A 288,358-nucleotide genomic window follows, 5' to 3' on the forward strand; every position below is an offset into this window, starting at 1 on the left:
AGTTCAACATATCCATCCTTCTCTTGCATGACCTGCCAGAGTAGCTGAGACTTTATATATCTATATTATCTATATCTATCTGTCTGTCTATCTATCCGTTTATGTTATAATTATGTTATAATTTATGTGCCTACAAGCTTGTTGTCACTCAAGTGACATCTACTTTCTAAGTTTTGTCTGAAGTGGTCTCTACCTGCATTGGAACTTATGAAGTAGGCTGATGGGAGATGCCTATATATATATATGTTTCTCATACTGGTTAATGAATAAAGCACTGTTGGCCAACAGGAAAGGAAAATAGGAGGGACTAGGAGACAAGGAGGAAAGAGGAAGTAGTAAGGAGAGTCAAGATGGAGAGTCTGGAGAGAGCTGGATGCCAGCCGGCTCTCCGAGGGTAAGAGGAGACCATGTGGAAATACATAGATTAGCAGAAACGGGTTAATAATTAAGACAGAGCTAGCCGATGAGAAACTAGTACCTGGGCAACAGCATTATATCTAATACAGAGTCTCAGTGTGTTAATTGGGGCTGGCGTGGCGGGGGGTGGAGGGACAAGACCAGCAAGGGGGGGGGGAGAAAACCATACTCCTTACATATGGCGCTCACGTGGCTAGTAAGAACTTCCACTTAAAATTTAACAAAAGCTTAAAAAAAAGGTTTTAGAAACAAAAGAACAAAGACAAGCAAGGTTTCTTCGTAGCATCATTTTTCTTGGTTGGACTCTGCATTACGAGAGACAAGCAGATATTTGCGTGGTGACTCAGCATAAGGGACAAAAAAAAAAAAAAAAAAAAAAAAAAAAAACCCCGCAAGGCTTTTAAGAAACTCTGCTAACAATTCATTGGTGTGCATGAGAGATGGCAATGGCAGTGACCACATCTCCAAGCCGGCAGCATGCTTGCTGGATGGCAGCAAGCAGACCAAGGTGGTGACCACAGCTCTCAGTGCTGGCGGTAAAATAGCCACCGCCATCTTTAATAAACCGCGGCAGAAACAATAACTTTCATTTTAGCAATGTTGTTGTTTACCAGATAAAAGACTCGTGGCCAGAAAAAGATAAACATTTACAGTAAAGACAAATTCATATTAAGAAAAACCTCTAAAGGTTTACAGTATGTTTTAAAATATACATAGACAGGGGGAGGGAGGGAGAATAAGATGGTTTTAAAAAGACAAAGAGGAACTGGGTGTGGTGGCACACGCCTATAATCCCAGCACTTGAGAGACAGAGACAAGCAGATCTTGTGATTTCAGAGCTAAACTGGTATGCAGAGTAAATTCCAGGACAGATAAGAGTTAGACAGACAAACCCTGTCTCAAAAAATAGAAAAGGAACAGAATAATAAAAAAGCCACAAATCTGGACACTGTACGGTATTATATTGTCTTTGTATTGTTTGATTTCTGAGGAAACAACAACTGATAAAGAAAATGCTGCTGGATTAATTCAATTTATATAATTTAAAAATGCTTTGATTCCAAAATTTAAGTCTAAGGACAGGTTGCTTGGGAAAAGGATTTCTATTTTTGTTTCCACAGAAAATGAAAAGCTGTGGATTCCTTCCAGACTAAGGTGGTTTGAGCAAGCCAGAAACAGAGTTGCAGGTGATCCAACATCCAAATCAGTTGGGACATAGCAGCCTTGCAGATTTCTGTGTCTTCTTAGGATCCCCATGACAGCGCCCCCTACCAGCAGGAAGCAGTTTGGAAAGAACGATGCCCAAATTCCCAAATAATGTTTATAAATGTTTGTTTTCATTTTAATGGGGTTGGTTATAAATGGTTAATGATCACAACCAATATCTTTTTAAAGGTAAAAAGGGGATTATGATATAGATATGAGTACTTTGTTTTGGAATGGATTTTCATTTATTGATACAATTTAAGGTCAATTTTGTGATATGTATATTTCTCTTCTTGTTTAGGTATTGTGTTTATATAGCTCAGTTAGAAATGTAATGTATAATTTAGTACAGATTATAGATAGTTACCTATAATAGTTAAACCTTAAAGTTAGGTGAGTTAGTATTTCTAGATATGTAGAGATGTATTTGAGATGAATAGGCATTCTTCAAACCTTTCAAAGACCTACAGAATATGGCATTTAAAATGGTTTAGGGTTTTTCTTGACAGTGAGGCACAATTGCTCCTGGCAACACCACCTGCGTCAAAAAGGAAGATGGACATTGAAGAAACTCATTATGGAGTTTACTTTCAATATGGCAAGACTAGCCATTTGGACAAGATACTGCTCTTGTCTGAACTGTTTGACTTTATGCTATATAAACTGGACATGTAGGACCTACAGAAAAGTGATTGCTGATTCAAGATGGACAGTGCTACAGAGTTTCTGCTTCATGGAAGAGTCTGCCAGACAGTCTGCAGGACACAGAGAAAAGTGATTGACAAACTGCCAATACAAGATGACAGTTTAAAGTTTCCTGCTTTGCTGAAGAGTCTGCCAGACACACTGTGGCCTATGGGCTGAAGATGGAAGATTACAGAAGAACTTCAGGTGACTAACAAGGCAAGATGTCTCTGTCATTTCTAGAGTTTATATATTATCCTTCTGTGGTTTTTGAAGGAGTTGAAGACATATAGTAATGATTATAGTTTTCCTTAGTTAGGATTAAAGATAAGTTACATAGACTTTAAACACACAAAGACAGAATAGATGATGGAATATTTTCTTAAATCTTGCTAAATGTTTATGGACTAAATATTGTTACTGTGATTCTTATTTGATAACTGTTGTGTGATATATTTTACTATGCTAAGGTTAAATCCCTTCTTTTTATTTAGACAGAAAAGAGGAGATGATGGGAGATGGCATTATATATATATATATGTTTCTCATACTGGTTAATGAATAAAGCACTGTTGGCCAACAGGAAAGGAAGATAGTAGGGACTAGGAGATAAGGAGGAGAGAGGAAGTAGTAAGGAGTCAAGATGGAGAGTCTGGAGAGAGCTGGATGCCAGCCGGCTCTCCGAGGGTAAGAGGAGACCACGTGGAAATACATAGATTAGCAGAAACGGGTTAATAATTAAGACAGAGCTAGCCGATGAGAAACTAGTACCTGGGCAACAGCATTATATCAAATACAGAGTCTCAGTGTGTTAATTGGGGCTGGCGTGGCGGCGGGGGGAACCATACTCCTTACAGTAGGGTAGACCAGATGGCCAGGGCCTCAGGAAGCCACTTGTCTTTACCTTGCCTACGCTGGGCCTGTGTGCCGACATGCCTAGCTTTTGGAAAGTAGAATGGATTTGGTCCTTGTGCTTGTAAAGCAAACATTTTACCTACTGGGATGCCTTCCCAGCCACAGAAACTCATTTATAAGCAGTCATGATGAACATGTCTATGGGTTAAAGTTTCATTCCCATTGGGTCCTGAGACTGTTTCGTCCCAAATAAACACACAGAAGCGTATATTAGTTATAAACTGTCTAGCTGATGGCTCGGGCTTCTTATTGGCTAGCTCTCTCTTAATTATTAACCCATTCTAGTAGTCTATGTATCTCCATGTGGTCTTGACTTACCGGAGAATGTCAGGACATCCTATCTCCTGGTAGTTACATGGAGTCTCTCCTCTAGACTCACTCTCTAGTCCTCTTCCCAGAATTCTCTTAATTAGTCTGTTGGTCCCGCCTATCCATTTTGTCTGGCTATATCCTGACTGTCCATTGGCTGAAACAGCTTTCTTTATTCATCAACCAATAAGAGAAACATATATTCCCAGGACATCCCCACCCCCACCACAGGTCTGTGATGTTTAAGGCCATCCCTAGTTATAAACGGGGTTAGAAGGCTATCATGGAATTCTCCCTCCCAAGCAGTCTCTCTACGCAGCCCATCAGATCTAGAACCCCCTAGGTTTCCCGTTGATCTTGAACTTCAGATCTCCCTGAGCGCTGCTGTCTGGCATATTACTTTATTTACTTATTTTTGTTTCTGGACGACACAGGGCCTCTCATGTAGGCTAGGCTGGCCAGGCACTCTCCAGCCCATCAAAGATGACCTTAAATTGTTGATCCTGTCTCCGCCTCCAAAGTGACTGAATTAAAGGCTTGGACTATCACCTATGGCTTGAGCTCTCAATAACTGCCTACTTATTTATACGAAGACTGTAACATTTAAATAAGTGCATATGGGAATTGGCCATAGAGAAGTCCAGCTGCTTACTTTCCATTGTCAACCCTACACGATCTAGAGTCACCAGGGATGCGGGAACTGGGAACTTGAGCTAAAGAAGTGCCCTGATCACCTTGGCTCTAGGCCACTGTGAGAGATGTCTTATTTGAGGTCTGCAGGGGGAAGGTCCTGCCCACCACGGGCCTGAGTCAGTGTGGAGCAGTTGCCCCTGGTGATTGGCCAGGCGCTGAAGCGGGCTGGAGCAAACGGGAATGAAAGAAGCCAGGGCTTGTGAGCCAGAATCCAAAAGCTAGGAACCAGCTCCTGGCCCGTGTGGTTTGTCTGTCTGTGCAGCCTCATGCTCCCTGACCGTCCCGGAAGCTGTCCAAGTTCACGACTTGAGTCCAGATTAGATTTCATTATTACTAGCTTTAAGATCTTGGAGGAGCTTGACCTTCTGAGTCTGAGTTTGAATGACCGTCTGCACAAATCGCAAGTGGAGGAGGGGCACAGAGGGGCGCGCTAAGGTGTCCCCCTCGCCGCTGCCGCTGTCTCTGTGCTAGCCTCTCGGGGCTCGGAGAAAGGCAGTGTATTACCTGACCTCCCTTACCCAATCTAAGAGAGCAGCCAAGTGCTCAGAGCGCCACCATGCCAAGCAACACAGCAAAGGCCAAGAAGCCCATCCCTTCGAACCCTTGCTCTCTAGTCCCCTGTGTCCCGGCTGTCTTCGCCACGCTCAGGTCTGCAGAGGGTCTCTCTTAAACCTCGCCGTTGTTCCGTTGTTCCGGGTGAGCCTTCTTGGCCCGCAGGTCGGAGAACCTCCCACAGCGCCCTGTTTGGTCCTGATGAAGGCAACGTGCCAGGGTGAGGGCAGCCGAAGCCCGGGCAGCTTCCATCAGATCTCCAGAAGCCCTCAGCCCCGAGGGCGTCTCTGAGCGCAGGGGCGGGCCCCGCCGGCCCCGCCTCCTCCCCTCCCGCCACCATCAGGGTGGCGCTTGGGCGCTGATCTTAAACTTCGTGCAAAGTTTGCCGCGGGTCCCAAGCACGTGGAGCTTCCACGCCTGGCCTGGGCCTCGGTCTCGCGCTCGCCCAGCCTCCACCGGTCCCTCCCGTGCGCGCGCTCTCCGCGGTTGCCTCCACCCGCCTTCCCCCTGCGCTCGCACGCAGCAGGGCGACGCGCAGCAGCTCCCAGGCTCCAGGAGGCGGCGGCGACGCGCAGCGGGCGCCCCGAGGAGCCCCGGGAGGCGGGGTCAGGGCGGGCCGGCGCTCGGTTCCCGGAAGCCGCCGCCTGCGAGGCTCCCGCCGAGCGGCCCGGCGCGCCGGCACGAGCTCCAGCATCCTCCGCCGGGAGCGCCTCCCGGAGCCGCGCACAGCGCCGCAGCCGCCCGGCCGCGCGAGTTCTCCTCCCCGGGCGAGATGCTACCGGTGCACACCGAGGTGAAACCCAACCCGCTGCAGGACGCCAACCTCTGCTCGCGCCTGTTCTTCTGGTGAGTGTCCCGCCTGGGCCCGCCACGCCGCCCGGGAGATGCTCGGCGCCGGCTTGGCCACGGGTCGGATGCTCCGCGCAGGTCCCAGGCGGTCGGTCGGAGGATGCGTCCCTGCTCGGCCGCACACTCCGGGCACCCCGTCGCGCGTGCGCCGCGCCACCTGCGGTCCCCTCCGGCTCCCCACGCCCGCTCCGCTCCGCTCCACTCCGCAGGGGCGCGCGGGGCCGGGTGGCCTGCACAGGTGGCGCGGCGCACGCGCAACGCTGGGACCAGTGGGAGGTGCAGAGTCGGGATCGGTGGGAGGCGAAGAGTCGCTGTCGTGCCCTGGAAGGCGGGCCCCCTGCGTGGCTCCCACCTTCCCTGGTCCAGCTCCTGAGTCCAGACTGCACCTTTTCCCTTTCGCTTGCAAAGCGGCTGTGAACAGCTGGTCCTATCTAATCGCAGCGGGAGCTAGAGTGCTGGAAAGGCGCCAGGCTATAGTATCCACGCGCCTTCTGGAGCACCTCCCCAGACATCTTTCAGCTCCTCCGATTGCCACTGAGGGTGCCTGTGTGTGTCTTTGCAAAGAAGTTTGATAGCCTCTCTTTCTGGCCCTCAGCGTGTATGTGTCCTGGTTCCTGAGAGTGGCTGATCTCGTGTGGGTAAAATGTGAATCTGTTGTCATGCGTTCTTTACTTACGAATGGGGACGAGATCTGCAAGATGTGTTTTCCCTCTTGACTGACACTCAGTGGAGTGTGTGTTTCCTTGCTACCTGGACTCTTCCTTTCTGCCACTGATGACTGCAGTGCTCTTGGATGGGTTTCTTAACGCTGTGTGTGTGTGTGTGTGTGTGTGTGTGTGTGTGTGTGTGTGTGTGTCGGGGGTGGTGGTGGGGTGGTGGTGGGTGTCTCGCCAAGACCTCTAGTCTATTTAGAGAAGGGATCCGCTGTTACGATGCCTAAAACCTAGGATGGGATCCCTGATCTGGCCCAGCCTTGCCCCTCTAATGTAGCAAAAGGCTTAGGTAAGTGACTTCCCTAGTAGTTTTCCATCTAGTAGGCTGGGCTGGCTAGTACTCACGCTTGGCTTACTGGTATAGTTTTTATTTCTTAGCCTCTGCTATTTCATGCTTCTCACATCCTAATGTTACCCTTTTAAAGTGGGAAAGCCTAGGCAACGTCAAGGGACCACTTGCTGTTGTTTTGATTTCGTATATGGTGTGTGCAGGATCTGATCTTGGACAGTTGGTAGAGAGGAACAGGCAGGGAGAAGGAATATGGGTGGAGTTAGTATCAAAAAAACAATTCAAAGCAGGTGGACTGCCTTGGTCTTCTGAGCTTCGGCAGGACACAGCACTCTTTTGTTTTGTTTTTTCAAGACAGGGTTTCTCTGTGTGGCTCCCTCAGCTGCCCCGGAGCTCGCTATAAAGGCAAGGTTGGCCTCATCTATAGAGCCAGAGATGCGCCTGCCTCTGCCTCCCAAGTGCTGGCGTTAAAGGCCTGACCACCCTCTCCCAGCTAGGGCATGGAACCCTTGATGACCTTTCTGTGGTCGGTGGCACACGCCTGTCGGAGGCTAAGCCGGAGGAGTTGACGCCTTGTTGGGCACTGCGGCAGTGTGGTCCTGACGCCCTTGAATTCACAGCTTCCTGCCTCAGTCTCCCCAGTGCTGGGGATGTAGGTGTGAGCCACCATGGCTGTCAGTCAATACCCATTCTTGAAGAATGTAAGTAATGGCCGGGTGTGGTATCACACGCCTGTAAGCCTTTAATCAGCTCTCAGTAGGCAGAGGCAGGCAGAGTTCCAGGACAGTCAGGGCCATGGAAAGCCCTGCATCAGAGAAAGGAAGGAAAAGAGACTTGGTGTGCACTCCTTTCCATTTCCCAGCCGGGGAGACGTGGCCTGCTACCTCTGGTGTACACCCATGAAGACACTCAAACTGAGATGTCTTGATGAAACTGTGTAGGATGGCACAGCTTGGGAGTGCCCAGCAGGACCCAGACCCGGACAGTCTGGCCCCAAGGAGCTGCTGTACCATGCTGCTTTTCCCAGGGGGTTGTTCCTCCATGTATGGGGGAGGAGTTTCGGTTGCTCCTGCTCTTACAGGTTCAGTTTCTCCAGGGATGTTCTTACAATTCCCATCGTTGGAGATGATGCCCGTGGAGTGTCTGTCTTATTATACGGTGGCACCTGCTCCAAAAGCTGGGCAGTCAGAAGGGCAGCATCAGCTTATTAGAAAGATTCAGGGTCTCCAGTATCCCAACAGACTGGTTCAGAAAAATCAGAATCCACGGGGTCACGTGTTATGTTCATGTTTCTCCCCGAGGGGTCCAGGTGATGCTGATGAAGGCTGCGGATGACCCTCTGCACTAAGGCGCCTCCTGCTGGCATTACCATTCCAGTAGTCAGTAGTGTACTTTGCAGAGGGCTGTGATTTGGAGAGGCCACCTGTGGACAGTGATGACATCTTTGTGTCTCCTGACCGAGTGCCTCATTTCTCTGTGCCTGGGTTCAGTGGTTCCTTTTCGAGGCTGCCTTGCTGCAGGCAGGAAAGCCAGAAAGTGGCCTCCTATAGTTGCCTACTTTGTAGTAGAGCAAACCTGTTTTTCCCCCCCTCGCCTCCTGTGGAAGATTTGCTTCCCCCCCCCCCCACACTCTGCCTGCTTCTTAAACTCTGAGTTGGTAGCTGCCAGCCAGAAGATAATGTGAATTTGTAACCCAGCTTGGTTTTGTGCCGTGCATTATTATGGCCATTGAAAATTGTGGATTCCAAGAGACGATTGTTTTCTGCTTCAGGGACTGAAGACTGTGGAGACGCTGGGATGGATGAGGTAATTTCTATTAGCCCGGCACACCTGCTGACGCTTCCTGTGTCTTGCCCACACTGGTGTTTCGGCACACGTTTGCAGAAGCACATGTAAACCTGATACACCGCATGTGCCCATGGCTGCACAGTTTGGGTGCCGGCTTCCCCTTTCTGAGGCTGCTGGTGCTGGAGGTTGCAGTCAGACATCATGCAGGTTAAACATGCACTCACCACTGACCACAGCTGTAACCCCGGCAGTCAGTCCCGCCCAGGGCTCACCCAGATTCCCTGCCCATGCTTCTTAACGCCTAACAACAAAGGCAGCCAGAATCTCTTTATGCAGTTGATAGAAAATCGGCACCATTTTTTCCCACTCCAAAAGCAGCACGTTTCCCCATCGTCGTTTATGGAGTAGTGTGTCGGACCTGCCGTGGGAAATAAACGGTACAGCTTATGAACGTCTGTGTCCCGCTGGGTCTGAGACTGCCCAAGCTCCCGACTCTTCTGTCCAGCGCCCACGCTGCCCCCTGGTGTTGTCCCCAACATCCAGCAGGGCCTGTGGGTGTAACCTGCCTTAGCCCAGGCTCCTACCTGGGTTGTGGCAGGCACTTTCCCCCGGGTGCCAGTGTTGGGGACAGCTGCACCCCCCCCCCAGCAAGGGACAGCGGCAATCCTGGGTGTTTACGTATTAATTTTATTTTGTAAGACAGGGTGTCACTTTTTTGAGTGCTGGGATTGTAAGTGTGAGCCATACCCAGCTTACTAGTGTTTGATTTTACACCGTGGCATTTGGTACCATTGTTTGAATATTTTTTAAATACACAACACACAGACACTAACACATACACACATACATGAACACACACACACACACACATACCTCTGCCACAGCACGTGTGCAGGTCAGAAGACCTCTCTACCACATGGGTCTTGGGGATGAACCTCACGCATGTCTCCAGACCTGGTGGCAAGTGCCTGTACCTGCTGAGCCATCTCTGGCTTTGCTGGCTGTAGGCAGAGTGCCAGGCTTGTAGCGGGAACAAAGGAAAACTCCTGCCCTGCAGAGCAGGAAGGAAAGTTCCAGGCTTATTTAAAGATTAACCCTTTAAGAACCCTCCGTATTACGTAATTCCTGAGGAGTACTGCAAACAGAAATCAGGGGGCCTTGTGTGGATGGCAGACGTCAAAAGTCACATTCTCCTGCCTCAACACTGACCTGCAACGTGAGGTCCTCAGGGACGCTGGCCCGAGTGGGTCTGGGTGGGCCTTGGAATCTGTGTATCCTCAGACCACACATTGAGAGGATGGGTCAGAGGGGTCCATTGAGCTAATTTAACACCAGTGATCACTAACGCATGTATAATGTGTTCCCTTTACACGTTACCCTCGAGAAATTAAATTCCCAATCTCTGAGGTGGACAGTCTCACAGTTCTCTAGGGGAGACGTTGAGGTCCGGAGGGGTGGAGCAAATTCTCAGGGTCCTCGTAGCTTAGAGGTGGCCGTGTCAACGCTGAGATGCTCTCTGGATCATCAGAACAAGTGTGCTCATCAAGGGCAGACGTGCTCAACATCTGTGTGCCCTCGGGGCTGTGACAGGCGGTAAACATGTAAGCGGGCTGACTGAAGGAGCCTGGGTGCTGACCTCATCAAGCAGGACTTTTTGGTCGTCAGTGAGTGAGCGTGCTTTTTCACACGTGTATGCACCTACGGTATGTTTTCTGTGATGGATAGTTTTATGTCAACTTGACACGCACCGAAGTCATCTGAGAGGAGAGGAGCCTCGATTAAGAGAATGCCTCCACATGATCAAGCTGTAGACAAGCCCGTGGGACATTTTCTTAATTAGTGACTGGTGGGGGAGGGTCCAGCCCACTGTGGGTGGGGCCGTCCCTGGGCTGGTGGTCCTGGGTTCTATAAGAGAGCAGGCTGAGCAAGCCATGGGGAGCAAGCCAGTCAGCAGCTCCCTCCATGGCCTCCGCATCAGCTCCTGCCTCCAGGCCCCTGTCCTGCTTGAGTTCTGTCCTGACTTCCGTTGACAGTGTACTTTGATGATCTGTGATGTGGAAGTGTAAGCCAGCGGCCCCCTCCCCAAGTTGTTTTGGTCATGGTGTTTTATTTCAGCAGTGGTGACCCTGACTAGGACCCCTATCCATTTGTTAGGTTGAATTGTCATTTGGTTGTTAGGGTCATCATCTACCAAGTAGTTAAGACAAGCTCCTCCCTTGTAAACCTTACACCCTGGCGTGTGACTCTGCGGTCTGGCTCTGGTGTGCCCATGCGATCATCCACACAGTTGTTCATTCACACACTCACCGAATGCCCACTGGATGCCAGTGTTTGTTTGGGAGCCCCAGGGAAGCTCAGTGTTTTCTCAAGCCTGGCTGTGTCTTTCTCCCTTTTTCTTGCACTGGAAGGAAAATCACCCTAAAACAGACTGGGGCCATCCTACTCAAAAATCTCCAAAGAGAAACTAGAGCTCTCAGGCAGTTCTGTGACTCCGGATGGGCTTGACACCCACAGTTACGCTGTCCCAGGCACCTTCTGAGAAGGGGTGTACGGTGCCTCTTCAGGCTCACACTGTGTTACATACGGCTCATGATCAGTGAGCCGAGAGGTCTGATGCCAGACGTAGTGCAGGACCCAACAGGAAGAGGTTCCAGGATATCTCTGAGGGTTTGGCCTAAGCAAAAGGCGGGATGGAGATGATTTTAAGTGAGCTGGGGAACCCTGCAGAGGAAGGGTCAGGGCATCGTTAGCTATATGAGGAACAGTCATCCTCACATAACCTGATGCTCTCTCTCTCCTCTCTCTCTCTCTCTCTCTCTCTCTCTCTCTCTCTCTCTCTCTCTCTCTCTCTCTCTGTGTGTGTGTGTGTGTGTGTGTATGTGTGTTTTGGATCTCAGAGTTGAGCAGCTCCTTGCTGCCACTCAGAATTTTTAGTTTGAGCACTAGAAGGAAAGAGTTCTTGAGGACATCCTCCAAGGTGTGGCTGTTTGTCAACACTGCATGGGAGATTGTGTTTTCCACACATGTCAGGAGAGATCACGTCACCTGTCCTGGGGGAGTCCAGAGGCATTGGGGCTCCTGGGTGGTCATTCCCAGGGGGAATGTGGTTAGTGTGTTGGCAGGATTACTTTGTACAACTGGAGGCCTGCTGTTGCTGCTGGATGTCATGAATATATTCTCAGATTGCCTCCTTCAGTTGCCCATTTGTGGAAATGATTTCTTCTTATTTAGGTTTTTGAGAGACAGCGTTTCATGCGGCTCAGGCTGGCCTCAAACTTGCCATGTAGGCAAGGCTGTCCTTGAGTTTCTAATCCTCCCGCCTCTACCCCCCCCCCCAGTTCTGGGATTACCAACATCTACCCCATGCCCAATGGATGGAAGTTATTTCTCCAACGCTTGCCAGCATGTTTTCATTAAGTTTCCTTTCCCCTTTGATGGCGGTGGGATTAAATGCAGGGTTTCACACATGCTAAACGCACACTCTATCACAGACCTACAGCTCCAGCCCTGGTTAAGATCTTTGTAGTTGACGGTGCAAAAACAGTTTCTCAGACTTCGCTGTGGCTGAACAACCTGGGTAGCCAAAACTAACACTATCAAAAGAAAACAAAATAAAAAATCCAGTGCTGGAGCCAGGCATTGATGGCACATGCCTTTAATCCCAGCACTGGGGAGGCAGAGACAGGAGGATCTCTGTGAGTTCAAGGCCAGCCTGGTCTACAGAGTGAGTTTCAGGACAGCCTCTAAAGCAATACAGAGAGAGCCAGTCTGGAAAAACCAACCAACAAACTAATCAACAAACACAAATCCCGTGCTGGTCCATTCCCTGGCCAGTTTGAATCCCAATTTTAGGACGAATCAACAAGGCGTAAATAACTTTCAAAAGGCTCCCTCGGTTTCTGATGGACATTAAAACCAAGTAGCAGTGATCGCAGCTTCTCTGAACCTCCCTGTTTTGGGGTGGACCCCGTTCTCAGGTCTCTGTCCAAGGACTTGCTGACCTCCAGCTTGAGGACTTAGTGAGCACGTGAGTAGCATGGAGGTGCTCAGCGGGTGGCGGTGGAGGTAGGGTCCCCGCGCCAGGGTCCTTGGGGATAGTGGGTCATTCGATCCTTGTAGGAACAGCTTGTCCAGATGGCTCTGTCCTCACAGGGAGGGGGCATGGGAAGCATACTCTTACTCGGGTGGGTTTGGCGAAGCTGTGGGCTGAGCCAGGGACTGCTGCCTCCTGATGCATTTGATTCTCTGCCCGCCATCGTCCCCTCAGCCTGTGCAGCTAGAGACTCAGGGTGGGAAGAACTCAGTGTGTTGTGAGCCCCAGGAGTCCCAGTCCAATGCAAAATTGCATAAATTCCACTCTTGTGTAAAGTGAGCCTAAAACCGCTCATCTAATACATTGCTTTTGATCTGTAGGCCTTTCTTTGTTAATGCGTCTCGTCGTCAACCAGGACGAGACTGGGACTCAGGTGGCAGTTTTTTTTTTTTTTGTCTATTTTTGTCGCCTCTTGGAGGCCGCTTCACCAGCCGCACTGTGCGCACACATTCTCACAAGACAGCGCGCAGTACATTCCTCCTGCGCTATGCTTGATTTTATTTTCGGAGATTTGTTTTTGATTTTGTGTGTATGCACGTGTTTTTGAGAGTGGCTGAGTGCACGTGAGTGCTGTGTAGGCGGACTTCTCTGTCCTACCAGCCTCCCCAAATAACCACACAGAGACTCAGTATTAATTATAAATATTCCGCCGGCAGCTTAAGCTTGCTTTTGTAGCTATCTCTTATAAATTAAACCAACCCATCTCTAATCAATGGGCCGCCCCAAGGGTCATTTACCTCCTGTGTGTGTGTATGTTGCATCCTGCTTGCTCGGCTTCTCAAGACATCTCCTTTGACTCCGCCCTTTTTCTTCCCAGTCTGGAGCTCCCACTCAATCTCTTCCTGCCCAGCTATAGGCCAGTGAGCTCTTTATTAACCAAGGAGAGTAATACATGCTTACAGTGAGCTATAGGCCAGTGAGCTCGTTATTAACCAACGAGGGTAATGCACACTTACAGTGTACAGAGATTGTTCTACAGCAGTGCCCATGCCTGGGGCAGTCTGAGGTGTGGATTCCTGCAGAGCTCCACAGCTGCTGGGTGCTTGGACCCTGTACTCTAGCAGCACAGGGCCCCCACTGCCGAGCCCTGTTTGTCATGTTCTTTTAAAATGTATATGTCAGGATGTATTAAGTGAAATTCATTTATTGATTCATTTCTGAGACTGGGTCTCTAAGTGTAGCCCTGGACATCCTGGAACTGTGTGGGTCACGCTGACCTTGAATTCAGGGAGCTGTCTGCCTTCGCCTCTGGAGTGCTGTGATTGACTCTGCACCACCAGGGCCTAGCTCCTTCTCTTGTTTTAAATAACAGAAGGGAGCTGATTGGCCTCTTAAGCTGGTAGGCTGGGCCTCTCAAGGGGTCCCCAGATGGATGTGGTGTTTACAGGAGATCTGATGCTCCTTCAACAGTAGAGGTTGTTCAACTGTGAAATAGGCTTTGTCATCCTCATGTTATCCATGTAGAGTTTATGCGGGTGCCCTTGGGAAATAAGTGTCCATTACAGCAAAGATTAATCACAGGTTAATGTTTATGACGTTGGAAACGGTAAGGCCTTTGTCCAGGGTCACAGCTAAACTGTGGCAGAGCAACACCCAAGCTCTCCAGGCATCCGGACGCTTAGATCTGGTCTGCTACTTGTCAGCATGAGATGTGTGGAAGACACTTGACACTTGCTGGTGTGGTGGGAGAAATCAGGAGGACAGGAGGAGCAGGGAAGAGTACAAAGCTTGCTCTTGGAGACAGCTGAGGAAGGGTGGCCAGGAACACCGGCGGGTTCTCCTTAGGCCCCTCCTAAAAGAGGGTGCCGCCTCTTAGGGCGCCGTGGAGACCTGGCTGTGGTTATGGCTCTCTTGTCCTTAGGGAGAGGTGGTCAGAGTTGATGCCCCACGGCCCTCAGTGCTGCGGTCCTGTGTAACTAGGACTGAGGGCTGGAAGGTGTAGGCTCAGGAGCTCCTAGGAGCTCTCTGAAGAGCTTGAGACAGCAGTACCACACACAGCTCTAACAGCCCCTGTGGGCGAGCTCCGGGCATGGGCCCCGGGGAGACGGGGCCTTCCAGGTGAGTGTGGCAGACTTGGAACTCGAGAAGCCACAGAAGGCTGTTTGCAGAGGTTTCACAGAAGCAGGTGCGGCACACGCTTGTGACCCAGCACTGGAAGGCGGAAGGGATTCAAGCTATCCTGGGCTGCCAAGATTTTTGTCTCAAAACAAAACAATACCCAAACAAAAACAAACACTCAAACCAGACCAAAAAAAAAAAACTTTCCCAGTCCCCCTTGCCACCCCCTGGGTCTCTATCAGAGCGAGCTGGTTCTTTCCTGAAGGTTGACCTCTGAACTCTGCCCCCTCCACAAAAATGAGCACATGTTTAAAACCCCAGCTGTCCTTTATCTTCCTTGACTGGCCTTTCTTCCTCAGTCTTTACCCTTTCCCCTCTCCCTTAGCTAAGAATGCTCAGGGCGACACTGAGTGCGTCTCTGCTTACTGGTCCAACTGAGTCATGACCTATTACAACTGCCTCACAAATATTTATTAGATAAGCAGTGGTAGAGACACACACACACACCACACACACACACACCACACACTCACACACACCACACACACTCACACACACACCACACACACTCACACACACACCACACACACTCACACACACACCACACACACTCACACACACCACACACACACCACACACATCATATCACACACACAGACGACACGCACCACATACACACACCACACACACACACACACACACACACACACACACACACACATACACCATACAATTGTAAAAATCTTACATAATGAACCGGATGTCTGTATTGCCTTTCCCTGTCCTGCACAGACCTGTTGACATGTATGACCAGGCCTTGATGTGTACACATGCTAACAGGTGAAGCTTTCAAAGGACAAGATTCTCTTTTATGGCTACAAGACACAGATATTCTCTATTCATTAAACCCCAGCAAAACCACCGGTCCTGGTGAAGAGTTGGTTATGCTTCGGGGACCATGGTACACCACACCCACTTCTGAGCACACTGAGAACATCCCCGGGGAGAATAAACCTGAGGACCCCTGCCCACCCCGAGTCTTCCCGTCTCTCAGTTTCAGATCTTGGATCCATAGTCTGTCGGGTCCCCTTACCCCCAAATCCGGCCCTGCCTCTCCTGTTCCTGTTACTCTGAGGACTGGGGTCTCCCGATTGATTGATTTTACGTGATGAAAGCTTAGCCCCTAGCATTTGTGAATGGTACGTCGAGCTAAGGTCTCTACGTAGGGGGTTAGAGCGGACAAGCTGATTGGGATAAACTTTAACTCAGTAACACCAGTGTCCAGACTCACTCCTGGCACGCGGATGCCAGGAGGCAGTGAGTGGGTCCCATCAGGACACAGGAAGAAATGACCTCCCACGGCAGGGCCGGGCGGGGGCCTCAGAAGGAGTCCTCTCCTACGCCCTCTGCATCTTGCTCTTCCAGTGTCTACACCTGGGAGGGAGTAACTTTTCTTTGTTTGTAGCCACGCAGACAGTTGTTCAGGGTAACCTGGGCAGATGGATGGGACCCACATGCCTGCCAGAAGCCACAGCTAAACACAGTGCTCCTTTAGTCAGATCTGTCTGTCTGTCCTGCCCTCTGTTAGACTGAGCTTGCCTGGGTTCCTCACCCACAGCCTCTTACCCAGCTGCCTCCCCCTTTCCCTTAGGAGGTAATGAGAGCTTGTCATTAACTCCAGGATGTCTTCAGACGAGGAGCCAGTTCCCAGGAACCCCCCAGAATGTGTGTTCTGGATTAACGCGATGCCGGAAAGCATGTCCTGACCCTGGGTTCTAAGTAAATTACAGCTCTCCAAGCCCTGGCCCTGTTACTGTTGGTGTCCGCAGCCCAGGTGGGGTGTGTCTCAGGAATAAGGCTCTCTGGTGTAAGCATTTGTGTCCTTCCAGGCTGGGAAGCTGCACAGGCTCCTCCTCCGAACTTTCTCTTTCACATGCAGATGTCCCGAGCTCTACGACTTTGGGAAAAACTTCAGACAGTTCTCCGGGGTATCTATCTGTATTTGCTGTGGTGGTAGAGATGGCTGCCTTGTTCTCTTTGGCAGACTCCGAGCCCTCTCTCTCCTCCTTTGAGTGTGATACAGTAGGGTACTTGATTTTCCTTAAAGTGTTTGTAAGGGGAAGGTGAGCCCCTCGGATCAAGCCAAAACAGCCTTTCTCTTTTTCTCTCTTGGTGGATTTTGAAGGGAAATTCCACGAAGCTTCCTCATCCTCTGGGCTCCTTCTGAGGCCTTTTCCTTTCGAGGAGGCACATTTTCTAAGAGTCCCTTCCAGGAAGGATAAGGTGCAGCCGGAAGGGACCCCACAGAGCGGCTAGCTATGGGACATTGGAGAGGGAATTAATGGCCTTTGATTTCTGGGAACTGACTTTTTCTTTTTTTTTAGGGCGAAACAAAGTGAGTTAGTGGCAAATACCACCAAACATTATGAGGCCATGGGTAAGGCTGCCAGGAGGGTTTTTTTTTTGATGGTCCCATTGAACTCCGACCGGCAAACTCTAGATGACCCTGAAACCATTTTGATGAGGCTGCAAAATCATCCAGGAGCGTTGTATCCATTAAATGTGGGCTTTTCTAATTCGGTTTGATTTGATCTGATTTGGATTGCTGCATTGAGGTAGAGGCTTAGGCTTAAGCTTGCTCCTAACTAATTCTTATAATTTCAATCAATCCATTTATTTTTTTAAAATTTTAATTGTTTTTGTTTGTTTGGCTTTTGTTTTTACAAGCCAGGGTTTCACTGCAGCTTTGAAGGCTGCCCTGGAACACACTGTGTGCCTGTCTGTGCGTCTCCAGTGCTGGGATTAAAAGCGTGTACCACCACTGTCTGGCAGATTAACCCATTTATATCAGTCTACATTCTATCACATGGTGTTTCCTCTCTTTCATTCAGACATCCTGCCCTTTGATTTCCCATCGTCTTCAATTCTCTTCCCAGAAATCCTGCCTAAAACTCCTATCTAGCTATTGGCCATTCAGCTCTTTATTAAATCAATCACAGCAATGTATCTTCCCAGTGTGCAGTCACTCAGACCCCTCAGGAATGGCCTCTGTGCGTGGCCTGGACGGGCTCCTGACCTCGCAGGCGCCAGGATCAGCCTTATTCTGTCTCCAGCAGAGGGCCCCAGGGGTGCAGAGGGGTTAAGTTGTCAAAAGCTCCAGCATGAATAAAAGGAAGGGGCAGGCTGTCTGTTCCAGCTAGCAGAGGCTGACAGGGTCCCGAGTGGGCACTGTGTGCAGTGTGTACCATCAGGGGAGGGCTTCCTGGGGTATGCTGTACTTTACTCCGTGCGGATGTGCTTTCCTGCCCCAAGTCCCCCCAAGTGCAGCTCCCACATTCAAACCACACCGCAGCAGGTTTCACAGTCTGCTCTTCGAGTCAGGCCAAGCTCAGCTTCTCAAGCCTTGTGGGCTCCTTCTGCTTTGACGGCAGGGAAAAGAACTTTCTCTACCCGAGTCTCCTATCAGTCAGTGTTCCCATGTGGTGGCCATGCAACTGCGTGTGTGTGTGTGGGGGGGGGTACTAGGGATTAAACCTATGGCTTTGGCATGCTATGAGTACCCTATCACTGAATCACACACCAACTCTCTTACTCCCCCTTTATTTTAGAGTTAAGTAGTCCGGTGAGAGCTTCTCGCCCCCCCCCCCCGCCATGCTCCTTCCCCACACAGGAGGAAGGTGGGCCTACCCTGACTTTCCATGAAATAAGAGTAATGCAGGAATTTCTAGTAATCTTCGATTAGAGCTCACCTCTTCCTCCTTCCTTCTGTCCCTCCCTCTGTCCCTCCCTCTCTCTCTCCCTCTGTCCCTCCCTCTGTCCCTCTCTCCGACCCTCCCTCGTCACCTGTTCTTCCCAGCTGGCCATGAGCTGAGATGTAGCCAAGCCTGGCTTTGAACTGATCTTTCTGACACACACACACACACACACACACACACACACACACACACACACACGCACGAAGCATATTTGGTCTTATTGTAACGCAGGCGGTGACTGTCATTTTCCCTTTGGCTGGGGCTTGACCGCACAGGATTGCTGCTCCTAGGGGAAAATGGCACTGCTGCTACAGGCCATCAAATTCCTAGAATATGGCACTGAGCCTTTGTGTAAAGAAAGGTTTTACTGGGTGGGGGTGGATCAAAACATTTGCATGAAAGTCTTACCAGGCGGGGGAGATAAAATGATTCCTTGTCCTAAACACAGCCTTCCAGCACGTGATAGACTCTGATTAGCTATGTCTTCCACTTAGCGTGTGGGAGGCTGGGGGCTCAGGCTGGGCTCACCCTGTAGCTGTAGTTGAATAGCTTCCATCTTGATCAAGCTCTCATTTGAACCAGTGTCTTCTTTTGTTGTTTTTAAACGTGTGTGGGTATTTTGTCTGCATGTATGTCTGTGTACCACATGTGCATTGCCTGTAGAGGCCAGGAGAAGGCATCACGTCCCCTGCAACTGGAGTAGTAGCCCTGTGAGGGCTGCCAGGCGGGTGCTGGGACTTGAACTCGAGCCTTCTAGACGAGCAGCCATCTCTTCACAGCTGAGTCACCTCTCTACCTATCCTGAAGTAGTGTCTTTACCTCTCAGCTGAATGTTGGTCCTGCAGTATGGATGGAAGAGGAGGGAAGTTGTGGTAGATGGTTCCTCCCGGAGTCCTCCCTCTGTGTCTCTGCTCCTCACTCTCTTCCTTGGTTAACGATAGGTTAACGATCTCTACCTAAAACCGGCAGCATGTGGATTGGTAAAGGACTTCATGTGAGTGCCGTGGACCTCGGGGCTGGTCCCATATGCTGTCTAAGCTAGCTGACTCCCTATTGCGGTTTAATAAGGATCAGGAGAAACAGACAGGACGAATAGATGTTATTCAGGGAGAAATAACTCACAACCTACACAGAGGATCACCAGCAGGTTCCTGGTCCCGAGGATGCCTCTGGATGCTCTCCTGTCCCTGTGCTACAAGCAAGAGAGCTCTCAGAGCCCCTCCTCAGACTTAGTTCCCCAGGTAACATCCGCCCCTGTCCCCACCCCCAATGGGTGTGGTCAGTGCCACAAGTGTGGACAAAGTGAGTATCTCACTACAACTCCCTGTTGGTTTACTGCGTGGCTCTTAACTGTGTTTCAGAACCTGTCTTGTGTATCTTGCTTATCTTCAGTATCCCGGAGGAATGTGAGTTGCATAGACACCATATCCGTGGTCTAGAACCTTTGGAAAGAGCCCTTTACACAGTGAATGCCGAGCCGTCCATGTGGATGACTTGTTATGAGTCCAGCTTCCTGTGGCCCTGTGTTCAGAGTTACTTGTTTGTTAATAAAGATGTTATCTTGTGCTGTGGCTGTGGGACCTCCCTCAGGGGTCAGGAAGGAGAGCCCATCCGACTCTGGCCAACTTGAAGGGACACTGAGGAGGTGGTACTGTGGGTAACAGAGCTGGGAGTCGGGGAGGGGCCCTCTTCCTCCGTCCTTGTCCAGGGGATTTGCATCTGTGGGGTTTTCCTCTTCCTCCTTGTTTCTTGCCAGTGAGACCCGGGTGCCCTTGGACCAGAAAGCCTGGCTAGAGTTCCCCCAGGATTGGATGTTGGGGACAAGGCAAGCTGGCTGGGGGATGGCGGGTCTCTTTCGCCATGACACTCCTGCGTTCCACAGACCCTGTCTGTATCATTTTGAGGTGCTTTAGTGTTCCATGTCTGTGAGCAGTAGTGGCTCCGTGGAATGGTTTTCGGTGAAACCGGAGGCGGTGTTGCTGTTGTTATTTATTATCACTTTAATGAAAGCCATTTCAGAAAATTCCCTGAAATGCGTTGTCGAGTTTTCTTTTTCTTCTTTATTTCCCAGCGGACAGGCCCTTTGATAGACTGCCGAGGGAGACTTCTCAAAGGGTGTTTCTGTGCTCGGAATCTGCAGCTCTCCGGGCTGAGGGTTTGCATGTTGGTGACTGCCCCTAGGCTTCTGAGTGTGAGCGGACTCAGCTGGAATTTTCTTTTCCTCCCTTCAGCCTCAAGTGGGGCCCACCCAGCCCCGCCTGCAGTTCATAATTCCTCCCCGCTGTGACACTGGATAATAGGGAGAATGTTAGTAGGCTGTAAATGGGTAGTAAATGGGTGTTACTGTTTTGGACTGTCGTCTCACAGTTTCTCCATATTGTTCATGAAGTAGGGTGTCCCGAGTAGAGTTGTTTCTGGCCGCCCACAGACTCCAGGTCTGGAGTCATCGCCACCGGTTTGTGCGTGCCTAGGCTAGGCTACAGGTGGCGAGTGTGACCATAGGAAAATGCAACCAATTCTCAGGGAAAGTCCCTGAGCTAACGTGGGGACTGCGGTGGTGGGTCAATGCCTTTGATCTTGTTGTAGAGCTGGAGAAGTTTGGTGACTTCTGCCTGTGGAGCTCAAGCCATCTCAGCCGTAACCCCGTGAGTGATGGTCTTCACCTAAGAGTGCAGAGTGGTAACATAAATGAAAACTTAGGCTTAGCTGCATTAATATCAATTTTCCTTATGTGTAAGAACCACATTCAGAACCAAGTGTGTGTGTGTGTGTGTGTGTGTGTGTGTTTTCTAGGCTTTATACCATTTGCCAAGAAATAATTCTGAATTATATGGTGGCATAGGCTAAGGGCCAAAGTCTCTTAGTTTGTGGGCCCTTAAACATTCGAAGGGAAGTCTGAGGAACTCAGAGGGAATGCATGTCTTGCACATGGAAGGCTCTGGGCTTGCCTTCTTTCTCAGTGCTGTATGCAAAACATGTTGTTCTGTGCCCTTTTCTGCAACTGACACTGAAGTCTTAGTTACCTTTCTATTGCTGCGCTAAGACCATGACCAAAGCAGCTTACAGAAGAGCTGTTTGGGGCCCATGGTTTCAGAGTTTGGACTTCATGACCATCGTGGTAGGCAGGCCAGCAGGCACGCAGGCATGGCACCATGGCTGTGGCTGGGAGCTGATGTCTTGATCTTACGCTCAGGTCTGTTGACCTCTTGTTAGCTGCAAGGTCAGCTCCTTCTCTAACACCGTGTCTGCCCGCACGCTGCCACGCTCCCCGCCATGATGATAACGGACTGAACCTCTGACACTGTAAGCCAGCCCCAATGAAATGTTTTCCCTTGTAAGAGTTGCTGTGGTCAGGGTGTCTCTTCACAGCAATAAAAACCCTCCCCGAGACAGCTAGGCACGTACTTCCTTTATGCCAGAAGCTTTGGAAAAATAAAAACGGTCAAAACTGAATAGTCTCCTCATGGAGCTTGAACCCCACACGCAGTAGAGAGGACTGGGTTAGATTTCCCGTTGACTTGAAACTTGCAGTCATTTAAACACAGAGGGTGCTCGAAAGTACTCCACACCTCAGCGCTGGGAAAGTTGACCCGAAGATGCCTGAGCAGACTAAATGATATTACCTGGGGATGCTGTGAATGTATTTTACCGTGCAGAAACTGGCTATGCATTGCACCCAAAGCAGTTGACTGTGCGGCGAATGGCCCGGACCGTTTTCCCCCAAGAACTTATCTCGAGTACTTGAGACATGCTTGCAAGTAGATTTGCTAGTTTAGATTTTTAATGGATGCAGCCAGCCGGCTTCTCTTGAGGTTGGTAGGTAGAGGTATTCAAGCAGCCTTCCTGGGTTGGAGGAACTTCCTGGATTGAGGTCAGCCTGATTTTCAGGCTGTCCGTGAACTGGAGGACAGGAAAGTCCTCCTCCCAGTTCTGTGTGATGTCCTGACACACGGTGTACCCTGCTTCTGTTAGGACCAATGCCTGTTCCGTAAATAGGGGCATAAAGTTGAGTAATCATGAAGGTTCCTGTTCCAAACAGAGCTTCTCAAGGTACCCGTGAGAGCTGTTGTAAGTTCTTATTTGCTTGCTGGTAAATTTGGACAAACAGGGTAACATTGATAAACACCGACCGACTACTCATACACTGAGGGCCAAAGTGATTCAAGTATTTGTTGAGGATTTGTAGACTAATAATCCCTTACGCAGAGCTGTGGCCTGGAAGAGTAAACAACCTCTGTGTAGCCGTCTTCTGCTGTAAAACTGCCTGGCTAGCATGTGGGTGGGGTGTGTCTGTTAGAGATGAGCCAAATGTCCGTGTAGCCCTACCTTCTTGTCCTCTGCTTCCTGGGCCAGTGTGTGCAGGCTGTGGCTGTGGTGGCCTTTGGTGACTCAGGAGTGGGGTGGGGGGGTAGGTACTGTTTTAGATAGAGCTTAGCCTGTTCCTATCAGATTGCACATTGGTGTAAACTGTCTGCAGCTGTCTCCACGTTCATTCCCCAGACCCAGGCTAAACGCATCGTGGATCAAGAGGGAAAGAGAGGCTCTGGCCCTTTCTGGTTGAGCCTCTCCGTCGTCTTTCTCTGTTACGACGAGACAGGCACAGAGAGACTTAGAGGCTCTCCCTCGAGTCTCACTGCTTAAAGTGTGGTTCACAGGCCGACAGACTGGCGGTCCCCTGGGGTCTGTGAGCCACGTGAGCCCTCAGCTCTCAACACTGCACTGACCCAGAAATCATCAGTGTCCAGGGCACCCCAGCGAGATGCACGTTTGTCTACCTGGTTAAAGCTGGTTGCCATTGCTACCTCATTCTGAGGACAGAGAGGGAAGAGCAGAGGTGTGCTCATGGCTTATATTTCTACCCTTCCCTTTCTTCCTTGAGACCTCACCGGTCCACAGGGTTCTCAGAGGAGGTCGGATTTCGGGGCAGGAGATACAGGGATGGATGGAAGAAGCCACTCAAAGGCTGCTTAGCTGAGCGCTGTTGAGGCAGAGTTTGTCCTTACACGTTCCCTCTGCTTATTTATTTATTATTTTTGTCTACCTTAGAGCACAATTATTAACTAGAAGATGGAGAGGAATGGCCACTGTGGGTGAGGGACATAGAGTCACTGGATTTGTTACCACAGATGACGCCAGTAGTAGTCTTCGGGTTACTGCCTTTACCATACTTGTTGTGAAGAGCACATGTAAGGTGTACGGGTTTTTCTGCCTGCCGCCGCCCGGTCTTGTCCGGCAGCTGCGCCGCCAGCCCCAAATAATACACAGAGACTTTGTATTTGATATAATCCTGTTGGCCAGTTACTAGTTTCTTATTGGCTAGCTCTGCCTTAGTTATTAACCCATTTCTGCTGATCTATGTATTTCTCTTACCAGGGAGCCGGCGGCATACTGCTTTCTTCAGACTCTCCATCTTGACTCCTCCTTCCTACTTCCTATTTCCTCCTTGTCTCCTAGTCCCTCCTATCTTCCTTTCCTATTGGCCAACAGTGCTTTATTATTAACCAGTATGAGAAACATACAGAATGACATCTCCCATCAAGCACACAAACGTGGCATCCCCCCAACCTGACATAGGAGACCCCAGTTCCAGAGTCCATTAGAACTTTACAGGGTTGTGTCCCTCAAGCCTCTCTTCCCCTCAGAACTCCTTGGTAAGATTGGGGACTCCAAGCTTTTGATTCCCCTTTGATTCGCTGACCTCCGGTGACCCCCTTCGGGTGAAAGAAGAATGTCTCACAGGACTCAGGGAAGTACTACACACACACAGAACTGTGATTTTTCCACAGCACGCAGACACCAGTTGGAATCAGTCAACAGGAGAATCGCAGAGGGCAGAGAATCTGGGACAATCCCAGATACAAAGCTTCCTGGTCCTGTCCCACGGCGTTGGGACATGCCATTTTCTGGACATGATAATTACCGGCAGGTTGGCATGTAATGAATGATGCCCAGAGCGTTGCCAACCGAGAAAGCTCATAAAAATAAAAGCTTCATTGACTTGGAGCTTCGTTCTGCAGGTGTGACCGATGTATCTTTGGGTCATGAGATCCGCCTCAGTCTTCAGGCCCCCTCAGCCACAGAGGTTGGGCTGACAGCATGATTGGCCTTTCCGGGACAGCCTCCATCTGTGGTCACCGTTGTATAAACTTTCCAGGGACCCAGTGTGAGTCACCTTGTTAGTATAAACCACGGGGGCCTCTGACCTGGGAAATTCCCAAGCCTTAGAGAAACTGCCAGTCTGCGTTGCAGAACCCTTTCCCTCTCCCCCTCCCCTCCCCTCCCCCTCCCCTCCCCTCCCCCTCCCCTCCCTCTCCCTTCCCCTCCCCTCCCCCTCCCCCCTCCCCCTGCTGTTTCTAGAGCCCCTTTGATTTGACCTCCAAATCCCTCTCCTCCTACCCTCCCTCCCTCCCTCCCTCCCTCCCTCCCTCCCTCTCTCCCTTCTTCCTCCCTCCCTCCCTGCTCTTTGAGCTTGGAAGCAAGGGTCATTGTTATGTGGAAGCCTTGTTGGATTCTAAGGCAGGCAATGGTGACCCAGCTGGGGACACACACACCAGACAGACACGAGCTGAAGTGAGAAGTTTTATTAGAAAGGGAAGGGTTGGGGAGGAGAGAGGAGAGAGACTCAGAGACAGAGAGGACAGAAGAGGCCACAGGAAAGGTCCTGTCTGCCCCAGGGGAAGAGCAGGCGAGTGGGCGGGGTCTGTCCTCTACAGGGTCCTTTGCACCTGCTGCAGACTGCACAGCCATGGAAGCCTGGGCTGACCAGGGCACCGCGCCTGAGTGCGTCTGCCGGGTCACACCTTATGTGGGGATCAGATTAGGTCATTTGGAAGAAATTGTTTGACTCAAACAGGCCGTGCTGGCCAGCATCTCAGGGCTGGGATCTTGGTGACATGCCACGTCAGTCAGCTGGTCTCAGATGAGCTAGAGGGACTAGGGTGCCACCCGCTTCTTAGAAGGTCCTGTCTGGTAGTTTGTACGCACCTCAGCCTCCTTCCTGTCCAGTGCCAGCCATGTGACTCCTTCTTCTTAGCTTGTGAAGTGCTTTTTGAAAAGAAGATGAGGACATTTGTCTGTCTGTCCCTTCGCAGTGCGGGTTCTTGGAGTTGGCTGTTTGGGGTGATGAAAAGATACGGGAGGCCGGCCGAGAAGCGCTGAGCAGGAAGGAGAGGGACGCTAGGACCTCAGCTGAACCAGGAAGGCCCTGCAGCCCCTGGGTAGGACCCCTTCCCTGGCCACCCTGGAGTGAGCATCTACTGTGATATACTGCAGCTTCATCACAGGCCAGAATCAACCCAGCCAACCAACCCTGTACTAGAAACCTCTGAATGGCACGTGAGGATCCATGGGAAGGGGGTGTAGAGAGGGTGCAGGCCTGCGGACATCGGGGAGGGAAATGAAGCTTGTTTATTTCAACACTCACCGGGCCAGAGGCCTCCTTGGAAACGGGACATTTTTGGGCTTTATTTGTTTGCTTTGAGACAGAGTGGTCCGGCTGGTCTTGAACTAGCTATGTCCAAGATGGCCTTCAATTTTGGTTCCTTTTGCCACTACCTCCCCTGTGCAACGATTGCAGGCATGTCCCAGCCCACCCTCAGCTGCTGGGTTTTGAGAAGATTTGGGAAAGATGGGAACTTGATAGGTAGGTGTGTCATGTGCGTGTTTAATGTGGCTTGGGCGTGGGTCCAGTCCTCGGACGCCGAGGGGTGACCCCCCCCCCCCCCCGGGATAGCACAGCTGTGCTTGCTGTCTCCTCCACACACTGGATGGTTCCACTGAGCGAGAGCCTAACTACAGTGCCTGGAGAGAGAGGAGCTGGAGGGTATTACACTATTACACGTGCTGTGCTCTCCAAGCCAGGCCACTCAGCCCCTCCCTGACCAACTAGGAAACAGAGGTCTGCATATGAGTTCCTCCTCTCACCTTTCTGAGGAGAAGCTCCTGCGCATTCCAGGTCCAGAACCACCTCCCTGGGAAGCCTCTGCTGCTCTGTCTCTGTCACGATTGTTCTGTATCACGGGCTGATGGTGGTTTTTGAGGCTGAAATGAATCAAAACTAAGGACTTGCAGAGTGTTCGTTCATTCAGGTGCTGGGCAAGCCTGCGCCTCTGTGTGCAGGACTTCTGGCACTTATGCGCTATGGTTTTTAAAAATGGCGAGCTATGGTAACCCTGAGTGGGTTAAGGGGAGGGAAGGGCTGTTCTGCAGGGCAGAGGGCCAGGTTTGTGGATGACTTGGATGTGTGATTTTAGAGACAGTTGGATGGCTCTGGGGGGGGGGTCCTCCAAAACCTGGGCCCCTGGGGAGACACATCACATCTGCTTACCAACAGGGAGGAACAGGGAAGCAGCTACTAGAAGGGCTGGGGTTCAAAGAAGAGACAGCGACGTTTGGACGTTTTAAAATGTGAGGTCCTTTGCTGGATTCCCAGCTATCAGTCTGGGGGCCCATTGTTGAGGTCAGCTGTCTGTGGGTTTCTGTAGCCTGGTCTTGTCCTCTCTCTCTGCTTCTGGATTCCAGACCTTCTGAACAAGGGTCTCAGTTAGGAGGCCTGGACAGTCTAAGGGATCTCAGACAGTGGAGCCAGGATGGATCCCTGGTGCAGGAAAGGACTTTGGGAGCACATTCCCCATGGAGGGACACTCCCTTAACCTAGAGGCAGGAGGGAGGACCTGGTCCCTACTCCAAATTTCTTGACAGATTTTGTTGACCCCTCTGGAAGACATCACCCTCCCTGTGGAGGGGGGGGGATGGGTTGGAATGGGAAGGTGGTTGGAGGACATGGGAGGGAGAGGGAACTGGGATTGACATGTAAAAAAAAAGAATTGAGATCCTTGTCCAGTGTGCAGGTTGGGGACCGTGGAACAAGCAGTTTGGTTGGGTCAGTCAGGGATCCTTTTTAATTTTTATTTGTTTATTTTTTGATACCGTCATGTCCATTACAGGAAGTTACTTGTCAAATAACTTAGAGGGAAACAGTATTCTGAGAAGTCCTGTTCACGGCGCCCAGCGCGTGCCTGCAGAGCTGTAACATGGTTTAATTCTGTCGACAGAACCGTGTTTCAACCCATGTGACCCGTGTGTGTGTGTGTGTGTGTGTGTGTGTGTGAGTGTTGCCCACTCTGGAAGCGGGGTTAGCTCTTCCGTCATTAGGTTAATGCAAACACTGGAACCTGAACTTTCAATAGTCATTTTGGAGAAGAGCTGAGAGGGAGTGGCTGGGTGGGCACGCCAACCCTGCCCTGGGCACGCCAACCCTGCCTGTGGGGTGTCCGGAGCAGAGACACGGGAACCCAGGAATCTAATGAGACGAGGGCTGCATTGTCGCACTAGGACTTAAGGATGCGAGGTCAGGTGTCAGGGTTTAGGTCTGTGTAAGTGTCTGTGACTGTACCATGTGACTGCAGATTCCCAGCGGCCAAGAGAGCAGGTCCTACAGATCACAGTTTTGGAGGTTGCATTCCTTCGGGTCTGTGATGGCTCAGTGCATGCTGTTGGCAGGGGAGGGCAGCGTAGACCACTGACTGATTCGTGTCTGGGAGCGGGAGTGTTTGGCTTCTGATAACTCCCGTGAGGACGCTCTGTCAGCAGCCCTATTTCCTGTCCTCACATTGGGGCTAACCCAGGACTAATTCTTAGGGCTCTAAGGTCCCAGTGCCAGCTGCAGGTGGTTTTCAGAGGGACGTGATTCATGGCTGCTCTGAATTCACTTTTTTTCTGTTTTCTTGTTTCCAGGTGGGTAAGGTTCAGGCTGCGGGTGTGAGGTGTCTGTCCATTGTTCATTGTATCAGCAATTTCTCAAGTTATAATCATTGTGTGTGTGTGTGTGTCTGTGTGTGAATGTGTATGTATGTGTGAATGTGTGTGTGTCTCTGTGTTTGAATGTGTCTGAGTGTGTGTGTGTGTGTATGGGTGTGTACATGGCATGTGTGTAGAGAACCCTTTGTGAAATTACTTCTCGCTTTCCACCTTTCTGTGGTTCTGAGGTTTAGACTCAGTTGTTAGCTTCAGGTACTCTGCACTCTGCTCTTTGGCTCAGAAGCCTCTTTTTATTTTATTTTTGATCCGGGTTCCCTGTAGCCCAAGTTGACCTCATATTTATTACGTAGCCGATGTTATCTTTGAGTTCCAGACCTCTTGCGGCCCCCTCCCAGGTGCCATCGCCACCACACATGCCTCTCTCACTTTCTAGATTGAAACTAGTTTCAGGAGACTCGGGCACAGGCCTTTTACGTGGGCCGTGGTGCAAGTCTGACATCCTGGGTGGCTCTGGGCTAAGGGAAATTGTCGCCAGGCATTTTTGTCACTCTGCTAACCTCGTGTGTGCTTACGTAAATTAAGACGGCTAGTGATGTCATTTATAACATCTTGGGGATTACCGTAGTTACAATCGGTTATTGTGCATCAGGGTGTCACCATGTGGCCGCATATGATTCATTATGTAGACTGTCGAAGATAGTTTCTTGTCCCAGTGCGCTTGCCTGACAGCAGACTAAACCGCGTGTCTCAGCCCGGGTTTTTGGGACTTGGGTAGTGAGACAGTCTGGGAGAATCAGTTTGTGGCATCTTCTAAAGGAAGCTGAGCTCCTTGAGGTTTATTGCTTAATTTAACACCGCATCCCTCTATACTGTTCCCACACGGTACAAATGCCGATCTCGGCTCAGTCGCATTGGACTGTCGGTTTACTTCCTTCTTTGTTCTCTCCCAGGGGTTGGTTCTTGGGTTTGAACTCAGGGCCTGCACATGCTCAGCAGTAGTTTGGCCACTCCCCTATGCCAGCTTTCTTCTCCAATCTGTGTTTACCTGCTGATTCGAAACAAAACCCACCACAAACCATAACAAGGCTTTTTTAGCCTGAGCAAATGCTAATGAATTCCCCTTAGACGTACTGACGGGAAAATACCAGATGTTCTACTGGAAGACGGAGCATTTCAGACATGTCTAGGAAGCCCACCTACATGGAGCCAGGGCAGGGGAGGTGACCGGTGTTCACTGGGGAGGGTGAAAGAGACTCTCCTCCTCCTCAGTGCTCACATGGGCAGGCAGGGACACTGGAACTCTGCAGAACCCCACGTTTACCCTGGGGAGCTGTCGTAGCTCCCAGTCAGAGGTCTCCCTTGGAGTGTCCCCAGCTGGACTCCTCGTCCTCCTACAGAAACCCCCGAGCAGCAGCCTCCCAGACTACACAGACCCCCCCCCCACCAAAACAGGCCCACTGAAGAGGCCGTTTGACCCTAGAGCCAAGATGGAAGGAAGGGCTTTCCTTTATTCAATAATTTCATTTATCAAAGCTTTCTAGAAGGACTCATATGGGATTGCCCAGCAGGGACAGATACATACATTCCTCTTCCGCCCCGAAGCTTTCCCACAGCGTTGGCAGAGACTGTCCCTGTGGGCGGGGCCGGGGAGGGCTAACAACCCAGATGTGGAAGTGACTTGTGCTGATGCATGGTTAGACCACGACAGCCACCCACACCATAGTGGATCCTCTCTGCATCTCCTGTTGGGGGGGCGCGGGGTGGTGGGGGAGGGGGTCCGGGGACTGAGGCACCTGTGGGTTAGCAGCCACGCAGCCACGTGTAGACTCCACTGAGGCTGGAGGGTTTCCCACACTCAGTGCTTCTGGCTGTCACCAGCCAGCTCTAGTGCCGGGGACCTGAGTTTGGAATAACTATAGAAAAAAAGAACCAAGCAGGTTTCCATAGCTGGTTAGCGGCAAATCTCACTGATTGGTGTATGTTTTAGGGAAGGTACTGAGGTATAATGACAGGCCACAGAGGAACTGAGCTTGTAGAGGTAGGAGGGGGTTGACAGAGGCCAGGGGAAGGGGCTGAGTCCCCAATACTGGCGCTGGGACACGGCTCTTCTCTCCTAGCTTCTAGGCTGAGGTTCCTTGGAGGAACCAAGCAACCAGTTTGGTATAGCTTGGTGCTCCGTTTCTGAGATTGCGTCCTTGAAGACTTGTAGAGTCAACAACATTCGAGGAGCCTCCCCCCAACCCCCCTCCCATCCCGCGCCTCCCTGCTTTTGTCTATACTATTCTAGAGCAACGTGATCCCTGCTTCAGGAAGTTATTATTGTCTGGCCTTGGAAATGTCCTTATCCTGCAACATCAAAAAGAGTCATGTGCACCCTTGACTTACTTCTGCATGTCATTTTTTTTTTAAAAAAATGATTCTTACTTTGATTTTACTAGTAAAAGGAAGAAAAGCATTTAAATGAGTTTTTTTTTTGGGGGGGGGACAGTCTTGCTGAGTTACTATTTTTCCTTTAAAATTAATTTGTAGAAAGATAATTAGAAGGTCAATAGCCCGTGTTTCAGTTTTCTGTCTGTTGCTGTGATAAAATGCTCTGGCTGGCGGGTGGGGGCAGCTTAGAGGAGGAGGGGAGGGTTTATTTGGCTCACACTTCAGGTCCATCGCGGAGGGAAATCAGGCCGGGCACTCAAGCAGGAGCGTGAAGGTGGAACCCTGGCGACATGCTGCTTGGTGCTTTGCTCATGGGCTCATTTTTAGCCAGCTCTCTTCTGCAGCCCTGACCACCCGTTCAAGGAAGGGTACTTCTTTCAGTAGGCTGGGCCCTCAGACATTGGTCGTCAGCCAAGACAGTCCCCTCGCAGACGCAGTCGCCCGCACTGCAGCCCCATTTGGGCCATCCTTCAACTGAGGCTCACTTCTCAGGCCACTGTAGGACGTGCCAGGTTGGCAGTTAAAGCTACCTGGGACCCCAGTTTCTCGGCCTGTTTTAGTGTGTTAGTTCTTAGCTTCTCTTGGTAATTTTCTTTTCCTTTTGGGGGAAGATGGTGTACCGAGGGTTGAATAAGGCAAGCATTTTACAACTGAACACCCCCCCCCCCAGTTTCTACTGGTAATTTTGTAACTGTGTTGTGTCATCGGTACAGGAGCTCTCCCTTTTATGTCTCAGTAAGGATTCCGGATTCTCCTGTTGTAATGCGCTACCAATCTTACTGATTTGGATTTCCAAGCACTCCCAGACCCTGTCTAGCTTTTCTGTCCTTGGCCCTATTTTCGTGTCCCTTGAGTACTGATGGTCTGTCTAGTACCTTTCCTGCCCCTTGTGATTAGATATTTTTAAGGATCCATTGTCTTTGTAAGGGAGAACGCCATTAAGGAATAAAGGTGCGGCTATTTGGATGTTGAATTGCACTCATCGGCTGGGCTGTGGGCCTCCAGGGCCTCCCAGTGTGTGTGCATGTGAGTGTGTATGTGTGTGTGCAGCATGTGTGTGCGTGTGTGTGCGTGTATGCTATGCATACTCGTGTGTATGTATGCATACTCGTGTGTGTATGTATGCATACTCGTGTGTGTGCACATGCGTGCGTGTGTGTGTGCACATGCGTGCGTGTGTGTGTGCACATGCGTGTGTGTGTGTGCAGCAAGTGTGTGCATGTGTGTGCGTGTATGCTATGCATACTTGTGTGTATGTATGCATACTCGTGTGTGTATGTATGCATACTCGTGTGTGTGTACATGCGTGTGTGTGTGTGTGTGTATGTGTGTGTGTGGTCTAAGGCGAGCGTCTACTTAAACACAAGTGTACAGTTCTCATCCCTTTAACTCTTTAACAGGTGGCTCAACCCGCTGTTTAGAACTGGCCACACACGGAGGTTGGAGGAAGATGACATGTTCTCGGTGCTTCCAGAAGACCGCTCAAAACACTTGGGAGAGGAGCTGCAAGGGTAAGCCTCACGAAGCCGCAAGGGGAGGGGAGGGGAGGCGAAGCCGGCGTGTGCGGCTTACGGCTCGCAGTAGAGTTTGGCCCTCCTATGTCCCGTGCTTCATCTCCCAACATTGTGTACTTCCCCTTAGGTTGTTCTGGCTGGGTGACTGAGTTGCCTGGGGAAAGGAAGCCTATGTTGGTAGATGTGAGAGGAGCCAGCTCCTCAGGCCCTCCGTGCCTGAGATCTGCCCCTGAGTGTGCCTTACACCAGAGCGAGTGCCTTCTGTGGCTACCAAGGTTGCTGCTGTAATCCAGCAAAGCTGGGCAGTAACTTGTTCCCTGAGGCATTCCCCCTTGAGGCTCATTTTCCTGGTGCAACGAATTCCGCCTCACTCACCTTTCTGGGTCCCTGGGGACAATCAGCCAGTGCTTGTGCAGCATCCCCAGGATAACCCCGTCACAAACACTCGTCTGGACTTTTGTCACCCTCTCCTTTACACAACGGCTGGCGGTGGTGTTGACTCAGCTTCTGTCTTACTCTAGGTACTGGGATAAAGAAATTCTGAGAGCCAAGAAGGACTCGCGGAAGCCTTCCTTAACCAAGGCCATCATAAGGTGCTACTGGAAGTCGTACCTGGTTCTGGGGATTTTTACGTTAATAGAGGTAAATGCTTGTCGTGCCCAGGTACCTGTTTCTGAGAGGGTGGGCGAGGAGGAGACCTGCTAACTGGTAGTCATTGTTAGTTAGTTCCACAGTGGAACCAGAAGGGAGAAGGGATCAGATGGGCTCCGAAAGTGTGCTGAGCTCAGGGAGGAGGAGAGACGAAGTGCCTTAGGGATGGGAGATGCTCAGGTGGCTGAGGCTGAAGGAGGTCACTGTTTCTTCTGAGTATCAAAATCCAGTGTTACGACTCAGCAGCTCAAGGCACTTACTGCTCCTGTAGAGATGTGGGGTTCAGTTCCCAGCGCCCACACCGCGGCTCACAGACATTCCCAAGTCCAGTTCAAGGGGGTCCAACACCATCTTCTCACTTCTTGGCTTTCAGCATATGCACAGTGCACGCACATTACACTCAGGTACACACACACGTGTATATACACACACAGACACACAGGCACATGCACAGGTGCACACACACAGAGGCGCACACACACAGGTGCACACACACAGAGACACATAGGCACACACACACACAGGCACACACATACACACACACAGGCACACACACACACAGACACATAGGCACACACACCCACAGGCACACACACAGGCACACACATACACACACAGGCACACACACACAGAGACACACAGGCACACACACCCACAGGCACACACAGGCACACACACAGGGCACACACATTAAAAAAAAAACAACAACGTTAAGAATGCAGTGCCATAGGAAGCTGGTGGTATTCTGTAGCACACAGGAATGCTGGTGTTTGGTCAGTGCTGTACACACAGATTCATGTTTGTTCACACTTGAGGAGACATGTCCTGTGGTTGGGAAGAGGTGCATTTGGATCAGAGCCCAGAATAACCAGTGCCTAACAAGTAATTGTTAAGTTCACCATGCCAAGTCCGATAAATGCTTTCCTGGGAAGGTATTGTCAACTTTCCCCACCCAGGTAAATAAGACTTGGTGCCATGTGCCTGGGCTAGCCCCGGCGCCCCAGAGGCCAGGACTGGTTGGAGCCTAGGAGTTACTCACCCTCTTCCCAGTGACTGTGCACTGAGGACTGGGCCGCTCTGGGCTGTGGGACAGATTACTGCTCTAAAGTTGACTTTTGGTAGCCTGGGATTGCAGAGTACTGATAAACCGTAGATGGAAAGCTGTGAGACTCTTCAGGATTGTCCTGTAAAATAGTCTTCTGCCTAGGGGACAGGGCCCGTGATTGTCAGTGGCTTGCTGGAGGGGACCCTGAAAATTTGGCTGTGTGGCTTGTCCCCTTGGTGAGGAAAAAAAGTCATTTGTGTTTTTATTTATGCATATCTGTGTGTATGCCACATCTGTTGGGATGTGTGAGGGGGCCAGAGGAAGAGGTCTGAATCCTCAGAGCTGGGGTTACAAGGCGTTGTGAGCCTCCTGACCTGGGTGCTGGCATTTCAGTAATAAAAGAAGGTTCTTGAAAAAGGCTGCTTACCAGGAACTGTGTATGAGTCCTATACACAAGATGTTAATTTTATTACTTTTAGGAATTTGGTGAGGTGGGAGGTATTCTTGTTATCAGCAATCCCCAGGTTCCGAGTTGTCAGTATCGTGTGCCCAGGCCACCCTGAAACGTGAGTGACAGAGCTGAGTTTCTGTTTCAGGCGCCTTCTGAGATGAACCCAAACCTTGCTTGACTTTAGCCCTGGGATGATTGATGGGGCCAGGATGGTCCTTGGGGCACTGATGGCACATGCATTTGTCAATTAGGATGTTTTCCTAGGTACAGTATCTCCTGGGGCCGGAAAGTTCCACGGAGTGCTGGAAAGTGGCTGTCACTGATGGGCAGCGTGTCTCACGCAGCGTGTCCGGGAGGACCTCGAGTCCTGTACCTGAGACTGGGCTGCCTCACACACCCGCATTCAGCATCTTCCCTTGAAGCAGCGCCTTCCCCGTTAGAGCTTTTACTTTGCACTGTGCTTCGAGCACTGTCTTCCTGGTTTACCGTCCACCCCTGGAGGAGGCTGCTTAACTCCCTCAACGGACACACTGAAAAAGTCCATTCCTATACTAGGGACAAATACTGATCCACTGCCAGAGGCCCCACAGACTGCCCAGGCCTCCTCACTGACACCCACATTCAGGGGCCCTGGTTCCGTCCTATGCTATGTGAGCTCCCCTTGTTCAGATCGGCTGTCTCTGTGGGTTTCTCCATCCTGGTCTTGACCCCCTTGCTCATCACTCCTCCCTGTCTGCAATTGGATTCCAGGCATTGGGCTCAGCTAGAACAAATACTTTTGTTCTCATGGACTGGCCCATTGTACTGAAGATTTGGAGGAGTCAGAAATAATTTCTGAAGGGAAAGCTAATAAGGGTCCAGGCACATTTCAAGATGTCCCAATGGGTGTGGCGCCACATGCCTACTTCTCAAATAGGTGGGAGGTTGAGCAAGATGAGGGAGGGCTGGGGTCGTCTGGGCTAGGGAAACCTTGTCTTCAAACACAGGAAGAAATTGCCTTCAGATGACGTTTATGATTTTTGTGTGTGTCCCTTCACTCTTGGCAAAAGCAGCTTCAGGCAGGAAGTGCTTGCTGGGCTCACAGTTTGAGGCGCACATAGGCCATCACCGTGGGGAGCGTGTTGGCTGTCACAGGAGGCAGTGGTCGTATTGAGCCCCTAACCAGGAAGCAGAGTTGAGGAATGTTAGTGCTCTGGCCTCCTCCCTACTCAGCCCAGGTCACGTAGTTCATGGAATGTTGCCACCCACATCCAGGGTGGGTCTTCCCACCTAAGAAATCCCTCACAGCCATGCTCAGGAGTGTAACTCCTGGGCAATTCTGTATGCAGTAGGATTGGCAGGCGCTGTGAACCAGCACGGGCTCCATCCCGAGCCAGACGCGACGAGCCATAGTTTAGTAGTTGAGTCCTTATTTTAATTTCTTCTCTGTGTTGTTCTTTGGTCTTTGAGTCTGATACAGGCAGAAGGATGAACCCCGTGTGGCATTTTGTACAACACAGATGTCTTTCTTTGGTTGACACCTGAGCTGTGTGTGTGACACGGCTCACCCCAGCAGGGCCTTCCCCGAGGGTTAATGGGGGCCCCACCAGGGGAGAGGACCGTGATGCCAGTGGCCGGAGAGGCCTTGCCTTGAGATGTCTAAGTAGCACCTCACCTCGTCTTGTGAGAACTGAGGATTGACCGTAATGCTTGGAGAAACAAGCGTGATAGCAACTAAAGGCACACTCATACAGACCAGTGAAGGCCAGCTCACAGCGTGCAGCGAGTCCCAGCATTCTGTCCCCTGTGTGCAGCTCCGGGGAAGTTTCCACACATCCCAAGCCCTCGCAGTAAAGAGCATGGTGGGGTGGTCTGCGCGGGCCTCCTCCTCAGGTCATCCCAGGCCTGGGCTTTGAGCGATGAGAGTTCTTGTCTGTGGGAGTCTCAGTGGACTCTCCTGCTTGTAGTACCCGTCACAGGCAAGGCCCGGCAGGGTGGGCTGAGTCTTGTCCTCTTGTGAGTCTTGTCCTCTTGGCCTTTGGCAAGAAGCGCCGCTGTAGGCTTACTTTTATTTTATTTGTGTGAGTGTTTTGCTTGCGCGCGTGTGTGCGTCCGTTTATGTGTAGCACGTGCATGTAGCGCCCGCAGAGGTCAGAAGACGGCACTGGATCCTCTGGAGGAACGATAGGAGGAGGAAAATGTGTATGTCTCCACTCTGTGGTACTCCTTGCTCAGCTTGTTCTTCCATAGAGTTGTAAGAACGTTCTAGAAACACAAAAATAGACCAGAACCAGGAGCCTCTGTTTGCCTTTGAGCCACACTTCAGTAATTTATCAACTCACGTTGGGACTTGAGTCACCCATGACCCTGCCCAGTCATTTATCTAAGGGTGTTTCCATTGCACCTTTAACGGTTGGGCTCTCCCCTGCAGAATCATAGTACAGTTGTCCCACAGACACATTAACTAAAGCTTTAACATCGGCAACGCGTCTTGCCAGGGCTCATTTCCCTCCTTTGTTTTCTTAACCTACATTTTATCAATTTGAATACTATATTGCCTAGCCATCCCCTCAGCTCAACTTAAATAGTCAGGATTATCAATACAGGCAATCCCAACCCACCCACCCACCCACTCACCCATCCATCCATCCACCCATCCATCCACCTACCCATGTACACATGCACACACCCATCTGTCCGTCCATGCGTACATGCCTGCATTCATCCATCCCTGCATTCATCCCTGCATCCATCCCTGCATCCATCCCTGCATCCATCCCTGCATCCATCCCTGCATCCATCCCTGCATCCATCCCTGCATTCATCCATCCATGCATCTATCCATCCATCCCTGCATCCACCCATCCATCCCTGCATCCATCCATCCCTGCATCCACCCATCCATCCCTGCATCCATCCATCCCTGCATCCACCCATCCATCCCTGTAACCATCTCTGCATCCCTGCATTCATCCATCCATCCCTGCATCCATCACGTCACTTCTTGTAATTATGTGTAACCTGAGTACCATACCAACAGGCATCAGGAGAGGGCACAGGCATTATTGGTGGCTGTGAACCTCCCAGCTAGCGTGTGGGGACTTGAACTTGTGCAAGAGCAGCGTGTGCCATTTACTGGCAGCCTAGTTCTGTACTGCTGTGTTCCCTGTACTGTGGACTGGTAGTCCCATGAGATGATGGGCAACGGCCTCCACTCTACAGTTACCTTTACTGCTTGGTTAGCAACGGTTGCCACAGTCTGGGTTGGCCGATGGCATGTCCCTCCTGAATCACTGAACATGTTGTTCTGGCAGCAGGAGTTACAGATAAGAAGTGTACCTCCCCACTCACAGGGGGACTTCATCCTCCATGCTGTGCCTTCACTGCAGGGGGCCTAACATGTGCTTGCTGTCTGTCCTGTGTGCTGTTAGCAGGTGTTCATGGTTTAGGGGAGATGGCTCCAAAATGGTGACGTGGCTGTTATTTTCCCTCTTCATTTATTATCTGCAATCTTCCCAGGGTGGCTAAGTCTGGTCTGGATAGCCCTATGGTTACCCTGAGGTGCAGCATGTATAGAAAAATCAAGAGAACTTCTTACCTTCTTTTCTTGTAAATTAGTTTTCAGACTGTGAGTGGTCCTTTGACATTCCCCCTGGGGCTCAGGAGCTCTTTGTTGGCTCAGATAAGAGCTCGTCTTCACAGAAAGCTGCTCTTGTCTTCTCTGCTGCTTTCTCCTGCACCTTTAAGGAATGATTGTATTTCGCTTAAGTCCTTTTAAATATTTATTTATTAGTGTCTGTGTGAGTGTGTGTGTGTCTGAGTGTGTGTGTGTCTGTGAGTATGTGTGAGTGTGTTGTGTATGTCTGTGTGAGTGCATGTGTCTGTGTGAGTGTGTGTGAGGTGTGTGTGTGAAGTGTGTGTGTGAGTGTATGAGTGTGTGTATGTCTCTGTGTGTGCACGCATGTATGCAAGTGTATGTGTGTGTGAGCGAGTGTGTGTGTGAGGGAGTGTGTGAGATTGTGTGTGTGCGCATGTGTGTGTGTGTGATTGTGTGTGTGAGTGTGAGTGAGTGTGTGTGTGAGGTGTATGTGAGTGTGTGTCTGTGTGTGTGAGATTGTCTGTGTGTGTGAGTGTGTGTGTGTGTGTTTACAGAGTGTGAGATTTGGTGTCACGCCTCATTTGGGGACCTGAGGTGTCTCCTGTAAATGTGCTGACTGGGGGACCAGCTAGTTAGGAAGGCGGTTTAGCTTCTTGTTTCCTTCCCCGCCCTCTCTTCTTTCCCTTCTGTGTGTGGGGTAGGATCCCCACTTCCCATGGATAGAAAATGTCCTCAGAAGCAAACTTGTCAGCTGTCTGCATGTCTCTGTTACGTGAGAGGAACTGCTCTTCAAAGCCAAGTGTCTGAAGGATTTCCAGTTCTGCCTTTTCATCCTCGGGGAGGTGGTGGCAGGGCCTACGTGTTTACTTTTGGTGACTTTGATCTGCAGTGAGTGTTTGGTGTTTTGGTTTTTCCATGGGGGAGGGGTCTGTGGAGATCTGCAGGGAGAAAGTGGGGGTGACTCCTGTCCTGTGCTGAGGGCTCAGAGTCCTTCCGCGCTGGACAGAAGTGACTTTCCCCAGAGCCTTCCCATCGGTATAGGGCTCCGACCTTTGTCTTAGAGAATAGACGGTCACTAATCTTGACTTATAATCAAATCCTAGTGCTGCAGACCAGCAGGAAATCACCTGTACCATTTGTGCTACGATTAATTTTCCATTCCAGGCTGGCTCAGTGAAGGCAGCAGTGACCCTGGGCACACAGTGGGTAGTGGGTAGAGACATGTCACACCCGTCTCCCCGGGGGCCCTGCAAGCCCTGCACCTTCACAAGCCCTGCAGAAGGTGGGCTACACTGGCATGCGGAGCGTGCGCTGAGGAAGGTTGGAACGGCCTCTTTTTTGTCCCGTGTTCTCACAAATGTCTCAGCTGGTAAGGCCGAAACAGCAGGAGGATGTGGCGGGCCTGAGTGTGCCCCTTGTGAATGGACCACACCTCCACTTCCTGTTAGGCTGGGCGGGACATTGAGAGGTCGCAGGACACAGGGTGGCATGTTTGTATTTAAGCGAATGACCACCCCTTTCCCCCACCCCCTCCTTTGGCCACATTTTTATTTCTTTTTTTTTTTTTTCTTATTCATTTTCAGCCAGGATGTTTTTTGGCAGCCTGCCTTTTTTTTCCTAACAGCTGATTCTAGTGTGTACGGAACATCCGCCGGGACCGGTCACGCGTACTAATGCCTTACTGCCTTTGAGCTTGTGACTTTGAGTTCAGGTTAGAGTACTGATTTGCTGTGTGAGGGCAGAAGCAGCTTTGTCTCCCTTAGGTCGGGGTGAGGGACGTACAGAAAGGAAGCTTGTGCGGAGGGAAATTGGCGTGACCTGTATTTCTTCTAATGGATGTTTTGTTTATTTGTTTCTTTCTCTCCCTTTCAGGAAAGCACCAGAGTGGTCCAGCCCCTATTTCTGGGGAAGATCATTGAGTATTTTGAGAAGTACGACCCCAGCAACTCTGTGGCCTTGCACATGGCTTACGGCTACGCCGCTGTGCTGTCCGTGTGCACGCTCGTCCTGGCCATACTGCACCACTTATACTTTTACCGCGTGCAGTGCACCGGGATGAAGCTGAGAGTAGCCATGTGCCACATGATCTACCGGAAGGTAAGTGACACCGACCTGTCAAAGCATGCAGAAAGCGTCCTGGGAGCGTGTCCCCTAAACGAGTTGGGTGTCGTCGTCGTGGTGTATGCCTGTGTTCTCGATGCCAAGGAAAAGGAAGCTCACAGGTTCAAGGCCCTCTAGGACTCTCTGACTAGACCTGGCCATAAAAACAAACCGTTTAAACCACACTAGGGAAGCTTGCTGTCTGGCTTCGGCTATAAAAATTATTATTATTAATTATTATTTATTCTGCAAACTTTCCAAACTTTCCCAATAGAACACGGAAGTTTCCTCTTGGTCAGGTGGTGGCTGCTTGTAACACCAGGCAAGCTATTGCATTTCTAGAGAATTTGGGTAAGCCGTAAATGCAGCATTGATTTTTTTTTTTTTTTTTTTCCCACTGTTTCCAAGGCTAAATCTCTTAACCGTGTTTATGGAAAGTTTTCTGGTGTTGTTCACTGAAGTCTTCACTGCAACAGGCCACAGGGTTTTCAGGATGAAACCTGGGAGAAAAGATTCTTCTAGAAAGGGAGGGGTGTTTTTACACCAACTGTTTAATTACGTTTGATCTAATTCTGTGAACGTAAAAGGAAATATAAGCCAAACCCATACTAAATACAGGGCGTATTATAGTTGTGTGTCTTGTTTTAAACATAGGAAAAGTAATTTTGGAGAAAACGTTAGCGTCCGTGTGTCTTGTTCTGATTTTTAAATGTGTTTCGCCTTGCTCCCACCGAGGTTTAATGATAAGACCTGGTGTGATGTGCTCAGTGCCTTTTGTGCTGGGCACATTAATCCTGGGTTACCCTGACTGTAGCAGTGATGAATGATGTCACTAGGGAGCAGGGGCAGCCACCAGGAGGCAGGAGGCAGTGTCTGCAGGACTCTCTGGGCACCACTGGCTAGTCTGCTACCTACATTCTGAGCAGCCACCAGGGGTCCGGGGCATAATCTGGTCCACCACACTACACTCTCTTGCTTTCCTGTTTTTACTTTCATTCATTTAATTATTTCATTTTATGTGTTTTCCCTGCATGCGCACACGCACACAGCACGCACACACACATTCTTTCTGTCTCTCTCTCACACACACACACATAAACACACACACACACATATGCACATATACACACACATCCACATACAAGGCACACATACACACACATGCACACACTACTCACCCCCCCCCCCCCACACACACACATGTCATGGTACCTAATGCCTGAAGACCCACATCCTCTGCAAGGGCAATGAATGTTCTAAATTGCTGAGTTATTTCTCCTGGCCATTTTCCTTCCTTTCTTTCTTTATTGTTGTTCAGTTGCCATTTGGAGATAACATCAAATGATAGAAACTACCCCATTAGCTACATTTATTTTGGTTTATCTACAACTTCCATGGATTTTCTTCAGCAAATACAAAGTATCCACTACATGTCTTCCTTGATAAGTTTTATTAATCTTGGTGTTACGTGGTTTGTGGAGGCCCCCGAAACTTAGCATCTCTTTTAGGATCTAGCCTAAAACACATCTAGTCTGTGGTGTGTAATGTCTGTGGGGTCTGATCAGGGGTCTTTATCATCACCATCTTCGCCGTCATCATCATCATCATCATCATGATGTCTGCGGCATGCTCTTCTATCATGCAGGAGAATATCGAAATTTCTCTACAAATTGTCTCTATTTTAATCTTCCTAGATGCCCCTTAGCTCCCTAAGAGCTTAGGAATTTTCATTACCACTGTACTGTGGACAACATAATCACTCGAGTCAGGTGTGAGGTCCAGGTAACGAGAGCTCCTGTGCAGGTGGACCCTTCTATTTTTCTCCCTATTTCGTCTGTCAGCACTTTGGAACTGGCCTTTGGGAAATCTGATCTGGCTTGGTAGCTTTGCTTACCTGACTGTAAGTAAACACCTCCCGAAGGTATTAATTTGTTGGTACAGTGATCCCGGAAGTATCTCTGTGAGGTCCAGGGTTGCTGGGGTCAAACCAAAGACTTAGCCTGAAACTCTAGGAACGTGGGAAACACGAATTTCCTCTTGTTGGCCTTGGGCAGGAAACATGCTGAGGGAAAGCGATAGGATGCCCCATCTCAGGAGACAGCTTCTGCGGGGCTGAAGACGGCCAGCGTGCCTAGGCCTCACCGCCCAGTCCATGTCCTAGGAGAAATCAGATTGGGTGGCGGGAATGGAGTGACCCTTTTGTTCATGGTACTGAATGACCTCATGGGATGGGTCTTATATAAACATGGCTTGTTGATCTGGAGAGATGGCTTGGTTGGTGGAGAAAGTGTTGGTTATGGGAGCATGAGGCTCAGAATTTAGACACCCAGACCCCATATAAAGGCCAGGTGTTATGGTGGCCTGGCCTAACTGCAATCTTAGCACTTCAGATGGGGAGACAGGAGACCTCTGAGCAAGTTTCCTGCTTAGACTGGTCAAATTGGAAACTTTGGGTTTCCATGCCTTCCTTAGTAAAGAAAGTGGAGAAGAATTCATGACGAACCCTGGTCTCCACGGTGTCCAAGTATATGTGGATGGATATGTACCACACACATACACATGTAATGAGGTGACTTGCCATTCTTTTACCGTGGCCGCTTTGATAAAGCTGCACTAGCACTGGAATGCTGTGCTCACAACCTTTGGAAGATGAGTTGCTGCTGCCTCTATCGAGAGACCAGTGCCCTTCCTTCACTAGTTGATCTGGATGCAGGTGTGACTCGTCCAGCTTCAGGTCTCATGAGATTTGTTCTTTGGCTTCAGTGTGAGAGAGAGAGCCACCTTGGATGAAGATGGCTGCTCTAGTCAAGGTGAGAATGAGTCGAAGACATCTGGGACCCTCTATCCCTGGGGCCTTCTTTGTCTCTCTCTCTCTGATCTTGGCTCAGGCTCATTATAGGATTTAAGGGCTGAAAGTCTGTGTGTGGACACACTGGATGATGGTCTCAACACTGAGGACGGTCTTGCCATTCTGATTTTCATTATAAAATGCACAAGGCACAGCGTTTCTCCCCTCGGGTCTACGGTGCAATCTGCAGGGCTTTCCCGGCTTTGTGTCTTGTTTGAAGAACCAGGGCCCGTTCCCGTTGGAAATGATTACTGAGGCTTTGGATTTGAGATGGCTGGCTTGCTTTGAGTGCCCAGCCAAGCTAAGGTGGTTGGTGGCTGCCTGTGTTGATGTTAGTGTCTCCTCTTTGAGTTGTTTTCCTCAGGCAAACTGCTCTGGGCTTCAGCAACCTCATCTGTAAAGCAAAAATGGTATAAGCTCCTTCCTTGTGTGTCTGTGGTAAGGACCTGGGTCCATCTGTGTAGGGCAGTTAGTGTGGAGTCGACATGCAGTGAGCATTTCTACATTCCTGGTGCCTTTGTTATTGGCACTCAGTCATGGGAGGTTTGAAGACACATATGTAGGTAGGTGTGCGCAGGGGTGAAAAGTGGCTTGCAAACGGGTAGACTTACGGCTTACAGAATACTCCGGGCGGTTGGTGGGAGTGGGTGTCTGGTCCAGGAGAATGTGTGTTCAAACACTGTTAAGATCGAAAGACAGAGAGGAAATGTAAGGACACCATTACTCTCCTGGTGACCTTCTTTCTTCCTTGAGCTAGGCGACATCTACAGTTTGCAGAACCTCCAAAAATGAAAGTATCACTTCCTGGAGGCCAGTCCCTCGACATGTAAGTGGGTAGCCACGGTTAACGTTCTTCGCTGAGGAGGCGCTGCCCTGTGCATTGTGCACAGAACACTGAATAGGAGTCCTTTATCTCAGGGACCAGCCCTGCACACTGCCTGTTTTTCTAACCGTCCTGCTTTGTGGCCGTTTGTATGGCCGAGCAGGAGGTGTGGCCGGTGAAGTGTGGGTTTGATAGCCTGGCTGTTTACGGCTGGGGAGCTGGCAGCTCTGTGTGTACAGTGCAGGGCGTGGCAGCGTGTCCTGTTGGGAAATAGTCCTACCTTTCTTGTTGAGAAGACAGAGGCCGGCAGCATGTGTTAGGAAAGGGTCCACAGGTTTCATCTTGAGTCACATGTGTGCTTAATAAAACAGCCCCCCCCCCCGGGGCCGTCTCTGGAAAGGAAAGGTCTTAGAAATCTGTATGCTGAACTTGTGTCCTGGGGAATGTTTGGGGCATGTTGTCGTGGAGGATGAGGGCTGGCACAATAGTTGAGGGTCATGGCGGGGGGTGGGGACGACGACAGATGTGGCCTCTTTGAGAGGGACAGTGTGACATGAACCCTGCATTGTTTGATCTGTGTACTTACTGAGTGAGGTTGAGAATATCTTGATGGTAAAATTGATCTGAAATAAATGCACATCCTCTTTCAGTTTTTAAAGACATCTTTCTAGATTTAAGGTTTATAGTGGGTGGTTATTTCCTTTTGTGCGTTCAAAGGTAACTCAGAACATTTAAACTACAGAAGTTAAAGGTCATGGCACAATACACAAATCACAGAGTGGGTCATTTCAAGTACACTTCATCTGTACCAGTAACACTCACCTTACTCTGTAGCCAAGGTTGCTATGGTCTCCGGAATCCCTTTGCTCTTGCAAAACCAAATCTTTGTAGCCATTAAATACCTACTGTTGCCCCTAGCAACCACCGTCCTATCATTTCCCTCTCTTCCTGGTCCCTAGCAACCACCATCCTATCATTTCCATTCCCTCCCGGTCCCTAGCAACCACCATCCTATCAGTTCCCTCCCTTCTTGGTCCCTAGCAACCACCATCCTATCATTTCCATTCCCTCCCGGTCCCTAGCAACCACCATCCTATCATTTCCCTCCCTTACCAGTCCCTAGCAACCACCATCCTATCATTTCCCTCCCTTACCGGTCCCTAGCAACCACCGTCCTATCATTTTCTCTCCCTTACCGGTCCCTAGCAACCACCATCCTATCATTTCCCTCCCTTCCTGGTCCCTAGCAACCACCGTCCTATCATTTCTCTCCCTTACCGGTCCCTAGCAACCACCATCCTATCATTTCCCTCCCCTCCTGGTCCCCAGCAACTGCCATCCTAATTTCTAGCTCCACGAACTGGACCACTGTAAACGCCTCATCCCCGTAGACCCCTGCGGTGTTTGGCCTTTGGCAGTTGGTTTACCTCACAAGGCTGAGACTCTGGTCCTCGGTTCCAGCGAAGGAAGTGACAGCGCAGACGGATCATCACTGTGATAATGTCACATCAGCTCTTTCAGAGCAAAGGAAGGAAAGACTCTTGTCTGTCTGTCCCAGCTCTGAAGAAAGCACCACCTGGGGTGTTTTCACAGCCTGCTCTCCTCTTCACCCCCTCAGGGACCCATCAGTAACCGACAGTCATTCTCTCTGTCCCGTCTCCGGGCTGGCACAGGTGGTGGCCCGCAGCTTACCTTCCCACTCCAGCGAGTAGGGGGATGTAGGGTTTGGGAGCCGGAACTTGATAGTGGCCACGTTCCCCGCATCTTTGGGTCCCAGAGATTGAACTCAGGTTGCCGGGCTTGGAAACATTTCCCCCAAACCATCTCTCAGGCCCAGTATTTTCCTTTTGACCGGTTTTCAGTAGAATATGAAAATAATACCTGTCAGCACATCTGGGATGCCATATTTCTCTTCCATTTGCTCTTTTGGCCTGAAAGAAATCCCACAATGAAACAAACTGAGAGATAATTTTATAGTAAAGGATGACTGTGCATATACTTGTTATAAAGGAGTTGGCTCTGGGCTCACATGTAAATTTTGTTATTAAACATGCCCTTTTCCAGAAGATAAGTTACAAACGCATTCTTTTTTGTAGTTTTGCATTTTAGAGACATATCAGGAAAATATAAAAGAAAATTTGAGAAATTTGTCTTTTTGTCCCTGCCCCGAGAGGCGAGCTGTATTTGTTCTCACTGACATTATTTTGGGGGCTTTTCACACTCTTCTCTCCCAACTCAGCCTCATTCCTTACGGTGGTCCCTCCTCTTCTTCGGACAAAGGGATTGGTGGCCGGAGGAGCAGTGTGAGAATACTCTTGCAAGGAAGTGGTCACGCTCTGAGCAGAGGGCCATCGATTGGATTTCACAACCTTTGTTTTTCCACGACACCATTCCTAGAACTGCTTAGGCCTTGCGGGTTTCCCATAGCTCTGTGTTGGTGACTCTTACTCACCAAAACACCTGTCCTCAGTTCTTAATTAGCTTTTCTAAAACGCTCCCCAGTACCAAGGACCCCTGAGGACCCCTGAGATGCAGTGTTTGCGTCTGTCATCTTTAACAACCATCTCATGGTTGTTGACCCTTGTTGGCACCCTTAGACTCAAGCTGCAGAAGCCCTGCGCCTCCCAAGGCTTTAGAGAGGCCAACCTCAGGGACTTTGAGCAAACCTGAGGGGATTTGGAAGCGTGACTGTTGGATTTTTATTTTTGTGTGTGCCTGATGCTCCGCATGACCTGGGAACACAGAGCTCAGGGCCCTCCTCATATGGGCCACATGGTTCCAAATGGGTCCACATGGCAACAGCATGCTTGCACGCTCACGTATGCACACGGGCAGACAGACCTGGCTGTAGTCTGCTCTGTGCATATCTGATAACATTCGAGAGATAGAAGGGGAGTGAAGGGAGAGCTGTTTTATATTTCCCATTTACTGATGAAAATAACCCAGGTAAGAAGAATAGTCTACCCAGTGAATGGGAGATATGGTTTGCTTTTAAATTTAAAAAAACTTATTTTTATGTGTGTGTGTAGCTGTGTGCCTACCTGTGTGTATGGCGCCTCATGCAGGCAAATGCTCTCAGAGGCCAAGAGAGGACATTGCATCCCCTAGGACTGGCGTTAGGGTGGTTATGAGCCACCCCGGGAACTGAACCCTGGTACTCAGCAAGAGCAGCTCTGTGAAGATGTATTGCTGTGACTGGTGTAATAAAAAGCTGAATGGTCAGGGTTGGAGAGGCAGCCCCGGCCTCAAGAGCACTGGCTGCTCTTCCAGAGGACCCATGCTCAATTCCCAGCACCCACATGGTGGCTCGCGGCCATCTGTAACTCCGGTTCCAGGGAATTTGACACTCTTACATAGACATGTGGGCCAAAAACCCAAATAAATAAGTAACAAAGAAACAATCAATGCACAAAAAATAAAAATAAACAAATCTTAAAAAATGGCCAGTAGCTAGGCAGGAGGTGTCCTTGGGACTTCTGGCAGAGAAAGCACTGGGAAGAAGAAAGATGGATTCGCCAGCCAGCCACAGAGGAGATAGGATGGGCAGTGAGGAGATGGGGTAACCAGCCTCGTGAAAGAACATATATTAAAAAATGTGAGTTAAGTTATAAGAACCAGTTGGGAGCAGGCGTAAGCTAAGGCCGGGCTTTTATAATCAACACGTCTCCGAGTTACTTCAGCCGGCAGGTTCTGCCTCGTGGGCTCTGGCTTGGCGGTAAGAGCCCGTGCCCACGGAGTCATCTCCTGGGCCCACTTACTGCTTCTTATCAGGCGTCCAGGGGCGTCTAAGCGTAGTCTTAGCACTTCTATTCTTGACTCGCCCAGAGACTGTCGGTTGCGCAGAGGAACGTTTCCTCACAAATTTGGGGACCGTAATCTTTCTTTCCTCTTCCTTTTCCCTCTCTCCCACATCCTCCCTTCCTCCCCAGTGCTGCGAGCAGATCCAAGCCCTGAACATGACAGGAAAGGGCTCTGTCATTGAGCCGCGGCCTCAGCACCTCCCATGACAATCCCTCTTTAAATAACTTACTCCTCAGGAGTCTGACTAGAGTGGGTGGTAGTGTCCCACAGCACGCCCATGGTTTGTTCCTAATCTGTCACTCTCGTCGCCCAGTTCCCGGTTTGTTCATCAGATTGTAAGTTACAGAAATAAGAACATAGTCTCGTAACACCGGACACTTGGGAGGCCAAAGCAGCGGTCACCGGTTCAAGGCCAGGCGGGGGCAACTCAGTGAGATCTCATCTCAAAAAGTTACATGAAGGCTTGGTAATGCAACTCAACAGCAGAGAGCTTGCCTGGCATGTGCGAGGTTCTGGGTTGAAGCCCCAGGAGCCCCTCCTCAACACTAGTTAGTTACTATGGAAACGGGCCGGTTGAAATGATGTGCTGTCACTGTTAATTAGTAATTCTTTTTAGATTTCAGATGTTTCGCATTTTCAGGCCTAGAGTTCTGCTCGTTTCTTTTGATGCTGTTCATTCCTCTCCTGCCATCATCTATTTATTGTTTTGCGTTTCTTTGCGGATTCCAGGAGCTGGATACATGTCCCTTTCTGTTGGCCCGGCCTTCTGTGATTACGGGTCAGATTTGTTTTTTTTCCTTGCCTGTGTAGTAATTGCTCCGCCATGTTGAGGTGGGAGGGGCATGGTGTAAGAAGTCTGGGCTGCACCGTGTGATCTCTGTCTCTGAGGTTGGTTCTACCAGCAAGGTTTTTTTTGTCCATGTCAGTGCACCTCGGCTGTAGGGCAGCTGTCTCCATTCTGAACTCAGTCCAAGGGCCTCACCGACTCTAGACAGATCTTATCACCAACACATGGCCTTCCTGGCTCAGGAAGGACCCTTTGCTCCTTCTGGGCAGTGCCCTGGCGTCTCCCAGTCATGCTGACCCCGCTCAGGCTCTCGGGCCTCCCTGGATGGTGAAGGCTGGCAAATTGCCTTTGCTAAATCCCCGCAGAAAATCCGGGGCCTGTCGTCTGTGGCCGTGACCCACAAATTCCAGGCATTTCTCCCACTCAGAGTGGACTGCTTTTTTCTTTTTCCTGGGGTGGGGCGAATGTACTTCTACGTGGGCAGAAATGGCTCTGGGCTCTCTGCCCAGAGTGAGTCCTGAACCACCCCTGTGTTTCCTTCCCCCAGGCTCACAGTCCTACAGTGCCTGCGGTCAGAGCCCGGGGCAGCTGCTTCCTGCGCTGTCCAACCTGGCGGCTGGCGGCACAGTGGAGGGCAAGGCCAGCAGACCGGCACCAATTAATTACTCTTTCACGACGGAGGCCAGCAGCCCGTCAGCCGTGTTTGCAAGCTGACTTCCTCACGGATGATAGTAAACGAAGCGTGTCCCTGTTCTCCCTTTTCTGATCCATCTGTAGCATGACAGTTCTCAAAACAAAACGAAACACTGACTTTTTTTTGGACTGATTGGGCAGTTATGGCTAACTTCGGGTGACTTCTGATATAGCCCGCAGGTCTGAAACCTCCATAGCTTGGACTTTCCTTCCCCGAGTTACAAGTAGGGCTGGTGAAAAGTAGCCCTGCATGATAGCCGGTGTTTGTCTTTAACACAGGTTGTCGCTGGTGTCCCTGACTGTTCATGCTCCCCGGTGGGAGTGCTCCCCGGTGAGGGTGCTCCCTGGTGACGGTGGTCGTTTGTGAATGGTTGTCGAGTCAAGTTGCATACAGTTGCTCTCATTTTTGTTTTCTGTTTATTTTTTGACCATGTTCATTCATTCATTCACTGAGGCTGTGTGTGTGTGTGTGTGTGTGTGTGTGTGTGTGTGTGTTTTCCTTTCAGAAACGGGAACAAAGGGGCTTGAAGACTGTTTTGGCGTAGGTGGAAGAGAGTATTAAGCAGAAAATGATGTTTCTTTTTATTAAATTTTCTTTCCTTGCCTTGAAAGTGCATTTCCCCCTACATATCCTAAATACGGTTTCTTCCGTCTACGGCTCCCATTCCCTTCCATCCCCCCCTCCCATTTGTACCCGCCCTCTTTCTGTCTCTCACTAGAAAACCAACAGGCTCATAGGGGAAAATAACAAAATGATGTGAAGCAAAGGGATAGGACAGTACTGACAGAAAGAGCCCAAGAAAGGGCTCCAGAGGGAGCCACAGACACAGGGACCCGTTGGCGCCCATACTCAGGGGTCCATACGAACACCAGCGATGTCACTTTATATAAGCAGAGGATCTGCAGGGGTGAAAAGGAGGGTACGTGCATAAATAAACAAATAACGATACGACCGCAGCGTGACGCTGTGAGACAAGGACCCAGCGAAGTTGGGGTCACGTCAGGTTCGTTTCCGGCATGCAGCCTACTCCTGAGAGAAGTGAAGTGTGCCTCCCCAGTGAGACTCCTCGGAAAAAGGGACGTTTGCGCGTGGCTGTCAACTAACTGGAGATGGCTTCTGGCTTAGAGATGGGAGCATGTGCGCCCTTATCCTTTCCGCTCCAGGACGCCCGATGCAGACCCGTGCAGGCCCGGGGCTCACACATACTTCAAGAATATTTTTTTGTTAGTTTTCTGAGAATGTCACACATGCAGGCAACATATCTCTGTCATAGTCACCGCTGTCTTCCCACCAACGCCTGCCAGATCCATTTCCATCCTCTCCCAACTTCTCGCCCTCTTTCCCGTTTGTTTATGGCGCTCTAGGATTTGCTTTCTCCTCTGTCTTGCCTTCATGGCATACCTTATTCTGCAGCCCAGGCTGGCCCTGAACTTTTTCTTTGACCCTCCTTCTCTGCCTTCCAGCTGTTGGGATTACAGGCAGGGGTCGCGGTGCTGGGTTACGGGAGACTGGTAACTGGTGTTGGCGTGGGGCTCCGTGTGTTTTGGTGATCGGCCTGCATCAGGCTCTCCTTTGTGTTGACATAACCACAGGCTCATCACCTGCCCATTGACTCCCAGTGCAGTCCTCACCTGGGAATGTGGTGCCCTCTAACTTAACAAAAGCAAACGGCAGCCACCCTCACTGCTCCAGGTTCTTTTCCAGTCTGTAGCTACTTCCTGTCTCCCCCCACCCACCCACCGCCAAGGCTAGTCTTGGGTCTCCTCTGCTTAGCGCCCCCAACTTCTCTGTACTTCCTGCTGGCTGTTCATTGAGCCATGGCGCCCTCCCTTCCTCCCACGATGCTGTTCCTTAGCCTCCATGGTCTTTCCTGCTCGCGTGCCTGAGGAGGAGGAGGCGGCCCCCACCCCACCCCACCCTGCTGTCTGCTGCCATCTGCATCGCTGTTTGCCCGTCATGCTGAACCACATGCTCCTCCGCACAAGTTGAGTGAGCGTTGTCTCTGGAGACAAAAAGCCGTGTCTCCCAGTCTCAGGATATTCAGGGGCCTCTGGGTCCTCTTCCCGGAGTCAAGGGTGACGTTTCTCTTTCTGCCGTGACTCTCTGAGACGTCCATTTCCGTATAAAGAAGGAGGAAGCCATGGCCATGTGTACCTCAGTGATGACTCACAGAGAATTCGTTGTGGACTCAATAGTTACAATCCAAATCATGCTGTTTCCCCCTCTTTTCTCCATCTCCCTATTGATTTTGGTGCAGAATTACTTTGGTACAAACTGACTTACATTGGGCACTGAAAAAAAAATGAGCCGAGGACCGACGGGAACAGAGGCAGAGAGCCACAGCCAAACATTCAGCCGATCTCGGGGAGTTCTCCTGAGGAGAGGGAGGTAGGGTTGTGGGAGCCAGAGGGGCCAAGGACATCACAAGAAAACCCACAGAAGCAGCTAATGTGGGCTCACGGAGTCAGAACCAGCAACCATGGAGCCGCGAGGGAGCGACCTAGGCTCTCTGCGTATATGCCACAGTTGGGGGACTCCTAACACTGGGTACAGGGACTGTCTCTGACTCCTGCTGGCTCCTGGTACCCTATTTCTCGTACTGGGTCGCCTTGCCCAGCCTTAATACATGGTCGAACTTGATATGCCAGGACGTGAAATAAATGTTATTTAGGTAAAAAATTTAAATATTAAAAAAGGCTGAGCTGGGACTCTCTCCTGCTTCCTTCACCTCCCTGTGGCTGGCTGTCCTTTGAAGACACAGCTGTCAGTGCGCGGCATCAGGACTGTCACCATCCATCACCTTGGCCTTGATGTCACACGAGATGCCATGAAAAGTACATTTCTCTATTTTCTGTGCTGCACAGAGTGTCGTTAGAGGATTCATCTCTCCACTTTGCGTTTATTCATTCCAGGCCCTTCGTTTAAGTAACACTGCCATGGGGAAGACAACCACGGGCCAGATCGTCAACCTGCTGTCCAACGACGTCAACAAATTTGATCAAGTAGGTTCCCTCCCTGATGGGATTCACCTGAGGGCTTTGGTGTAGAGGAGGATCCTTCCCGTTGGGGATGTAACGGGCACTTCCAAGCCACATCTCCTCACTTCTGTGCGCGGCAGAGATGTAGTAAGATGTGTCGATGTCGCGGAGTCCAGGTTTTGATTTTGCGATGTGCCAGCCTGGTTAGTGCCTTGATTGCCCTGAGTGGCTGCCCTCTCCTTTACCTTTGGCACATAGCGGTGGAGCAGACAGAAAATCGTCTTTCTCCTTCTCCAGAGAACCAAGTCTTGGCGGGCAGGCGTTCCCAGTGCAGCCCCATGGACTACCTGGTACATAGGAACACTTCGATAAGTCTTGCCACATGGGTGGTGCTAACTGCAAACTGCAACTCTCTCGCCCCTCACTTTACACGTTGATCACAATGTCTAGAACTTTCTGGCATGATCCATGCTGCACTGCGCATTCATTCGCCAGACACGTAAACGTCACCCAGAGTGGGGGATAAGCAAAGCACTTCTGTCTTAAGAACTCGGTCCTTCCTCTTCAGAGAGGGTCAGCACGTAAACAGTGGCTGCAGAATGTGGTAGGCACCCCAACACGCAATTTTCTGAGGTGCTGGGGAGATGACATTCAGTTGTGTGACAGAGACCATTGTGGCGAGCGTTGCTCTTACACGCGAGAGGGGAGATTGCGGCCATCCCTGGGATGGTGCGGTCCACGCCATCCTGTATCAGGCGCGCGGTCGACTGTGTTGTGCCCGCGTAACTGCTTCTGCGTGGATCCTCGTCTTCCGTTTCTTTAGAGAATGATGTTTCTGTCTTGTTTCATGTACAGTCCTAAGAGTGTGTTGGCTCTGTATCCGCAGGTGACAATCTTCTTGCACTTCCTGTGGGCAGGCCCGCTGCAGGCCATTGCCGTGACCATCCTTCTCTGGGTGGAAATAGGCATCTCCTGCCTAGCTGGCATGGCTGTTCTGGTTATTCTTCTGCCTCTGCAAAGCTGTATTGGGAAGCTGTTCTCGTCACTGCGGTAAGAGGAATGCCCGGCCGGAAGAAAATACATATGCCCTTGGTAATGCACCTGCTACCCAGATGCAAAATCAACACTCCTTAGCTCTTCTGCTGCCTGTGGGCTCTTCAGGCTTAGCCAAGGGGTACTCCAGCTGTAAGCCAAAGGCTGGTCTTGGAAGGGGAAAGGTGAAGGCTAGGTGGCTGACTGATCCCAACGGGCTTTGCAGTTGGAGCAAGTCTCCATCACGGTCTCCGGATTTGGGACAGGGCGGGGCGTAGGGTGCCGTGTTGTTTGACGGTGACGGCAGGCTCTTTTCTCCTGAGTCTGTGTAGTGTCCCCTTTGCTAAGAGGAAGCCTTCTGGTCCCTGGGGAGCCAGCTCTATGCTCCGGCCCTCTGAAGCTCTTAGCTCACTCTTTTCCCGATGGGATGAATGAGCTTCTGCATCCTCTGCCCCGAGGCCTTTGCTCCTGGCTCCTTCAACCTCTGTCAGCTGGGTCCGTGTCAGGCATGATGCTTCGTTGCCCTCCCCTCCCACCTGGGTGCCTTTGCGTTTATGCTGCGCGAGGTTAGGACCCACCTGTGTTGTGGGAGCACAAGCGTGGAGCGCGGCATTCACTGCTTTGACCCTGGGTCCCTGTCTGAGCCTGTGGTTGACTCACCAAGGTTGGCTGTGGCTCATCTGTCACACGTGTGCCCCTCAGGAGTAAGACTGCAGCTTTCACGGACGCCAGGATCAGGACCATGAATGAAGTCATCACGGGCATGAGAATCATAAAGATGTATGCATGGGAGACGTCGTTTGCTGACCTCATTACCAGTCTGAGGAGGTAAGCCTTGGTATTGACCGCTGTCTTGGGCACGGTTCCGTTTCCTAATTTTAACCCGGTGAGTTAGAGTTCTCATTTTGTTCCTTTGGTGACTCAGCTCGGCTGTGGTTTGCGTCATTGAGCTTGAGCGTGGGGCACTAATGTAGTAAAGTGTGATGGCCCAGCACATGGTTTTAACTTGGGCTCCCAGGAACCATTGTTTCAGGCGAAGGTTACACTTCTCACTCTCTCGTCCGTCTGTCTGTCTCGGTCTTTCTCACTCTGATTTTGTTTTTGGTGGTCCTGGGGATTGAACCCAGGGCTTTGCTTGTTCTGGGCAAGCATTATTCCATACACCACTAAGCCGCCGCATGGCCAGCCTTCCAAGGCACGTCTTGCCGATGACGAAAATGGAATTCTGAGTGCTTCAAATTCCCTACAAACAGTGATTCCATGATACAAGAATTTGAGAAAATTACATTTAAAATAAAGCTCTGCTCGTTGTCAGGGTAGTGAGAGGGTGTTGTTGCCGTCCTGTGTGGAGCCAGACTCCGGGAGTGGGCGTTGTCCCTCCCAGTGAATGTTATGGAAATCCATTCCTTTCGTTTTGTTTCTGACATCTGTTTGTTTTTGCGCGGTGGCACAAGACGTTATAACCTCTTCTAGCACTGGACACCTGAGATTTGGTAGCTGAAATGTAGACACTTTTTCTTTCCCTTTTCTGTGGATTCTACCCAGCATGGCACGGCCTCCTCCATGACCCAGGAAGCTGGCGCCAGCTGCTTCTGTCTGTGGTTTTGGATAAAATCTCACAGTTTTAGGGGTGCAGTTCTCTCCCGTGCTCGTGGAGGGGACAGGCTGTGTCTCACCCATCCTGTGGTCACCTGGAAGGGACCTGGCCCAGGGATTACCTTTGGGGATGCTAGCTGAATGCATCTGTCATCCTGTACCCCCAGCCATGTTTGTGAAGTGGTTTAGTGTCCCATGCGGCTCTAAGGAAGCTTTCCCCGGAGTATGTGCAAAAAACTGTTGATTACACGTGTGCATGTTTTCATGTGTGTACATATGTGTGCACAGATGCATGTGGAAGCCAGAGGTCCTCCCCAGTACTGTTCCTCAGGAGGCCACCACCTACTTTTTGAGGCAGGGTTTCTCATTGGGAACTGGGGTCCCGTGGCTCAGCCGGGCTGGTCCCAGTCTTTGTCTCCCCTCCTGGAGGTGCAGGGTAACATTCGGGTCCCTTTGAGTAGATTTTGTAAAGAGCTCAAGTTCATTCCTTCTAAGGCACCCAACAGTAAGTCCTGAGCCAGGCGCCTTACTGGTGGCGGAAGTAACACAACTTGCTGGAGGAGAGAATAGTTCCGCTAACACTGTAGATTCCCCCTTAGGCGGAAATAGCCGGCACAGAGCTTCATGGCTCAGGAGTGGCGTAGGCTCAAGTATACCCATCACACCTGGCTTTTTGTGTACCTGCTATGATCAAGCTCACATTCTGATGCTTGCAGGAGGCCCTTTGGGGACCGAGCCATCTCTCATTGTTAGGCTTACCTGCCTAATGGGGCCTCATGCGTGTGACCTCGGTGTTGGCGTTTCTGTGTGAAAACCTATAAATTTCCTCTTTTTCTAGGAAGGAAATTTCCAAGATTCTGGGAAGCTCCTACCTCAGAGGGATGAACATGGCATCGTTTTTCATCGCAAACAAAGTCATCCTGTTTGTGACCTTCACGACCTACGTGTTGCTGGGCAATCAGATCACCGCTAGCCACGTGTTTGTGGCGATGACCCTGTATGGGGCTGTACGGCTGACGGTCACCCTCTTCTTCCCCTCAGCCATTGAGAAAGTGTCAGAGACAGTGATCAGCATTCGCAGGATCAAGGTTTGTGTAGAGTACAGTTCCAGTGTTGGCGCCGTCAAAGCGAAATTTAATCCTCTGAACACCAAACCCTTAGTCAGTCCATAGTGACGTAAGGTGTCCTATTTGTAGATAAGTATGCTAAGTCAGAGGGATTCCTGATTGTTTATGGGCACAATATAAACAACCACAGTCACAGGGCTCTCGATTGAGAAACGGTGCCCGCAAGAGCAATGTAGGAGAAACACACCAGTTTTATTTATATCTTCTAGACTGGTGGTTCTCAACCTTCCCAATGCTGTAGCCCCCTTAATATAGTTCCTCATGTTGTGGTGGCCCCCGGCCATAAAATTGTTTTCTTGCTACTCCATAGCTATAACTCGGCTACTGTTTTGAATCATGAACCGTAATGTGAATATTTGATGTGCAGATGGTCGGTCTTAGGTGGCCCCTGTGGAAAGGTCATTGGACTCAGGAAGGGGTCACTGCCCACAGGTTGAGAAATGCTATTCTAGACTCAGTATACTGAATCCAGGCCTGGGTTGAGTGCAGTTTCTCTGCAGGCTGGAAGACCTTTGCTCCTCAGAGAGACAGTGGCCTGAGCCAAAAGGAAACCTTGTTTAATAACAGTTCGTCTCTTAGCTGTTTCTTTCTGACTCCGCCTTTCCCCTCTCCGCCTTTCCCCTCGAGCCTGCTTTTCACGGTTTCTTCCTCTTTTAGAGCCTTTCTCCTGCAGGGGTCTCCCTGCCTGCCTGTTAATTCTACCGCATTGACCTTTGCTTTTCTTAAGTGGCTGCTCCTAAACTGCTTGGGGCAAATCAGTCTTGCAACCTTGATGCTGTCTGGAGCAGCGGTGCTAAGTGTTGGATTGACTGTGAGTGTATCCAGAATGACAGATAGGCTCTGCCTGGCATGACTTTGTTTCCTTTTAGTTCTCAGTAGCATTGCTGATTTAGTAACAGCAACAGATTTCTGCTGAATTTAGTGATCTTTGGGATCATAGGGCAGGGGAAAGGCTTGCTGTAAAAGCCAGGATGAAGTTTCAGATTTGTTTTCCAAAGTATTGCCTAGAGTCCTTGGGCCCAGATTGTGCACCTAAACCCCTCCTAAGAGGTTCTTCGCTCCCTGTAGGTGTGGATATTTGAACTCTGCGTTTGTGGCTCTCCTGACCACATGCTCTGCTCTCTGTTACATTGCACGCACTTCTCCACTGTGGGGGTGGGGGGTTTACTCCATGAATCGGGCCTCTGGGCTTCCCTGCCTTCCGCCCTTGAATTCAGTGTTCAGTTTCCAATTGTCACTGTGATGACGCTGGGGTCTTACGTGAAGGCGGGGAGGTGAGGGGTGTAGGAGCTGGGGGGGGGGTCTCCAGGGGGTGTTAAGCATGGTGTGTATTGGGAGAGGTGTCTGAAGAAGGTGCTTAGTGGTGTGACAGTTGGTTCGGTGGTGTTGGGGAGTATACTGTAGAAGGGGACAGGTGCCACAAAAGTAACCGCAATAGGAGCGCACAGTGAATAGTCCCCGGACTTCTGAATCGAGATTCTCTCAAGAGGAGGAACTTGGAGAGAGATAAGTTGTGGCATAACAGGGAAGAATAGATATCTGGTAGACCTAATCTGGTAGAGCATGGGAGATGCCGGGCAACGTCGGTGGTGCTGTAGCTGTCCACTGCCTCCTCGCTGGATGTGGGCTTGTGAAGGCAGAAATGGCAATCCTAACCTTAAACAGGTTGGTGAATGCCTGACCTGTGGGCAGGCAGCAGAGCTTGACCTGACCGATGGGTTCATCCACTGGTGGATTTGAAATGATGGGACAGTCTAGGGGCGGCAGGAATTTCCCGAGGTGAGCCCGCTTGGAAGAAGTGGGTGCTGGTCTTAGAGGCTGCATCTGTATCTTCTCCATTATCTGAATCTTCTCCATCATCTGAGTCTTCTCCATCATCTGAGTCTTCTCCATCATCTGAATCTTCTCCATTTCACTGTCTGGCTGCCACGGGGTCCACAGCTTCCCACATTTCTTCTTCCTGACACCATGATTGTTTGCCCCATCTCAGCCTCCAAACAATGGAGCCAGCTCGCCATGCACAGTACCCTCTGAAACTGGGAGTCAGGTTGTTTTTTTTCAGCTGTGAAAAGTGACCAGCAGTAGCCTGTCCTGTGCAGACTCAAGAGTTTGTGGACTGACAGGGTAGAATTCTGAAGACTTCAAGGGTTTTTTAAGTTTTAGACATGGACTCTGTTCCCTTTACAGGTCCGTGGGGGTGCCTGTTTTCAATGCCTCTTTGTCAGTGACATTTGCCTGTGGGTTCAGAACGCCATGGTGCAGCCCTTTCTTTCACAGGTAGTTTGTTGTTTCCATGCAAAACTACTTGTGAGGTTTCCTGTGAAAGCAAAGGTCCCTGCTTGTCACAGTTGTGGAGGCAGCCCGTGTGCACGCTAGGTGTCAGCAAAGCCAAGCTCGTTCAGAAGCCAGCAGGGGACAGTTCTCATCTCGTGACTTAGTACCCACGGCCCCTGGGTACCATTCCAGTGTCTGTCCCCAAGGCCACAAGGTTGTTTTGTACCTGTCTGTCTTTCTGCCCTCGTGACAGTAGCCCTCTGGGTTGGACTTAGAGCCCACACGTGGCCTTGTCCTTGTGATACCAGAAAGGATCCTTTTTCCAAATAAAGATAAATTCTGCATCTCTGGGTTTAGTAAGGATCTCAGGACATGTTTCTACAGGGGAGTCCTAATCTGTCTGCATTCCCATAACCAAACTCTAGGATTTATGAAGAACGGAAATGTGTTTCCCATGGTTCTGCGCTGGCAGGTGTAAGGTCAAGGTTCAGGCAGGTTTGGCTGTCTGTCTTCTGCCTCCTGGATGGTAGCTCACTGCCTTGCTCTGGAGGGCTGGGGCATTGTGTCCTCATATGGCAGAGCACTAATAGGGCCGGGTGCAGTGTGAAGCCTCCTTTATAAGAGCTTTCATTCCATTGGCACAACAGAGCCTGTATTGTAGCTTAATCACCTCTCCAAAACCACTACCTCTTCCAAAAAACCAAAACAAAACAAAACCAAACAAACCAATAAAACAAGCAAAACCATACCACTAGGTGGTGGTGCACACCTTTAATCCCAGCACTCGGGAGGCAGGGACCATGTTGGCCATTAAGTTCCAACACTCTGGAACCGCTTTATTATGAGATCCAGGCTAGGGGTATGTTCCATACTGCTAGGAACCTGGAATGCTCCTCGTCCTCCAGCATGTGAGGCCCTGTGGGAAATGGATAGGACTGGAGATGACCACAGCATCGGCTTCAGAGGCTGTGTGGCTTAAGGAATGTGTGTGGCCAATGTTGTCATCATCCACAGGCCTCAGCTTGGGTCACAAGGTGGCAGCTAGACCCCAGGAGGTTGCTCTGGGCTTCTGTGTCCCAGCCAGGTATTGGAAGTCTTGTTTTTACAGGAGATTGAGGTGAGACTTTGAGGACCCCCAGCCAGTCTGTCACATTGCCACTGCTGCAGGGTAGGGTTGGTCTAGGCTGAAGCTTTTAGTTTCTGGGCCACCTGGTTTGTTTATTTTTCCATCTCAGTGTCATTCACTTTATGATGCAGTGTGGCGTGAAGCCTATTCTCTCATTAATATTGTTTCTTTTATTTTTCCTTTCGTTAATCTCTTATTTGTTCCCTTGGGATGAGATTTGCGTATTCCGTGTGTGTGTGTGTGTGTGTGTGTGTGATCTAGGTTCCATGTGAATGAAGACATGATTTTTGTCTTCCTGACCACAGCATCAGGGACTGTGTTAAACTGTCACAGCATTGGGAAGGTTGAGAACCACCGAGTGCAGCAGTTTCAGAGTTACAGGTCTGACATCGAGGGCTTTGATCCATTTTGCGTAGATTTTGCTGTGGTTTTTCTCAGTGAATTCTTCCCGGCATTTGAGTGGCGCGTGGGCCTTTGTTACCGTCAGCTCTAACAGTCAGCAGGGCTCTGTCCTTTTTGTCCCATTGCGATGGCTGGCTGCTAACTGGTGGAACACAGCAGAGAGAGGAGATGCATCCTTCCTGCTGTCCAGGGTAGCTGTGAGAAGATGCTCTCACAGTGTATTTTAGGGAGTGGAAATGTTTAGGTTCTTGAAGACCTGGGAACAGCCTTTGCCTTTCTTCTGGCTTTAGCATGATGTTTGGCACAAGATGAGTCTCCAGAAAAATACTTATCAAATCATTTCCTGCCATCTCCTGTGTTTACCAAACCAAACCAACCCAAAATGATACCAATGTCCAGTTCTACATGTGTTGAGTTTCTTATCAATATTTTCATGCTAGGGAGGAGCTGGTGTACATGTTCAGAACATCGCAAAGACTTTGCTTATGTGTCTGAAATTTATGTGCATGAAAACACATGTATGTGTGTGTAATATATAATCTGTCAGTGCATGGCGTGTTCTTGATACTTTATTTTCTAAGTGTTTTTGTTACATATTTATTTATTATGTGCGAGGGGACACACATGTCAAGGCGTGTTTGTGGAGGTCAGAGGTCACCTGTGGAATATCTGCTTTCACCCCTTGGGTCCTAGGTTTGACCTCAGACTGGCAGGCTGTGTGCCAGGCATTCTTACCTGCTGAGGCAGAATACTCTTTAGGCTGTGAGAAGTTTTACATTGTACTTGGCGTGGAAACACTGCTTTGTGTATACTTTTATTTCTGTGGTTAAAATCGGCTGTGTTTTTCCTTTTCTCTAGAATTTTCTGTTGCTCGATGAACTGCCACAGCACAAAGCCCAGGAGTCCTGCGATGGTAAAGCCATAGTGCACGTACAAGATTTCACGGCTTTCTGGGACAAGGTAACCCACCCCTGTGGTTTTCAAGGCCCGTGCGTAGCACCGGTGAAAGAGAATGTCGATAATTTTACAAAGTCATGTACTGAGAATTCTGTGGAAATTCCCACAATCCAAAACGCTGTGATCCCAAAGGATTTGAAAGTTGTCCCTTGAAAATCATCGTATTTTACGTGTCTATAAGTGGGTCTGAGCCCATGTTTGTGTGCAGTTGCCCACAGAGGTCAGAAGAGGGCATCAGATCCTTTGGGACAGGAGTTAGAAACTGTTGCAGGCCACCCTGTGGGTGCTGGAAACCAAACCCAAGTTCTCTGGAAGAGCAGCCAGTGCTTTTAACTGATGAGCCATTTCTCCGGCTCCTGAAGGTTGTTATTTATCTCCTTTTCACAAAAAAATTTCCATCATCGCCTTGGTTTGAAGTGAATATCCCTAAGTTTTGACATTGGCAGTGTTGGAATGCACAGGGCTGGGCAGAGTAGCAGTCAGTATGGTATGGATTAACTGTACATTCTGGATTGTTGCAGATTTCCACCTTGTTTTCGTATCATCTCAGAGCGCATTGAACAGAGTCTGTGATCTGTATTTTTTTCTGGGGGGGTCAGATTGGGGACCCCGGTGCTCTGTGCCCCTGGGTACCCGAGTGGCGATCTGCAGGGAGAAGGCAGCATGCCCACACAGTAAGCTGCCTGGGTTCTAGGCGCAGGGTTTCACACATGCCGAATAGTGAAACGGGAGGCCAGGAGGGTTTCCCACATTGGGTTCCATGGGCATGCAGGCAAACAGGCAGGGCCGTGAGGAAGGGCTCAGTTTTATGGACTGAGTGCATCCCTCACATCCCTCTACCCACCGCTTCGGGGACTCCTGCTTCTCAGCATTGGCTCTGCTGCACAGAACTCCTCTCCGTCTGAGAAGCAGGATCCGCAACATGGCGGCAGCCTGAGTCTGTTAAATAGATAGGCGATGGCAAAGAGGAGGCTGTATGGGATGCCTGCAGACTGGCAGTGTGCTCCTAACCTCAGCGAAAGGAAGTAACTCCCGCCGGGAGCCACCAGAAGCAGGGGTTGCAGGGGTGAGGAGGGGGTGCAAAGTACAACCAGCATTTTCCATGGCTGCAGCCGAATTGGCATAGTATGGTCTCCTGGAGTTTGGAATTCTCTGAAAGCCAGCTGGAAGCCGACCTGGGCTCCTTCCCAGCTCTGCTCGCCTCCCCTTGCCCTGGGGCACACATGTCAAGCCACCGACTCCTGCCCGTTTATACGCCTGTTCAAGTGCGGTGTGGCCGGCACCACATCCCCGTAACCCTGCCGCAAGCCAACAGTGTGTTTCCAGATATGGAAAGCACACCCCTGCATTCCCTCCTCATGGGAATCCCTGCAAGGTGCTTTACTGGCCTGGAAGTTTCACGGTATATCAGCAAGGTCCATTTAAAATGTTGGTGGGAACCATGGCCACATTACCATTGCAAAACACCCTAGGTGGACACCGCACGGCAGGACATCTGCTAGCCAGCTCTCTTCTCTCTGCAACCCTGAGAAATGGGCAGTTTTATTCAAATGTCCCCAGGCTTGCATTTCCATACGGAATTCTCCCATCTGTTTCCCTGGCTTCCTCGTCTGTGGGATGATGATTAAAGACCTTTGCTCAGAGTGCCCTTTGGTCAGGTCCAGATAGGCCACTGGGTCGGGGTGGGTTTTTCAGGGTCTAGAGAAGGTCATCCTGGCCTGGGATTTAAGTCACAGCCCACCGGAAGGTCAGGTGCACACCAGGGAAAGCTCTTGTAATCATCCCTGTTCCATTTACACACTCAGTCTCTGACCTCACAGTGAATGGTCCCAGAGGACCTCTGCGGCTCCAGAGGGGCTCTCTCTCCCTTGTTCGCTGCTGTATCCCCAGGGTGTGTGGCTCAGCTCGCAGTGAGGGCTCATCACTGTCAGCATTGCTGTGGGGCCCCTGGGGCTGCTGTGCTGGCCTCTTCTGCTCCCAACACAGGGGTGCTCAGGCCCGAACCTCCAGAGGCCAGGAGCCTCTTTGTCCTAACAAAGACCCAGGACAGGCAGATTTTGTCCTTCCTTGTGCACGGTGGGACTGCCCTACGGGAACTCATTTTCTAGAGTAAAGATGGCTGTTTGCTTTTTCCTTGTGATAGGGAGAACCATTTCCCTCCGTGTGTTGTATAGAATACCCGCCCTGTGAGAAAGCATCTTACACATGTCTCGGGGTTCAGATGAATTTAACACAGCCTTAACTGGGTGCTACACACAGATGTACCCCGTGGGCAATGCAAATCTGGGAATAGGCCCTGTCACACACACACACAGACAGCAGTGTCTCTACTATACCACAACACTCTCTACAGTTACCATCATTGGCGTGCTGAGCTGTCTGAGTGCACTGATGCAGGATTTAGACAGAAGTTCTTACAGTTGGTGATAAGTACTGGGAAGGTCTGTGCACTGCTTACTGCTGAAGACTGCTCCATCCACCGCGCTGATTGCCGTCGGCTGAGGAAAGGAAGCTTTATTCTGGCTCATGGTACCCTGCTAAGATCCCATAGGACACACTTCTCATAATGGGAAGTCGGATATAGATGTGGGTTTGGTTTGATTTGAAGAAATTTGACCAAGAAACTATAAAACAACTTAAAAGATTGCCAGCGATCTCTTTTCTTGAAATTTAGTACAAGTTTAGCTCTTTATCTGAAATGTTTGAATCTGGTGTTACACAGTTTTGGGTATTTTGAGATTTTTTTTTTTTTTTTGATATTTCCATGTACATATGGGAAACCTTGGAGATGAGATCCAAGCATAAACATTTGTCTTCATATCTCCCTTGGTGTTCATATAGCTTTAATGTAGTCTTACCCAGACAATTTACATACGGAGCCCCACACATGTGCTGTCAATAAATGTCATTTCAGAGAACTCACAGTGTTAAGATTTTGAATTTGAAATACTCAGATAAACCATACATATAGAGCCTTACATTTCTTTATGTTAAAATGTGCAGGTTGCCCAGGAATGTGACTTCTGATAGTATAGTATGCCTTATTCCCCCCACCCCCCACCCCTCTGTGTGTAGTCTGTCTGTACCTCCGTGGTTTTTATGGTAGCAGGATTCTGTTGATCCTGTTTAGCAAGGCAGGCCATGAATGTCACCGGTGTGAGGCAGACCACAGCACCTGACCCACTAATGTACACAGAGCTTAATTTCTTAATTTTTGTTGTTAAGCTCACTCTCTTGTTACAGTATTGACGGTATTTGTAGAACATTCCCCCACCCCCCTGTTCCTGGCTTCATGCTGTCAGTCATCCTGAGTCCCGAGTCTGTATTCTATTCTGCCACCTTGTGGGAGTTAATGCCATAGATGATTAAAACCTAAGGTCCCAGTGAACATTTAGAAATGACTAAAATCCTCCCACACCGGATACTCTATTAGAAATACTAAGTTAGTGCCTTCGTATGAGCCAAGAATCCCTCATCACGAGAAGACAGCATTATCCTTTCTACTGCTTAAATTAGAATTCATATAGAAATCTGGACTTAAGTTTATTTGTTTAAACAAGTTTATAAATAAACTGAATGAAAAGGCTGTCAAGACGTAGCATGTTGAGTTAGGAAGAAATATGGGCTACGTGTGTGTATCGGTGGTTGTAGTTTTATTCCTTCTACTTTTCAGAGTGATTGTGTTACTTCCTTAAAATGAGACATGTTGTAAACTTTATCTCGTAGGCATTAGACACTCCAACCCTGCAAGGCCTTTCCTTTACTGCCAGGCCTGGTGAATTGTTAGCTGTGGTCGGCCCAGTGGGAGCAGGCAAGGTAAGTTTTTGTTTTGTTTAGTCTTCAAGTTGGCTCTTCGGAATCACTTATGTGGCTGCTACTCAGGGTAGAAGGCCTGAGAACGAGAGTGTTTCCTTTTTCCAGTGTGGCACCTAAATGCCACAGGGCCTGGGGAGGCAGTCCAGCTGAAACACCTCCCCTTATGACTTAAGCAAGTCCTGTCAGTCCATATTTAGCTCAAGTACAGCTGTGGCTTCTGCTGTGTCTGGACGAAAGGATGCACAGAGATGCCCCGACCCAATCACCTCTGCCTTTCAGAAGGATTGGGTTCTGGGCCAGGAGGATAGTCTCTGGCTCTCTGATTGGAGTAGGCACACATGTGATAAACCGGACAGGAATTCCTTCTGTGTATGGTGAAGGTTTGCCCCTCAGAACTCCTTCAGATAAAGAACTAACCCGGTGCATTGGATGCATCATCGGTGCATGGCTTTTCTGGAACTTAGGCACTTCGGTAAAGGCAATCTGGATTATCTGGACGAGGCCACAGCTTTAATCTATCTCTCTATCGAGACTGGGTCTCAAAATGGCCACAATGGCCTTGGACTTGCATGTAGCCAAGGATGACTTCGGTCCTCCAGCCTCAGTCTCCCCATTGCTGAGATTATAGGTGTGCACTACAGCACCCAGCAAAGATTGTTAATTACACATAGTATTTCATACAGCATTCTTAACTGCACATAGCAAGCCATTCTGTATAGCATTGCATGTGGGGAAGGTCATTTGGGAGGGTCGCTCATTGATGCACGGGTCCAGATTCATGGGGCCAGGTTCAATATAGGTTAATATGATTTTATTTGGGGAGAAGTCACTTACACAAGAAACAGATAACCGATGTCAGTTCCCTCTCCAGGGATCCACCCAGGCTGCTCTCCTGGGCCAGCTGGGGTCAGGACCCCAGACCTAGCAACCACGCCCAATGGGCGTGGTCAGCGCTACAGGACGGGGGGGGGGGGTGTCGATATCTACAGTTGGATCTGTTTTTGAGTACTTTTTTTTTTTTTTTTTTTTTTGTATTTCTGTAAAACACAGTGGCGTCATTGTGTCATTTCTGTTTTGTTTTTTGCTTTTAACTGCTGTGTTGTTTTCCATGAGTAGGTGACGCTTGGCAAACTGGCAGGGCCGGGCAGGGGCCGGCACACGTTTCATTCTGTGGCGACGCTAACGGCCTGTGTGTGTTTAAACTCTTTTTCAGTCCTCGCTGCTGAGTGCAGTGTTGGGTGAACTGCCTCCGGCCAGTGGGCTCGTCAGTGTGCAGGGGAAAATCGCCTATGTTTCTCAGCAGCCCTGGGTCTTCTCGGGAACCGTGAGGAGCAACATTTTATTTGGGAAGAAATATGAGAAGGAACGCTACGAGAGAGTGGTCAAGGCCTGTGCTTTGAAAAAGGTGGTGACTTTTGAGTTTCTTACGCTCCGTTTTCCAGTGACCTGGAACAGGTTGTCACAGTACTTAAGCTAAGCTAAGTGCCTGCCCCACTCATTAGTTTGAATGTGTCTTACTAAGTTCTGTTCACTGTTACCTGTTTCTGTGCCCTCATGTGCCGATCCTCACGCCTGTGGTTGTGACGACCCTCACCTGTTTCTGTGATCCTTAACTTAAAAAATGTGTTCTTATTTTTTTTTTTTATTTTATGTGGATGGCAGTTTTGCCTGTACTGCATGCACACTTGGTGCTTTTAGAGGCCAGAAGAGGGTGTTGGGTCCTGCGGGGTTGAAGTTACAGATGGTTGTGAGTCACCACGTGGGTGCTGGGAATCGAACCTGGCTCCCGGAAGAGTGGGGAGCCATGGTTCCAACACCTGATTATTCACTGGGATAAAAACACTAGATAGTTACAGAAGGGGAGAGGTTGGTGTGTTGAGCCCTTGGGCACCCATCACACAACTTTAGCCACACTCAGCCGGTGACCAGCTGTTAGTCATCTCTGTCTGAACTTTTGAAGCCCCTTCTTTATGGGTAAGCGCATGGGGGAATCTTAGCGATCCCGTGACAGGCGAGGGTGACCGCAGCGGGGGACAAACATGGCCGGCAGATAGAGCTTAGTGAGAAGTTTTATTGGAGAGGGGGTGTGGGGAGGAGAGAGACAAGAGGTAAAGAGACACAGATGAGAGAGACAGACAGAGAGAGGGCAGAAGAGATGAGAGAGACTGGAAAGCCCTGTCTGCTCTGGGGGAACAGCAGGGAAGAGAGAAGGAAAGAGAATGTAATTGTCCGGGGGAAGGTCTGTCTTCTAAAGGGGTCCTTTGCACCTGCGCAGACTACGCAGTCATGGAACCCTGGGCTGACCACGGCACTGCCTGAGTCTGCCTGGTGTCTTATAGTGTCTCCACTCCATGCCACTTTCTAGGGGATCCTGGACTCTTAGGATTTCATCTGTAAAAGTTTTCACTTTTTTTTTTTTTTTTTTTTTTTTTTTGGTGTTTAAAAGAAGTCCCTGGGATGTGTGGGTGGCGCCACAACCATGTAATGTTAAGGAAATAACAAATTGCTTGAGGTGATCCAGTCTAGTCAGTCTGGATTTTGAGTTCTAATCGTCAGCTTGCACTACCGAGAATAAACTGGGCAGAGGTTCTACAGCCCAGGCCCAAATTGTGCTTTATTTATTTTTTAAAGAAAACGACGTGTTGCAGCAACTTCCTTTTTAATACAACAACTCACAAGAGAGAAGGTTCTCAGAAATGACATTGGGAACTTCTTGTTACCCATGGCGATTTTAATAAAACTGATAGATTATTGATGGGAGCTGACTGTACCTGATAGGAGACTATAAGTTAGCAGATAGACCTAAGGCAACCATCTACGGAAACTGTTTCTGGCTTTGGCTGTAAAAATTGGTCAACACTAGCTCGTAAGGGCTCGCCATAGGGTCTGTTTACAGCATCCTGGACCCCGACTGTGCTTTTCTGGAGTGTGGAAAAGGCCAGACAGACCCCGAAGATTGCTGACGTTGGAGGCTCTGTAGTCCGCTCTCTGAGAGAGTTTGTGTGGTATCATTTGGACTACAGCTGGCATGTCACAGATTGCGTTGGCCAGTGGTGTTGTATGATGGTGTGGAAAGAAAGTAACTTCCTGTTTGTTTTGTGGGACTTCCTGCCTTTTGGGTGACAGTTAATGTGTTTTTATGAATGACAAGTCACAGTGACAAACTAGAGTTGTGTTCAAAGTCTTACTTGTCCATCCCTCTCATTCGCTGTCTCTACATACCTGTCATTAAATCAGGGTTCTTGGCATAAAGTATGACCTGTGCAACAAATCCCACAACTGGCTGTGCCTATGCCAGGCCTCACCGGTGATAATCACAAGCAAGCCATAAGTAAATGTCTCTCATATGTGGGGTATTTCAGGCCTGGTCATCCTGTTATTTGGGGGATGTTTCATCATTTCTGTACAGGGTTCTGTGCCTTGTCAATTTAATTTTTATCATAAGAAAAATGTCGATTCGGATTCCTTCCTAGATCCTCAAATGGAAGTTCAGTCTAATTTCCTTTCCCTTTTTTTTTGGGCTTGCATGTCACAAAAACCCATGTTGCCCACCTGGCCTACCCTCATGTAGATTTTCTTCCTTACTCTGGCGTGCTTGTGAAGGCGAGGCTCAGGTGGAAAGCTGAAGGCAGGCGGAGCTTAGTGTGACCCTTGGTGAGGGCTCAGGTATCCTTTGATGAAGTAAGTCTGTCGTCAGTTCTGCAGTGAAGGCATTCCCATCAACCTGCCTAGGGGCCACGGACGTCTCAAGGTGGCCGCCTCCAAGTCTGTATTTACCACCTCCCCAGCTCAGTCATTAATTCCCTCCTTTTCTGTGCCCAGAGCATCACGGTCCTCCGTGAGGATGTCCTACAGCTTAGAGGTCTGTCTAGTTAGCGCCACTCTGTCCATGTCCCCTGCACCTTGGGGAATTCTCAGTTACTGTGCAGAATGCTGCCTTGGGTGGGGCGTGCTTGCCTCTGTGAGTGATTCCTCCCACTGCATGCCATCCCTTGAACTTCGTAGGAGGGAGCTGCAGTCCCTCCCTCCGTCCCCATCAGCATTGTCTCCTAACACGGCATTGTGGCTGTTGTCCTTTGCACACAGCAGCATGCATCAGCTGAGAAGAGCTATACATGATGCCTTTCTGGATATGATGCAATCTTTATTGCCCCAGTTGGGTGGGCCCTCTCCACCCTAACCTCTCTTCATCTGAGCCCTGGCTGGTCATCCAACGGGAAATGGACCTTCCAGTCCTCCCACTGGCTCACTTATGTCTTGGCTCTTGCCATGAACAGTGTTGTTGACTTTTCATGATGTCAGTCTCCATTATGGACGCTGTGGGGACTTCATTCCCTCTACTGCCAGAGTCACCATGTCCAAAACAATCCCTTGACACACGTCTTTTAAAATAGTTAAGCGCCTCAGAAGTAGTTAACTCCTCAGGGAAAGTGTAGCAGCCCTTTGCTGCTGATCAAATATCACGTGTGTTCTCCCCGCCCCGCCCCCACAATACTGCTGCAAGGCGGAAGATGACCATGGAAGAGCAACTGTAAGTCTCTCTCCTCCGTGTTCCCATGCAGGACTTACAGCTCTTGGAGGATGGGGATCTGACTGTGATAGGAGACCGGGGAGCCACGCTCAGCGGAGGGCAGAAGGCGCGGGTGAACTTGGCAAGGTAACTTGTCTTCCAACAGCCGCCGCGTGCGTATGTCTAGATGAAGCTTCAGAAGGTGGGGCTTGTCTGTCTGCGCTGGTTTTCAGTAGTTCCATACACAGTTTGAGTGGACATCCGGTCACTGAGCACCGTTGACCCCAAGACAGCGGCCAGCGAGGTGCTCCTCGTCTGATTTCTCTCTTCCCCTTGCAGGGCAGTCTACCAAGATGCCGACATCTACCTCCTTGATGATCCGCTGAGCGCTGTCGATGCAGAAGTGGGAAAGCATCTGTTCCAGCTGTGAGTTTGTTCTGTCCAGGAGCCCTTTCAGATGGTCCCCATGAAGGATCTGTGAATTCTACTGCCTCTCCTGGGCTGTCCCCTCCCTCTCCTCTGTTCCAACCCATAGGACCCATTTTACAAGTACAAGATCAAGGCAGGAACACAGGGAAGGTTCAGTCAGTGTGGCGGAGCGCACAGAGCCCGTGTTTTAGGGATTCAAAACAGAAGGCATATTCTGGACACCTTTCCTTTAGCTCCTTGATGTTCATGGCCAGCCCCCCAGGAAGAGAAGGGCGTGGCTTGGATACTGGGAAGTGAGGAGTGGGCTCTTTTCCTCTTGACTTAAAAATAATTTACTTTGTTGGGATGTATGTGTGTATTTGTGTGTGCATGGATATGTGTCTGGTTAATGAATGCTCCGTGTGTATCGGTGCCCGAGGAGGCCAGAGAGGGGATTAGATTCCCTTGGAGCCTGCCTTAGAGGTGGTTGTGAGCCAACTGACATGGGTGTTGGCTACCAAACTCTGGTCCTCTGTAAGTGCTCTCTCTTAACTGGCCATCTCTCCAGCCCCTCCTTCCTAAGTTCTTACTTTGTGTGAGCATTGAGACTTGAGTGGTAGCTCAGGGCCTGGGTGGAAAGGCCTTACTGGTTTCTGTTAAACTGTAGGCTGGGAGGTTGGGGGGCATTGAGAATGGGATTTCATTCCTTCAGGTAAAAGGATCGGTAGGTGTAGGTATAAAGGCATGGACAAGGAAGGTACCAGAAGAGAGTGGCAAGTGGGCAGGCACATTACCCCTCAGGGGAGGTGCGGAGTTTATGGTGGATTGAGAGCCGCAGAGACGCTAACTTGCAGTTCCTGTCTTCGTTAACTCTGGGCGCCAAAATAAAACGCTCCAGATTGCGTGACTCTCACAGCAGAATGAGCCATGGGGGTGGAAGTCTGAGGTTAGGGTACGTTGTGTCTGTCCCCAGATTTCCCTTCTCCAAAGGCCACCGGTCAGGCTGGCTTAGGGCCACCCTCACAGCCACTCTCAACTTCTTCTCTGAAGGCTCCGCCTTTAAACCATTGGGCGCTGAGGGGAGCGGGGTTCAGTTTGTAACAGATACTCAAGCAGAGTGAAAACGATGACAATCTAGGCTCTGGATTCTCGGAGAGGGGAGTGACTGCTTCCACAGCCGCGTGGGAGAGGAGTGTGTGTGTGCGTGTATGTGTGTGTGTGAATGTGTGTGAGAGAGTGTATTGCATGTGTGTGCGTGCATGTGTGGTATGTGTGTGTGCATGCGGGCACATGTGTGAGTGTGTGTGCGCGTGTGAATGTGTGTCTTGTGTTGTGGTTAGGAAAGCGTTCTGGCCCTGGATGGATGTGATGGTTGGGCAGCAGTGTGGATGTCCTTTATGCTCTGGCTAAGACACTTATAGCGGCTAAGGTAGTGACTTTCCTGGTGTGTGCGTTTTACTACCACAGAAATAAAAACACATGCCAGGTAGTGTGGGGTAGTTCCGAATGCAGAAGACGGGAGCAGCTGGCCCCTGGCCTTGGCCCAGCTCTGATCTGACCCGCTTTCCTGTCGACTGTTGATTGTGCCGTGATGGATTTTGCTCTGGGCAGAACCAGCCCTTGGTTGCTTGGGTGAACCTTGAGTGGATCCACTCAAGTTCCCCATTGCTCAGAGACTAATTCTTGGCGGGATGCTCTAGTGGAATCCCTTGGGAGGGGAGAGGGGGGCGTTTCGATCGCTGGGCATCGGTGTGCAGGTCACAAGGATGCCCCCAGGTTTCCCTTTGAGCATGGGTGTTTATATAAAACCTCCTCTTGCACCCTTAATGTTTAAGGGCTCTGGATAGACACCTGATAGAAGCAAGCTTGTTAAAACTGTTGCTTGCTAATCAGAACCACATTCTTTGGGGGTAAACTTGGAGCGGGAGGCACGAAGGCAATTTAGGAAATCACTCAGCAGCAGCTGGAGAATGCTCCCAACGAGTTAGAAAATTGGATTGAACAATGCGCTCTGAAAGACGGCGGTTGTGTGGCAGTTTAGAAATGTGAAGCGTTTTGTATTGAACGTGAATGATCACTCTTCCCTTTGCCGATAGTGGTTTTAGCCCAGTCACAAATACACACCCAAGATTATTAAGTTTTTCGAGTTTCACAACTGTGTGTTTGCAGGCGTAGGGAACCCAGGGACTCTAGACTGATGCCAGTTTGATCTAGCTGTGGCTTGTGCGTTTTAGAAAGTCTCAAAATTACAGATGCCTGTCTCTGCCATGATCAGTTCAGGGCTGTCCTGGTTAGAGCTCCCACATGGCTGCCTGCCCCGTCAGCTTAGTATATGCATTTCTTAATTGATAAGGGCTGCTATGACAAAATGCCATATCTGGGTGACTTAGAAACAACAGAGGTGCATTTCTCATGGCTGCGGAGGCCGGAAGAGCCTGAGTTGAAGTGCTCACAGATTTGATGTCTCATGGGAACTTGGTGACAGAAGTCACCTCCATCCATGGGTTATTTTTTGTAACCAACACAAACCCAGTGCAAGATGGCAGATTGCCGTGAAAAAGCCGCGCCTGTTCGTGCCATTGCAGCGGTGATTAGTTCTCAGCGCGTGAACGCGTGGAAAGACAAAAGCCTTCAGCATCCCGCAGTGGCTCACCGTCTCTGCTTCGGTTTGTTTTTTTACACACATTCTCACCACTGGGATGCAGTCTCAGGTTCTAGAATGGAAGGCGTTGTTCTTTGCAATCTGACCCACCGCCATGCCATTCCCCACGCAAGCTAGAACTCCAGCATGCATACGTTTATGTTGGCATGTTGAACGACGCATGCCCTTTTCACACCTGCCTATTGTCCAGCTGGTGTCTATCAGGAGGAAGGACGGACACAGGCCTGCATGGCTGACTTTCTCTCCTGCGTCTCCAGGAAGCATTATACTTCTCTCTGTGTCTGGCAGGTGCTCGTAGCCCAAAGCACTCAACGTGGGGTGCTGAATTATTTTGCCCTTCAAGCCCATACTGGACTTAGTACATAGAAGCACCCTAGAACGTGGCACCCCACGGGGGACTCAGCACCCCACGGGGGACTCAGCACCTGGCTGTATTGCTGTTGTTAGCTCCTTGCAGAAAAGCCTCCTTCTCCCACACTTTCTAACATAGCAGCTCTCACCTTGCTTTTCCTCACGGCTGGCTCACATCATGCCACCACGATGCGTTTCCCGTATTTGCCATGCCTCCCCCACATGAGCCTGGGCGTTGTTGGTTTACTTGGCCAGTGGGCGTATTCTCAGCCCCCGGTGTCTGGCACTCTGCATAGCCAATAGATGAATCCACGCACTTACTGACTCTGTCCTCCTGTGCGCGGCCCTGAATCCTCTGCTGTGGCACGTGGGGCTACAGTGGTTCCGTCAGCTCTTTGTGGTTCTCGTAGAGGATCAGAATTAAGTGTGAGCCAGTCAACATCGGTGTGACACAGGACAGCACTGAGGCGTGTCCTACATCGTTTTAATAACTTGGGAGGCAGAGGATTCTTCGAGTTTAGTATATTTGGGCCAATCTAGGCAACATACCAAGTTTTTCATTTCTATTAATTAATGTATACACCGTAAGTGGGCACCTAAGCAGGCATCTAAGGAAAATATCCCCCTAAACAAAAAGTCTGTTTCTTTAGGATTCCTGTTCCACACACAATAAGGTAATTATAACGTTAGTCAAGTCATGTTTTAGAATACTAGTACCGTTAAACTGCTTTTATTATGTATCACGCCAATTTCATTTTTTTGGGGGGTTATATAATGTGTAAATATGTGTAATTCTTAAACGAATATTTAGAAGAGAAGCTAGCAGGCACAGCCTTTCCTACTGGCTACTCGTCAGGGTTTGTTAGAGCAAGGGTCAGGTGCTGTGTGTGGTGGACCTGGATACTTTGCCCTTATTAGTAACGCATGTTTGTATTCGATTCCCAGGGCTCATTTCCATTACGTTTTAGTCCCGTCTGTGTGTCTGTGTGTGGGTGTGTGGACTTAAGTGTAGGTGCCCTCAGGGTCCAGAAGGGGGCCCTGGCTCCCCGGAGTTGGAGTTACTGGTTGCTGCGAGCTGCCCATGCGAGTGCTGAGGACCAAACTTGATTCCTCTGCAAGGACAGTGCTAGCCCTCCTCTCCAGCCCGATCTAGTTTGTATCTCTACCTCTTTCAGAGGACACCTCCTTGTCTTTGTCTCCTCGTGGCTGGAGCGCTTATTTTGCAGTTTGGAGAACGCCGCTGATGTGTTTTCTCTTTCTCCATCCTCTGGTTACCTTTACACCTGTAGGTGCATCTGCCAGACCCTGCATGAGAAGGTCACCATTTTAGTGACGCACCAGCTGCAGTACCTGAAAGCTGCCAGCCACATCCTGATATTGAAAGATGTAAGTCATTACTTGCTTTTTACAAGCGGAGTTGGGGTTTGTCAAGGGATTTCCGTACGGGTTTTAAGCAGCAGCAGTGTTCAGAGAAGGGAGAGTCTTTGAGAAGAAACCCAGATACACCCAAGAGCAAGGCTATGTGCTTCCCAAAGGACTTAGAGTCCACTGAACCAGCTGGAACCTCAGGGGAAAGTGGGCCCGTCAGGCTGCTCTCTGTGCACTTCTTGGGAAGCTGCCTTCCTTCCCCCAGTCTCACACTCGTTTCCTAGAGTTGAGATTCACCCGAGGATAGCCGAAGGACTCTTATTAATATCACTGTGAGGGCTGGGGGTGTGGCTCCGTTGGCAGAGTTAACCACAGTGGGATGCCTAAGACTGGGCACTTTCCCCCTTTCATTGAAAATAGGTTTTCTTTTCTTGTGCAATTTATCCTTATTACAGTTTCCCCTCCCTCTGTGCCTCCCGGTTCCTCCCTCCCTCCTCTCCCCTCTGGATCCAGTCTCTTCCTGTACCTACTTAGAAAAGAACAGGCTTGGTCTGGAGGGATAGCTCAGCCGTTAAAGGCTAGGCTTACAACCGTAAATGTAAGAAAAGAAACAGGCTTCTGAGAGATACCAACCAAACATAACAAGATAAAATACAATAGGATAAAACACAAAGCACTGCATCCAGGTTGGAGAAGGAAAATCAGGAGAAGGAAAAGAACCTGAGAGGAGGCGCAAAACACCGAACTGAAAGCTGTGCTCTATATGCAGAGGGACCTGGTGCAGACACCTGTGCAGGCCCCTGCAGGCCTGTGCTGAACCATGCAGGCCCGTGCAGGCCCCTGCAGACCTGTGCAGGCCAGTACAGACCCGTGCAGACCCGTGCAGACCCGTGCAGACCTGTGCAGACTTGTGCTGACCTGTGCAGGCCTGCAGTCCTGTGCAGACCCCTGCAGGCCCATGTAGACCAGTGCATACCTGTGTAGACCCCTGCAGGCCCGTGCAGACCGGTGCAGACCAGTGCAGGCTCATGCAGACCTGCAGTCCTGTGCAGACCCCTGCAGGCCCATTTAGACCTGTGCAGACCCATGCAGGCCCGTGCAGACCCATGCAGACCTGTGCAGACCCATGCAGGCCCTGTGCTTGCTGCTTCCCTCTCTGAGGTCCAAGGAGCCTTGCTCAGTTCACTCAGAGCTGCTTCTCCCCGTGTCCTCCACCCATCTGGCTCTTATTCTCTTCCCACCTCCTCTTCTGCAGGCTTCCCTGAGCTCCAAGGGGAGGGCTTTGGTGGGGAAGAAGGGTCACTCTTATAAGGAGAGAGGGTCAAGGACACAGGGCCTTCCCGGGCTCCATTCTGAAAGGCCTTTCCGGCTGCTGCTGTGGAGGAAGGGCACAAGGAGGCGCTCACACACTGAGAAACAGCGCCAGAGATGCTGAGGTTGCACAGTCCCTTCAGGGGTCAGGGCTTCCTACCAGAGCCCCCTCCGCCTCCCAAAGGTTCCAGAACCTCCCAGTAGTGCCAACCCTCGGGACCAAGCCTTTGGTCACACAGATAGTTTAGGACCCCAAACCGTAGGGTCCTTCTGCAGTCTCTTGGCCAAAGATGGAATTCACAAATGAATGTTAGCCAGGGTTGACAGTATTTGCATGCGGTTACTCTCAGAGAGATAAAGCACCCATTATTGTGGCAAGCAGGCTGGGTGAGGGTAGTGGAGTGTCTGTGAAAAGTCCTCTGGCGCCCCCACAATACACCAAAGAGAGACGAGGGGGCTGCCAATCAAAGTTGCACGGAACCAACTCTTACCACAGAGATTGCATGAGGCAGGGTGACTACCCCCTTAGCAACAACTTAGTGTGTCGGCTGTCTTCTGGGCTCCTGCGAATTGGAGCTCAGGTTCTTCAAGCCGGAAAACAATTAATTTCGTGTGCAGAGAGCTGGATATTCTGCCTGCAGGGTCAGGAGCTATAGAATAGTTTTGCCACCTCTGCCCACATGGCGACTGCTTTTGAGACCCTGCCTCCTGCACGTTGCGAGTTTTATTTTTAGCACACAAGAATTCATTTACTCACTCTCAGGGACGCTGGAGAGACTGACACCCACTCTTATTATTAGTCTGGCCCCCTCTAACAGCAGAGAGGGTGGGCCCTCTCTGAGTTCCTAAAGCCTGTCTTCGGAATTGTTCCCTTCCCACGTGTGTTTTCCTGACAGGAAGGTCGAGACTACAATAAGCAAGTGTACAAATCAAATCTTATCTCATAAGTGTGACAAGACACGGTGTTTCAGGAAAAGCTTTCTAATCCGCAGGGGACCGGGCTATTATAAGCCCACAGCTACTGTGATTTTCCTCAGTGGACCACCTTGGTTGGGGTGGGGGTTGGGGGAAGACCGAGAAGTAAGAAGGTGGGGTCCAGAGCCATTTTTTTCTAACCTGACCCGTCCTCAACTTCAGCCACTCTCCTTTGATTCAGGGCCCCCAGGACTTCATCCGGTATTAATTTGTGGCTTTCAATAAATCATCTGGGGGCTCGCCTGCCTCATGTGGTCAAACACTGTGAAGATATTTCAGTTTATTGTCTATAACTGTGGTCAGGAAGGAAACACCGGATTAGCTGTCCTATGGAATGTTGAGCCTTCAGCCAGGATCTTGAATTGGGGCGGGGAGGGGGTAGTTTTAGTCTAAGACCATGAAGTGTGCATATGTCTTGTTCCAGAGGGGGCAGGTGGCCAGCTCAGGCAGGGTGAGTGTGTCCTGCCTAGGTGGAGATGCTCATGACACCGCCCTGTCAATCAGACTTCCCTCAGTCTGAGTCCCCCATTTCTGTGATGTCAGGAAAGACCCTGTGAACTCCCCCCGCCCTCTACGCTTTTTGCTTCCTTCAATGCCCGTGGTATTTGGGTCATAAGGCACAATGACACGTTGTTTTTGTATTGCCAAACACCTAGAATTTGGCAGAAAACAGTATTCTCACTTAGGAGGCAAGCTGAGTTACTCCATCCTTGGCAACCAGGGCTCCGGACCCAAGAGCGACGGTAACTTAAGGCCGGCTGAGTGTGGTTTGGTTAGATCAGCGTTGTTAAGTGCCAGAGTCTGTCTCTGAGATCCCTTTCGTTTTAGGGTCAGGTGGTACAGAAGGGGACTTACACGGAGTTTCTGAAATCTGGCGTCGACTTTGGCTCCCTCCTAAAGAAGGAGAACGAGGAAGCGGAACACTCCTCAGCTTCAGGAACTCCAACACTCAGGAAACGGACTTTCTCCGAGTCCTCCATCTGGTCCCAGCAGTCGTCCAGGCCCTCTTTGAAAGATGGGGCTCCAGAGGGCCAAGATGTGAGTTCACCTTGTGTCGGTCGTCGTGTGCTCTCTTTGTTCTTAGGGACCTTGTGACCCTTTTGAGTCTCTCTATTGGTGGCAATTTCATTTGTCCTAATGTTGAGCCTGTGAGTCCAAAGTGTCACTCAGTCTCATTGGCAGCATTAAAACAGAGTTAAGGGAGAGACCCTGGCTGTGGCTCTGTCCCGGGTATGGGCTGCAGAACCCCACAGACAACCATCGTGGTTATGTTACGAGAAGCTCCAAGGGTCTCTGCGGCTCCCGGATGCCTGGAGTCTAGAATTCACCATGGCCAAATCTGGGGATCCCAGGCTTTGCTTTTGCATCCTGAGACTAAACAGGAAGAACACTTCAGAGCCCTGGTGTTCATCCTTCCTAATGCTACAACCCTTTAATACAGTTCCTCATGTTTTTGTGACCCCCCCCCCAACCATAGCATTATTTTTGTTCCTACTTCATAACTGTAATTCTGCTACTGTTATGAATCATAATGTAAAATCTGTGTTTCCCAGTGGCCTTAGGTGACCCCTGTGAAAGGGCCGTTCAACCCCCCCCCCCCCGCAAAAGGGTCAAGACCCTTGGGTTAAGAACCATTGCCTTAGACTCTTGCTGTGGTCAGAATGCACGAGTTACTTTTTGTTATTTGTTGGGTGTTAACAATGTAGGTGGCCGACAGGAGTTACATGCTCTATTTTGGATGCTTTTTGTAGGTTAAGAAGGACGCGGATCTGGTGACTTTAGCACAGGACAGACTTTTAGGCTTAGTCACTATTTCTTCCCTATTCTAGCCCGAGGGCCACAGCTTATTCCTCACCGAGTGCCCAGCAGCCAGCATAGGCCTGAGTGTTTCTTCAGCTTTTGTGAATCTGTACCATATCGAGAGCTTTTCAGGATAATATACACCACTGCTCCTTTAAAGAGAAAGCCACCCTTGGAGTTGGCATGGTCTGGGACTGGGACTGAGTTAAATTTGCTTCTGTAAAGGTGGCATGTGTGCTTTTGCATATTTTAATCCATCTCTAGATTACTTACGATTCCCAGTACAACATAAATGCTGTATAAACAGTTGCCGCATGGTATTACTAGGACGTGGTACAAAAGGAAAAGGAAAAATGTTCACAGGTGTTCAGGACAGGTGATGAATTCCCCCCTCTGAATGTTTTCAGCTTGCAGTTGTGGAACCCAAGCGTGCCACGTCTGACCGCCCAAACCCTCGTTCATTCTCCAAGTCTAGGAGCCTGGATAACTCTGATATAAACGAGTATGCTGTTCTCGTCTCGTGTCCAGGTTCCTGCTCAGTTGCCGTGTTTGGCTGGCAGTTTGAGGCATCCGGTCATTCTTCTCCGCGTTGAATTCAGAGCCTTGCACGTCCTAAACACGCGCCCTACGCAGACTCACACTCTTATTCCTACCCCGCCCTCTTCCATTGACAGTAATGTTTTGGTTCACGTCCTTTCGCGATTGTCTTGAATCTGGGTGACGGGCACGAGCTAGAAACCATGCCTCTGTGCTCCAAGCAAAGACATGCACAACAAGCAGATTCCCCCGAGAGGACTTGGTCCAGGGTGCATAGGTTCTTTTCCAGACTGGATTGATGTTGGCGATGGAGAATCACCGTTTTGATTCCCACTAGCAACGAGTCATTTACCTGTTTCCCTGGAGCCTTGTGAACGATCAACGCTTGAAGACTTTTTGTGTTACCGTTTTGCTCACCCGCCCTTCCCTTCACAGGCGGAAGATACCCAGGCAGTGCAGCCGGAGGAGAGCCGTTCCGAAGGCAAGGTTGGCTTCAAGGCCTACAAGAATTACTTCGCTGCTGGCGCATCTTGGGTTTTCATCATTTTCCTTATCCTGCTGAACGTGGCAGCTCAGGTACGTGATGACATCCGTGCCCTCAGGATGATGCTTACACACACACCCATTTGTGCATGATTGATGCATGGAATTACGTCGAGGTAGCTGTCTGGAGGGGAATAACATTCGTGACGCCAGCTAGCTGGGGTTGAAAGTGTGTAGAAGCAAAAGATGGGGTTGCTCTGTAAGATCTTAACCACGACACCTTGTCTGGGGAGTAGGGTTTGGCACAGACCCGGGCCTGCCGGGACTGTACTAGTGTCTCAGAGACCTCCTCTATGCCCCACATCTTAGTCATCCCGGGTGTCAGGTTTGGAAGTCATTCATGCCGACGTCATATTTCATCTCCTTTGCAGGTTTTCTATGTCCTTCAGGACTGGTGGCTTTCCTACTGGTGAGTTGTTCCCGTCCGGGGTAGCGGCTGTAAGAGCCATTTTCCTACCGGTTACAGGCAGAGTGGGGTTCTATATCCTGAGTCACCTGAAGAGAAAGAGTCGGGTGGGGGTGGAGTGTGGCCTACGGTGACCTTTACACGCACCTGCTGCGAGCTGAGACCTGAACACCAAGATTCACATTGATGTTTTTATTTGTTTGCTTGTTTTTATTTCAAGACGGGGTTTCTCTGTGTAGACCTGGATGTCCTGGAACTCACTCTGTAGATCAGGCTGGCCTCATACTCACAGAGACCCACCTGCTTCTGCCTCCTGAGTGTGGGATTTATTGTGTGCACCACCACTGCGTGCGTGCGTGCGTGTGTGTGTGTGTGTGTGTGTGTGTGTGTGTGTTTTGATTGCATATATATCTGTGTACCGTGTGTGTCTGGCAGCTGCAGAGGCCAGAACAGAGCACCAGATCCCTGGAACCAGAATTATAAACAATTGTGAGCCACCGTGTGGGGGCTGAGAATCAAACCCAGGTCCTCTTATAGGAAATGCTCTTAACCACTGACCCATCTCTCCAGCCCAATTCAGACTAATTTTAAAAGACAGATACGCAAAGAATTATGTGAGCTGAGAATCGTTTTCTAGCATAGGACCTTTCTCTCAAATGGAGGTTCCTTTTTTAAAAAAATATTCTCCTAATACATTTTCCTTCCACATTTCTTCCATAGGGCGAACAAACAAGGCACTCTGAATAACACGGAAAATACTAACGGAAATGTAACCGAGACCCTAGATCTTAACTGGTACTTAGGAATTTACTCAGGTAAAGTTTAGCCATAGGGTCTATTACACGAGAGCCCGAGGTGCTTGCGATGGGCCTGCGTGAGCTACCAGAGCTCCTAGGAGTAAATTCAGCAGCGTCTTAACAGATTAGGAGACTGAGTCGCATTTACTCTCTGAATTAATTAGAATAATAATTTTTTTTTTTTTTAAACTACCGGAAGAAAGAGGTTGAATGGAGACTCTTAATTTGTTTTATAGTGGGTTTTGAAAGTTAAACTAGGACTGAGCGTTCAGGAAACCAGCCACTGGAACTATGTGGCTATTGTCTATTCTAATAGGTTGCTCTCGCTAACTCTTCTATCATTGTGTGGACGGGCAGGGGATTAGAAACGGATCCCAGCCCTGTGTGCTCCAATTCTGTCTGGATAAGCCCATGCCTTTATTGCACTTGGATGGAATCCTGTGGCAGCAAGGCCCCCAGATAAAAGCCTTATCCCCTCACAGGTATACTGAGTTCCCTCCAGCACACGGCTCATCTCTTGGGCTTCATTAATTGCTGAAGAGGGAGGCTAAGCAGGGAGAAACCCAGTGTCTAGGAATTAGGGTCCCTTCTCTTTCCCACCTCGAGATCAACAATGTTACCGTGTCTCCAACCGTGTGATTAATTGAACATTTGGTTTGCCGGACTAATGTTAACTCCACACTCTGGTGTCCCAAGACTGCCTGTGTAGTGTGTGTAGAGTTATCTTCTTTAAAAAGAAAATCCTCACCTAAAGTTTTCAAACATTCCCACAGGAAACACTCACTCCGGCTTTCCTTGGACAGAGCGAATTATCTGCTAGAACCCACTCACCAAGATTTGGTACTTAAGTTGTTGATCCCTTGCTAAGAAATCTTAATCCACTGACTGGTTAACACCCCGACTGGTGGAGTATGCAAGACCTAAAGGGAAATAGGTCCATTATCTATTCAAGTGGGCTGGGCGGCTGAGGAAAAATGCCTGTGCGTAGAGTTTTAGCACTTAAGCAGCTTTCAGAGGTTAGATAATAACACTCTGACATCAGTTCAGGATGGCGCGGTGAGCTAAAAGCTAAGAGACGCTGTGGAGGACGGAACTTAGGGTCGTAGTTCAGTGGTAGAATGCTTGCCCCATACGTGTAAAGACGGTACATCCCCAGCGACACACGGCACACTCCTCACCACACACACATATCTGTGCAGAGTGGTCACCCAAGCGCGCCTTAATTAGACGTACCGTTTAAATAGTGCTCATTTAAAACGCATCGTGCTTGTATGAGACATGTGGCTGCGATTAGCTAACTTGCTCATTTAATTATCACGCGTTAAGACACCATTTGTGTTTTCTCACAAACCAGCCTTTTAAAAGTTTTCCCATGTGCAGCTTAACGTGGAGGTTTCGAATTCCTTAAAGCTACTTGGGCATTGACCACAAGGAAAAGTTAACCCTCTTCTCTGTTAGTATCAAAGCCACTGCCGTGTTAGGGCTATGGGGTTCACATGCAGTCGTTGGATGTGGAGAAATATGGTTACATTTCGTCCGAGTCTTTACTAGAACATGCAGTTTATTTATTAAAAGCCTGCCGTATTTTCCACATTCGTATTTTCCATTCAGTGAGGGAAAAGATTTTTTAATTTTTGTCAGTGTGTCTTATAAATGCGTCGTACTTAGGTGGGGCCTAGGTGTTTATATAACGAAATAAGTAATATATTCGTAGACTAATCCAACCTACTGTGGCATTATGGCAGAGAATGTAAAGGTCCTGTGTTCTCTGGGTCATTTCCCTCTGTTTCAGGCCTAACGGCCATTACCGTCCTCTTCGGCATCGCAAGATCCCTGCTGGTGTTCTATGTCCTTGTGAAAGCTTCCCAGACGTTGCACAACAGGATGTTTCAGTCAATCCTGAAAGCTCCAGTCTTATTCTTCGACAGAAATCCGATAGGTAAGTCGCAGGCCGAGTCCCCCAGTAAATGTGTCTTGCTGACACGTCGAAGATCTGATGACATTTCCTTTCCGTCTTCGAAAGGGGAGGTGGATGTTGACAGAAAAATCTCTCTGCATGCCTGTTTGTTTTCCACAGTAAGCTTCCCTGGTAGATATTCAGTTGCATAGAAGGTGTAACGAGACATCTATCTGTTGTGGATGGTTCTTGTTGCCAGCGGGGTCCCACAGCCTTGTCAGCCCCAGATAAACATATGGACAGTTATAAAACTGTTGGCCGGCGGCTTGGGCTTCTTATCGGCTAGCTCTGTCTTAATGATTAACCCATTTCTATTAATCTATGTATTTCCATGTGGTCTTGGCTTACCGGAGAAGGGTCTGGACCTGTTACTCCTTTGGCATCCAACATGGCTCTGCCTACGTTTCCCAGAATTCTCCTCGTCTCCTAGTCCCACCTATCTCCCCGCCTCTGTTGATCACAGCGTTTTATTTATCCACCAGTAAGACAAGCATGTATATGGAAGGGCATCCCCCATCATCTGTCTGCACTCAGTTTGCAGAGTGGGCCGTGCACCCTGCCGTCTCCTGGCTTAAAGAGCTCGCTGCACACCGCAGGCAGGTAGAACCTGCTTGCACAGCTGCTAAGACTCCGGTTGTGTTCACACCACCGTGGCCTGTACTGTACTGCCTCCTTAGGAGGAGCCCTCCCTGAGCAGGGGATGAGGGGCTGTGTGCTTGCCTCTTTCATTTCTTGAAGTGTGAGGACTTGACCATGAGGTTGACCTGACCGGTACTAAAGATCGAAGCCCCAAAGTGTGGTCACCCCAGTAAAAGTTTCTGACTGTGTCTTACCTCACTTGTTATTATATAATATGATGCAAATAAAGATATGATTTATTTAGTATTCCGAGATAGCCCCTTGCCACTGTAGCCCTGGCTGGCCTGGGAGTCACTATGTAGACCAGGCTAACCCTGAGCTGGTGATAACTCTCTTGCCTTTCCTCACAAGTGCTGAGATCCGGGAGTGCCCCACTGTTAAAGGCCCGTTTAAGTCTGTTTTTAAAACGAAGAAAACAGCAAGACTCCCCCTCCCCCGCCCCTCCCCCGCCCCTCCCCCCCGCCCCCGCCCCTCCCCCCCCGCCCCCTGCCCCGGCTTTCCTTCTTCGTCATCACCGGTAACTCTCTTAACTCTTAACTCTGTGGACTTTGGTTGTATTCCAGAGTCTTTGTCCCGAAGACATGCCCTGAACTCGGTGCCTTCTCCTGGTGGGCGGGGCCCCCACACGAAGGTCCTCCTCACCCACTTTGCCTCTGCAGGTACCTCCTTGGGCCGGACCCCTAGCAGTGTTAGTCATCCCCGTGGTCATGCGGGGTGAGTAGTGAGGCCTGGGGCAGCCGTGTGTGCGCAGGTGATTATTATGGGGCCCGCTGTAGAGGCAGCTGGCCTGGAGGGGTCACGGAGGACAGGCTGGCCATCAGATAGCTGCTGGACCTGGAGCAAAGCCCAGGGATGACACCGGAGGCGGAGTTTTCACAGTGGGGTGCATTGGGTAAAAGCCTGGACCCCGTGTCAGTGGCCACCTAGACACCAGCTCCTTGCGAGAGCCCCTGTTACAGCTGTGACTGACGATGCGCCTAGGCCAGCTGACTCAGTCTCCCCGTGCCTTGGCGTCCCCATGTGTGACATGGGAACAATATCCACACCCATCTCCTTGGAAACTGAGACTTAAGCAGCCAGTCCCCGGAGAGACTGAGTGACAGGGACAGTGGCCCCGGAGTTCCATGTTCTACCCGTGGCGTGGAAGCACCAATTCTGACTTTTTCTGTCTCACGCGATTGTCCTGGGGGTAACATGAGGCGAGACGGTTCTGCCAGGCGTCAGTCATGTGTCCACCCATCCCACAGATGCTACCTACTCTGGGCACGAGAATAGTGAAGCGCAGATGCCTCATGAGGTCTGGCTGGGGCTGTGCTCAGAAGGTAGCTGGGGGGGTTGGGCGCCGTGAGGGTCCTTCCTGCTCAGCCAGTTGACTGGAGGGCTTCGCGTACGCCTGGAACGTTTAGCTGGTGTTAGCCGGCTGTGTTGCCAGTCTGTCCTGGTCCTTCTCACCAGCCTCTTTGCGTTCGTGCTCGAGACCCATGAGCTTTTCCTGGTCCTGATTTTATGATTGATTTGAGGGGTTTACGGCCAGTCTAAATCTTGGGTAACTAATCTTACATCAAGTCGGAAACGTTCATTCTGCTTCTGATTGCCGTATCCATTATCAGGGCATTCTCCCGGCAGTGAAAGCCGAGTCCAAATAAACACCGAAAGACAGACCGCAAGTGTAAGCATGAATTATTCACCTTTTGAGTGGAGTTCTTAAAAAGAAAATGGAAAAAAGCTTTTTAAGACTTCAGTTCCCATTTGAACAACATTATGCACATTTTACCGTGGTGAAGAGATACATCGAAGGCAACAATTGTGCTGTGTTAGCCTGATTAATTTTAATTACTTATGTACTGACGTGGTTATTAAACATAGGATGTGTACAGAAGCATCCCTGTTAATGCCGTATCTCCTTAGTTAGCGTGTTTTCTTGGCAATGTAAAGACACAAGAAACGCATCTTTAAAAATGTTTCTTCACAGACAGCCCCCAGGAGCCCCTGAGGTGAGCAGGAGTTTCCTACCTGCATCACAGCACCCTCCCTGACCTTAGACAACTTCAGGGACTAGAAGGATTTTTGCCAGCATATGCTATCTAGTAAGCTAGACACAGGGGTAGGTCTGTACAGAAACCCCTCTGGGGTCCCACAGCTCTGTGCCCTGTCTCCTCTCGGCCCTCTGATGTGGCTTAAAGCCAGCTCGGGGCTGAGATCTGGCCCGTCCATCCCTTCTCGAGTTGCCACTTGTCTCCGAATCCCAGCCACTGTATTGGGGAAGTTAAAAGCGTCCTGTTCTTCTGTCATGGTTTGCCCTGCTCTCCACACAGGACCTTTGTACTTGTCCAGAGACGCGGGCCTTCTGTGGAGGCTGCTCCACTGGCCTCAGAGCCAGCACCCCAAGTTTCTGACTGGCATCTAAGGAGAGAGTGGGCTAAACCTGAAGGCGTAGGCTTGTTCTCCTCTAGGATAACATTGTCATCCCTTGTGGTGGCTGGTGACGAAGCTCACGCCTTAGTCCTAAGATGTGAAGTTGCTCTCGCTGTAGAATCCCTGTGTGAGTGTGCAGAGTTCGTCACGGTGTGTTATATAACATGGCCCTGACTGTTAACTCATGCTTCATAGTCCCGTAAATCTTAAGCTCACAATGAGGATCAATTTTGAACCCCAAGTGTCTGCCTGACCTTAGATTGCTGAGAGCCAGCTTGCCTTTCCATTTTCCGCGCCACGTGTTTTCCTGACCCCTCTTTGTTTCCTGTCTTCTCCCTCGAGGTGTCCCGTGATGGCTTGCACCTCTGCAGGGCCTCGCCTTGGGCTCACCGCTCGGCTTTCCCACGTTTGAATTGGAATTGCATTTGAATCCTGTCTATAGTCACTTTCCGATTCCCTCTTCAGAATGTGTCTCCCGCCGTAGCATTTCGGTTCAAGAAGATGGTGATAAACAGGGCCACACAAATTCTGGGTGTGGAGTGTTAGCATCCCGTTTCTCTTGTGATCTCTAGCAGGCGCCCCTTTCCGGGGAGCCAGGCCATTCTGGACACTGGGCACCAGGGGGCAGCATGAGCTGTAGAATCGCAGGGACAGAGCCCCAGAGCCATTGCGTGGCCAAACCTGGGTTTGCCAGGAAAGCTTTCTTCTTGGAAATTTGTCCTTTTCCAGAAAACGTTAAGGGAATCCTCTCCCCCAGCCCCCATTCACATGACCGGAACATCAAGCTACATTAAAGAAATATTTGCGTGCTGCTTGAGATCACCCAGCGTTGCAAAGTGGATGTTCTGATCCCCAGGTTCTGATCCCCAGTGGACACTTTCTGGAGCAGACCGTGGAATAGGCAGGGACTGTCCCCGTGGCTAGATGTGTGCTATTTCCTGAAGGGTCGGTGCTGACCGACTGCTGTTTTCCTTAAGGGAGAAAGATGAGCACGCTGTCTGGGTGTTATTTCCACATCACCTGAATCCCCAAGAGTGGCCGGCTGGTGGCCCTGCCTTCTGCCGTCTACTGTGACTGACTGCATTAACTTGCGATTCCATAGGAATATTTGTTTATCTTTAATTTGTCAATGTGCCTCGAAGAAATGGAGCCGTGGCGCAGGTTGATATGTTTGTTTCTTTTCTCTGGAAGGTGCAGAGTTAGCCGTGGTTGGGGGCCGGTGTGTTCATTCACACGACAGTTTTATTCTGTTATGTGCGTGTGGCGTGTGCATGCCACGGTGTAAAAAGGAGAACCAATTTATGTCACCATTTTTTTTTTAATTAAGTATGTGAGAAATAAAATACCGAGGAAGGGGAAAGAAGCACCCTGACTTCTACTGATTTAAAGTATAGATTAAGTAGCCCCTCCTCTCTCTCTCTGAATGAAAGTGGCCATGGACAACCAGTAGCCCTATATTTTGAGAGAGTCACTCTCATGCCCATCCTAATAAAAAAAAAAAATCTAGAGATTGCCTAATGATTAAGATTCACGGCTCGACTGGGCGGGAAATTGGGCTGGCAGATGACTTCACAAATATAAACTATTCTAAGTCGGGCTGTGCCTCTGGGGGAGGAAGGGGCAGGGAGGAGGGGAGGGGAGGGGAGGGGAGGGCTGTCAGTGGTTTGCAGTATTGTTCTCTTCCTCCAGCCTGGACAGGGAGTCCCCAGAATCCAGGGCAAGTTGCTAAAGAACCCAAGCAGGAGTGAGAGGAGATGAAATCTCCACTGTGGGCGCTTTGTGCCGTCAGAAAGGCTGTCTTGCTGGAGCGTTTATAAAATCAATTGTGAACATACCTGGCCTTCGCCAGAAAAGCAAAAGAAGAAAGTCTTCAACAGAGAGGAAATCTAATTGCAGGATACCTGTCTGTGTATTCAGCCCCGGTGACCACTGGAGTTAGTGCTAACTGCATATTTTAACTAGTATAATACGGCACTGTCAAAATTACCTCGGCAATAATAGGCCTGTTAAATTATAGCTCTATAAGTGTGGAGGTGAAACAGCCCGGCTTCGCACACATTAATCTGTGCCTGTTCACACAAGTGCTTCTGCTGAACAGGTAGCATGTCCCAACAAGAAACGCTGGTCCTAATGCCTCGGGTTTATGGTAGGGGTTGTTTTGACACAGCATCATTCAGACGGTTTACAAGGCAAGGCTTCGTGTTAAAATATCTCACCGGTATCATCAGTCGTCACCAACATAAATATTCAGCAGTGGTGTTGGAAATCGGTGAGATGCCCATTCACGCCAACTCACTCGCTGTCTTCCCTTTCAAGTGAGGTGTGCTGTGGATACGGCCCAAAGAAACGACGGTTTCTCTTCCTTGGGTGCCAAGAATAGCAGCCGCCCTGACAGCTGTCCTGTACTCATCCTGCCGAGATTGGTTTTGATTCTGGCATAAGGCTTACGGGCTTCTTTCTTTTTTTTCCTTTTCCTTGCTTTCTACACGTTGTGAAGAATTTATTTATATGTACATTAGTGAGTTGGAGAGGCTTTTTTTTTCTCTTCAAAGGAAGAACTTAGTCATCGTCAGAAAAGCTTTGTTGCAAAACAAAAACACGTTTCCCCTTTCATTTTTTCTTGTTAATAATAACAAGCGTGAGAGAGTACAAAAGGAATTACACAAAAGATTGCATTAATCATAGTGAACCTCAATAGCCACATAAATATTATTTTTTTTCTGGTTTGAATGAAATAGCTACATGGTTTGAAGTAGGTGTGGCAATTAAATCCTGTCAAGTTGTCACATATTAAAAATAATGTTTTTTCACATAACAATGGTTATATGTACTTAAGCCCTTATCAGGGGTGATATTAAGTGATATTTTATGGGAGTTGCCCATTTACTGCTAATAACATAATAAAAGCCTTTGTTGTAAGTTTAAATAGTTACTTAGTTACATATATTTGATTGCTGCTGTTATTTCATTGGTAATCTCTCTAAATGAGATTATTGTGGTACCTTTCTACAGCTGGTAAATATTACACTGTACATTTTAAATCTGTTAGAATGTCCTTATTGCTCTTTATTCCTTTTATTTTTTTCCATAATAAGTTGTACATGGAAATACTGGCCACTCAGTGACATGCGCACACACATGCACAGACACTCACAGAGAGAGGGAGACAGAGAGATGTGTTCATGGATGTCTGATAGAATATTTAAGAGAGAAGATGGGAAGCTGTTAACCTGTTCAAAATGATGATCGCGTATTTCAGAAGCATAAAAGGATTAAATCTTCATTTCAAACTATTTTCCGCTAAGGCATATATTAAATGTCATATGCATGTTTACATTTCATCCCTGTATTATAAATGCTGTTCTTCATTTTGCAATGAACAAACTAGGGGAAAAGTCTTAATGTTAGCCTCATTGAGTCACATTTTACCTCATATAACGTATAATTTTTTTTGTCTGCTCCTATCCAGTTTACTTGTCAAGATAATAGTTACCCTTTATGTCAGATTTGTATTTAGTGTCTGATTGTAGTGCTAGCCTGGGAGTCCGTCCTCTCTGAAGGTGGAGAAGTTCTATGGCTATGATGTTAGTGCCCTCCGCTGTGAGGCATCCAATGATTCAGAATCTGACCCGTTTAATCCCAGCTATTAGAGGTAGGTGAGGTATTCGTGCCATCCTTGGCCATTGTCACCGGGGATGCGTAGATGTATGCCTGACCCAAGGTCATTTGGTGCTTGCTCTCCCTTGAAAGGTTTCTCCCCAGTGTTAGTTGACAATCAGAAATGCTTCAAGCAACCAGTGCAAGCCTCTGCTTCCGAGCAAACTTTCTAGAGAAAATGGAGTCCAAAATCTATGCCAACGTCATCAGGGATAAATATTGATGTTATGGAGAGTCTAGCTGGGATAAAGCAAAGCACAGTTTTGGGGTGTTAAGTGGAAGTCAGTAGGGCTTACTAAGATGTTTGCGTGCTTTTTTTGTTTTCGTAGTGAATTACATACATGTGCACTACCTGTGTGTTGTCTCTGCACTCCCTGCCATCTTCAAACTTACCTGTTATTTTTATTGCCACATTTCCAAGGCTCAAGACCAGGGGCTTTGTAGTTGATGAGTAAATACACGTTGGTTTCATGGAACAAGGGAAAGCTTCCTAGGGGCATCTACATCTCCCCAAGCTAAGCCCAGAAAGAACAATGGAGTGTGGTGACAATTAGAATAAAATTGCACCTTTTTGTCTTACAGTTGGCAGATACATGGAGTTGATTTCTGCTGATTTCAAAAGAGCCGTTGACAGTAGGTCCTAGTGGGCCTAGTCTTCAGAGTGGGAGGGCAGGATTGGTTCTCTGTGGTTCATGAACCTGGCCTGTGGTTCTGGGTTCTGTCCTTGTTTGCCAGCTGAGGAAATAACACCGCCAAACACCTAATAAATTTCTCTGAGGCTTCCGTGTGCATCGAAGAGGACTTTTGGCCTACCGGTCGCTTGGGATTTTGTTGCTTTCATGTTTTATAAACTGGGTGGCCCCCCCAAACGGGAGAGGATACGCCCCTTCTAAGGCATGCACAGACATGGCAGGCTGCGGTGAGGAGAGGCTGAGAAGGGTCGAGGCGTTGACCTGTCCCTGTGTGGTGGCATCAAGGCCTTGTGAATGGCATGTTACTCCCTTCAGTTCCCTCGTGCTTGGCCTCCAACAAGTAAGGCAAGGAGTTTCTTTTCTCCCAGACATGTATTGGTCACAGTCTCTGGTTCTGTATGGCAGTGATACAGATTGGAAATTAAGGAGTTGTGGGTGGACACACAGACGCCTAAGTTCCTCTCAAACATGGCCTGATAGTGTGTATCTTCACCATCGGGGACATCAGTCAGTAACTGCCTTCGATTTCATAGTTTGCGAAAGCTCCTCCCCTGATACTTCAGGGGGAATGGCTCTCCTCCCCCGATACTTCAGGGGAATGGCTCTCCTCCCCCGATACTTCAGGGAGAAATGGCTCTCATACCAAAAGCACACTAGCCAGAGCATGTTCACACTTCCGTATTTAAGATCCCAGTTGCTCAGTTACAGCAGATTTCCACGTAAGTTTGCAGTGACACATTCCTGACCTCTCAGGAAAGTCACCCTGCTACGGCTTAACCCAGGAAACGGGCAGGGGTCTCCAGAGTTACCCTTAATGAAGACTTGCTTACACTCTGGGCTCCCTAGATGTCTAGTAATGTTATCTTGCAATCAGCCGTAATCCATTGAGTATTCTCATCCTTGGAAAACAGGATTAACCTTTGAGGGGAAAAATCCCCCTCGTAAGTAGAAGTCCTATTAATGTCTAGAAGAAAGACTTGACAAGCTTCAAAGTGCGTTTTGAGTGGAAGTTTATTAAAACGTGTGCTTGTGTGGAAAGCTATTGCCAAAACAGGTTTCCCATTCTGGGAAATCTTTTACTGCACCTCTTTTTTTTTTTTTTTTTTTTGTTTTAATTTGCATTTTAATAGATAGTATCACGTGAGCGAGCGAATGCTTTCACCTCCTGAACACCTGGGTAGTCTATTTTAGACTCCTTCTGGGTGTTTGGAAACCTTTAGCTAGATATTGGCATGCAGTCGCTCCCATCATTTTGGGAGAGTCCTGCCTGCAGCTGTGCTTGCCGGACGGCTGTGCGCAGTAGAACTTGCTCAAAGCATTCTTAGACACCAGTGGCCCTGCCCTGGTGGGGCTGCAGCCCAGTCCCTCACTCTGGGAGAGAGGCTTAGTTCAGGATTTCTCTCCCAACTTGAAGCGGAAGTTCGGAGTTTTTTGGGTTCCTTGCCTGGGCTCTCTTTGCATGCAGCGAAGCCTGAATAGTCTGATCTAGAGACTGAGGGCCAGAGAAGAGCAGTCACGCCAGCGCCTTTCGTAGGCACCTCGAGATTTGCACAATGACATGCACTCTTGCAAGTGCAACTCCACACACCTGGGTTGTCTGTGCTTTGAGGCACAGACAGGACCGTAGTTTAATTTTTTTTCATTACTTTTAGGTGCTTAGGAGTAGATGAACATAAGGGGCTAGAGCAAGGGCTTGGCAGTTGTAGTATTGGTGGCTTCTGCAGAGGACCTGGGTGTGGTTTCCAGCATCCACACAGTGACGCACAGCCAGTTCTGGGCTATTCAGGGTTCGCTCTGAGCTCTGCACTCACGTGGTGCACTTACATACATGCAGACAACACATGTTATAAGGCATTCTTCTGTTAGAATGGCCTAGAATCACGAAATTAATTTGGGGGGGGGGTGTATGGACTGTAAATCTAACCTTCCCTTTTTGGAGAACAAGAGCATATCGATGTCTTAAACCTGTGTCTCAGGCTTTTATCAGCCTTCTCACGCAACTCCTCTTTGCTTATGGTAAAAATGAAAGTCCAGTGTGGTTTGGTATGGCCCACCCATGCATTAGGCCGTAGACACAAGTTCTCATTGGCAGCAGCTTTTCGAAGCCTGTCTTGATGGGAGGAAAAGTAATCCACTCCTTGTGGCGAGTACTGGGGTACTGGAAAGTCACCCTCCCCCGACTGGAAGAATAAGTGGGTGCTGGCGTGACTGTCCCGAGATGAAGAGGAACAGCTGTGTGGTTGCAAAGTCAGACAGACGCTTGTTTCTTCAGATCGCCTGTCTTTAGTCCAGGCGAGGACACAGCGCCTCTACTACATTGGAGAGTTAAAAAGCCCAGTAGTTGTCCTCAATGGCACATTTTCTAACCCCTGCCTTCCATACCCCAGAATCTGCAGCAACTCAAAGCTCCTTAACCGACTTAACTTTCAGGGATGTCTCATTGTAGGCTTTGTTGTTGTTTGTTTGTGTGTTATTTATTATTAAAATTGCTAAAAGTTGAGATTAGGTGAGCGTGTGAGCTTTTGTTTCGTGGAATAGGAGGGCCTCACCGTTTTGCACAGACATGGCCATCTTTTTCCCCCCATTCTCATGGTGGCTTTTGATTTGGCATCAGGGTCTCCAGAACCCTGGTTGTTGATTAGGGTCCCCTGGATTGAAGCAGCTGTCTCTGGCAGATTCCTGCTTCTTCTGTGTGCCTGTGAGATTTAGTTTTTCACGATGCGCTATCTCCAATTAAAGGGAGGGGTATAAGACAGGAAGTTGGGAAATAACAGGACAAGTAGAGTTCACCCAACAGGGACTGTGGTGACCTTCTTTTATTGTTCTATGGTGGTTTGGAGCCATGGTAGACCCTGGTAGAGAAACTGGCTTCGGAGCCTGCCCAAGTGTCTGCAAATCTGCTCTGTGGCCTTGCTAAACTGCTTCCAGTATTATGTGCTGCGTGGACATGGTAGAACCGTGTGTGTGTGTGTGTGTGTGTGTGTGTGTGTGTGTGTGATGTAAGACGGTGCATGACACGTAGGCAATTAACATTGATTAACTAAATTTTTTTGACGGTTTAAATGACATGGCAATTTTAGGGATTTTCCTAATTTGCAAACTCAAAATAATTATACTGAATAGCTTGTGGTGTTGGTGTCTCCTTGGCTTTGTGGAAAAGTAGATAAAGCGCTCAAGACGCACAGGGCCTCACACAAAACCGGTATTGTGTGTTTTGTCTTTGCTTTCGTTTTCAGTGGGGGCTTAGCTTCTTTCCAGGGTTCGTTTTTTAAACTTTAATTTGGTTTTACAATAAGCGCAATTTTGCATGTAAGTACCAAACATCTGGTTTACCTTTTGCTTGAAAATGATGTGGCTGAAGTTCGGTACAGAAGTGTATTTGTAATTAAGGCAAGACAGTTTGAAATTTTATAAGTTAAGTTCTTTTTAAGTGGCACTTTGGAACTAATCCAGGTAAATGGATGGATATACTTCCTTGGAGTAGGGGAAACTTTTTTTTTTTTTTTTTTTTTTTTTTTTTAACGCTATTACAGGTCAAAACGTAGAAACTTCCATGTATTCACCTTTTGCAAAAAGCGTGAAAAATGATAAATTTCACAAGTGAAATTTAAAGTTGACCTGAGGCGGTTTTAGATTGTTGAGCCCTCAAATTTTATTCATGGGATGTTTTTAGAGACATTCTGTGGTTTGTTCACTCCAGCTAATTCTGGGCAATCCTTCTACACGTCTGTCAGATGGACATTTTGATGCTTCAAAACTTCCTCTTGCGCAAAATACAGCTACAGCAGCCTGCGAAGAAAATGAGATTTCTGGTTGGTTCTTCGAAGCCATGGGTTATCATTTTTTAGAACATTGAAGGGTGTAATAAATCAAGCAGGACAAATACAACTTTCTACTATGTCCTACTGCCCCATTAGCATCAATAAACCAACAATTTAAATGCCATAAATTGCCGGCTGATTCTAATAGCCTTGGGAAGTATCAAGGTCTGTAGCTCGGGGTGGAGAGGCCTAGCAGAGGAGTGGCTGGAGGTGTGTCTGCAGGTGGACAGCCCCTCGCTAGTCCCTAGACTAGGACATTCAGTGTCAGTCATGCCATAGTCTCCTCCATGAAGGTATCTGAGCTGACATTCAGTGACCCTGTCACCCTGTAGGATTTGCTTAGAAATAATTGGATGAAAGTTTCTTAAGTTGGAAAAAGCTAAGAAACCCTCGGAGCAGCTGCCTTGTGAAAAGACACCAGAGGGTTTTGCAGCATTTCCTTTCCTAACCCTTTGATGTCTCGGAGATCAGTCCTGTGACAGGAGTTAAAAACTTAGTGTCTTATCAAACCGTGGATCACTCAAGAGTGGAATAGATTTGGACGTCTTCCCTGTGCCCTGTCATTGAATCCAGGCATCATTTGTTTACTCTGGCAATTCAAACTTATCCAGGTTTTTAACAAAAATGACAGCCGATAAAAGAAAACACTCACTCTGGTCTCTGCCTCCGGAGTGCCTGCCCTGCGGGTCTGCAATGTCCTTTCTTCTCTTGTCCAGCCCTCTTCGTACTGGCCATGTCCATTTAAGTGAGTTGCAAAGCATGAAATAAAAAGTTAATGAATAGGATTCTCATGAATCATTGGTAGGAGTGAGATTTTTTTAAAATTCAGCTCCTACTAACCTATCTGTATGCCTGTGTGCTGGGGATTTGCCATAAGCTACCCGGGTAGTGTATTCTTTGTTCATTTGTTTATTTGGGTTGTGTGCGTGTGTGGTGTATGCTCCTCTTCATGTAATATGTGTGGGTAAGTAAGTGTGGTGGTCTGAGGTTGACATCAGGACTCCTCCTCAATCACTCCCCATCTTATTTTTTGAGACGTTCTATCATCAAACCTGGAGCTCACTAATTTGTCCACGTTGGCTACCTGGTGTGGTCGGTAAAGCCCCAGAGATCTATCCATGTGTTCCCACCGGTATCCGAGTTCCTGACTCCCAGCACTGTGCTTGGCTTTTCCGTGGGAGCTGGGGATCTGAACTTGGGTCGTTATGCTTGACTGACGAGCACTTACCCCAGGCCCTTCCCTGGCCTTCTCTGTTCCCTCTTTAAAGGCGTGCTGTGTCACTGAGACCTGGGGATTATCCCATCCGAACTGACATTCCCCCTCTATAGGTCAAGACTAAATTATGCTCAGCACAGTATTTCTTCTCAAGAGATGGTGGCCATCGTAGTAATAAGATACGTATTAACATTTCACAAGTGTTAGTGTATTAACGTTTCACAAGTGTTAGTGTATTAACATTTCACAAGTGTTAGTGGCCCCACATGCCCACTAGGAGTCTAACAGGATGGGTTGTTGAAGTACAAAGTCTAGCTTGAGGTCAGATGTGGAAACTGAGCAAAAACTATCTTAACTTAAAAACTATCTTCTTTAGTTCTTGCTGTCTTCATTCTGTTTAGTCAATTCTTAGTTTTGCTTTCTTGTTTTTCATCAACGTTCAAAAAGATTTACATTTGAAAATGAGTTATTCCCAGGGCAATGGGAGAGAGGAAAAGGTACGTTCTGGATGGAGGACTGCTGTTCCTGACTACAGGGGACAACTTCTGTCCTGTGCCACTCCATTTCTGCAGGCCATTCCCTAGTATAGTGGCCAACCTGTGTGTGCCCGCGTGTGCGTGCATGTGTGTGTGTGCATGTGCGCATGCGTGTGTGCGTGTGAGCACATGTGTGTGTGCTGCGTGTGCGCATGCATGTGCTGCCTGTGTGTGTGCGTGTGTGTGCATGTGCGCATGCGTGTGTGTGTGTGTGTGTGCGTGCGCGCGCATGCGTGTGCGTGTGTGTGTGCGTGTGTGTGGCAGAAAGACCAGGTAAATTCACTTGTTGGTCAGGGTAAACTTTCTTACTTGTGTGGGTATTTTGGCGGCAGCCTGGAACTGAAGGTGTCCAGATGCAGAAGGCTTCTTCTTGCGCCTCCTCCGGCCCCTTTGTTTAGGCTCTGGGGCAGAATTCAGTACGCAGCTCTTTGTCCTTTACTGAAAAACAGCAAATTATCTCATTATTCATTTCCCTGACCTCCCCCTTTTTATATTTACAATAAAGTTTAATTCGTGAATTATGTGCATAGAGAGATGACCAACAATAGCTAATAATGACAGAATAGTGATAATATGCTATACAGTTAAAGGCATTTAAATTTTTTGAATTATTTGCTTCTGGAATGTTCCATTTGATGTTTTTAGACCCTGGGGGCTAACAAATAAGGGTCCTGCTCAGTGCTCTTGAGAGATCACCATGTTTGGACAGCTCCTGGACAGCAATGTCTGAGAAGCCTTCGTCCTCAGAAAGCCCATGTTTATAGTAAGATATTTTTTTTTTTTGCTCCCACAGCTTTTCATGAGCAGTATGAAATATTGGGATATACACCTAATTGTAGCTAATTTTTATTTATTATTTAGTAAATGTAGGTATGCGGCTTAACTATATTATTAATTTTTGTGCTTTTAGAAAACCCATTTTCCAGTTTCCTCTATGTTTTATGGTGTACTAACTGCCTTTCTGTTGCTCTGATAAAATACCATGGCCGTCATGGGGTGGAAAGCGTGATGGTGTGAGCAGGAAGCAGAAGGAATCCATTTCATCAGTACATAGGAGACAGAGCAGGAAGGTTACAAGGTTACATACAACTCTTAAAACCCGCCTCTGGTGATGTACTTCCTCCATCAAGGCTGCCCCCCCCAAGGTCTCTTGACCCCCAAACAGCACCATCAATAAGGACCAAATGTTTAAATCCATGGGCCTATGAGGGAGATTTCCCATTGAAACCACCACACATGATTAGCGTTAACCGTCAATCTGACAGAACTAAGAATAACCTGGGAGACAGGCCCTGGTCCATGGGGTTTATCCTGATTGCCTGGATCGAGATGGAAAGACCCACCCTCTGTGGAAGGCTCTGTTCCTTGGCTTGGACCCTGGACGGTGACTGCTCCTAGTTGTGGATGTAACATGACCAACTGCTTCCTTGCTTTCCTCACACTGATGGACTTAACCCTTGGAGTGTGAGCACAAACACACCCTGACTCCCACAAGTTGCCTTTGCTTGTGTTTATTTTTTGTTTTTCAGCAACAGAAAAAGGAAATATGAGGACAGTCATTGTTTATAAGTTACGAGTCTTAAGCCTGCCAACAGCAGGTGAGCAGCCAGTTTCTCATTTGTTGGTCTGCGATAACTCTGCAAGACTTCCCCCCCCCCCCCAGCCTCCCTTTGCCTCGGGAGTGAAATACGTTGATACAGCTACCTACAGTTTAGAGAGAGAGGATGGTTCTTTGACCCGTCTTGTTCTCTTTGATGATTTTGGCAAAAGCGGCGTGACTGTGATGATAGTTTTTTTTTTATTATTGCCACCTGACATCCTAGAGCCACCTGGGAAGGGGGGAGCCTCAGTTGAAGTATGGCCTCAATCAGATTGGCCTATGGTCATGTCTAAGAAGTTGCCTTGATAGATGATAAATGTGGGAGGGTCCAGCCCACTGTGGGTGGTACCATGCCTAGGCAGATGGATGTAGGCTGTATTTAAAAAACAAACAAACAAACAAACAAACAAAAACTAGCAGGGATCAAGGGAGGAATTGTTGATCCAGAGAGCATCTCTCCTCCATGGTTTTTGCCTGGAGTTTCTGACCTGAATTCTGGCAATGATGAATTGTGACTCGGAAGCTTAAGGTGAAATAATTCCTTCCCTCCTCAAGTTGCTTTTGGTCAGAAATATATATATATATATATATATATATATATATATATATATATATATATCTCAACAGAAAGCAAATAAAAGTGAAAGTTCACGGAATGGTGAGACTTAGCTGCAAAGTGCATTGCCCTGAAAAATCCAAGAAATACGGAATCGTGTGTTCTGATCTGAACAGGGAAACGGCGCTGGACGGCTGTTCTGCAACGGTCTCCATCCCATTTCTGAGGTTGAGCTTTGTTTGTTTCGCTCGTTTTCTGTTTGTCTGTGGGCATCAAACTGCGTAGCCTCCGCCTCCCCCGTGCTGGCATGGCGAACATGTGCCATGTGCCCCTCACTTGGGTTTTTGCTGCCGGTAACACACGTGCCATGCGAGGTTGAGTCTACTGTGACTGAGCTACATTGCTGCCCTTGCCTTGTAGCGCCGGCTTTATCGGCTGCATGGCCTGAGCTATGTCTGCTGGTTGTAATGTCTTGGTGAATTAAAACTCTCTTACTCCTTTCTGATGAAAATATTAACAGTTCCCAATTGTGACTAGTGGGGTCCACTGAGCTTTCAGGGAACCTTTCAGACATGAGCCACGGGGACTTTCATCTGAGGGAGTGTGGAATCCACGACAGCCCGAGAGATTGGAACCCGTCGTGATTTTATTTCATTCTGAACCTACACTGGTATTATTTAATGCAACCGAGTTTTGAATGCCAGGGAAGGACGCAGCTGAGGTCGTGGTCTGAAAGGGCTTTGATGTCCCGCAGAAGCCTGGCTTTCCCCTAACAAGCATGAAAAGCTTGTGTGGTATGGCTCTTAGGGGATGAATATTTGTTCCTGTGGGTGACAACAGCAGGCATAACCTGTGAGTGATGGGAAGTGTCGGGCAGAATATGGATTTGGAGGGAAAGGGGTAACAACGAGTATGAAAAAAATTAGCCATGGAAATCTACAAATATGAGCCGAGAATATTCTTGCAGACCTGTCAGCAGGGTTTTACCAGTAACAGCAGGCGCATTCCCACACCCTGCAACTGGAGAATTTCTGATTTAAAAAAAAAAAAAAAATTCAATTAAACAGCCCCACAGTCAAACCCTTTTTTTCCTTACATAGGAAATCCTTCTCTCTCCTTAGCTCTCTGATTCTGTGAGGAGAGGATCCATACACCAAGGAGAATTATGATATAGGTGACTTTTAACTATCCATAAACAAATGCACGTTGGGTTTTCAGTGTAACCTGGATTAATGAAATAGTTTGGAAGTCATTTCGTTTAACAGTGTAAGAGGACACCGTGTGGCTGCTAAGGTGCGTGTGCACACACACACACGTGTGAAGGAACATGCGGAGGTCAGCATTGGCCGGCCAGGGTTCCTGAGACTGTCTCATGAACCTGGGATTCACCCATTGAGCCAGGTGGGCTGGCCATCGAGACTCAGGGATCCTGTTTCTGCCTCTCCAGCACTGGGATTACAGGCATGCTCCACGCCTGGCTCATTTTCAGGAGTTCCGGGATCCCTCTCTGCAGGCCCCCTGGAGAAAGCCCAGTGGCTGGGAGTCCTTTCCTCGTCACAGTGGTGTGAGCAAAGAGCCCCCTCCGTGTACCAAGAATGGGGGGTGCGCACAGGGGTAGGAATGCAGGACGCATCAGCGACGACAGGAGCAGAGGCTGAGGAAGCGGAGCTGTCCCAAGAGCGGGAATAGTCAAAGGTCCCTTTGGTGTGGATTGCGAACAGATCGCAGGGACAGGGAGGAGTCCGTGAGTTTCCCTTTGTGCAGTTTCTAGCTTCGTGCCAAGGGTTGTCACGGCAGTTGTGGAGGCTGGTATAGATGTCATTAATAAACCACCAAACATTCAGCTCCAAGTATTTTTTTTTTTTTTTTTTTCTTGCAGAGCACCTAGTGACTTAGGGTGTTGCACTGAGTGAGTGGTGTGAGTGAGGACAGAGCAATTGCATGTGACGCTGGATGCTTAGGTTTCCTGAAGCTGCACGGAAGAGCAAGACGAATTCTTCCATTTGTTGCGTTTTACCCTGCCGTCCTTGAGGTGGAGGCAAACCAGAACCATAAAAATGTGCGTGTCTTTTCTGCGCTCTCTGAGCCCCATGGGCACGGGCTGTGGAGGAGGTGCCGAGGCCCGGGGGGAGGGGGCCGGTTTGCGCCCCCCACACAGCTAACCCTCATGCTTTTGTATCAGGGCCAAGTTTCTGGGTTGCAGCTGCCACAGGAACAAGCTGGAATATTCCTCTTGTTTTGAACCTGACCCCTGGTGGTTTATTTACTTTTGCTGATGTCCACATCTGGTGACCTCTTCGTCCCTTCTCTGGGTGGCCAGGTGCCAGCCGGACACAACACGGGCCTCAGCTCTCGGGATGGCAACCCACAGTGTCTCTCTTCTGAGTAAACACGCACAGTGCTGCTCTGTGTAGATTCACTCGATCTTCACCTGCCCCGCGAAGAGATGCTTCTGGGCCCTGGTGTTGAATCCAATCAGGCACCGTGTCTCAAGCTAGGCCCAGAAGTCTTCGAAGGCTTTTGTGTCCTTTGCTCTTGTGTACCTTGACGCCCAGGGCAGAACAGGCCTAAGACCTGTGGTGTAAGAACCGAAACTCTGCCCTTGTGGAGGGCCGAGAATCCGGAAGGTTTATAAAGAGCTAAGGCGGATTTGACAAGCGAGGCCATTGGGTGTGGAAGGGTCTGCGGTAAAGCTGAAGTGAGGGAATGGCGGAGTGCGGGAAGGGGGGGCGGGGGAGTCTGGGAGTGCGTGTGCCACTCTGTCCCTAGGGAGACAGCATGTCCTTCTGTGTGCTAAGACGCCTACCGGCTGACCTCTCTGTACTTGTCCAATCTCCATTCCACTGGGGGATCCATAATGAACTAGAAGGGCCTCATCAGGAAGGCGTCATCGCAGGTCATAACTCTAACTAGGTGACAAGTAGTTCACATTTAACCACACTTGTGTATCCCTCTTGCTTTTTCTAATTTAATGGAACTGGGGTGACACGTACATCAACTTCCCTCTCTTACTATTCTGAGTACCTCACTCCTAGATCTCACCCCACAAGATGATTTCACAGCGAGCGAACTGCAGTCTGTACACACGCATAATTAATTTGAAACTGACATAAAGGAACATATCACCCTGTGTTTATTTTTGTCGTAAACAGTGGCTGGTACTTCACACGTATTCTCCAGCCTTTGGTTGTTGTAAGTGAATCTCGAAGCCTACGTTGCTTCTCCGTGGAGGGCAGCTGCAGAGCACTGGCCGTCCATGCTCTCCCCAGGACTGCATCTCTGCGGCATTTTTTCTATTACAAGGGCTTTATCATGCGGAGAGCACGGACACTTTTCTTAAAAATAAAAATGCTGCTTCGTGACACCCCCCCCCACACACACTCCTACTTCTTCACAAGTAATAAAACTTTGGTGCTTAATCAGGGTTCCAGATGTTTGTATGTATTTATTTATTCGGATATTTATAGTGTCTTTGTCAAGCAGCTTGCCTCCCTGGGTGCATTCCAGAAATTTTAGAAGCATACATGGTAAAACCACAAAGATCAAAGGCCCCTGTCTTGTGAACTGTCTGCAGCGTGTCGGGTTGGGACAGTCCCTAAAGTGACTTATATAAAGAGAACAGAATGAAAGCTCTCAGTGTCCACGTCGTGTTCTGTGGAGTGTTCCGGGTAGAAGCTGACGGACCTGGCGGGACTTTCCCAGAAGGACCCTTCGCAATGTAGCCTTTCCTCTCTGCTTGCAAACACCCCCGCAGTGCGGGGCCTGTAGCCTCCCCAGCACCCACAGACTGATTTCTCTCCGGTTATCGTTGGTTGTTTTGCAGAGTCTCAGGATGTGGTCCACAGTGGCTGGGACTCTCCGTGTAGGCTGGGCTGGACTCTAACCTATGACTCTCCTGCCTCCGTCTTTCAGATACTGGAGGTTAGCATGCACTATCCACCAAACTTGGTTTTCTGTGTTCTGTTGTTTCTGTCCTTGCTATTAAATACAGACGTTAACTATTTCTGCATCTCCCTTGAATAGCCATTCTGCTATACGGAACCTTAAACTGCCCTCTGCAAGTGTGGCTTTTATTTTCTCTGTTATTTTAAGAATGTGTAATATCTACACCGTCATGGGAACAGTGAGAGCTCTTACTGTGAGTGGGACCGGGAGGGAAGGACCAGTTGAGCCTGGTGGAGTCACCCAGAGTCACAGAAAGCCATGTTCTGAGTGAGAGTCCCCAGTACAGACGGCCGGCCTGAGGGGAGTCCGGCATGAACAGGTCTGGGCAGTAACGTATTGGCTGTAGTGGCTGTGACGTAGAAACATGCAGGCATGTCCCTGGCTGAGCTCCTGGCATTTTGGGTGTTTGACTTAACACTTTTCTTATGCCCAGTGCATTGCCCACCCTTAGGTCAGAAGGCAGGAAGTAACTGCACCCAGGCTACTGAGCTCAGCCTGTGGGGCTGGGGGATTCTGCCCTCTCCAACTCTGCAAGTTTGATGGGGCTCACCCCCGAGGATGCTGGCTAGCTGTGAGTAACCAGAGAGATGTAACGTTACCCGGATTCCTTTCTCCACCATTGATGCTGAGAATACCCTCTAGCAAGGCTACTGGTTGCCCAGCCAGGGTTAGCTAATATTCCCTTTTAAAGTTGAGACATCCTTTAAGTATTAATAAAATCATTTTTCACTTAAAAATTTTAAATTATGTCTGAAAAAAAAATCATATGGCTGATGTTCTAAACAGGCCCATTTCATGTTCTAATTTCTGTCCTGTTAGAACATAGACTGGAATTTAACTAGAAATAGACATGAACATTTGGAGTGTCTCAGGCCGGTAGTTAGCTAACATTTTTAAAATGTGACTTCTGTATTTTGTATCTACAAGTAATGTTTTTGGGCTCCTAACTATAGCGTGCTTTCCTGTAATCATTTGTGGTTAGTGTTTATGAAATTTATAATTGAAGTTTATTAAGTAAGTGAAAAGCCAGGCAAAATATTTTCTCATTCTAACATCAGTAGGGTTTTTTCTTTGACTTTTATTTTGTAGGTGCCAGGGATGGAGCCAGGGTCCCATGCATGCTAGGCAAGAACGTTCATTGGGATGTGAACGGCCTCTGGGTTTTTACCGGGTCCTGAAAGAACCAAGGAAAGAAACTTGAATCTGAGAATTATATATTTATAATCCTCATGCCAGTTTTTTTTTTCCTTTCTTGAGACAGGGTGTCCTGTAGCCGAGGCTGGCTTCAGACTTGCAGCGCAGCCTAGGATCCTTCTGCCCCAGCCCACAGCTAACTATGGGTGTGAACGTGATGTCTGCAGGTGCTGGGCCTGGAAACCAGGCTCTTGTGCATGGCAGGCAAGAAGCTACTAACTGAGCCACGTCCCTGCCACTCACTCTCTCTTAACTTTAGATTCTAGTGTTGCTACTACATTTTGTTGTGTGTCTTTAGGAACGTTTCTAAATTAAGTGTGAGTGAAAACATCTTACTGGGACAGCCTTGCTCACGCTGTCCACAGAGCAGGATAGCCAGCTTTGGGTGGGGGAGGACTGAGCTTTTTCTGAGTCTTGCATCTTCCCGGCCTGACCTGACTTGTTGAGGTCTGCAAATAGCTTCTGCACAGAGGAGAACATATTTACGCAGTACTTTTAGTCACTGCCTTTTAGAAATAAAAGGCATGTTCTGTGCAGACAGGAGCCTCCTGGGTACTGGAACCCCAAACGGGTCCTGCTTTTGGCCTCAAGTTCAGACAGAATAGACGAGTTACAGATACACGGAGAATGAGGGCATGGGGTGTGTGCCATTCCTTTGAGGTCACTTCTGCTTTCTCAGCCCATCTTGCTCCCTGGGCTCCATGCTTCCCTGGAGCACCTTCCCTGCTCACCGAGCACCCAGGACCCTACCTGAACCATAGCCTGGCATCACGCATCTCTTGGTGCATGCCCTTAGGCACCGTTCATTTTCTAGCATAACGTGTGTAGTGCCTCCCTGCTGCAAGTTCAAAAGCAGTCCCCCACCCCTGTCCTGTGGTCACCCTTGTATGTCTGTCTTTGTCCCCAGTTCACCGTCTTCCCCCCCCCCCACACCCACCCCTTATATTTAAAATCCTCCTCCATCTCCAGCAGCTGCTTGGCTTTGTGTTCCTGTATCACACCAGTCACCTGGGGAGAGGCCTGCTGGCGCCTCCTGAAGGCCGTTAATCGTGCTTTTGGTTATGGAGACCCACTAATTACTGGGTTCTGATGGGGCTTCCTGACTGGAGATCGTGTCGGAAAATGGGAGGCTTTAATGACCCCATGATTGTGTTGCTTTAGCCACGTCACAGTCGTCACACTCACGGGGTGGGTGGGATTCTGTTTTTTTGTTGATATTTTGCATCTTACCTTGGAAGTGTTTTCAAGGCGCTGGGAAGTGGGCACGCAGAGGGTCCCAGAATACGGGTTGTGTCACGGGCTGTGGAGACAGGAAAATTGCTGGTGTTCTGCAGAGTGAGACAGGGAACACCTCCTCATCCTCACCCATCTCCCTTCCCGCCTCCGGGGGCTGGGTGTCCTGCTCCCTCTGCCCTCAGCGGGCTGGGCCAGCGGGCTGGGCCAGCGTGCTGGCTGGGGCAGTCCTCATACAGTCCCCTCAGATGGCTGCAGCGTGGGCTGCTGTGCCTGGAACTCCTCTCTAGCCCTGGAATGATGGGGTTCGCGGTGGATTTGTTGAGTTGAGCAAGCTAACTACTCTAGTTTCTTCCCTGTGGCTGTGATAAACACTGTAGCCTAAAGCAACTTTGGGGAGGAGGAAAATGGTTTGTTTACACTGACACGTCCTGGTCACGCCATCATGGAAAGGAAGCCGGGACTGAACAGAAGCCACGGAGGGCGCTGTTTACCGCTCCTATGCTGGCTTCTGCTCTCATAGATTTCACACACAGCCCACACCCGCCTGCTGGGGATGGCCTCACCCACAGTGGGCTGGGTCCTCTCATATCAATTGTCAGTAAAGACAGTCTGTCACTGACGTGGCCACGGGTCCGTCTGATCGGGTTCTTCTTCCTAGGCAACTATGTTGTGTCAAGTTGATACTCGAGTAATAGGATGCTAACAGCAAAAGTGATGGTCGAGCTTAGAATGGATGGGTGCCGTGAACAGAATGGATCCTAGGGGAAGGAGAGGTAAAAGTCTGAATTTTTTTTTCTCTTTATTGTGACAAAAGACGACTAAGAATTTACTACGCCGCCGCCGGGTTTTAACCACGGTTGGGTGATGTTAAGTTCACGAGCACTGCTCTAGAGCCTTGACCCTCACGAGTCGTCTCCCGAACTCGGCATCTTCCCAGACTGATTCTGTCGCGTGAGAAACCCTGGCTCCTGTTTGTCCCCTGACCCAGCCTGTTGCTTCCTGTGTCTTTGAGGGTACGCACTCTAGGTGCTTCCTATAAATGGAGTCTAAAATAGATTTCCCTGTGTGAGTAATGTCTCCTGGCATCATGCGTGCCAGACCCAAGGCCAACCTTTCCCTTCTTTTTGAGGCCGAGGGTGGCTCTGAGTCTGTGTCTTCACTTTGTCCCTTCGTCCCTCGCCACACAGGGGGTTGCTTGGCCTTTTGTGAGCCATGTTGCTGTGGCCATGACTATACTGACACCTGCCTCTTGGCTTGTGTTTCTTTGGGGTGTCTGTCCAGAAACAGACTCGCTGGATCATATAATCATGGTAGTCCTGCCGTACTGATTGAAGCATTGTACGGTCTACGAAGGTTCTAGTCACTCACGCCACAGGGTAACCAAACCAGCCCCTAGTGTTTTCTGGCTTTTGGTGGTGGCCTTGCTCCTGGCTGTGGAACACAGAATCATTTCTTTAGTCGGTAGATGCCAACATGCATCTTTGTGTTCTCAGTGACCCGGAAAGCTCCGTCCCCTGAGGCAGTGGGCCACGGACTCCCAGAGCACCAGGGCTGCTGGGACCCTGTTTTGGGAGCGTGGGCGTTTTCCTGCCGCTCTCAACGTCACCTCCCTTCCAGTGCCTTCTATTTTATTGCCTTACACTTGAAATTTAGATCGAATGCAAACTGTATTCAGATGTATGCAGTTAGTTTCTGGACACGTTTTCTGCCTTCCTTTTGACAGGATTGACATAAGAAGTCTCTTTCGAGCAGTAAATTAATTTAAGGGGCACGTACCCCACCTAAATTTTGTTACATGTTAACAGCCTAGATAAGTGGATATTATAATCGCTGAGCATTCTGGCCCGACAGTCCAGGGGTGACATGGGAGACGCTACAATTGTGATAACATTCTGTCAGTCTGGGGCAAGGAAGAGGGAGAGAAAAACCCCGGGCATATTTTCATATTTGTATTTATAAGATGCCTGTGGGAAGATTGGAAATGGCATGTGGCAATCTACACAGCCAAAGGCACCGGACAGAGAGATAAGACCCTAAGGACGCTGCCTTGCAGGCCCCTGGAGGAGAGACAGGGCCGGCTGGTTAATGGGCAGTTGCGTCTGACAATACACCTCCTTCTCCAGCAAGGACGCTCTCCCCCTTAAACTCACCATTTCCTTGAAGACTGCGGTCTATTTTTAACGCCCTCATTGATGTGACGATTGGTTACAATGAGCTGTATTTATTGCTGAAGTGTTCCGTTCCCGTCCGCTCAGCAGTTTAATTCGCCTACGTCTACCCCAGCGCTGCTTCCACAGACTGTAAAACTGCTTATATTTGCAGGAAAATTTGTTTTGCCATGCTGTGTTTATGTTAGATGCCGTGTGACTCCCCCCACTCCCTCCTCCAAGTCATTTCTCAGCTTTAGCTGAGAAATAGACACATTCAGAGCTGCTAAACATCAAGGTGGTGTTGAGGTAACAGAAAGCAAAACGTAGAGATCACAAAAACCGTTTTCAGTGTTGGGTAGCCAGGTCTCCAGTGCTTTATTTTTTTTCCCTGTGGTGTGATGACATCACAGTGTTTACCTCACAGTTTATATGTGTATACCAGATCCAGTAAGCACCTAGCCTGGCCTACATTTACTGATACACTGTTATAATCTGCGTATGATTTTAATACTTTGCACACAAGAGCCAGAAACTGGGAACTTTATTTCCCATTGCTCACTATGTGGGTGGAGTTAAAATAGATTTTTCTATGAGATTTCTTAAGTGTTTCATCTAAATGATGTTATATCTTGTAAGCTTTGATGCGTGCTGATGACTGCAATTTTGAGATAGGAGCTGACAAATATGTTTGAAAAGTGGTTCTTCCTCTTCCATGAAATATCTTAGTACACACTTCCTTCTTCAACGAGGAGAAATATACTATTTATTTAGTTAGGTTTTGGGAATTTTAATTTATGTATTTTTCCCATGTTAGGGGGTGGGGGGGGCCCAGAGCTGCATGTATGTCCAAACACCCTGCCACCAAACTCTACTCCCAAGTAAAATTTCATGTTTATCTACGGGATAAAACCATCAAGAACCCAGTGATTAATTAAGCTAGGGTTCGGTCTCCCCCTCTCCCTGGTAACTAACCGTAGAGAGGAATCCACTACTCGGTGGGTTCCTCTGCAGTATTCCGGCCTAGAGGGCATTTCCAGCTACCTCTGCCATCTCTAATTCACATCCGGAGTGCAAAGGCCCTGTTTTAAATGAACAACACTTTTGTGGAACCACTGGGTGCTTGCCACACTGGGACCGGGGAATCCCAGCAAATGCAGAGCAGAGTCCCTCTGCTGGATGTGTTTTCCACAGGAAGAAATGCACTCGTAGGGCAGTTATGGGTCGCTCTGAGCAGACCTTTGTGAATTATCAGCTGAACTCAAAGTGGGTCTGTGGGTTTCCACAGGGAGCTGCCTTATAATGGGACACTTAATTTAAAAGAGCCTTGTTGATAAGAGTGGCACAGGGAACCAAAATTGTCGGACTGGTTTCTGCTGGCTTGGCAAGTTGTTTGGGTTTGCATAGCGGGTAATCACTTCCTCCTAGGGCCGCATGCATCGCCTTTGGGGGGAGGAAGGTAGCTCTGAGTCCAGGCTTCTTTGCTGTGTGAGCAGAGCTGCTGGGTTGCTGTGGTCAGCTGTCCAGCCCCGCACTCATACAGACTGGGAGAGAAGAGTTGCCCTGCTCTAGCGTCCCAGGCCCAGGAGGACTTGCGGGCCTCCCCCTCCCCACCCCCCAGGCATAGGAGCAGCTGAACACTGCATGAATCATGCCTTGAGCAGCCTGCTAGGTGAGGGAGAAAAGAATATCACGCACAGAGGTTTGATGTCTTTTTATGGGAGAACAAAAGAGTTTCGATTCTTTCACATTGAGTTTAGCTTAGCCATTGTGTGGCAAAGGAGGTTTAATGAATCATTGTTTAGCTAAGAGCTTGCCAAGTATTTGACCATTAAATAGTCTCCAGTGTGTGCAGGGTTCTCCTCGGACAGACTCTTGTTTGAATGTGATTAACCGGCATCGGATTGTTATTTAATTGCCTCTGCAGAAATCTAAGAGCAGTTTGGGTTCTGATTAAGTTATTCGATGTAATAGCATTCATCGGCTATGGGAAGGCCAGCTCAGAAGACGTCTCTCCACCAAGAAGGTTGCTGCTTGAAACTCACAAAAGGTCCCCCAAAGTATTAAAGACTCAGAATCACAAATGTAGCTTTTGCTTAACAGGATAGAAATGTCTGACAGCCAGATCTTACACCGTAAGTATCCAAGGCTTCTGTTGACATTTGTGGGAAGTTCATCAACCGGCCCCGTTAAACACTTCAGGCAAGACGCCATTGAGCCTGTGTTCTTCCACAGTATCGCTAACCCTGTCAGGGACATGGACAGGCAGAGCCCACCAGCTGGGTCACTGGGCATTTAAGAGAAAGGGGAAAGACAGACAGTGGGACTTGGGTTGGGTGCAGTTCTGTGGGGTTGGCTGACTTAGTGAGAGGGGTTGATGGCCACCCTTAGGAGGCAGGGTTTGGAATGGCGAGGCCCGCCCCGTGTAAGGGAGACACTTGCACTTGGAGAATAGGCGAGGTGGAGGAATGGAGACGGGTAGATATTAAAAGAAAGGATAATGGCGCCCCGAGGTACGCTTGGCATTTTCAAAGGAGGCCAGGGAACAGTATCTGATACTGTGGGAGAAATCAAGAAAAACGAGCCCTGGGAAACAGTGGCTGCTGGGTTTAGGAACCCATGAATTAAACTCAGCCGGGAATGCTGAGGTGTGGAGACAGATATGGCGGGCCTGGAAAAGATCCAGGGCAGGGGAATGGAATTGTAATAGTTCGGAATCCTCCGCAAGGACGAGGTGATGGTTTGACTAGGAGGTAATGTGTCTAGAGCTCTCCCTAACTGAGAAGATGCGTAAGTGAAAGCAGTTACAGTACTGTGTCCAATGCTACAGGGCTTATCTCGACTTTAAAAAAAGGAGTAATGCAGTAGTTGGAAAGAATGTGTTTTATAAACATCTTTCTAAACCCCCCAACAAAGGTCCACGCATTTTACATTTCGCATGGCGTAGCCAGCTTGGTGTAGCGTCTGTTGGCAGATCCCAGATATTAAAATGATCGCTGGAGATGGAAGTGAAGATCAGATTTGGGTGTTGGTTGATCTGTTTCCAGCACACCTTCGGTTGTTTTACATAGGGCGGGGTAGTGAGAGGGACCATTGTCTTCGAGTTCTGTCCTGTCCTGGCACCAAACGTCTTCCTGCCCTATTTTTTGAGTATTACATACAATCGTGTAAGCCTTGGAGATAGAAAGAGCTGATTTTGCGTGTCGGGGGTAGCTGCCATCCACGGTAACCTCGTCATCTAGTTGGATGCTGGCCCTTTTTGGAAGTGGGTGCTGTCTATAGCGGCTGCCATCTTTGTGGGGTCATGTTCTTCAGGCTGCTGGGCGTTTCCAGGCCTTTGTGTTTTGTCCCATCGATACTCACTTTTCTGGACTTTTCATGAGCATTTGGCCGTGAGTGACAGTCAAAGGGTGCTGGATAAGGGAAACAAACCCCACTTGGACATGCCTGTAGCAGGAGAGGTCAAGATCAGCAGCTTCCTGTTTCCTCAGCAGCCGGAGTTCTTAGATTCCTCTGTGGTCCACAGAGGCTTGTAGCTTTTCGTGAGGCCTGCCTAATTCCAGAGTTCAAGTCTGGGTGAGTCTTCTAGAGACCTGCTCTCCCGCTTTGTCCTTGGGACCTGTGCCAGACACTCTTGGAGGTGTAGCGTTGGTATTCATGGGTGAGGAAGCCCCCTGGCCAGCCTTCCTTTTTTTTTTTTTTTTTTTTTTTTTTTCCCCTCCTTAATGCTTAGAAAAGCATTTAATAGTTGCTTCGGAACCAAGACGCCCCAGGTGACATGTGGAGTGTTTGTCATCCCTCGGGGTAACTCGCCATCAGACTTCCAGGCACAGGCAGCTGGATCAAATGGCCAGGAGTTCAATGAGGAGGAATGGGAGCCCCTGGGCTGAGCTACCCAGTCATGAATTCCTTAGACCCTCTGCCTACAGCCATTTGTTTGCTCCTCGTTAACAGGGCCTCTGTTTGAGGTGGAGTTATTTTAAATGGTTTACTTCAATTATGGTTACCCAAGAGAGGGTTCCTGAAACTCTTCTGACCAGGAGCGATGGCCAAACACTGCTGCCATTAATCCATCAGCAGGGCAGGGCTTCCCACAGCACGTCTGTTCATAACCATCCGTGCCAGGGTAATGCCTGCCCAGCCTGACACCGTGCCGGCCGGCTCATTCTTCCCAGAAGGTTTTCAGTGGAGCTTGCGGAAGTGTGCTGCAAAGCGTGTCACGGATGTGTTGACAAGAACACGCCTTCTGAATACTGGGTGTGAGTGCAGCTTGGCACCCTCGCAACTTGACGTTAATTGAGTTAAATTCTTCATCTCAAAGTGGCAGCTGCCTGGTCTTTAAGTGGGGCAGCCACTTTGTCGCAGTTGGGAGATGGTGTGTCTGCTTTGTGTAACAGTCTCTGACGTCCAGTGTCTGGCCTGTGATGGTGTGAGTGCACTCAAATGACCACAACAAGGTCTTAACATCCGTTCTGCGTTGTTACAAGCACTTTCCGCCAGCTTGGTCCCGGACCCGCGTCAGCCCCAAATAACACACAGAGACTCTGTATTATCTATAAAGCCTGTTACTAGTGTTTCTTATTGGCTAGCTCTGTCTTAAATATTAACTCATTTCTAACAATCTAAGTGTTTCCTCGTGGTCTTGGCTTACCGGGAATGCCGGGCCTACATCTCCTTTGCCTGCCACATCTCCAGAGAAGAGAGAGACTTCCTGTTTGTCCCTGCTTATATTTCTGATTCTGCCCAGCAAAGTCACTTCCTGCCTGTCTGTACAGACCTCCAGACCTCTATGGTTAGCTCGCGGCAGTATCTTCCCAGCTACTGCCTGGCCAATCAGTGCTTTATTCGTCAACCAATAAGACAAACCTATTTACAGAATGGCATCTCCCATCACTGCAGGGTGAGGCTGCTGTGTGAATTGGCAAAGGTGGGCTTGGTCTCTTGGGCCTTCTTCTGTAGATCCTATCTGACTGTCCCCAGCCAGCTCAGAGGTATAGAGTGTCCTCCCATTCCAGCTGTGCCCACCCCTGGCGGTTGCCATCCTTGCTCCTTACAGACACAGCTCTGAAGAGCTGGAGTGAACTGCATGAATGAGACTTCTTCCCGACTGCGGGAAGTTTTAGTGGAGATCCCCAGTAATTCATCTTTCTCCATTTCCATTCTGTGCTCAAGTCTGTCTCTGTCTCGACAAACCGCAGGCCACACGTTGTCTATCATCCACGCAAACGTGTGTTCTGAGGGATGTCTTTCCACCTCCTCCTCTGTGTCTCGAAGATCCGTCAAAGCAGAATGTACGATCTGGGGGTTATTAGCCGTGAGGTTGGTCTTCCATGCCCCCTTCAGCTTTGAACTCCTACAGTAATGGGTAGCACCCACACGTGCCCACCGCTCCTGAGCTCAGCAGTCTGCTCCCGCTCGCCCTCCATCCCGGTCTGTAGTACCCTGACCTACGCTCGAGGTCCTGAAGACGCAGTCACCCATTCATGGCTTCCTTTTTGCGGATAGGGAGTCTGAGTTTTCACTGAGCTTGGATGGGGGGGGTCCACCCCATCATCGCTTGCTGTTGTCACAGGAGGGCGAGGACCCGTGTGGCCGCTTTGTTTCACATCTTTGGTCTTTGAACCTCACCGTGGTGGTGGCCAGCTCTGAGCCAGGTTGGAGGACCCCCGAGGCTCCTGTTCTGTGCTCCCCGGGGCTGGCTGAGCTTTTTTCTAGAGTGTTAAAGGAAGTGTAGGCTGACCCACTTTTTAAATGTCTACTTCACCGCGCATGACCGCAGCCGTTCTGACTGGCCCGATGACTCGGCAGGGCGCGTAGTGCTGTCTGCCTCGGACTGACCTTTGTCCAGCCACGTTGCCCAGGGCACACAGGTCTCACGAGAAGGTGGCTCATTCACTTGTTTTCCTCTAGTCGACCTACCACTGGCCACGGTCCCACGAGAGACCACCCTCACTCACCCTCGACGGGGCACTTCTGCCTTCCAGCTGCCTGTGTTCTCTGTAGGTTATCAGTGGAAGGTAAACTCTCTGACTCTCTCCAGCACCTACGTAAAAGCCTGCTGTAGCACTGGGCCCCTGGGAGCATAGGAGGGTTGCTGTCCATCCAGTCTGGCTGAATCGGCGTGCTCTAGATTTAGTGGGAGCAGCTGACTCCAAAAATAAGGTGAAGGGTCCAAGTTAGACGTGGGTGATCCATGTAAAGATAAGGAAATTTGACTGTGGGAGAGAGGTCAGAATTCTAGCTGTGAGTCTGGTTGCAGGTCATACTGTACAATCCGTTTCTAAAAATGTAACCCTTCATGAATTTGTATTTTGGAAAGAAGTTTGGTGACATCTCCTGTGAAATTTTCTCTATAGACAAGACAGAAAAGCAGAACAATGTGGGAGGGCTTCGTGGTGGCAACTCGGGCTTCGTGGTGGCCGGCCAGTCCGCATTGTCCCTTACTTCGTACAAAGCGCCGTCCCTGCCCCGTGTGTGTGTGTGTGTGTGTGTGTGTGTGTGTGTGTGTGTGTGTAGGTCCTAGCGATAGAATTTGCGGGTCAAAAGGGTTACACTCTCAAAGTTGTTCATCCATTCTGCCTTCCCTCCAGTCTGCCTGTGCAGTACAGTATTAGAGTAATACGGATTTTTCTCTGCCCGCATTTATCCGTTGCACCGGGTAAGGGGTTTCGGGAGAACAATTCCTCTCAAGTGTAACATGCTCCTTGCATGTGTTCAGCCCCTTTTCTTCCCTGTCTCTCGCTCCTCTCTGGCTTGTGTGCGTCTTTCCCGCAATCCCTCTGCCGCGTCTCACATGTATGGCTTTCTAAAATATGCGTGCGCAATCTGGATCCGCAGATGAGAAGAAAGAAACATTTATCTGAGTCCGGCTTACTTCGAGTAACATGGTGATTTCCAGTCGTTTCCATTTTCCAGCAAACTATAATTTCATCTTCTTTATGCATGAGTAGAACTCCATTTCATGTAGTGTGCCTCATTTTCTTTAATCACCCGTGGGCTGATGAACACCCGGGCTGATTTTACATTTTCTGTTTTGGCTTTTGTGAATAGTGAACCCATCAACGGGTGTGCAGGTACCTGATGTGTTGAGTAAGAGACCTTTGGGTATCTTACCTTAGGAGTGTTGTATTGGGTCAAATGGTAATTCTGGTATTGGCCCATACTGATTTTCATAGTAGCCAAATCAGTTTACGTCCCCAACAGCAATGTGTAAAGGTTCTTGCCCTCCCTGCATCCTCTGCCAGGATTTTCTCCTAACGATAACCGTGTGACCGGAATCTTAGTGTATTCCAATTTTCATTTCTTCTGCAGCTAAAGAGCTTGGGCATTTTTCTTTTTCTTCTTTCCTGGCCATTTGTATTTCATCATTTGAGAACTGCCTATTATATGATCCTATTAGCCCTTTATTATGACTTCTTTTGTGTGTGTACATGTTCATGTATGTGTGAGTGGTACATACGTATGTGTGTGGATCCCGGAGGCCAGTGTTGTCTTCTTCATCATCACCATCATCATCATCATCAGAAAGGTCTTTCACTGATCTTGAAGGCAGTCAATTCAGCTAGCCTGTCTGGTCAGTGAACCTCACAGACTCTCTTGTCTCTGCTCCGCAGTCTGATGAGCACACGCTGTGGAGCCCGTGTGCCTGAGTGCTGGGGACCTGGGGCCCAAACTCACTTTACTGCAGGAGCTGTCTCCTCGATTCCAAGCCCAGCTGTTGATCTGTTTCTTTGGGTGTTAAGTTTTTTTTTTTTTTTTGAGTTACTTATATATCCTAGGTATTTGTCCTTTGTCTGAAATGCTTTAGAGCAGTGGTTCTCAGCCTTCCTAACACCAAGACCCTTCACTACACTTCCTCATGCTGTGCTCCCCCCCCAACCATAACGTCATTTCATTGCCACCTCATAACTGTAATTTTGCTGCTGTTATGAATTGTAATGTAAATGCCTTATATGTGACCCCCCCCCAAAGGGGTTGTGACCCACAGGTTGTGGGAAAATGGTGCTGGAAAACCGGATGGATATCCACATCATTAGAAAGAGTGGAGGTTAAAAGTCCTTCATCAGAGACCCCCAAACCGACAGAGGAAAGAGCAGAGGGAATTCGAAGTCGTGGCCAGACACAGACTCTGAGAACAGCCGCGGTGGCTCGGGAAGTAACACACAGTTGACACGTAGGGACACATGGAAGGGTTTTGTGCAGCAAAGGGAATACCAGGATGAAGGGACCCTCCGCAAAGGAAGAAGATTGCTGGTGCAGGTTGATTTTTTTTTTTTTTTTTATAGTGTGTGGCCTCTGCAACCCTGGTCATGGTGACTGCAGGCAGAGGCCTGTAAGCAGTCCCCGTGGGTTGCGCTTGACTCCTGCCCAGTGGCATCAAGTGGAGGACCCAGCCAGTGACGGCACCTGTGGCGTCACCAGGCTTTTTGTGGGGAAGTCTGGGAAGGCTGCGATTGAGTGTACCGGGGGCTGTCATGTCAGGAGAAGTGAGTAGGTCTGGCCCGGCTGGCAGAGTGTGCGGCTGCAGCATCTGAGTGTTGTGGAAGGCAAGATTCGCTGTAACCTAAGCAAGCAAGCAAGTCGATCATGACAGAACAGTTTGAAAGGGGACTGATTCCCACCGTCGCCTTCCCCTGACACATTCCAGAGGGGACCACATGTCACTGGGATGAAGAGGCGGGCTTAGAGTTCATATCCTTGCGGCTGCTGAATGAATGCTTTCGCCCACAGAGCTGTATTTTCCTAATGCATGTCTTGTTTCTTTGCGAAGTTAAAAACCCGTAGAATGTATAGGGGAACAGTAGTAGATTGGGCCTCCATGGGATCCTCAGACTCTGAGACTCTGTCCTGGCTATTGGATAGAATCGGCATTATGACAAGGAACTTACTCCTGAGTGGCGTGCTCCAGAGCCTGCCTAAAAGTCACCATCCCACCTTTCTGTTTCTTTGCTTCCCTGCACTTGCTAAAAGAAAGGTGCCTGGCATCGTGACAGGGTTCTCTCACACCCATGGGCCCGTTTAATCCTCAGGACAAGTCTCTGAAGGAGGCGTTATTGAAGCTAAGAACAGTTGTCACTGAGCCTGCCAAAGATATCATGAAAATGACACTTTCTAGAGCCTGCGTGTCCCCAGTCGGGGACAGGAGAGTTGAGACGTGCTTGTGTCTGATGTGTGCACCCTGTGCTTCCCGGGAGAGCCAGGTGCTCTGGGAGGATTGCAGAGGCGATGGATGCTCCGTCCCAGTGCTGGCAAGAGTACACGCAGGGCCTTGTGTTACATCTGCACCGTGGCCTCCCAAAGCATCAGCCAGAAAATAGCTCGGAGAGCTGCCTGCCTCAAAATAGAGTATCTACCTGTCTGTCCATCTGTCCATCCAAGCATCCATCCATCCATCCATCCATCCATGCCTCCATCCATTCCTCCATCCATCCATGCCTCCATCCATTCCTCCATCCATCCATCTGTCCATCCATCCATCTATACCTCCATCCATCCATCCATCCATCCATCCATGCCTCCATCCATCCATCCATCCATCCATCCATCCATCCATCCATGCCTCCATCCATCCATCTATCCATCCATCCATCTATGCCTCCATCCATCCATCCATGACTCCATTGTCCATACATCCATCCCTCCTGTCTCTGTGTATTTAATTTTTAAAACTATATCATTCAAATAATAGATGCTTGCTAGAAACCAGTTTTGACCGGCGCCCACTGAAGCCTTCGCCATACACCATTTCTTTGGTTCTTCTCACAGGAAATGCAGTGGATGGTAGAAACTGCTCTTTAGTCGTGAAGTATCCTATCTGTTTCCCTTCCCAACTTCCCTGCTGCCTCCGTGGGTGCTCAAGCCTGTGACTGTCCCCCCCCCCCCCTTGACACCTGTCTGACAGTAATGACACTGTCCTTACAGTGTTTCCTGTCACTGGGAAGCGTTCTGAGGTCTCCAGGGACAGGAGATCCAATGAGCCATCCTAGGGATAAAACACAGATGTTATATTTACGTTTAGAAGAATTAATTATCGTGGTTAGAGAAAACCTAGTATCGCTAATATCACAATTGGAATTCAATAATTTCTGTGTTTGTCATTTTTAAAAATCTACCTGTTTTGCACTTGGATTGACATAAATATGAAGAACATTGTCACGAGTTCTTCCCATTTCCTGTGTGTGTGTGTGTGTGTGTGTGTGTGTACGTTCATATGTGTGTATTTTAAAAAAAATCTCTGTCTAGCACCATTTGGTGGCATTTTTATTTCTCTTTAGCTATCACCCCATATCCATTTTTCTTTGCCACTGACATTGGCTTATTTTGTATGAATGCCTAATATATTAAATACATATGCATTTAAAATATTGTTTTGATTTGTTTGCAAGTTGTCTCTCTTAAAGGTTCTATCTGGGGAGATGTGTAATTTCTCATATCCTGTGCTTGCAGGAAGAATTTTAAATCGTTTCTCCAAAGACATTGGACACATGGACGACTTGCTTCCCTTAACGTTTCTAGACTTCATCCAGGTATGGAAAGTAGTATCACGTTCTTAAACGCAGAAATGAAGGGCCTGTGTTTTTCTTTATCTTTTCCGGGGCCTTTCCACGAGGGAAAGGGGGAGGCGTCAGGGCTGTGGGGCTGCAGATGTGTAATGTTCCCTTACAAAAGGCCATGTTTGTAGAAGGAAGGTGTGGTCATGATTGGGAGGCTAACTTAGCGTGAGTAATACCGAGTGTAGGAGTGGCTGTGCATTTGTGTCAGGGTTGGTTCATGGCAGCTACATGCTGGTAAGTGGCTTTCCGTCTGCCTCCCAGGTATCTGGCGTGGATTTGATTTACTGTGAACACATTTCATAATATAGAAACAATCACCTCTCACGGAAAGATAGCCCAGATTAACTAAATTATGCATTGTATTGCCACAAAGGGCAAATATTTACTGCACGGGTTTTTTTTTTTTTTTTTTGGAGGGGGTGGGGTAAAAACCAGGTGTGGTTTCTTACAAAGAACAGATTAGCAATAATAAGGTGAAAATAATACTTTGTTAGCAAGGACAATAGAAGAGCGGTTATTGCAGATCCTGAGCTTTAAGTGCAGGCATGTTTAAGCCAATAATAGGAGCACAGGATCAAAGTCTTCTCAGAAAATGTCTTTTTTGTTTTCCTAGGCAACTTTTCTTTTCACACATTGATTGCTATGTCTTAAGGTGTCTTTACAGAAAAAAACAAGAATCCCACAGAAATGCCTTCTTTGAGCCTGTTGTTTTGTCTGTGAACCTGAGGTCCAAACGAATCATGTTGGGTCACCTCATCCCCACATTCAGTGCTGTTGCTCCCGTGGGGTTTTTTTTTTTTTTTTTATATTATCTGTTTTGTTTTTCCTTTCTTCTGTCATTGAATTCTGTGTACTCTTCAGTGACTCAGGCAGGGGATCTTTTTGTTTTCCCCCAAGCGTTTATTTTGGAGAAGAAACGCGTCTATCAGAAGCTATGCTCATGTTAAAATCTCAGCTGCCTGAGGCTCGCTCGCCGTGAGACTGCACTATTTCCTCTCTCCTGCCTGACTGCCAGTGTACAGCTTGCACGCCAAGCTGCAGGCGGGTAGTGGAGGCGTCACACTGGGGTCTTCAGCCACGCCTGAGTTTTGCTGGGCCCGCTTCCCCTTTACTTCTGTGCTCTTCAGGCCCAAGCTCAGGTTCATGTTTGGAGTCACTGGTATAAAGAACTGGTTGAGTACTTAATTTAGAAAATTAGCTGTGTCCATATATATATATATATATATATATATATATATATATATATATATATATATTTGATGTATGTATATATATCAAATAGTTGCACAGAAAGGGGGCCCAGGCTCTCTGGCTGCAAGCAGCATGTCCCATAGGTGGGGACATTGCTTTCCACCTGTCTGGAGCTCACAGGTGGCATCTTTGTACCTCAGACCTCAGATGAACACACCAGGCACTTTTGCTTCTGGGAACCTATTTTTAAAAAAAAAAAAAAAAAAAAAAAAAAAAATGTGTCTTACTGGGTTGAGCTATGTAGGGAAGCAAACTTTCTCTACAGGGTTGTCTCCCCCCACCCCATAGAATACAGGTGACTTTACCCACGTGTTTTGACAGAGATTATTAATTACTTCTAGAAGAATTTGCAAAGGGCTCTGTTTTCCCCAGGGCCTCGAGCTAGGCCAAGGTTGAGTTTTTCCAAAGCTGGCTGGCCCAGGGCGTGGTTAGCCGAGTGAGCCTTGCCAATTAGAGTCCCTCGTGAGGATTTTTTGTTTCACACGTGGAGGGATGTTCTTGATGTGTGTCTCTCGATTTCGGTGTGAAGCATTCTCAGCCTCCCGCAAGTAGAGAAAATCCTCGTCCCTTAGTACTTCAGCATAACCTGATGTCTCAGGGTTTTCAGCTGTCATCCACTCACACACTTAACTGCTGTTAACTCCTTTCGGTGCCGGACTGGGCAATTTCTGGAGTCTACCAAAAAGGCGACGGCTCTGGGTGCTATTATTCCCTCCCCCTCCCCCCAAGGAGTCTCACATAAAGGATAACTCACTTATCAATTATGGTGCAGCTCCCTTGCCACTCAGTTTGTTTGCAGGTGTCTCTTATCAGAACCCTGCCTCTAATCCTTTCAGGAAGGAATGTTTCTCCTTTTAAAAATAGTATTAGCTAAGTATAAAAGCCCTGACCCCCCCCCCCCCGCCTTTGTGGCTGCCTCTTTGAGGGCCGCTTCCCAACATTCATTGTTTAAACGGTTGTCAGGAGGAATCAAGTGAAACTTAGTAAACGGCGGCGCTGCTCCATCCGACCATGCACAGCCTTCCTGGGGAGGGTTTGCATCTGACCTCGGACTGGCCGTCTTCTCGGAGGAATCACTGCGATCATTTTGAAGTATTTGGTGCCTGCTGCTATATGATCGAGCGAGATTTTTATGGAACACACACACAAACACACACACACAATAATGAATTTAACCTACCCTCAAAGAAAGGCCAACAAAATTCTAAATGTAAATTGATTTTTTTTTTCCTTTTTAAGCCAGATAGGACTCTGTCAGTATGCGCAAACTGCCCAGTGGTGTTCTGGGACTCTTAATGGAATCATGTAAACTTAAAATAAACACTATTATGGTAAGCACATAGAATGAAAACTAATTTTCCAAATCAAATACATTATATTCAATTCATTTTCCCCAATCAACCAAATGTTTAAAACCTGTTAGTTATAACAGCAATCTCCCGGAAATTAATTAGAAGCCTATTAGCTCTGCTAGCTGAGGCGGATGGCTCGGGTTGCTCCTTCCATTTCTAAACAGTCTCTAGAATTAAAGCACAGGAAGGTCAAAATGACAGGCGGCCTCACCCCCCTTATGGCTGGCCTTACCCTGGGGCTTCTGGGGTGTGGGTGGGCGCTTGAGGGGTGCTTTTCAGAACCTTGTGTCTACTCTGCCTCCATCCTTTAGTACATTTGCAAACATTTGCTTTAGGAATGTAGCTCTCCTGACCTTGCACTCCTGAGAATTAGCTATCGCACAAACCATCCAGGCCAGGAAAACATTGCCCTTCCACAGTGGGATCCACTCCCTTGCATGGACCCCTGGGGTGGATGGGATTTCCCTCATTCATCCCTGAGCCAGGTTACTGGGTTCCCTTGAAGGATTTTCTTAGCTTCTTTCAAAATTGGCCTTAGTGGCAAACTTCCTGTCTGTCTGCCTTTATTCCTAACATCGTTAGCAAACCCTGCCTCTGACATCCGGAGGCCATGGGTCTTGATGCCTCTCACCAGACCCTGGAGGTGGTTACAGCTCCTCCTATGTACAGGGAGTTTCCCAGGATGCTCTTCTGCTCAGCTTGGCTGGGCAGGTGAGTTCAGATGGAGCTGGAGATGAGACAGTGCCTCTGGGTCTCCAGGGAAGTGAGCAATCACCCAGCATCCTGCAGCTAGAGTGAACATGGCGGCATGAGTACTAAGGCACTGAGGGAAAATCCAAGTCCACAGTTAAATCAACAGAAAGCCAAGCATGATTCAGATAGAGACTGCTGCTCGGCCCCTAGTTCTTCCTGATAAAGGACATGCATCTGCCCACGCTTTTCTGGATAGTAAGGTCCAACAGCTCCAGAAGTAATAAGGTAATGACATCCATTCGTTCCTGTAGACTATTTAATCTAGAGCCTGTGTGCTTTGTCCCCTTTCCTCAAAGATGGTGACACTGTAGTTGGTTTTGTAAGTCAGTTCAGAGCTTGAGTTTCCAACTGGGTGCGAGGCTGAGGAACTGAGGGGAAGGGGCCTGAGGACAGGACCCTTCCTTCGTGGCAGGGCGTGTCTAGAGTCCACGTGCTCTGAGGAAACCAGTCAGAAGTCTGTGCAGAGATGTATCGTGCTGCCCGTCGGATGGCTAGGTGGAGGAGGTTCTGTCTAAACCGTGAACAAAGTTCTAGGCTACATAGAAGTCTGATGTTGTCCCTCAGGCTGGCATTTCTGTGTACGTGGATGGGTATGCAGTGTTACGTAGGACACAGCCAGTTTTCAAAGTTCGAGTCTCTGATTGCTGCCATCCATCCATCATTGTGAGGAGTTTGAATGGAACAGGGGTAAGAAGAGAAGTCTGAGGTTAGGCTCTTGGTGGATACACATGTGCGTCATCCGTGAGTAGACTGACACACTTTTAACCGCCAAGATGTTGCAAGGGATAGAACTTCACTGAAGGGTGTTTTGAATAAAGTACAATACATGATTGGAAACACTAATATAAAATACAAAGCTCTATTGGAGTTGCCAGTGCCTGGTAACATACGTCTGGCTTAAAAAAAAAAAAAAAAAAAGGTTGTTCAAGTGTGTTTCTTGTAAATTGCAACCACTTTGAGTATAAACGGGTTTTCTAAAGCTAAGTTCTCCGTCAATACAGAATAGTTTCCTGCAGGTTAAAACTACATGGTGTTACAGAAATAGGACTCACAATGGCAGTGTCATCTGCCCCTCTGTTAGAGCAGGAGTGTGACCTTCGGAAGATGATTGTATTGGTCAACTAGCTGTGTGTGTGTATGTGTGTGTGTGTGTATGTGTGTGTGTGGCCTGAGGAAAGGTGTGCTGCACAAAGCCCCTGTTCATAACTGAGGAAGATGAGGGAGGCTGACAGGGAGTGTCCTGAGTTTTTAAAGGATGTACTGAGCGTCAAGTGTGCTGTAACTAAATTTCTGATGATTCTCTTTGGGAGTGACATGTGATAAAACTCAATCACTTTAATTATCACTAATGTGTTCAGAATACTTTTTCTGGTCTACTACCTTCTCATGCCCTTAAATGAAATCTCAGGTATTGCAGGGAGCATTTTGTGATTACAGGGAAACCTGCCTGTTACTGGCCCTCTCTTCTGTCTCCTTTGCTGCCCGAGCCCCACCAGTGCTGTGAGGAACAAACCATCCCTGACTTCTGAACGCGGGCAGCAGACACCTTTGTTCTTGCTGGAAATATCGGTATCTCGGCAGATTCCTGCAGTTCACTAAGATTTCTCCCCTGAGCCCAAGAATTTAATACATTGTGGTAGATGAATCTGCTTAGCGGATAACAGATTATAGACTCCTGAGGCCCGCCTGGGAATACCCAGCTCTGGAGCAAGGATGTGAACCCATAAACACACATGAATACAGGGGTGTACCCATAAACACATACATGAGTACATGTGTGCACCCATAAACACACACGATTACTCATGTGTGCCCTTAAACACATAAGTATATGTATGCACCCATAAAAACATATGAGTACAGGTGTATGCCCATAAACATATATGAATACATGTGTGCATCCATAAACACACATCAATACACATATGTGTCCATAAACACATACATGAGTACATGTGTGCACCCATAAACATCCTCAAGGAGCAATTACACTGTCTTCTTCACGGGACCTTCCCACAAAGCTGTAGCTTGGGGGACTGTATGCAGAAAATGCTTCTGGCGGGGCTGGAGATATGCCTCACTTGATAAAGAACATGACACACACACACAAGAACCCAAATTCAGCCCCCTAGAATTCATATGAAAAAGCCAGGCTTGTATCCCAGATGCCGTGAGGTGTAACAGGGAGTCTCTTTGGGGCTTAATGGCCAGCCAGCTTAGCCTCGCCCAATCAGTGAACTATTCTTATTTCTTGAAATAAGGCAGAAAAGGAAGGTGGCCAACATTAGCCTGTCACCTTCACACACGGGCACACATACGTGTTGAGGAATCAACTGCCGAGTCACCTTTGAACCCCAAGGGCTGACTTGCTAGCTTTTACGTCTGGTTGTTTTCTTACCTCTGCCAATAAGTGGTCCAGCTGGGTCTTCTGTGTGATTCACTCGCTGATTTCTCCTCCTGTCTCGTATGGTTTCTCCGTGTTCCTCTTGCAAAGCTGGTGAAGGCTCTGCCTTCCCTGGCTGATGCTCTGCCCCACAGTCACCCCATGAGTCTTACTGAATTTGTGTTCATGATGCCTGTCATTGTAACTTGATAATGGCATACTTACCATCCAAACTGGTAGAATATTTAGGAGTAGCTTGACAGGCTGAAAGATTTGGAAAGACTCAAGGAGGACTTCTGTAAGACTAGGTGTGGTGGTGCACACCCTTAATCTCAGCGCTTGGGAAGCCAAGGAGGTAGATCTCCAAGTTCAAGACTCCCTTGACTACCTAGCTAGACTTTGACTACAAACCCTGCCAATCCCCAATTAGACATTCATTTTCCCCTGCTGCATATAAATTGGGTTTGGGTGGTGTCATAGTTACTATGCTGTTTCAGTGAAGGAACACTGGCCAAGGAAGCGTATAGGAGATGTATAGCTCGGGGTTGGCTTACAGTTCTAGAGGTTCAGTCCATGATCATCATGGCAGGAAGCTTGGCGGCAGCAGGCAGGCAGACGCCGTGCTGGAGAAGGAGCTGAGCGCTCCCATCTGATCTTAAAGCTGAGGCAGAGAAAGGCTGGGCCTGGCGTGGGATTTCAAAACCTCAAAGCCCATGTGACTCGCTTCCTCCAACAAGGCCACATCTAGTCTGTCCTAAATAGTCCACCTACTGGGAACCAAACATTCAAATATATGAACCATGGGGTTATTCGCACTTAAAACGCACAATGGGGGTGGAAAACGGGGGGGGGGGTGTACTGGAGGAATACAGGAAGACCCAGTGCAAAGAGCTTCCCAGTGTCATATAAGTTGTAGAAGACCCGACATATACAAGACTACTCAGGAGGCAGAGACGGGCAGATCTCTGTGAGTTCAAGGCCACCCTGGTGTACTTAACGAGTTCCAGGCCAAGCCTCTACATGTTTTTAAGTTAAAGCAAAGCTTCAAGGTTTTATTATTGGTGAGTTGGCCTTCGTTCTTTGGTCATAGCTTCTGGGATTCTTCTGGGAATTGGACAGAACTCTGTGGTCATCCCCGAACCCCAGAAAGTGGAGAAGATACACGTGGTAGGAAGTACAGTGAACGGGATATTTGCAGTGAGACCATGGTACGGAATAGTAGCACAGGGTGTCGACATAAAACTTGAGAGGAGTCAAAGGCTGAGTGCACAGAGGGACCGCAGCATCTTGGAGAGGCATGTGTCTCAAGTGCAAGGCCTTAACCCTGTCGTGGCAGGCTGAGCACTCAAAGGAAGGATGGTGCCAGCACAGACAGGCAGGAGAGGTCCCGGATTTAGACAGCTCCCGCATGGGACATCTACATAAGAATGTCATGGGTAAAATGCACCCTGTCCCTGACCAGTAAGTCTGCACTGGACAGTTCATCTCCTCTCGGGTATATGTCAGTCACAGGATATAAAAAATAAATAAGCAAATAAACAAAGTAATTAATTAATTTTTAAAAAGGTCCTTGGGTATCCCAGGATGGCCTTGAACTCTCTGTAGCCAAGGATGTCCTTGCTCGTGTGCTCCTCTTATCTTCCCCTCCCAAGTGCTGGGATTAGGAGACCTGTGCTACCATGCAGTTTCCACGGTGCTGGGGGCTGGACCTAGGGCTCTATGCACGCTAGGCAGTTCTTCTAACTGAGCTACGTCCATCCTGGGCCCATCACAGGGGCTAGATAAACCGGAGCTGTTCTCAGTTCTAGGTGACCAGGAGAGACTGTTTAAAAAGCTAATGCGTGCATTCTCTTCCAACCTGTGACCACAGAGCCCTGAAGACCATGTCGGGCAGTGAGCTTGATTCTTCGGGAAGAGCCTCAAGTTTACGCGGTGTGAGGGTTGAATGTGCTACGGTGTAACTCTGTAGGGGACAGGGTGCGGCTTAGAAAAGCTTGAGGTTCAGGTATCGTGTACGGTAGACCCGGGTGCGAAGGAGCCTCCCTTCCTAACTCACATACTAAGCTCTATGGCTCTCCAGCACCTCTATCTCCACAAGGCCACACACTATCCATCGTCACAAAAGATGGAAGGAAAACCTACTCGGTAAGGATTGCAGTAAAGACAAATTACCGGCGTTTCAATATAATTGTCTTGATTTAGTTTAGCTGTGTTTCAGAGGAAAGCTTTCAATACGTTTTTACGGGCCGAACCTGGCTGTGAACACCTGGTCTCAGGTGACTTTTCTCAAGTGGATAGATAGAAGGACAGACAGATCTTTTCCCACCATGTTTGACTGAATACCAGCAACGACTCTACCACGGAGCTCCATACATCTCAGTGCCATTTCAACACAATTTGTCAAGTGATAAAGGGTATGCTTTTTAAAAAACCAACTTTATTTCTTTCTAAGTGAGAGGAATAGTTTGATAATGGTAATGCCGTTTTCTGTGTGTTCCATTAAGATAACTGACACACACCTCTCACACGTAAACGCCACCATGGGAGCTTGTATTCCAGATGCTGGGTTTGTTGGCCCTGGCCTGGTGACCTTAGAGGCTATTTTCCATTCAGTTCCATCCCACCAGTGTCCATTGTCTTCAGAAGAGACCATTGAGCGGTAAATATTTCATATTAATCTAATTACCATACTATTTCTGAGACCTCCGTGGTCCCCAGTGTCGCCGAGGAAAGTGTCTAACTTATCTGGAATTCCGGCAGCTAACACCCTCCCTTCCAGGGGTCTTCCAGCTAACAAAACAATTGAAAATGAAGTTATGAGGCATGGAATGGCGCTTGGTATGTTAGTAGAGTTTTGAGGAGGGGAGATATGGGGGGGGATTTTTTTTTTTCTGAGTGTGCAAACTTGCATGCAGCTGCCTTCTGCAAACTGCTGTCGCTGATTGAGGAGAATTGCATTGCAAAACCTTCTTTCCCCTCCTCACACCCCTCATCAAAAAAGAAAAAACAGGCCAACAGCTTGACTGAGCTTAAATAACTGACTTTTCATACCCTTTCATGGCACACAAAGGGCTAATCCTGGGGCTACTTGAGCCACCAATGCAGGCAGTAGTTGGGACCACACCGAATGTGTCTTCCCCTCCTCCCTGCGCACAAAACTCATGGACTGCGCTTTATGAAGTGAAAACGGCAAAGCAAAGGAGATGTGAAGGAGCTGTCCTCGGTCGCCTCTTCCTGGAGCGGGAGAGGGGGAGGCCTGAGAAAAAGCCACCGCATCTGGTTATGGGGAACAAAGCCGGCCTAAGACTTGGGGATAATAGGCTGGGTCACCGGCTTTCACAGAAGCACAGGGTGGAACTGCCCGGACTTGTCTGGGTCCCACTGACCCTTGCTTGCTTTGTGCTGGGGATGTCAGGGAAAGTGTGTAGAAAGCACACCGAACAATGACTTTGTCATTTGGAGATTTCTACGGTTTGTTCACCCCCGCCGCCCCCCCCCAACTCCCACCTTCAAATCCCCCTCAGACAAAGGACCCTGTTAGTGGGGTTGCTTTGCCCTCATTTTCACAGACCTCTGTCTTGAAAAGTAAACCCATCCATTTTAACGGAATCACAGTGTTTGCTCCCAGAAATCAACAAAAGAGTTTTCACTCGGTGCATTTGCAATTTGCAAAGAGGGAATTGTCTGAAGATGCCAACCTCGGAGATAAACGCTTGTGCCAGCTGCCTGGCTGAAGTGGGTCCCTGGTTGTAGACAGACAAGTTGACCGTAGAGGGCACTGGAAATATTGACCAACACTTGACCCGTGGGTGATTGGATTCACACACACACACACACACACACACACACACACAAGCCTGCTATTCCTGGAGCTCCCTTTCTTTACCGAAAGAGGAGACGGTTGCGTTTTGCCAGTCAGATGGTTAGCACACTTGGGAATGTGAGCACAATCCCTAGGGACCCTTCCAGCCTCATAGGTTGGCAACTGATGTCCCAGTTTGTCCCAGCTTGTGAGCCCCTAGAGATAACAGTGGTAGTTGAGTAAGAAGGTAACTAATACCTAAGGAAGAAGACTCGGAGGGATCTCATTCTTACCAAGCCTGGTGGCATTCTACAAGAGCAGAGAACTTTGCACCCTGGCTTGGCTGGTTGGGGTGTGTGGTCTCCGCTCTGGGGGGGGGGGGTCTTAGACACTCAGCCATCCTGGGCTGTGTTAAGTGTGGAGAGGAAAATGGCTACCCGTTTACTTAAATGGAGACCTGCATATGATGCTGTTCTTGATTGTATTCATATTCGTCTGTTTTGTTTTTCTGGAGAATTCTCAGAATGAGGTAAGAAAAGCTTGGCCTGGTGAATGTGTTTCTGGTTTACTAAAATCGCGCTTTCCATCTTAAAGTCTTCTACTTACTGCACGTGTGTTCGTGCTCAAGTGTACTGGTCAGGGGAGTCAGTTCAAGGCTACCACGAGTGTCCCCGAGATTAAACCCATGACGTCAGGCTTGGCCGCATACATCTCGCCACCTCAGCCATTCCCCTGGCCATTGTATGCATGTTGTACCTTTTTAATTCTATCCGGAACATGCTTCGCCATCATAAGTACTGTCCCGGGGTTTCTGCTGCTCCAGAATTGCATACCTTGCTCGTCCTTCCCAGTCCTCTGTCTGGCACCTGATGAGTGTTTGCTGCGTGTCCAAATTCTGCCTTGAAGGAGATGGTGCAGCTTCCGCCTCATGGTGTAAGATTCAGGCTCGGCTCGGGAGCTGTTTGTCCTGAGGCACACACCGATTTTAGTCTTTCACACTGGATCCCTTTCCCGCTCTGCATGCATGGGAAAATAAACCATTCTTGGCCTCGCAACTCTATGCATTTTCTAGCCCATGTCCACGCATACATGCAAATGGAATGTGTCCTCACCTAGGTGTAGCTTGCCTACAATACGATAAGCATTCCCTTTTAGCTCACAAATTTTAATAAGGATGTACATCTCTGTAACCCCACCTCATAGGAGAACAGTGCAGTCCCGGCACCCCATATAATTTTGCTGGACCCTCTGCAGCCAGAATCTAATCTGACCCCACCCTTGGATCTCTGACAGCAAATACTAGTTCCTCTATTCTTGTGCTATATACGTGGAGTTGATGCAGTTGGTTTTCTGTGGCTGAGGTGTTTTTTATGGGGTTCTTAGTTCCCCGGGATGTTCCCTGATTAGTTTTGTTCATTTATGTATTCTTCTCTGTCCCTTCTCCCACCCTCTCCCCTGAGTGATGATTTCCCTGTGTTAGAGGAGAACACATTTGTTCATCTGTTGATCCATGGACATTTGGGTTGCTGTCAAGTTTTAAGAACAACGCTTCTTGTACCGGTATTTATGTGCGCATATATTCCCGTTGCTTTGAGATAAAATACCTTGAGTGGAATTTCAGTGTTATCAGGTAGTTATATGTTTACTAAAAGAAAGAAAGAAAGAAAAATACTACCAAAAAAGTGTGCAAAATGACTGTGCCATTTTACTCACCTGTCAGTAATACGCGGGACCTTCGGTTGCTCTGCATTCCATGCTTGCTTGGATTTTAGACTATGGTAGGTGTGGCCGATCTCTCTCTAATTTTACCTTGTGATGGTTAATGACACTGAGGTTTTGGGGGGCATGTTTATCAGCCCTTTAGAACTTTGTGTGTGAATTTTTTGGTTCAAATCTCTTGCTTTTTTTTTTTAAATATATATATAAACTTATTCTTAAAACCTTGTTGTGGTCAATTTATTGGAGAGAGAGAGAGAGGGGAGTTTTATTTTACCCTTTCCTTTACTTATAACTTTTCTTGACTTATTGCTGTGGCTGGAGCTTCTAATGTGTTTGCTGAGCAGAATCGATTCCCGCCTCCCTGACGCTCGGACCCTTTAGTACAGTTCCTCATGTTATGGTGACTCCCGACATAGCACTATTTCTTAGAAACTTCATACCTGTAATTTTGGTGTTGTTGTGCATTGTAATGTAAGCATCTCATATGCGACCCCCGTGAAAGAGTCATTTTACTCCCAAACAGGGTTTTGACCCACAGGTTGGGAACCACTGGATTAGACCTTACACTTTTTTGGGGGGGGTTGTTTTCAGGGGTTTTGTTTTGTTTTTGACAGGGATGTTAGCTGTAGCTGTGTATTGGTGGGGGGGGTTGTTTTGTGTTGAAGTGGGTATGTGTTGCCAGACTGGGAAAGACTCAATTCTTAATTTGATAAAAGTGTAAAATATTTTAAATTAAAACTAGGTGTTGAATTTTGACTAAGGATTTTTGAGTTTCTTCAAGCATGTTCATTCTCTAGAAGGTCACCCTGGTGCATCGTGGGTTGACTTAACCTTGTATCTGTTGTGTAGACCTGGGTCTGTATTTTACATCTCCTGTGATATTTTCTAAGTGTCTGGTATCAGAGTTATGCTGACCTCAGGAAAGGAAAGAGTTAGCAGGGGACTTCAGCTTGAGATAGTCAGTTTCATGTGTCAGCTCGGCTTGATGGAGGTCCCGATCCAGATTGTTTACTCAAACAGAAACCACGGTGTTGGTTCAAGGGTAGTTTGGAAATTTGATTGCTGCTTATAACTGGTTAATGTCAAGTGAGGGAGATCATATCAGGTCATGTTAGCCAGGCTGATCTTTAGTTTATTTGTCTTTATCTTATGTATATAGTACCTTGCCTACATTTATGTATGTGCACCAGTTGAGCTCTTGATGCATGGGGAGGTCAGAAGTAGATGTCACGTGGCCTGGACCTGGAGTCATGGATGGTGGTGTGCCACTGTGTGAGTGTTGGGAATTACACCATGGTCCCCCAAAAGCAACAAGGTGCTGCTAGCCACTGAGCCACCTCCCTAGCCTCCTTTCTATCTTAAGATCTAGTTTCTGGTATTTAGAGTTCCTTATTTAAGAAAAAACAAGGTTAAAGCGATACATTTCCCTCCAGACGTAGCATCCGATGCAGCTCTGAGATTTTGACCATGCCTGATTTCCATCTCCTTTTCAAAGGCCCCTCATTTCATCGTGTCTTAGTAAAGCCGCCGTTTTTGGAGCCGTGAAGGGGCCTCCTGATGGTCTCCTTGTTTTCTGTGTGATTGTTAATCCACTAAAGTCAGATACATTCTGCACTGTGGTCATTGAAGTCTGTGGTACAAGCGTGATGGTGTGGCAGAATTGTACTTCATAAGACCTGGCCCATGCCATCATAGACTCCTATATTCCCATTTGTTGTTGTTCGTTTGTTCTATTAGTTGTTGAAATAAACATGTCTAATTTTGTATGTCTGGGTTTTTCTAAATACTGTCAGATTTTGCTTTTACATTCTGAAGCTGTTTTTAGGTTTGTATGTGTTGATTTGTGTTTGTCTCCTGGATAATTTGACCAAGCTTTTCTTCTTTTTTCTTTCTTTTCTTTTCTTTTTTTTTTAAGACTTGTTTTGTTTTTGTGTGTTTGTGGATGTCTAGGCACATATGGGTGCAGTGCCTGTGGAGGCCAGAAGGGGACATCGGACCCCCTGGAGATGGAATTGCAGGCGGCTCAGGCCAGTTTCTGGAAACCAAACCTCAATCCTCTTTAAGAGCAGGAAGTGCTCTTAACCCCTGAGCCATCTCTCCAGCCCTGACCTTTTTCTTTTTTTTTTTTTTAACTGATGAAATATTTTTCCTTTGTGAGATCGTGAACTAAAAGCTTTGGTGTTCACAGTGGCAGTGACAGCCTTTTTGTTCAGCATGTTTACCGTTACGTAATCTTATTTTTAACTTGTATCCAAAGTGTAGTCTGTAGGTTGAAGCCTAGGGTTTTAAGTGAGCACCAACAATGGGTAAGGCCAACAGGGAACTTTTCAATCAGTACACAGATTATAACCCACAAGCCATTCTTGTCAATGCTGTTAGCTTTGACTTAGAGTACAGAGCCAACAGACCAGTGGCATGGGACCCAGAGCTGCTGTGAATGTGAACCGGTCACATCAGTCAGCGGGCATGCGGACGTAGCGATGACTTTCTGCCAACCTAAAAGCTGCGTCTTAGAGAGACTTGTGTAGAATGCTACATGCAAATCGGACGTGCCAGTGTGCCGCAGAGGCCTGCCTTCACAGAAACGGCTGCTAGCAGAGGTCAGAAGATAGGTGTTGAAGAGGCCCCAGGGTGGGGGGGGGGGGCTCTGTAATAATAGAGGTTACACCTAAGAGCCGGAGCTGACAGCACACAGGGCTCAGTTTTGTGTATATTTGTCCCTACGGATGGACTTCAGATGCAGCTTTTAAGGCGCAGGGGCTCACACGCAAAACTCTTAGAACTTCCCCTTTGCTTGGGCACATCCAATAGCTGGATGGTGATGAATCTAGCCTGAGCAATAATCTGAATTACTTGTTCAACTCTCAATGCTTTCCAAAGTCTATGCGCTGTTCAAGCTTTTCATGCCTGTCTGAGAACCCCGTGTTGCCCAGCAGCACGATTTGGTGTGCTATTTTTTTTTTTTTTTTCACTCCGGGATTAATTTCTTTTGTCTCTCATGTTCCCAGAATAGTAGGTGAAGACTCCCTTTTAAACACACATCGGTAAACAGCTCAGTGATCAAATCACGGCCATTGCTTTTTTCCCTTGCTGAAGCAGAGGGAGATCTTGCCGAGAAGTGAAGCCCGATTTGCTAACTGCACTTAAGACTTACCTTCCACAGAGTCATGAGAGCGGAAGGCAGTCCGGGCTTCCTGCACACATTCTGCAGTCACACTGACCGCAGAACTCAAAGCTCTCCCGTTGCTCTGACGTGTGAGCAATTTGAGCCTGGTTTTATTTTTAGAAAACAAATAGCAAAAAAGTACCGTGTGCTGATTAAGTAGCACCATGAGTAAACATGTATTTTTAACTCTGTGCCTGAGACAGGTATGAGACAGCATTCAAATAAGAAATGGAGCGAGCCAGAAGTATACACGGCATGATGGTTCAGATAAAAATTAGACTACAATTTTACTACTGTTTATAGGAAACATACTCTTTGGCACACATATCCTATAGACCAACAGAGACCCATGGGGTTACGTTTAAAGTAAACTGCGGGTAGATGCCTAGGAACATCCCCAGAAGGAAAGCAGTTGGGAAGACAAATACCAAAAACCCAAACAGGTCCTTGTGTTAAAACGTTTTTCTGTGAAGAAAGTAGCTTTATAATCTGTATTATTAAAATCTGGTGTTCTAAAGGAAACTTACGTATCTTTTGTTCTAGTTGTATTCATTTGCTTTTAGAGGCAGGGTCTGTGCAGCCCAGGCTGGCCTGGAAATAACATTGTAGCCCAGGCTAGCCTCAGACTCATGGAGTTCCTACTGTCTAAGCCTCCCAAGGGTTGAAGTTACTGTTAAGTGCTACCTTAAAGTAAATACTTCTCCGGAGATTCGGTGGGGTTTACCACTGTTACGCTTAGGTACACAAAATGTAAAATAGCCAACTTTCATTTTGTGTTCTGAGATTTTACATATTTGGTAGGATTAAGTTTACTCGTTTTTCTGTAAGCCACTTTGGAGGATTTAAGGTAATTTTTCCTATAAAATTTCATATTTTAACTTAAAAAAAGCATTTGCCTAATTGTCAAGAATCAGTATACTGTGTCAGCAAGCACCTTTGAACTTTTTAGACTTTTGCTGTTTCCTGAGCTGGACAGGGTGTTTGTCTCTTATCAGCTGGGACCAAGAACCAGTCACCATGCAGGAGGCTGGTATAACCATAAGAAACCCATTGAAGCTTAATAATGCTGATAAAGGGGCTGTTTGTTTGTGCATTAGCAAATAAAGCTTGTCTGAAGATCAGAGTGCAGAGCTAGCCACTAAGGAGCCATAGCAGTGGTGGCTCACACCTTTAATCCCAGCACTAGGGAGGTGGAGGAGACGGGCGTGATAGAGCTGGGCAGAGAGAGGAATATAAGCAGGAGGAGGCAGGAGCCCAGAGCATTCAGTCTGAGGTTCCATACAGACAGGGTTAAGTCTGAGGGTTCAGAGGGACAGGATCGTCCCTTTGATCTGGAGATTCGATAGAGGTAAGAACTAGGGGCTGGATGTTCTGCTTCTCTGATCTTCCAGCATTAACTGCTAGCAATATCTGACTCGGTGTTTTTATTATTAAGACCAACCAGAATTCACCCTACAGGGAAATAATGAAAAGTAGTGTATTTACATATTTAATTTCAATATGAATCTTTGTCCGCCCCCCCGTGTGTGTGTGTGTGTGTGTGTGTGTGTGTGTGTGTGTGTGTGTGTGTGTGCACTTCATCAATCACTTACCACCTAATTTTTAGAGACAGAGTCTCCCATTGAACCTGGAGCTCACACTGATTAAGCAAACCCCAGGAACCCACCCCTGTCCCCACCTTCTTAGCCCTAGGATTACAGGCATGAACACCACACCAAGCTTTTAGCATAGTTGTTGGGAAGCTGGGCTCAGCTTCTGTGCTTTATTGGCTGTGCTAATGAAGGTGTCAGAAGAAGAAATCTAAAGCATTCAGGGCTGGGGGTAGGCATGTTAATAGTATGTTAACAGTAGCATCAGCACCATGATGCTCTTTGAAAAGCAAAACTTCTTGCTTAGGACACCTGCCTGTCTGTGTTCGCCATTCCAGACCCTGTTACTCGTAGTAAGTGTGATATCAGTAGCGGCTGCAGTGATCCCCTGGATTATAATACCCTTGCTCCCGCTCGCCATCATCTTCTTGGTTCTTCGGAGGTATTTCTTAGAAACGTCGAGGGATGTCAAGCGCCTCGAGTCCACAAGTGAGTACCGAGGTCCTTGGGTGGGTGTGGTAAGTGCATCCAGCTTCCGTAGTAAAGGTGAAGTGTAATTGAGGAGACCCATGAGTTTCTAGACTGGCCATGCTCCAACAGTTCTTACGTGGTCAGCAACTGAACATGGCTATTACAGCCATCAGGGGTCACTGTGGCCCTTATGCGGTGCAGAGCAGGTGACTTCCCAAGTCTGACCTTGCAGCTTACTTACCCTGAGAAAGGGGTAGATGCTCTGTGTAGACTAATACTCTCCTCTGACGCTCACCACGTACCTCCTCACACCCACCGGTAGAGAAGGCACACAAGACGTATTTTCTGATAAATAACATATCTCCACATGGGTCGGAGCTAACGTCAAAGGACGTCATCAGGGAAGTTCTCTTTTCTGGAAGGCTCCGGAAGAGACAGAGGAACAGCTTACAGGAAATTGGGGAGGGTGTTTCAAACTGTACTCGTGTGCTCAGATTCAAAGTGCACTGGAAATCAGACAGAGTGACCAAAAAGAACTCTTACAGAGGTACCTCAGCCATCGAGGCCCAGTGGTGACTCAGACCTACTAACAGAGGTGAGGGTGTACAGAGCTGAGCGCAAGCCCCGTGTTCCTTGTCTCCACAGCACGGAGCCCTGTGTTTTCCCACCTGTCCTCTTCCCTCCAGGGGCTCTGGACCATACGGGCCTACAGAGCCGAGGACAGGTTCCAGGAGCTGTTTGACGCACACCAAGACTTGCATTCAGGTCTGTACGTTTCTGGGAGCGGTTTCAAAAGCTGGCAGCTGCCGTTGCCTCGGAGTTGATGCCCGTAGGCGATTGGCTCTGTCGGCCGCCACCTCTGCCTGCTCCCGGACTCCTGCCTCCTCCGTCTGCTCTGGGGCTCCGAACACTGTCAGTCTCTCCTCGTGTCTGGCTTCCGTCTGATGGCCTTGCCCAATCCTGCCACCTCTGTCTGTTCAGGGGCTCAGTCAGCAGACATATTTTGCAAAAGACTCCCTGGCAAATGTTTCCTACAGTGAGTTCTGTCCTGTCCCTGCTGCAATTTCTTGCTTTGCTGGTACCAGCAATGCCTCAGCATGGGCTGTGGCTGTGCTCCAGGAAAACTTGGTTTTTATGGACAAGTGATGGACCCTTCTTGGCCCATGGACCATAGATGCTATCCACTCAACTGGTGTTCTTGGCCCATGGATCATAGATGCTAACCATTATCCAGTTAATGCACACAGGGTAACAGATATGACTGATGGCCACCGCCCACTTATTATTTTGTGTGAGCTCTTTCCTCCCAGAATTTCCCTCAAGTCTGTAACCTCTACCCCATCTTTGCTGTTTTGATGACTCCGGGGCACTTTAAAAACTACACGAGGCTCCTTTTAGCACACTAGTCATTTAGATACAGCCCCTACCTAAGCTGTGTGCCATCCCCAACCCCAGTGTGTGCAGAACGCTCAAGGAAGGGAAGTAAGTGTTAGAGGCAAATTGGGAGCTGTGTCTTTTGCTGTAGAACTGGAAACAGTCAACCTATAAGCTGGTGGGCTTTATATAATGTCCGTTACCTCTTAACTGTATCTTTCCGTTCTTTTTTGCAAAGCCTCTGTGCCGTCCGGGGTGCGTGTCATGCACTGCTTTGCATTTCCTGCTTTCTAGAAGTGTTGAGTGTGCGACCATGCTGCCCTACTCCGCCTCAACATCTCTGTCCGTCACACTCACTGCAGTTAGTGTGGTTTCTGTGATTACTCACCATGTTTACTATGGTTCACAAATCCAGAGGCTTGGTTCTTGTTTTTGACGACATCGAGATGGTTTGCCGTGCGTCTGGATGCCATCTGTGCTGTTTTTGTCATCGTCGTTGCCTTTGGGTCCCTGATCCTGGCAAAAAGTGAGTGCAGATGCGAATAACTATTTACGGTATGATTACAGTTCATAGCTGTGTTTAGAGGCATTGAATTAAACTCCTGCCACCTTGTCTAATGGCGCGTTCTGTGTGGTTCTAATAAAGTGTGTTAAAGCTTTTACAGCATGTCAGGGTGGGCACGGTCATGCAGCAGGGCCCAGTAAGAGAGTCTGGATAAGTCCTTTTTATCTTTGTTAGAACAAGCTGAGGGCGGTACCACGGCATCCTGGGAATCGCTGATCGGGTTGGTAGCCAGGGGATGAGACCCAGGTTCCCTGTTAACATTTTGTCCAGATTGGAGCTCGATATTTGAGCCTTGGTGCTTCCTGATTTGTTGATGTCCCTGCACGCGGGCGAGAGAGGTACCGACCGGGAAGGAACGCTGTGCTCACTGCTGGTGGGCACCAGAGGAGCAGGTGTTCGCACGTGTGTCATGAATTCTCCATGTCTGAGCCTTTACCACGACACCACTGAATTACAGTGTTTATTAATAGAACAATGGGAGTCATATTTTACTTTCAAAAGCATTGACTCCTATTAACACATCATCTTGTTTGCAGTGGTTTCCAACTGCGGTTACATGGGACACAGACGGCAGGATTACGTAACAGGCTTTAAGCCATAATGACAAGCCTCAATAATAGCACTGCGCCTCACACACACAATGCCTTTCCTCAAAACGTGTGTCGGTCTTATGGACATTAATAAACTCATCCGATAGTCTTGCAAGGCATTCGTAATGGGCTCCTAAAATCGCATCATGATCTCAGTCAATAAATAGAAATGTGAAGATTACTTTTGTTGTATGCAGCCTGTTGGGTCCTCTTGGTAAGGCAGCAGAAAGCAGCAGGCTCAGGTTACTCCAGAGACTGACTGTCCTCTCTCCTCTCTCCCCGAAAAGCATTGGATGCTGGACAAGTTGGCTTGGCCTTATCCTATGCCCTCACGCTCATGGGGATGTTCCAGTGGTCTGTGCGCCAGAGTGCCGAAGTGGAGAATATGGTAATGTTTATCTGAGAATTCCCAGCCTTTTAAAGTCCCCTTTGCCATTAAATGACATAAAAGCAGTTCTTATGTAAAATATTAAAACTGTTATTTTTGCATCATAGCTAGCTGAGTGTTTTTTTTTTTTTTTTTTAAAGGTCCCGATTCCATCTGTTTACTGTTAATGTAAAATAAAATGTATACATCTTTTTCTCTGTCTTATGTATGCTCTGTCAGCAGGTTTTAGATTCAGCACAAGCTGTCTTCAAATGTAATAAATGCCTCTGTAGGAGGGGAGTTCTGAAATCCGAGAGAGGATATGGGCTAATTTCTCAGAGGCCTGTTTATTTTTGTTTCTTAATGGGTAATTCCTCGTTCTTGGTAAAAGAAGAATTCAGTATTTTGAGACTGTTTGTTTAAGTAATAGCTCTCCCCCATTCCTACACGTTTATCACCGGTTTCGGCATCTCCCACGTGTGGAGTAGAAGGCAGGAGGCCCAGGGTCACTGCTGGTCCTGTCTGGTGGGCGAGAGCCCGCCCACCTCTAATGTGCTTTCCTCAAAGGCAGCAGTTATGGCGACAGCAGAGGGTTTAATCAGCATTTGAATTGCTTCCTCTTCAAAATATTCATTCCCGCTGAGGAGATAAACAGTCAGCAGCGTGAGATACTTGCATTTCTCTTCTCTCGCACAGTAGAAACCCTTACAGTGAGAACTGAAGGTGCATGAGATAATTGGTCTTCAATTGGAGTGGCCATTTTGTAGCAAGAGATTATTGACTTAAGGTCTTAAATTCTTGGTTTGAAAAAAAAGAAACCTTTCAATTTTGTATTTGTGGAAGGTGTGTGTGAGTGAATGTGAGTGTGTGAGTGTGTGTGTGAGAGTGTGTGAGTGTGTGTGTGTGAGTGTGTGTATGCTGTGTCTGCGTGTGTGTGAGTGTGTGCTGTGTCTGTGTGTGTGTGTGTGCTGTGTCTGCGTGTGTTAGTGTGTGTGTCTGCTTGTGAGTGTGTGTGTGCTATGTCTGCGTGTGTGTATGATGTGTCTGTGTGTGCTGTGTCTGTGTGTGTGAGTGTGTGTGTGTGCTGTGTCTGTGTCTGTGTGTGTGTATGCTGTGTCTGCGTGTGTGTGTGTGTGTGTGTGCTGTGTCTGCGTGTATGTGTGCTGTGTCTGAGTGAATGTGTGTGTGTGAGTGTGTGTGTGTGTGCTGTGTCTGTGTGTGTGTGCTGTGTCTGAATGTGTGTGTGTGTGTCTGCGTGTGTGTGTATGTGTGTGTGAGTGTTGTTTGTGCGTGCTGGAGGTTTGCATAGGGTATCCTTTTCACTTGCCCTTCACCTCATATTTTGAGATCTGGTCCTCACTGAACTGGGAGGATACCATTCCTGCAAGCCTGGCTAGCTGGTGAGCCCTGCTGTCCGTCCGTCCATCCGTCTGTGCCCCACTAACAACTGTGTTTCAGACCCATGCTACCATGCTTAGGCTGTGATGGGGGAAGTCCGTCTGTATTTGTGTTTCTCTTGTTGGTGGATGAATGAAACACTGTTTGGCCAGAAGAGGCAGGAAGATAGGCGGGGCTAGGAGACGAGGAGAATTCTGGGAAAGGCAGGCAGAGAGGGACCAGGAGAAGATGCCATGTACACACGAGGCATTCTCTGGTAAGATAAGGCCATGTAGAAATACATAGATTAGTAGTTACTGGGTTAATAATTAAGACAGAGCTACCCAGGAAGAAGCCCTAGCCATCGGCCAACGGTTTTATAATTAGTATAGCGTCCCTGTGTTTATTTGGGGCTGAAGCGGCTGTGGGACCAGCAACAAGGATTCTGTTTACAGAAGTGCTGAGATCTAAACCCAGGTCTCCATACTTGCGTGCACATCCGTTTACCCCCTCAGCCGTCTCCCCCGCCCTTCCTCTTGGTTTTTACTTAGTGTTATAAGGTTGAAGGGATTATCCGTAACAAGTGAAGGTGGTCACATGGTGGTGAGTGAAACTGTAAGTGGTGAAGGCCCTCAATAGCCTTGGCAGATGTAAAGACCGAGCAGACCTGCCCAGCTGTGTGGAGGTGTCTCCACGAGCAAGCACGCCTGGCCCCTGCCCCATGTGGATGCCTTTCTTTTCTTTCAGATGATTTCTGTGGAGAGGGTGATTGAGTACACAGACCTAGAAAAGGAAGCTCCTTGGGAGTACCAGAAGCGCCCGCCCCCAGACTGGCCCCAGGAAGGGACGATTGTGTTTGACAACATGAACTTCACCTACAGCTTAGATGGACCCCTGGTACTCAAGCACCTGACGGCACTCATCAAATCCAGAGAGAAGGTGCGTTTAAGCCATCCCGTCCCCCTAGAGTTTCCACTGAAGACTTGGGCCACATCTGCACGCTGACTCCCCTGGGGCACTGCCAGCAAGACCCTGATCCCCCTTGGATGCAAGGCGGTCCAGGGCGGATGTGGATAAGTCTTCTTTGGAAGTGGACCATGTGGTAGGAAACTAATATTTCTTTCTTAAAAACAATCTCCACTTATAGCTTTTTCAGTTCTGAAGTATTATGCAATAATCATTTATTTGTTTATTTATTTATTTATTTATGCATTTATTTATGTATTTATTGTCAAAGCGTCCTTACTGTTTGAGGAGGAAACTAGTCTGGAATTTAACCTGACTAGAGTTAAATATACTTGAGAGGTAATGTATCTGATATCAAACGATTCATAATAATTAATGTTATGTCGTGTCATCCCTGGATCCTTGTAACTGGGGCATCCGTGTCCACTGCCCTCTGTTGACTCCTTTGGTGCAGGCCTTTAGCTGTGCCTTTTTTCCTCCAAGAAGCCAGTCCATGACCCCTTAGTCTCTCCCTCGTCAGGGGCACGGTTATTTAACACTGCTGACCTGTGTGCTCAAAGTAGCCATGATGGAGAATTTTATGTTATTTTCCCCACAATTTAGGAAGTGTATAAAGTAGTTAAGATAGTCAATCTAGGTGTCAATGTGATGAGATTTGTGGTCTCCTGGGAGACAGGCATGCCTGGGGGGGGGATGTCTTACTTAGTGTGTTTGGGTAAGGAGCCTGCTCCACTGTGGGGGGCGCCATTCTCTGAGCTGGGATCTTAGACTGTGTAGGAAGGAGAAAAGGAAAAGATGCTTGATAAGTAATCTTTACTCTCTGTTTCTGTGGAGGCAACGCGGCCAGCTCATGGTGAACTGGAACCTTGGCTGCCAAAACAGACCCTTTCTCTCCGTTTCTGTCGGGGTGTTTTTCTTTTGGCAGAGTAACTAAGACAAATACACCTGTGTATTTTGCCACAGGTTTGTCTTTTCATGTGTAAGGGTGTGTGAGTGTTGTGGCATGATTTTCAGTTCTGCGTCTGTATCTCCGTGTCCTGGCGCTTCTCTGGAGGTCAGGGAACAGCCCATGCTCTTCCCTCTTCCCCAGGACATGGCATTCTGGGTGGTGGAGGTGGGGTGGGGGAAGGGAAGGCCAAACATCACACGCTCGATAAGGAGGACACTGGGTGACTGAGAAGCAGTATGCAGGCAGGAAGAAACCGTTAACAAAACACCCTGTCAACAGCGCCTTTCTTAACCGGGCATGGGGAATCTCCCCCTTCCCACTCCCTTTATTTATTTATGGGTCCGTGCACTGAATCCAGGGGTTTACGCGTGATAGGCAAGTGTTCTACCACTGTGCCATAACCCAGCCCCTGGAGTGTTAAATACTTCCCAAGCTGCTCCTTTCAAACTCTCAACCAATTTAATGGCCTAATCACAGCTGTGATTTAATGAGCGATAGATACCCTTGTGACATGAAAGACTAAATGTACAACCTGGTGCCCAACGGGTGTACAACGAGCAGCTTTAGTAAGCCACTTGGCAAGAGCCCGTTCTAATTATTTCCACGGCTCCCTTGTAGGTCTGAAGATGGGGTGGGTAAAACATGGGCTGCAGTTTTGATGAAAGCCAAGCATCTCTCTCCGACGGTGTCCTGACAGCTCTGTAGGATGTTTGCTTGCTTGCAGACAGCACGCTTATCAGATCTGACGTCGCAAGCGCCGTTCTCCTAAATTGCACATGTCTTCAGTTTCCCTGGGAGCCGCAGAAGATGAGTTGTGTAAGGAACTCTGTTGAGCAAGTTAGAAGACAGCGTATAGCCCCAGACTTGCATTCTGAGATCCTAGAACTACCCCCAAATAATAGGATTACATGCGATGCTAAGTTGGAAAGGAAGTTGAATTTGAAGGCTGAATTTTATCTCTAATAACTCGATTTTTGACTTGTGTCTAGCCTACCCCACCCCAGGAATCTGTTGCCTTAGCTAATGCACGTTCGGAGTTGCCTACATCTAGGCAACCGCATCATGGGCTTCCCCCTCATTCCATCTATTCCCACACCCGCTTTGTCGGCCACCTCTCCGTGCTGGATTCAGGCCCGGCCATAGGAATGTGCCAACACAGCAGAAACCGAGCTGTGTTCCCTTTCAGTGACTTCCTCTGAGATCCCTGGAAGTCACAGAAAAGGGACTGTAATCGCTGCTGACCTGGTTCCTCATTTCTGGAAAGAACAAAAATGACTAGTAGCCCTGGCCTCCAGGTCAGTTTCTAAACACTGGCTGCATTTTTCAGGTAGGTGATTTTGTGGTTGATTTGATCATCCGAGAGAGAGTACTGGGCCATTTGAAAGCATTTTCCAGTTCTAGATTTGGGTTTGTTGTCTTTTTTTTTTTTTTTTTTTTCTTGCTCAAAGCTATTACTGTGATAATACATTTTTACAGATGTGTGCTAGACCTTGCTATAATGTGCGAAGGTATTAGTTTTCTACCTTTTCTCCCCCTTTACATAAGGTTTCCTCAGAGAGCCTTACGTCTCCCACTTCCCGAGCCCCTGCCTTACTCCCTTTTCTGGGACCCCGGTGGGAATACGGGCCCGCTGGCCCAGACCTGGCATTTCAGTGAGCCCTCCAGCCAAGCATTCTATCTCATGACCAATTTTCCTTGATTTCTATGAAACTTTCTTTTACACCCTGAAATTGATGCCATGGGTTACCTCGCCCTCTTCTGGGACAGCACATGAGAGTCTTGAGTAGAATCCTGAGCCGTGTGTGCATGCTTGCTAGCGCATGTGTTTTGTTTTTTTTCAAGACAGTGCTTCTCTGTGTAGCCTTGGCTCTTCTGGAACTTGGTCTGTATGGACCAGGCTGGCCTTGAACTCACAGAGATCCGCCTGCCTCTGCCTCCCACGTTCAGGGAGGACTGAAGGCGTGGGCCTGCAGCATTTCTTTGCTTTTGAACTCTGTCCCTGAGGCAGTACTGTGATTCTTATCGCATGTTCACACGAGGGTGGATTTGCGTCTGTCTCCCGGTGACCTCTGACGCGGACTGTTTACACCTGCAGTCCAGCCATTCCCTACCAGCAGTCTCTATTACATACCAAGAGCCGCCGGACTTGAGTTCTTTTCATTACCTTGTGGCATAAAAGAGTAATCTGAGGGCAGGTGAGAGAGTTCCTAGATGAAGGTGCGCGTCCAGCCCGATGATCTGAGTTCAGCCCCCGTCCCAGCCCTGAATTCGGGCAGTAGAAGGAGAGAACAGCCTCTTGCAAGTTGTGCTCTGACCACACACATGCCGTGGCACATGTCACACCCCTAACCCTAACACACACATGCCATGCACATGTCACACCCCTAACCCTAACACACACATGCTGTGGCACATGTCACACCCCCTAACCCTAACACACACATGCCATGGCACATTCACACCCCCTAACCCTAACACACACATGCTGTGGCACATGTCACACCCCTAACCCTAACACACATGCCATGGTACATGTCAAACCCCCTAACCCTAACACACATGCCATGGCACATGTCACACCCCCTAACCCTAACACACACATGCTGTGGCACATGTCACACCCCTAACCCTAACACACACATGCCATGGCACATTCACACCCCCTAACCCTAACACACACATGCTGTGGCACATGTCACACCCCTAACCCTAACACACATGCCATGGCACATGTCACACCCCCTAACCCTAACACACACATGCCATGGCACATGTCACACCCCCTAACCCTAACACACACATGCCATGGCACATGTCACACCCCTAACCCCTAACACATATTTTTAAACATTACTTCGCACCAGTTCTGTTCTCTTACCCAGGGTATTCGTCAGCCTCAGGCCTCTCTCTTAGCCTGTGCCATGGCGCCAGTTGTGAGTAACCGTTTTTGCTGAGCTAGTACCCTGACCTTGTCCCAGCACCTAACCCTAGGGAGCTCTCCACACAGTGGGTAAGACACAGGTGGGTCCGGGCTTTAGTCCCACAGGCTGGGGTCTACCCAATAGATTCACAGGTCCTTGACATCCTTCACTTTTCTGTTTTCCAAAACCAAGAGTCATAGGGCCTCACCTTTACAATAAATACCCCAAGCACAGAGACCGGCGCAGTAAATTTGTGATCAGATTTGGCTGTCGTTATCCAGGAGTAAGGTGACTTAGCCACTTACGGTACGTGGAAGTGAGCGGCTGTCCCCTTTGCTGTCCTCGTCATGAGTGTGGGGCTTACCTGCCAGGTCTGTCCTCGCTGACCTACATCCTGGGAACATGAGCATCTTGGGACTAATTTCAGAAATATCTCAAGCTGGGATGAACCGTTAACTCTGTAGAATTCCTCTTTTCCTTGGAACATGGCAGGAAAATGCAACTACATACAGGAGAATCCAGTGTAGCCCTGAACAAATGATCTTGGATTACTTGAAGCTAGCCGGTCACGGAGTTTGTGGATCTTTAAAGGAAAGGCGTGGGGGAATCTGTTGGGAGTGGAGATGGCCACATGGGGGACAGAGGGAGCGTTTGGTGGTATTCGGCATTTGAAAACCATGGGATACCAGCAGGTAGAAATGCGTGTGGAAGGCACCTGGATAGGAATGATCACACTTATTCCTACCTGCCAGGCGGGTGCTACCCAAGTGTGTTACATGCAGGTTCTTGAGCAGGAACCTTGCGGAAGAGCCTGTGCGGCTAAGGGTGGACAAGTTGGTCAGGAGTGTCATAGACAGGCTTCCTGGATGGGATACCAGGAGCAGAGCTGTGCGTCAGAGGTGGCATCTGGGAGGGGACGCCAACAAGGGTCATCTGCCCCCAGTGAGACACAGATGGAGAATGTGGGTCTCCTTTGAGGATCAGCCTGATGCTGATTAGAACAAATGTCTGGCTGGGGATGCACCAGGCGGTAGGTACCGGTGGAGACCAAGATCCTGCTCCTGGAGGCAGGGCTCAGCATCTGCTTTTGAAGTACATATACCTGTTGCTCAGGGGTTCCGTGCCTCAGGTTTTATTTTAGGGAAATAATTAAGGTTGTTTGCAAAGGCGTAGCCTCGAGGATATTTGACATGAAGCCGTTTATAACAGCAAGAGTATTTTGTCAACAGCTGAAACACCCACAAGCAAGGGATGTATTAAATAACTAATCACCTGCACTGCATTTCGTGCGCCTTAAATGTTTACATGAAATAGTAAGCTAGCACAGCATTGTTTAAACGAGTCTGTGTCTTTGCAACACACAGCACACGAATGGACAAGCACACGCATGCACCCACGAACGAAGCTTCATCCCGTCAGAGTGCCGAACTAGGCAGGGTTAGTGTTTATTAACTCTCCATATTGATGGCACTGGTCTTTAATTGGGATGAGTTTATTTTATTTGTTTTTAATGTGGCCTTGCGTTCCCTCAGCAGTTGGCTGTGGTGGGAATTATAAAGCTTGGACGAAGCCACCTTCCGTACAGCCACCTCTAATTCTCTGAAGGGCTGCTGATTGTTTCAAACGACATAAGGTGTAAATCCCCAGCATGTAACCCGTAGGTGGTTGAGTTACGTCCCTCCCTGTTTAAATGGTGACGTGTGTTCTTTTTAATTTACTGAATTAATTTACACGTGATAGAAAGCATATCTTTGCTGTCCATTGGCTCCGGATTTTTGACGATCGATGCCATCTCTTTGGACACTCTCACAAGCCCAGCAAGCTTACTGGACACGAGGCTGGTTTTCTGCTCATGGGTTTAGACGTACGTCCCTGAAAGCCAGTTTTTACATTTGCTCCCCCCTGACCAGCATTCGGCTTCCTTACATGGACTCTTTGATCTTATTGTCAGAACGCTTCATCTCTCTCTGCTCTCACTTTAATAGAGGAATGATTCTTCACACAAATCTTTCCCAAGGGGCGATTGTAAGTATTAATTGGTTTGTAAAATGCTTTTTGAACTGCTCGGATGAAAGGCCCTGTGTAAATAGCAAACACTGTTTGTGGCGCGACGTCGTTGATGGCAGTTTGCATGTTTGGGCTCCTGGTTGCTGCTGTCTTCCAAGACATGGAGCCCTGCGTTTGCAAAACTGAAGGTGTTTTCTCTCTCACCACAGAATAACCAGATAGTTAATAACCACAAGCGATTTAATTTCTCTATCAAAGATGAATTCGTTGTAAACGATAGGACGCTGGTTGAAATTATTTCACTTCTGGAATGAGCCATTAATACCTCTATGGAATTATCTAAGCAGCTCTCAAGATTCTTCTAGCCTGGACCTCAGATGTAATGTTCAGGAAAAAAACCAAACCAAACCAAACAAAAAACCCTTCTTATCACGGGACCAGGGATGCTATTGATTAATTCCTAACAGTCCTAACAGTTCTGTGCCCGGATCTTACCCTGGGGCACATTTGCCAAGACTTGACGTTTTTAGTTGTCACAGTTTGGAGGCTGCTATGGAGATCTAGAAAGGACTCCCCAGGGTCCAAGTCACCCACCACAAAGAGCTACCCTACCTCACGGGTCAGCAGAGCCGAGGCTGGGGAACTTTTAGGCAACACGCAATAATAGGAAGTTTCGTAACTCATCTTAGAAAACGAACATGTCCGCCTAGGTCAGCCACATGTGGTTAATTTAATCCCTCCTCTGGATGTCTTTACAGGTTGGAATCGTGGGGAGGACAGGCGCTGGAAAAAGTTCCCTCATCTCAGCCCTCTTCAGACTGTCAGAGCCTGAAGGGAAAATCTGGATTGACAAGATCTTGACAACTGAGATTGGACTTCATGATTTAAGGAAGAAAATGTCAATCATACCTCAGGTATGCAAGTTAGAGCATCCACACACGTTTCTTTTATAGGGGTGCTGAAGTTTAATTGCTTTTAATTTTATTGCTAGCTTTTTAATTGGATGAAAGGATTGATCTGTTAGCCAATAGCCAATGGGGCGTAATTCAGCAGATATTTTCAACAGCTGTTTCCATAAATACCTTGCGTGTGCATGTGTGTGTGAGTGTGTGAGAGAGAGACAGAGGCAGACAGGCCGGCAGGCAGGCAGGCAGAGGAAGGAAGATTGAGTACTGTTTACCTAGATTCATTTTGGATTCCGCTTGCCCGGGTGTTACACTTTTATTCATCGATAATTACATAATATTTAGGGGTCAAGAGATCGTAGGCGTGATGAGGGACTTTTGCTGTAGGCAGTGAGTGAGCCTGCCGTTTCCCGTTGGGGGACGATCATCTCCATGTCAGGTCTTTTGTGGAGAGGACACAGGCCGTGAGAGTTGCAGAGCATATAAATGCTGTGTACACATGCTGAGGGGCCCGACATTTGCAAAGAGACTTTGACGGGGAGCGAGCGGAGGCCGGGGTGGCCATGGTGCCTCTGAGAGCTGTGCTGTGAAGGCTAACTACCTCAGTGCAGGCTGGGCCTCACACAGGCCCGGCACCCTGCTGCCATGGTTGTGGAGGTTTGAGTAGCCATGTCGTCCTGTGTTCTGTTTAGCTGTTTCACAGAGAAGGCTTTCAGGCAGTGTCTAGAGACTGGAGTACGCACACACTAGAAGCTTTTAGTTTAGCTTAGTCTCGTGTTGGGTTGCTTTTAGTTCTACCCAGCATAACCCAGCAAGTCTTTATTGAGTAATTACTACGTTCTAGGTAGACAGCCACAGGCAGCACAGGGCCTGACCCCACAGGCCTGCAGCCTGCAGATGTGGAGCCTGGTGCCTTCGTCCTGCCCTCCGCCTTGACGAGGGCATGCATGCAGCTCCAGGCTTGCTGCTTGGGGTTTCTGTTCGCCTGTTTTCACACTCCCTAGTCATCTGGCCGTCATGGGTTGCTGAGGAACACACACACACACACACACACACACACACACACACACACACGGGCACACTCGCCCCTGGTGTGAGAAATGCATGGAAGAGACAAGGGAGAGGCGCTGCTTTCTGAGCATGTGCCCATTAAGTGTTTATGATAAAGGGGAGAGAATGAACACCCTGGGAGGAGGAAGATGTGCGCGCTGAGCCCGTGTTGCCCTGTAGCTGCCGGACCTGTGAAGTAACAGAACTTCGACCCCCACTGTGATGATGAGGTCGCGGAGAAATTAGAACTCTGGGGATGTAAAATGGCAGAGCCACTGTAGAACGCAGCATAGAGACACCTCATAAGACTGAGGAGAGGAGAGGACCACCCCGTGTTATCCAGCAGTTCCGTGTGTATGTGTGTGTGTGTGTGTGCGTGCGTGTGTGCGTGCGTGCGCACACATATATGTATATATAAAGTGATCAAAAGCAGGGTATGGCAGAGGCATCCACTCATTTGTGTTTATTGTATTCACAGTAATGGTGGAAGCCACCCAAGTGCCCATTAACAGATGAATAGCTAAAGACAGAATAGTGTATACAAACCATGGGAAGCTGCTGGGCGTTAAGAAGGGAGGGGATTCAGATGCGTGCTGCTACACGGGAAAACTCTCAAACCAAGGTGGAGTTGCAGTCTAGTCAGTCACAGAATAACAGACAGCAAATGGTTCTGCTCATGTGAGGAGCGGACAAATTCACGGAGACGAGGTAGAACGGAGTCCGGCAGGAAGTAGGGAAGGCACGGATGGGAAGTGGCTTTGCCTGGTGGATATAGGGAGTAAGCTTTTAAGAAAAATGAAGCCCCGTGATTGGTGTTGGCCACTACAGAAGAGCGTAAGATTGGCCTGTGAGCTTTGAAATGATGAGGGGCGGGGCTCAGTGAGCAAAGGCACATGCAGCTAAGCCTGGGGTCCTAAGCCAGTTCTCATTTTCCCCACATGGCGGAAGGAGAAAACGGACCCCAAGAGTTGTTTTCTCCCCTCCACAAATGCACCCTGGCACACATGTGCCCTCTCGTAAGTAAATACAGTGGTAATAATAACTAAATGATTAAGGAATAGGTTTCATGTGTATAAATTCTGACAAGTTCTTTCAAAAGATCAAAAGACAACCCTTTTAAGAAAAAAGAAACAGAAGAAATCTTCCATCCCATAGGCCCCTCTGAGCACTAGAAGTGTGGTTACAGTTGAAGTAAGAGTTCAGATCCCAGGTGCTATCTGTGAAGATTTCTTTACCTGATCTCAGGCGTGTCCGTAAGTCGTCTCATACCCCGGGATGAAAGGACCCAGAGACGTGCCCCGTGCTACTTTCAGTGCTCCTTAGTAAGAAGTGGGTTCCGTGCTTGTGTACATAAAAGAGCTCTAAATAAAGAAGCGGCATTAGGCCATTCTTGGCTCTGCCGGGAATGTTTTGGAAGCACATCTGAGCAAAGACCGAGTACACCTTGACATCACCCAGTTTGGTTCCGTTCCATGAGTTCCCACCCTCCTGTGCGGAGGCTCTGCGGATCTGCTCCCTCCCCAGAATATGTTCACAAAGCAGTGCTTGCTCACTAAGCTTTGTGTCCTTGTGGACCATGGCCACCAAGCATCGTGAGCACATGGAGCCTTTCCCTGCCTGCCTGTCTCCCAGATGCCAGTTGGTTGAAATAAGAAACGATTTAGATAGAGAAACCGTGCATCTTATAAAGGGCCCAGAATAGCCTGTTTCAGGGTGTGAGCTTAATGTCAACACGTCCCATATTTTCAACCTTCTCTGACTGCCAGGGATGAGTGGCCTCGATGAAGTCACCTCACCTAGCTCGGGAGGCTTAGCTCCTGTCCTTAAACCAGGTCTAGTAGTTACCTGACAGCTTGCTCATGAAGGACCAGCCGTACAGGAAATGGAGGTGACCGCATGCGTGGTCCCTAAGAATGTTCAGTAAATAGTAACGATTACTAAGGATTATGATACTGTATATTATATAGCACATCCTAGAAAGGCTTGGCTCATTAATTTAAGTTCCTGCTGCAGTAATCCCGATGACTTTCTTTACATCAAATTATTCATGTAAATTATAGTTAGTAGGACAGGAAAAAAAAAAATCATCCAATTCCCAAAACTCACAGACATTCCCCAGAGACACACAAAGCTGTGTGCAGGCGCATGCACCCAGGGTGGGGAGTTTGTGGCAGAACCCTGGCAGAACCCTCACAAGAACAAAGCTTTCCCAGTGACTGGTCTGTGTCAGTTATTACTGGCCAGCGGAGGGAAGCCCCTCTGTGTCTGTCCTCCACCCCGCCCGCCCACCTTCTTCACGGTTCTCCAGCCCCCAGGACTCAGCCGCTCTCTCTCCTGGCTGCTTTAGAGCCATTTAGAGCATTCAGAATGCCGGCTGCAGCCAGGACAGGTTACATAAGGAGACGTGAGTCCTTCATGTTTACTGTCTCCCCGACCTCTCAGCCCCAGAGCTGGGAATGAAGGCATGGAAGGAAGCTGGGCCAGGGTTGAGAGGGACTTTGGAGACACTCCCTGTCTCCTGATGCGTGGCGCCCATCTGCCTGGTTTAAGCAGGCCAGCCAGGGGGATGAAGTCCATCCGAACGGTCTCCTGACACCACCGTGGGTCCTGTGAGTGCCCGCACACACCCGCATGCTCGGAAACAGACTCTCGTAATGGGCTATTACTGCACCGTGTGCCGCGATATTTCCTATTCTATTTATTCGAGTCTAGTTCATGCGAAAGGCAAAATGATGATCACAAGCCGCAGAACTGATTTCATGAACCACCGGGGCCGCGCCCGCCCTTTGAAAATGCCGCTCCCCGGCCCGTGTGGACTGCTGCCTGTCAACACCCTGGGAAAGGGGGGCCTTTGTCACAGCATCCCTAAAAGGCAAGGAAGGAAACGGAGGCTGGAGGGATTTTATACCTCATCATTACTTTGCGTGGTAGAAGCTTCAGAACTCAGCACTGGCAGGCTGTGAACATTCTTTTTCTCGATCAATGTTCATAACCAGTTGATGTCTTGTCAGATATTTTGGCCATTGTCTTTCTATCCACCCTCCCTAGAAAGGGCTCCCAAAACTGCAGCCAAAGAAAATAAAGTCAGAAGTTAAGCCAAGCCAACAGGCGTTTTTTCTCCCAGGGATCTTGGCAGCGCCAGGCAGCTCTGAAAAGACGGGTTTGTGAAGACCAGACCGTTTGCCAGAAGAATCCAAGTGACACCCGGCACAAGAAGAGAGTCGTTATGGAGACCAGGTGTCACTCATGGATTAATGGAGTGCCAGGGTTCTTATCCATGGCTACAGAGCCAGTCCTTGCATGCACGGGGTCTCGGTGGAGATAGTGGAAGCCTGTCCATCAGAGCGGCTTGTGTCAAGAGTCCCCACTTCCCTAAACGAGCAGGACCACAGCTGAGCCCAAGGGGTAGAGGACTCCTGGGAAGAGTTGCAGGTCCAGGTGGGCGGGGCCAGCATCTTCCTGCTGTCCGTCCTCAAAGCTCCTTCCTCCGTTGATGGGTTAAGGTCCCATCCTTCTTGAACCTTCCAGGGAAAATTCGGAAATAGGAATGAAGGACCAAGTGGCCTGCCAAGAGCAGTGACAGGTCTGGACGGGGTCCCTGCAGCCCCTTGTAAGGAGCAAATACTTGGCCTTCGAGGAATCATGAACCGACCAAGACGGGGCCAAGCCAGGTAGCCTGAGAAGCTACCTGTGTGACCGTGACTTCCTCCGTCAGAACACATGGCGGACACCTGTACTTCCTGTGAGCACCCACCACTTTGCAGAAGAGAGCCCCAAGATGAGCCCCGCTTCCGGGGAAAGGCTTCTCAGAGAGCATCTGCAAACATAGATTTCATTTTCTTTCTTTTTTTCCCTGGATGGAATTTCTTGCCCTGTGCCCTGTCTTTTTTGGCACCAAGGAAATGTTTTCAACCAAAGAGCAGTTCTCAGCAAATTTCCCGTTGACAGCAGCACCTAGGGGTTGATGTGCGCTAACAGCTGTAATCTTTATCATGATCAGACAGATTCTTTTTGTGTGTTTAATGGATTCCTTTTGTTTGTACCAAAACAAAAAGCCAGGTGCTTCTTAAACAACCCACTCTATTCCTTTTGCCCTCCCCCCCCCACCCGAGCTTTCAGTGAGTTTAAAAAGTTAACCAGAGCTGCTGTGTGTCTCTTCTGCCTGTGTGTGTGTGTGTGTGTGTGAGAGAGAGAGAGAGAGAGAGAGAGAGAGAGAGAGAGAGAGAGAGAGAGAGAGAGAGAGAAGGAGAGAGAGAGAGAGAGAAGAGGGAAGGTTTGCCCTTACTGGTAAAAACCCACAATTGGATCCCAGCCTCATGCAGGGCCCCTTTGTCCCTGCACCCTGAAGTCCTCGTTAAAACCCGTGGCAACTGCTCCCCGGAGCTGGTGACCTCTTTGTATTTAAAGACGACTTTACAGGACTTAAATTCTTCTTCCTTTGTGGGCGAACAATGTCCTTTTCTTCTGAAGATGCATGATGATCGGTTCGCTCAGAGGCTACGGGATTAAAAGAAGAAAGGCAAACCTGAGATGGGCTGACTTCAGATGACTCCACCTTTGAGACCTGGGAGGGTGGATGCTTCCCCAGTAAAGATCTGGGGAATAAGAAGGGGCCTGGTAGGCGCCTCCAAGACAGCACTTTAGCCCCCGTTCATTGTAGGGGAGGAATGTTCCCTAGTTCCAAAGAGGTTAGAGCGAGTGTTGAACTTTACGTTGTTCATTTTTAAGTTTTTGTCTTGGTCCCTCTTGGCTTCAGTGTGTGAGCTGTAAAGGGTTGAGTTTCTCCTTTACGTAATGGACGCCTGGCTTTCAGTCAGTGCAGTCAAGGTCTCCGGTTTTCAGAACCTTCTAAAGGAGAGCATCTGGGGAGTAGAAGGCCTGAATATGTGCCGTGTTGGCAACAGCCAAACGTTTACTACTGAATATGGTGTCGAAAGGAATGGGACTTTTGACTTAGTGGTGAAGAAAAAGGGTTCTGCTAGTCTTCTGGTTGTATTGCTGTATTGAACACATGTGTTTTTCTGCTAGTCTTCTGGTTGTATTGCTGTATTGAACACATGTGTTTTTCTGCTAGTCTTCTGGTTGTATTGCTGTATTGAACACATGTGTTTTTCTGCTAGTCTTCTGGTTGTATTGCTGTATTGAACACATGTGTTTTTCTCCTCCTAATTTTACCATGCTAGCTAAGAGCGAAGGTTAAAACAAAACTCATATTAGAACCTGTAGCACCAGGGACCATACACTGAGCACTGAGGCTAGTAAATTAGGTTGCCTGTTCCTCCCATCGATTCCCCATGTGAAATCTTCCCGCTGCAAACGATTTTACAGCCCTTATTTATAAAACTAGTTTGTGAACTTCATAGCATGGAGGTGGATGCTTTAAATAATAATATCTATTGGAAATGATAATTAACTTGACCCTTATCTCCTCTCTCAGTGTGCGTCTACTGTGAGCACTTTTATTACCTTTTGAAGATAATATTAGGGCTTTTTTATTTGGCAAGTGGATAAAGGGAGTGAGCACTGCGCATAATACATGTTTGCATAGTAAAACAGCCATTGTGAACAAATTGCCTGCTAGTTTTAAAGAAAATGTAGCTCCAACCAGTTAATGTTGTATTAAATCATTCACCCTGTTCAACAGGTCTTGATGAAATTTATTTTACTTAGGAAATATGTATCCGGCATGTCGTAACTAAGAAAATTGTTCTATTTACTTAATTATTTTTTTTAACATTGCTAAATAAACGTGAGTGATTGCCCCATATCCCCTTTAAGTTGATGGTATAGATTTAATAGAGACCCTGATTTTAGTGGACAGTGTTCAGTCAAGCCTCCCAGAGGCCTCCTGCTGAGGCTGGCGTTCAGAACACAGTATGTCCTGAGGCTTGATGACTTCCCTGTATTGTGAGGGAGTTTCCTAAGGGGGGAGGTATGGATAAGACAGGCACGAGAGCCTGACTGTGAGATGGAGTGCTGGGCCAGAAGTGTGCTGTCCTCTAGAGCCACCGAGCCTCCGTCCTACCCGGGCTAACTATGGACGTTTATTTCATCATGAGTGTATGGAACTGTCCCTACATTAGTGCTCAGGACAGGCATCGAGAGTCCGTGAGATCTGTGCACAAGTCCAGACCTGAGGTATTGAATGTGATTTTACTGTCTGAGAGGAACCCGAAGGGCAAATTGTTGAGGTAGTATCAGCAATCCTGGACCAGGGGAACCACCTGCCTTTCATACAGAGAGGCCGTCTCTCGCTTCTCACGTGGGCTCAAAGCTGATTCCTGACCATGTTTACCTCTGCAGCTCCTCATATATTTTAGGTCCTCCGGCCACTCAGTTTGGGTCCCCAGCGTCACACCAGCCATGGTGCTGAGCCTTTGTGGGGAGGTCGGAAGATCATCAGAGAGGGGGAGGATGGTTGGTGTGGGCAGTTAGGAAGGATGGCAGCCAGCAGAACGTTGTTGTCTGTGAACCCTCATGCAAGCAGGCAAGAGAAGTCACCTGTTCTGGGATCTCTGAGGATTGTGTGTGTGTGTGTGTGTGTGTGTGTGTGTGTGTGTGTGTGTGTGTGTGTGTGTGTGCACGCGCTTTAAACCTGAAGTCAGTAGAATGACGTTTTATTGCTGATAAGAAATTCCCACCATATGTAGATAGCTATTTAGTCTTTCTGAAATTCTGTAAGCATAACCTTAGATTAGCCTATTGTGTTCCTTCAGTTTTATTCAGTAGACATTTTCAGATTTCTTGTGTCAGCTCAATCGACTTTGCACAAATAGAATACAATGATAGTGTCGTTTGGTTCGGGGTTTTGCTGAGGGGTGGGGTACCTGTTTGGAAGTGGAACACCCCTGGCCTTCTGCACCCATATTTTTTCTGTCATCAGTCTAAAATTAAGAGGCAAATGACAGTATCGGTCTTTGGAGAAAAGTCCTCCTCCTCCTCCTCAGTCTTTTACATGTTAAAGCCCCTGCCTCAAGGCTAGGAACAGTTTGCCAGGGCCCATGGAAGAGCTATGGCTTCTCACTTTCCATATCTGTGCCCTTCATGATTCTTCACTTTCTCTGAAAACAATCAGTTGTGCTTCTTCTTCTAGAAGCTTCTAGAAGAAAATCTGCACAGCCTTCCTAAGCCCACATATAAGATGCTCCCTTAAATCCAGAAGGAGGTGTGGGTGATTCAAGAGCAGTTTACTTGTGGGCTCCTCCTGAAACAGAAGAACGTGTTACCATACTTGCTTCGCAATGGGTTTCAGGTGACCTTGCCCTTGTAGTTAATACTGAGACAGGCAACCCTGATCCACAGACAAGGCATGTGAGGGCTCTTTTGCAACATCAGAGGCCAGATCCATGAACAGAGGTGCCACTGGCCCCATTAGTTGGCATCCTGTTTGAAAATAGAATAGAACGTGTCCCAGCCAGGTATCCAGAGGGATTCCACTCCCTCAAGGAACACTCTTTGTGGAAGGCGAAAATACTGAACAGTTTTCACCTCCAGCACAAACTTCAGTTAACCTTGCTGTTTCTTGTTTCCCAGAAGCCTGTCAGTGTGGCGGTACATTGTTTATGATTCATCAGATCCACTGCAGATCAAAATAACAAAGCAACCATCCTAGTTAGCGATAGAAGCCAGGCGGTGGTTGGTGGTGTCAAGATTGGCCAGTAACTTTCGTAGTTCGGTTAATGCCATGTTACTCAAGTAAATATGTCTGTGTTTACTTCCAGGAAATTGTTCTTAACTACAGGAACTCTCCTTTTCCTCATTTCCTTTGGCACACCGTCATGGTTTCCTTTTCCCTAGGAAGATATTTGGGATCACGTTTTGTGTGATGGGAAATTATAATAGAGATAACATCTTGTAAACAAACGTGTGGAAACTTAGAATTACTGATAGTGGCAAACTTTGGGGGGCATTTGTTTGCCTTTCTACTCTGTTCTGGAAGTCACATGCAGTGGGCAACTCACTTTTTCGGGCTCCTAGGAACCTGTCCTGTTCACTGGAACAATGCGGAAAAACCTGGACCCCTTCAATGAGCACACGGATGAGGAGCTGTGGAACGCCTTGGAGGAGGTAATTTCTGTAGTGCAATTTTCTCCCATCGTTAGCTTGTGTGTATGTGCATATGCTCAGAGCTGCGGGGAGCGGGGGAGCGTATTGCTTGAAGTACCTTTGTCTGTCACCTTGGGGGGAGCATTGGCAACGTGGATGGGTATAAAGTGTACATGATGACGGTGGTGATCCCAGGTAATTTACATCATGTTCCTTTTTAATTCTCCAAAACCTGGCTCAGCCAACACAGTATCTTACTTGTCCTTTGCAGACCTCAAGTTCTCCTAGCGACTCTATGTCCTAAACGACTAAGTGCTGTTGAGAATTCTCCCCAGGGGCAGACACACACGCACAGTGTCTACCCACTCAGCGCCTCATAAGGTCCTGAGGCCAAAACAAAGTTGGGTTCCGCCAAAGAGCCCCCTGGGGAGCTTCATTGGGTTTACTCACAGAGCACACGGCTGAGGGTATTACAGGCAGAAAGAAGTATGGGAGACCCTACAGCAGCCACTCTGGGCCCGCTGCCTCTAACGTGGACCATGGCTTTCTGTACTTTGCAGTCCCCCTTCCGTTAACCTCCCCCAACCTACTACTCTAGGTTTTCCCCAAGCCCCCCAAGGCTATGTGCAGTCTGGGCAGAATTGCACACAGATAAACAGAAGGAGTGACTGGAACTTTATGTGAGGGTACAAAGGCCCGCCCCATCCTTCTCCGGGCAACGTCACCAGTTCCTGGGATGTCCTGATGGACACCCGTAAGTAGGCACAGCTGAAGTGATGGAGATGGGACCTTCTGCCTGGAAGACCGCATCTGCAAGGGCCGTTCGTCTTTGCCGCCTTATGCTGGGGGAGCAGCTAGGAAAATGAGGCATTTGTTTTCATTATTAACTGAAGGGAGAATGAGGTCATTCTCACACCGTGCTTTGGAGTCTCAGAAGCAAGTGTTTATAAGGGCAAATTACAGCGACTAGGAAAGTGATACTTATTGACAACCCTGTCATTGTGACGTCACAGGGTGAGCAGCGAACAGACTCCTGGAGCCTTGGCCGAGTCACTGTACTGATTCCTTTAATCCTGGAGGATTTGCTCATCATCTGTGTAGTGCGTCCCTGTGGACCGCTTCTTGGGGATCCCCTTCCCACACGGCCAAGGATTTTTGACCACTAAGGTGCTTCTGGTTTATGTGTTTAGAGATAATTATTTTTCAAGTTCACACTAGTTCTGCAAATTAATTGTAAGCCGCTTAATACTAGAAATCGTACCGTAGACGGTAATTCCTCCTAGGACCTGGCTCAGTCTTTCACTTTTAAAACATAAGCATTTGATAAATACATAGGGAGTGGCTGGCTGATCTCTTCATTTCGGAAAAGCAAGGTGTACGTCTTAAGGACCCCAAAGCTCAGGGGTCAGTTCCCCGCTGTCACTAACCCTGCCGTCGTTTGGGGGGGGTCCCATTTGTCCCTGTAACTCTTTCAGGTAAGCTCTGAAATCTTTAGCTTAGACGGGTTCTGACCGTGAGCGTGCACGCCACTTTGGAGGCCTGACAGCTTCCTGCCGGGAGTTCTTGCTTCTGAAGGCACATCATCTCACACACACCCTGCTTCCCAGCATCAGCTGCGGGGACTCTCTGCTCCTGTCTTGGGCTGGCTTCTTCGCCAAGCCCGACTCGGATGGTGGCTGGCCTCCCGTGTCATCAGAGTCCGTGAGAGTTCGCTAAGAAAGAAGATGCAGGCAGAGGACAGTTACACACTAAAGCTCACAGAGGATGGGAAGACGGGACAAGGCAATGGCCAGACCGCGTGGCACACCCCGAGGAAACAGGAATTACTAGTAAATCGTTTCTCCCTTCGCTTCAGAGCTTAAAATTGCTCTGCAAAGATTCTCAGGTAGTAAAATCACTTTAGAAACAAATTGTTCTGCGAGCAGCAAAGAGCCGGTCCGGTCAAATGGCATCGGCATCTTCAAACTTGGCTGTCTTACACTTATTTTCATCTGTTAGTGACAAAGTGAAGTTTTAGTAGCTCCTCCTCCTCCTCCAAGTTGAAGGATGAGGTAGCAGAAGTGTTGGACAGCCCTGAGGGTTTCCTGTGTGTGCCCTGCTCTGGCAGCTGCTGTGAATGGGCGTGAGAAAAGACTGTCCCAGCACAGTGTGTGTCTGCACGCTGCCTCTGGGTTGCCCTCGTGTGTGAGCGCTGTTTGCTGGAAGTATAGCATTACCCTGTCCTGGTTTCTCCTGGTTTTATTTTCAAAAAGCAGAATTGGCTATTTCCTAAAGCTTAGTCATTGTTGTCTTTATAAATGTAATTCTTGCTGCCTCCTCTGTCTCTCTCTCTCTCTGTCTCTCTCTCTCTCTCTCTCTCTCGCTGTGTGCGTGTGTGTGTGTGTGTGTGTGTGTGTGTGTGTGTGTGTGTGTGTGGTGTTCCTCCGTGTTATGGGAGCGTGCCAATGCACTTGTGTATACGTTGTTGTTGTGGAAGCCAGAGGTCTCGTCACTAACGGCCTTATGTTTTGAGATGGTCTCTCACTAAGTCTGGGGTATACCAATCAGGCTGACCTGCTGGCCAGCGGGGCCCAGGGGCACAGAGCCATGATTGCAGGCCCATGTCACCACGTCCCTCCCTTTTGTGTGTGGGTTTGGGGACTCAATGACAGTCTTCATGATTGCAGCGGGCCCTTAACTGACTGAGCCTTCTCCCTAGTTACACATGTATTCTGAATCACGTGACCTGAGAAACCCAGCCCCACACTACTCTCACTGTGGGGGAGTGGGGGGAGGGGGAGGGGGAGTGGGGGAGGGGGAGGGGGGTCACCAAAGAGCAAGTGAGTCTTTGGAGGTCTTTTGTTTCCCTGTCTCTCGTTCTCTTTTTTAATTCTTTTCTGAAAACTTCAACTTCCTCTGATGTGTTCAGATTCTCTTTTCTTCTGGATCGTGAGAAGGCCAAGCGTTCTTAGAAGTTGAAGCTCTGTGAGGTTTCTCTGGCAGTAGCTGGAGTTGTGTGTGTGACCATAGTGCGTGGAGCAGGGTCCTTCTGATAGGTCAGGAAGAAGTCCCGGTCTGGGATCCTTGGAATCTCGGGTCGTTCTGACAGTGGACCCCACCCCTCTTCAGAATCAGAAGCCAGATGCTGCATGTTTACCTGGGAGGTGCATGGGAAGCCATCCGGCCATGCTCAATGCCGTGCAAGTTCCCTGAATCTCTGTTGTCTCTGTGGTTTTTTTCTTTACCTTATATCCAAACCAGGGCAAAATCTGCCACCATGAGTGGTGGGAAACCTGATGGCCTTTTTAAAGTAAACTAAAACTTGACTGTGGGCCTCTGGGCTTAATGGTAACCTGTGTAAGAAAACAGAGAGAGAGGAGGAGGAGGAGGGGCCCACCCAAGCCTCTGATCGTTAAGATGCTAATGCAAATGGAGCCCAAACCCATGGAGTTCATTTTAGGGTCCTTCAGGGAGCAGCTTCAAGTGGAGAGGAAGACCGCCTATTTCTTACTAATACCAGAGACAAAACCAAAACAAGACAGACAAACAAAACGCAGGCTTGGCATTCAGAAGAGAGACCGTCTTGTGAATATTGTTCATTATGTTTTTTTTTTTTTTAACTTTCTGAATATACTGAAAGTTGCCTCCAAATAAGCAGCGAATAGCAGAAGAAATATTGTCGCGGTTAGCGCCTACGGGAGCGTTCAGGAAGCATGGCAACCCTATAAAAAGACAGAGAGGTAACTAAAGACGGGACCTGTCAATCAACCACAGCAGTTAAAACTGACAACGGAAATCGGTCACGAGTTATTTATTTCTGCTGCCAATCTACATGGACACCCCCGGAGCAGACCGTGAAGAATGGCGTGTGTCTGTGGCTGTGAGACTCATTTAGTTAGGTTCCCCGTGAGTGGCACCTGTTAGGATGCAGTGAATCTCCTTGTACAGGAGACCATGTGAAGGCATCTGAGTGTTGCCAGGAACTGTGTCGCTCAGCACTTTCTCCACACACAGCTCACCTCCCCCTTGTCCGGGTCCATGGATTTCCTGGGATGGGCTCCATTTGCTAGTAGCTTCATTCAGTGATGGCGTTTCTGGCTCGTTCCAGCATAACAGCCTTCCTTGTGGTAAACTCAGTAAGTGTGTGGGTTGCCTTTCTGTCACTGCGATTGAACACCCGGATGAGACATCTTGGGGAAGAGGGGGCTCATTTCAGTTTGCCGTTCCGGAGGGATAGAGTGTCTCATGGCATTGGAGGTGTGGATCAGACAGCAGGATCATGTTTTCATCCACACACAGGAAGGAAGCAGACAGAATGATAACAGGAAGTGTGGGATGTGGCTGTACGCCCTCCATGACCTCCCTAAACATTGACACTGACTGGGGCCCAAGTATTCGGGTACATGAGCCTGTAAGGGACATTTCTCACTCAGAGCTCCATAGTTAGTTTCAAAGAAAGTAGAAACAGGGTCGGACACCCCTGCCAGTCTGCAAAGGGTTCTGGCATGTCTTCCATACAGAGCGCATAGTAGGGAAAGTATTTGTGATGCCACCTTCAGCTTATCGATTTTGTTTTCTTTTACTGTTTTCCAAAGTTAAAACACATTCAGAAGTGTTCTGTGCTGAAATAGTTTAGAATAGTATGATTACATCAATTTTCCTGAATTTTTAATTGTTTTTCATACTTGTAGTTTGACTGTTAGGATATCCCGGGGCCGATTAATTTTTATAAGCCATGTGTTTCTTTTACAATGCTATTTAATGTGATTGTGTTCTATATAAAGTGTGTATCCTTATGGATTTGTTTTCTGACTTGTAGAAACAGATATGGGTGAGACATTCTTGTGGCTTCCGTCATGCGTTTGAACAGTTAGTTACTTAGTGAGAGCTTATTATGTAGGCATTGTAGATTCTTAAGCTATTACAGTAGTCATCCAGATGGGCAAAGCGCTCCCACTTGGAGCTGAAATTCTTGTGGAGAAGCTAGGCCATCAGCAAATGGTTATGCATACAAAATGAAGGCTAATAAATGCAATAAAGAGCAGAACATGAAGAGAGCCAGATGACGGCACTATTAGTAATAGGTAATGCCGATTGATCTCTTTGAGGCAGGCACTGCTGTAAATACTGAACACGTGCTGACTCATTGCATAGCCCAGCAAATGGCATTTGGAGATAGACATCTTGGTTATGGTAACACTGCGTTTCGTTTGCAGGCGAGAAAGCTGACAAGAAAAGTCACGGATTTATTTCTCGTTGGCAGAGCCAGGTGCTGTGAAACCCAGGCGTCAAAGGATTACAGTTTTCGTTTTACAGATTTAAAATCTGGGCTAGGGAGATAGCAGCTCAGCTGGCCAAGGGCTTGCCTTGCAAGCATCAAGGCCTGAGTTCGAGCCCCAGAGCCCACTCGTCAGCCTGTAGCTCTCTCAATGAAGTGCACTGACCCTTTGTTTTGAAGCTCTCAGGGATAGCCCATGTTTGGCCTTTGTTCTGTAAGATTTCTGCAGAGCAAATATTCGTAGGACTGAACCACAACCGAGTGATGTAGTCTGACGGCTTACTAGTCAAGTGTTTCAAAGATAGACTACTAGAAGTGTATTATATAGATGGGACAATAAGACGTTGCGTTGTGTTCTCCTTCGCGGGTTGTCGTTCACCGTAGAACATGGATATGACTGCAGAAAATGCTCTTGATAGCTTTAGTGACTGAACATGCTCCAGGGGTCCTGATATTGAAGAAGTAGTTCCCACTTGTTTGAGCTTCTTAAGACTTTTCTGGTTAATTAAAATCTTCCAAAATGGCAGGCTACCTTCAGAGGGCTGTCTTCCTGCAATAGCTCCTATGCAGCTCTTAGGGAACTTGACTATAGTGATCCTGTCTTGCCTTTTCTATAATGCATCTCACATACGAGAAGAGCTTATTGTCTGAGAGACTTCCATGATTTCTGGGGAAAGGTTCTTGGTGGATGTCATGTGGTGGGAAGGGACCTAGGATGACAGGGCAGGGGCTCTGAAATGCACCCGTTTCGTTGAGGTATAATTTATGTAACAGGAAGTGGTCCCTGTAGAAGTGTGGCGCAGCGAATTTTGACTGTAGAGTTATGGGTCACCACAGTGATCAGGGTTTAGAGTGTTCCGGGGACTCTAGTTACAGTTAACCCGCCACCACTGTGCAATCACTACTCTGACCTGATTTTGTCTCTGTACACTTCTTCTGCAGCTTTCTCCGAACTAACCAGTAGGAAGGGACATCCCCAGGCTTGTAGAGATAGCTCACCAGTTAAGAGCACTTGCTGCTGTTGCAGAGGACCCAGGTTCTTTTCTACAACAGGCAGCTCGTAATCACCTGTAACTACAACTCCAGGGGACCTGACACCCTCTTTAGGGTTCTGCAGACATCTGCATTCACATGCACATAACTGTACAAAGACACACACAGACATGCACAGACGCATAGATGTTCACACAGAGACACAAACACATACACACACAGACACAACATAGAAACACACAAAGACACACACAGACACACCCACAGACACAACCACAGACGCATAGATGTTCACACAGAGACACAAACACATACACACACAGACACAACATAGAAACACACACAGACACAACCACAGATGCATAGATGTTCACACAGAGACACAGACACATACACACACAGACACAACATAGAAACACACACAGACACACAGACACAACCACAGACACAACCACAGACGCATAGATGTTCACACAGAGACACAGACACACACAGACACAACATAGACATACCACAGACGCATAGATGTACACACAGAGACACAGACACACTCGCACATGCATAGATGTACACACAGAAACACACACAGACGCATAGGTGTACACACAGAGACACACACAGAAACAGACACACACTTATACACACAATTTGAAAATACAGTTAAATCTCTGTAAAGGTAGATTCTCTGTCTTGCCATGTCTCGCATACGCCACCAGTGCTAACTCATGACGCAGACCCAACAGACAGTGCACATCCATCGGTGGTGACGTCATCGCCATGACACATCCGTGAAGAAGAACTTCAGAGTCCTGGGGTTGGAGAGGTTTGTTTATTTATGAAAGTACCATTCCTCTGTCTACATCTGCAGGTACAACTTAAAGAGGCCATTGAAGAACTCCCTGGTAAAATGGATACCGAGTTAGCAGAATCCGGATCCAATTTTAGTGTTGGGCAGAGACAACTGGTGTGCCTTGCGAGGGCGATTCTAAAGAAAAATCGGATACTGATCATTGATGAGGCAACAGCAAACGTGGATCCCAGGTACAGAGCTCAAGTGGATGTGGTGAGATTCTGAGCGCCAAATATGGCCCCGGGGATGGGTTTAATGACGCTAAGGAATGTGTCTGGGTGTCAGCCCTTTAGATGTGTTTCATGCACAGAATTACTTATATACTTATAAAATCATCTTCTGCCTGTGGGTATCCAATCATGTGTGTGCAAATTTCCCAGAGTACAGGATCTACAACACTTTAGATTCTGAGCTGTTACGAGCAGTTTTCCCGCCAGCCCCAAATAATAGAGACGCTGTATTAGATATAGAGCTGTTGGCCTGTTACTAGTGTTTCTTATCAGCTAGCTCTGTCTTAAATATTAACCCATTTCTGTCAATCTAAGTATTTCCACATGGTCTTATCTTACCTGAGAGGGAGAGAGTCTAGACCTCTTCCTCTCCCAAGTCTCTACATCTTGACCCCTCTCTGCTACATCTCCCAGAATCCTCCTTGTCTCCTAGTCCCGCCTATCTTGCCTTCCTATTGGCCAACAGTGCTTTATTCATTAACCAATAAGAGAAACGTATTTACAGAATGACATCTCCCATCACTGTGAATTTCAGAAAGCAGTGCTCAGCTTGTGTTCCAGGCCTTCAGAGTAAATCGGAGCCCCCAACTCCAGTTCTGTTTCAAACAATTCGGAGAGAAAATCGTTTGCATGCTTTCTAAGTTGACTTTTTAGATTTCAGTCATTTAGGAGGGGATGATGCATAGCTGTGGCTGTGCACACCTGTAATCCTAGCACATGGAAGCTGTACGAAGGCTCTGGGTTTCAAAGCCACCTGGGTGACATAGTGAGTTCAAAGCCAGCCTGAGCTGTCTGAAGGTGAAATATAATGATAATAAATAATAGTAACAATAAAGGGATTTAAAAACATTGTTAAGGGGTGTGCGGACTTTTTAAGTTTTGAGTCTCCCCCCTCCCCTTTGTTGAATTAAACGTGAGCTCTGCGATTCCAGAACTGATGAGTTAATACAACAGAAGATCCGGGAGAAGTTTGCCCAGTGTACCGTGCTCACCATTGCTCACAGGCTCAACACCATCATTGATAGCGACAAGATAATGGTGAGTGCTCCCCGGGGTAGCCATGGGTCCTCTGGCTGGTAAGAACCCCAGCAAGTCTACCCTCCTGTCCTCCTTTATATATAGCCATGCTTAAGAGTATTTGCAGGACCATTTTAAGCTGAATTATGCCTCAGTGAAAATGTCCCAAACCTAAGCAATGAATTATGATACTGTTTCATGCTCCAGAGTAGGACAGTGTCATTTTGTTCATATCACCTTGCTTTGGCTTCCCTTGAACAAAAAGTAATCTTTCTGGGGCTGGAGAAATGGCTCCATAGTTATGAGCACCGTGCTGGGCAGTTTTTGTCACAGAGTACTCTAACCTCAGTTCCCAGAACCCACATGTGGAGAGATAAGAAGTCTGGGGATGAAAAAAAAAAAAAATCACTTGTGTGATTCCTTGGAGGGGTGGGGGGTTTTCTTTCTATTACTCTAATAAATGTCATGACCCAAAGCAACGTAGCTTTATAACCCATCATTGGGGGACCCAGGGCAGAAAGTTGAGGCTGAAGCAGAGGCCGTGGAGGAATGAACGGTGCTTATGGTGTGTTCGCTGTGTTCCTCAGCCTGCTTATACAGTCCAGGACCATGCCTGACCAGTACATGCTTGCCATTCGAGTCTCTCTGTTTCGTGGGCTCACCTACCACCAGCAGGGAAGGACAGGCTCTTGCAGAAATTTCAGCTGGTCACTTCTAAATCTTGTGGACCACTTGTGACCCGCAGGTGTGACCCACATCTAGTTCATACCTGTCCCCTTTACCGGCCGGCTTTGCTGTCATTGTCAACAGGGTTTAGTGTTTTGCTTACTAGAGTCTCCTGGTAAATGTTCAGAGTCTGTTTTTTCTCTCTCGTTATCTATGTCTAAATCCTTAGCGTGGTTTGACAGGTTGTAACCTAGCCCCGCCCTCCCTTGTTTGCCTCCACACCCCACTGCACGGTCCCTCTCTCTGCTGTGGATAAAGCCACGGCGCGTTCTCTTTGCCCGTTAGTGTGTGTGTCTCCCTCTTCCTGACAAGCGTGTGCTTTCTCCTCCTGAATGCTGGCAGCCTAGGCTGAGATGCTGTCGGTGAACGGAGAAGGGAAGGTGCTTGGGGGAGATTGCAAGTAGTGTGACTAGACTGACAAATACGGCTCGAGAAGAGAGAGGAAGACGTGAGCTCTGAGGTTCGTGGATGACGCCCAGGGAGAAGTAGACTTGGAAGAGGGTTCTCCTTGAGCATGGCACTGCATGTCCCTGTGGCCTTGCCCCTGCCTGGTGGGGAAGTCTTCAGCGTAGAGTTCGCTGACCACAGGCTCAAAAGCAGCATCAGAGGAAACCCACCAGGAGATGGAAGTGTGGTCGGCTTTCTGTTGTAAGAAGGTACAGGATCCCAACTCAGGGGGCCTAAAAGACAGGCAGCCTCCACTTTCACAGATGGTGTCTGATTCCCATATATTCACCCAGGTTGTAACTTCTGCCTTAGTCTGACATGCCCCGACTTTCAGTTCGGTAGAACACCAGTGTGTCTGCCAGCTTTCTTTGACCGTAACAAAATATTGAAGACGCTTTGTAAAATAAAAAGATTTGGGACTTTCTGATCTGGTTCTGTGGTGAGGTGGTGTCCCATAGGAGATGTGCAGCCAAACGGAGCTCTTTCTCCATGGCCAGGGTGCAGCAGGAGAGCGAGGGAGAAACCGAGCCACCACAGTGCTCTTCACGGGACACCCTCCATGCCCAACCCCTGCCCCCATACGCACACAACAGTGTCCACCCAAGGGCCATGGCTTCGGCAGCCATGACAGGCTGTAGAAAAGACAGAGCAAGACATAGACCCCTGACTCAGCAACGTGTGCTGAGCCCCCGGCCTTGTCTAATCACTAGGAAGCCAGATACCCTCCCTGCGGCAAGGAACCAATCAGAGGTTAGCTGGTGGGCTCTGGATGTGCTTTACTGATAACTGTGGAATGCAGGGCATTGCAGCCACCCTGTGATGGCCTCTAGGCAGAGCAGCCTTTCTGCATCTGCAGCTGAGCAATGAACCCAGGACAGGTTGCCCAAGCTGGGAGGTGCACCAGTTCTGAGACTGTTGCTATGCAACTAGTGGACCCCAGACACTCGCCTTACTCTACCCCAGTCTGTGCCCGGCCCACTGCTGCTCCAGGTCCCTCCCACTCCACCCGATGTGTGGGACGGACAGATGGACTGAGGACCGGTACATTAAAAACTCTATGCTTTATCACCGGATCTGGTCTCTTGGTGGTTTTGGGGGTTCGGAGTCTGGGCACCAGACACACCTCATAAAGGCTGCGCTGATTCCCAGTTAACACCACCCTCGTCAAAGTCTGAGCGGTTTCTGCTTTAGAAGCACCAGCCCCCTTTCTAGAAAATGTGCTTCCTATTCTGTTACTCTCAAAGGTTAAAGACGCACTCATGTGTCTTAGCTTCTATTCTATTGCTGTGAAGATGCACCTTGGCCTAGATGGCTTTCGAGGACTTGTCCGTGGTCATCATGGTGGGTAGCAGACAGGCGTGGTGCCGACGGGAGCGGCGGCTGAGAGCTTTACATCCCTATCCCCAGGCATTGGGGGATCCCTGACCCCCTCCTGGGTAACTGACCTCATCCAGCAAGGCCACATCTCCTGATCCTTCCCAAACAGTTCCTCTCACAGGGGGGCCAGCGTTCAAACACAAGAGTGCGTTCCCGGGGGCCGTTCTCACTCAGACCATCACAACATGTCAATCCACTGCCGAGCCTCGTGCAGCAGAGGGCAGGGACCAGGCTCAGGGAGTGGCCGGGGAAGTGACGCTTGTGAGGCCATAAGGGACAGCATGTCACCCACCGTAAGGTGTGTGATTACAAGTGCTTAATGTGCAGTAATTACACCACACCGTGTTGCTTCGGCGACTGCTCCACAGAGGTGGAAGGGTATGGTTGTGCTTACTGTGAGTAAAATCAAACAGAAGACATGTTGGGAAACAACTGTGACCTAATTAATGACTGTGTTTACGTGTTGGCTCGCCAAAGGGATTGCTAGCCAGATTTGGTTCATTAAGCACCGTTAATGCGTTAGGCTCAGAATTCTATTTTATGAAGATGTTCTCTCAGTTTTAACTTTATTGAACACGCCGTAGCCTGTGTGACAGCTAATTTAATCACACTCATTTGCTCAGCTGCCACAAGACAATGGAACAAGACAGACAAATTAGACAGCCTCCTTCTCCCCGTACTCAACACTATCTCCACATTAAATGGGGCTTCCCCCCCCCCCTCGCTTTTTAGGATTAAGTGGGTACCCGACATCTGCTTTTCTTTCGACCAATAGCATTGTCCCTTTCCTGTGCCTGCACACCGCTCTCCTCGCAGCTCTGGGGCTTCTCCTGGTAGCAAGATTGAGAGGTGCTTCAAGGGTCCACTGCCCGTGTTAGGCACCGTATCTGACAGCAAGCAGAGGATCCCTGGGGAACCAAATTATAGAGAACCGCAGACACAGAGAGACCCGGGTTGTGGCTCCCTGTTGACAGGCCACACTGTGGTCTTATAATCTTTACTTTTCCCCTTCGTTGTTTTCCCAGATACAATAAAGCTAGTAACTACCGTAACACACCCGGCTGGAAAAGCAGATGACTGAGGGCTAACTGGACTTTTTTTACTCAATTCTGTGTTTTGCCTTTGAGGAACTTTGCTCTGGTAAACCTAGTTGGTCAAAATTAGGGCATTGAGAAAGGAAAGGAAGAAATCAAAAGAACCAAAAGGTGTTCCTTCAAAAATATGCGTACAGTCTCAAGTCAAATCGCTTGCATGGAAGCTCAAATTCCAGAAGAGGAAATGTAAGAATGAGAGGCCAGGTGTGAAAACGGAGACTTACTTGCTAATTTTGCAGAATAGAGAAGTCGTCATTTTATAAAGCAATTTGATTTACTACCTTAGTCTTTTGCATGGGAGAGACCTGTATTTTATAATTGCAATTATCTTTTTCCTCTCTTTAATGCTGGAAGGAGTGGTCACGCCCTGTGGATAAAGTGGATTAAATTATTTTGAAATGGGTCCATCTGGTTTTCACATCTGGGACGGCTGCCTGGACTCTGCAGAGATGTAGGTCTGATAACTCGTCTCTGCTAAGCTTGTGTAACTGGCTGACTCATCCAGTGTAATATATTTGTCCTTAACCAGCCAGACAGCAGTGAGCAATTTGAGGTCGTTCCTGGAGAGATCTATGGTTCAGGCATGGCTGTCACATAAGCATTAATACGTGATCGGGTTTACAGTTTACGTGGGTTCAGGAAGGGAGGGGGACTAAGCAGATCATGTCAGGAGACTTCTTATAAAACACATTAAGAGAAAAAACGGAAATTTCACTTTTTTTTCTACTCAGAGAAATCGTTTAGAGTGGCTCTATGTTTGTTTATTCTGAAAAAAATCTAGACCACTCGATCACACCGTAAATATAGCGGCTGAATGTATTAAGTATACAAAGTTCTATGCCTGGCTTCTCTGTCCCGTGTGTGTGCGTCCCAACTTGACACCAGAGCAGCTGCCTGTCTGTTACTCTTTTTCCTTCCCAGCATTTAACAGAGTTGGTGCCTTGCGTCTTGGCTCCCTTCCTTTTAAACCGTGTTGCCCACGGTCTGAAGCGTGTGAACCTCTGCGCCCTGCCCTCCCACGCTTTGAGCCCACTGTCCTGCTGCTCCCAAACCTTGCTACTCTTTGTCTTCTGTCTCCTCACGTGGTGGTGCACGTGGCCCAGTCTCGCCCTGAGACACTTACGTTTCCAGGCCCTGTGCCTTGAGAACTGGGTGCAGGTGGTAGCGACAGCCGACGGTGAACTAGACGGATCTGACAAGCGTGCCTTGCCATGGGTGACAGTGCATCTCGGGCAGTGATCGTGTTGTGGGTTCAAATCTGTTTGCTGGTCCGGTGCACTCCTCAGCGCTGTGCTCCATAGACTGTCCTCGGACCTTGTGCTGCGGCCCCTGCTTCCTTGCCTTGCTAGGTGTGTGTGTGAGTGTGTGTGTGTGTGTCTGTGTGTGTGTGTGAGTGAGTGTGTGTGAGTGTGTGTGTGTGGTTTTTTTGTTTGTTTTGTTTTATTTCCTTTTGTTATCTTTTGTTATGGTTGCTTGAATATTCTTTTGGCCTGTTTTTGAGAGCAGGCTCTGTAAAGGTGGGCTGGAGACCCATCTTTTACTAACTTAATGACATGGTAAGTGTGTGATAAAAATGTGTCCAGTAAATACACAGATTTAAAGGTCACCCGGGGCATCTTCTGTTATTTTTTTTTTTGGCTGTACGTTACTCATTCCTTATTAACCCTGAAAATTAAATTAGAATAGAAGTCGCTTTTCTTCATTGGGGACTGTATGTCAGGCACATGGGACATAGCCTGATTGCTCAATATGATAAATTTGCCATTGAGAGTGGGCACGTTACACGTGACTGCTTATAAGTGTGTATTTTTTTTTAATCGGGTAGAGTTATATCATCCAAATGAAATGGTATCTTAGAAATATTATTGGTTTGCCTTCTTTTTTGCTGTTTTTATTTCGTCTGATAGTAAGTGTATTACGCTGCTGTGGGGTGGGCGGCTAAAGGGGAGACGGTAACTTACTGTCTCATGTTTGGGGAGTCAGGGGTGATGACATCACAAGCCGGGGGTAGTCAGGTCATGCCTAGTTTTAGTTTACTGTTCAAGTAAAAGATTGGGACTGGGAATATAGCTCAGGTGTCTGAGTTCTTACCAGGCACGCACCGAGCCCTGGGTTTGACCACCACACCACACCCCACACCCCCGCAGGCATACAAACCAGCTACGGTGGCTCACACACGTAATCCCAGCACAGGAGAGATAAGGGCAGGACACAGTGACTAGAAGTCCAAGGTGTAAAGCCGCCTTGGACTACAGGAGACGCCATTTTTGTTTGTTTCTAATTTATTTGTTTACTAATCTTGTGCATATGGGTGTTTTGCCTGCATGAATGTCTGTGTATCACATGTTTTCCCAGTGCATGTAGAGGCCAGAAGAGGGCATTGGATCCGTCACAGCCGGAGTTACAGACGGTTGTGAGCTGCCATGTAGGCGCTGGGAATTAAACAAAGAAGCTTGTACTCTTGATACTCCAAACCATCTCTCCAGGCCTGACTTTGTCCTTTACAAACAAGACAAAAGCATCCTGTGCGGACATTGCTGTTTTGTCACTGGCCTTATTGACCACAGTCTTGCTACAGGACACGTATCAGGGCATGGCATCCACTACTCTTAGATCATCACCGATTTGGGGTTGCAATACCATGGCTCCTTTTAAAGTACTTTGTGTGTGTGTGTGTGTGTGTGTGTGTGTGTGTGTGTGTGTGTGTGTGTGAGTGTGTGTGTCTATGTGTTACTAGAAACTGAACCCAGGCTGAGGTACACTAAATTAGATGCTATTAAGTTGTTAATACTAAGAAGGCACCAAATAATTTTTCCAGGGGCATTTCTGTCACGTCTGTACTAACCCTCCTGCCTCCTTAGAGTGCTTTCTGGCTGGACCCTCACCAGTGACGGTGGGTTGTGAGGTCTGCTGGTTCAGGTGGCTGTCATGGTCTGGGACACTGTGTGGTATGGGGAAAGGCTCCGTGTCTCACATTTAACTAAACTCAGTAGGAAGTTGTACAGGGACAAAAGAGCGGTCTTTATAAATCACAGGCGGCCGATAACAGTAGGAGAACTCTGTCTACCTCTGAAGTGTGATTGCAAGCTTGCCTTTTCAGAATAGAGAGTTCATCCTGTTGTAAAGTAATTTGACTCATTTACTTAGTCTTTAGCATATGAGAGACCTGCCTTTCAGAATCGTGACTTCCCCCCTTCCTTAATGTCAGGAGGACTGCCTATGCCCTGTAATGCAATGCTTAAGTAAAATTACACATTCGGGGCATCTAAATTGGCGTGCCAAATTATAGGACATTTTAATTATTATGTGGATGTGACAGATTCAATTATTCTTGAACTCTTTTGAGAAAGCTGCCCTTAGCAGCAATTCACAGAAGTAAACAAAAGATTAACGGGGAAATGCCCTTTAGGAGACTCAATAAATGTTTCTGATTAAATACCATGGGCCAAATTAACTGCAATATCTGGATGTGGAAAACAACCCAGGCCCCCCGCTCAGAATTTCAGCGCGTGCTCCTAAGATGGATTTATTCTAAACACAACCTAAATGAAGAACTGAGTGCCACTTACCATCGGGTAATGACCTAGGCGCGTCATTTGGGCCAATTGCCTCCCAACTGTCTCCTCTGTCTGAACCATTAACCAAAGCCACTAATAAGTAGAAATGCAAGGTGAGGAGTGCCTGCCCCCTGCTCCCCATTCCCAGTCGATGAGCTGCAAGGCTAAAGGGAGAGAGATGCTCAGGCCCTGTGAAGTTGAGACTGGGCCGCCGCCATGGGCTGTACGGAGTTAGGATCACCAGAATTGTGAGCACAGTCCCTTAATTGCCTCTTTGGTCTTATCCAAAGAGCAGTGGGGTTTCTGGAGCTCCCTTCTGTGCACAGCGGCGGGGCTGAAGCTGTCTCAGCATTGGTTCTTTTGGCTCATCATTCACGTTGGCCACAGCAAACAGCAGCCAGCCGTGACAACCTTGCCCATGGTGGAGTTTGGTGCACAGCCCTCCGTGCCAGTGGCCTAAATAAACTCTAGAACGGCACTCTTCTCCAGCTACGGCTCAGATCCTATCACACCAGCTTGGCGGTTTGCTATCAGGCCACCGTTGTTTGGCTTTTCTCTTATTTTATTTTTTTTACATTGCCCACATTCTAAATGAATTGAGGTTGGTTTTCTTGTGTCCATAGATTTCCTAGCTCTGCATATATGCATATGCACTCCCAAAACTCACAGTTACTGAGAAGCAGTAACTAACAACAACCCCCACTCCCCAGTAGCCTTGGCAGAATATCAAGAGCAAAACAGACAGCTGAGAGCCTATAATAACAGTCTAGAACTTTCGTTTTCCTAACTTTCCTATAACATTATAATAATAAAAGGTCAGGTTAGGCCTTTGTTTGCGTCGGAGCTCAGGGTAATCAAACCTTTCAAGCACTTTGCAGGCCGGCCTACCACCCAAATAGATAGTCTGTATTCTCTCGGGCCCTACCTTTCCACAGTATTGTCTGAGTTATAATATATCGCTGCAAGCCATTGTGTCTCAGCGGGCTTCTTTCTGCTGATTCCCAGGTTTTGGACTCAGGAAGACTGAAAGAATATGATGAACCATATGTTTTGCTACAGAACCCAGAGAGCCTCTTTTACAAGATGGTTCAGCAGCTGGGCAAGGCCGAAGCCGCTGCCCTCACCGAAACAGCAAAACAGGTGAGTTCGCCCAGGAGCCTTAATTACGGTTTGTCTCACCAGTTACCTCCTCACCATTTGGCACCAGGGGTCTGGCAAAAAGCACCGTGTTGCCCTTTTCAATTATAAACCTCGGGAGACAAAGCTTCAACAAGTCCGGGGTTGAAGTCAGGTCTACCCGGGGCTTGGCAGGAGCACCGGGGAGGGGAGGGTGTGTGCTCACACGCATGTGCAAGCAGGCGTGTTCAAGAGGGAGTAAACGGGCATGCAGGCTCATTATACTTCCACCTGGTTGATGTTTAGCACATTGGCAACCCAGGAAGTCAGACAGGCTAGGTGAAAACGGAGTATTGTTTATTCTAGAAAGATCTACCAGAGAAACATCTAGATTGCTTTTTTTTTTTTTTTTTTTTTTTTGTTCCTTGTTGTATAATTTGTAAAGAATGCTGTTGTTGCTTGCCTCCCCATCTCCATTTATAATTTTTACATGTGACTAATATATACTTATATGAATAATAATTCTAGAGCCTGGTGTCTGGAGAAAGCTTTGAAGACATTCAGGTTGCCTGGGAGCTTTTCCAGCACACATAGGGGTGTTACCTCGGGTAACTGCGTTTTGGTTTAAGGGACTGAATGTCAGGCTGCCCGTTGAATGAATGTCACTCTTCATCTCTAGGCACCACAGTACAGCTGCCTTTTCCCACCTTCATTTTTTTCCTATATTTCTCAGATTTTCAACACCATAGGCAGAATAAAATTGCTTGGGTTTGTGAAACACTTTAAGTGTTTACGAGAGACAACAGAACAAGAAAAGATGTGCTGGTATCCCCAGCAGTCTTGTGTGGGAGCCGTTGGCCTAAAGCCTACGTTTCCTTTTACCATCTCATGGCTCTTTAGCAGAGTTTGGGATGTAGTTGGGGGGTAGAGCACCTACCAGACAAGGTCTGGTCTGTCCCCAGCACCTCAGAACAGGGAATGCATGCGGAGGGGCTGTGTCGTCTTACGTTTTACTGAATTTTACTTGCGTTTTAAAACCTTGTAAGTAGGGCCTGGAGAGATGGCTCAGTCGTTGAGAGCATTTGCTGCTCAATCCAGAAGACCAGAGTTCGGGTCCCAGACTCATGTAACAAGCCAGGCATCTCACTCCCTACAATGGCGTGTAGGAGCCCACAGGTCTGCAGGCTCACCCAGACACACATTGACACATAGATACAGTTTTAAAACTGCTAACTGTGTGTATGTATAAAAGCATTGTGATACTGGATACTAACAGAGCAGAGAACTGGCAGGTGACTTTCCCTACAGTGAGCCATAACGGGATGATCATGATGACGTTAAAAAACATTTTGGCCAATAGCCAGTAGAGGCAGGAAAATAGGCGGGGCTAGGAGGCTAGGAGAATTCTGGGAAAGGTAGGCAGAGGGAGACCTCGAACAGATGCAATGTAGCCGCAAAAGGAAATACAGATCCAGGTCCGGCCGTTCTCTGGTAAGTCGAGAACTTGTGGAAATACATAGATTAATGGAAATGGGCTAATAATTAAGACAGAGCTAGCCAATAGGAAGCCCTAGCCATCGGCCAACAGTTTCATAATTAATACAGCATCCGTGTGCTTCTTTGGGGCTAAGAAAGGTGGCTGAGGGACTTGGGCTGGAAAAAAACCACCAGCAACAGTGGTCTGGGCTATGATTTGTGTTCTCTGACCGTTACGCCCTCTTAAGAAGGAAACACCCGAGTCACATAGCTAGTAAGTGATCCGAGGCCTTGCACTGTGACCGAGGTGGGAGGGCCGCCTTTGCTGCAGGGGAGGGGCTCGGTTATGTAGCACATATCTGTTTCTAGAGTGTTCCCTTTCGTGAGACCCAGTCGACCGATCATTTGAGAATCACTAAACAATAGGAACATCAAACCTTTAAGCATCACATATCAAAGAAGCGTCCCCCACCTATGAGTCAACCCCCCCTCGCCGCCTTCTACACGGGCCTCTTTGCACGGGATTCTGGGTCCAAACCCACGCGTCATGCGTGCACCCTTCGGCGTGTTTATTTTAAGAATGAGGGAAGTGAGGGGCAGCCCACTGTTAGCCTGGTTCCCAGCAGAAATTCCAACTCTTCCCCTCCAGTCAACATTCAGGGGTGGCTTTCATTCAGAGGAGTGTGTGGGTCACAGTAGCTGTGCACTCTTTTGTCCTGTCCTGTGGACTCACGGCCACTTAGCGCTCTAGTCTGCTTCGCTCGTAGACCGTGACCAGAAGCCACGTGGGAGGGAAGGAGAGTGTTTTATTTGGCTGACAGGCCCCAGCCACAGCCCGTCATTGAGGGAAGCCAAGACAGGACCCCAGAAAGAGGAGTCGATGCAGACACCATACACAACGCTGCTTGCCGGCTTGCTCTCCTGCCTAGATCAGCCTTCTTTCAGATAACCCTGAGCCACCCACACACCGCACGGCGGGCTGGGCCCTTCCACACCAGTCGCTGATCTAGAAAATGCACCCTCAGGTGCGCCTGCAGACCAGCCTGATCCGAGCAATTCCTGAGCAATTCCCTCTTCCCAACTGTGTCAAGTTGACCAAAAAAGAAAGAATTAGTACACTTGGGTTTCTGCCCTTTAGAATTTATCTCAGAATGTGTGTTTTGAGTTCTTGGATGTGTGGTCCCGACTGGATTGCTGAGTGTGAGTGAGGTCCGAGGTTTGAGAGCAGGCATCGAGGCAGCTAGGAGCAGAGGGTACATTGCCAGGTGAGTCCGCTGCCTGGCTCGAGGGACTGCATCTGAAAGCGCTGCCCCTGGCTTCACTTGGCATCTAGGATGGGGCTGTTTCCCTGTGCGTCTGTGGTTGTAGGTGGCAGAATCAGATGTGGATTTAAGCCCTGCCTCGCCTCTGGGGCTTGTTTCTACTACAAAGATGGAGAGAAACGCAGAGCTCTCTTTTGAGATTTGTTTATTTATCATGTGTACAGCGTTCGCCTGTAGGTTTGCTCGCAGGCCAGAAGAGGACGCCACCTGTAATGACAGGTGTTTGTGAGCTGGGCGTTGAAAGCAGGACCTCTGGAAGAGCAGCCTGGGCTCTTAACCGCTGGGCCATCTCTCCAGCCCCCTCACAGAGCAGAACGCCCTCCTTTCAGATGCCAGCCCCTTGTGCAGATGAAGGGACTTGCAAGTCACATGTTCATGGCCCTGTAGACTCCTCTTCGGAGGGGTTGCTGCTGAGTCCGCACTCTGAGCCGGCCCTTTAGACGTGGCCTGTGGAAAGGCAGCGTGCTTTCCAGGTGCGGTGGGGAGGGATTTTTACGTCCTTGTAGTTGAGGACACACCCTGAGGACTTCGTTTTAAGTTAGTCACGTCTTAAAGGACCCCGTATACAAGTGCAGTTGCATCCTGAGTTACTGGCGTTAAGACGCTGAACTGCGCTTCTAAGACAAATGAAGTCACCACACCTTTGAGCCCACCGTGGAAGATGACTGTCTTGTCATTCTCTCCCTGCATGAGGCAGACCCCGCTGAAGTGTCCCTACTTCCTCGGGTCCCGCTGTGTCATGGTGCTGCCCATCTTACCCACCTGTGAAGCATACCAGTCACAGACCCAAGTTTACAAAGCCCTAACATCCCGGGCCTGTTTGAATGGGGCAAGAGGCACTTGGCAGATACTGGCCCTCTGTCAGAAAGGTCCACAGCTCCGGCAGGTGAGGGCCCAACCTGCCATAGCGGTGGGGTCTGCAGTGCCGACCGGACTCTTCACATTGTGGGTATCAGGCAAGATGGTAAGCGATCCAGGGCCCTGAAGTCAATGCAGCATTTTACGGATGCCAGGGACGTCTAGCAGTTGAAAGCAGAAATTGAAACAGGCCTGTTTCCCCTGATGCAATTAAATTAGCGGCAGTCTCTAATAACCAGCCCAATAGGCGGTGTGTGCCCAGTGTACAGATATATATGTAAACTTTTTATTTTGTATGTACTTGCTTGCATGTTTGTGTGTCCACGCGTATGTGCGTGTGGGTGCATGAGTATGCACACATGGAGGCCAGAAGTCAACCACAATGTCATCGTTTGTAGTGCGGTCCACCTCCTCTGAGGTAGCCTCTTGCCTGGGGCTCGACGGTTAGGTTGCGCTTGCCCCAGCGAGCCCCAGGGATCTCTCTGTCTGCTCACAACCACCAGTCTGTGCCCTCTCGCTCAGCCCTTTCCGTTGGTGCCCGGGATTGAACTCAGTTCTCACACTTGTACGGCAGGCAGGCACTTCACCCACTGAGCCACACCCCTCCTCTACCCCCCACCCCTGTAATCCCAATAAGTGAAAAGTAGCTCGCTCAGCCATTCCGGTGTCTTGCCTTACAGCTCCCCCGTCCTGTGCAGAGTTGAGCTGATGTGGTGTGTGCCCAGCGGAGGGTGTGAGCGGTTACACCCTTCCTGGTTATCAAGCACAAAGGAGAACCCACCTTTCTCTCTGCTCTCCGCTTGTGTCTCCCGGTCCTTTCACACACATTCTGTCTTTGTTTTCCCACTTGATAGTGTTATCTTGTATCTTTGTGTCATTACATATAGTTACCTCATTCTTTCTAGTAGCTACCTTACAGTTACCTTCTCCACCCTTTACTGCCCATTTCCCCTCTGATTGTGTTAGTTATTTTTGTACCCCGGAGATTTAACACCGGTTGACTCACTAGTTGTTAGGTTCTGCTGTACAGCTAGCTAGCTGGTCAGCGTCTACTCTCTATCGATCCCTTCTGGGTTTATTCCGTTGTTGCCTTTTAGTTATTGAATGCATGCGCGTATAGTCTCGCTTATTAATACAGATGTCTTGTAACAGTTGCAGCTGTCATGTGATAACTACAGTAATTATGCCAACTGTAATATAAGTATTTAAGGCTGTGAATTTTCCTTTGAATACTGCCTTGGCCACAACTCAGTTTTTGTACACTCAGCTTCCATCAAAGCTCCTTTTCATACTACAGTTCAGGCATTTCTCTCCTTATTATCCCTGAAGTTACGCAAGAGGAATGTCTGCTGGCGATAGGGTTTTTCTCTGTTCTGCTTCGCATTTCCAATGTCATTGTTTTGTGGTAGATAATTCTTCTGTACTGCGTCTGCTTACTTGAAATTACCCGTTCTTTTGTGCGCCTCAGTGCACTGGAAACTTTCATAAATGGCTTTTTGAGTTCTTTCCTTTAAAGATTTATAGCTAGTGATTGCTCTTAGATATTCTTTATTAACTACGGATGTGAGTCTTTGTCCTACATTATTAGTTGTTCTCCTCTGACTGGTGTAGAAATGAGTGTCCTGTACCGAAAGTACAAGCCTCTCTTTACAGTTCCTGTCACTTGCACTTTGCATGTGTTTAATGGTTTGCAGGTGTTTACGAGCAGGGTTTCTGCTATGAGCTGTAGTTTCTACAACTCAAACAACCTTTCTCTGTTCATTTGAGGCTCTGGCCTTAATTCTGGCCAGCTGAAAGCTAAGACCATGCCTTTGTCCCCTTCACCCTGTCTCCGTTTGCTCCCTGTATCTTTGTCATTGATATCCAGAGTGTGCCTTCTGTCCGTGCATGGATTTGTCTTTGTCATTGATATCCAGAGTGTGCCTTCTGTCCGTGCATGGAGTTGTCTTTGTCATTGATATCCAGAGTGTGCCTTCTGTCCGTGCATGGAGTTGGGTTTTGCTCTGAGCTTTGATCCTAGCCTTTTTACAAATGGATGGTTTAACCCATTTACATTTATTGAAATGTTGTGTGTGTGTGTGTGTGTGTGCGATATTACCTTTGTCAATTTTACAAGGCTGTTTCTCATTCATCCTCTTAAAATACTAATTCCCGATGTTTTGCTTTCTCACTCAGTCCTACTTCTGTGTCTCACTCCGTTGGCCTTCCCTTCAGCAGTAACCCCCATGCTGCCTTAGGTAAACCCGTCGTTCCTTGGGTCTTTTCCTTTTTCTCTTTGCAGCTGACCTCTGTCAGTTAGCTTTTGTCTACAGCTCTTGCATGGCCGAGCCTCCGGGGGCTCTCACTCTCTGCAGGGCCGGGGGTCACTTGCGTCTTCTTCCACTGTGTTTCAGATGTGCTTCCCCACAAGTGTCGTCTCCTGGTGGAGTTCTCCTCATCATCGTCAGTTTGCCTTGTGCCTTCCTGCTTTCGCTGTTCTGTTTTACAGATTGCATGAAACTGTTTTAATTATCATTACCACATTGCTTCAGATGACAGCATCTGTGAGCTCTTTTTGCTTCTCTGTATCTTTGACGTTTAAGGTGATTTATTCTAAAAGTGTAGAATGCGATAATCTACTGTTCAATTATCTGAACAGCAGGACTAAGCCTCCAGTGTTCTTCAGCGTGGAAGCAATACCAGTCTAACGTTAGACCCCTCCCCCATACCCCCCCCAAGTTGAAGGACACGAGGCCTTGAGAGTTACCGTGAATGAGTCAGACTCCTGCACACAGAATGGAGTCTCACAAATGCCATGTCCTGTTCCCCTCTGTGCGTGGAAGGTTTTATGGCTCTGTACTTTAGAAGGCTCTGTTCCCGTATGGCCTCTCAATAGACGAGTTAATGAGGATCCTTAGTTTCAGCCCACATTGGAGAAACTCTAACCTAAGAGGAAGGAAGGAGAAAGTCCCCTCAGACTGGAGCTTTACGGCAGGCCGTGTCTCTTGTCGCTGTAAACATTCTGGTTGGCGGTAGCTACCGTTTGCCACATGAAGAAACCGAAGTGTCACAGCCCACCAAACTGTGAGGTACCAGCCAGCACGTGCTGGTTCCAGAAGCTCCAGCCATCTCTCAGCTACACCTGCTCAGCCACGCCCGCTTGCCTCCCAGATTACCACAGTAACTCTGTGTTTCAACCATGGCTCTGGCATTCTGCAAAGATCCCACCCTATCACAGGAGGGAATCTTCGAGCCTGTCAGGCTGCTGCCCTCCGTGCACTGAGGGACTACTTCTCTAGCAGCCTTCATTAACACACCCAACACTTAGCTCGGAATGTTTGCAGCCTGCAGTTTGTAGCTGTTAATTAGTGCCTATGAGGTAAAGTTGTGTTATCTCATTTCATGGATGGGGCAGCCTGTGTGGAGGGAGGCTAAGTAGATGTGGCTGTATCAGCTGTGTGTTCAGGGAAAAAAAGCAGAGGCTGAGCCCACAGCTTCAGGGCCCAATAGAGAATGTCAGCCATCTTCTCCATCGTCTCGCCGAGCGTGTGTGAATCCCAGGGTTCATCCCCTAGCAGTACATTGGTTTTTTGTTTCTGTTTTTATCAGGTGTCGGTGATGATGGTGCATGCTATACTCCCAGCATTTGGAGATGGAGTCAGGGGTTCAGAGTTCAAGGCCAGCCTGAGATACTTGAAACTCTGTCCCCCCCCCAAAAAAAATAAAAATTAAATTTAAGAAGAGATGCTTAGTTAGTCTCAACCATACCGTTTCCAGAGTGTGTTGGAAACATGGTTGAAGCTGGGTGGGTGGTGGTGGCGCACGCCTTTAATCCCGGCACTTGGGAAGCAGGGGCAGGTGGATCTCTGAGTCCAAGGTCATCCTGGTCTACAGAGTGAGTTCCAGCACAGCCAAAGCTACACAGAGGAGCCCTGTTTCAAAATAAATGAATAGATAGATAGATAGATGATAGATAGATAGATGACAAGCAAATAAATAAATAGATAAATGGACAAATAAAACAAATATAATAGATACAGTCAAACCAGGGACTTTACACCCCGGCAAATGTTCTCGGCAAAGCATTCCTGACTGGAAAGCCGAGACCGTTTTAGTTAATGTGTGCGAGTGTTTTGCCTGCGCCCTTTGCATGCAGTGCCCACAGGGTCCAGAAGAGAGCGTCGGATCACCTGGCACTAGACTTACAGGCAGTTGTGAACTGTCAATGTGGGTGCTGGGAAATCTGAGGAGTAGGTAGACAGAGAGGACGAGAAATTTAAATATACACAGGCACACCCAAAAGAGCAAGTCCTATTTTTGAAAGCACACGTTATGGGAACAGCCTGGAGTTCACTCCAGGAGGGCCTTTCTCCTCAAGCGATGCACGTTCCTTTTGTAACTTGAATCCTCCACGTTAGGAGAAGTTCGCGAGGCAACCCAAGGGAGGCAACCTTAGCCTGGAAGCAGGTGTCTCGTCTCGGCAACCCTGTTGCTTGAGGAGGCTGTTACCTCACTGATAACTTTGTTGACAGCACCCACGCAAACATTTACAGCTGGTGTTTTATAAAGTGTCTCCAGCATCACAGGACCCAGCTGATGACACCGCGTGTCAGCTCACAGAGACGCTGCATTTTCTGCTTTAAAGACTCAAACAAAACTTTTCACATTCTTCTTTGAAGGGAAAAAAATAAATTGCATTTGAAGTCCCTTTTCACCCAAACACATCTGGAGATAAGCGCTTACAAGCCTTGACATTATTTCATTTTGTAATACGCGTCTGTCAAGGAACCCAGATATGATACAGCCGCTAAAAACCGATGATCGCGGAACACTGAGACCTGACAGCATTTCATTTCCTTTATGTTCTGATTACACATTTATCAGAGAGCCTGTATCTCTTCCTTGGAATTGGCAGAATTCAGGAATTCAAAGGCCCGGCAAAGAACTGCCCTATTATTTGGTATCATCTTCCATTTTAGAGAAGTCGCTCGGTGGGGTCATTGTTACAGCATTTGCTTCTCTTTTCGTGATTGTGGTCCACTATCCACAGATCGCGTTTCTATAGGCACCGTGGCTGCTTTGCTGCACAAATTAAGTGCCGGGATGTTTCATACATAGACGCCAGCGTTTCAATGCTTGTCAATCAGAGTTTGTAATATATAGGGATTACAACCTGATATTAACATCCAAATCCATTGTGCTCATTTTATGCTTGAAAATGAGAAACTTCAGTGCGGATGCTGGATCCCCTGGCCTCTTTGTCCCCCCGTTTTTTTAATTTATCTCTGGGTTTTGAGCCAGTAAAATGATTTTGCTTATCAATTTAATGGTGTGATAAAGTGTGTCTGAATCAAAGCTATCAGGGCTAAAGTGGATCTACCAGTCATTCAGCATTCAGCCCCGCCGAGGGTTTGAACGCGGCTGATAGCCCCCAGAGTGAGGACTGGCCTCGGCTTCTAATTGCCCCTCGCCGGGTGCTGTGATTCCCTGGGCAGAGAAGGGCATCGCCTCCCGAGGGGAGGATTTGAAAATCTCACTGCTGTTCTCCCTTGCCTCTTTCCCACAGGTGTACTTCAGAAGGAATTACCCAGACATAGCATTCACCAGCCCTGTGGTTACGGACACGTCCAATGGACAGCCCTCAGCCTTAACAATTTTTGAAACAGCCTTGTGACTGCCAAGACACGGAGCCTGCCCCGGAGGCGTCCTGCGTCCCCCGAAGGGAGTTGCACTTTGTACACTACAGGCACACACTTGCCTTTCACTCCACAACGAATCCTCCACATACAGGATACTGGTGTCTGGATTCCACCCCCCCACACACACACACACATCTTTATTCACCGATTTCGGGTTCTGACGAAATGGCCGATGGTTTCACTCAAATGTTCCAGTTGTTCTTTACAAATCCGATTCTGAGGTGCCCACCGCCGACAACAGCCGTCTACCAGGTTTTGTGCCTTAAAAGACTCTAGGGCCGGAGCCCTTTTGCTTTGTAAGCTGTCGCGAGCAGCTTGTCTTTTCCTGTTGCCTTTGGAAGTTCACTCTCCGGTTATATCAGGGACTCTGTTTACTTGAAGACTGTGTGACGTTGCACTGTGCTTCCTTATAGCTAGGACCCACCGCTCCCCCCCCCCCCCCGAGTCCTCTGACTAAAACACTGCAGGTAAGGTTAGCAGGGATAAGAAAAACACATGTAAGTGACATTACAGTAGGAAGAGACCATCCTGCCACCCACACACACACACACACAAAGATAGGTGGGCTAAAGTGGAGGAGGGCATTCATGTGGAGAGACAAGCTTATGCTTCCTCAGGGGGAGCTCTGATAGGTGGCTTGATGGAGGGTGTGCAGATATCCCTGCCCGTCTAGAGCTGTGTGATCTTGGGCTGACTGACGACTCAGCACTTTGCTACTTTCTCTGGGACAGCGACTCTCAAGTGGGCAGTATTAGCCTCATTCAGCTTCTGCTTTACAGAAGGTAACCTCCTATTGGCCGTAAGCCTTTCATGAAATCCTGTCAAATTGACACGCACAGGTTCTCCTCGGCGAAAACCCTGAAAGTCCTTGCAGACCCCGGCTGCAATCACCATTCTCAGGGTGCATCGAGAACCCACCCAAATGGGTTTAATTCTGGCCACTAATGGCAGGTCTTGGGGACCTTCTGACTGGTCCATCGGCAGCCACAACACTTCCTGGGACCTGCTGTACTTGGTGCAACTACAGGTCTTAAGTTTTTCTGGATGGTGGCAGTAATGGTATATATTTAAGTTCAAGTTTCTAAAGGTTTTACTGTCATGATTTGAGGTGAACCCTTCATGATCACTCACAACAAGCCCCGCCTTCAAGTTACATATGTTAATATATAGGGTCATGTGTGTGTACATTGGTATATATATGTATTTATACATATATATGTATCAGGTCTTTATACTAGTTAACAGAACAAAGCCTGTTTTATAAAATGGAACCTCAAAAAGCACACACATAGCAAAACACCAAAACACATGGAGTATAGTGGCTGCTTGGCTCTTAGTATTCAGAAGTCTGTGATTAATGTAATAATGCTTAATTCAATAAGTGATGTCCATCCGTTCATTAGTGGGCACGGTTAGAATCTGAAGAGACTGAGATGCAACAATGACAATAGTAAGGTCTGTTTGAATATTTAGGAATGTTTTAGATGTATATATGTTATTTGGTCTTTAGAAATTAAAGGCAAGTCATACAAACCTGTTTCTATTCCGTTTCTGTTTTGACACCATCACAGGACAAACCATATTCAACTGAAATAAATGGCAGTTTTCATCTCCATCCAAAGATCTGTTTATTCTTTGAGGGATTATAAACTGACTCGTGTCCTTGCTGATGAAAGTCAGGGAGCTTTTGCAAGATCAAATAGCACCTTCCATCGCCACCTGTATCCTCTTGGCCATTTGGGTACCAGACATTCTGAGTGGAGGTGCTCCTGAAGCTGCTGAGGGTATGCAGTAACTCCTTTTTAGAAGGGAGAGTGTTAGCTTACGTCCCCAGGCTCGAATGAGCATCAGGTGGGCATGGGTTTAGTATTTTTAAGGTGACTTTCTCCTCTAGAGCACTGTTGGATGTTGGTTCTCAGTGAGCGTAACCTTGACTAGCAACTTCACCTGGGAGCCTGTGAAAGCAAGATGCTTCCGCTTCCCTGAGATCTGCTAGAAGCGAACCTGTACTACGGGGGAAACATGATCTGATTTTATGGGGCCTCGGCATCATTCCAATTCAGAAAAAAAAAATGTCTCAGAACTGATGCCTTAGGACCTTAAAATCCTGTGGCTCCTTGGGGAAATCTCAGGGTCCAATGGGAGCTGAGCAAGAGGCGTGAACAGATGCTTCACTAAGTTGGTGGGGGGTGGAGGCGGGGGCAAAAACCTGAGGCTAGCAGCCATTAATCGCCAACGGAGCAACAGGAATGCTCTGATCATACAGCATGAGCAACTTTATGAAAATCAAACCAACTTTGGGCCAGCGAGATGGCTCACAGGGTAATGGCACTTGCTGCCAGGTCTGACAACCCGAGTTTGATTCCTGGTACCCAGACTGTGAAAAGGGAGAGCCAGCTCCTGAAAGTCGCCATCCTCACCTCCGTATTGCACATGCGGAGACATAGACATGCACATAACACACACAAGTGAGTGGGTATTTTAGAAATGTATCTTGGTGACCTTCGCTGGCGCTAAAGGCCCTGTGATTTCTTTCCCCAGTGTGGGAACATAGGCACTAAGAAGTATGCGGGGTGCCATTGGGAACATAGCTCCAAGTATCGCAGCCCGTAAATAACCGAAATTCTCATTAGCAGCACAAGGAGCAGGTGCTAGAATACAGCAACACAAACAACGTACAGCACAACACATGCATTTTATAAGCGTGGTCTCATTTCAAAGATGTCAGACCTGAAAGACTTATGGATCCAGAAATAGTCATAACTAAACTGGAGTGGCGCTTTAGGAAGCTGAAGCTGCTGGCAGTCCGATGAGACACAAAGGAAGCTTTGAGGGGCTGGAGAGATGGCTCAATGGTTAAGAGCAGTAGCTGCTTTCCCACAGGACCCGGGTTCAACTCCCAGCCCACACACAGGAGCTCACAGTCACCTGCAACTACAGTCCCAGGGGATCCAACACGTAATAATAAATAAAACAAAGGGGCCTTTAGAATACTTGGTCTTCCCCCTACCGTGTGTCAGGGCGGTTGGTCTGAGTAGTGTTTAGAATAACTCATAAGGCTTCATGCTCTCAGTGCCTTTAATATTCAATACCCCACAGCCGGGTGAGCAGAGTCGTGTTTGCTGCTATCTTTTGGAATCTCAGCTTCAGCACCTGAGTCTTCTGACAAAGAGGCCTGCCTGGGTGCAGTAGGAGTGAGTCATCTGCAGCTGGAAGCGATCTCCCCTGAGTTCTTAAAATGCAAGTCTGTTCTGGGCTTATCTTGTAGCCTGCAGCAAGCCAGGGTCTGCACTTGCCCTAACCTAACCCATGTGGTCTATGTATTTGAAAGGTCACGCTAGACCTATTAGCCAAAGATGTGTAGCCCAGAAGCTGATCATGCCCTCGTGCACAGCGCTTGTGTCCCATCTTCTAAGATGTAGAAACCAGCATGATTTGCCAATAAAAATCTTCCCTGAGTATGGATTTTAGTGTTGGGGATGTTCCCTGGTATAGTTACACATGCCCTCAGGGTCCATACTTGTAGTGTCAAGAGAGAAGGCTCCTGATTGGCCAGAGGGGGAAACTGAGCTGGAGGCTTAACCAGATGACCTTACCTTCAACACGCACACCACGAGACGAGACAAAGCTAAAACGGTATACAAGAGTTGTCTTCATGTGTGAAATAGGTGAACCTTTAAACCTTCATCGGTCATTGCATGTAGCTGTCCCCCAGAAATACAAGATGACAAATATTTGCTGAATGGAAAGCAATGGCTGGCTTCTAAACTTTGTAATTCTGAGTTTTAAGGGGTAACCTGTGGTAACAGGCTCATGGTTTTGAGGTCAAACACACAGGTCTGGGTACCAATTCTACCTCTGTCACTCCAGTAACAGGATTTTCTAGTAACAGAAGATTTTATTACTCAGAGTGTGGGGTTTCAGAAACGGAATGACTCAAGTGGCCCTTATTCCAAACACAGTATCAAGGCCATGAGCTGGGACTGTTCTCCGAAAGGTGAGATGTTGTTCCATGTTTAAGTCTCTGGATATTCCCAATTTCTTCACCTTCAGAACGGACCTAATTATTCCTGCACGTGAATATCCGTCTTTCGTTGGAATGGCTGACAGACTAAGCGCACTCAGGAAAGCACAAAAGATAGAATTCAGAGGTCATTGCATGACCCTTGGATGGGAAGAGGGCTCTCTCTCTCTCCCACCAAGGTAGGTGTGGATGAAGGTAACTTGGGAAATGGAAAAGGAAAGACTTAATCTTATGTTTCTGGCTGAACTTAATGGTGAAAACGAGACATGTGAGCCAGAAAGTTGAGCTCCCTGGTTTCAAATCTAGCACTTCGTGTGTTGGGTGTCTGGGTTTCCGTCTGAGTTCTACCTGCTGCCTGCCTGTGCACTCTTGAACTTGGCAAACACACCACGCATGCTTCCAGTTTCTATAAAGTTGGAATGGGATAGTGTTTTTAACTGAGAGGGCAGCTCTGAAGATGGAATGTATACCACTCAGCAATAGTGACACTCAAAAACGTCAACAGGTGGTGTAGACGGTCCTCAGTAGGTGTCTAGAAACCTTTCAGCCTTTGACATTGCCAGGGCATCCAAATTCCTGATCGGCCGATCCTTTGTGTATTGGTAAGGGTTCTCCAGAGGAACAGAAACACATTATAATGGGGGGAGGGGTCAAATTATCTTCTACTGTAGAGGTTGGGTCAACCAGCACTGTTCGCCTGCATGCCAGAGAGGCCGAGACACCAGCAGGCTTTCAGTCCACAAAGCGGGGTGCTCTACAGTCTCAGTCTGGAGCTAACAGCCTGGAGGATTCTGGAAGAGGCACTGGTCTCTAGTCCATATTGGGGCCTGAAGAAATGAGTCTAATGTCAGTAAGGATGCCAACCGCAGCAGAGATAGAAGCAATGACTCCCGGGAAGCAAGGGCAGGCAGGCGCAAGCAAGGTTTCTCCTGTGGACTGGGGGGGGGGCTCCTCTCCCCTCAAATATCTTTCCTAGGAATGCCCTCCCTACCCCTGCCCAGAGGTGTGTCTCTCGGTTGACTACAGCTGTTGACCAAGTTGACAATCAAGATTAGCCATTGCAGGGCTGGAGAGATGGCTGGGTGGTTAAGAATAACTGTGGCTCCTGCAGAGGACCCGTCATTGGTTCCCAGCACCCATGCACCCATGTTGGGTGGTTCACGGCCACCTATAACTCTACTCCCAGGGACCCATTGCCCTCTTCTGAGCTCCTCGGGAACCAGGCATGCGCATAAATGTATGTAGTCAAAACACTCACATACACACATAAATCTTGGAAATGATTAACTGTCTCCAGGGATCTGGAGACAAATCCGAGTGTTGAACTTGCATGGTGAAGTTCCTGTTACAAGTGACATCCCAGCCATACCTGGTAGAGGACCTGCCAGCTTACAGTGGATCCAATGTGTAAAATAATCCAAGGAGCTGGGCAGTGGCACCTCATACTTTTAATCCCAGCACTTGGAAGACAGAGGCAGGTGGATCTCTGAGTTTGAGGTCAGCCTGGTCTATAGAGCAAGTTTCAGGACAGCCAGGGATATACTAACCTGCAAAGTTACACCACAATAGTCATAACTAAATCTGACTTCTGAAATGCTCTACTGTCCACCAGTGACTTTTTAAATATGTTTTTATTAAAATTAAAAACAATCTTATTTTACATACCAATCCCAGTTCCCTCTCCCTCCCATCTTCCCCTGCCCCCCATCATCCTCCATCCACCCCCATCCATTCCCCAGGGAGCATGAAGCCTCCCATGAGGGATCACAAAATCTGTCACATCACTTGGGGCAGGAACTAGACCCTCCTCCATGTATCTAGGCTGAGGGAGTATCCCTCCATAAGGAATGGGATCCCAAAGCCCATTAGTGCACTAGGGATAAATGCTGACTCCACTTCCAGGGGCCCCATAGCCTTCCCACTCCTCCCAACTGACACCCACGTTCAGGGGGTCGGTCCTATGTTGGTTCCCCAGCTGTTGGACTGGGCTTCGTGAGCTCCCCCTTGTTCAGGTCAGCTGTCTCTGTGGGTTTCCCCAACCTGGTCTTGACCCCTTTGCTCATCACTCCTCCCTCTCTGCAACTGGATCCCAGGAGTTTGGCTCAGTGTTTAGCTGTGGGTGTCTGCTTCTGCTCCCATCAGTTACTGGATGAAGGCTCTAGGATGGCATATGAGGTAGTCATCAATCTCATTATTGGGGAAGGGCATTTAAGGGAGCCTCTTCACTATTGCTTAGTTGTTAGTAGGGGTCATCCTGTGGATCCCTGGGCATTTCCCTAGTGATGTATTTCTCTTTAAACCTATAATGGCTCCCTCTATTAAGGCATCTCTTTTCTTGCTCTCCTCTATTCCCTCAAGTCGGTCTTCCTGATCCCTCACAATCCTCTCCCCTCCTCTTCCTCCCCCCTCCCCCCATGCTCCTAATTTGCTCTGGAGCCCTTGTCCCTCTCCCCTTCTCCAGGGGACCATGTGTGTCTCTCTCAAGGTCCTCCTTATTTCCTAGCTTCTCTGGGGTTGTGGATTGTACACTGGTAACCCTTTGCTTTATGTGTAAACTCCATACATGAGTGAGTGCATACCATGTTTGTCTTTCCATGACTCAGGATGGTTTCTTCTAGCTCCATCCATTTGCCTGTGAACTTCAAGATTTTGTTGTTTTATTCTGCTGAGTAGTACTTCATTAGTAAATGTACCACATTTTCTTCATATTGAGGGGCCTCACTGGTGATGTTTCTAAGCAGCAACAAAATCTTGAAGTGTTGTGCAATGTTAATTAAGGATTTTTAAAATTTTAAATGGGGTTACAACAACTGTATAATCCTACACATGTATTTACCTGGATTATGTTCTTGGATCAACAGCATGGTTTTGGCTGAAAGCATCATGAGCATATCAGAGTTTATGTGCAGGCCATTGGTTTAGCTTTAAAACCAAAAAGAGTTTTAGGTTTAGTGGGTCTTCATTTTTTAGACTTGATATTCCAAGGAACGTAACCTCCTCCAATCCTAAAGTGGCATCTGTGTTGAAAGCCACGAGTATATTGATTTGAATTTAGAACTCAAAGTCAGCTAACAGGGGCTGGAGAGATGGCTCAGTGGTTAAAAACATTGGCTGTGCTTGTAGACAACCTGGGTTCAGTTCCCAGCACACTGAAAGAATTACAACCACCTTTATCTTGGGTTCTAGAAGTCCTGATGCTCTCTTCTGGCCTCGTACAGGTACACACAGGATCCAGGTACACACGTGGTACACATACATATACATGAGTACACACATGCATATAACAAAATTAAATTTAAAGGAATAACTGCCACCTTTGTTCTTGGGGCCTAGTTCACTGAGTGAGTCAACACCTGAATACAGTTCTTTAGGAAGAGCCAGGATCAAGACAGATCACTGGGTTTCAACATGCCTACGAGGTCCTGTTTACACCCCATGTTCCACTTAGCAGCCATCTGCATGAAACACTCGAGATAAATCACGGCGGTGCATCACACCAGGCAAGGGGGTGTAAGGTGTACGGTTTCTCTGCCCACAGCCTGGTCTGGTCCCGCCGCTTCGCCAGCCCCAATTAACACACAGAGACTCTGTATTTGATACAATTCTGTTGGCCCGGTACTAGTTTCTTATCGGCTAGCTCTGTCTTAAGTATTAACCCATTTCTGCTGATCTATGTATTTCTCTTACTGGGGAGCTGGCCGGCATTCTGCTTTCTCCAGACTCTCCATCTTGACTCCTTCCTACTTCCTCTTTCCTCCCCATCTCCTAGTGGTATTGCCAGGAACAATTATGTCTCACTGTCAAGAAAAACCCTAAACCATTTTTAATTGCCATATTCTGTAGGTCTTTGAAAGGTTTGAAGAATGCCTATTCATCTCAAATACATCTCTGTGTATCTAGAAAACCTAACTAACCTAACTGTAAGTTTTGACTATTATAGGTAACTATCTATAATCTGTACTAAATTATACATTACATTTCTAACTGAGCTATATAAACACAATACCTAAATAAGAGGAGAAATATACATATCATAAAATTTACCTTAAATTGTATCAATAAATGAAAATCCATTCCAAAGCAAAGTATCCATTTCTATACCATAATCCCCTTTTTACCTTTAAAAAGAATTGGCTGTGATCATTAACCATTTATAACCAAACCCATTTAAATGAAAACAAACATTTATAAACAATATTTGGGAATTTGGACGTCGTTCTTTCCAAACTACTTCCTGCTGATAGGGGGCGCTGTCATGGGGAATCCTAAGAAGACGCAGATATCCTGGCTGTAGTCTGCAAGGCTGCCTTGTTCAAGCTGTTTTGAGTGTTGGATCACCAGGAACGCTGTTTCAGGCGGTCTGGCTTGCTCAAACCACATTAGTCTCGAAGGAATCCACAGATTTTTATTTTCTGTGGAAACAAAAATAGAAATCCTTTTCCCCAGTAACCTGTCCTTAGACTTAAATTTTTGAGTCAAAGCATTTTTAAAATATATAAATTGAATTAATCCAGCAGCATTTCCTTCAACAGTTGTTGTTTCCTCAGCAGTCAAACAATACAAAGACAATATAATACCATATCCAGATGCTCTCTGAGCTTTCCATCTTTAAGTGGCTTTATTATTACTCTCTTCTATTTTTTCATTTTTTGAAACAGTATCTCTGTGTAACTTTTATCTGTCCTGGATTTACTCTGCAAACCAGGTTTACTTTGAAATCACAAGATCTGCTTGCCTCTGTCTCTCAAGTGCTGGGATTAAAAGCGTGTGCCACCCCACCCAGCTGTTCTCTGTCTTTTTAAAACCATTTTATTTCTTTTCTCTCCCAAGCCTACATATATTTTACAATACACTGCAAACCTTTAGAGGATTTCTTAATGTGAATCTGTCTTTACTGTAAATCTTTATCTTTTTGTAGCCACGAGTCTTTATCTGGTAAACAACAACATTGCTAAAATGAAAGTCTTTGTTGTTTCTGCCGCGGTTATCAAAGATGGTGGTGGGTACTTTTACTGCCAGCAGTGAAAGCTGTGGACACTGCCCTGGTCAGCGCTGCCATCCAGCAGGCATGCTGCCGGCTTGGAGATGTGGTCACTGCCTTTGCCATCTCTCATGCACACCAATAAATTGTTAATAGTGTTTTTTAAAAGCCGTGTGGTTTTTTACCGCTTATGCTGAGTCAGGAATCTTCCCTTAAAGGAGCCGCGGAAATTTTTGCTTGTCTCTCGCAAAACAGAGTCTAACCAAGAAAAATGCTGCTACCAAGAAACCTTGCTTGTCTCTGTTCTTTTGTTTTTAAAACCCTTTTTCAAGCTTTTGTTAAATTTTAAGTGGAAGTTCTTATTAGCCACGTGGGGGCCATATGTAAGGAGTATGGTTTTCTCCCCCCCCCCCCCCGCCCCTTGCTGGTCTTGTCCCGCCACCGCGCCAGCCCCAATTAACACACAGAGACTCTGTATTTGATATAAAGCTGTTGGCCCGGTACTAGTTTCTTATCGGCTAGCTCTGTCTTAATTATTAACCCATTTCTGCTGATCTATGTATTTCTCTTACCGGGGAGCTGGCATTCTGCTTTCTCTAGGCTCTCCATGTTGACTCCTCCTTCCTACTTCCTATTTCCTCCTCGTCTCCTAGTCCCTCCTATCTTCCTTTCCTATTGGCCAACAGTGCTTTATACATTAACTAGTATGAGAACATATACAGAATGACATCTCCCATCAAGGGGGAATTGATTATTGCAAAAACAGAGTTTGATTCAGAAGTTAATCACATTTATTTGGGGAGAGTCACATGAAAAGAAAAAACACACACTTTTAAAATTAAATTTTCCATGTGAGGTAATGTTTATATCATGTTAGGAGTATTTTAAGTAATGTGTGGAGGAGGCCATACAGAAGGTTAAGGATGTAAAAACATTTTATTTGTAATAATGAATCAATTAACAATAATTCATGTATCCACTTTAGTTCCAGTTAGATCGAAGGGGAGGTGGGCAGGTAAGCAGATGAATAGACAGGTGGAATTAAAAACTTTTTGTAACAGAATAACAACTAATAAATTTAGAAGGATTGATAGAAATGGCCACAGGTGAAGTCTCACAGTCATTAAGACAATTCCGTTTAGCTAATTAATCCTAGATGGATATTTAGGTAGAAAAGATGAATATGCATGCATGGAATGTGTCTTCCCACAGTAGGAGGGAATTGTAAGTTTACTTAAAATCTGGCAGACACCCCCTAACCCGGCACAACGTGGAAACCTACAGAAGCAGCCATTGTCAGCATTAGCGGGACAAGCTAGCAGGCTTGTCTCTAGGTGTGTGCCTGTGACTATTACCATCTCACTTCTGTAAAACACTTGCCCAGAAAGCATGGCCATCAGCCATCTAACAAACCAGAACCAAGGGCGTTCTACAAGACGCCCGGCCTCTGCTCCTAAAAACTGTCGGTAGCCAACCGAGGTTGCAGAAGTGTTCCGGTGTAAGTGGTAACTTAAAGGGGCATCGCAGTTAAACACACAGTGATCCTGGGTTAAAAACAACAGTAAAGACAGTAATGACATTGGAGTAAAAGTCATGTGGTTACTAGTGGAGTTTTAACTTGTTAAAGGTCCTGAATTTACTTTTGATTAAGCACTACGTATGGAAATAGCAATAGGAAATGCACACTGGTGCATTTAGCAGTTAAGGCCTGTGACTTCTGCAACTCATCCTCCAATAGTTAAGCAAAAAACAAACAAACAAACAAACAAACTATATATATATATATATATGCATGTACATAGTATGTACATAGTATAAACATCATATATGCATAGTATAGACTACACAGCAATACATGGTTATGGATAAAAATATTAACAGGACAGAAGGCAAATGTAGAAGAAAAATAGTAAGTGAGAATCCGGATGAAGGGCACAGACGCTGTATCACTGAACTGTCTTGTATTCTTTGCTCGAAATGCAAAGCTAGAAGCAGAGTGGTGTCTACAGCTTAGCCCCCCCCCGGAGTGAAGAAAAACCTACACCTAGATAAAGCAAGAGCTGACCGTATGCGTTCTGGAAAAAGCAGGCAACTTTTAATTTTGTGTTGGGTTTGAACCCCTGTGCTCATCGTCTACCGCCTCGAGCTCTTATACACTCTTCCCCTGCCTCTCCCAGTGATCTCCGAGCCTGGGGTGCGGCGTGCAGTACACATGTTCCCTTTAGAGCCGAGCGTTGTGCAGTCTCTACATCTTGTCCAATTTCGGGCCTCCCTGGTAATCACCATCCACCTACTGCAAACAGAAGCTTCTCAGATGTGTGTTGAGAGGTGTTACGAGCAGTTTTCCCGTCAGCCCCAAACAGGACACAGAGACGCTGTGTTAGATGTAAAGCTGTTGGCCTGTTACTAGCGTTTCTTATTGGCCTGCTCTGTCTTAATTATTAACCCATTTCTATCAGTCTAAGTATTTCCATGTGGTCTCGGCTTACCAGAGAGAGGGTCTGGGTCTTTTACTCCTCTTGGTCCTACACTTTGACTCTCCTCCTACCTCTCCCAGAATCCACCTTGTCTCCTAGTCCTGCCTACCTTGCTTCCCATTTGCCAGCGGTGCTTTATTCATTAACCAATAAGAGAAACATACATACTGAATGACATCTCCCATCAGAGAGGAGCATTGATCTCAGGCTGTAATGATGAGTCATTAGGAGTCAGTTCAATGCTATGTATACCCAGCAGCATAATAGTAGTAGGTACAACCATAGGGCCTGTCTAGCTACAGATTCTTAGCTCAACAAAGGTGCTTTCTACATATGGAAAGTAACTAGCTCTTTTCGTCTCCTTTCTTTGATGCCCGATTAACCCATCAGTCTGCACTGGCACTGGACTGTGTAAGGAGGAAACATCACTGTTTGGTTGCCTCTTTCATATGTTATAACCAAGCCAGTTATAACCAAGTACAGTGGAGAAAGGCTGAGTCCAGGCTTCCACAATTCCAAATAGAAATGCATGCATGCATTCGTTATGTACACAGCAGTCTGCCTGTGTGTGTGCCTGCATGCCAGAAGGGGGCACCAGATATCATTACAGATGGTTTTGGTTGCTGGGAATTGAACTCAAGACCTCTGGAAGAGCAGCCAATGCTCTGAACCACTGAGCCATCTCTCCAGCCCCTAGAAACAATTCCTAAGACAGATGACCTTGGTGGTTTGAAATCATATTAAAAAAAAAAAAAAATCAAGATGTCTGATTTAACAATCGGAGGTTAACATCTCTGGTTACTTTAAAGACCCATTGAAACCTGAGGGTTGTTGGATGTTACTTCTCTTAATAGTGTTTCCCGATTGTCTTCCGTATTGTCTTGTTAGCAAATACGATGGGCATGAGCTATCTATATTCTCTAATTTGCAAGGCGTGTAACAGAAAATAGTATCTGTGATGGCTTGAAAGAAAATGGCCCACAAAGGGAGTGGCTCTATTAGGAGGTGTGGCCTTGTTGGAGGAGGTGTGTCACCGTGGGGGCGGGCTTTGAGGCCTCTTGCTCAGTAGACTCTCAGCCTTTCCTCCAGCGTCTGCCTGCATGGGGCCATGCTCCCTGTTATGATGATAATGGGCTGAACTTCTGAAACTGTAAGGGAGCCACCCAATTAAACGTTTTCTTTCTAAGAGCTGCTGTGGCCATGGTGTCTCTTCACAGCAGTAAAAACTCTAAGACTGTCTATTGGCAGGAGCACAGGGAAATCAGCGGTGTCAAATTGAGCTGATGCGGTGGCACGTGCATGTAATCACAGCACCTGGGAAGTAGAGAGAGGGAGATGTCTGTGAGATTGAGTGCAGCATAGTGAGTTCTGGGCCAGCTGAGGGTTCATAGTGAGACCCTATCTCCAAAACCAACTAAACAACAAGCAAGCAAGCAAGCAAGCAAGCACACTAAAAACAACCACATGCTGGCAAAGTTCTGGAAGGCAGAAAGAGAAATGATTCCCTCCAGGTTGTCCTCTGACCTCAGGCCCACACATATTTAATTATAAATAATTAAATGTAATAAAGATAGATCTACCTGTGCTAGAGCGATTGGCTCAGCAGTTAAAAGCAGTGTGTACCGCTCTTGCAGAGGACCTGAGTTCAGTACCCAGCACAACTGTCCTGCTAGATCCAACTCATTCTTCTGGCTGCTGCAGGGACTGTACCCCCATGTGCATACCCACACTAATTAGAAATACATCAATAAAAGCATTGCTAAAGAGTTACCAGGAGGGAACACAAACTATCTTGTGTTAGTGCAACACCTCAGTAGCCACAACAATGGTCTACTTCTTTCTAGTCATGGATGAAATAAAGGCTTCCAAACTGCATAATGTATCTAGACTTGTTACCACATGCCTCCCGGGGAGGTGCCTAAAGTTGGTTATCAGGCAAAGGGAAATGGTTAGGCAAATTCTCCTGGGAAACATGGTGTTTCCCAAGATCGAAATAATGCCGAGCTTCTTATTTACATGCGTCGGGGGCAGAAAGCAATTGACAAATAAGAACGGGAAACAATAAACTCTTACTGGTGGAATCCGCACGCACTGTCGAGTTGTTCTCAAGCCGCTCAAGCCTCGAGGCAGCCACAGCAAGAAGACAGGACAACTGTCCATAGTCTTAGCCCTTTAACAGTATTTAATGTTGTCATTAGCATACAGTAAACCGTGCATAATGATGGGTTTCAGCGTGACATTTTCACACATGCACATTATGTATTTTTGATACTATTTTCCCTTGGTCACCCTCTGTCTTTTGAAAACAAAAAATGACTATGTGGATTTGTTGCCTTCTCATTTATATTTCTTTATGTATGTGTTTACAATGCTAGGAATCAAACAAAGCCTCATAAGTGCTAGGTGAGGACCCCGGCACTGTGATTTTTAAAGTACATATATTTGTGCGGTAAGGTATGTTGAGTTAAGACACATAGACTGTGAATAATGATGAAATTGGAAAACATTTCTCTGTCTAGTTGTGGTACCCTCCCCTTGATGGTGAAAATTTGCATTTAGATTAAGCTAGTAAGACTTCGCTTAGGTGATGCCAATTTCCTTAACAACATCCAATGCGCCACAGTGGGAGCTGGAGGAGGAACTCGTGCGTTCTGCTCCCCATCAATAGATGAGGGTGTCAGCCTTGCCGTCATCTTTATATCTGATTAGTCTGCAATGTCAGCGTTGACCCCATGGGGTGTATGGCTGCATTGCTGCCTTTTATCTTATTTATGGTTAGACCTGGGGGTCAGGAGGACTTGACGATGGAACAGTAAGCAAGTCTGCAGACAGGCTTCCAACAACACCTTGCCTATTCCCAGAGCCGTGGTGGCTTTGCAAGCTCTCTCTTCTGGGCGATCCTGTTAGCACCAGCTCCTGGACCTTCTTAGCCTTTGCTTCATATCTGGGACAGGAAGGTGCCATGGTCACATAGAGGCTGTGTTCCCACTCCTCTTAGAATCTTAGAACCCAGATCAATGGGTTCCCTGACTGCTTGGCCTTTGGAATGGAGACAGCACCTCTTCGAGGACCCTCAGGGCAGTCAACCGTGGCCAGTAAAGACATTACCTCACTCATTTCATCCCTTAAGGGCTAAGTTAGAGGCCTCGGGGCACACAAAATATATCCCATGCCAACAGTAGAGGCGCCATCACCGGCCATTCGTGTTGACGCCTGTGTTCTAGAGTTCCTTTATACATTTTATTTGTGTGTATGAGTGCTTGGCTAGTGTGCATACCACACGTGGTGGAGTGTGCCCACTGACCAGAAGAGGGCACCATCCCCTGGGGATTCAGCTACAGATGGTTGTGAGCTGCGGGGGGGAGGGGGAGGGGGACACTAGGGACCAAACTCAGTCAAACAGCAAGTACTCCTGATCGCTGAGCCATCTCCCCAGCCCCCCCCCCCGAGTTCCCTTTCAAACTAAGAGACAATTATTATGACGATAAAAAGCATAAAGTTGCCAACACTTCAATGTGAGAATTTAGCTAGTGCTTCCTGCCTGGTAGATGCAATGATAGGTACCACACATGGTTTTAGACAGTGGGTGATTTCGACCCATCCTTGGGAGACTTCACGTAACACATCACCAATAAAGCCACTCAACAAGCAGATTTCACAATATCAAATCACAGTAAGGAAGTTGCCATTGCCCTAAAAGAGATTAACAGATAGGACGGACATAAGCAGTTGAATCGCCCAGGACCTTACAAGACCAGATACACAAATTTAAACACTACCCACCTGCCCATCTTGTTTATTAATCCGAGTTGCCTCTCAAGTCCATACTGTTGAAGAGTTTTGAGGATCCAGATAGGAATTCATCACCTAGAAGAGAAGGAAGTTTGGAGAAGCAGGCATGCTTGATAAAGACAGGTTTGCCTGCTTAAGTGGCCAAGGAGATTTGAGGGCAGCCGGGCCTCGCTCATCAGAGGCAGGCTAAACATGGTGTCTGGGCCATAATGGAGGAGTAATCAATGTTGGTTGGGGGAAAAAATGAATGGCTTTCATTTTGTTGGTGGAACAAGTTCAATTCCGTTTGTTCGTGAAGTTAATCCTTCTTTGGGGCAAGCAACTGCCACCGACATAAAACCAGATGTAGTTTAAACGTTCAGACAACTGAATAAAGACTGCGTTTCGGCGTCTCAGAATGCTAAGTACGTTGGTTCTTTCCTGCTGCATTCTCTGTTTTACTGAAGGAAGTGTCTGCTACCTGCAGAGCCTGGCCCTAGTATTTCCTAGCCCAGGGCAAGAATGTGATTAGCTGCCACCAATCAGGTGTCTAGACAGGTAAACAAATAAACCAAATCAATGAAATATTAAAGCCAATATGTGTTACCCACCCACCTTGATACTCTGCCATCACTGTCTGGAAGTCCTGAACCTAGTTTTGAATTCCCTTTTTTAAATGTACAAGGACAGCCCAAATGACGAAAGCCAGGCCTGGCTGGCCATTCCTTCCAGCCCTGGGCCACTCACACTTGCTTTATGCTGTACCCTGCTCAGGAAAGAGGCCACACAGGTGCATGAAGGAGGCTGGCACCTTTGCCCAGGCCGTTTTATAGTTCCTGCAAACCCTTGGAGACTTGCATGTGCCTGAGTGACAGATGTATTAAAGAGCTAAAGCTCTGGGAGTATGAGAGCTTGTTTTTCCAAGCTGCCAAGCAAGGCTGGTGGTTTGTGGGTCACACTTGGATAGCCAGGGCCCAGAAGGACTAAGCTCTAGAATGGTGTGTTCTTTGGGCTCTCCGAAAGTTCACACCACGTTCACCAACAAGGACACAGGGGAGCTAACTGGGGTCCTCTAAACAGCAGGGTTTGGGGCAGAGGGTCCCAGGGGGGTTGCAGCCCCTTCTTGGCTGCCATATCCTGTGCCAGTGCTCCGTGTTCCCACACTGCTGGGCTCCGGTCCTCCGCCCTCTTTGCCACATCGTCAGCCTTTGATCTCCCACCCCCTCTCCCCAAGTCAAGTTTCTTTTGGCTCCTTCCCCGCGGCCTCCCACAGCCTTCTCTTGCGCCACAAAACAAATGTACAATAACACTTCAAAAATATTAAAAATCGATGCTGATGAAACCGTGGTTTTGTTTTCTTGGAACGGGAGGCAGTAACGACAACAATCGCAGGCACTGCCTGGCCTGTGCTGAACCATTGTCCCTGCGCAGCAGGATCCTATCCGCTCACCCGTGACCTGAAATCAGGATTTCCAAACAGAAACGTTTGCGGGATTAGTTAGGGCAGACTACCTCTCTCTCTCTCTCTCTCTCTCTCTCTCTCTCTCTCTCTCTCTCTCATATTTTTATTTTGACAAGACTGTGAAAGCTGCTATCTCCTCATCTAATGGAATCAAACAGTCTGCTAAAAATAACCTCCGCAAGCAAGCTTTTATTACAAACGGAGAACGCCTCCTCCTCCCAGCTCGCGACTGTGATCAGCTTAACCCTTCAACTTCACTGCAAGTGTTTGCACTGACTGCTTTGGGGTTCTTTTCTTTCCAAGGCTGGCTTGCTCTGTTTGGCAGAGTTATTTGAACAGGTGGCTTTGCACACCCTATGCTAATGGAATCTTTTGTCTCTCTCCCTTCGGCGGCAGAGGGAGCCGTTCAGGAAAGAAACGGATCTTTGATGCTAAACTATTCACACCTGTTTGATTATCACCAGGAGAATCACAAAGCCAAGCCAGGCAGGACTTCCTCTAACTGGACACAAGAAGAGATGAGATCTCCTTTGCTTCTTGTAGAGTGTGTGACAAGCATCTCCAAGAGACCTTCTCCGTCGTTTAGGGCCAAACGTCCTCCTGCATCCATCTGGCAGCGAGTGGGCATTAGGGAAGGTTTTGGGGGTGCCAAGCTTCAGAAGGACTCACCAGACTTCGTTCGCCGGCTTGACCCCGCTTCCCAGACCCCTTCCTTGGTCCGGGGACACTTTCAGCCGGGGAGCTCCGGGCAGGCAGCGCGCGCGGCCTCGGGGCTGCGCTTGGCGCGCGATCACAGCGGTCCCCGGGGACGCCCCGCGCGCGCCCTGGCTGCAGATCACAGGCGCCGCCCTCGGCCGGCCTGCGCGGGAGCCCGCCTGCTCCCTGGCGCGCGATCACAGGCCAGGGCTCCGCACCCCCAGGGCTGGGAGGTGGCGCGGCCCCAGCCCTTGGGGAGAGCAATGGCTGGCGTGTTCCCACGGGGAGGCCCAGGGCCAGCCAAGCAAGGGCTCTTCCTAACTCCCCTGAAAAGTGTCTTCCACGGCGACAAGGTGGTGATGGTGGCGGGGTGCAGGGGTGCGGGGTGGGGGTCTTCTGTCCTTAAAGAGGCTTTGTAGACACACCCTCTTCTGGCCACGAGGTGGCTACCTGCGTGTAAACTCTTGCTCAGGATCGAATGTGGCTCCTTCTAGAGCTATGTTTTTGCATCCTGTTAGTTCACCGGCCTCATGAAAAGAATGAATGAAATAAGTGCCTTGGAGTAGGCAAGACAAACTTGGATGCAGTTTAAAGAGATCGCATTCGCCCACAAAGTGGGCGGGCATGATCGTGATGATCGCTCTGCTGCTTTCTACCTGGGAGCTGGAAGTGGGATTCTGCCCCATTTCCTACAGGCCTGAAAGGCAGCCTCGTGTGCATGCGTGCGTGTGCGAGCGTGCGTGCGTGCGTGCCCGTGTCTGTGTGTGTGTGTACATGGAGGCCTGAGGTTGACACGACGTCTTACCTCTTGCTCTCCACCTTTTCCAATAGCAGGGTTTCTCAACTGAACCCAGAACTTTCCAATATGGATAGCCTGGCTAGCTGCTTTGTTCTGGGGATTCTTGTCTGCTCCTGGGCACTGGGATTGCAGCATGGTTGCCAAGCCAGCTAAGCATTTATGTGGCTCTGTAGGTCCAAATTCCAGTTCTTATGCTCTCCGACAAGCGCTTCAAGCATGCATCTCTCCAGCTCAGATTTTTTTTTAAAGCAGTTTTAGAGTACCACTATGAAGAGTGTGGGTCCAAGTGTGGTCAAGCAAGGATCAGAAACTGATGTGGGTTAAAGAACAAAATTATGTAGGGCTTGAAATCCACAGCAAATTCTAGAAATTTGGAGGACCGTTATGTCAGCTGGACAGACGGAGTTTGGGATGGACCTCACTTGAGCCTCTCTGTTGTAGCCAGGATGAGAAAGGAGGGGACGGCATAAGCTAACTGGGAGGGAAAAAGTCTATTCTACCTTGTGGGTCTCAGTTGTCAGGGAGGGCACATCCCACTGCAGGGCTGTGGGATCGTGAGGGCAACCATCAACGCGGCAGCCACAATCATGAGGGCAGCCAGCAACATGGCAGCCACACATTAGACAGTCTACACGATCTTTCCAGAAAGTCAACAGGCTGAGAACTGGTGGCACACCCGTCAGACGTTTGCAATCTCATAAAAAAAAAAATAATGCCATTTCTGCAGGGCAGTGGTGGCACATGACTCTAATCCCAGTATTCAGAAGGCACAGGCAAGTGGATCTCTCTGAGTTTGAGCCTGTGTGACTATACCATGTCTTGAAAAAGCAAAGCCAGCACATATATAATATTTCTACTATAGTTTTGTTTATTTACTTTTTCTGTTGTTTCTTGGTGGCTCCCGGGGGCTTTAACAATCTGGCAGGAGAAAAAGGAGCCACACCACATCTGTACCTGTCTGTCCTTCAGTCTCACTGGAATCTGCAAATGCTTCCAGTCACCGATTGCCTTAAAAATCACAACGCTTCACATCGCTGTCCCTTTGGGGACTGACCCAAGGGGAAATTCTTAGCATCCAGTAGGAATGTGTCCAGCCCTCAAGTATTGCTGTATCTCAGGTATGAAACTGACTTCACCAGGCTCAAAGTCAGGCAAGTGTATGCAACTTGGGGATGACCCAAGGAAGCTGCATTTCTACCTCTCCTGGATTGACACTTCTAAAAGATATTTTTTTACGTGCATTTCCAAAATCTTTTTTATTAACCTCAGATCAATGGGGTAAAAATAAAAATCAACATACCAAATAACCCAGAGCCTGTTTGATTTAGATTAAGAAAGACTAGATTAGATTAACAGGGACACCCACAGAATCAGCTGACCTGAGCTACTGAGAGATCACTGACTCAGCATTGACTACTGGGGAAGCAGCACAGGACCTAACTAGGACCCTTGAATGCAGGTGGCAGTGGTGTGGCTTGGGCAGTGGAACCAAGATCTAACTATAATGCATAGGCTGACTTTGCGGAGCCCCTTCTCTATGGAGAGAGAGATGGCCTTGCTCAGCCTAGACATGGGGGGGGACACTTGGTCCTGCCTCAATAAGGTGATGAGATAGAATTAGTTGACTTCCTAGGGGAAGGCTTACCCTCTCTGATGAGCTGCTGGGAGGTGGGGTAGGGGAAGGTGGGGGGAACAGGGCGAGAGGAGGGAGGGGCAACCAGGATTAGAATGTAAAATAAATAAATAATAAAAAGATGTTTTTTTTTTTTTTTAAAGTTGTGTCTGATTAAATGCACTGCTGAAGTTTGATTGGAGTATTATACACTTCTGTTGTGTGAAAAAAATACCCAACAGAAGGAACTTAAGGACAGAAGGGTTCCTGTGGGCTCCCAGTTCAGGAGTGCAGTCTACCACATCAGGGAAGGCTCAATGGCAGGAAAGCCGTGCAATTGTATTCACAGGCAAAAAGCAAGAGCCATGGATGCTGCTGTCCACCCCTTTCTCCTTTTGACTCTGCACAGCCTATGGAATAGCACTACCAATATTAAGTGTGTCTCTACACCTCAGCCAATCCAGCCTAAAAGCCCCTAACGGAATGGCCAGAGTTTTATCTTCTAGGGGATCTTAGACCCTGTCAAGTTAACAATATTAACTGTCAGGATGTGCTTATCTACAAAGAATATGTATTATATCAAACAAAATTCATGAATTTTAAACATCGAGGTGGATAAGCTTTGAAATGGACCCAGCCATGTGACCCTACCATAATCAATATGGGTGACAGTTCCATCTCCATTGAAAATTTCCTAGTACCCTTTTCAAGTCTATCTGCTTCTTGAATTGCCAGTCTTTAGCAACTAATTATCAAGTGTCACCCGGAAAACTCTTGTAACAGACTGGAATGAATGTAATAATACGGTTTGTGATCTTTGGAGTCCACCGTCTTTCACTAAAAAAAAAGGCTTTGAAAGGCAACCACCTTGTTACATTCATCAGGTAATTGGCTCCTGAGTGGCCGTCATCGGCTGTATGGACGTATAATAAATGGTTTACCAGGTCACCAGTGGGTGGATATCTAGATTGGGCAATGGGCTTGAAGATAAGCCTACATTTAGAAACTTAAGTTTTGTTTTGTTTTGTTTCTACCTGATAAACCCATGTTTGTTGAGGATCTGGAGAGAAGGGGCTTATCCAGATTTACCTGGGTAGATTGTAAAGACCACCGCTGTCGTTATAAGAGAGGGGGCACAGAGAGGTCAAGATAGGGGCACAGAGGTAGGACGAGGAAGGCTGAGTCACAGAGAGTTAAGGAGGCCTCCGGGCAGAGGGTTCCACTCACACCTTGGTTTTGAACCTCTACTTTCCAAAACTGTAGGATCTATATTTTTGTTATTTCTCACACATTGGTAAGAACCCATTCTAATGGTCTACAGCAGCATCTCAGCTGGGTTTTGTGTTTTTGCCCAACGGCTAGTGACACTGGGCATCTTATTTGCTGTATCAATTTTGCTTAATGAAAGAAAAGGCTTCGGTTTAATTTTATTATGTTTTTAATAGGCATATGTACACGTTTAGTATGTACCGCCAATGATAATAACATAATTTCATTTTACTGAGAATTAACTACATTAAGAATGAAAACCCACCGTTGGGGTTATACTTTTTATTATAGAGTGCAACACACTGAACAGATGTTTAGTGGCCGGTGTCTTACATTTCTGTATTATCTGGAACAATGGGACTGAGTCAGAACTTGGTATCAGGTGCAACATCGGTCTATTCATTACTTCTGTTTTTGTTGGAGCCTAGAGAATGTTCTAGCAAAGGAAGGGAGAACACGAACTGAATGTTTTGCAATATTTGGGTACTCTTGCAATGTGCCGCTCTGAAAATCATTAATTATTTCATCTAGGAGAGTTCGCCTTCCAGTTACTCAGGAACTGGAGGTTGAAGTTGTTCATCTTGGTTCCCAGTTGCTCAACTTCACAGATGTTTGGAGCCACAAAATCCAGCTGGATTTTATTTTAAACAGCCTCTTTCAGACACTTCCACCTGGAAACCCATGGCGTGGAGGTGTTAATATGTATGGGGCTTTGGATGACATCATCACTGTTTCCCAAATTACAGGGTTCACCACAGCAGGGTGAGAGCCTTCAAATGGAATGGATTGACAAGCGCTTCTTTTATATCTTACCTGCCTTATATGGTTTTGCTGTTGTTTGTGGCAGGGTCTCACATGCTGCCAAACCTGGAACCCTCTATTTAGACTAGACTGACCTAGAACTCACAGACATCTGGTGGCCTCTGTCTCTGAATGCTGGCATTAGAGCTGTGTGCTACCTTGCCTGGCTGTCTTGTATATATGTATATATGTCTTTGCAGAATTTTTTTTTTTCACACACAAACACACACACAAAAAAGGGAGACTCCTAAATGAGGTAAATTTAAGGACATATCCATCTTAGAACTTAGTTTATGCTTAAAACCCCATGCACACAAAACTCCTGTTAATTAGGAAAGAGACTAAAACCGGAAGAAGCACAGGACCCAGGTGAAGACTGAAGACGGAGGTGAAGGCCACGCTATTTCACGACCCTGCGCCTTTGATTCCTCTCGTCTCTCGTTTCTTTTCCTTTCTCTGTCTCTAACTTTTCCCGTCTGTGAGATAGGCAGATGCTCCTCGGGATGGACGAGCACTCATCTTTTCTTCATTATTCAATTAAACACTACCCGTGGCTCTGAAGGGATTTTGCAGGTGTAATTAAGGCTTGAGTCAGTTGACCTACAGGTGGGGGTTAGTTGTGGGGACTACCTCCAGGTCTGGAATTCAGAGGCTGAAACAAGGGAGAGACTGGATGTGATGGGAGCCACGTGGCAAGAAAGGCCTGTGTCCTGTGGGAGCTGGCGGTAGTCTCTCCAGCAGCCAGCGGGAAAACGGCCATCTTAGATGCCACAGCAAGGAAGTGAGCATTGCAGCATCTGACAGGGCAGGCTCTGCCCTACTGTCTCTTATGGTCTCTCCTCAGAGCACAGAGCATCGCCCTAAGTAGAGATTAGCTAGTTTCTCATCACTGGGACCAAACTCAGGACAAAGCAACTCAAGAGACAAAGGATACAGTGCATCATGGCAGGGGAGGCAATGGGGTGTTAATGAAGGCTAAGACCATGGAACAAAGGCCAAGATCCCTTATCTCCGTGACCCAGGAACCAGAGCAACTGAGGCTGGCCCCTATAAAGAGTGCCCCAAAAGCTCTATATCACACAGGCAGTTTCCACGCCTAGAAGGTTCCATAACTTACCTCTACAATGCCATCAGACAAGGACCAACCATCCACACACAAAAGCCTGTAGCAGAAATTCCTTATTCAAACAATTAACACCAAGACAAAAAACATCAGATAGCCAACAGCCACAGTCTACAGAATACCCAACCGGTATTTCTCCACGGCGTCAAAATCATCCAAAGCAATGAAAGTCTCATAGGCAGTGATAGACCAGTGAAGCTCAAGCTAGGGTAACAGGATGGGCAAATGTGATATGCTCTCCTGTTTGGAACCTGGAGCAGAAGAAAGAAATTAGGAGGAGTTACTGAATCCGAATAAACAACGAGGTTTTCTTAACTGTGAGGGACTAATGTTGGCCCTTGGTTGTAACTGGTGCTCTGCACTGAGGTAGAATGCTAATAATGAGGGAAGTAGGGTCTGTGCAACTCTTTGATAAATCTAAACTGCCCTAAATCAATGGGCCCTTTTAACATAGTGAAAATGATATACTACATTATAGGGATTAAGGCAGCACAAGATTACAGCTGCCAAGAAAATATCAGGCAATGGCTACTAAATAAAACCTAGCAATAATTAGGAATAAATATGATTTTTGTTGTGACTTTACTATTAAAATGCTCTATCTTTAAAAAGAGCAAGATGGTGGTCCTTCTTGTTGTATAGAAGATGAATTATCAGTAAGTACCAAAATGCGTTGCCTGACTTCTGCCTAATCACACTCACCCTGTTTCTTCCGGGTTTACGTTTCTCTTTACCGGGAACACTGCTTACAACCTTTCACCGCGGTTGCAAGGGGAATGTGATAAAGGCTGAATGTTTGCTGACTCTCAAACTGAGACCTGATCCCCAGTGTATAGCACTGGGAAGTGGGCATTAGGGAGGCCAATATGTTTAGACAAATTCATGGGGGTGGAACCTTCACTGTGGAGATGGAGATCAAAGACCGCGTTTTTCTGGATTCTCTTTCTGTTTCTCCTGCCCACCTTTCTCTGTTTCCCCCCTCTCCACCTCTCCCTGTCTTCTTCACCATCTCTCCTCCCTCTTCCTATTCCCAGCTGCTTTAAGTTCTGATTCTGTAGTTACACATTTATTAGAAGTTGTGGCAATCATGGGGATACCTGTGCAAATTAAGACTGAAAGTGCTCCAGCATGTGTCTCTAGTAAAATGAAACAGCTTTTGCATATCACAACATAAGGCATATTACAAGTATTACTGCACAATTCTACAGGGCAAACAGTTATAGAAAGGTCTAATAGCACTTTAAAAGATATGCTTAATAAATAGAAATGAGTAAAATAAAAATCCTCAGAGATAGATTTCACGATGATTTATTAACTTTAAAGTTTTGAAATGGTAAAGAGAAAGGCACAACAGCTGTGGAGAGACATTGGATGACAGAAAAACAAAAACCAACCAACCAAACAAAAACCTGCTGAATTAAATCAGCCTGCATATTTTAAAGATGTGTTGAACTCAGAATGAAAACCAGGACATGTGTTACAATAGGGAAGAGGTTTTGCTTTTGCTTTCATAGTAGAAAAGCTATGCATGCCATCAAAATCATAAAGATTAGATTTGAACAGGAGAGACCTTTTGATTTGGAGAGGAAATAGTTCTTTAAATAGCTTGATCATTCAATCCAAACTAACTTCTAAGCCTAACAAAAATTCCTTTCATTTGATCAGGTTAAAATTTTCTAGATTAACAGATAATACTTGTGTCGTTGCCAAAATCATTTCGCCTTAAGAAATATATAAACTGCCAAAAATGGAAGCCCCACAGAGTTACGGTTGGGGCATGGTTTTGTTTTTGTCTTTATTGGGGTAATAAAAGATTCCATCTAGGGAATCTAAAGATCACTGGACACATGAGACATCTGAATGAGGACAAATCATTAAGAGAAATTGTCCCAAGAAAAAGAATAAATTGGCCTAATGGAATAGCACACCTCTAACAGGGTAGACTTTCATAAATCTTCCCAAATGATTGTTTTTTTTTCTTCTCTCTACAAATATAAAAAGCAAATGGTGTGTGTGTGTGTGTGTGTGTGTGTGTGTGTGTGTGTGTGTGTGGTCCCAATTCAATTAAAAAAAATCAAACTAGCTTTAGAAATAGGGTGTGTCTCTCTCCTTCTCTAAACCCATGCATGCTCATTAAAGGAAAATCCCAAATCTCTGCCTCATGACAGAAGAGCCCCCTGGTATGGGGCAGAAGAAAACCAGAATTAAGGGACTATTGCATTGCTACTAATCTCATCATACTTTGTTATTGATTCTTTAAAGCTTTTCTTAAGATATAAATATTATCTCAAACTCTATAACATTAGATAGATTTTCTATAACTTTCTGTGAGGATATTCGTCGTCATATAGAGTACTAACTAATTAAAAAGTTAGCTTCATCTAGCTTCCTGTGCTTGTTTTCAGGTTTGATTCTGAAGCAGGTAGTTAGGAACTAAGTTTGTGTACCCTGGGTATACTTCAGAGAGTGTGGTCCTCTAACCTTTGAGAAGTCAGCTGTATATGGCATTTAAAAATTTTAAGTCTTCTGCAGTGAACTGTAACTATTCCTAACAATAGCCTTTGCGGCCTCCAAAAAAGGTGATGGGACTCTGTAACAACAAACCTACCTGGGCTGTGGCTTGGCTGTGGCTGAACTGTGCCAGGCTGTGCCTGGGCTGTGGCAATGTGACTAAGCCGACAGACAACCCAAAGATCACGTTTGGACTGCAAATGCTAAGGACAACTTCAAAGTGGTTAGCTAAGATGTTTCAGCCTCGTAGACTACTCCAGCCAGGACTTCAGGTAAGCCCTGCACTTTCCTATCACGCAGAGCCTGACAACAAACAATACAGCTAGCTCTCCTAGGACCTGACCATTACCCCAATTTTCTCAGGGTCATCTAAAGATGCCATCATCCCCAGAAAACAGGAAGTGATTTTTTAAGAACATGAGGTCCAGTGGGTGATTTTTGTCATTTGGTGGGTTATAGATGTATCCCATTGTTTATGGGCTTAAGTTGCAAGTTGTTATTGGTCATGATCATCTCTGCTCCTGGCAGAATCAACCTACTTCAGAGAAGATGACAGGCATTGAACAATCTCCACATGGAGTTTACTTTCATTGTGGCAAAGTAAACCACTGGCAACTTGACTACTGACAGTATGCTGTCCAAACTGGACAACTGGAACCCAAAAGACGTTAGTTGACTGCCAAACTTTGCCAAAATATGGTAGGGAAGTCCTTCAAAGTTCTTGCTTCACAGAAAAGTCTGTCAGATATTTAGGCCTATGGGCTGAAGATCAATGCCCCAGCATTGCAGAGCAACCTTGGGTGACTGTCCAGGCAGCCAGCTGTTTCTGTTATTTCTTCATCTTGGAAGCTGTGTGCTCTGAACTTCTTGTTTACTCCAGTTATATTTTATCCTTCTGAGGTCTCTGATGTGACTGAAGACTAGATAATTACATCATTTTCTTTGTTACCAAATTCAGAAAAGAAAATTACAAAATCGACATAAAATCCATAAGGTTGAGAGATATAAACGCTTAAGTTGTTTACCTAAGTGAACGTTTTAAGGTCTAAAATGATATTTTTAGGTTGGCTATAGAAGCTATGATAGAAAGTGGTTCAGGCATAAAACTTTGGACTCACTAAGACAGAATAGATAATACCACTTCCTCCAGATTTGCCAAATAGTAATGTGAATGTAATTCTTACTTTATAATTGTTCTTATTGCACATAGTTTTACTGTATTAGAGTTAAGACCTTTTCTTTTTATTTAGACAAAAGGGGGAAATGTCTCAGGGTATTTGGTCATACCATGAAACTCTGGGACCATAGTAATAAAATTAACCTTGGACCAGGTCGTGAAGCTAGTAACTAATTGGCAAGAATTAGCCATAGAGAGGACTTGGGGTGACTGATAGAGAGAGATGCACAGGAAGGAGGAGGGAGGGAGTTAGAGATTTGAGACCCATTTAGATTTGTGACTGCTGGGAACTGTGGCTGGGTCTATGATCAGTTATGGAATGAGCCTTGTCTGAACTCTGGCTGTTCCTCTTGGCTGTACATTTAGAGCCTTCAGTCATATCACAAAGATTTGATGATTTAGTAACTAGCCCTATTTAGCAAGATCAGCCTAGCATATAACCACTAGCCCCGTTACCATAGTAACCTTTCTTGTTCTCATAACTCCTGATCTTTCCATCCATTCTTTGTGATTGTCTATATTCTGCTTGCAAGAATGGTCCTGAACCATTCTCTGACCTTCCCTGCCCCCTCCCCTGCCCCCTTTCCTACATCCTTGCTCGGCTGGCTATATAAGCTCCGGGTAGAAAAATAAAATTTTCCACTTGATCAGAATCCTGTCTTGTGGTCATTTCCCCGAGTCTCTTGCTCCCATCCCCCATCCCTTGGGTCTTTGGGTTCTAGGTGGAAGTCTCGAGGGTCGAGGCATGGGGCAGTATGAAGAGACGCTCTCTCGCTGTGTCTTTGGCCAACAAGGAAGATCAGCTGGTTGCTTCTCAGCTTTTCTAACAGGTTTTCACCCCAATATCCGACTCCCAAGTCTTCATTGGTGAATAGAATAACTTAGATTAAAAACAACACGCATGTTTAGGTCATATCTTAGTGCCTCAGAACTCTTTCTTTGTCGTGCCGGAGTCTTGGAAAATAGACACACGAAAACAGGGTGGCCAGAAGGAGAGGATTTGTTCAAGCTCTAGTCATGCATGTGTATTAACTCTTCCCCCTCATGAAAACTTCCAAGCTTGATATAAGCTATGCTGCCCGTGACACATTATTTTCTAGCCTCCATCAGGGACAGCATTGACCCATCCCTAGCCCTACCTTGTGTCTCCTTTTTTTTCTCACTATTGAACCGCTGTGTGTGCCACCAACGAGCCATATGAACTAAGTCGGTGAGCAATTGTCAAAACAAACCAAGCACATTGGAAGATCACATCCAGTGTTGATGTACACAGCAGTTGCTCTCATTTCGACCTTTCTGTCCATCTGTTCTCTGTCCTCTCTCATTCTGGGAAGGAACCCATGTGGGTGGGATGCTTTGACGAACGGCTGCTACTCCGTTTGACCAATAGGTGACCACAAGAGGAGATTGATGGGCTGGAGAAGCGTGGGCGAGAGGTCGGTTTCCTTTCCCTTCCCTGATTAACTGTGCCCCCGGTCACCAAGACTATCCCAGGCACCAGACCCTAACTCCTGCCCTGTCCGTTCAATCCAATGCTCAAACAGCTTTCTATCATTGACAGTCTCTAGGCCTCGCCTCCATGGGAAGGTCTACACCCCATTATGTCTATGGAACCTGCCTTTTCTACATGATGGAAATGGGAATGAGCTCCAGCAAAGACTATTCTCCACCCCTCCACCCCATCCCCAACCCTAAGCTCCAAGAGCCTACTTTCTATGTTCATTCATGGATTCCCTCCCTCCTTCTTCCCTCCCACTCTGACCTATTCACAAATTCGGCACTGTGTAAGACATTCATTCCCACAGACACAAAACTTTTAAACACGGGGCCATATGTTATGTCAGAGTCATTGTCTTGTAGCTTCCTTCCTTTTAAGCCAGCCTCCTGATAACATCATGTCTGGGGCCTTTTATCTTAGCAACCCTTACCTCACTTTAATGATGCTTTCTTTCCCAACACTTCTTATCTTAATTGTCCCTCCTCCCTCCTCATCTATTCAATTGCTATTTATCCCTCTAAATTCATTCCAGCATATTTTCCACCAGGAAGACACCCTTGTTTGTAATCAATGTGTTCTCAAAGACAAACCATGCCAAATACTTTGCTGAGCAGTTTGTACGGATTAGTTTAATATCTTACAGCGATCATTCAGGAGACAGCACTATGTACCCCTTTCACAGATTAGAAAACCAAGCCTTGGAGTGTTTAAGATGCCAGGTTTAAGTTTGTAGAGTTGGTAATTGATGGAGCAGTGGTTCTGACAAAAATCACAACAAAGACCATGGTTATCTTATCAGACTTCAATAACTATGAGTTCTAATTTCAACCATTCATCCTTTAATACATAAATGGATACTTTGAAAAATGTATCTTAAAATTCTTGGAATGTCTACTGGAAAATATTTAAACACTTTTTAGGGGCTGGGGAGATGGCTTAGTGGCTGTGGTGGTTTGAAAGTTAATGGCCCCACCGAGAGTGGCACTGTCAGCAGGTGTGGCCTGCTGGAGTAGGTGTGCTCTTGCCAAGAAGTGTGTCATTGTGGAGGAGGGCTTTGAGGTCTCATGTATGCTCAGGACATCTCAGACCACTTCCTGTTGCCCATCAAGATGGAAGACTCTCAGTTTTATTACCATGTCTGTCTGTGCTGCCACCATGATGATAATGGGCTGAACCTTTATAAGTGTAAGCCACCCCATTAAATGCTTTCCTTTATACGAGTTGCTGTGATCATGGCGAAGCTCCAACTAAGACAGTGCGTGAGCGTATTTGCTGTGCAAGCATGAGGACCTGGATTTGAATTCAGCATGAAATCTAAAAGTCTGGTAAAGCTTTGCTGGGAGAGGAACAGAGATCCTAGGAGGAACTTTCCATGAGAGAGAGACCCTGCCTTAAAGGAATAAAAGATGACCCATGGCCTCTGCAGGCAAAACTGGCCACTACACTCGCTTGTGTAACATACACACACACAGCCTTTTAAAATTTAATATAGTGACTCAAGGGACATAGGATACATATATTACATTTCCCACATTTTACATTATTTTACCTACTTCTAGATTTTAACAGTTACTTTGTAATTAGTTGGAGGCTTGAATAAATTTCAAAAATAATATTACATATGTATTACCTCACAGGAAGGCCTTTATTTATTCACTTTAAATCCGCTATTTACTAAGCATACCAGACTGTTCTTTGAGGTAAAAGCTGTTTCCAACAGTGCTTCTCTTCCCTTCCTAATTGTTTTTTTTTTTTTCTGTTTCACAAAGTTTAAGTATGATCTGAACAAACTCAATTCTAGTTACGTCTTAGCTGATTTTCTTGCCCATCTTCATTCATCAGTGCACCTGCTTTTTCTTCTGTGCATTTGTGAAGGTCCCTTTGATGATTAAAAAGAAAAGGAAAAGGAAAAGAAAAGACCCCTTAGACCATGCAAACGTTTGCTCTTGTGTTCACTTCCATATCAAAGCCTGGCTTTACTCATCCATGTCCTGCTGACTAAGAGAATGTCGGAGAGGAGTGGTATCATTCTCACACTCATGAGACATCAGGCATGAGGGAGGGCTGGGGTCCATGACAGAGCATCAGGAACTCTGAACCACTGAGCCATCCCTTTGAGACAGGGTTTCTCTGTGTAGCCCTGGCTATCTTAGAACTTGTTTTGTAGAGCAGGCTGGCCTCAAACACAGAGGTCTGCCTATCTCTGCCTCCCAAGTGCTAGTACTAAAGGTATATGCCACCATGACCAGCCACAAATGAATCTTAGTCATTTCTAAATATCCCCAAAAAGCTTTTGAGTTTCCTAGGAAAAGAAACTTTCTCATTGAATTTTTGTAGCAACGCTTACATTGTAATTAAAGCAATATAATAAACTATTAATGTTTATATTAGTATTACATCTTATCCTCAGGACCGTATTAGTCCACTGATAGACTTTCTGCTTCATTAATATTTGATGTAACTGGTTGTGTCAGTGTTCTGGATAATCCCAGTGTTCCACAAGGAAGTATAGGCCAAGAATCTAGAGTTTCAGATACATGAGTCCCTGTCTCAGGAAACTGAAGCACACACACAAACAAAAGTCCATGGGGTCCTGGTGGAATAACAGGAAACACACACACACACACACACACACACACACACACACACACACACACACATCCATGGGGTCCTGGTGGAATAATAGAAAGATGAAACTCTGGGATTCTGAACATCTTGGTGAGCTCCGTCCTACTGGCGGAGTTTACACTGGAAGCCTGGATGGCACATTAGTGTTGGAGATGCTTTCCTTTTTGCTTTGGGCAGCACCGAGCAGCTTTCATGCATCAGTATGGCCTGGCCATCCCCAGATGCTGAATCACTTCTGAAAGCCTTGCTAGAGCTCCCCTGCTCCAAACACCCCAAAACCATCCCATCAGTTGGCTGCTCTGGCTTCTCCCACAAGATTGCCTTCCTCAGAAGTGCCAGAGACCCAGCCAATAAGGGGTTAATGCCTGGTACGAGCATAGGCCTTCAGGGTCTTGGGCCAGGTCCAGGGACACTCCCAATTTGCTCTGAATCATGGATGAGTGTCTTAATATTTTAAGTACTGTTATATAATTAAATTGATTTTTGGGCATATAAAATGATTTTCTATTCATAAATTTATTTGCATACTTTTAAATACATAATATGTGATACTTGGTATTTGAAGTGGAGATTGATTTTGTATCTTACTTTGGATCTAATAACTCCTTTTACAAGCCGTAGACCATACCTTCCATGCATAATAGCCCTGGACGGGTGGTATAGTGTGTGATCACTTTTGACCTCTCTTCCCCCAGATGATTGTATGGATATGTGGACATGGAATTCAGACATGACCCAGAGTTTATCCAATGACTCAGGTTTAATTTAGCCTTTCTAAAAAGAATAGTATTTGTTTATTTATTATAAACAAATTAATAATAAACTCTCTCTGTCTCCCCTCATGTGTGACTGTGTATGTGAGTGTATGTGTGTGTGTGAGTGTGTGTGTGAGTGTATGTGGGTGTGCATGTGAATGTGTGTGTGTGAGTGTGTGTGGGGGTGGGTGTATGTGTGTGTGGGGTGTGTGTGTGTGAGAGTGAGTGTATTGTGTGAGTGTGTGTGAGTGTGTTAGTGTGTGAGTGTGCATGTGAATGTGTGTGTGTGTGTTAGCCAGCTCGAGGACAGCTTTTGGCCATCCGTCCTCTTCTCTGTCTACAGTGGATCCTAGGGATTTTACTCAGGGTGACGTGTTTGTACAGCGACCGCTTACACCACAGCAGCCTCGTCCCTGGCTGAGATTAGGCTTCTTAGGAGGGAGGCGTGAAGAGGACTTGAGAGCAGTAATGTCTGAGGTCTCTTTTGGCTCTAAGAATGCCATTGTCGTGCTAAAAAAAAAAAAGTCACATCCACTGGCAAGACCGGGCACTTGGGTCCAGCATCCAGCACAGACTGCACTCTGTGGTGAGATTTTTTAGAACATGAGATATTTCAAGTCAAACGAAACGGAGAGCCATTCACCAATTGTGATAACTCAACCTGCAACCATCCTACCTTTCTTAACTGACTTGTCCTTTGGAACAGATCCTTCCCTTTGCTTTTGCTGTTTATAAAACAATCCAGCCAGGGAGGTGACAGCTCTGCAATGGCCCAAACAACCAAACCGACTGACTGTGGGAACTGCACTCAGACGATGAGTGAATGGAAAATTATTACGTGCAAACTTATTTCCAGTCCCCACCCTCGACATATCAGGCACTCGAGGGCAGAGGTACAATGCGGAATCTCTTGGCAAGCCTCCATCCAGGTTTCTGGGACTCGCTTCCATGACCATCCAGACAGGGGACACAGGGGAGAGATGCATCCTCTGAGCACATCCAGAGAGGAAAGTTTAAAATTCCCCTTCTGAGTCTTTTCTGGCAAACAAGAGGTTTCACAATTTGCCGATAATTGCTTCCCAGAGAGCTATTGTTAGTTTTAGAAACCCAGCTCGAATTCTGAGGAATTCTATTGACCTTAGGCTGTATGAGAGCACACAGAGAGAAGCCCACAGCACATTCTCCACTGCAGCCAGGCACAGCCCCACCCTGTGACTCATCCTAGACATGGGGGCTTTTCCTGCCCTGCAGAAGGGCCCGCTCTGGAACCCTTTCTTCCATGTTTGTTTTGAAGGTGGCTTTCAGTTGGGTATACTGAAAACACAGATGCGACTTGGGAAACTCCTAGAGATGATGAGTTGGCAATGGCAGCAAATGCCTTTCCCTGTGTCTTCCTGAAGACCACAGAATGCACAAACAGTCCATGAACACCAACAGACACTACACGGCCTGTATGATGCAAGGAAGCGAAAAGGCTGACCTCAGAGAAGCGGAGGGAGGAATAATTCTCACTGGAGGCTCAGCATGACCGGTGGCTGCAAGAACAGAGAGGGGTTGGATGATGAATCCACGGATACACGTAGGAGGAGTCAGCTCTTGTGTTCAGTAGCATGGTAGGGTGTTTGTAGTTTACTAAAACTACACTGCATATGAAAAGCACTAGGAAAAAATAAAGATACTTGAAGGCTTCAAATGAGAGGGAAATGCTAACTATTCTAATTTGATTACTGTACATTTTATTTGTTCATTGAAACTTCATACTATATTATACCCCACAATTACATATAATTAGGACTTGTTCATTAAAAGCAGAAACCGGAGTAGCTCTTAGTTATTGATGGGAAATGTGTAACAGACTGTGCTTTATTTATTTGGTTGGAGCACGGTAAGCACACACCATAGAGCATGCTGTGAAGGCTGGGGGACAACTTCGGGCGAATCAGATCTTTTCTTTCAGATGGATTGCAGTGCTCGACTCAGGTCTGGGTTCTCATTACCCATTCCCATCTCCCACACACGTTTTCCTAACCAAACCTACGACTGAGATTTCTCAAATCAGTTGCACCGGGTGAGAGAAACTGTTATTTAGCATCAAGGACCAGGAATCCAGCAGACCCTCATTCCCGAGCTATTCCGTGTGTGCACATTTGAAGCCTATCAACACAGGTATCCACATTCTCAGTTATTGTGTGCGTGCAAAGAAGTAAATACAAAGGCGTCACGGCCTCCTCCCAAACCTTGACTCCAGGAAGCCATCTTCCTACATCCGCTTTCAATCCTGCGGCAATTTTTAGAGAAAGAAAATCAGATGACATGCGCCCAGCCACTTCTAATTAAGCAAAGGACAAAAATAATAATGCCTTCCTTAACATAGAGGGGAAAATCACAATTGACTCCATATTCCTTTGGTGAAAATGAAGTCTTTCATTTGGTCTCTTCATGTGATGTTCTTGGAGATGTATTTTTAAATATGCAACTTTCTAAGACAAAGGTCAGCCTGGCAGTGGTGGTGCACGCCTTTAATCCCAGCACTCTGGAAGCAGAGGCAGGCGGATCTCTGTGAGTTCGAGTCCAGCCTGGCCTACTGATGGAGTTCCACCAAGACAGCCTCCAAATGCTACAGAGAAACCCTGTCTCAAAAAGCCAAAATGAATAAATAGACAAGTAAATAAATAAAGTCTAGAAGTAGAGAATCCTGCTTTGCAGGAAGAGCCTGAGCCTTAATTAACAACAACAACAAAAACCAAACAAAATACAAACACACAAACAGAAAAACTACAGAAAATGGGCAACAGAGCTGTGTCATTCACTGAGGTTTGTTGGAACCAAACTGCTAAGTCAAAGAACTGATCATCTAACATGGACACACTGTAGCTCTCAGAGAATCGGTGCATAGGTTTACAACATGGCTTGCGACTAGAGAGATGGCTAAGGGATTAAGAACAGAGGACACAAGTTTGCTTCCCACTACTGACATTAGGTTCCTCACCATTGCTCATAATTCCAGCTCCGGGGTCTCTGACACCCTCTTATGACTTCCACCGGCTCCTGCACAAGTGTGCACGGACTTTTGCCTACACGCATACACATACTTTTAAAAAATCTCTAGGTAAAGCGCAACAACAACCAAAGCCCCGGGATTAGGCTCTGATACTGGATGACAGTGGGGGTCATTTGTGATCAGTGGAAGAGCTTAACCCCCTTCAGAGTGGCTTCCAAGAAAGCAGAATGCAACAAAGAAATGATAGGTTTGGTTGAGACTTCCGGGGTTCCTTAATCGGAGGGGGGAGGTTCCTTGTGCAGCTTTTAAGAGCGCTAGACCCTATGGGTTACTACTAGCTCAGAAGGCCGAGCTTTCCATCCCTCGTTCTTTAGAAGCTCCCCAAGTAAACTTGATGTGCATCCACAGTAAAGAACTCTGTCAGAACTTTCAACAGAGGATTTGGTTACTGGTGCTACTCTTCCTTCTAATCCACACTAATCATGCGTAGAAAACTTCATTGAACCTTCATGACCTGGAAAATACAGATAACATTTTTGATGGTGTTGTCTTATGAATGAGGAAATGAGACGTCGTCACAAAGTCTGCCATGTCCTACCTCGTTTCTAACAGACATGCTAGGTTAAAATGATCTTCTAGCAATACCCACCAGAAATCTCTGGACCCTGTGACTGTCCTCACCTAGCATGTGGGAGAAGGGACTTCGAAGGCCAACTTAAAGGTTGTGAAGGGAAGAGACAATCTGAGATTACCCAGGTAACCCCTAAATCCAGTGGCAAGTGACGTTTCCAAGAGTAGGGCAGATATGAGGGAGGAGTAGGAAAGACACACAGGAAGTCAGGCTGATGCAGAGGTGGGACCAGAGTGACTTGAGCACAGCTGCTAGTGTCTGGGCATCTGTACCGGCCTGCCCTTGGGGTTCTGACAGGACTCGCCCTCAGCTGCAGCCACTAAGAGCACCACCTGGGCACATTCACTGCGTTCCCTTTAAAAGGGCCCCGCCCGCCTCCCATGCTCCTCTCTTTCTCTTTTCCTCTATTTCCTCTCTCCTGCTGCTGCTGCTGCTGTCCCTAGAGGCCAGTCATCCCCCATCCCCCTTTTTATGAACCCCTTCCAATAATATTAATAATAATAATAATGAACCCTTCCGTTTGAACTCAGTGTTGCATGGTGTCTTTCTCTCGTATTGCTTTATAAAAATTACAACAGCTTCCAACATCAGGTTTATTAGTGGCACAGAAGACAGAAGTAACAAATGGATCCTTCCCGAGGCCACCATAAGGGACCGATTCTTCTGATGCCTTGGGTTAAGTCAGCAGATTTGTGGCTCTGTCTTATAGCAGTCTTAGGAGACACAAAGCACATTTCAGCGGCTGGCTTTGCTTCAGGGTTGGAGGGCAACACTCGGAAAGGAAGTGATGAAAGTCGCTCGAAGGCAGAAGCAAAGCTCTTTAGAAGCTGTGGTGGCACTTGCTAGCTGTGTCCCCGAGTCCCTCTCGCACAGGGTGACTGGAGTTGGAGACATGACTCGCAATGAAATATCCACATGCACTGATCAGAGAGTCGAGGCTGTGATAAGGAGTCCCACCCCGTAGCAAGAACACAGAGCCCTGTGGGCATGTAAAACTGCAAACAGCTAAGTGTTTTCTTTAAAGAGGTCAATGTACAGCCATCACACCCTTAGATTTTAGCCACGGAGAATGAAGGCGTTTGTCCACACAAGGCTTTGTTTTCATGGCAGCTTTTGTTCAGTGCGCTCAGGAGGAAAATAACCTCCAGGGACCAGGAACAGGTAAACAGAGAAACAAAATGGCAGGCTGATGAAATGGCTCAGAGTATAAAGTTTCTGCTGCCGAGCCTGAGGACCCGAGTGGAGTCTCACATGATGGAAACAGAGAAAACAAAAGGTTATAGATCTACCAGAAAGAAAAAAAAAATACTGTTGTCAGCAAAAAGCCACTTTTGGATATCGTTAGCCTCCTAATTACCAAAGCTGTCGTTCTGAGTTAGGATATGTGTGGTGTAATTCCACTTCTATAATTTAAAATTTTAATTTTTGCGTAGGCGTTTCCAAAGAGGAGAGTAATCTATAGGGACAGAAAGTAGGTGAATGGCTGTCAGGTGACTTCTGGGAGGGGGTTGGAGGGAGCTTGAGGGAAGTTCTTGAGCTATGAAAAGTTCTAATACCTGTTAGCTGGGTTTCCTGGGTGTAGAAACTATCCCAACAGCCCAGAGTATGCATTTTAAACCTATGGAGTGTATCCCTTTACTCAGGAAGTTTCAAGTCAGAGCTGGTGGTTTACACCTGCACTTCCAGCACTCAGGAGGCAGGAGCTGGGTCACCAGTTTGCTGCGGGGTAACCAATCTGTGCACAGTGAAGAGACGTTTCTGCCAAGGCACCTTCTGATTGGTTTATTAAAGAGATGAATGGCCAATAGCTAGTCAGAAGGAGATAGGGGGAAATGGGAGGTTCGGTATGGAGAAGAGGTAGCAGATTTCCATAAACGGGTTAATTTATAAGAGCTGGTTGGGAGTAAGCCTAAGCCAAAGCCAAGCTTATATAATCAGTAAGAAGTCTCCCTGTCATTATTTGGGAGCTGGCTGCCCAAAGAAAGTCTGACTACGCCAGTTCAAGGCTAGCCTGTGCCAAAGAGTGAATACAAGTCTCCTAACCAGACTGGGGCTGAATAATGAGAACTTACCCCAGCAACAGCTACACAGAAGAACAAACAAGGAAAACGAGGATTTTTAGAGTGAGGTCCGAATCAAGAGGAGCGGCTAAAGACCCGCAGCCAGCCACCAGGCTGGCAGAGCGAATCTACGATGGGAGGTCCAGAGAAGCTGCTCGGCTTCAGGGTCAGCACAGGAATCGAGGAAGCGGGTAGGGGTTCCAGGATAATGGTTTACAAGAGGGACTTCTAGGTGATGGGAAGCGCCGTCCCTCCCAGAGCTGAGCTCTTCCTCAAGCTGGACTCTGGGGCTGGATCCTTTTACTTACGGAGCAGGATCGGCCTCAGATGCTTGTGTCTGTCTCTCCCCGAGGGGCTCAGGCTCGCAGGAGGGGTGCGGGGCACCCCTATATTCTTTGACTGAAGCCACTCATCAACGGGAACTTGCTGAGACCAGAAGCCCCAGGAGCACGGGTGACTCCACTCCAGCTGCTCCAGGAGGCTTTGCTCGCCTTTGTGTTGGATGTCTGTTTTGTTCCAGAAACATCTTCAGACCCACCACAAAAAGGGTTCTGTCTTAAATATCTTTGAAAATAGCACAACAGTTGTTTTCACTTTTCCACTTTAAAATAGTCTTATGTTTATAAAGGAAGCTTTAATTAAAATATTGGAAAGCAGGAAAAAGGAAAACGTTGTTTTTTTTTTTTTTTGTTCTTCCCACTATTCAAATGTTAGTGCAAATAACTTTCTAATCCACCCCCTCCTTTTTTCCTTCTATTTAAATGCTTTTGGAAAATTGTGCATATGCTATATATGTAGCTTTGCCTTTCTTCTCTTATAATCACACTATTGTGAGTCGTTGTCCAGCCTATTAAATGTTATCTTTGTGGGGTGTATGACATCCCACGGAAGGGACGGATTGTGCCTGTGTCTGTTTCTTTGTTTGTTTGTTTGTAATTGAAAATAGAGTCTTCTCTGGCACAGTACAAACCAACTGTATTTCTCGTCCCTTGTCACAGCCTGAGTTACCCATCAACTACACACAGCCCAGAACCACCCGAAAACATCTCAGTTGAGTAGCTATCACGTTGGCCTGTGGGTTTGTCTGTGAGGGCTCCTCTTGGTGGTTAAGTCACACAGGAGGGCCACACTGGCTGTGAGAGGCAGCACCCTAGGCAGGTAGTCCTGGGCTGTAAAGGAAAGCTAGCTGAAGACAAGGCAGAATCTATAAGCCATCCAGAGAGCTGATAAGCAGCCCAGTTATTCTTGCTGTCAGGTCACGTCGCTGCCTTGATTTCTGATCTTCCTTCCCCGCCGGATGAACTGTGCTCTGACAAAGTCAGCCAGATCAACTCTCTCCTCCCCAAGTTTCCTTGGACATAATATTTGGTCACACTGACCATAGAAACTCTGAAAGAGTTAGCTAGTGTTGTCACCTAAGAAAGATTTTACTCAAGTTATAAAAGGAAGTCCCCGATGTGTGGTGGTCCCTGGGCTTTTAATTCATAGCATGCATTCTTGATACACTCTGGCTTCTGTGTTTATTTTGTTTTTTAACATACCACAATGAGTATTTCATTGTTTAAGATTCCTTCCATCTTGAAGATTCTGGATTCTGTGATCTACTCCTCTGATCCTCTCTCTCTCTCTCTCTCTCTCTCTCTCTCTCTCTCTCTCTCTCTCTCTCTCCTCTGTCTGTCTGTCTTTAGTGTTTTGAGACTTCTCTGTGTAACAGCTCTGGCTGTCCAGAAACTCACTTTGTAGATAAGGCTGGCCCTGAACTAGCAGAGATCCACGTGCCTCTGCCTCCTGAGTGCTGAGATTAAAGGAGTGTGTCACACACACACACACCCTACCCTATCTCTATCTAGCTACTGCTGCTTCTTAAACTGTGTAGACACTGCATTGCAGAATTGGGAGGAGAGAGGGGCGCACACCGAGAGTCAAACACGCAGCACAAAATATTAATTCAAAATCAAACATGTAATGAAGCCAGGACATCTCTGGTGTATGAATGTGTGTGTGAGTGTGTGTGTGAGTGTGTATGTGTGTGTAAGTGTGTATATGTGTGTCAATGTGTGTGTATGAGTGTGTATGTATGTGTGTGTGAGTGAGTGTGCGTGTGTGAGTGTGTGTGTGGACGCTGAGATCAGACGAGTCTTCCTGCTTTGGTGTAAGAACTTTACTGAGCGAGCCATCCCCCCTTTCCTCTGCTTACATGAAATGCCTGGGTTTGGCCATCCAGGCTGGCTCCCTGCCAATCTATTCATTCCTAAAACACCAGAAACTTCATAAGCAGCTTCCCAGCGAGGTCCCTCATACTGATCTGAATGGAAGTCATAAGAATTCACCAGAACTCATTTCAGTAGACTCTTCAAGGGAGAAAGGTTGATTTTGTTAACCTTGTACATGGACATAGGTGAGTTCAAAAATCTTGCCTGTATTCTGCACAGCCACCTGGGAAGGTTACAAGGGATTCCACATTAGCCCTGACCCCCAGCAAGCAGGTGTGGAGGCCTCCTGCAGTCTTCCTGCTCGGGATGCGCGGCAGGAGGACCAGGCAGTTAAGGTCAGCCTGGGCGAGAACCTATCTCAGATAAATACTTACCTTAACCAACACAGTGAGTCTCAGCTTCAAAAGTGGCACAAAACCCAGCAACAGAAAAGTCTGGGAGAAGGGTGTCAACAATATGTCTCATTAACGTCTACAACCAGAAGCGATCTTCAGGCTTGGAGAGGCTGCGGGAAATGACGCGGGGTCTCTGGGTTCATCCCACACTTTACAACATTAACTCTGCAAGATTGTACAACTCTAAAAATAACAGGAGAGACTCCTGCTTGTCTGTCTGGAGCCCCATAAACACCCCCATTAATTAAATGGTGCGGGTCATTAGCATGGGTTTCTCTTACTACACTGCATTCTCCTGAGTGCAATTTCCACTCGCTTTGGTGCAGCCTGCTGAACTCTCTGCTTCCCGAGTCTTTCATTCATTTACTTTAAACAACTGTTTCTGTGTGGCATTTTCTGAGGAGTACTATGACATGATAGGAAGGGCAAATATCTTTATTTCCCTGGAGAGAGCAAGTTCACCCTTAATGGGAGCACCGGTTTCAGAAATCAAGATACAGAATACATAATGCTTAAAAACACAAAACAATGCATGAAAATGTCTATCGAATCAATAGTACATGTGCTGTTTTACTAAACAACTACTAACATCATGTAAAATACTGCAACGTGGCTAGAATAATGCCCAAAAGGATTGCTTTTATTAATATTAAATAAAACATTTTAGCAAATCAGAATTGTCTTTGTTATAAAAAAAAATAGAAGAATCTCATTCTCTCTTGGTCTTTAGTTTTTTTCTTTTGTTTGCTTGTTTTGTGAGGAAGAAACTTTGAGAAACTGAACTCTTGAAATTCCTCTGGAAGTAATTTCACTGCTGGAGACAATCTCTTCAGTTAACATGACCTAAAGAATATCTCCCTAAAAAGACCCGTTTTGACTTTGCCAAGTGAGCTCAAAATTTATTAAGAAAATTTACATTTGAGTTGATTTAAATAACCAGAAACAATATGAGCTTATTGATTTCCCAACATGTTTTAAAGGAAAAAAAAAAATCCAACACTCCCCTTGCTCTGTGGACTTAGAAATGCTTCCCTCCGCCACAGCGTCTCATGGCATGCCTGGTTCGGTTACTGAAGGTACCTTAGTGTGTAGGGGTCCATTCACACAAGAGCCATTGATCAACAAAAAAGCTGGGAAACCCATTCTTTCAGCTTACTCACTCCATAGATGTATGCTTCCAATGAGCCAGGTGCACAAGAGGAAAACACTTAATTACAAATCTTCACAATGCAACCAGAAGCTTCTGAGAAGTCGATATAAAACCTTCTGTACCACACCCCTCACCTGATTTTGGTTCTCAGAAGTAATTCTAGCAATTAAATTGCTTCTAGACATATAACTGTGTCCCCCTACGCACAGCATCAATAATTGTTTGCAGAAACCGTCTTGCAGATAAAAAGCTGCAGCAGATTCATGGACCAATAAGATAAAGTCCTCACCATCAAAGAGTTTGCCACTGGGCAACAGTGACTAGAGAGCGTGGCAGGTGTCAGAGGGTCCGCAGAAGCTCTGGACGGGGAAAATGACTTCTGCTTAGGGCTGGCTGTCGCTCATAGATTGAACCCACCCCACACTGTACTCTGAGCCCTCAAACTAAGGGCAGGGAACTAGCGGTGTGCCTTAGTTAGGTCCTCAAGAACAAGTGCACATCCACTCATGTTTCTGTGCATATGAGGTGTGCAAGAAATGCTCATTGAATACATGCACAGGTGAATAAGTTGGCACTTGATTTGGGCCTCCGTCTCCAATGGTTATGGTTAGTTACATGGGAAGGTGGAAGATGTTAGTGAGGGGGGAAACTAGGCTGTGATGAACCAAGAGCAGCTCCCCATTTCTAGTGGGAAGAAGCCAAGGTTTCCCCACGGGGACAAAGCAGTCAAACCCTATACCTCGAGACTGACTTACTGCACTCATGTCTTATTCGCCTCTCAAGTCTAGTCCTGTAGGGGCTGGAGCCCTCTCTCTAGTGCCGATACATCGCCCCTGGAATAGGGGGTCCTGCAGCTTGTCACTGCAAGGAGACAGGATGGAGCCCTCATCTAATACCTGATGGAAACAGGAGCAAACACCCATACATAAACACTGAGTCGAACTAGAACCCAGATGCAGATGGAGAGGACAAGACCAGGCGGCAGAAACACATAGAGGCAGCTGACCTGAACAAGGAGGAGCTAACGGCCCCCAGACTGATAGCTGGGAAAGTCAGCATGGGACTGACTCAGCCCCCCTGAATATGGGTCTCAGCCAGAAGGACTGAGCAGTCTAAGGGACCTCAGACAGTGGAGCCAGGATGTATCCCTGGTGCACAAAAGGACTTTGCAAACATATCCCCCATGGAGGGATAACTGCCTTATTCTAGAGACAGGAGAGAAGCCCTAGTCCCTACTTCACATGACCTGTCAGGCCTACATGACCCCAACTGGATGGCATTCCCCTACATATGGAATTGGGGTGGGGGGATGGGAGGGGAGGGTGGTTAGAGTGCATGTGAGAGGGCAGAGAGGGTAAAAGGGAGGGAGGGAAGAAGGGAGGGATGGAGGAAGGGAGAGGGAACTGGGATCAACATGTAAAATAATTTTAAAAAAAAAAAAAAAAAAAAAAAAAGGCCACCAGAACTCTTAGCTGCTGTGGTTTTGGCATGCAGATAATTAATTAGAACCAATGTGGCCACTCTAACCCCAAGAAGTGTGGGGGTGTGAAATGGGGTTCGGAATATTTGGGCATGGGGTATTCAGAATTTCCTGCCACTCAAGTCTGTGTGTCTGCTCACTTGAAAACTGCTTATGACACATTCCTTATATGCCATGAATAATCGTTTCAGATATGTTCCGTCTTCCACCATTTCCTCTTCCTTTTTTCAGACCTCGCATCGAAAGTCTTACTTCTTTTTCTGTTCTTACAAACTAAAGGCAAATGCTTCATCCTCTTAGTAAACGATGGCCTGCATATAGTTATGATTACACTCAAACCTCAAACTTTGCACATAAATGATAGGAACCCTTCATAAATACGAGAGGTAGAGTCATCTTATAGTTTGTCAAGTACATATTCGGGCATTGGTTTTTTTCTAATTTTTTTTCTTATTGCCCTAGGGCTCTAATCAAGGCTGAGTAACTTAATTCATTTTTTACATGTTGCAAACAGATATGCAGAATAGGCAGCAGAAGAAGAAAGCCCACGGAATAGTATGGATCGCTATATCTGGCACTCAGGGTCCATGGGGTTCTCATACACATGTGCTCTGGAACACCCTCTTAACCTTTGTTCACTCTTTAACAGGACTTTAAGAATTGTTCTGAGAGTGGGAAATGAGGGAGATTTATCATAGGAGTAATGAGTGGATGTTTAGTTCACTGGAAAAGAAAAGGTTTGGGTAAAGTTTTCTGAGAGGCTGTGTTTGAACTTAGGAAATAAAACGAAGATGAATCACTATGAATGGTAATCAGCCATAATTAGCTGCCTCTCAAGAAAACCATATATAAGTGAACAAAGTCTTACATGATTTTTATAGCCTCAGGGTCTTAGATTTGGGGTACGATATTAGTTTGCTGTTAAAACTCGTGGTGGTAATATACTCCCTACAATGAGAAGTCATCAGAAGAGGCCACAAAGGTGAATGCATTTGCTCCTATCCATCTTACGTGGATGGGATTCTCTAGCTCAGTGGCTCTCCAGCCTTGGGAGAATCAGGACCACACCAAGGCTGAGGGGACGGATGATGGGCAACTGTGTATTTTCATCTCCAGCACATGTCAGAGGCCATCCTGAGAACTGCGTTTCCAAGCCTTATGTGTTAAAGGTCTTAATGAAGGTAGCCATGGAGACTTGCACACTGCACAAATGTTTATGAACTTCACATCCACTAATTCTAGACACCCACTGCCTTGCTGCTTTAACTTCTGCAAAAGCAGTGACAACTTAGACTATGTCTGAATCGAGTCGGATCAGAGATCATTTCCACGCTTTGGTTATTTCACAAAGTTTGTGGGGGATGCTAACAATTTTGTGGTCCACCACGTTTGGACAGCAATGGCCAGTGAAGAAAGTAACCAGAGCTCAACTTAACCTCTTCAGTTTATGACGACAACAAGGGATGTGCAGTTGGCTCCTCATGTCAGTGGGCTCCATAGCTACAGATTCAACCAACTAGAGCTCAGAAATATTGGGGGGAAATTACATGTTTTTCTGAGGATGCAACTACAAGTTCAAGCATTTTCTTACCATTAGTCTCTAAACAATACAGTGTGAGGACTGCATACCAAGGTCTCACATTGCATTAGGTATTATAATTAACCTAGAGATGATTTAGAGGATACAGGAGGATATTCAAATATGCAAAATATGTGTGCATGCCACATATTATGTACAAAGAATTTGGACATCCATGGCTACTGATGTCAGTGAGAATGACTGCTCTAGGTCATGGTTGACAGCTATGGTTGCAAGGTGGTCCTGACTGGCCAGTCAACATTCTACAGCCCGGTGATTGTACAACATGCCGTGAGAGAAGGCTCATAGCTTCCCAGAAGAGACTCCCATGTCCACATAAGAAGTACTGGGTTGATTAATAATCAAAATGTATTTGTCCATAGGACTCAGGAGAAACCAGACACCTGGTGATACAAGAAAAGCTGACTTCCAAATTGCTAATTAAGTAATTATCCGAAGAGGACCTTCCCTCTTACTTAGAGTCTCTTTCCCTGTACACAATTGGCACTGCTTAGCAATTTTTATTAATAGAGTTTCTGTATATACAATACCGCTTTTAAGTCTGACGTCTTATTACTCAAGTGCCTTGTAAAGCGTGCAATAAACACCCAAATTATAAGGAATATGGGAATGCCACAGCAACCTTTCAAATTGGAATGAAAATAAACCAGGCCCCAGAAAGTTTTAATCGCTCTGCCACCCACCAGGAGGTTCGCATGGGATAAAATAACAAAAATGTCGCTTCCAACCTCTCTGGCATGGCTGCTGCCCTTGGAGATCTTTAAACACGCTCAGAAACAGGCAAGACAGCCTAGCCACAGAGCTAATTCATAGCTGGGCTCATCTAGGCTTTCACTCAGGATATCAAGCAGCCTACCATGCCTATCTGTCCCTTCTACGGGTGCTGAGAAGACACTCTCACAAAGACTATCAATAGAACCTGTAAAAATGTTCAATAAATATTTCTTATTGTGTCTTTGTGTATGGGAAGGGCCGGTATGCAGATGCCACAGTAAATGGTGGTAAGAGAATAACTTGGGAGAGTTCCTTTTCTCCTTCCACCCTGTGAGAAGTGGGGATCGAACTCGGGTCATCTGACATGGTGGCAAGCACCATTTCCCTTCTGCGGCATCTCACCGACCCCCATGCAAATCTTTAAAAGCACTATTCCCGTTCTTTATAACCTTCCTTCTGAGCGCTGATTGTCCATGTGTAGTCACAGGGGTTACAAACATAAGCTCGCAAATTCACCCCAGTTGGGTATGTGTTTGAGTTTAAACAGAAGTGCTGGGACAATGGCTTAGCAGTTAAGAGGGCTTACTTCTCCTGCACAGGACCTGGGTTCAGGTCCCAGACTCCACTTGGTGTCTGGTGGCTCACAAGTGCCTAGTAACTCCAGTTCCAGGGAAACCCCCACCCTCCTCTGTCCTCCAAGGACGCTTGCCCACATAGAATGCACATAAACCTATGGCCCTCGGTGTAAAGAAATCACAATGTGCCACCAGCGCAAGAGTATCTTCCAGAGAAATCCCACGAGATTCTTGGCACCACGCCCCTTTAACACGTCCGCGCCACACAGCTCTGTCTCCAGGTCTAGCGTGCACAAGCTTTTAAGGGTCTTCTGTTTGTCATATGCTGTGCAGCCCTGCCGCCCCTGGCTTTGAGCTCCATAACCCGTAATTCTTATTAAGAAAACAACAACAAAAACCTTCGGCAGTCATGGCCCGTTTCTCATTAAGACTTAATAACAGTGATCTGCAGTAAGGGCTCGTCATTCTAGGTCATCATTATATGGGTAATATATGCTATTAAGAATTATCACAAATAATTGAAACTAAATCACACTTGTAAAAAGTGAAGGCACCAAGTCCGCGTTGCAGGGTAACTCTCCTGAATGATTCTCCCAGACGCAGTGGCCTATGGGGCAAGGGTCAAATGAGTGGGAGACACCAACAGCCAAGTTCAGTTTCGCTTGCCCGGTGATATCTGTTAGCTGAACTCTGCTTCAGTGTCTAAAACTTAAATATCATATTATGACATTTTACTAGGCGACACCTTAATCATCTTTATCCAGTGATATGCAATGTTCTCTGTTCTGGCTATAAGACCGTATTCTGCTCCTTAAACATAGCAGAATTAATGTGGTGCCAGGGGCATAGGGAGGCAATGTGAATTAAGATGAAGAAAGCACACGCACTGCTGAACCATAAGCTGTGGGACATCAGAATGTCGACAAGAGATGTCCAGTTCCCCAGTAATATCCGTCACAGTCGCCGTGTGTGGAAAGCTACCCGGGTGCCAGTTTAGTTTGAGAACAATGAAGGTGTCGGTCCACTAGATGACTTTAACTAAAGTCAGAGAACACTGGCGGCACAGACAGGTCTGACTCCACCCTTGCTGCTCCCCGTGGCCCTGTGCTCTGTAGGAGGACACGAAGTCAGTCCTTGGAAGATGTGTGGGCTCTTGCTGCTGTTAGAAAGTTACCTCTCCCTATTGCTTCAGGTCCCAGGCATTACCCCAGCCCTGCCAGCCACGAAGAAAAGCAGCCCAGAGCTCTGTATCCCCAGAGGGACTGTAGCTCACTCTGGCTGAGGGCACATCAAGAAATGATCAGGGTTGGGGACATAACTGAGAGGGTAGAATGCCTGCTGCAAAACTGGGGACCTGAGTTTGGTCTCCAGTAGCCACATGAAAACCTGGGCATGATGAACACCTGTAATCCCAGACCTCAGGAGTGGAGACAGGAGGACTCCTAGGGATCACTGAGCAGCCAGCCTAGCCTAACCACTGAGCCCCAAATTCCAGTGACAGACCTTGTCTAAAATGCAAATGCAAGAATGTATATTGAGGAATGACATCCAAGGTTAACCTCTGGACAAACATGCACAGACATACACACACACACACACACACACACACACACACACACACAGAGAGAGAGAGAGAGAGATAGCGAGAGAGAGATACAGACAGAGACAGAGAGATACAGACAGAGAGACATGGAGACAGAGACAGGGAGAGAGCCATAGGAGGCCACTGCCCTCACAATTTGATTGATTGATTTTAGGAAGAGTCTACTCTTCCATCTTCATCACTAAGATTCAAGTTTTAAGGCATCTTAGAATGCTTGGATGCTTTCATCGGGTTTCCCGGAGGTTTCTGTGAGACCCTCAGTGTATCTACTGCAGAGTAACATTCAGGTCAGAAGGACACTCATTCCTTTATGAATGGACTTGTCTTCCAGCCCCGACCGTCTCCACATGCCTTGGACTCATCGCCACACTCCAGCCATCTGTTATGCCCCAAATGCTCACGTTGCGCACCCCTTTGATTGTGTTTCTGCCTTCTCAGGAACCATTAAAAGACTTTCATTTTCCACTCCCAACAAATAACAGCTCTGATCTTAGCCCCGGTTCCTGGTCTTTGTTTCACCTGAGCAGCCCAGCCGCTCCATGTGGCAGGGCCCGCTCTCCTCCCGAGGACTTAGTGGCTTGCACTTTGCATCCATGAAAACCCCATCCTTCATTTTTAAAAACTTCAATAAACACACAACTAGGGGGAGAGAAAGCACTTCTTTATAGCATAATTACAATTAATCGATGTAGGAAGAATGATTGAAATGGAAAATTACCATTTGGCAAGCACCACAGTAAATAATTACATGCAGGAAGCATGGGCGATGGCTAAAATTAGTAGGCAGAAGTCTCACGAGGAAGAAGATGCTTGCACAACCCGCCACACTCAACCTCATAAGAAACTTATTAATTATAAGGGAAAAGTAGTTACACTTTAGCGGGGAAACCCGTCCGGTGCCACCACAGCTAAGTGATCAAAGCTAACGCCGTCCTCGGTGCAGCTAAGGAACAAAGAAAACATCACACCAGTCCCACCGTAGTTCTGGCAATAAAGAAATGTTATTTTTTTCTGGATTCATTCGAGGAGGGCACACCAGACAAACACAGATTTGAGGGACTCTCTACAAAACAACCAATCGCCTGCCAACATCACAAAGGACAAGATGGACTCGGATTAGAACCGGGCAAGGACAATGGCAAGTGAAGGTCTCAGGTGATCTTGAATTGAATCCCACAAAAGAACAGGACGGATGGGAAACGCTGGATCAGATCTGTGGAGGAACAGTAGTACCTCACTTTATCAACCCCCCCCCCCGGCTCTGCTAATATCATATTCGGTGTTAACACTTGAAGTTAAGCAAAAGGCCTTAGGGTTTTTCCTATTACATCTCCCACTTTCCTGAAAGTCACACATTGCTTGAAAGTTGAACGTCAAGATGATGTCTTAGCTTCCTCTAAAAACCACTTCAAGACTTACCTTCGTGAAACCTGTCTATAAAAACCTCAGACAGGTAAACCAAGCACACAGCCTCCCTGGCAGACTGCAGTTTCGGCCTTGGTAGTGAGCAAATGACTATCGATTTGACAAACATTGGCCATGTACTGTGCCTAGGAATGACACCAGGCTCCAGGACTGCACGGTGGGAAACCATGCCTTGTTTCTCCTAAATGGGGAGACCCTGCAATATTGTTTTAGTAGTTTCTGGTGTTTTCTTATGGGGTACACGAGACAATGGTGCTTGCGCGGTACTCCCTTCATAAACCACATACTGGGTGACTTAGTGGTTGTTCTATGAATAAACACGGCCTAAATCAAGCTGTTGTAGGTTATCTTTCTTTTGTGTGAAGCTGCTCCACCAAGATTTTTCTGTGTCCTGTCCTTCTGCTCGTGACACTGTGGGAACACACCATTGTCCCAGCCTCCCCAGGCTCCATGGAAACACCGTGATGTAAAGATACACTTTATCTGTGACCATGAGCAGCCACTTGGCTTCCTGCCTCCTTTATTCTGCCTCTAAAATGGGAACACTGATAAGGATTTGTCAGAGCTGTGGCACGCCTCCTTCCCAACTCTAATTACCCTAATTGAGAGGAAGAGAAGCTGAGCTCCTTGCGGGCACCTGCTCTCATAGAAAGGCAACTTATTCCGGGCTTTAAGCAGAGAAAACATATTGTGTTAAGCTACCTGGACTCAGCCGCATATTCTTCAGGGAAAATCATAACTGGGACCTGGTTCACTTGGTCCCAGAAAGCTTCATCTAGAAACAAAACAAAAATAATTTACCTTCCAACCTCATCATCTCCTGGGATAAATGGCCTAGACTGTGCAGACCTCTAACAAACCTCACAGTAGTGTGGAAAACACATGTGTTTAAACAGTCCTGGAAAGCATTTGGGAACTTACAGATTTGGAAAGAGAAGATGTGTTGTACCATCCTGAGGTTGTTTGGGTGGGGGGAGTATCACCAATCCTTTCCTTTCTACCTGGACTGGGTTTGGCCCTGTGACCGGATGCACTATTTCTAGGACAGCCAGCCTGCCCATTGTACACTACAACATCCAAACCATAATTATCAATAGTATCTCTGCTGCTGTCTATTGGGAAAGATTCAGCATTTAATTGTGGACTTGCTGCTTCCTAAGGGTGGTTTCCAGGGCCGTCCTAATATTGGCAGTTTAGAAATAAGTAGTTTCTATTGCCTGAACCAAGATACCGTGTTAAAATGCACATCAGAAATAAACAGGGCAGGACTTGCAAAGAAGGAGGCTGTGGAGTTTAGAACGCATTTGAGCTCCTGTGCATAGACGGACTGCGGCAGGCAAAGCATGGTGGCTACAGCAAGAAATGCACGGGGTCTGAAAGCAGTCAGAAGTCACCTTGAAAACAAGAATGTAAGTGTGATCATGCTCCCTTTGTGGGAGCTTCTGGTAGCCACCTGAGACAGCCATTCAAAGATGAGTGCTTCAGGAGCTGTACTAGAAGAGGGGAAATCTAGAGGTTTAGCTGCTTCGGGAAGGGAGAAGAGAGAAAATGCCCCAAGGATTGCAAACTAAACATACACATGCTGTGGCTGCCAATAATAGAGACTCAGGCTGCAAGGGGGGATGGATTGGCCAGTTTAGAGATACAGTGCACAGCATATTCAATGTAGGAAAGAGGGAGAGAAAAACTAATGTGGAGGGGTGGAGGCTGAGGTGTGGCACATGCACCTGGACCTGGAATGTGTCCCTCATCAGTGGGAGAGAAGGTGAACATCCATCACAAATCCCTTAAACTGATGCAGACAGACAAGCTGAAGACAAACACGCAAGAGAAGGAGAAATAACCTCTTTAATTAAATAAGTAATGAAAACTCAGTTCCTAATGCCAGATGCTCATGCATGTACAATGCAGGTAAGTTAACGCCTCAAATTTGGCTAAGCTGACACCATTTGAGTTTAATTCACTCACTGCTACTGACCAATGTACCAGTAGTTAGATAACCGTGGCCTTTGTACATAAACTTGGAATATCCTAGAGAATGTGTCTTTGGTCACCTAGCTAGGAATAAAAGATATGCCAGAGTACAGCATCACCTTAAAACGCCTCGTGGAAAATGGAGAGTTGAATGTTTCTCTGCCAGGTCAAAATTCTTGAGAATGCTATTGTTTAATCTATAGAGGAAGCTGTCAACACAAGCCTTGATGGCTCAGTGTGGTGTGGTATGTTCTGCGGGTGTCCTTTCAAGGGAAGGTGGTCCATGGCAGTGGAAATTGAGACTGGCTGGAGCCCTTAGGGTGTCTCTGAAAAGCAGGGGTTTATACTACCATTTGTTTCTTCTGACAGAAGCTATTCTAAATCAGGAAAACCTGCACGGAATATGGCTTGGGGAAGCACATAGTAGGTTGCAAAACCCTCTCATAAACCAAGGGCATCCTTGAAAACCTACTTCTAAGGAGACAAAAAAATCTTAGCTTTATTGGGCTGATCAAAAGCAATATGGTTTGGGAAGATGATGGGGGATGTCCTTCTGTATGCTGTGAATATATGTTTCTCTTATTGGTTCATGGATAAAGCTGTTTTGGCCAATGGACAGGCAGGATTTTGCCAGGTGGGAAATCCAAACAAGGTCAGAGAAAGGTAGTAGGTGGAGTCAAGGACATGCCATGTAGCTATGAGGAAGCAAGACACCCATGCATCACAGTTAAGCCAAGACCATGTGGAGGTATACACATTAATAGAAATGGGCTAATATTAAGAGAGAGCTAGCCAGTAAGAAGCCTGAGCCAATGGCCAAACAGTTTATAATTAGTATCAGCCTCTGTGTGTTTATTTGGAACTAAAGGCTACTGGACTGAGCGGGACAGAAGCTCCATCTACCAAAACACAATGAGAGTAGCCTTTCCAGTCACCTCGGCGGGTGTACACAACGTGACACTAGTGATACCGAATTCCCTTCGATAAACCACTCATTCCATAAAAATGAAAATGTCCACAGTTGGCCCTTTCAATTTGATGACCCCAAGGGCCTCAGGCAAAGGGAAAGTAGGGGTTAATCAAGGCTGTGATGTCAGCGCCTGCTCCACCAATCAATGACGAGCAGGGAACTTCCTGTATCTGCACATTGGCCCCTCTAGGGAAGTTTCACTTCCCGTTTTCTGGAGTTTCATGTTAAATGACCCCCGGCCTTTTGTGTCCTAAGGTTAACACTCAGGTACTGCTAGGCTATTCTGAGGTTCTGAAGAGTTGTGAAGAGAATCCAGAGGGAAGAATTTTGTGGAGCTGTGTGAACAGTGTAGTTTACGTGGCTGGAAATTGTTCAGATGACATTCCCATACGAATTGGGTTCTTTTTTGAGAAATACTTAAAAGAAACCCAATCTCTGGCATGGCAGGGTGGCACAGCCAGCCAGGATCTGAGGTACCGATTTGAGAACTGAAACTCTTCCCTGAGACTAGGATCATGGGGCAGAGAGCAAATCGTTAATGACATCTATAAATAAGGAAATTATCATTTCAGACAGCTTCTGTAAAATCAATTCTTGTGAGAAAGTAAGAAGAGACTGCCCAACCATTTCACTGGCGGTAAAGAAACGATGGCCGCGAATTGTTGTCCATCATTATAAGCCGTGGCATGTAAGGTGGCTGGAGAGATGGCTCAGTGGTTAAGAGCACAGGCTGCTTTTCCAGAAGACCTGGGTTCCATTCCCAGCAAACCACATGCCCTCTTCAGGTGTACAGATAGAGCACAGATATATATGTATATATACAGTAAATAAATAAAATTTTAAAGCTTGGCGTTTAAAATGATGTATTAATAGACACTGCCTTATACTTATTTTACACTTACAGCTGCAGAGATCAGCTTGATGGATTCTCACACCAGAGTGACTCAGATAAAAAAAAAAATTGGCTTCAACTTGGTAACAACAAGCATTGAATAAGAACTCTGACACTGTTGATCCTCAGTTTCCTCATTGGTAGGAAAAAAACGGTAACACCTGCCATAAAGTGTCTTTTTATGCATTAACGGGGCTATTTCTAATACCCCAAGTTTCTATTTCTAACACAATGGGCAGTTGCTTAAAACTATTGTTTTTCTGCTCTATTTGGTGAAAGTGGATGTGTTTAAACAGCTTTGGGAACTAAATTTGAGTGAGTCAATGGGCAGAGCACTATTCCAAATGTTTTGATTCTGTCGGCTGAGGGGACTTGACAGTCCTAAAAGAAAGAATGACTCTACTAGTATCCAGTAATAAATGATGAATCGTTGCTTTTCTGCCAATGGCAGAAGCGCCATTCAGGAAGGTTTTGCATTCCCTGAGGCTTGATCAGTACCTGGGGCTGGTAAGTGTTTATTAAACATCTGCCGGAGAAATGAATGAATAAATGATCCCCCCCCAACACCAGGTGGCATGTCTCTCCCTCAGCCTTTCATTCCGGTGACGTAATCTTTACCCTCAGCTCTATGAAAAGTCTGTTTCTTATATTTCTCCTGAGTTTCTCTAGTACCTTGCAACAAAAGGGTAATAGAGAGCAGCGAACAGGTCTCGCGTTCTATTGTCTGTAGACGGTTCCAGAGCAGAGCTGTGACGCTCTCAACAAGCTGCCTGGTTCTGTGGAGCGCCTGGTGTGCTCCTGGTTCCTCATGGGGCCCAAAGGCCCCTCACAGGGACACCCTGCCTCCTAGTCTGGTCAGCTCAGTGGGCGCCCAGGAATGTCTCTCTTGTAGAACCTGATGCAAACCACCCAGTTGGGTCTGCTTTCTAAGTTAACTCTCCTGGCTAGCGTGGGTCTGACACCTATGCCATTCCCTAGTTTACAGTTGTGCGTTCTACAGCCGCATGCGCATGCGTGGTTGTCTCACAGTGCTGTTTGAGAGGAGAAAATACTCATAAATAAAATAATGGAAGAATATGCCAATAATTGGTCATTTTAGTATTTTTAACAATCAATCCCCTTCTAATTTCTTCCACAGAGTATCTAACCCAAAAGAAACAACAATTTACAACTCAAAGTACACTTAAAAGAAAATGCTTGGTGGGAAGTCAGCTCAGGCTGTGTAGTCATCCTCAGGATCGGAAGTTTCCCTACAGTTCATCGGCCATTAGTGAGCGAGCGGAACGAACATAGAATGACATTTTGATCATTCTCCTCAACACATTAGGCTCTTGGTTACTGTTTTAAAGGAGTTTCGCACTTATTAAACATTACCTTTACATAACTTGTCCACGGGTCTGCCTGGACAAATGTGTGATTTTGCGTTCATTTTCAGACTGAGTGAAATAAAAACCTCGAAGGATTCGGCTCCTGGACACTGAGTCCTTCTCCGTGGAAGGGTTACTTTAAAAGTCAGCAGCTAGAAACTAAATTGACTCAGGCATTTTTAAAGCAAAGCTCAGAACAAACAGTGCTGTTTCTCCCCCGCCTTTGAGGATTGCATATAATTTAATATTTTAAAATTGGAAAATGTGCTGCCTCATGGACCACACTGAGACGGTGCCCTTTGGAAATGTGGGAGGAAAGCAGACAAAAGAGCTTTGTAAAATGTAGACATGACACACGGGGATGAATGTACAGTCTAAATATGTTCTACATGAAAATGCAGCAGGTTTTCCAGCAGTGTGACCTATCCAATTAAGAGTTACAATTTCGAATATGTGTAAAGGTCAGAGCTCCAGGTACTGGGCTAAGGATGGTACTATGGGCAACACCCAGTAGTTGATAATGTTTAGGATTTGGTCTTTAAGCTGCCATTCACAGGGCAGTTTCGACAAGTTCCAAGGAAGCTTGTTATACCCATTTGCACTTAAATATATGAACCTGAACATAAACAAGCAAAATAAGTCTTGCTCGTGTTGATTCAGAAACTGATGATGATGATAAATACTAAACCAAGCCTAAAGCATTTTCATCTCTGAGCAAATGGAAATCCACAGAGAAATAGAAAGGTTTTGATTTGGGGCCATGGCGACCCTGCAGGCTCAGATGAGTTGGGTTGTCTGTTCTTAAAGTTGTAGAGTGATAGCCAAGTGCACCCCCCCCCAACCCCCGCTACCTGAAAACACCACCAGCTCAAATTCAGAACTGGAGCCTGAATAAATTTCCAGCCTCCGTGTTGGGCCTTACCATGGGCTCTAGTACCATCTTCACCAGACTCCTCCCCAGGACCCAGCTTGTGCGAAAAGGCCATCTTTCTGGAAGCTGCAGACTACCCTTTGGTTTAGGCGCACGTGGTCCCCCTCCCCATCCCGTGGAATGCAGAATGGGAAGGTCTCAGTGGGGTGGGGTGAAGATCCGGGGTCCGTGCACGTGGACAGAGCAGGGTCCTGGGTTGAACATTGCCTGTCTACACGTAGGCAGCCGAGAGGGCGCTGCGGAGAGCTGGAGGCCCTTCTGGCAAGCACAGGCTAAGCAGGTCTCCAGCCGATTTGCAGAGCTGCCTGCCCTCCAGTGAGCAGCTGCTGCAGGAAGTTCCTGCCCAGAAGGGGTGGCCTAAGGGTGCCCACCCGAAATTCACTCAGCACTAGCCTGATGGGTTAAAAATCTCTGCGAGCTGCGCGCACCTGGAACCTTCCTGCCCCATCCGCGGGCCCGCAGTGTCCCCTAGACCCCGAAGAGGGGCGACAAGACTCTTTAAGTCAGCGTTGGATTTGACTAGTCGCCTGCTCCTAGCACCCCCCACCCCTGACCCCGTACTTCCAAAGTGCGAGGAACGGCCCTGCCCACTCCCTGTGAGGGGTTCCCAGGTGCTGCTCTGAGGACCACGGGGGTGGCCGGACCGAGCAGAGGGATGGGGATGAAGGAGGGCCCGGGCCTCTCCCAGCCTGCAGAGTCGCCCCTACCGGGAAAGAGAAAAGGGAGCTGGCGGGCAGGGCTGGGGACGCAGCGTAGCTCCGGGAGCCCTCGGCGGTCTCCGCGGAACCGCCGCGGTCATTGACCCGTCGGGAGCCTGCACGGGCTCGACCTCGGGAAGCCCGGGGGCCCCCAGTCCGCGGGTAGCCGCGGTGACTGCATCCGGCCGCCTGGGCGCCGCAGACTCGCCACGCATCCCTGCAGACAGACACCTCGCAGCTGCCGCCACCCGTGGCGCCCTAGCGCAGCAGCTGCGGGAGGAGAGGCTGGTCCCGCGCCCCACCCACCCCCTGATCCCCGGGAGCCCTCGGAGCTGGGACCAGCCGGCAAGATAGAGACCTGTTGAAAACTGCGGAAGGCCGACTTCAAAGACAATCAAATCGCCCGAGCAAAACCCCTCTCTGGGATCTGATATTTTTCGAGTGTCATAAACGCCCGCCGCGTGGCAGTTAAGATTGCTGCTCCCTTAAATGGGCCAATAATTTGCAGTACTCTCTCCCACAAATTTCCCCCATCCCGGAATCTCAATGTGAAGCAATTCAAATAAGTAAAAACCATTCTAGTGCTGTTGGAAAATTCGCATGCATTTATTCAGTTTAAAATTTGATATAGGGCATTTTTTTTGTATTCCCATTTATCGCTTGCCAAGAAATAATTAAGAGCAGGAGCTCGAAGATTAATTTTAAATAAAAAATCTTCTCGAATGAAAATGTCAGGTCATAAAAATTCCTTTTAAATCATAACAGCATATAAATCTTTGAAATTAACCATGTAATTACAATGTCTATCAACTTTACCTGGAGCTTTGAGCCTCTTTTTTTAATCTTCCATTCTTTTTTTAATGAATAGCTATTTTGAAATTAAAAAGTACTGTTCATTACACATGCCCTCCTATAATAGGGTTTTTATCATATTTGCGCTATGTAAAAATACTTGCTACTTTGTAATTATTCACACGCCGATCCTTTCCTATATTGAGTGGAAAATAAAAAATGAAATGGAAGTCAAAGGTGCTTTAGAGTTGAATGATTTACACAATTCATTAAGGACGGTGATTTTTCAGTTAGCATCAGATTAAATGGTTACTTACTCTCAAATAGCCCTTGGGGAGTTGAATTGCTGGGTAGCAAACAGATTAAAGTTTGCATTGAAAGAAAAATTGAATTCAGAGGTAATCAATAGCATAATAGGGGCAGTGAGTGGTGCCTGCTGCCTGAAATGAAATTACCATATTTTTAATCTTAATTTTCCACTCTGTTTATCTGACAGTGTGGATGTGCAATCCAAACAGATAATGAGAGAGTGGGATATTGACACCGCTGTCCTCTGGAGTGCTTGTTTTCAGTGATTAAGCGCTGTGATCTGTGATTACTTTGTGCAAGGATGTCGGGGGCTGCTGGCCAGAACCGAGGGAGGGGCCTTCGGCTGGCAGTGGGAGCGGCTGGCTCTCCCAGGCCCTAATGTCTGAAATTCATTTTCCATTGCAATACTGAGAGAGAGAGAGAGAGAGAGAGAGAGAGAGAGAGAGAGAGAGAGAGCTTACCTATTTATGTATCTACTCCAGCTGCACAAATTGCAACAATTAATCCCATTATTATTGTTGTCCTGACTCAAAACGTTTTAATTAGATCAATATGTAACTTCTGTATTAATGAGCCGAGACAAACTTGCTTCTAATCGGAAGGTGTGTTGCAGAAAGCGGCATGTTGGGAACTTTGATGGGAAGATGTATGGTCATTGAAGAAGCAGGAGAGAGAAGAAAACTACAGGCGTTGTTGAGGGAATCCAGTCCTGGTGGCTGCAATTGTGTTCTTAGGGTATAAGAAGAGGGTGCTTTTGTACATTTAATCAGATGAATGTGTCTAGCCAACTAAAACTACTTGATTTCAAATGTTTAGGCTATATAAAGCCAGTGGTCCACAAATTCGGTGTCTTTTGATGCCCACTGCTTGTTGGCGGTTCAAGGATACTCTGCATCAAAGGCGTTGTGCTGTTTTGCAATGAAGAAACCGAGAATGCTTCACCACAGACAACGTATCATGGGAGCATCATTTGAATTTTAATTTGTGCAACCCTGTGGGAATAAGTTTACAATAGACGGTGGCTGCCTACTAGCCACACCAGCAACTTGCAAAGCACGGCCCACACACTGGGTGAAGTCTGCATGTGTTTGGAGAATTTTGTAATTATGCAGAGTTATTCATCCTCCCTTGTTATGCATGTGGAACAAAGAGGAAGGATGATGGGCTCCAACACTCGTTTGATGGTAGATTATTACACGGCGTTTATGTGCCCATGCCAGAGACTCACAGCAAAATGAGGGTGCCGTCCATCGTGCATTTATCCCTGGACGTTGGAAGACATGGTAGTCATGAGGTCCTAACTCACACAACAAAAGTTATTTATATCTGATGTGCAAAACTCTCTGAGAGGGAAGGGAGCCACAGGCTAAGACTCAAGAATGCAAAGTATTTTAAAAGGTGAGAGCTGTCCACAAACAGATGTGACATTCAACCCCACCACTGGCAGTGTCCCTCACAGACCTCCCTCCAACTTCTTCACAAGGCCAACTGGTTAAAACGGGACGTTTTTAATAGATTAACATCCAAACCCTTGAGTGACTGGCTACTCTACTCTTGTAGCACAAATTACCTGGGTAATGGAACTGGGTTGGGGCAAATACACTTATAAATATCGACTGGCGTGTGTTGTCTAGCTTCATTTTATAAACATAGACCAAAGAGATGCCCTGTGCTATGTGTAAACTTATGGAGGGAAGGATACAATCTCCTTCACTAGCCTATTTTTGAGACTTATTTTGTAAGTGGTTTTAAAGGAAGGTGACATAAGGCTTACCCACTCAATAGGGACAAAGAAGTTCTTCTTAGTCGTGCTAGAATAAGTCCAAATTTTCACTTAGAGTCTTTTAAACACCACACACACACACACACACACACACACACACACACACACACACCAGATATAGCAGGGAGATTAATGGTTTGGACTGATTTTTTTTCACACCGATTTCTTACACCACCTTGACAATTTATTCAGCATCCAGAACAGTTCGTAGCCCTGAATACAGGCCTGTGTGTGCTACAATAAATTCGTCCCATCGTCTCTAACTTTCTTTTATTATTATTACTGATGCTTAAACACCGAGTCTTACAGCCAGGGAACGAGGCTGATACACACCTACTGATGTGGAAAGAAGGAAAAATGCTATTTGAACTTTCCCCCAGCCCCTGCCTACTTCCATAAGCCAGTTGAAACCCAGGTTCTCTAAGGGTACAAAAGCTCTCTGCTACCCCCTTACCTGCAATCACCATTGGAAGTTTATTGAGCCTTTGAACACACAAAGAGAGGGGGGAAATCCAAACCAGTCTCTTTCCTTTTGCTCTTTAAATCCCGGCATGGTCCATCACCCTTTAAAAACAGGGAACTGGCCTTCCTCAATGGGGGAGAAAGGAAGCAAAATCTAATGGAAAACAATGGGAGAGGGGTAATCTAGTCTTTAAATGAGGGGACTCGCCTCTGGAGGCTTGAGAAAGGCTGGTCGCACACTGATGTCACCCTTCTAGAAAAATGGGAACCCTCCGGGAGGTGAAAAAGAAAATATTAATGCCCTTCATGTGTTGTCCTTGGAGCCTCCCTAAATAGATGGGGTCCAAGGGAAGGGCTGCCGGCCACAGAAGTGCGAGTATTAACAGAAAACCAATGGCTTGCTCCTGACTGACATGTTCAATCTTTTTGACCAGCCAGTCTCTGGGGAAACCTACAGGTTCCACTGTCCCTCACCAGGAATGAGCAGCTCTTCCTTCCCGTATCTAACTAAGCTTCCTTCCAAGCTGCCCAGCCTTAGCAAGGACAGCAGATGCCCTCATCAAGGACTCTGGAAATGGGAGCTTGCTCTGGAACACAGGTGGGATGAGTAATGTCTCAAGTGTGTTTTGTGCCGAGGCAACAAATCGCCAAAGGTTTTCCTTAAGAAATGTCTCCACTGGATTTCACCCGGCAGTGCCAAATACCTCCATGAATTCTTTCCCCCACGGGCGAGAGTGTCTACCGCTGTGGCAAGCAAGCGCCATGACCAAAATAAACTTGGGGAGAAAGTGTTTATCCACCAGGGAGAGAAGTCAGGGCAGGAACTCAGTGCTGTAGTGTGGAGGTAAAAACAACCCTGCTTACCGGCTTCTCCTCCTGACCTGCTCACTCCACTTTCCCGTAAACCCAGGACCACCTGCCTAGGGATGGCACCACCCACAATGGTGTGGACCCTCCCCATCAATCATTGGTCAAGAAAATGCCCCACACACTTGCCTGCGGACCCCTCCGATGGGGCTATTTTCTCAGTTGAGGTCCCTTCCTCTCAGATGAGTCTAGCTTGTGTGAATCTGACAAACCAGCTAACCAGCATGGGAAGGCTTAGTTTTAATTTCTGAGTGTGCCCCCCATGTGTGCATGAATGTGTGTGCGTGCTTGTGCAGGTGGATGCTAGAAGTCAATGCTGTCTGCCTTCCCTTATCACTCCCTACTTCTTTATTTTGTTTTTGAGATGGGGTTTCTCACTGAACCCAGAGCTCACAAATTGGCTCCACTGTCTACCGCAAGCTTTGGGGATCCACATGTCTCCTCCCACCACCAGTATCCCCCCCCCACCCCCTGACTCAGGCTCGCAAGGGCATGCCTAGCTTTTCACTCAGGTACTGGGTTCTGCACTGAGAACCTCGTCTTTACTCTCGGATCCATCGCCCCAGTCACCTGATCTGGGGCTCTGCTAGAATGAATATAAAGTAATTATTGAGATCGTGAAGGCAGAAAAAAAATATCCGAGTTTGAATAAGTGATTTTCTTTGGCACTCTAACATGGAGATGAAAAAGTAGCCCTGAATTTGTATAACGGGTGGCAGTGGCCCATTTATTGGACACTTACAAAGTGATATGTACTTTTTCATTCTGAACTCAAACCTGGCTTTGAGTGGCAGGTACTTCTACCACATTTATGGGTACAAAACGGAAGCTGGCAGGATTTAAATAAACTGTATCCAACTGGTAATTATGGACCCAGGGTTCCCAGCCAAGCTTTTCTGTTCTTACAATGACACTATATTGCCATTCTCTCTTATTATAAATATTGATGTTGTTAGTAAAAACATGTTAGCAGTTGTTGAGCGTTAGTTAGATTAGTAGCAATTCACTGGCAGCAACATTATCATCCTGCAGAGAAATATTTTTACATTAAGCCTGCGATGAGCACCGAGAGAGGGAGAAGAGGCAGGAGGGAGAGGGTGTGGGGGGCTTCTGAACCTTCCTTCCCCTCCGAGGACAAGGGTGCTGTCGAGACATCATGGCACATGTCCATCACATGCCTGCGTTTGTAGTCGTCACCATCTCCTGCATTTCAAGTTGGCCCTTTGTCTCAGAATATCACTTCCCTTCAGTTTTCCTATTGCAGGTAAATACAATTCTAACACATTTCTGGGTATTCAGTATCAACCTTTAAAAAAATCTATACACATATAATTAGATTTTTTTTCCCTGGGAAGAAGGTTATTTATGCTGTTCATCTTCCTGAGGAGTGTGAGTGTCTTTTGGTTTTTCTCATTAGGATTCAAAGCAGGAAGCTCCTTCTGAGAATCTCCAGGCCACGGGCATGCTGGGGGTGTGTTTGGTCTGGAGTTTGGAACTTCAGAGCAGTAGGTGAAGAGGAGACCACAGAGCTGGGTGACGCTTCAGAATATGCTTCCTCCCTTCGCAGTCCCAGCAGCCCACAGAGCGTCTCAGAAGGGAGCAGGGGGGGGGGGTAAACCACTGTCCTCTCATGAGGTACAAAACAAATGTCACCGCTCACCTAAGAGGTCGAAGAGAATCAGCATCTCTCTCTATGGTTCTTTAAGTATGCAGTGTTGCAAATTCATTGATTCTTAAGTGGTTTTTTTTTTTTCATCATATTGCAGGAAACTGCCCCATTTTGAGGATAATTTGCTAAAATATTACCATCACTGCAAAGGGTAAATGGGTCTGGGAAATGGACTGTGTAAATGGTTGTCAGATAACTGTGCCTGGCTCACCCCTCCCCACGGCCCCTCCAACACACTTTCCAAGTGCACCCCCTCTTCCTTATATTCTTGCTTTTGTTGCTCTCTTCTTTCAAACAAAACACGCCCTTGCTTCTTCACGCCATTTCCCCATCTCAAAGACAGAGAGGCATGAAAAATTCAAGAGTGTTTGTCAGCGTCACAAACCAGCCCCACGGTGTTTTATACCATTCCGAGGTATAGAAGTTCGTGCGTGGAAAGAGCCGATCCGTCCGCTGATGCTGACATGAGCCTGCTCACACTGAGCAAAAGCAATCCCTCCAGGCCACTGCCATGGCATTTTTGCCAAGCTTAAGTTAATTTTTAAAGTTACCATACAGAGTAATGGGGCCCAGTATGGAGTTTTCACACATACGTGCCACTATACTGATTCATCTGTCTCTCCTACTGGGCTCTCCTGCATTTCCCAAATAACCCTCCTCTGCTTCATATCATGTATGGTCCATGACCATCTTCCCCTACTCATCTAAGACTTCTTTGTTCCTCTCAGCTCCCCTTGCTAGTTGGATCACACAAATGAATGCATACAAACATGCACACAAACACACATGCACACACACATACACATGCACACACAGATAGCCGAGTACACACATACATGCACATACACACATATACCCAAGTACACATATGCACACATATAAGCACACACATACACAATGCACTGACATTCACTCATGCATACACACATACACATGCATACATACAGGTGCACACACATATACACATGCACATATGCACGCGCACACACACACATACACACAGATACCCAAGTATACACATGCATACATATACGCACACACACATTCACACACACACACATGCACACACATACACATATGTACACATGTTTGCACTCACACATACACATGCACACATACAATTTCAAATTTAGGTTCCATGGATGGTGTTTGTCTTTCTAAATCTGGTCTGTTTAGCTTCACACAAAGATTCCCCAGTTCCATTCATTTTTTCTGGAAACATGAAGGTTTTTTAATGGCTAAATAACATTCTGTTGTGCATAAACTACATTTGCTTAATCCACTCATCTTCTGGCAGACAGCTGGGTTAGTTCAGGTTCCTGGCTCTGGAGAAGAGCAGAGCGATAAATGTGGATCTGAGCATCTCTGGAATGCTGGCTTAGAGCCAATGTGCATACACCCAGGAATGGAAGCTGGTCGCATGGTAATTCTGCTCTTGCCTTTTGAGAAATCCCTCTGCTGATTTCCCTAACGACTGCATCGTTCACCTTCCGTCAGAAAGGAACGGCTTCTTTCCCTGGGTCCTCAACAGCACTCTTGTTCTGTGTCTGCCTGCTGATAGCCGTTGTACCTGGGAGAGACAGCAGACCGCTTCAGTGCAGTATTCTCGATGGCTAAGAACATCCAACAGCTTTTCAGGTATTCGTTGGCTTTTGCCTTTCTCCTTTTGAGAACTGTCTCTTCAGTCGATTAGCCCATTTGCTGACTGTAGGATATTTTTGTTATTTTTTCAGCTCTTTGTATATTGTAGATATTAATCCCTCCTATAATATGTAGTTGGCAGAGTTTTTTTTTTCTCCCCAGAGTTTTTTTTTTCTCCCCTCTCCCTGCCCCCCCCCCCTTAGTGCTGTAGGCTGACTCTTTATCGCTGTGCAGAAGCTTTTTTGTTTGTTTGTTCATTTTTCCAGGCAGGGTCCCTCTGTGTAGTCCTGGCTGTCCTGGAAGGAGCTGGCACTATAGACCACGCAGGCCCCAAAATCACAGAGATGTGCCTGCCATTGCCTCCTGAGGGCTGGGATTAAAGGCGTGTGCCACCACACTCAGTGGCTTGTGCAGAAGCTTTTAACCTCCTGTAATGCCACTGTGTCAATTCTTGGAATTATTTCCTGTGCTGTTGAAGTCTGAAGTGTTTTGCAGTGTTTTCCTCTAGCAGTCTCAAAGCTTCAGAGCTTGTATTAAGGGCTGACAGCAATCTTTAGGGAATGCATTATTTGGATTCAGGCAACTGCTGTAATTGTATCAGCAATGTTAAAATATAAAACTTAAATTGATGGTTTCAAATTAGATTAAATAATGACTAAAACACAGTTTTATTTTTTCCTGTTATATAAATTAATTTTCACTTTCATTTGAGAATTGACGTCTGCTTAATCAAACCACTAAAATGGCATACCCCATTTGGAGACCACTAGTTTGGCACACCCCATTTGGAGACCGCTAATATATACTCTCGTGTAGAGTTAATTGCTTTTTCAAAAGAAAATCTCCTTCCTAACTTTAACAAATTTATATTTTAAGGTTTGCATGCTTGAATTACACATGCACTTTTGACTTGGATTGTTGGCATTTACGTAGCCTCATCGGGACATACCTGCAAACATAAGGTACCCCAGGATTACAGAGCGCAGCACAGCCCTCTGACTTTCGATGTGGAGAGAAGTTGGGTGTCTGTTTTCATGATGTATTGAGACAGCGAGAGTCAGAGAAAGGAGGGTTACCGGGACCCAGAATTTCCCCGTGAGAAAGACAAGCCACATTGTTCTGACTCTTTCTAAATTCAGGACCCAGTGGTGACTGGGAAAACGTCTTCATAGTTTATGGATTTATTTACCTTTCAGGCTACCCCACTGCAGACCTGGCTGCCATTTTTCTGGCGGGACCAGTTCCACCTGGGCGGTATTTGGAGCTGAAGGAGAACACGTGTTCCTGCATGGGGTCTGTTGCAAATCATGTTGTGATTCTTACTAAGTTGTATCATCTTACAGCAACCAGAGAACAATTACATAGAAGATTAGTAACTTGGGATTACCTTTCCACAAAGATGTGATGGGAGATGTCATTCTGTATGTGTTTCTCATCCTGGTTAATGAATAAAGCACTGCTGGCCAATAGGAAATGAAGATAGGAGGGACTAGGAGACAAGGAGGAAAGAGGAAGTAGTAAGGAGTCAAGATGGAGAGTCTGGAGGAGGCAGAATCGCCAGCCGCCTCTCTCTGGTAAGACCACGTGGAAATACATAGAAATGGGTTAATAATTAAGATAGAGCTGTGTTAACTGTGTTTACACGTATGACGTGATCCAGGAGGCAGCGGCTGAAGGCGGGGGGGGGGGGGTTCCACTTGCCCGAAACTTCAAGAAGAAATAGAACTTCAATGAAGCAAAATTCAAAGGACCTTAATTTCCTTTCCTATAACCAATGCACAACACAGCCAACGTAAAGAGGCACACACAGCTGGCGATGTTAGCCTTGAGACATTGTACCAAGTGAGTCTAGGGAGATTTCTCCTCTGCAGAGGTAACACCATGTTGACCATTGAAGAACGCGAATTGATAAAAGGCCCCGTCGCAGATATTGGGGTTCAAACTCTAAGCTGAAGACTAGAAAAGCAAAGCAGCTGGCTACTAGCTTCTTATCTCTTCCTCAGGCTGAATGGGCTGATCCTGTCTCCATGAGCTCTCACCAAGGCTCAGACTGTAACCTCTCCTAGGAGTGACTGGAGCATGAATGTCTCCTACTGAGACCTTGCTCCTGTCTTTAATAAACCTCTAGTGCTGGGATTAAAGGTGTGAGCTACAATTCTCTTTTAGGCTGATTGACTTCTGTGTAGATCTGGGTGGCCGGCCCTGGATTCACAGAGATCCGTCTAACTCTTAATCGTGAGTCCTAGAGTTAAAGGTGTGCACCACCACCTTCCAGCTTCTGGCTGCTGGGATTAAGGGTGTGTGCCTGGCTTCCGTGGCTTGCAGCTGACTTTGCTTTCTGAATCCTCAGGCAAGCTTTAATAAAAAAGATGTAAATAATATATCACTACAAAGAAGGACTCAGTCAAGAATGATCTGGTCCCACAAAGTCTCTCCCCCAAAGAAAAGAATACTTTCCCTGAAGAACAGAGGGTGAAGCCTGCTTTAAGGCCCTTTGGGTGATTGCTTCTTTTGTATATGAGAGATTTACTACCCGTCAGTGGGCAGGATCCCTTTAATCAAGACACTGCACCGCCACGATCTCACAGATCCAGAGCCAAAGGCTGTGTGTGGGTTTCTGATCTGAGTGACATCTTACAAAAATAAATGTCCTGGAAAATAAAGATAAGAGGAAAGTTTTGTGACTTATCGCTCTAGAGGCAGCAGCAAATTCCTGGACCCTTCCTCCCGGGTGATAAAAAGGGCAGCACACCCCGTGAATAGTTCTTCTTACTGAGGACTTCTGGGAGCCGAAATCAATGCTGTTGCTTGCCGCAGGGCAGGTGCAGGGAAAATAAAGCCCCTCAGTGCTGTCCCTAGGCTCACAGAGCCATGAGATCACACAATTCCCACAGGCCACAAGGAAGCTGCCAGCTCGGCCCATCTGGAGGCCGCTCTGGAGCGAACTCCCCAGGGGAGCAAGCATGGACCCTGTAGCTTTGCCTGCTCCCTTCCTCCATGCCTGCAGCAGCGGGAAAGCAAGTCCTGGGGCAGAAAGGCCCAGAGGGGGATGAAGTGCCAGCCTTAGCGCTTGCCCGGGGATCCATGATGGTCTAAACAAAAGATGGGACAGTCCTGCCTGAGGAATGAAAACCTGTGCGCCGAATGCAGGCCCCTGACTGGGAAAAATACAATCAAGACTTTGTACTCAGCCACTCTTTAAATCCTCCCGCCAGCTCAAGCCAGGGTTTAGGGGATGTTCCCTGGAATAGTCATTGCCTTTATAAATGGCAGCTATTGCTTTAGATGTGTGCATGTGTCTTCTGGTTTACTGAATTTAAATCCCTAATGCGAGTTAAGTTCACTGGGGTGTTCTCAAAGACGGACAGAATTGTTGTTTGTACTCTTCTTAATTTTTAAACAGAATCTTACCATGTCGCCAGGCTGGCTTAACGATCCTCCGGCCTCAACCTTCCAAGTGCTGGAATTAGAGGTGGGTGTCACCATGCCTAGCTTGGGGGTAAAATTATTTTTCTTTTAATTGAGAGAAGAAAAAGGTTGGGGAAAAGCTGAGTTGGGTGTGGTGGTGAATGCCTCTAATTCCAGCACTCTGGAGGCAGAGGTAGACAGGTGGGCAGAGATCTGTAAGTTTGAGGCTAGGCAGGAGAGATAGGTGGAACTTTCTGGGAGAGAGAGGAAGAGGAGGAGGAATCTAGGTACCATTTATACTCAGAGGCCCGTCAGACTCCAAAGAAGTCAGACGCCGTACAGAGCAGAGGTAACCCAGCCACGTGGCAGAACGTAGATTAATAGAGTTAATTTGAGTTGTAAGAGCTAGTTTGGGATAGCTAAAGGCCAAAGTTTAATAATTAATAATTAGTCTGTGTGTCAGTATTTGGGGGGCTGGAGATCCAAGAAAGCCGGACAAGAAAGCTTGCTACATCTTTTGTCTGTTACTCCTGCTAGTTTCGACAGCCACGATGTCTTTGGTAGAAGGGCGTGGTTCGATGGCTAATTGAGATTTATTAGTTTCAGCCTAATAATTGACAAATCGAAGTGACTTTCACGGGATATGAGGTAGTTTGACCTTTGTGCAGCCTGTAGAAATACTTTTGGAAGACCAAATGAATCTGGCAGAGGATCCAGAGTGGGTCAAGTGTGCTAGAGTTTATTCATGCAAATCTAACTCTTAAAAGGCAGCACTTCAGAGGCAGGCTGTGTGTAGTCAGGTCCCTCAGTCATGTCTGGGAACTTCACTATTCCCCAGGGTTCCTGGACAAGCCTGCAGTGTACTGACTTCCTCCCTCCCTCCCTCCCTTCCTCCTTCCTTCCTCTGTCCCTCTTTCCCTCCCTCCCTCCCTTCCTAACATTTGATCACCCTCATCAAACTGTGTTATTGACACCTAGGTGTTTTATGTGGAACAGCCACTTAATACTCATTTATCAAGCGAGCTGGTTGGAGCTGAGAACACCTTGTTCAGGTCCGCCCCACGGCAAATGGGGAAACGAGGGCTTCATCCATCCTACTGAATTCCCGGCTGGGGTCGCTGGGCCATCTCCTCACGGAGGTGAAGGAACCTGATGGGCACGAAGTGTGCATTGCATTTGGGGTATTAAATACATAATGAAGGGGCATGACCTTTCCTGGAAGAAGTATGGCCATGCAGAGGTGGCCTCTTGAAGGTCCTTGAACCCTCAAGTCCTTGAGAACCCATACAGAGTGTAATCACACCAGGAATCGGGCAGCCAGGAGCGAGAATCTCCAGGACAAGTCCTCCCTCCCCATGTGGGTTAGTCACGGGAAAGTGGTGCTGAGGAGAGAAAGCTATTGGATCCAGGGCCAGTGGAATCCACAATGGTCGGGACACCTGCTGGGAAGAAGCAGATAGCCAAGGTGTCTGGATTTGATGGGACTTAGAGTCACCACAGAAATGCCTCCTCCAAGTAAGCCTATGAGGGTGACTCCAGAGAGGCCACCCTGAATGTGGACAGTTGGGGAGGGTCCCAAACTGAAAGAAAGGGCAAACAAACCGGCTGGGCGCCAGCGTTCATCTCTCTCTGCTTCCTGACTGCAGACACATTCTTGTGTTCCTGCCATCAACCACACCTTCCCCACCACGATAGCCTGAAACCTTAAATCTGGAGCTGAACGGGACCCTTCCTTCTTACATTGCTTTTACCACAGCAACAAGAGAGATGAGTTGCTCCTGAGCTCAGTGACTACTGACTTCTTCTAGTCATATCCCTATCTGAAAGATTCCACAACCTTGCAGGACATTGCCTAGGACCAGACCCAGGGGTACACATGAGCCTTGGGGGACAGTTTACACTCAAACCACAACACCTGGTTATGGTACTTGGACTTTACCTCACAGACAAACTCTTCCCTACTATACGGTAACCTGGCTGAAGACTGTGGTACCGTGTCTTGCTTCACTTAAATCCCTGTTTTAGAGAAGCCAAGTTCTTGACCTACATGATCAACAGATGGATGCTGAGTATCTGGTGTTGATTATGTATTTAGGTCTGATGCTATATCCCTGCCATTCAAGGGCGTATGTTTCCCATAGTTCCTTCTGCTGGGGAAGGCTTGGCTGATGTCATCTGCAGTTTCTGTCAACCATCATTGTGTTCACAGACAGAAGATGGTGGACTGGAGTTACCAGTGGTTATGGGGTTTCAGGACAGTTGGCTGGGTTGTTCTTCAGCAATTTCTAGTTTTTCTAGTTAATTTCCACTGGTGTAAAAGAGTCCCTCTGTCTGTTGCTCGAAAACCAGGCTGGCTGGCCACCAGTGACCCCTGTACAAGAGAGTCAAAGGGACCCATCAGTAGAGGTAGAAAGACATCTCCATTTTTAAGGTCATTTCCTGCCAAGGGTCATCTCTGGATGGCTCACAAGGGGCTCATCTGAGCAGAGGTATCTTTTAAAAATACTGTTTTCTGTTCCTCCATACCCATGAGACCTGTGAAATTGTGGTGTGCTGGGAACAGACCTCCCTAAACTTCCTTTTGAAAAACTTACAGGAAAGTAAGAGAACTGTTTGCCCGAGAAAAGAGAACCTACTGTGTGCAGCTGTGCTAGATTTGGCCTGTGGAAGTAGGCTGTTGTTTGTTTGTTTTGTTTTTCAAGATAGGGTTTCTCTGTATAGCGTTGAAGCCTGTCTTGGAGCTCGCTTCATAGATCAGGCTGGCCTCGAACTCACAGAGCTCTTGCCTGCCTCTGACTCCCGAGGGCTGGAATTAAAGGCAAGCACTCACTACCACCGCGATGGCTGCCCTGCTCTTACAGGAGCAACTGGAGATCTTAAGAGTCATTATTGCCATGGCCTCCAGGGAAAGGACCTGCGCTTTGCAGAAAGAAACCCTGAGATCTGCTACTGTTTGTGTGTAGGTTTCTGTTCAGTCCAGTTCTTTTGGGTGTTCAAACCTCTCACTTCCTGTTAGAGCTGTATGTTTCCCTGGAAGTCCCAAGATGTTTCCCGTGGTCCTAAAATTCACTGAAGTCATGCTTTTAAAGTCCTCTGTTGTTTTACAAGCAGATGAGAATATGAGCAAACACTTAGATCCGTTCATTTAACTTCTCTCAGCAAACTTGCCAGATAGGATAGCCCTTTGTGTAGTTACTAAAATAGAGACTCATGGGAGGTAAGCGGCCACACAAGCTTAAATGGCTAAACAATCAGATGGTTTACTTTTTCACTAAAACTAATCATTTCTTTTAAAAAATTGTGTGTGTGTGTGTGTGTGTATGTGTGTGTGTGTGTGGTGTTTATATGAGTGTTTGCCTATGTAGGTATGTGTGTAAGGCCAGAAGAGGGTATGGGACCCTTTGGAAGTGAAGGTAAGGTTGGGAGCCACCATGTAGGTGCTGGGCACTGACCCTGGGTCCTCTGAAAGAGAAACAAGTGCTCTTTGCCTCTGAGCCATCTTAACCAATCCCCAAAGTGATTATTTCTATATTGAAACCAAGAGTATTCGTATTCAAAAAGAGTAATAAGGTATAGACAACGAGTCTGAGGCTAGCCTTAGCTATCATCATCAGTTATAGGAGTATGACAGACCACTAACTCCCTGGTTTTCATTTCAGAAGTAAAGTGACACTCCAGAGCATTCTAGGGCTTGTCCTACTTCATCAACTCTCCTAGCCTTCCCCCCCCCCTTTAAACACATCCTAAGTGTACATCAAAGAGTGATTACTACTAAAGCTTTGTTTCAGAAACAAACACATTATATTCCTATTTGAGCCTCGTGTGTACAAACTTGCTTTCACTGGACTGAGGGATACATATTTTAAAGATAGGCATTATAGGTCCAAGAGCTTACTTAGTTTTCTTATTATTTACATCCGATGAAACAGGAGAGGGTCCCCTGCCCCAAGCTCCTTGAGTCCCTGGCTGCCAGAAATATCTAATAGCTTGACTAATCTAACTGAAGGCAAATGCTTCCTGCTTTGAAATCGAGGCGAAAGCTTACAGAATGGTTCGTTTTTGTGGTGAAAACTTCCTTGTTTCTCTGGATGAGGTTTCCAGGGGGTGACGGAGAATCCTATAAGCAAGCCTGCCCCAAATGTTTCCTTTTCCTGCCGATCTGAAGCACAGGGGAGTCTTGGGAAGACAATTGTAGAGGCTCTTGTGTTACTTCACGGGCCTTACGTGCCCACAAAGAGGACTCCTTATGCTTTAATTTCTCTTTATTTTCCGACTGTAAAGACCCTTGGGGTAAATGCCAGCCCACAATCCCGCTGTTATATGGTTTCTGTCAGCCTGTTCATGTGATGCTTCCTGTTCATTAGGTCTCTTCATCTGACTACAATGTCCCTGCTTTGCTGCAATTCTCCGTCAACGCCCATCTCTTCAATAGCCTGTGAATAGTATTAAATGGTGTTTATGCTAGCTATTGTTGCCTTTTGTGTGGTTTGTCTAATTCACAGAGAAAAGTCCGCCTTTGTGGTCGAGACCAGCTACGTCAGGGCTTCTTCTGATGGGACCCAGTCCTGCTGAGTGATAGCATTACAGGCCTCAGCTTCTTTGCAACACAATCCGGCATTCTTCCGCAGTCAATGCTCTCGGAGGCAGGCCGGTTTACTCTTTTTATTAACAGGTAGTGGAAAAGATAAAGCACAAACAAATACCAGGCCAGAAACAACGCAGAAAAGAAGGCTAAATTCAACTGATTTGCAACTCAGTCAGCCAAGGAGAGAGCAAGAAAGTAAGGGGAAAGGAACCCAGATTCATCCTCTCAGCGACCAGGAGACCCAGGTGTGTTCACGGCCGCAGCAAATATTTCGAATTTCAGGAGTAAGATTGCATTATGGTTTCGAGGCATTGTTTAAAATGACATTTAATCCCAGAGTCACGACTCGCCCGAGCTTTCTGTAAAGAGCTCACAAAGGAGAGGATATTGTATTGATGATCACGTTATCCTCTGGTGGGGAGAAGTCTGCAGGGCAGGTAAAAGTTGCAGGTCCTGAAAGGGCTTTTGATGTAAGAAGATCACTGTGGGCTCAGGGTAACTGATTCCCACAAGCTCTGGCTTTCCCAGCTGCACGTTACTCCGTAATCCCTCTCCCAGACATCTGCTGTCTTCCTCACCCCCAATGGCGGCTTATATATGAGTCTGTGTTCTTCACCTTTGAAAAGAGCAGTGAGCGCCTGCAGGAACAGACCGGGAGGATTTCCCTGTTGGCTGATACTGGTCCGTGTTTCTCAGTATCAAAAATGATCTTTTTTTTTTTTCAGTTAAAAATTTTATTCACGTGCACAGTAGCAGGCTTTCTTACAGTCATGTGCTGATTCAGCTGACCATCCTTCCATCCCCCTCGTCCCCTCTGTCTCCCAAAGAGGTTGCAACCTACAAATAGGCAAACGATGTGTGCACACTGGGGCCCACATATGAAATGAAAATGCGTTTCTGAATAGTGGGTCAGTAGCTTCCCTTGTATCTCCACACTGTGACGCTGAGATCAGTCCAACCACAATCCTGAACTCCCACCCAAGCAAGAGAGACTAACAAGTAACCACGTTAAAAAACAGTCGTATAGTTCATGTTTCCTGGGAAGGACAAATGATAGGCAGAAGGGAGTTGTCCTGACAATGGACGATTTTAACTCCTGAACACTTAGTTTTCTTTAACGTTGAGAGGTTAGAGTAGAAAGTATCATGTCTCTCCTCTTCCCTCTAATTCAAGAAAGCACAATACGGTGTTTTCAAAGACTCCGCAGGTTATTCTTCTAAGATGGGTCATCTCAACCCATGCACAACACCTCCTCCGACACTTATGCATTGCACCTGGTGTGACTCCAATCAAACAGGTTGTCCTGGTAGCTTTCAAAGGGAAGGATCTGTGGTCTCCTGGGGGAAGGAAAATAACACTGTAGCGGGATTCTGAAGGAGCAGTATGGCAGGGACACACACACACACACACACACACACACACAGCAAGCCCCACTCAGTGGGAAAAGCCACCACCTGAAGACAAGAGCGAATCTGGGGAATTTAATCTGAACTTCAATAAGGAACTCCAGGAATGTACCCTGTCCTGCACAGCAAGCAGCTCTTCTCCCTTTCGGTCGCAGTAAGGGACAGGGTGGTCGTCAGGAATGCAGGGCCACTGGAACAATGGAGCGAATATGCTGCCCTGTGGTCAGTGTGGCTGGGGAGGGCCGCGGGAAGCCGCTGCTTCATCTGAGTGGGTATGGCCAGACTGCCCAGAGGAGACGGATGTCCTGGGAGAGAGGAAGCCAGCCTCCTCCGTGTGAGTGGGACCGGGCCGTACAATTGCAGGCGTTGGGAATCAGTGAACATGGGGCACACTTGAACAGGAGGGGCTTCACATCCCCATCCTTATTTCTGTTCATGGATGTGACGTGTTTAGTGCGAACCATCGTATTTATTAGACAAAATATGGTGCCAGGGACTCGTGGAAAATGTGATACTCTTTGCAGTAGTAAGCTTGGTTCTCTATCACAGGAATATCTCAACCTCTATCACTGGGACTACTCTGTCCTCTGGAGGGCGTGAAGATTAGTTGAAAAGGAGAGGGCATTTGCATCCACAGTGTGAGTTCAGCTGCCATTCTCTGCTTGGTACCTCATTTATCCTTCTACCCACATCAGTTAGCTACTTTCCTGCTGTGATTAGCCCTCATGAACAAAAACACCAACCAGAGACCACGTTTTCAAACACAGGAGCTTACAGGGAATATTTCTCATCCAAATCATCAGTTCCGTCCACTCACCACACAACTACTGACCTATAGATAACCTGGCTCACTTAAAACATCGACGATAGAAAAATCCGCAGATGGTAGTTCCCAGTTTTGAGTGGCTCACGGTAGAGGAAGACGTGTGGACATAATTCAGGAATGCAAGTGTTATGTGAGGGTTGGTGAGGGTTCTGCTGGGACACACATATCTAGAGAAGATATCTGGCCAGACACCCTGGTTTACTCTGTCATGGGCAGACGGGTGAGCTTGGCAAATGGGGAGGGGATGGTACTTCAGAAAGAAGAAGCTGGTGTTCCTTGTGGTCCAGGACTGGCAAGTTTGGTGCTGGTACTGTGACGGTGAGGATGATGGGTGGGGATGATGCTAAGGGAAACTGGCTTAACATCAGGAGAGACTTGGGTTTGATTGGACTTAATGCTTACAAAAGCCAGTCTTCTGCTTTCTCCCATGTAGCCACGCCACCCCTCCCCAGCCCCCCTCCCCATCCACCCCTCCCCCTCCCCCCTCTTCAGCCTCCCCCTCCCCAGCCTCCCCCTTCCCAGCCACCCCCTCCAACCTTCCCAGCCACTCCTCCCCAGCCTCCTCCTCCAACCTTCACCTTCCTTTGGTTTGTTTGGTTACTACCCAGGCTCCACTATTCTTCACCTCAGATTCTAGCTCTTTCTTTCCTGCCTGTAGCCCAGACGAAGCCATGCCAGATTTCCCAGGATCTCACCAATCAAAGGAAAGTTCCAGATCCCTCAACCACTGGTCTCTTGTTTCTTTTCCTGCCTTCTTTCCCACCTTCACGGACACCACAGATGCTCTCCCATCACTGGCTGAAGCTCTGCTCATACCTCCCAACTCAACCGATGCCCAGCAGGCAGCCAGTACTTGAAAGGGGCAGCCCTCCCAAGGCTCAGGATGGAGGTGCAGACCCTGACCCCATTTACGTCACACATAACAAACCCCCGTCGCTAGCTACTTACAACATGAGCTCAGTCAGTGTTTGTGTCTGACTCCACTTACACGAAGCTTGAACTTCAGCTCGAGTGTCTCCAAGCTTGAGTGTGGAAATTGCACTCTGTCAGAAAGCCGCCAGTCAGCTGCTACACAGTTGCACATCCTAGACAACGTTTTAAAGACGGATGGCGATTCTTCCTGCATGCTTCCAGTCCACTTGCTGGAGCTTCACCCTCTGTGGCTACTTAACACCCACACCTCTACCCAGTGCTCAGCTAAATACCTAAAGTTGATGGTTCCTACAACTGGTTTATTTTAACAGAACAATGATCTGCTTTCCATTCTTGAAGGAACTTCTTTTTTCCCCCCAATATATCTCTTAAAACATGACACTAGGGGTGGACACAGTCACGGTAGGCATGCCAGCAAAGCGCGTATCTGGGGCTGGGGCTGTTTTTATTCTAGACAACCTGTTCCTACTAATGTAATTCAAGATCCCATTAACTTCTCTGGTAATTCTGTCTAGTGGCCAGAATTGCAATTTCCATCCAATTAAACTCCCAAAACAAATGTATTTGAACTCCCAGCGGCTTGGGCTCTCTCGTCTTTTGACCACTTAGGAAATTTGAAAACTCATTGCACAGTTTACATTTCCACCCTACTAAGTTTCATGTTTTTCTCCCGATTGTTCTGATTTGTCGATATCAATTTTATTTTCGTGTCTGACATGTAACGTGTTAACCTCCATTTTCTGGGATGGTGAGTCTCACCACCACGTCCTTATTTAGTCATCTCTAGAAATGCCATCACAGATAGACTTGGTGTGCATTTTACAGTCTCTTGGGTGCCTTTAAACAAGCTGAACATCCCAAGTCTACCTCTTGTCAAAAAAAAAAAAAATCTCTTTATACCATCACACACTACCTCTGGCTTGCAAAGAGCCCATATCCGTCTCATAATGAAAAGTATGTTCAATTCGTCCTGAAAGTCCCCAAAGCCTGAATATTTCCTTTATTATTAAAATATGAAAGTTTCTTGAAACTGAAGTCAAACCCTTCTCTGTGAGTCCCTGTAAAATCAAAAAATTAAATTAGACACTTTAATATTTGATGCTGTGGGGCCGGAGAGATGATTCAATGGTAGAGGGCACTGTCTGTCCCCACAAAGGACCTGGGCTCAGTTCTCAGCATCCACATGATGCAATCTCCTAACTTTCACAGACACTGTATACACATGGTGCACACACATGCACAAATACAAAACAGACATATAAAATAAAAGCAAAAGAAAAAAAAAAAAAAAGACTTCAAACCTCAATGGCATACAGTACATACAGTAAACCGTCTATCCCAAAAGAGAGAGACAGGGGAGAAGAGAGAAGCGTGATCCAAAGCAAGGCCACACGTGAAGGGAGCGAGCATCACATCCTGTCTCCCACTTCATGCCTGCAATTCTGAACACAGGGCGTCACAGCTGGGTCTGTAGTGGGCTTGGGCACTGCCAGCTGCAGCCCACGTAGTTTCCTTCTTGGGTTTTTCCACTCATTGCCCGTGGTTTTCCTTTGTAGAAGCACCACAGTCCTTGGTCTCCAGCATCCTTTGGCCTCCGTTGTAGCTTGGGACTCATGCAGCATCCTCTCTGGGGCTCTCTGTAGGGATTCTAATCCTGTTACAGATTCCCAGGCTTTTCTCTGAAGTCTGATGGAAGCCTCTATGACCCCATAATTCTTTCATTCTTCCTGTCTATGAAGCCAGTACCTGTGGATGTTGCTATGTGCTTGGCTTGTTTTTAATATCACTAATTCCTTCAGAAACCACTCCTTCCTTATCTCCAACTTTATTCAGGTGTTTCTGATCAAAATGTGAACATTTCAGATCTGCTCCCAGCTCTCACTATAAACTAGGCTAACCACTGTCAGAAACAACCATGCTACAGAGAACACTATCTTGGGAATTCTCTACTGGATCAATCATCCATCACTTTTAAACACAACTGTAGTGGGATATTCACTTTGTCTCCTTCTGTGGCACTGACCACGCCCATTGGGGGTGGAGCCAGGGGCGGAGGTGACCTGTGGAACTAGGTCTGAGGAGGAGCCAGAACGCTCTCTTGCTGGCAGGTCACGGAGAGGAGAGCATCTGGTGGAACCTGCTGGTGTTCATCCCTCTAGGTTCTAAGTTATTTCTCCCTGAATAAACATCTATTCGGCCTATTTGTTTATCCTGATCCTTATTAAACTGCAATAAGCAACCTTTTACAAGGATTCAGAATACAGCCAAAATAAAGACCAGTCCTTTGCTAGAGCACAACCAGTTCGTGGTAGACTTCACATTCCCGTTTGAGGCCTGCTAAGGAGCTGACTTTTTGCTGTCCATATTCCTGCCAGCGTCCCCGTCTTCCGAACTTCCATCAGAGCCTCCCATCAAGCTGTGTGCAGTGTTCCAGGCCATCTGTAGCTACTGTCTCCAAACACTTCTGCTCCCAAAAGTGTTTAGAAGGCTTCTGAACCAAGGGACCCCCCGCAGTGGCCACAAAGGCGTGGCCGTGGGTGCTAATTTTACACAGGTCAGAATTTTCATAGCTGTAATATAATATTCGACAGAGTAGCCTAGGAAGAAACTCTTACTTTGCTCACTGTTCCAGGCTGCCGGTGTGTGTGTGTGTGTGGGGGGGGGGTAAACAGCACAGCTCATATTGTAGTGGCCAAGAAGCAGGTTAGGGAGAGGAGGAGAAGGGAGAGGGGGGGGAGGGGCAGGAGGAGGGAGAGGAGGAGAGGGAGGGGGAGGAGGAGAATGCTTGTGTTAACTGAGAATATAATACTTTAATGGGATGTGAGTCCACCAAACTAATTTTTGACATCAATCTCCAAAATAGCAAGGCGTTTGTATTTTTTTTTTTGTTTGATGTATATGCATGTGCATGTATGTCTGTGAACCACATGTGTGCCTGATGCCTGTGTAGGTCAGGCCCTACAGATCCCCTGGAACTGCAGTTAAGGATGGTTGTGAGCTACTGGGCAGATGCTGGGAATCAAACCTGGATCCTCTGGAGGAAGAGTTAGTGCTCTTGCCTGGGGAACTGTCTCTCCAGGGTAGCAAGCGACTTCTACGGGATGAATGAGCAGATAAGTCACGGTAGCTCTTCTTTCAGAGCATGATTGGAGTCTGTGTTTTAATTCAGGGCAACTTACACTAGGGCAGTAAGGTCTTTTAGTTCTCAGCAAGAAAATTAGAAGGTAGGGACTGTGATGCAGGGCTGGAGAGAGGGATCAGTGGGTGTAGGGCTTGCTGGGCCAGTGTGAGGACTTGAGTTCAAATCCCCAGAGCACAGGTATCGCAGGACATGGAAAGACACCTATAACCTCAGCACTTCTACTAAGAGTGGACACAGAGCTAGGAGGATCCCAAGACCTCGCAGGCCAGCTAACCTTGTGTATTTAGCAGCAAATAATGAAAGAGCCTGTCTCACACAAGGTACAAGAAGAAGTCTGACATCCAAGGTTGCTCTCTGACCTCTGTATGTATGTGATAGCATGCAAGCATGATGCTCATAAACATGAACATGTGCACACATGTTACACACACAAATGACAATTATGAAGTAATTGATTAGTGTTCACATAGACAAAAATAAAAAAAAAATTTAAAAAAAAGAGAGGAAAGGAAATCTTGGCCCATGCACAACTGAACTGACAGATAATCTCATGGATATGGAGAGAGACCTTATGAGTTAACCTAAAAGGAAGACAATGATTAAGAAGCTAAAAGAAACTGAACAAAGGCCTTGAACGGGACATACACACACAGTTAACAACACAAGGAAATGTTCAGTCTCACTCAGGACTAAAGACAGGAAAATCAAAACAGAGATGAGATTGCATTCTGGGCCTGTTGGCTTACAGAGATGAAAACATCTGATTGCTCTCAGTGTTATTAAGAACATGTACAAAGAAGCCTTCACGTGTGACTCGTGATAGATTGGTGGTAACTTCGGCAGACAGCTGAAAAGTTCCTGATGGGAGACGGCATTCTGTAAATATATTTCTCTTATTGGTTAATGAATAAATCCCTGTTGGCCAATAGGAAAGCAAGATAGGAGGGACTAAGAGACAAGGAGGATTCTGGGTGATGTAGTAGGGGAGATTTAAGATGTAGGGACTTGAGGAAATCCGGACCCTCTCTCCGGTAGAAACACTTAGATTGATAGAAATGGGTTAATATTTAAGACAGAGCTAGCCAATAAGAAACGAAGGGGGTGACAGCTTTATATCTAATACACTGTCTCTGTGTTATTTGGGGCTGACACAGCTGTGGGACCAGGCTGGTGGGAAAACTGCTCGTAACAAGTTCCATAAAAATTTTAGACACACCCTCAGATGCAACAATTTTGCTTGCAGGATTTGCCATGCAAGGTGTAGAGGTGTAGAGATGGTCAGGTGTGTTGCTTGTGAGCTTTAGCACGTCACCTGATTCTACTGTGCTGTAGTGTCCTCATCTGATAACTCGGGATGATAATGGTCTCTGCTTACCAAAATGCTGCGAGGAAAGAATGAGTTCTTTAAACGACACCCAAATTCCCAAATATTGTGTATAAATGTTTGTTTTCATTTAATTGGACTGTTATATAAAATTAAATAAAATTAAAAAAAATGAGTTCTTTAGAGCAGTGCTGGGTAGGCACTGAAGACTTTGTGTTTGTTCACTTTTTAACCCTCATTACTCGAAAACCTATCTGTGTTAAGTCCTTACATTCTCCTTCAACATGGGGCAGGTTAATTAAATCATGAAACGTGCATGCTGTGCAAAAGACACTGTAGGTTTGCAAATACTGGTTTGCAATTGTGTTTAAATTAGATGCAGTATAAGTTGCTTCTCTCATGACAAAATACTTGACAGAAACAACTTAGGCAGGAGGCAGACTTGTTTGACTCATAGCTGTAGATGTTTCAGTTTCAGGCACTTGGCTAGAACATCATGGTGGGGTCTGTATGTGGTATAGATGTGTCTTCACTCCAAAGTGGATTGGAAGGAAAAGGAATGGAGAAGAGGGGGAGGGAGGGAAGAAGACAGAGACATAGACACAGGCAGAGACATCTACTGATAGGCATCATTGACAAAGGCCCAGATCCCTGTAGCCAGGCCCTACCTCCTAAATACCGTTTCCCTCCCCAAATATCGCTACCACCCAGAGATCAAGCCTTTAGCATGAGAGGCTGTGGAGGACTTTCATATTCAATCCATAACATACCCACACCTAAGGAAGGGAACATAAGAAGAATAGCAATGCAATCACAGTTGAGTAAGTACTAGAATATTCTGCATGTATGTTATCAATGCAGGCTACAGGTTTTGTATAATAATGGCTGCCAATGAAGTGTAAAGCTAGGGCAAAGAGAGAGACTTTCAGTTTTCTCCTCTGTAATGCTTGAATTTTAAAAAATCATGAACCATATTTTTATCTTAAAAAAAAATATATGCCACAACTTGATTCTTACAATTTACTCAAGATATTTTTTTTTCCTATGAGAGAAAGGAAACAGAAATCTCAGTATAACATTCAGGAGAAGGAACACCAAAGAGGAAAAATTTTCTGAATGTCTTTAACATTCCCTAAGCAGTAATGGAGATCTACTGTCATGTGACAGCTGTGGACAACCCACAGCCAAGCCGCATGTGAGTCTTTTTTTTTATTGTGTCCTTCTAGCATCCTCTCAAAGGTGTGTTCTCAAAAGAGCAGCTTAAGGAGCCGTTATGTGAAGATCAGCCCTCTGTCAGATGTGGCGTTGGTGAAGATCTCCTCCCAGTCTGTGGGCTGCTGTTTTGTCTTGTTGACTGTGTCCTTTGCCTTACAGAAGCTTCTCACTTTCAGGAGGTCCCAATTATTAATTGTTGATCTCAGTGTCTGTGCTACTGTTGTTGTGTTCAGGAAGCAGACTCCTGTACCAATTAGTTCAAGGGTACCTCCCACATTCTCTTCTAAGAGGTTCAGTGTGGCTGGATTTATGTTGAGATCTTTGATCCATTTGGACTTGAGTATTGTGCATGGGGATAAATATGGATCTATTTGCAGTCTTCTACACACCATCATCCAGTTGTGCCAGCACCGTTTGTTGAAGATGCTTTTTCTTTCATCATATAATTTTAGCTGCTTTGTCAAAAATCAGGTGTTCATAGGTGTGTGGGTTAATATCAGTGTTTTTAGTTAGATTTCATTTGTCTGTCTGTCTATTTTTGTGCCAATACCAAACTGAGTAGAGCTTGAAGTCAGGGATGGTGATGCCTCCAGAAGTTCCTTTATTGTACAGGGTTGTTTTGGCTATCCTGGGTCTTTTGTTTTTCCATGTAAAGTTGAGTATTGTTCTTTCAAGGTCCGTGAAGAATTGTGCTAGGATTTTGATGGGTATTGCATTGAATTTGTAGATTGCTGATCTCCAAAATATACAAAGAATTCAAGAAGCTAGTCACTAAAACATCAAATAATCCAATTAAAAAGTGGGATACAGAACAAAATAGAGAATTCTCAATACAGCAATTCAAAATGACTGAAAGACATTTAAGAAAGTGCTTAGCCATCAGGGAAATGCAAATCAAAACAACTCTGAGATACCATCTTACTCCTGTCAGAATGGCTAAAATCAGAAACACCAAAGACAGCTTATGCTGGAGAGGATGTGGAGAAAGGGGAACACTCCTCCACTGCTGGTGGGAGTGCAAACTCTTACACTAACTTTGGAAACCAGTATGGTAGTTCCTCAGGAAAATGGGAATCAGTCTACCTCAAGATCCAGTAATTCCACTCTTAGGTATATACCCAAAAGATGCACATTCACACAACAAGGACATCTGTTCAACTATGTTCATAGCAGCATTATTTGTAATAGACATAACCTAGAAGCAACCTAGATGCCCCTCAACTGAAGAATGGATGGAGAAAATGTGGTACATTCACGCAATGGATTTATACTCATCAGAAAAAATAATGGAATGGGAAAGGGACAAGATCTCCCAAGCCAATTGGGAGCATGGGGGAAGGGGAGAGAGAGGGAGTTGGGAAAAAGGGGAGGGGCGAGATGGGCATGAGGGAGCAGGAAGATTGAGTCAGGGGAAGAATAGAGGAGAGCAAGAAAAGAGATACCATAATAGAGGGAGCCATTATGGGTTTGAAGAGAAATCTGGCACTAGGGAAATAAATGTTCATGGCTCCACAAGGATGACCCCAACTAATAATCTAAGCAATAGTGGAGAGGCTACTCTAAGTGCCCTTCCCCTATAATAAGATTGATGACTACCTTCTGTACCATCCTAGAGCCTTCATCCAGCAGCTGATGGAAGCAGAAGCAGACACCCACAGCTAAACTCCTGGAATCCAGTTGCAGAGAGGGAGGAGTGATGAGCAAAGGGGTCAAGACCAGGCTGGAGAAACCCACAGAAACAGCTGACCTGAATATTGTGGGTGTCAGTTAGGAGGACTGGGTGGTCTATGGGTCCTCTGGTAGTGGATCAGTATTTATCCCTAGTGTGTGAATGGACCATGGGAGTCCATTCCACTATGAATGGACCATGGGAGCCCAACCACATAAAGGGACACTCCCTCAGCCTACATACATGGGGGAGGGCCTAGGCCCTGCTCCAAATGATATGACAGACTTTGAAGACACCCATGGAAGGCCTCACCCTCACTGGGGAGGAGAAAGGGGGTATGATGGGGGTTGGTGTGGGGGACAGGGGAGGAGGGGAGGGTGTGGAAACTGGGGTTGATGTAAAACAAGCTTGTTTCTAATTCAAGTGAAAAATTATCAAACAAATCCTTTATATTAAAGCCCATATCATTCCTCTGCTCAGAATCCCCCCAGCCCTGCTCTTCCCATCTCACTCAAGGCTCACCCTTCAAACCATCAGGGACCCAGCTTCCTTGCTGCATATGTATCTGTCCTTGGACCTGCTCACCCTTCATTGTGCTCCATTCAAGGGCCTCTTCTCATGTTCTCAAAAACAGTGAGTCTGGTTCCTTCCTAGGATGTTTGTGTTTGTCCTTCATAAGCCTGGAAGTCCTTGCTAAATCTCTGGAAGGAATATTCCCTCACCTCTTTTGAGTCAAACCATTTCTGCCTGACCATTGCGTCTTCCCACTTATTGCTGTACCACAGCCCTGCCTTTCTTAATTTTCTCCCCAGCATCAGTGAGCACCACAGTTCGTAAACTCTATCAGCTCCCCAAGGCTAATAGGGTGATAAGCCACCAGCTCAACAACAACAGAAATTTATTATCTCATAGTGTTAGAGAGAGCAGAGATGCAAAGTCAAGTTGCCAACATGACTGTGCATCCTGTAGAACTCTGGGTAGAATTACTTCTTGCCTCCTGCAGGCTCTTTGTGGTGGTCCTGCACGCTTGGCCTTCCTTGGCTTACATCTGCTTGTCTATAGTGTCCATCTCTCCTTCTCAAATAGCTTTGCTCCTTAGAGTCATCACACCACTCCAAAGCCTCGTCCTGACTGAATTGCTGAATATATAAACAGCATTTCCCAGTGAGCTGCCATTCCAAAGACCCGAGAAGTTAGGATCAGGCTACAACACATCTTTCTGTGGGAAGGAATCCAACTGGCAAAACATAACATATTATACAACTGATATATTTTACCAGATTTACTGCTTTTACTGCCTGACTCTTTTCATACAATAATACATTCTACAGGAAATGTCTCTTACCATTTCTTTCGCTGGGGAAATTCGAAGAGACTGTTGACATCATGGCAGGCCTGGCATCAGGAAGCAGGATGAGAAAAGGGAGTCAGGAATAACGTTTCAAAGCCCATGCCTACTTCCACAAACTAGGTCCCACCTCCAACCAATCCAGACCTTTGAAAAGGATACCACCATTTGGGAACCGAACATTCAAACCCGAAGTCTTTGGGAGACATTTCACGTTCAAATCTCAATAGCACTGTTCAGCCTGAACCATTCTGGAATGTTGGGGTGCAGTCCTGATTCCTTACCCCCCATTTTGAGTATTTTTCTTTAAACACACACACACACACACACACACACACACACACACACACACCTTTTCATTGGTTCTTTGTGAATTTGACATCATTCACACCCAATTCACTCATCTCCCAATGCTCTTTATCTGTCCTCTGCCCCTGCGACCTCCCTCCCCCCAAAGAAAACAAGCCAACAAATAAACATCTCACCATGGAAGAAGCAGTCTGTCACACAGTATACCCCTTTGCCCAAACAGCTTTACTCGCAAACGTTCATCATAAATCTCCTGTGCTCATGCCCTTGGGTGGGCCCTCACTACCACGGACAGTTCTATTGTGCTGTTGAGGCAAAGTACGGGGCTGCTCTCCTGAGTGCTGCAGCTGGCTATGGGCAGGGCCCCTCACCTGCTCTCATGCCTCCAGGACCATCCTTCCCACAATGCCCAGCCAAGGGGTGGGGCCGGCTCTGGGGAGCTGGCACGCCAGGGCTGGTCACTCGCATCTGCACCATCCGGGCCACTCTACTGTGCATCCTGGGAAACGTGTGTGCCCACTCTTCCTCCTGCAGCTGGCTGGGGTAGTGACAGCTCTCCTGCTCACACTCACACACCCATGCCACCCAGCCCCTAATTCTTAACTACTTTGTTTAGCGTCTTTTTATTGAGGAGATAAGAGAGCGGAAACCCAGTTCCAGACTCAGGCAATTACTTAGTCAACAACCCTCTAACTAACACTGATTGGTCAGTTAGACTCCAGGGTCTTCCTTGCTGTCTCTGATGAGCTGTGTACTCCGGGCTAGCTGCCTCTCCTGCTTCCGTCTGTCATCTCACTGCAGGAGCGCTGGGGTCATAGCTGGGCGCCACCACATCCGGTTGTAGGTTCCCTGGCCCAATGAGGATGGCACAGCCAGCACATTCAGTTGCTGAGCCATCTCTCTGGCCAGGTCCTCGACTGCAATGAGTGCTAGGATGTGGAAAACTTTAAGGTAGCTTGAAGGCATTTATGGTCAGGCTTGGGTCTAAAAGGAACAACGAGAGCTAGCTGATGCTTACACACACACACACACACAGGGGCACACACACGGGCGCACACATACACACGGGCACACACACTTACACGCATGCACATACACGTGCGCGCGCGCGCGCACACACACACACACACACACACACACAGCCAGAAGCTCCTGCTCTAAGCCTATTCTGAATCTCTGAGTCTACATCAGGCCTTCTCCACTGTCAGGCGCACTCCTGCAAGAGCATCCTTAGTCTTGCCAAGACCTCAGCGGGCACAAGTGAGCTAAAACAAGACTTGGTGTGTGTGTGTGTGTGTGTGTGTGTGTGTGTGTGTGTGTGTGGGCTCTTAGACTCTTGGAGCTTCACATTGTACACAGCATGTTTTTAGCATTAAAATCAGGGTGGGGTGGGGTGTGGCTCAGCAGTAGAGTGCATACCTAGGATGAAGCTCTGTGTTCGATGTCCAGCACTGGGTGGGGGTGGGGGGGCTCAGGATTTTAGCGGAGTAAGTTAGACTTGATTTTCAGAGTATTGAATAGTCACAAAAGCCCTCGTAAGTAATATTCTGGTATATCAGGATTTTATGATGCAAATTAGAGCCTGCTGCATCTACTTCCCTGCCTCTATGTGGAAAAAAATTGATTTCCAATGGTTGAAATTTACACAATAAGGAAAACCTTTGTTTTCAGCTCTACTGATGAAAGGGACGACACATGCAATCTTCTCACTGATTGCCTCTGTTGTTTCCTCAGGTTCGCTCCTCAAGGGAATCATTAAACATAAGGGGGGAGATTTGTTCCCATTGATTAGATGTTGTGTCTATCTGACGGCCAAGTTTTTTATATTAGTTATTAATTATGTCATAATGAAATTTTATAAACCAACAATGAATCACTCAGGATTTAAATTTATGGTTCGTTGTGTACTTTAATAAATAAGAGCATTTCTCATAACAAACAAATTAATTTTTTTTTTCATAATAGAATCTTTCGAAGACAAGAATGCATGAAAAGGACAGAGGCTCTCTAATCCCTACGCACCAAAGGAAGCTTCCTGTTTATGTAAATGCTGAGTGTTGGAAAGCTGGGCCTCTCAAAATGCCTGTCTCCAGATGATGAAGTTCTACAGATATTAGGACATGCCTTCCAGATGCTCAAAGACATTCCTTTGTCACTCATCCTCGAGGTTAGTACGTCACATGGTGCATGGTGAGAAGGGCTTGACTAGGTCTTCCTGAAGTTTCCTCTGATCTAAGTGTTCATTCAGAGACTGTTGTGTGCATGTCCGGTTCTCTCTAACTTTCCTGTCCTGGCAATAACTGTTAAGGAAAGAACGACTTGAATATGATACCTGGCTCTGGATAATTGCAGGGCTCTGGACTCAAGAAGAAAGATGTTAATTTCATCAGGTGCAATTTGTGGATATTCTTTTGCCATTAGATTCTGAGACCTGACCTGCAATAACTTAGCTATAATAAATAATTCTCGACAGATACGTGGGAGCAGAGAACTGGGTATATGTTCCCCCAATAAAAGCCAATATAGAAAAGGCTTCTGCTTTAGCACAGATTTAAAGGTGGCATGGGTTGGGCTTGTGCTGTGAATGTGGGACACTCTTAGTGATAGGTAAATCAAAGGCCCAGACTTGGCCTGTCCTGAAGGAGGTGGTGGCATACATAGGCTCAGAGGCACGAGTGTGGTATGAAACCAACCCATTACACAAAGTGTGGGGTGATGGCTTCCTCCATGGCGTGGATTTCATTTGTTCCTTTTCCTTTCCTTTTTGCCAAAAGTAGAAAAATGATCACAATAGCATTTTTAAAAATTTTAAACAAACAAAGCAGCCAAACAACAACCAAAATGGGTGGGTGGGTGGGGGGCGTGTAATCATGTATTTTCTTATTTTGGAAGATGTTTTAAGCTTTTTCAGTTTTGCTTCAAAGTCTCCAAGTCTCCTGAAAACGCTTTCCCGCCTGAGGCTGCGGGCTGCAGGGAATGCTGTTGTGACTTTTCCCTCCCGTTTGGAAACAGCTTTGCTACAGAAACACAATAGTGGGGTTTGCAACACTCTTGGAAGCCCTGTCTTTACTGCTACACTCCGTCCCATCTTCCCATTCCTTACTCTGCTTGCCGGGAAGAGGCGGCTGCCAGGCTGCCAGGATGGCAGAGTGTCCCGATCAGAAAGAAGTTTGAACCCCCTTCTCAACAGGCCAGTGCTGGATGGACAAACCATCTTAAACCATCTTACCCTTCCTGCCAGGAAGGACCATGTCCCTTCAACCCCTGGCCCAATGAGCCTCTTTGCCCTTAAGTTGTTTCTATTCAGTGTTTGGTTGTTAGTCCACCATATGAAGAAGAAATAAAAACACTAATCCACACACACGTGCTGCACAAGCACAGAGACCTGAGTTCGAATCCAGGAACCCACAGAAAAGAAAGTCTGTAATCCCTGCATGGAGGAAAGAGACAAGTAGATCCTGCTCTATGTTTTACAAAGGGAACGTTGATTTTTTTTTTTCCTACAAGACCTCATCTCTCCAGCAAAGATTAATAATGTGTATGTAGGTACTTTTAAATAACATGCACTGATAATTCATAATTAATCACCAAGACTTTGTACAGTGTTTATTTCCCCCTGGGTTAGTAGTAATCTATTTGGAATGGTTGCATTCTGGTGCCGTTGGTACTGAGGGAAACATTCATGGCCTCTTGGTCACAGCACAGCATACATGCACTGTTTGTGTTTCTTCATCTGTCTTAGGGAGCACTGTGACTCTTATTTTACTCGTAAATAGGAGGAAAAATTAGTGTAGCAGTAACCAGGAGCCTGCAGCCTTCAGCCAAGGCAGGCACACCCGAAGGCTCCAAGCAACCACTGTCCGTGAGGTCAAGGTCTCCAGCCCTGACAGGCAATACAGGCAGTAGGTCACAGGTGGCTTCTTGCCCTGCGGGGCACACCTGAGCCCGACTTCCAGTCTGTAGGTGGAAGGGACACACACCCTGTTTATTACCTCCGTGTATCCCCTCTCAGCAAAAAAGACACTTCTGATTGTTATTTGGCACCAAGAATCCAAACACCTCTTATCCTGACACCAAGCTTCGACCACTGTTCAACAATAGCACCGCCGCTTTCCGAGTCAGGGGTAAAACTGACAAAAGGACTCAGCCCCCTCCCCCTGCCCTTCGCTGGCCCCTTCAGCTCCACAAATAGTACATTCCAGGGCTCTCAAAGCCAATGACACTGGAAGTTGTTTGAAATTACTATTTACAGGAAGAAAGAATATACTGTTTATATAATCATTGCTCAATCAGTATGACCTAATAATTATATTTTCAGTAAGAGAACCCCAGATCTTTAATAAACTTTAAATTCAGCTATTTCTGTGACAGATGAGTGACAAAGTCTTCCATTAACGAACGGGCAATGGGCTGAAGGAGTCATGTCACAGTTGGTTGTGTTCAACATATAACTCACCCCTGAATAAATTTATATCCAAATATGCCTTCTTGGCTTCCACAAACTTTCAGCCAAACAAAAAAAGCCAATAAAGCAAACCCTCACCTAAAACGTCGAGGCTTTAATATTCATAACTTAAATACTGATAATTTTATTCAGTAATTTAATGGGGAGAAAATGTACCCCAAAGGCGTGGGACTATATAAGAAAAAGAGAGCAGGGATGATGTTTTTAGGACCCCGATTTAAAAATCAAGATCCTTAGCTTTCACTGAGTCTGAATTAGCAGTTGAACTTTCTTGCCGGTTAAAATAGTTGGTCTGTCTGTTGAATATGTTCCCTGAATGTCAAAGCGCGAGACCTGGGCTGAGATGTTATCAGTGTGGACACTAAATTGGAGTCCTAATGCATTTCCACAATTACTTGCAAGGTTTATTCACGATGAGAAATAAAAGACACTGGAAAAATTGTGCTCATTACATAGCTACTCCAGAAGATGAGCTATAATATATGGATAATTAAGGAAGAATTAGCTTGACTTTTCCAAATTCTGTGGACAACTACCGTAATCATCGGCCTTGGGTGTCAGAGTGGCCTCTGTCCTGACGTGACTGCAGTTTTCAGTGTCAGACACCAGAGTCAGTGGAGGGCACGGCCATTGTCTTCATCGCTGACTTCTGGGAGAACTGAAGGGCTGAGATGCCTCCGAGGGCAATTAATGGGCTTTCCAGCCGCAAGCATCACTCACCTCTGATTGTGACACTGTCTCCACCTCCCAGACTGATGCTGAACAGAGGTGGTGGCGGTGTCAACCTTGGCCACATTCACACAACGCAAAGTGTCACCACCAATGGATGGAGATCTCACAGATGCCAGCTGTGTAGAAATGGCTAATGCAGGCCCGACTCATTCTTTTTTATTTCTTACTTACTTTTTTTTAAAAACCCAACTGACCTCATTTCGGGTCAGCTCATCCGGCAGTGTGTGGTCAAGACGTTCAGTCAAGAGCGGTCTGGGGAGGGGCATGAAATCTTGGGCGCAGGGGAGGGCTCTCTCTGGTCTTACCTCCTCTAAAATGCCAGTGTTTCTGGCTTTGCCATTTCACCCATCTCTCCCCGCAGCAAACCGCAGAGCTCACAAAATAAAAGAAGAGCAGAAACAAACAAGCAGGCTCCTGTCATCTGTGTTGACTTTTCACTTAGTAGACTTCTTTATGGATTAAAAAACTTTTCCCTTCTTGTACAGCGGTGCTCACTGGAGCCTAGCCAATAGATGCTATCGGGCCTTCCCGAGTCTATGCTATGGGCCTATGGAAGCATATCTGTTTGAGGCATTCATGCAAATTATTACTTATTGCCGTATATGCTCATAAATTAATAGCTTCTCTGTGGATGAAAAACAGGAATTAGACAACCATTAAGGTTGAACAATGTTTAAGGAATATTAAATATTAATATATGAAATGAAAAAAGACTGCAAACGATATCAGCAGATACGCCAAAAGCATGACAAGCCAAACCCGAGAATGCAAATAATGAAAGCTTGTTTTGAGCGAGACATTCTGGATGGTTTAGTATTCAAATTAAAGTTGGTCTTCCCCCCACCTCACACCCCCCCACCCCCACCCCCAGCCTTCAGTATAAAACGAAACCAAGTATTTACTGCTGTTGTCATATTGTGTGAGAGGTTATTTTCACACTCGGAACAAAAAAAAAAAAAAAAAAAAAAAAAAAAACAGATTTAATGGAATAAACTTACAAGGTCTGGATTGTTTTGGACACTGTGCTTGAGGGGAAGAATTTTCTTTGCAATACCGCAAATGCTTAGCGCCGGTGTTTAGAAAACGCGCATTCGTGAGTTGCCACTTTGTCTTCACACACCTTCGAGTTCACAAATGACTTCTGAGTCCAGCAGCATGGCAACGATTGTGCATCCAGACACTGCAAAACAGGATGGATTCAGGCAGGGGGTGGGGGGCTGCAGTGACCACTGGCCTTTGAATATTGGGAATGTAAGAGAAACACTCTCATAACTGAATCCCCGCCCTTAAAGCTTCCAGGAGGGGAGATGTAGACAAGGATTCTGCGGCACTATGATCCTACCCACACTCGAGGGACTTTCGTCTTCTGTGAGGAACTGTTCTCAACTAATTCCTCATTTATCACGTGGGGCAGGAGCAAAGGCAGCCAACCTCACAGCGGTGCTTACTTTGGCTGCCCGATTAAGATAAAAGTCCTCACAGCACAGTTAAGACTTGATCATCGGCATTTCACTTTCCAAGCATTTCCTTTCGTAAGAGCATTCTGTTAATCGCGGGGGATCTGAACTCCAATAATGAAAGTTACACAAATGTGCATGCCACATTTGTATCCACATATATAGGAATGCAGGCATATGTTAAGGAAACAATGGCTGCCTTCATCAACGGCTTTACATCCTTACAATGACTTTATGAAGTAGACAGTCCAAGTTATCCTTTGTTCATAGGTGATGTAGCTGCAAGCAGGTGGAGGTGCTTCTCACTCAGTTCCTCTCCAGGAGGCAGCTGAGAGTTCCTTTATCTTAGGAAGCTGTCACTGGCTGTCATCTTCTAGTCAGCAATGCCCTCCAGGAGGGTGAACTCCTCAGAACCCACAAGCTGATGCTCAGTGAGTATAGTGTTCTTACCTACCATATTCTGAATTGTTTCGCCAGGGTCAACCTCTGGTGTGAGAGCGTCTAGAATCAGCTTGCATAGTGTTGGTTACAGAGCTGGCCACCGGGATTCCTGGTCCAGATTTGTCACTAACTGGACACATGTACTTGAATAAGCACAGGCCAGAGTCAGCTTGATATGGGCAGGCTCTGCAGGTGCTGTCAGGCTGGATTGATGGATCATCCCAGCAAGGCACCCAGGTCTCACCACCTCTGAGAAAGAAAACATACAAGAACATTACCCAGACTGAACAGGGAGCATCTATATATTTAGGAAGACAGACAGAGGGAGATAAAGAGAGAGGAGATGGGAGGTGTGTGGGGCCCTTTTTAAAAGAGAGTATGGTGTACATACACAGGTGGTGCCCTTAGTGGCTGCAGCTGAGGGCGTGCCCTGTCAGAACCCCAAGGACAGGCCATCACTGACGCCTGAAACTAACGGTAGACCAATTAACGCATTCCACCGCTTTCCTAAGCCAAACTCCCGACGTCCAAATTCCTCCATGCAAAAGCATGGTCAGACCTACACAGCAAAAGCCCATTCCTGGTACCAGTTTCTGTCTCAGCCGGGAAGAGACCCCATGACCACTGCAAGTCTTATAAAAGAAAACATTCCGTTGGGGTGGCTTACAGTTGCTGTGTCTTGACCTGCAAACAAGAGGAACATTGTAAGTAGCTTGAACAAAGGAGACCTCAAAGCCCGCCCCCACAGTGACTCATTTCCTTCAACAAGGCCACACCTCCTAGTAATGTCACTCCCTATGGGAGCCATTGTCTTTCAAACCATAATTGAAGAAATAGAGACCATAGTTTTGAGAGAAAGCAAGGGGAAGAGGTATGTGTGACAGTTTGGAGGGAGGAACGCATAGGGAATGAATGATGTAATTGCATTTTAATTCCTATATGTACAGCCCCAGGGTACACCCAACAGTCCTGAACTGAGCTAGGAGCTCTCTCCTCGAGTGCCGGCCCACGCAATGGCCAAGCTTCCTTCTGGGTCAGCCAGTGTGCAGAGTGAGATCCAAGAGACCTGGCCCAGCAAAGACACCAGACTTCAGGGCTCTGAAACTCCACCCGGGTCCCCTGCCCCAGGCCCGCAGTAAATCCATGCTATCTCTACAGAAGGCTGTGCGCCCTTATAATTGTTTCTAAGCTGCTCTCCGCTCAGGAGCCTCCTCCTTCCAGTCCACTCCATGAAGCTCTTCTGCCTCGGTTTCTTGCTTCCTCTGACTGTATATCCTTCTGTAAATTCTTACTTTATCATCACAGTAAGGCCGCAGGCTCGCGATTATCCAAGGTGCCTTCCAATTCGCAGCACCCCTGGCATTTTGCATGGAATTCAGGGCAATGCTGCAGGCTGAAAGCAGCTGACATTTGTACATTGTACAGCGTCGCAATGATCTTCTGGTTCCCCAGCGGCCTCTGTTGATTGCAGCTTAGGATCCTTTTACTTTCTGCAGGTATCAGGTCTTTCTTCCGGGGTCGGAACTCAGGGCAAGGTTTGTTTGAGAAGAGAGTGCGTGCACAGAGGTGCCTTTCTCATCAGCAAAACCAAGACAGAAGCTTCTTTTCTTCGCTCCCCTTCAAGATTACACTCAGGAGAATATTTGCAGGTGCCACCAGCTGCTTTTGTTTTTATTTTGCTCTACACCAGCAACTGACATTTTGGGACAGAAGATGAATGTTTCCGCAGAGTAGGGCCAGAGAGGGACGAGCTGTTCTAGAGTAAACCTTCTCACAGGAAAAACGCCACCAAGCTTTAGCAAGACAGAAGCTCTGCTGTCGGAGTCTGATAGTGTGTGTGTGTTGGTTAAAAAATAACACAGTATCTGTCATCTTAACTGGTTTTGACACACAAAGATTTTTATTTACTATTATGGTGTGTGTAAGATGTGTGCTGGGGCATGCATGGGTCATACTGTGCGTGTAAAGGACAGAGGGTGGAATTGGCATACTCCTTTCTCCTTTATGTGGGTCCCAGGGACAGAACATGGGTTGCAAGGTTAGTGCAGCAAACGCTTTCCCCAATGAGCCATCTTGCCAGCCCATCCTAACCATTTTTTAATTGTCTAGTTAAGCAGCACTAAGAACACTCATATGATGTGTAAAACCATCGCTGACATCCATGGCTAGAGCCCATCGGAACATCTATGCCCATCGGAAGCACACTTCCGACCCTTTTCCCTCAGCCCGGAAGCTAGCATTCTAGTCTTCTCTCTAGGAACCTGACTGTAGCATTTCTCCATTTGCGACGAAATTGTTCCCCCTAACACTATGTCCATGTTCAAACATCTGCCCGAGTTTCTTCCTTTGGAACCCTGAACCGAGTAGGTTCCATGCACTGCCTGGACATCCCACGGGTTTATTCATTCACCAATGCATGCTCGGCTGGACCCCACCTTCTGATTGTCTCGAATGTGCTCTTCAGTGACTCTGGGTATGCCGATACCAGTTTGTGTCCCTGTTTACAGTGTATGTACCCAGAACTGGGCCAGGGGGTCACATGCATGCTCTGTTTCTCGTGTTTTGAGGCCCCCACGCTGTGGGCCACAATGCGGTTGCCACCAGCGCCGCTCAGGATGCTGTTTACTCTACATCCTTGCCAATGATTTTAATTTTCTGGTGTTTCAGATAGTGCATATCCTGAAGGGTGAGATGTGGTGTAGCTCATGGTGTTTGGGGTGGGGAGTGTCACTATCTGTTCAAGGTTCCATAGACGATTCTAATGAGCAAATGGGAACTGCACCCAGGGTAAGCTGTGGATGCATCAGGCTCTGGCAGGAGAAACCCAAAGAGACAGCCCGAGGTTTAGCACTAGATAGTTGTACATGATTGGTCTCATTTGGTTTTGAATGGAGAGAACAATATGTACGAGAAACTACGGCCAGCCTACCCAAGCCTCAGGTGCCCAGGTCAGCTTGCATGAGCAGGAGCGGTAGGCACTTCCTCTCTGAGCCAAGCCTGCCTCTGTGCCCAGAGACACCTGACCCAGGGAGGAAAGGACAAAGCGGCAGAGTCAGAGCCTGAGCCAATGGGACCTTGGGAGGGGGCATAAAGGCGGGTCTAACTTCATTAATAACCGAGCCTGCAGCCCTCTGCTACTCACTGACTCCCAGCGCCCCAGCCATTCATTGGAGTCAGAGCAGGGTCACCTGCAACAATAATACCGGCTCTCTCTCTCTCTGTTCGCCAGGCACAGTTTCTGAGGGGTGTGGGCATGGGCTGGTGTGGAGACGCGGAGTCTCACCCGCACCCCCACCTCCAGAGCCAGAAGATTCTGAGCCATTCTGCCCACGCCCTCCCCTCCCTGTGATCCGAAACACCGCCACCCAGAGAGGGGAATAGGACACATTGGATTCTTACAGAGGCGGAGAAGTACACAGGCAAGCGTGGTTAGGCCTGCTGCGAACGCCCTCTCCAGTTACCGGCGTTTTCAGCCAGACCGCAGGGAGCAAGACACTCGTTCACCATGAAACGGGAAAGCAGTGTGCCATCTTTGGCATCTTACTTTTCCCGCCATGCTTTCTCTTTGTCACTGCACTCTCGCGAGTAGATTCCACTGTGTCCTCTGTGAAGACTGCAGAGCAGAGGGGCTTCACCTGATTTAGACGTAGGATGGATTGTGGCACAAGATCTTGTCGTGGCTCAAGGGTCAACATCTCCTGGCTACTAGACCGAAGCCTTAAGTTACGGTAGATCATTCCCTTTTAAGTGATGCTTGTTGCTCAGCTATAAATTTCAAAGCTTTTTTTTCTTTTGAGACCAGTTATCGGTGCAGCTCTGGCTGTCCAAGATCCGGCTATATAGACCAGACTCACAGACTCCTGAGTGTTGGTGTAAAAGGTGCGCACCACCACACCCAGCTCTTGGAAACCAAACTTTCACTACCGCCCACAAGGGTTTCACCTTGAAATTAAGCTCCAGATAAAATTTACCCCCGAAAAAGGGAAGTGACGAAATAAACTCAAAATGACAGCATAACGATGATAGTATTTCTAGAAGAGAAGCTAATGTCAATTTTAAAAGAATGCAAGTTACAAAGAAGCTAAAATGGGCAAAAAGGAATAAAAACAATGAACGTGAGAAAAAAAAAAACTGCTACCAATCCAGAATCTAAAATGTTTACTTCTTAATTAATTTATTTAAGTAAACAAATACAAAGCCACCATACTTGTTATTTACACATATTTATTATATTGTTTCATTTTATTTTGCGGTGGGTGCTGAGGGTTGAATTCAGGATCCTGTACACCCTAAGCAAGAACTCCACTGCCGTGTCCCACCTCCAACACCAATGTATCAACTAAGTACAAACATATATTTTTAACACACTGCTACAAGCAAATATACGTATAAGAAGAAAGTAAGTATTTAAGATATTGGGGCGGGGGATCCATCAACCTAGAATTCTGCATCCAGACTGATGAACCTTACAAAGAAAAAGGAAAATAAACATCACAGGTCAAGAAAGAATCGAGGAATTTCATCATCATCAAACGCATCCCTGTAGGGCTCAGGGAACCCTGTAGAAAAGGAGGCAGAAAGAGTTTAAGACCAAGTTAAAGGCCCTCAGCTGAGTCAAGTTCACATGAACTCAGAGTCTGAGGCAGTATGCACAGGGCTGGTGTGGCCCCAGAGCCAAGAGGACAAATGGACACATGCCCCCATCCCTAAACCAGGAACAACCCCTAACTGATAACCACTTGCAAATGAAGATTTACTTCTCTGCAAGAGAGTCTCACTCCTAAGGGTAGGCAGCGATGCCCAGCATGGCCAGCAGAAAACAGACTCAATCAAATCTTTGGAGGATCCTTGTCTTGTAGTGTCGAGTCAAGATTTCTTCTTTCCTTTTCGTCTTCCTTTTGTTTTTAAGTTCATCGTTTTAAAATGTTACTTACCTTTCTTTTGCCCTACAGGTCCTTTGCACATAGATTTTGGCTCCTACTTTTGTGCTGTTATGGGATTCCTGAGTGTGAGAACAAGGTGAGTATCTGACTCTATTTCTTGTGTCTTTCTTAGGCTCTCTTCATTCTGTTTTGTCTTGTCCTACTCTGATGTGCTTGGTTTATATTATTATATTATAGCCCCTTAGAAGGGGCTTTATAATGAGGGGGGGGGATGGATCTGATGGCAGGGAGGGGACTGGGAGTCGTTGAGGGAAGGGAAAGCACAATCAGGATATGTTATATGAAAACAAAATCTATTTTCAATAAAAGAAGAAAAAAGAAAGCATGTTTTAAAATAAAGTCGAAAGCAGAAACTTAAAAAAAAAAAATTAAGAGGACTTGTAGGAAAGACCCATGTCAGAAACTTGGGTCTACATGAATGACAATTGTAGCGGAGTTTTCCTGTTCTGAAGACCGGGTTCCCAGATAACCAGCAGCTGCTTCCCAAACATCTGACTGGGGGGGGGGGGCTGAAAATAGATTAGAAATGCTCAGCCAGTAGCTCAAGCTTGTTTCTAGCTAACTCTTACACTTAAATTCTTGTCTGTGCTTTGCCACGGGGCTCATGCATGGCTGTTACCTCATTTTCTACACATCCAGCTTCCACGGGGGCTGTCGGGTGACTCTGACTCCACCCTTCTTCCTCCCAGAATTCTCTCTGTGTCAGGCTGTCTTGACGAATCTCTTCCTGCCCAGCTTATCAGCCAATTAGCTTTTTATCCAATGAGAACGACACACATTTACAGCCTACAAAGGCTGTCCCACGGCAGAACGTGGAAAGAAGCAAGAAAATGGCACTAAATGGCTGTGTATGTCATTGACAAAACTTAGAGTCATCTGGGAAGAGGACTCTCAACTGGGAAAACGCTTCCATCAGATTGGCCTGTGGGCAGGTCTGTGAGGCATTTTGTTGATTAATGACAGGTGTGGGAGGGTCCAGCCAGGCCTCTGTGGGCAATGCCGCCCCAGTGGATTATATATATATATACATCAAGCAAGCCAGTAAGCAATGTCCCTCCACAGCCTCTGCCTCAGCTCTTACCTTCAGGTTCCTGCCTGACATCCCTCGGTGGTGAACGGTGAGACCATGGAGTGTAAGTCCAAACAAACACTTTCCTCCCCCAAATGCTTTTATCACAGCACCAGGAAGCAAATTAGGAGAATAGGGCATTTCCTCCACAGTCTTAGTAAGCCTGAGCGATAGCTGTTCAGTTACGCTATTATTACTAATAATAATGGTACACTGAGTGGCCACAGCCTATGGGTAAGTAGAAGGACGGCACACTATCGTGTTCTGCACAGGCGGAATGGAAGTATGCTGTTGTAAGGAACCCACATCACAGCATGAGAAGTTGTGTGGTACAGCTTTATGTAAAGATGGGCGTTGGAATAATCTTTTGGTACACTGTGTGGAGATGTGTCTCTGTTTCTTGTCACCTGCCTAAGGCACCTTATGATTGGTTTAATAAAGAGCTAAATGGTGAACAGCTAGGCGAGACTTCCAGGCACTCTAGGAAAGAATCTGAATCAGATTTGCCAGCCCGACTTCAATGAAGTCGGATGAACGGTACTGAGGAGAGGTAATGAGCCATGTGTCAAAATGTAGATTAATATAAATGGGTTATTTTAAATTTTAAGAGCTATTTGGGAACAAGTACAAGCTAAGGCCAAGCTTTCATAATTAATAAAAAGACTACATGTCATTATTCAGGAGCTGGTGGTCCAAAGAAAGAGCAGTTGTAGATGAGCTTAACCAGGTGATGAACAACATTAACAGTGGGTACTCTCAATGGAAGGGATACTTACTTTTGATCTTGACCCGTGGGGGGGGGGGTGAGAGGGAGGGGCTCAGTGAGGAATTCTCTAGACCAGCTTGGCCTGCGGTTATGTCTGTGAGGAGTTTTTTTTAAAAATAATTTTCTATAATATATTTTGACCACAGTTTCCTTTCATCTCATCGTATATCCTCCCCTACCTCCCCATCCATCCAGATCCACACCTTTTCTCTCTCTTCAGAAAACAAACATGCAAATATAACAAAACAGAATTTTTTTTAAAAAAGAGAAAACATAAAAAACACACATTCCCTAAAAAACACAAAATTGGAAACCATAATATACAAGCAAAAGACAATTAAAAGAAATATTGCCCAAGCAAAGCAACATGAGGAATAAAAAAAAAATTCTGCAAAGATACCATTGAGTTCCTTTTGCAATGGCCATTTACTCCCAGGCATGGGGCCTGCCTTTAAGTGTGGTTTGCATACTTAGTCAGACATCATTGGAGGAATCTATTTTTCCTTTGCAAGCAGTTGTCAGGTGGAGACAGCATCTGGGTTAAGGATGGAGCTTGCATCCACTTCGCCTCTCAGTGCTGGAACTCCGTGTGCCTTGGACCTGTATGTGCTGCCACAGTCTCTGTGAGCTCATAGGCATGTCAGTCCTGATGTGTCTGGAAGATGCTGTTTCCCTGGTGTCCTCCCTTCCCTCTGCTCTTACAATCTTCACCCCCCCCCACAGTGCTCTGAGCCCCAAGGGGAGGAGTATTGCGGTTAAATAAGGATCAGGATAAACAAATAGGCCGAATAGATGTTTATTCAGGGAGAAATAACTTACAACCTAGACAGATGAACACCAGCAAGTTCCACCCGATCCTCTCCTGTCCCACCAGCCCGGCTTTTCCTCCGACCTCCTTCCACAGGTCACTTCCGCCCATGGCTCCACCCCCAATGGGCGTGGTCAGTGCCACAGAAGGACTATCTCACTACAGAGGAGTTTGATGTAAACCTCCTACTTAGGATTGACTGATATCGGGTAGAGAAGGCACACCTGAATAGATGTGGGTAGAACCATTGCAGGCCCTGCATCCTAGACTGAATGAAGTGCATTCATTAGTTCACTGTTTTCAGCTTCGGCCTGAACGTCCCCTTTGTTGATGAAAGTGTCTCTTGTCCTGCCTGGTCCCATAGGATGGGGGCGGAGAGACAGCCCAGTGGCTAACAGCAGTCTTAACACTTACCTCTTACTCTGGCTGAGTACCTGGGTCTGGTTCCCAGCACCCCATGATAATCCATGACCGTCACTCAAGTTCTAGGGGATGCAACACCCTCACCCTCCTGTGGCCTCTGTGGGCACTAGGCATGCATGCGGTGCACATACATACATGTAGTGGAACACTCATACATGTAAAATAAAAATACATGAAAGTCTTTAAAGAAGAGAAAAATGTGCCAAGATATAGGAATCACAAAACTTTATTAATAATTAAAAATGTATTGATTTAAGGAACATAATAAAAGCAAAAGCGAAAAAATTAGGAAAAAAGGTAAACCCATAGCTACCGTGGGAGACAGACGTTCAGAGACTTCGACTTCGCAGAAGTTATAATTGGTAGTGTGTTTGGAGGTTCCATCAGGGGATCGCAGTCACTCGTGTAGCCCTGACAGAAGACCTGTCCTCCTCTATTCAGGGAGGCCGTCCTCTTCCACTGAGGGCAGCTTCTGGAGGGACACATAGCCGTGAGGGAGAAAGGGACAACTGCCTCCCGCCTAGCCAGCTAGATCAGCCTTGGCCATCAATGGGGAGACACATTGACCTCCCATCTAGAAGTTATAACTGAATGGATAGCATATTAGAAACAATAACAAGATCTGACTTCCAGAGATAATAGTATAAGCAAATGATTAGATATCCCACATTTTTGCAATCATATTAATACATTTAACAAAATTGGATAAATGCTAGGCCACATAAGAAGCATCATTTGTTTTTTAAATTGCTGTCCAGCTAGCTTGTTAGAGTGAAATGTCAGTCTTCACAAGATCTTTTTACTTATACATTTCCTGAACATGCTTTAAAACAGTAACTGAGAAGAACAAATAGCATACTTTTTATGGCTGCCATTAGGAGATATGCCTTTCCTTATAAAATTAATCCTACAAAAATACCATGTAACAATTTGAGAGGAAAATAAAATAAAATTTCTCTAAACTGGAACACATGTAAATTCTTTGTTCTGCACTTGCATTCAAGGTCATTCCCCAAAACACTCAATAGACATTTCTCAAGTGAAAAAAATAAATTTTTAGAAGTTGTCGAAATGAACTTATTCTAATATCCTGCAATACTGGGAGAAGAATGTGGTGTACAATGCTCTGGGGGAGTAACGCAATGAACACACAAATTCTTGGCAGTCTGAAGGTTTCCTTCAGGCCGAGATACCCTGAATTTTGTTAGTAAACGGGTGTGCTGCCAGTTGGCTGGTGAGTGGCTTTGTAATGTTGGCAGGGAATCACACGTGTCCCGCAAGCTGGTGAAGCTTGGTTTGCAAACACCTCTTCTGTAGTTCATGGGCGAAAAAGGAAATAAGCATAAGAATCTCCCCAATGAAACGTTTGTTTCTAACTTTCAAGCTTTCTTAAATGCAAAATAAACAGAAAACTTGAGGGTAAGTGGGGGAGTTATTATTTACAAACGTGTTTTATCAAATTCTTAAATTCTGATCTCATAGCCAGAACATGATGTATTGTTGTCCTCTGTGAAAGACAAAATTGTTCTTACACTTATTTGTGTATTTGGTGAACTCAGTCATTGTACCTGTAATGGTAAGATATTTTTTTTTTTAAATAGGAATCCGTATGCTGCTGTCTTAGAACACGTTCTGTCTGAGCCCTTGGCTTAACGATGCTGACTCTACCGTTTTTGTTCCTTATCCTTGCACACTATGGGGTGTAACACACCTCGTATCTGCCTGGGCTCCTCAGATGCTTAGTGCATAGTACAGGAGCCTGGCGAGGCCTCGGTAATAATCTCATTGCTTTGTGTTTTCATTTTGATAATAAACAAACGTATTATGAAATCAATAGTTTAAGAAAAACAATGGAAGAATTAAATGATTCCATGGCATGTATGACAGATCAGACTTCTTAAGAAGTCTATGTTGTGGCAATCAGGATGCTTTATAGTACAAGTTTCAACACTGTTCCAGAAGAACAACTTATTTCAGTGTCAGAGATCAGGGTTTTCGTATCTTTACTGCACTGGATTCATCACGGGGTCATAGACATTAGGAAAGCCATCTAGTGTTGTGTGTACATATATCTATGCCACTGATGAGCAGAATCATGAGCAACACTTGATCCATTTTGCCTCCCAGGATCATCTGTACCATTAACTGTAAAAATTCTAACTTAAATTTCTCAACAAGCCAAAGTAGCCTGTTGGTAAGCAGAATACTACTAGTTAAAACACACACACACACACACACACACACACACACAACTGCCCTCACTATGGAAAAAGATACAGAGGTTGGTTCCTCCAAAACAGAGTGGTTGGACCTGAGACTTGGCCCAGCAAGCTTGCTTCTGGGTATATATGCAGAATTTAAAGCATTTCAAAGTGATTTGTTTTCATGTTAGCTCTGGTACTTTTCACCACAGCCCAGACAGAAGCAAATGCTTATCAGTGGGAAGGATCAGAGAATAATGACTATGCTCAATGCAGTGAGGTGTGTCTATAAGTATTCTTCTTATCACACACACACACACAAAATAATAATGATGAAGGCAGAGGAAGTTTTCTGGAGGTGATAAGTACATGTTTAACTTAGATTTCGGTGACCCAGTCACATGTATACCTTTAAAGTCAAGTTATGTGCATTATGTGGGTACTGCTATTATAAATAAATTAATTATTAAAAACTCCATAAGTAGGGGGGGACCTGCCAAATACCAAGGCTGTGAGGCTTCTAAGTCAGGGTTACCACTGACACAACACTGATCCTGGTCTCCCTCGGGTCAGTGTTTCTGAGTCTGTGTCTGAATCCCCTTTCTAAGATAAGGGTATCAGGTCCCATCTTTTCACCCCCCCCCCATGTCATCCATCGGTGCTGCGCGTTTCGGAAGTTCAGCCATCACAATAACACTTATTTTGTATATGTGTATTTAAAAACAATAGTTCCATCTGCCTGGATATTGTTGATCCATCTCCAGGAAAGGACGGTACAGAAATGCAGGGACAGTTCAATCCCACAAAGGTCGGGCCCATGGGCTCACTGGGCTCCTGCTGCTCAGTGTCCCCTTGGGAGGTCAGCTCTCAGGTAGAGCTCCCTGGCATGGTTAGTGTCACCAGAAAGGCTACCAGCACTCGTGAGTGCAGAGTAGTGGGAGGTTGATATGACTGACTTTATGTTACCTGAGCTGTGTCCCTGTGAGTGCCTGTGGTGTAAATGACATGTATGATCATATACAAACACACACGCGCAGCCCTGTCATTCATACGCAGCCCTGAACTAGAGATGTTTCTTTTGGCAAAACAGCAGCAGATTCTTTCTCTATGCAGCCTACACCATTGGGGGGGGGCCTGGGGGGACTTCAGGAAACAGGAAACATAGCACTCACTTTTAATACCGTTGTGCACCGCCATCCCCATCTCCCCTTCTCACCCCCAACACACACACACACTCACACATACATACACACAAAGACATACACTCACACACATACACACACACTCATATATACAATACTCACACATAGACACACACTCACACTCATGCACACTCACACACACACTCACACATACACACACACTCATATATACAATACTCACACATAGACACACTCACACTCATGCACACTCACTCACACACACACACACACACACTCACACACACACACACACTTTGACTATTTGGCAGGCACTGCCCAACAAACAAAACCCCATGATCTGGTCTCTTGAAGAACTTCCTGCATGCCAACTTCAGCAAGTGGCTGAATTCCAGAGCGACTTGTCAGTGCAGGGAGCTAAAGGCTCACACCTGTTTAAGCACTGCTGACTGATGGATATTCAAAGGCAAATCCAACAGTCACGCCCACTCTAGAGGCCACAGGGGATCCACAGCAGCTCAGGGGCTGAGGCACTGGGCTGGAGGAGGGAGGCTTCTTTCCCCTGCTCAGCCTCCCCCCCCCCCCCAGTGAAGTAAGGGAAGGAAGGATCAAATGTTTGTAGATGACTGTGGTCTTCTTTTTCTCTTTAAAAAGGAGGGCAGGAGAGGAAGGAGAAAGTTCTGGGGGGAGGGGGGGCTTGAGCATGGCGGGCAGCGTCTGAATGCATTGGTAATGGGCGGACTGATTAGTCTGGAAGGCTGTCCACAGGTTAGCGGGCCTCATTTCCAATCTCTGACAGCAATATGTGTCGTTTCGTGCCTCATCCTTATTCTCCGTGTTCAACACAAACCGGGGGCACTCTATATATGGAAATCACTGTCTCCAGGGCAAAAAAATTAAAAAAGGTGAGATTGCCGCTTTAACCTCGCTGGCCTCAGAAAATATGTTTTAGTCTGATACATTATACTAGTAGGAATTATTTATCAAGAAGATACAAGCTTGATATTTCAGAAATAATGAGATGTTCTGGTTTTGCAGCTGAAATTTTATGGTCCACAGAGCATCAGCCTTGAATCCGGGGGAATAAAGTAAACTTGCAATGAGTGGTGTACACTATGCAGCCAAAGAACAGTGACCACGGGGAGGGCCACGTGCCGCTGAGGACACAGGGCCAGGCTTCCCAAAGCTGACGCCCTTTGTCTCTAGGAGGGCAACTGTGTTGGAAGAAATGATAAAAGAGAATTTAAAATAAGGCCTACATTAAAAAAAAAAAAAAAAAAAAAAAAACCAACTCTCTGACGTTTCTTCCTGGTATTTTACTTGGCTAAAGGTCTAAGGACAAGGTAATTATAGTAAACACCACAGTCCACAGGTTATACCACCTACTTACGCATTCACAGCCAAGCAACCCGAGGCAGCTCAGGATGTGACCCGTGTCACAACCCTAAGACAGAAACAAGAGGCGATAGTGTGTCCCAGACATGTCAGTTTTGCTTACATGTTTCTCGTCCAAAAAAGTTTTAGTGGTGAAAAGACATTTATTCTATTTTATTTACAGAACTTACGAAGGACGCCTTGGGAAAGAATAGGGATCTTTTAGAACCATCACAGCTCCCTGGCACACAAAGCTGGAGTTGCCTGTATCCACCCCCAAGGCCCAGCTGTCTGACACCATCCATTGGTAATTCTGTCCCCTCTGGGAATATTTAGCCAACAAGATTAGTCAGAAGAGCTCTTCATTTAAGCATACAGCTTTGGAAAGCTTGCTTCCCAGCACGGGATGTTCGCAAATAAATACCGATAATGTAAAACCCCTTGCAAACAAATAGGCTTGCACGAGCCTCTCCCAGATGTGAGAGTTCACACTCCCATTCAGGGTCACCCAAAGCAAGAGAAGCTGCATCGGGCGATGTATTGGGTATAAACAACGGAATCATCTCTCAGAATGAGAGAATAGAATGAAAAAAATAAAGATAGCAACACTCCCTTCACAAGGCTGTTACAAGAATTAAATTGGTTAACATGGGCTGAACATGTCAGAACAGTTCAGCACCTATGTATGATAGGGCATGAAGCCTGGTTACGTGCTGTCAACTGCCTTCTGTCACAGAGAAAGCTGTCCTTTCCTCGTCACAGTTGTAACTGGCCCTATGGCTACATGATATCAGGACGATTACAGAACTTCCTCTGCAGAAAGGTGTAGACGGATGTGGGAAGTGTCATTCACTCCATTCTGTGTCCTGTGCGGCTGCGATGACTCGTGCTCAAGCGGTCATTTTGGGGCCTCCAAGGAAAAGATCTATGCTGAGGAAAGCGGACAGCAGGAGCCAGAGCCCCTGGCGACTCTTCGAAATTGCTTAAGTAGCCTGGATGTGTGCCGGACTGATTTCATACAGGGGAAACTTACCTTTTGCTTAAGACATTGTAATTTGCAGTTTTTATCACTTGCAGCCAAATCTAGTCCTAAGTGACATGTCATCATTTCTTTCCTTTTTAATGAGGTTTTCTATCTTATGTGTACCAGTGTTTTACCTACATGGGTGACTCGGTACTACATGTATGCCTGGTGCACATGGAGGTCAAAAGAGGGTGTGTATCAAATCTCCCGGAACTGGAGTTACAGATGTTGTCAATCATTGTGAGCGTGGGGTGAACCTGGATACATGACCAGCAGGTACTCTTAACTGCTGAGTTATCCTAAACTAACTCTCCAAGTCCTAAATGTAGTGTGTGTGTGTATATGTGTGTGTGTGTGTGTGTGAGAGAGAGAGAGAGAGAGAGAGAGAGAGAGAGAGAGAGAGACAGGCAGGCAGACAGACAGACAGACAGAACAATCTCAGGTGGCAGAATGCTGTACATCTTATTTTTGAGACAGGGCCCCTCATTGGCCTGGCATTTGCAGGATGATGGCCAGTGAGATACAACGACTTTCCTGTCTCTGCCTCCCTGACACTGGTAATTAAAGTTCTACCACTATGCCTGGCACTCTATATGGGCTCTGGGGACGAAGCCAGACCTTAGTGATTTCAAGGCAAGTATTTTATTGACCGAGCCACTTCCCCAGCCCAATTGTCTTCAATATTTTTTTTAAGTGGGTAAGGTGCTTGCTCTGGCCAATATCTCAAGAATATGAAGCCATTGCTGCCAAGACAAACATTTATTTATATGCATTTATATACAAAGAGGACTTCTCACAGGAGGCATTTGTAAGTAAGAAAAAAAACCAAACAAACACTAGGTTTCATTTTTTGAAGATGTGGTTATAACCTGGGTAAAAGGAGCGTCAGGAAGAAAGGGAGAAGCCTCCAAGAAAAGCTGGGGCAATTTCTACAGAACAAGCTATTGTGGAGTGTGCAAAGATACACACATCTATGGTCCATGAATGATCCTATGGAATTTGTTCATAATCCAGATGAATTTTAACACAATGTCCATAGTGTGCCAGGTACTCTCACCAAACACAGCAACAGATATGATTTCAAAATGTGAAAATATCTATCACTTATATGGCATCCTTGGGATTTTATTGGTGAGTGCTAATATTGCATATTTTACTCTACATTCAATTATACGGCCATTTTTTAAAATCGTGCTTTCAAATTCCGTATTTTGCTGCTGACACAAGATACTGCTCTCGTCAGCCCACCCATTTGGTTCATTCCCTTGGAAATTCTAATTTTGTTCCGGTAAGAACATACTCAAATAATGTGGTCTTCAGTTTCCCAGAGCCAGTACAGTCATGTATCCGATCTAGTTTTTGTTGTCCATGTGACACATCCATAGTCACCTTGGAAATGGTGACCTCGGCTGGAAAATTGCCTTCTTCAAATTGGTCCATGGCTTTGTCTGTGAGAGACGGTCTTGATTGATGCTTGGTGTGTGTGTGTGGGGGGGTAGAGTCCACTATGGGCACCACCATCCCTAAGCCTAAGTAAATGCTATGTAAGAAAGCCAGCGCACATCAAGAGCTCCTGCTGGGGTTTCTGTCCTGACTTCCCCCATGATACTGTGACACCGTAAGCTGAAATAAACCCCCTTTCCTTCCCTAATTGCTTTTGGTTGGAGTATTTTAATCACAGCAATAGAGAGCAAACTAGAATATCATTTGACACATTTTTTTCCCCAATGAGAAATGAAGATGTACACTATAAATGTTTATTTATTTTTTTTTTTTAAAGAGAGCAGCTATGACTGACACCGTGGGCTTCATCCTGCTTCAGATGTAAGTGTGGTGTGGGGTTTACCCAAGGTGAAAGCCAACGCACCAGAGAGGACAGAGCAGGGACATAGAAAGCCTGGTTTGTCCGCATGTCACTGAGAAGGCGATGAATGCTCCCAGTCACCAACCTCCAGGCCTCTTTCATGGACAAGAATAATAGCTCTTTACTCATTCGAGCTCATGCTGTTGGGTTTTTGTTGCTTGAGGTCGAAGACTATCGTAACTGATCCTCTCTCAAGCAAATGAGATTTTTAAAAAAGACCTAAAGGCTTTTCTCAATTACTCTGCACCCCATGTGCACATAGATGAAAACTTTTAATTATTTCAGTAGACAATTTCAAACTGCGCACACGTGTGTCTACTCCCAACCCCAGGGCCCGAGTAATAGAGGGCAAGTACTGAAATGTTCAGTCTAGGGCAGAGAAGTGGAAGGGCTTTCTGCCCTAGTTTCATTACCGCGGCTGTCACAGAAACGCTCGCAAAGACGGTTCGGGAGAGAAGGGGTTGTGTCACTCATAATTTGCGGTTACAGTCTGCCAGTGCGGGAACACCACAGAGGTGAGAGCTGAGGCGGCTCTCACCTCACAGTTCAGCGCGGAGAAGGGAAGGGGTGCATGCGTGTCCACCTTCCTGCTTGCTGTTATCAGACTTGGTTCTCTAGTCTTGAGCAGGTCGGGAGCGCCTGCCCAGGCAATGGTGACTCCCAAAGTGGCCTGGGTCTTCCCACATTAAATTACTTATTTGTGTGTTTTCAAGACAGGTTTCTCTGTGTGTAGCCCTGGCTGTCCTGGAGCTTACTCTGCAGACAGGCTGGCCTCTAACGTGGAGATCCATGTGCCTCTGCCTCCAGGGTGCTGGGATTAAAGGGGTGCACCACCACCAGTCAGTTCATATCTATGTAAATGGGGATTCCTCTGTCCTGCCACCTTGAGCAGCCGCTTTGAAATAATCACTTAGAGGCTTACTGTTAGTTATAAATTGTCTGGCCTGTAGCTCAGGCTTACCCTAACTAGCTCTTACAACTAAAATGGACCCATTTCTATTAACCTACATTTTGCCATGTGGCTTCGTGGCTTTACGTGTTTTCTAGAGTCTTGCTTCCCCAGTGGCTGGCTGGTCTCTCCCTGACTCTGTCATTTCCGCTCTGTGTCTTCAGTTTGGCCCTTTCTCCTTATTCTGCCTTGCTATAGGTCAAAGCAGCTCCTTTCTAACCAACGAGAGGAGTATGTATGTACATATTCATCTTGAACAGAAGGATTATCCCACAGCACACATCAGTTAATTTAATTAAGACAATCTCCGTGCAGACTCGCCCACAAGCTAACACAAAGCAGACAGTTCCTCACTATGACTTTTCCCATGTGGGTCTAGGTTGGCAGTTAAAGGTAACTGTCACAGCATCCTGGGTGGATGAAGAAACTGGAAATTTTTTGAACAATAATGAGTAGGACATTACTGGCTACAGCTAGGAACATAAAGTAACCATGCACATTACAGCCCCCCCCACATTGTCTGTAATAAATAGAGGGCCTGCCTTCTGGTAGCTTTGTTCCTAGACAGGGATGGTCAACTATGAATCATGAGACAGGCGAAGAAATCCAAACAAACAAGGAATAAGCAAACAGGAAATCTTATCAGGAGAAAGTAGAGATAACTCAAAGAACGAAAAACAAAACACAAAATAACAGAAAACAAATCTGATGTGAATTCTTAGACATTCAGGAAATGAAAGCAATATTATTTTTAAAAATAATAGAGAATGCTTGAAATTGAAAGACTTAATTGTTGAAATAAAAATTAACAGATTAATTGAAATATGTTGAATTGAAAATTAATTGTTGAACTAAAAATTAATTGTTGAACTAAAGACTAACAGAATACTTGAGAAATATCTGCAGAATAAAAACATTTAAGGAAAAAGGTAAAAAAAGCTAACTTTGTGATAAGAAGTACAAGACAAAGATTGAAGACATAGAGAGTAAATTCAGGCAAGCATTAAATGGTCAAAAAAGTTCTAAAAATAAAAGAGTAGGAGCAGGAGCTGAAGGGCCACTCAGTATCAAATATATCAGACAGGACATTGCCATTTTGGAACAATCATTTCAAAATTTCAGAGTGGCAAGAACAGCCATATATTCAGACCATTTAATGAGAGGAAAAGTAGAGCATTTGCAAAAGACCCAACTCTAAATTTTCATCAGCCTCCTTGTAAGTAATCCTAGATGTGAAGAGGCAATGAGAAATGCTTTCAAATCTCTAAAGGAAAATGTATTTTAATGGATTTCTACACTCTGCCAGAGTGTTTGTTATTTGTGAAGGCAGAGTAAAAATGCTTCAGAAACATAAAAGGCTGTATGTATGTATATATATATATATATATATATATATATATATATATATATAGTTGTTGTTGTTGTTGCCTGTGCTTCTTTGAGTAGTTTGAGAATACGCTCCTGGAAAATGAGACATGAACCCAAAGACAGACGAACTAGGTCCGATCAAGGTGGTCCCAGGAGAATGCTGCACAGAAAGTAACCAGTCCAGTCCAGGCTTGTAGGTTTGTGAGGTGGGTTAAAGGTTCATTAAAGGGATTCTACTGGATGGGTAGGAAAACCTAAGAGGTGGAAAGAAAGAGATAATAATTGATCATTTGTGTGTGTGTGTGTGTGTGTGTGTGTGTGTGTGTGTGTGTGCGTGTGCCTGTCATGGATGTGACAGTCAGAGGATAACTCTTAGCTGTCTTCTTCCACATGGGGGCCCAGGAATAGAGCTCAGGCAATTGGGCTTGGCTCTAAGCAGCCCCCTCCCATCATCTCACCAGCTGGACTTGGATGATTTGAGAAAGGCACTGACTAAGTTCTAAAAGTTTTAGGGCAGTAAAATTAAAAAAAAAAAATCAACACAAAGAAGTGAGAGCCTGAATATGAAGCCAGTGGTGTTAACAAGCATAGAAAGCCAGTAAATTTTGTGGAAAAAAAATTAAATTGCTTCTAAGTAGAATAACCGAAGAGCCTAAACACACAAGGATACTCTAGAAAGGCACAGGATTCTTCTTTCATCCAGATCCGTCAACATCTCAAGGAGAACCAAAAGCTATGCAACCAAACAAAAATGAAACAAGCTTTGCAATAAACCACAGGAAGCAATAAATAGGATTCCACTGCAACAATACTTCATGGGT

At 47.2% G+C, this 288,358-nt stretch overlaps 1 protein-coding gene across 1 annotated transcript; it reads left to right on the plus strand.

The window, feature by feature from the left end:
* The first annotated feature begins 5,325 nt into the window (after positions 1-5,325).
* Positions 5,326-179,580, plus strand: Abcc4 (ATP binding cassette subfamily C member 4). Its single transcript, XM_051195225.1, has 31 exons — positions 5,326-5,622; positions 31,911-32,021; positions 32,546-32,666; positions 39,621-39,845; positions 51,714-51,803; positions 52,666-52,829; positions 53,514-53,639; positions 55,246-55,495; positions 60,195-60,296; positions 64,020-64,109; positions 65,323-65,514; positions 68,672-68,766; positions 68,959-69,045; positions 73,330-73,426; positions 76,523-76,732; positions 78,467-78,607; positions 78,946-78,983; positions 79,701-79,795; positions 81,570-81,716; positions 115,835-115,914; positions 132,295-132,445; positions 133,073-133,192; positions 134,217-134,327; positions 135,244-135,344; positions 137,448-137,639; positions 144,302-144,457; positions 153,476-153,565; positions 160,663-160,835; positions 161,807-161,912; positions 170,098-170,232; positions 179,410-179,580. Exons 1-31 carry the CDS (start codon positions 5,549-5,551, stop codon positions 179,515-179,517), a joined length of 3,978 nt encoding a protein of 1,325 aa, XP_051051182.1. The 5' UTR covers positions 5,326-5,548; the 3' UTR covers positions 179,518-179,580.
* Positions 179,581-288,358: the final 108,778 nt, after the last annotated feature.

This window comes from Phodopus roborovskii, unplaced genomic scaffold (genome assembly GCF_943737965.1).
Source record: "Phodopus roborovskii unplaced genomic scaffold, PHOROB, whole genome shotgun sequence".
Classification (NCBI taxonomy): domain Eukaryota; kingdom Metazoa; phylum Chordata; class Mammalia; order Rodentia; family Cricetidae; genus Phodopus; species Phodopus roborovskii.

Coding starts and splice junctions, on each gene's coding strand:
- Abcc4 (XM_051195225.1), top strand. CDS start 5,549: ATGCTACCGGTGCACACCGAGGTGAAACCCAACCCGCTGCAGGACGCC. Junction 115,915..132,294: donor CGTTTCTAGACTTCATCCAG/GTATGGAAAGTA, acceptor TCGCCATTCCAG/ACCCTGTTACTCGTAGTAAG. Junction 161,913..170,097: donor TTGATAGCGACAAGATAATG/GTGAGTGCTCCC, acceptor GCTGATTCCCAG/GTTTTGGACTCAGGAAGACT.